This window comes from Gigantopelta aegis, chromosome 7, assembly GCF_016097555.1.
Source record: "Gigantopelta aegis isolate Gae_Host chromosome 7, Gae_host_genome, whole genome shotgun sequence".
NCBI classification, from domain to species: domain Eukaryota; kingdom Metazoa; phylum Mollusca; class Gastropoda; order Neomphalida; family Peltospiridae; genus Gigantopelta; species Gigantopelta aegis.
The window spans coordinates 25,919,547-26,161,218 of record NC_054705.1 but is presented as its reverse complement, the minus strand read 5'-3'; the positions used below and the strand labels follow the sequence as shown (position 1 = coordinate 26,161,218).

The following is a 241,672-nucleotide window of genomic DNA, read 5'->3' as shown; positions in this document are numbered from 1 at the left end:
TGATAAACCACTTATAGGTGAAATATATGAGGAGTATCAGTGAAGTATCAATTAACAATTTTTTTACTTATACTTATACACACAGATACTTCACTTATACCAATATATAGGTAACTTATAAGTGGCGTATAAGTAAAGTATATTCCACTTATAAGTTTGTATAGGTTATTTCCGTAAGGGATATGGGCTACTCTTCCGATTAGCAGCAAGGGATCTTTTATTTGCACTTCCCACAGGCAGGATAGCACAAACCATGGCCTTTGTTGAACCAGTTATGGTTCACTGGTCGGTGCAAGTGGTTTACACCTACCCATTGAGCCTTGCGGAGCACTCACTCAGGGTTTGGAGTCGGTATCTGGATTAAAAATCCCATGCCTCGACTGGGATCCGAACCCAGTACCTACCAGCCTGTAGACCGATGGCCTACCACGACGCCACCGAGGCCGGTATAGATGTCGGGTAGAGTTATTTGATTACAGGAACGAATCTCCTCGATTTTGCATTAAGTTTATATACGCACTCCTCAGCTGTTACGGCCATGGTTCATATAGCTGAACACAAATTCAATTAGATTGCCGCTTAAGCAACAGGCGAACTTGTTGGCCTATTTCAACATTTACAAAACGGGCAAAAGTGCAGTAATAAACTGAATTGTGTACTAGAATAAAAAATATATTTTATGGCTATAACATCACAATTTTTCTGTCTTGAAACGAAAGTTGAACATTAAAATTTTATATTGAAATTAGTTTCCGCCATACTTCGTAATTCAGCCGAATCATTTCGTAATCCCTCAGCATAATTCCGAAAGTTTTCAAAAAAAATTCACGTCACTGGAATGATTCTACAAGTAAGCTTTTGATTGGTCGAATGAAAGGTCAACTGGACATGAGCTCCAACGGGCTGCTGTTAGATCCACAGGTAATCGTTATTAACCAGTGGAGCTAATTTTAATTAGATTGCATTCACTTGCCTCAAATATATGGTACATGAATTCAGTTCCAGTATATCCCTTTTAATAAGTTTTCTAAATTAATTAAATCAATATAATTTGACATTATATAACATAATACATATATAATAATTAATCCCCCCATTTTAAAATGCCCGGAAAATCCACTGTTTAATGTTTAACAGATAAACACATGTACAATTTAAAAATAAAATTAGTGGGGTTATGTAAGATCTTGGTCAGCTGGATGTTTTTGCAGAAGTTTATTATGCAATGCCAGTTACTGTAATTTTGTCTTTGTTGGATGCTCTTTTTCTACATTGCATCTACACTATGAATACTATATCTGCCATTTTTAAACCTTGCAACCTTCCTACATAGAGAACATATATATACATAGAGAATAATACATGAGTGGCCATTAGATACCATTTATCTCACAACGAGGTGTTTATATAGAGAATAATACATGAGTGGCCGTTAAATACCATTTATCTCATGAGTTGTTTTAAATAGAGAATAATACATGAGTGGCCATTAGATACCATTTATCTCATGAGTTGTTTTAAATAGAGAATAATACATGAGTGGCCATTAGATACCATTTATCTCACAACGAGGTGTTTATATAGAGAATACTACATGAGTGGCCATTAGATACCAGCTGCATTTATCTCATGAGTTGTTTTAAATAGAGAATAATACATGAGAGGCCATTAGATACCATTTATCTCATGAGTTGTTTTAAATAGAGAATAATACATGAGTGGCCATTAGATACCATTTATCTCACAACGAGGTGTTTATATAGAGAATAATACACGAGTGGCCGTTAGATACCATTTATCTCACGAGTTGTTTATATAGAGAATAATACACGAGTGGCCATTAGATACCATTTATCTCACGAGTTGTTTTAAATAGAGAATAATACATGAGAGGCCGTTAGATACCATTTATCTCACGAGTTGTTTATATAGAGAATAATACATGAGTGGCCGTTAGATACCATTTATCTCATGAGTTGTTTATATAGAGAATAATACATGAGTGACCATTAGACACCATTTATCTCATGAGTTGTTTATATAGAGAATAATACATGAGTGGCCGTTAGATACCATTTATCTCATGAGTTGTTTATATAGAGAATAATACATGAGTGGCCGTTAGATACCATTTATCTCATGAGTTGTTTATATAGAATAATACATGAGAGGCCGTTAGATACCATTTATCTCATGAGTTGTTTTAAAATGTATCTAATGAGCCAAAGTGAGTTTGATACATTTTTAAACGAGTGTATTATTTTATTTCTTAAATATCCTCAAAAATCAGCTTTATAAGCAAATTTTAACATCTTTTTCCACTAAAAGTTATTGACAGTTGTTGCACTTGTAGTGAACTTAAGCATCACAGACACATAATTGTCAGGTTAACTATAGGTCACAGTGTAATCTATTTTCACCGCATGGCACTGGTCATCACCTAGGAGCAGCCAGTCGTATGTCTTGAAATTGTTAACACACATACGCGTGTTAACAACCCATGTGTTATAAAAAATAATGCATGGTGTTCTCACTAACAGGTGTGTAAGAAATATATTATTAGGTACCTTTGGTAAGTGATCAACATCACATGGCAAATGAAATCAAGCCCCATGCCTTGATTGACAAAAAATAAAAAATAATAATATTCTAATATAAATTTTAATGGAACAAAGTTTTTAACTATTCAAAACACATCGGTAACATACCTTCAACATAAACAAGCCATTTCTAGCAAGTATTGACCTTTGACTGGCTCCGTTTCCGTCATTTATTAGTCAATCTGTTTAAAATTACCTCTACTTGTAATAGTAATTAACCAGTGGAGCTACTTTTAATCAGATTGTCTATTAGTTAGCGAAAAAATGAGAGATCGTCCGTTGGACTGATAGTTACATTTTTAATTCATCTGTCAGAAATTTTACTCTCATTTGGTGACTGGGTGAGTACTTTCTGTACCCCTGATTTTACACAATATAGCTACAAAAAAACGGAGTTGTATATAAAATTGAAATGAGTCCAGTTTGCAACCTATAGTATGCTGGCATATGTGTCAATGAGTCATCCCATGGGTGGACTTGTTCACATTTAGCACCAACATTCCAGTGTTGATCATTTTCCCCACACTCTCCCATCAAAAACATGTATCTGTCCCTGCCACTTTATTATTCTATAAACACATCTATAATTGACCTGTATTAAATGGATTCAGCTTTACAGTAACAATAGACAAAACTTTTGGAAAACTTGGCAAGGATGTAAAATTTAGGGGATTACTATGAGTTTTGCATCAGTGAAGAAGAATGAGAACAGTCCTTGGATAGTGTTAAAATGTGAAAGTCTAATAAAATATGGAGGTTTTTCAGTTTTACAGAAATTTTATCCACTGGTAAATATAGTGGCATTTTACGGTGGCATTTTACATTTCAGAAATTTTCATCATTAAAATAGGTGAATTTTTATTTAATTTGTTTTTTGTCTGTAAGTTAAAACAAAAAGAGGGATATTCAAAGAAGAGATTTTTCCCTTTTAGAATTTGTCAAAACGACACAGACAGCCTTATTTGTGGTGGTGAATATCAGTGTAATGTACAGGCAAAATATGTTATTTCCGGCGGGGAATATTTGTTTATGATGTCAACTTCATGATGACCTGGTTTATGGACAAGATGTATGCACTCTTGAGGAGGTACATGTAGTTGATGCACTTGAACTTTACGAGTCGGTTGTCGGCAAACCTGCTAAGCAAAGATATGTGCGTGCTTTGAGCCCTCATCCTTCTCAAGAACAGAGTACATGTTGGTTCAAAGACAGAGGAAAGTTCTTTGAGCCCTCATCCTTCTCAAGAACAGAGAGTACATGTTGGTTCAAAGACAGAGGAAAGTTCTTTGAGCCCTCATCCTTCTCAAGAACAGAGAGTACATGTTGGTTCAAAGACAGAGGAAAGTTCTTTGAGCCCTCATCCTTCTCAAGAACAGAGAGTACATGTTGGTTCAAAGACAGAGGAAAGTTCTTTGAGCCCTCATCCTTCTCAAGAACAGAGAGTACATGTTGGTTCAAAGACAGAGGAAAGTTCTTTTGATCATAGACTCAGTACTTTGACCAATGAGCTGTCTGATCTTCAAAAGACTGTCGAGAAGCTGGCATCTATGCCGTTTCGGTCATCTCATTCACAGTCACCTAAGTAGAGGAAGACCCACTGAGAACAATCAGAACAGTACATTTTGGAAGAAAGAAATATCCTAGATCTGCAAGTCGAGAAGATGAGTTTGGAGGAGGATCAAGGGGTCCAGATTGACTTGTCTAAGCTAGTAGCTGGAGGAGGTCACCTTCAGGAGTGGCATGGTTTGCCCTGCTTGCCCCGAGGAGGAGATATTCCTCAAGTTTCATGCTTTTAAAAGACATTGGATAATGCAGCATACCCAGAAACTGACCACCTTCTTCTGCCGTAAAAGAGTGCAATTAAGTCCACATATAACTGTTTTGGGGACGTGCCCCATTATTATTCAATAGTGCATGCTGGCCGCCGGTATAACTATAAATCCTATTCAGTGATTAAGACAGGAGATGGATCAGCTGCAGTGGCACCCCTTCCTGGCTAACAGCAGCGGACATCCCTCTGTCCAGACCAGCCCTTGACGACTTCATCCATGTGGCTGGGAGGCACTTTCAGTCTTACATGTTGCTGAGGATTGGCGGTTTATGGAGCAACTTAAATGTAATTTGCAGCACCAGGCCGATGCTTACATCATGACGCTGCAACAAAAACAATGGGAAGATGAGCAAGGAGAACGTTTAAAACACTATTCGTTTGGGACATTCATTGTTGTCGTTGTTGTTGAGGAACTTTTATTGTGTACATTTGAGATTATTGGACATATTATGACTTGAATGTCAGTTGTGTTATTCTTTTGGAATATTAATATGTTAATTTCATAGATCTAATGTAAGTATATATATATATATATATATATATATATATATATATATATATATATATATATACATGCAAGTATTGACAAAATGTTTTAGGAGTATATATATCTATTTCAATTTTTTCACTTCCATGGTAAAATAATTTTGTTGTTGATCAATAACATTGTTCAAATGTATTGTTAATTGATAATGTTCCTTATACCAAATGCTATTGTTGTTTAACTCACGGACAAGTTTTAAATTTTAAAAGGGGGGAATATTGTAATGTACAAGCAAAATATGTTATTTACGGTGGGGAATATTTGTTATGAAGTCAGCTTCAGGACGTATGACATCAACCTGGGGATGACACCACTAACCTTTGAGCTGACGGTTAAAAAAAAGAAAAATAGAGAACAGCTGATCATGTAAATGTAAGCATTGAATTTATTAAAGAAAACAAAACATGGTCCAGGTGAGACCTGAGGAAATTAATAATTATCATTGACAAATAGTTGGCCAAAGTGGCCCACACAATTTAGGCCTACAGTAGTTCATTTTTATTTCTCCGTAGACTACATTTTTATACTAGTCTACGAGTTACTTTATCATTCTGCAGTAGAGATAATAATCATTATAACCAATAAATGTAACTTAATTATAAACGAGTGTGCTTTCCTATCCACTCGGATTTATTGGTAAACTCTGCTGGTGGGTGGTTTGACGGGGAGAGAAACCCATGATGCTACCTGTAGATATACTTATAACCTCCCTCATATTGCTAAACCGTCACAATCAGTATCTAGCAAGATAGGTTTTATTTTAAATTTATGTCTGTGATTAAATCACTTGAGGTTCAAACACATTGTCTACTTCTATCAATTAGTAGAAAGGTGCCAGAAAGCTTTGCTAGAAAAACCGTCTGGCACACATCACCTAAAAAGTAATACACCAATTTCATTGGTTAATTAGTTTCATCTTTAGGACGTACCCAGCCATTGCTACCAGTTGATTACATCATTTTGTAAGCAAAGTTAGTATGACGTAAAATATAACACTGCATGCATTCCTTCTCATGACGCAATATACAACACTGCATGCATTCCTTCTCATGACGCAATATACATGTGTATATCACAGTACAAAAATAAAATACAGTGAATTTTATAATTATACTAAAAATTATAAAACTGGTTGAACTAGAAAATATTTCCGGCACTTGTCCTTTTGTAGATGGTTTTTCCCACACTCGTCTCAAGAAAACCAATCCTCGTCTCAAGAAAACCAATCCTTGGAGCTTGCTAAGACTCACTCTAAAAAACCATCTACAAAAGGATCCTGCCAGAAATATTTCTCAGGCCAACTACTTGGCCAGTATTTTCAAGACAGTGGATTAATTACTTATTAGTGAGAAGGAAGGAATGCATTATTATATAACATTGGAAATTATTTGCAAGAATTAAAGTTTGTTTTGTTTAACACCAAAACTAGACTCACTGATTAATTAATCATCAGCCACTGGATGTCAAAACAGTTGGTAATCTGAGTGTACTTTCCCCAAAAACAGGACAGCACATACCACAGCTGTTAATATATACTATTTATGGGGCACTGGTTGAGACAGAAAAAACCCTCCAATCAGAAAGTAGATCCATCAAGGGGCTACATTAGTGGAAGAGTTATCAGTGTAATATGGCCTTATACCTCCCCGTAGTCATTGACCACCTAACTCAGTGTAATATGGCCTTATACCTCCCCGTAGTCACTGACCACCTAACTGAGTGTAATATGGCCTTATACCTCCCTGTAGTCACTGACCACCTAACTGAGTGTAATATGGCCTTATACCTCCCCGTAGTCATTGACCACCTGAGTGTAATATGGCCTTATACCTCCCCGTAGTCATTGACCACCTAACTGAGTGTTATATGGCCTTATACCTCCCCGTAGTCATTGACCACCTAACTGAGTGTAATATGGCCTTATACCTCCCCATAGTCATTGACCACCTAACTCAGTGTAATATGGCCTTATACCTCCCCATAGTCATTGACCACCTAACTCAGTGTAATATGGCCTTATACCTCCCCGTAGTCATTGACCACCTAACTCAGTGTAATATGGCCTTATACCTCCCCGTAGTCATTGACCACCTAACTCAGTGTTATATGACCTTATACCTCCCCTTAGTCATTGACCACCTAACTCAGTGTAATATGGTCTTATACCTCCCCGTAGTCATTGACCACCTAACTCAGTGTAATATGGTCTTATACCTCCCCATCAGGGGTGGGGAAAAGCCCTTTTCTCCCGGTCTGGGACCGATTCTCGATCTCCGAGACCGAAATTATTTTTTAAAAACGTGTGTTTGCCTGTCCCACTTTTGTCATTCTTGTCAGTCCGAACCACCTGTCCATTTCTATTATTGGAACAAATTCTTATCAGTCAAGTGGACCGGCCTGCCCAGACATCGGTATCTCATGCATGATTTAAAATAATAAATAAATAGTGGTCAGTATAGCTTGTGTTTCAGACGTCTGTGATTTTAAAGTCTGCCTAAGTATATATCGTCAGTCACTGAAGTCGGACCTACAGTAGTGTCAATCCACAGCCACTAGGCTAGACATTAATTTGGTCAAAGTTGCTGAGCCAGTCAAGAGATAAAACAGACGTTAACAATAACACCATTCTTGGTGAGAGAGCCATCAAGGTATTACACTCCAATTAAAACAAAGGACCCAGAGTTTGCAACTGGTTACAATCAACACCTGTCAACACCTATGTACGGAGCTTTGTCGGGTCGACCGGCCTCGGTGGCATAGTGGTTAGGCCATCGGTCTACAGGCTGGTAGGTACTGGGTTCGGATCCCAGTCGAGGCATGGGATTTTTAATCCAGATACCGACTCCACCCTGATTGAGTGCTCCGCAAGGCTCAATGGGTAGGTGTAAACCACTTGCACCGACCAGTGATCCATAACTGGTTCAACAAAGGCCATGGTTTGTGCTATCCTGCCTGTGGGAAGCGCAAATACAAGATCCCTTGCTGCTAATCGGAAGAGTAGCCCATGTAGTGGCGACAGCGGGTTTCCTCTCAAAAACTCTGTGTGGTCCTTAACCATATGTCTGACGCCATATAACCGTAAATAAAATGTGTTGAGAGCGTCGTTAAATAAAACATTTCTTTCTTTGTCGGGTTGAGTGTCCCTGTCGAGTGTCCCTGTCGGAAGCAAGAGACTTTTGTGCAATACAAACTGCTTGAAATAGCATAAAATATACTGAAATAATCAATAAATGTATTTATTGTTGACTGTTCAATGTAGTCTATCCAATAATTATAAAGGATTTTAAAATTAACAAAAGATTTCCACTTTCTTGTTAACAAGTGGGAGTAAGCAGAACAGCTACATGTACTGTTATCTCAAGAGCCAGTAGAGGTCAGATTTCATCCAATCAGTGATGACGTTATTAATCTCTTTGTCTAAACATGTGCTAGCTCAGGCTGTCAAACGCTTCAACGGTGCGATCTTTTATGAATTTTCAGGACACAGTACTGAATACTCGTACTTTTTATACATATATGGGATTTAAATTCATAACTTTTATTCCTTTTTTATATTATTTATTCCATTATGTAAAATATATACAATTTGTGGGGTGTTTTATTCCCACTGATGTGATAATTTTTTTTTTTTTTTATTCCTTTCTTTTCCCCCCCCTCACCACTCGCCCCCCCCCCCCCCCCCCCCCCCCCGTTAATGAAGACATCAAGCGGGACCGATTGACAATTTTATTTTTCCCCCACCCCCGCTCCCCATAGTCATTGACCACCTAACTCAGTGTAATGCTAGGCTCATCCTACCAACTGCCTGCAGAAAGTTGGTATGGTTCAGCTGTCATGACTTCTACAACCATCCAGTTGAGTTGTGAATGCATTAAGACTAACAACTGGCAGTCGCACTGAGTTGTAATGCACGCTCAGGCTAGCAACAAGTGTCAGGCCCGAATAATGTTTTGAATCGGATACAGCTAGCGGCCGTTGTAGAATTGTAAGAGCACTCAGACTAGCTTAGATTATTTTGGTGACTTGTTTTGTTCTTATAGTCGCCTTGATCTAACAAGATGGTGTAAGGTATTTGGATTGATAAATTACACCTGTTATAAGTGTAGATTGTACCCTATCCGAACAATATATAATAAAAGTGAAAAATACAATAAATACAAATAATACAGCTAAAAGTATTTTTCATGTCTTCGTTTGTTTGTCTTGTTGAGTTTGTCTGAGGAGGTGGTGTTCGGACACTGACTGACAAAGTCGTCATCGTTATCATCATCGCTGTCAGAGAACAACAACTTCTCTCCTTCCACGGTCGACTGTTGTCTGTGCTGTCTCACCACCGAGTCACCAGTCACATTACTCAACATCTGTAACACACAATAAACAGAGAATATTTATTTATTAATACTACATGCTGTTCATCTGTAACACAATAAACAGAGAATATTTATTTATCAATACTACATGTTGTTCATCTGTAACACAATAAACAGAGAATATTTATTTATCAATACTACATGCTGTTCATCTGTAACACAATAAACAGAGAATATTTATTTATCAATACTACATGTTGTTCATCTGTAACACAATAAACAGAGAATATTTATTTATCAATACTACATGCTGTTCATCTGTAACACAATAAACAGAGAATATTTATTTATCAATACTACATGCTGTTCATCTGTAACACAATAAACAGAGAATATTTATTTATCAATACTACATGCTGTTCATCTGTAACACAATAAACAGAGAATATTTATTTATCAATACTACATGCTGTTCATCTGTAACAGATAATAAACAGATATCTATTTATCAATACTACATGCTGTTCATCTGTAACAGATAATAAACAGATATCTATTTATCAGTACTACATGCTGTTCATCTGTAACAGATAATAAACAGATATATATTTATCAATAATATGTGCTGTTCATCATTAACAGATAATAAACAGATATATATTTATCAATACTACATGCCATTTATCAATACTACTTCACGAGCTGTAAACAGCACTTTGTCACATACTACTTCCCAGCCTCCCCTTCAAACACTGGCAGTTTGTCACATGCTGGACTACTTCCCAGCCTCCCCTTCAAACACTGACACTTTGTCACATGCTGGACTACTTCCCAGCCTCCCCTTCAAACACTGACAGCACTTTGTCACATGCTGCACTACTTCCCAGCCTCCCCTTCAAACACTGGCAGTTTGTCACATGCTGGACTACTTCCCAGCCTCCCCTTCAAACACTGACACTTTGTCACATGCTGGACTACTTCCCAGCCTCCCCTTCAAACACTCCACAGACTACTTCCCAGCCTCCCCTTCAAACACTGACACTTTGTCACATGCTGGACTACTTCCCAGCCTCCCCTTCAAACACTGACACTTTGTCACATGCTGGACTTCCCAGCCTCCCCTTCAAACCCAGCCTGCCCCTTCAAACACTGGCAGTTTGTCACATGCTGCACTACTTCCCAGCCTCCCCTTCAAACACTGGCAGTTTGTCACATGCTGGACTACTTCCCAGCCTCCCCTTCAAACACTGGCAGTTTGTCACATGCTGGACTACTTCCCAGCCTCCCCTTCAAACACTGACACTTTGTCACATGCTGGACTTCCCAGCCTCCCCTTCAAACACTCTTTGTCCAGACTACTCCCAGCCCCCTTCAAACACTGGCAGTTTGTCACACACTTTCCCAGCCTCCCCTTCAAACACTGACACTTTGTCACATGCTGGACTACTTCCCAGCCTCCCCTTCAAACACTGACAGTTTGTCACATGCTGCACTACTTCCCAGCCTCCCCTTCAAACACTGGCAGTTTGTCACATGCTGGACTACTTCCCAGCCTCCCCTTCAAACACTGGCAGTTTGTCACATGCTGGACTACTTCCCACCCTCCCCATAAAACACTGAAATCTTTAGAAGGCTCTCCAAAATTCTCTTATCAGGAAACAAATTTATAACACGTAAACCAGTCCCCACCGGTTATTAAGTTAATATTTGCAAAAACTATAACCATGCAAAGCTGATTGTATAGTCAGACAGGCAATAAGTAAAGTTAAAGTTTGTTTTGTTTAATGACAACACTGGAACACATTGATTTATTAATCAACAGCTAGTGGATGTTAAACATTTGGTAATTTTGACATATATTCTTAGATAGGAAACCTGCCACAGTTTAGTAGCAGTTAGTAACAATTAGGATCTTTTATATGCACCTTAACACAGACAGGATAGCACATACCATGGCCTTTGATATACCAGTGACAGTGCACTGGCTGGAACGAGAAATAGCCCAGTGGGCCCACCAACAAGGATCGATCCTAGACCGACCGTGCATCAGGTGAGCATTTTACCACTGGACTACGTCCCACCCAGCAATAAGTAAAATATACTGAGTCAAATTAAAAACTTCACAATGTTAAATTTGAATAAAGTCAACAAGATTTAGTTTTAAAAGCAAGTAGTTTACAGGAATAAATAGGATAATGGAAATATCAACACTGCATCTGAAGCCCATCACAGCCCACGTGACCCAATCCATAGCACGTGCACAGCACCACTGAGGCGAAAGTGGTGTTGCACGTGCCACTGGTCACGTGACTATGATAGTACATGTGTTTTTATCTTTATGCTTACTCATAGTAGTCTGACAAAACAAAAAAACACCTTGTAACGATATTTGTTGTTGCAACCATGAATGTCAATAGCCGATGTTGCAAGGGAGTTTGGTTGCAGTCGATGGGCAGTTTATGATCTGCGGGCACAAGTACAACAAACTGGCACCACAGCTGATCGTCCCCGACTGGGTAGACCATGTGTGACGTCACAGACAGATGACCGTTATATCCTGTTATGTCACCTCTGCAACCATTTCATGATGGCGAAAATGATCAGAAATCAGCTGCAAACTGCTCACCTCCACACACGGTGCCGATATGTTGGATCTATCTGTGGGCATAGTCGTGTTTAGCGATAACTCAAGATTCACACTGCAATTTGCTGATGGCAGGCAGAGGGTTTGGAGAAGACGTAGTGAATGTTATGCTCAGTGTTGTGTCAATAAAGTTGACAGATTTGGAGGTGGAAGCCTAATGGTTTGGGGTGCTTTCTGTGGGAATGGCCATTCTCGACCTCTTGACATCCATGGCAACCTCAGTGCTGCTACATATCGCTACCAGGTGCTAGCCCAGGAACTTGTGTCCTTCATGGCAGCTGATTTTTCAACACGACAATGCCAGACCCCAAACGGCCATCTTGACAAGGGATTACCTGAGAAACGCTAGCATCAATGTTATGGGGTGGCCTTCAAGGTCACCCTACTTGAATCCCATCGAGCTGGGAAGATGACTGCGCACTCTAAGCAACCCTCCACAGACTTTACAGGAACTTGGCGCCATATCCCTAATGCAGTCTACACGCATGATCAAGCAGTCAATAAGGCGGCGTTGATTTGCAATTGTGGGTACACATGGAGGCATACGCGCTACTGAACCTGTGCTTGTGTTTGTGCTGGTGAATTACCATTTTGACTGCTTCTGGTTTTGGCGAATCCTGTGGGTGCATCGAACAGATTTTGGACTCCACATTTATTGCTATTCTTCCTATGGATGACATACAATTAAAATATATCTTATTCAACACATTCTTCTGTCATATTTGCAAGTTGGCCAAGATGAAATGGTTGTGAAGTTTTTAATTTGAGTCAGTATAATAATCTGAGTGAGAAAGAATAAATGGTTTCCTATCTGGTGTTTAGTTTTAGTATTGATCACAATTAGAGGAAAGGACATTAGTGTTGTTTGTTTGCAAAAATAATTAATAACGCTGTTATAGGTCTTTAAAATATTATCACATTAATAGTCTTGCCAATACAGCACTATTACTTTTTCAAAGTGAAATTATATATAACGTAATGAAAACCTGGATTGTCTACTAGCACTCTGTATGAACGTGTGACCTCAATATCAACTAGTGACACGCATAAAGTAATGGAACCCGTTTTCTCAGATGACGTTGCTGCGTGACGTTTTGGTGAATATGACTTTAAAATATATTAAATAGTATAGGAAGAAAGATTACCATTCTAGGAATCAAACGATATGAGTTTAATGGTGTAAATGTTGCTTTTTGGTATATAGTGGGCATTTATGGTGAGTTGGAGTCAACTCATTTCATTCAGCAATACATTGTTAACACCCAGAAACTTACTTTTGTGTTTTGTTTTGCATAATTTGTAAATGATTTATAATAACCAGGGCCCCATATTTTCAAAACTATCTTAGCATTATGAAATCATAAAACCATCATAAGCAATGACGTGACTGTGGTGTGTGCTGTAGTGACGTCATAGGTACATGTGTAGCCTATGATGGCTTTACGATTTCACAGCACTAAGATAGCCTCAAACATCCCTAGCCATGCTGTAGTTATAACACAAATAACAGTGTGAGCTCGTCTTAGCTTTACACAAGCAGTCCATTTTGGTCCCAGATACATGTATAGTAGTCGTCAGGGAACAAAAAAAGGTTGGTCCCATCCTTTTAAAACCCCATAACAATTCTGACAATTGGCTAAACAACACTGTTCAACCATTGTCAACTTTGATTGTCCCAATCACTGTATGTCTTTAATCTTTCTTTCTTTTTTCTCCATACTCGAACGCATGCAAAAGACAAACCATGCAACTTTGTTTTACCCCGATGATGTCACAGGTCTGTTTATAATGGGCAGACAAGCCATGCTATGTTTTACCAATTGTTTTTCACAAAAATTTTATTTGAATAAACTTACATATGATAAATAAACATGTTTACTTAACAGATACAAGTAAACACATACCAGGCATTCCTGGTATCCTGTAATACAAAATATCTAAGATATAGAAGATGCAAGATTTGAAAACAATTAAACCATTACCTTTGAAGACTGCAGAGGTCCAGAGAAACTCACAGATTTTGTTTGTTGCTGTGTTTTTAACTCAGGATCTAAAAATTAAACAAATGGTTACCTCTACTAAATAAACAAATAAACAATTGTCTTAAAGTGAGTTACGGAGTTTGCTGTTATTGTTAAACTTTTTCCATGTAGACTTTTAACAACTAAAACAACATATTAAAGACATTTCTTGTTTTCAGTATTAGTATATTCAATCAGTTTCTGAACATCTCAGTGTTTGGTGCTGCTAAAACTTTGTTTTTTTGATAATATATATATTTTCTGTATACAATCAACTCTCGTTATAATGATATTCATAATAACGGAATATTCCCGTACTGGCAAACTTTTACTGGGAACCAACGTGTTTCAGTGTTTATTGTAATGGAATATTCATGTTCCGGCACCTCAAGTATTACAAATATGTCTATTTCATGCACCGTTTGATCTTTATAAAGGTATGGAGAATTACTGAATATGTACCGACTCTTTCAACAAACAGCTGTAACTTTATCACCTTTAAGAGACATTTTGAATTGCAGCCGATGACTGGCTAACATCAAATTACAGCTACATGTACATGTATGGTTGATTGCGACCAACTGCAGTACAGTTCAAACAACACGCACGCATATATCCTGAAATTGTTTTACATAGTAGTAGAATCTACTCTATTCTATATGATCACCCACACCACCCACCCCAACCAAGTTTAACGACACCACTAGAGCACATTGATTTATTAATCATCAGCTATTGTATGTCAAACATTTATTAATTTGGACATATAGTCTTAGAGAGGAAACCCGCTACATTTTTCCATTAGTAGCCAAGGATCTTTTGTATGCACTTTTCCACAGACAGGAAGAAGAAGTTTGTTTTGTTTAACGACACCACTAGAGCACATTGATTTATTAATCATCAGCTATTGTATGTCAAACATTTGGTAATTTGGACATATAGTCTTAGAGAGGAAACCTGCTACATTTTTCCATTAGTAGCCAGGGATCTTTTATATGCACTTTTCCACAGACAGGAAAGCACATACCACTGCCTTTGACTAGTTGTGGCACACTGGATGGAACGAGAGAAAAACACCAATCAGCTGAATGGATCCATCGAGGTGGTTCGATCCTGTGATGCCAGCACCTCAGCCGAGCACTCTGACTGAGCCAAATCCTGCCCTGTGTTCTATATAATATGAAACAGTTGACTTGAGTGTTCTGCAATAATCTAGTCTGTCCCAGCCTCCTACAAAAACGTTTTTAGTAAATAACAAGAAAATTAAGTGTTTTGCAAATAATAAAAATATATAATTTTTGTGTACAATTTTTGTGTACAATTAATTTAGAAAACAATCGGCTCAGAAATAAATCCATGTAGCTCATAGTAAATTGCATAATATGAAAAAAGGCATTCCCTGTGGGAAGGACTATACGAGGCTCCATGATTTAAAAACCTTCCAGAGTAGCATTCCCTCTCACCCCTTTAAGTACTGGATGACCTTCCACGAGAATGATTTATTCTCTCACCCCTTTCAAATGTTTCTTCCACTGCAAATATATCGCAATATTTATACTCTCAACCCTTTCAACATTTTCTCTGATGAGTATGACTGCATAATGAAGCGTCAGTGAATATGTTTTTAACAGCCTTAGATCAATACCTGACGCAATTGCTCAGATCTTTAATAACACATTATTATTGAGAAGTTGGTCATTAATTTCTGTTTGATAAAGTATCTGTCGCAGTAAACCAAATATAATAATCGTAAACGTGGCAAATGGCTCTTTTATTGGCTTGGGTAATATGTAATTGACAAATGCGACAAACCTTTCAAAATTCCCTTGGGCGTTGTAGAAAGATTTCTTTGTGTGTTATTACTCTTACCTGTAAAGAATATAAAACACTATTACTAACATGCATTAAGTTTGTAGATTCACCTGTAACTGAGAATCTGTCCGTGTCTCAATAAAGTACATATACATGCACACTGGTTCAGTTTTTCAAGCGAGTGCTGGTCCTTACCATACGGTGCAGAGATTGAAAAATTTGTGTTTTGTTTAACGACACCACTAGAGCACATTATTTAATGATTGTCTGCTATTTCTTTTACGTTCATAGGGGTATGAACAAACAAAAATCATCAGTAAACTGTGTGAATCGGTGAAGCCGTTCTCACATAAGTTTGCGGATAATTGTTTTGTTTATACCCAGATGAACATAAAAGAAATAACAGACAATATTTATAATTAAATTTGAATCATACCTGCTAATAATAACACTAAAAGTTCACATTTTATTCTCACATAAGTTTGCGGATACAAATTTTTTTGTTCATACCGAGATAAACGTAAAAGAAATAACAGACAATATTTATAATAAAATTTGAATCATACTTGCTAATAATAACACTAAAACTTCATACTTTATTTTGAATTATTTTTGGTCCATAAACAATAATGCTCATAGACAACTTGCCAGTATAAAATGACGTCATCAGATATGACATTCCCTGACTATGTAATATTTACATTCATCGAGAAATGAACACTCTTGTTGCTACATCTTGACCAATAGGACGACGTTAAACTGTAATGAATTTAACGGAAATTTAATTATTAGTTATACTAGGCTATTGAATGTCAAAATGTTTGTAGCCTTATAGAGGAAACTCCCTACATTTTTCCATTAGTAGCAATTATATGCACCATCCCACAGACAGTAAACTTTGTTTTATTTAACGATGCCACTAGAGCACATTGATTTTTTACACCTACCCATTGAGCCTTGCTGAGCACTAACTCAGGGTTTGGAGTTGGTATCTGGATTAAAAATCCCATGCCTTGACTGGGTTGCGAACCCAGTACCTACCAGCCTGTAGACCGATGGCCTAACCATGACACTACCGAGGCCGGTCATCCTACAGACAGATGCACCATCCCACAGACAGGATAGCACATACCACAGTCTTTGATATACCAGTCATGGTACACTGGCTGGTATGAGAAATAGCCCAAAGGGTCCATCGATGCAAGGGGATCAATGTTAAACCGACCATGCATCATGCGAGTGCTTTACCACTGGGCTATTAAGTCCTGCCCTAATGCAGAGACTGTAGCATTCTTGTGGTTTACCTTGTGAGTTGCAAATACAGCACACAGTATTCACAGGGTTCATAGCCTTAAAGACCATATTCAAAGACTTTCAAAGATTTTTACCTGTCATTTTCAAAGACTTTTACACAGTGGTCAAAGACAATAGAATGTGATACAAATACCAAATCAGTTCATTTTAGCTCCATTCAATCTGATCAATTTCAGTTTTGTTATTTCATTTTGTGTGTATCATTATTTTTATTTTTTTATTGAATGTAACTCTTTAAAGTTGTTTTCATTTTTTTAAATATTTTTTGTATTGATGTTGAACATCTAATTTTCATACAGTATCTTCATTTGCCACAAAACTCTTTGTGGATATTCATTAATTAAATACATTTTGGAATATTACCAGCAATACTCGTTCCAGCTGGAGTTATCGTTCTTGAGACAGCAGCTACTGATGACATCATCACACTTGGAAACTGTCTGCGTCTCGGAGAGCGTGACACCTGCACAACTCTAACCTTCTGTTGTGGGTGACTGGAATCAGCCAATAGAAATGATTCTCTCATAGTCTTAAGGCCTCCACTTGTCTTCTCTTTTGACACGTCTAACTTTGATGCCGAAATTCTACCGGTAGCAGTCGCAAGTTTCTTTACGTGGGAAATAAATCCTGAGGTTATACAAATAAAAAAGATAATTATAAAAATCTTCTTTTTTTTTCTTCTTTTTTTTCTAAACCTTTATTACCCCCAAATCACTGGCAATGTTAAGGTTGGGGTGCCTTGAATCATCGTCTTACAATATACAACAATAATAAAATTATAACATGATTATGTGTACCATAATTAAAAAAATCAACAAGTCCTTCGAATTACATCACAGCAGTTTCACCCAAGGTGCAAATAAAGTATTTTTTGCATTAATGTATTGTACAGTCATGCCATCTCAATGGTCATCAGTTACCATGGTACCTAACACATACAGGAGTAATGAACTCAACACATAACGATATATCAAACAGTAGTACAAAAAGAATTCCAAAGTAATAACCAACAATTCTACAGGCAAACGATCATGAAAAAATACCACTACAACTATTTGGCGTCCAACACATCTATATGGTGATTTTAACATTTAGTTTAGTGAGAGAGGAAACCACCTGCCAGCTGTCACATAGGCTACCCCCACTGAAAAGCAACAAGGTATATTTTATATGCACTTCTCTTAGACAGAACTGCATACAACATGACCTGGGATGAACCAGTCGAAGGGTACTGATAAATCAATTCTAATGGGTTATAAATTTGAGAATTAATTAACATGACAGATTTAGCATTATTATTAACAAAAGAATAATGCCAAGTGCCAGAGTGTTCATAAGCAGCAGTACAAGCATATTTCGACATCTACTGTTGCTGTCACCCCTGCCTATTTGTCATACTTACTACATTTAGTAGCTATACAGACACACATACATTTCTCAAACAACTTTCTACTTTCAAAGATAATGATAAAAAAAGAAGTTTGTTTTGTTTAATGATACCACTAGAGCATATTCATTTATTAATCATCGTCCATTGGATGTCAAATTGGCTGGAGCAAGAAATAGCCCAATGGGCCCACCGGCAGGGATCGATCCCAAACCGACCATGCATCAAGTGAACGCTTTACCACTGGGCTACATCTCACCCCAAAGATAATGAACACACTGCAATGCAAACCTATATTCTTAGTAGCTGGCACAGTGAAAGATGAAGATATGCAGACTTCAGTTGAAGATGAGGTCAAAGGTGGACAGGAGTTAATTACTTGACTTTCACTTGACTGTATCACGTCAGATTTCAGTTTCTTGGTCAGCTGATCTGAAGATTCGGATTTGCCTGAGATCAACAAGTGTTTACTGCCCACATCACTTGTACATGTATCACTCTGTAGCATGGGACAATCTTTACTAATGCTGGCTGTCTTCCGTGATGGTGATGGGTGTATGTCTACTTTACTAACATCCCCCTTGGCTCTCTTTGGTGATGGCGAAAAGCAGAATGGCAATAGGTGTGTGTCTTTTTCACTAAGAGGCCCTTTAGTTCTCTTTGGTGATGGTGAAAAGTGAAATGGTGATAGGTTTGTGTCTGCTTTACTAGCACTGTCCTTAGTTCTCCTTGGACATAGTGGGGTGCTAAATGGTGACGGATGTGTGATGGTCATATCTGTATCTTTTACACAATGTACATCTCTTGTGAAATTAGAAACTGTTCTGGTCTTCATTGTGGCATCACAGGGTGGTGCAGTACCATTATCAGACTGAGTATTATCACTCTGGATCAAAGATGTGTCAGTGATCAGGTTTCCAGTACTAGAAACAGAATGCTGATTTATAGCAACCAATGTAGCTGATATACAGTGCTGCTGCTGTCTTCCAGAGCACTTTAGTGTATTGTCATTTTGAACCAACAATGTGTCGGTCAGCAGACTTCCAGCATCTGAAGCTGAATGCAGGCTTACATCAGCAGACGTAGATACGGAAAACTGTTTCTGACTTTCATAATGTTTATCAGAGTAATGGTTGTTTGTACTGGTATCACAAGTCAGATGCTGATCACTGAGTGTAGGAACTTTACAGGGTGGACTGTTAGACTGAGCACCATCAACAGCTGACTGAGCACTGGTGGAATTCTTTCCAGTATCTTCATTCGTTAAAGGTTGCAGAATGCTTGATGTTTCTGACAGCGGCACCATGTTCCTCACTAGATGAGGTGGAGGAGTCATGGCCACATCATCATCAGATCTCTTACAGTCTTCTGGTCGTCTTTTCCCTCCTGTGTCAGCCACTAATCCACAAGTTCCATCCTTACTGGCAGGGTCGTATACAGTCAGGAAGGATCTGGTCATCTGGCAACCTATAGACTCGGTAAGACTAGATATTTTGCAACTGGGCTGATCTGTAGAAACCAACTGTCATCTACAGCATCTCCATCAACAGCAGCAGGTTGGACAGCATTGGCAACATCACTGACATCAACTACATCGTCAATATTAACAGCAGTATTGCTTACACAACTCAAATCCTTGTTGATATAGTCAATATTGACATCAGTACTGCCGACACAAGCCAAATCCTTGTTGATGACATTGTGATGATTGTTAACTACAGTATTGGTGACACATCTCAAATCCCTGTTGATGTGGTTGTTGTTTAAATTCAAATCTACCAAGCTGTTGTTCTCGGTCTGTGTAGAATGATGACTCGTAGAAACAGACTCGATCTGTGTAGAATGATGACTCGTAGAAACAGACTCGGTCTGTGTTGCGGTGCTGGCCAGGGCAGGGTCTATTGTTTGTGATGTAGCCCATGACACTGTTATTTGTTCTGTCTGTGTGCTGGAGACGCTGATATTCAACGCAGTCTGTGTAGGTTTGGTGCTGCAGCTCACAGCTGTCTGGGTGGAAACGACGTCCACACAGAACAAACTCATGTCTGTCTGTTGACTCAGTTCAGTCTTAGGAACATCAAGTTTTTCCTAGAAAGAAGACAAAGAAATAACGATAAAAAGAAAAAATTAGGGTAGGGGCGTACATGTATGTGGCTAAAATAGGTCCAGTTGGAATTTCGTGTTAATTTTTGGAAGCAATATTTGTAATCATTATTATATACAGATTCAGAAAAAATATGGTTCCATTTTTTTGTGATGAATATCAAGGTAGTTTTGAGGTCACCACTATAAATGTGTGCAAGGCGCTAAGTGAAATATGTTGAGATTGTATAATGTCTTTAAAATACTGGCATGTAGCATATCAAAACTACACTAAACCATGAATAAATGTTTGTTTTGTAGATCGATATAGGAATCTGAAAGGGTGGGGATGTTTAGTGTGCTAACTACTATAGTCCGTCCCATAGAGAGAGTGCCCTTTTCTTACTGTGGTATTTGTACTACAAGTTATTTATTTCTGAGCCGACTGTTGTCTAAATTGCACACAAAAATAGTGTTTATTTTGTTATTTCCAAAATATTTTACTTTTGTTCTTACGTCAAATCAAACTGAAATGATTTATATAAACAGTGTTCAAGGAGACTTAGATGGATTATAGATGGATTATAGATGGATTATAGATGGATTATAGATGTTATGTCACATTTGGTCAAATCCACACAAAAAAAGTGTAGTTTCTGTCAAAAAGGGGGGATTTAGCGTGTCAAAAAGGGTCTGATCAGTCTCTTAAAAATAGGTGCATACAGCTCTCTGCTAGTGTACAACGTAGACTTGACTAATGTGCAAGTTTGTGTAAAGAGGTATGCCATCTTGTCACTGTAAAATGGCTAGTACCGTATACACGTAGTAGGTCTTTCACACAACTAATTGGGTGCCAGCCATAAAGTTTTTATGCACATAATCAGGGACTGTTTTACCACCCCTCCCCCATGTACACTTTTTGTACATTTGTCATTGGCCCCCCTATCCCCCCCCCCCCCCCCCCCCCCCCCATATACAACATTCATGCATAATATTGACTTATCTATACAGTGGTCACACTCTGTCTATGTTCTGAAGACCAAAATACCTCTCACATTGATGCTATAAGTTGGTTTTGGGTTTCTGACCTCAAGTGATCAACATCAAAATGACCTTGACCTTGATTAGGAAAAATAGAACCATATTTTTTTGTAATCTACATACTATAATAATTATAATTGTAGATGGTTCCAAACATTAACATTCAAGTCCCACAGAATTATATACAGAAAATTGGTTTGTTAAATTTACCATTTTGTGAACTGTAATGTTCACATTTAATGGTAGTATTATGTATACCAGCATTCATATTTTGTCAAATGATTATACTTTTGAAATACAACACTTGCATTTAGGTGAATGCTGGTCAACTTGCCCCAGTGGTTGGTCAACTGACCCCAAACTGTTTAGTCAACTGACCCCAAACTGTTTAGTCAACTGACCCCAAAAGTTTTAGTCAACTGACACCAAACTGTTTAGTCAAATCACCCCAAATGTTTTAGTCAACTCACCCCAAACTGTTTAGTCAACTCACCCCAAACTGTTATGTTAACTCACCCCAAACTGTTTAGTCAACTCACCCCAAACTGTTTAGTCAACTCGCCCCAAACTGTTTAGTTAACTCGCCCCCAAACTGTTTAGTCAACTCACCCCAAACTGTTTTAGTCAACTCACTTCAAACTGTTTTAGTCAACTCACCCAAACTGTTTATTCAACTCACCCCAAACTGTTTAGTCAACTCACCCCAAATGTTTTAGTCAACTCACCCCAAACTGTTTAGTCAACTCACCCCAAATGTTTTAGTCAACTCACCCAAAACTATTTAGTCAACTCACCTCAAATTGTTTAGTCAACTTGCCCCCAAACTGTTTAGTCAACTCACTTCAAACTGTTTAGTCAACTCACTTCAAACTGTTTAGACAACTCACCTCAAACTGTTTAGTCAACTCACCCCAAACTGTTTAGTCAACTCGCCCTAAACTGTTTAGTCAACTCGCCCAAACTATTTAGTCAACTCGCCCCAAACTGTTTAGTCAACTCACTTCAAACTGTTTAGTCAACTCACCCTAAACTGTTTAGTCAACTCACCTCAAACTGTTTAGTCAATTCGCCCCAAATTGTTTAGTCAACTCGTCCCAAATTGTTTAGTAAACTCGCCCCAAATTGTTTTAGTCAACTCATCCCAAACTGTTTAGTCAATTCACCCCAAACTGTTTAAGCAAATCACCTCAAACTGTTTAGACAACTCACCTAAAACAGTTTAGTCAACTCACCCCAAACTGTTTAGTCAACTTGCCCCAAATTGTTTAGTCAACTCACCCCAAACTGTTTAGTCAACTCACCCCAAACTGGCAAAACACCTATCAGTAATGTAAACACTGCCGATGTCATCAAGGCAGTCTTGTTATTGCAGACCTGGCATGACAAGGATTTTACATGCTTCAAACACCTTGCATGGGTTGACAAGGATTTTACATGCTTCAAACACCTTACATGGGTTGACAAGGATTTTACATGCTTCAAACACCTTACATGGGTTGACTGACTGATATCTAGGAGCTCCAGCTGATCTGTGTCGGTCTGGTACAGCAAACAAAAACACTTTAAATGTTCATTGCTCATGTTACTAATGTGACAATTTACACCCTGAACTCCGAGCTAGTGTATATTCCGGCATGAAATATAGTGCAGTTCTGTCAAATCTAATATAAAATAAAGTGCATCTGGGGCAAGTTGACCAACCACCAGTCTGAAGTTACCATATATGCATCTTAATTCCAACGCTGAACATGGATGCCAAATCATGCCATTGTATTGCATTCCACACATTCCACTTTTATTTTTCTTCCATGTCTATAATGTAACTGGCGGCAAGCATATAGCAAAGTGACGTAAAAAATATAATTAAATGAGAGTGCTTTTCCTTGCACAGGTACTTGAGTCCTGTGAACAGACTTGAGTCATGCTGGACTCGGCCCGTACTCAAATACTCATGGAGACCCTAGATGCAATGTTATGTCATGTGACTAATCAATGTCAAACCAAAAATATAACAAAGCAGAAGTGGAAGTGAGTGTTAAAATCCATATAAAATTATACACGTGGATTGGGTTCGATATTATTGCTTCATAACTGAATGTGGTTTGTTCACACCTGGAAATAACCGACTGCAACATTCACTGATGAGCACTGAAGAGCTTTGACTGTCTGGTAGATCTAGGTTTCAATATGTCTCATTCAAACACATGCGGTACTCAATTACCTTGGCCTTGTCGAGTTGTTTTGTGACCTCCATGTTTCTCTGAGCCCATTCTGAATTCAGATCCTCTAACTCCATCTTAGATTTCTTAACTTCGTCTAGTGACTCTTTCAACTTCTCAATCTCATCTTGCAAGTCAGAGCTCTGCAAAATTAAAAACTCACAATACAATACCTAAAATACAAAGCTTTAAGTTATCCATAAGCTCAGAAATAGTGTTCACAAATACTGGACTTTAAACATTTTATAAGCCTGGACTTTAAAAATGTGTAAGTATACATGCAGTCTGGAGTTTAATAGTTTTACAAGTACAGAGCCAAGACTTTAACAGTTTAATAAGCACATGCAGGGCTGTGGACCATTTTCACAAAATATTGTAAGCCTAGTTTTGCATGTAAACGTAAATGTATGACTGAACAACAATTGTATAACTACAAACAGTATACAACTAATATAGTTTAAAATATACTGAAGCTAATTTTTTGTTTGTCCTTACACTGATCAAATTTCCTAATTTTCTGTCTAAAATATATGACATGCTTGTGTAAATGTTCGAGAGGTGTTACTGCTAGTCGTAAATGTAAAACTTATGTTTTGTGAAACTGGATACTGGACTTTGAAAGTTTTATAAGCACAGCTATAGGGCCCAGTGTGATGTTCTGTGTTAAGCACAGCTAGGGCCCAGTGTGATGTTCTGTATTAAGCACAGCTAGGGCCCAGTGTGATGTTCTGTATTAAGCACAGCTAGGGCCCAGTGTGATGTTCTGTATTAAGCACAGCTATAGGGCCAAGTGTGATGTTCTGTATTAAGCACAGCTATAGGGCCCAGTGTGATGTTCTGTATTAAGCACAGCTATAGGGTCCAGTGTGATGTTCTGTGTTAAGCACAGCTATAGGGTCCATTGTGATGTTCTGTATTAAGCACAGCTAGGGCCCAGTGTGATGTTCTGTATTAAGCACAGCTATAGGGCCCAGTGTGATGTTCTGTGTTCAGCTATAGGGTCCAGTGTGTGTTCTGTATTAAGCACAGCTATAGGGTCCAGTGTGATGTTCTGTATTAAGCACAGCTAGGGCCCAGTGTGATGTTCTGTATTAAGCACAGCTATAGGACCCAGTGTGATGTTCTGTATTAAGCACAGCTAGGGCCCAGTGTGATGTTCTGTGTTAAGCACAGCTATAGAGTCCATTGTGATGTTCTGTATTAAGCACAGCTAGGGCCCAGTGTGATGTTCTGTATTAAGCACAGCTATAGGGCCCAGTGTGATGTTCTGTGTTAAGCACAGCTATAGGGTCCAGTGTGATGTTCTGTATTAAGCACAGCTATAGGGTCCAGTGTGATCTTCTGTATTAAGCACAGCTATAGGGTCCAGTGTGATGTTCTGTGTTAAGCACAACTAGGGCCAAATGTGATGTTCTGTGTTAAGCACAGCTATAGGGCCAAGTGTGATGTTCTGTATTAAGCACAGCTATAGGGTCCAGTGTGATGTTCTGTATTAAGCACAGCTAGGGTCCATTGTGATGTTCTGTATTAAGCACAGCTAGGGCCCAGTGTGATGTTCTGTATCAAGCACAGCTAGGGCCCAGTGTACTAGGGCCCAGTGTGATGTTCTGTGTTAAGCACAGCTATAGGGCCCAGTCTGATGTTCTGTATTAAGCACAGTTAGGGCCCAGTGTGATGTTCTGTGTTAAGCACAGCTAGAGCACAGTGTTATGTTCTGTATTAAGCACAGCTATAGGGTCCAGTGTGATGTTCTGTATTAAGCACAGCTAGGGCCCAGTGTGATGTTCTGCATTAAGCACAGCTATAGGGCCCAGTGTGATGTTCTGTGTTAAGCACAGCTATAGGGCCCAGTGTGATGTTCTGTATTAAGCACAGTTAGGGCCCAGTGTGATGTTCTGTATTAAGCACAGCTAGGGCCCAGTGTGATGTTCTGTGTTAAGCACAGCTATAGGGCCCAGTGTGATGTTCTGTATTAAGCACAGCTATAGGGCCCAGTGTGATGTTCTGTATTAAGCACAGCTATAGGGTCCAGTGTGATGTTCTGTATTAAGCACAGCTATAGGGCCCAGTGTGATGTTCTGTGTTAAGCACAGCTATAGGGCCCAGTGTGATGTTCTGTGTTAAGCACAGCTATAGGGCCAAGTGTGATGTTCTGTGTTAAGCACAGCTAGAGCCCAGTATGATGTTCTGTGTTAAGCACAGCTAGGGCCCAGTGTGATGTTCTGTATTAAGCACAGCTATAGGGCCCAGTGTGATGTTCTGTGTTAAGCACAGCTAGGGCCCAGTGTGATGTTCTGTATTAAGCACAGCTATAGAGCCAAGTGTGATGTTCTGTATTAAGCACAGCTATAGGGTCCAGTGTGATGTTCTGTATTAACTAGACATTACTGCTTGTTTCCAGTCTGTGACAGCTGCCGTGTGTGTCTCCCGAGATACGTCCAGTTCTCTGTGAATGGCATCAAGGTGCTCCTCCAGTTCTCCAACTCTTCGCTGTAACTTATCTCGGTCCTCCGCCAGCAACTCGGCCTCTTTATCAAACTTCTCAGACGAATCCAGATGGCGCTCTACCAGTAGATGAGCCGACGCTAGTTCGTGAATTGCAGTCTTTAATACAATTATAAAATAAATATTTTTACTGTAAATTATATTTTGTACAGGATTTAACTTTATTTTTAGTAACTGGATGGAAGAAGAAGTTTGTTTTGTTTAACGACACCACTGGAGCACATACTGATTAATTAATCAGTGGCTATTGGATGTCAAACATTTGGTAATTCTGACTTGTAGTTAACAGAGGAAACCCACTACATTTTTCCTAATACAGCCAGGGATCTTTTATATGCAATTTCCCACAGACAGGAAAGCACATACCACAGCCTTTGACCAGTTGTGGTGCACTGGTTGGAATGAGAGAAGACCCAGTCAGCTGAATGGATCCAGTGAGGTGGTTCGATCCTGTGATGCAAGCACCACAGGCAAGCACTCAACTGACTAAGCTAAATCCCCCCCCCCCCCCCCCCTAAATGGATGGAAGGGAAAAGAAAGAAATGTTTTATTTAATGACGCACTCAACATATTTTATTTACGGTTATATGGCGTCAGACATATGGTTAAGGACCACACAGATATTGAGAGAAGAAACCCGCTGTCGCCACTTCATGGACTACTTTTTTCGATTAGCAGCAAGGACAGGATAACACATGCCATGGCCTTTTATATACCAGTCGTGGTGCACTGGCTGGAATGAGAAATAGTCCAATGGGTCCACCAACGGGGATTGATCCCAAACCGATTGTGCATCAAGTGAGCTCTTTACCACTGGGCTACTTCCCGCTCTGGATGGGAGAACAGGTCATACACGTAGGATAAATGGATGGTTAAACAACGAAATGAAAATCAAAGTACATCTGCCAATGTGAATGTCTCCCACTACACAGTTTAACAGGTGACAATGGCTAATCGTCATTAACACTACAATGAAATAAGGAAATGTTTTATTTAATGATGCACTCAACACATTTTATTTACGGTTATATGGCGTCGGACATATGGTTACGGACCACACAGATATTGAGAGAGGAAACCCACTGTCGACCACTTCATGGGCTACTCTTTTCAATTAGCAGCAAGGGATGTTTTATGTGCACCATCCCACAGACAGGGTAGTACATAGCATGACTTTTGATAAACCAGTCGTGGTGCACTGGCTGAACAAGAAATAGCCCAATGGGCCCACCGACGGGGATCGATCCCAACCCGACCGCGCATCGAGCGAGCGCTGTACCACTGGGCTATGTCCCGCCCCCACTACAATGAATACAAATTAGTCATGTGTTGGCAAAACTTCATTACAGACTGAGCACTCTGACACCATTTGTTTCAGAAGGGTTTTTTGTTTTTTTAATTTTAATAAAATAAATAAATGTAACAAACTTTAAAAAGTATTAATTTAATTTACACAAATAGCATCTACATGTATGTCTATATTTTACTACAAAAAGTAGGACAAATCATAATATACACCAACACGTCAGAACATTCTACACTACAGCTGTTTAGTGTCTCATTAAGATTATTTCAACACTTGATCAACATATCATGTATGTGATGTGATACTTGTTTTAAAATAAAAGCTGAAAATATCTTTTAAAAGTTGAAATATCTATACAATATCTAAATAAAGGTAATTTTTTTAGCATTTTCGATCAAATCCAGTCTATTTTGTGAAGATTATTTTATGTAAAAAAAGCTGAAATCAGATAAAAAGCTGAAAAATCACATCCCTGAACATATAATTATTTTGACACTTAAAATGATTTCAACACGATCAAAAAAGAAGAAACACAGGATACTCCCACCGAAAAACAGCAAATGACCTTTCATACATGCCTTCCCAAAGACAAGATGGTACATACCACATCATTTCATGTAGTAGTCATGGGGAAATGGTTGGTATGTGAAAAACCCTAAGCTGATCAAGGGCACCTGATGCTAAGACTCCTCACACCCCATGCATGGGCTGTATCCCTGAGCCACACCCTGCCCATCAAAGTATTAGTTTCACGAATAATAATGGGGTGGTGGAGGAAACGAAACAAAGCAGAGTATGTTCGACCTGAAAACATTTTGTGTTCCTGGAAACCTGACCCTACCTAAAACAAAATGGCTGACCCTATTTTAAAATGTTTTTTTTCTTCTGGTTTTTATTATTATTATTATTAATTGATTGATTAATTAATTAATATGCAATGAAACAGTAGAAACATGGACATGGACAGTTACATGAGTCCATACTCGTACCTCATACTTTGTCTTGCTTTCCTCTACTTCTGCGGTCAGTTCATCTTGGTAACTCGTTAGCTGTCAAGTAGAGAACATTTGCTTGAAATCATAAGAAATAATTGTAATAACAGACATCTACAGAGAAACCACTTAAAACCGAACCCTTTGTAAACCAGAATTCCCTCAAAACTAGACGTTTTTCATGGTCCCTTTATAAATAACAGTACATAACATAGTCTCACTAAACTGAGGATGAAAATCTATTTATTGCAAGATGTACTAAAGAGTCTTTATTTAAAAATGCTTCAGCTACTCTGGCCCAGTACTTCGGAATCAATTACCTAAAGCTATCCGATCATTGCCAAATACTGCTGTTTTTAAATATAGACTCAAGCAATATTTGTTAAAATAATATCATTTGTAGGCCTACATTGTTTTATGCCATGTATGTATTTTCTATTTGTTTATAAATGTATGTATTGTAATTCTGTATTGTTTGTACCTGAGGACCTCAGGGAAGATTACATGTAACTTTTGCTGAGTTATCATCACTAAATAAAGAATTTATTATTATTATTATTATTATTTCAATTACATCAAAACTTTTAAAGTAACAGATAAAGAGAAGAGTGTTTGTAAAGACTTTTAACATCCATATCTGTGCCTTTAAAAAAGAGGAATGCTTGTTTACTGACTGTAATGTTTGAACCAATAGCTCTGGTGTCTAACATGTGATAATTGTGACACCTGTCCTAAATAATAAGAGAAAATCTGCAGATAGCACGTACAGGCTACTCGTACTGAATAGCAGCATGAGATGTTTTATGTGCACTTTAACTCAGGTAGGAGAGCACACAGCACATCCTTTGATAGATCAGTCATTTAGAAGTTATTACATGTCTAACTTGTTTAACTCAGGTAGGAGAGCACACAGCACATCCTTTGATAGATCAGTCATTTAGAAGTTATTACATGTCTAACTTGTTGAACTTCGGTGTTCTCTAGTTCAAATTTATGTATACTATGTAAATACAGAAGTTATTACATGTTTAACTTGTTGTTTTAGTACTGTGTTCTCCAGTTCATATTTATGTATACTATGTAAATACAAAAGTTATTACATGTTTAACTTATTGTTTTAGTACTGTGTTCTCCAGTTCATATTTATGTATACTAAGTAAATACAGAAGTTATTACATGTTTAACTTGTTGTTTTAGTACTGTGTTCTCCAGTTCATATTTATGTATACTATGTAAATACAAAAGTTATTACATGTTTAACTTGTTGTTTAATACTGTGTTCTCCAGTTCATATTTATGTATACTATGTAAATACAAAAGTTATTACATGTTTAACTTGTTGTTTTAGTAGTGTTCTCCAGTTCATATTTATGTATACTAAGTAAATACAGAAGTTATTACATGTTTAACTTGTTGTTTTAGTACTGTGTTCTCCAGTTCATATTTATGTATACTATGTAAATACAAAAGTTATTACATGTTTAACTTGTTGTTTTACTACTGTGTTCTCCAGTTCATATTTATGTATACTAAGTAAATACAGAAGTTATTACATGTTTAACTTGTTGTTTTAGTACTGTGTTATCCAGTTCATATTTATGTATACTATGTAAATACAGAAGTTATTACATGTTTAACTTGTTTTAGTACTGTGTTCTCCAGTTCATATTTATGTATACTATGTAAATAAAGAAGTTATTACATGTTTAACTTGTTGTTTTAGTACTGTGTTCATATTTATGTATACTATGTAAATACAGAAGTTATTACATGTTTAACTTGTTGTTTTAGTACTGTGTTCTCCAGTTCATATTTATGTATGTCTTTCTCCAGCTTGGGCTTTGCCTCCAGCCTCACTTTGATCTCCACCAACTGGGTCTGCAGAGTGGCCAGGTCTGTCTTGTGGTGGTCCATGAGGCACTTCTGGTGCTCGTTGATATACATCAGGGTCTTGTTCAGCTTAACAGCTTCAATCACTGAAGAAGAAAATATATATATATATATTGAAACTGATGTGTTCAAATATACGGCTAATGAAACAAAGTGCTATCTATATATCAGCACCTAGATCTGCCAATATATACTGAACTTGATTCAACCCAGTCCTCAGTTATTATTATCTTATGTGTGAGGTTCCTATATAAAAAAAAAACCCATTTAAGTCGCAGACCCTGTTTCAACTCGTAAAATTGGACATTAAGTTTAGTTAACCTACAAACCTGTATCACACTTGCATAAAGTTACAACAGAGTGAAACAAGCTAGAGTCTGTGATGTTGACACAGTGAATTAAATACCCTTAGAAACAGACTTGAATGTGACTCCATAAGTGTTTCTTCTCAGATGTACATGCGTTTTTAAAATGAAAAAAAAAGAATTTTGTGATACATGTATTAAAAACACCAGAATGACCAGAAACACTCCGGAAACAGCCGTAATAGTGAAAAATATGTCTTAGTGTTTAGAAACCCTAACCCTTGTGTGCAATTGTGTGGCTATTTACTGCCTATCAGAATACATCCAGTCACACAAAATCAGTTTAATGTTTAATGTCCTTTTCACAATTATAAATCTGACTAGTGCATTTTCCATGGAGTTCAGAAAACATAGATGGAGTTATTATTTTATAAATTCCACAAAAGTGGATCACAGTACTTTAAAAAATGGGTCAGGAATTTATCGGTGTAAAAAGTACATGTATGTCAGAGTGACTTAATTATATCAGTTTTTATCAAATGGTATGGAAGTTATATTGGCTACATAGCATGGATTCTATCAAAATTTTGATTAGCAAATACTATTTAATGTTTTAAAATTGTGTAGCAGTCTATAAAAATTGCATATACATATCATAACATGATACTGAGCAAACTGCTCCCTAGTTATCATAGTGACCTAATTATGGATTTGGCTATGTTTGGATAGCTCAGGATGTTGGAGACGTAAAATTGTTTATAGTTAAATTTAGACAACGATTGTTTGATAATCTTCAGCAAAATTGGTGTAGTTCTGTTACAGATTTATCTGATACTTTTTATTATAAGCATTATAAGTCATTGTTAAATGTAGAACTTTATCTCACTTATGAAATCCCTGTTTATCTTAAAGTAATATATACAAGGTTTAGATGTAGCAACTTTAGACTTGCGGTTGACCAAGGAAGATATAAGAGCATTACCTACACTGAAAGACTCTGTCCATATTGCCTGGATCAGGGATTAAGATATATTCAGGATGAACTCCATATGTTGCTTGTATGTAAGCATTATAAGTTACTAAGAGATCACCATATTTCTAAATTTATAAAAAATCATTCATTGCAAACTTTTATAGATATTATGACATCAGAAAATTTGGATGTATTATTTAATGTACATGTATGTCTTTATCTTTATAATATGCAAAAAATTAGAAATACTTAAATATTTAAATATATACCTATAGTAAAATATGCAAACACTACACATGCGCAAACATGTATAACAGTTTCTGACTGTATTATGGGCCTATGGCCTTTATACTGAATAAAAATTGTCTTGTCTAATTATGGTACATGTATCTATGCAACAATTCAGGTCCCCATTACAAATTGTCTTGTCTAATTATGGTACATGTATCTATGCAACAATTCAGGTCCCCATTACAAATTGTCTTGTCTAATTATGGTACATGTATATATGCAACAATTCAGGTCCCCATTACAAATTGTCTTGTCTAATTATGGTACATGTATATATGCAACAATTCAGGTCCCCATTACAAATTGTCTTGTCTAATTATAGTACATGTACATGTATATATGCAACAATTCAGGTCCCCATTACAAATTTGATGATCTTGTATAAAACAGTATGAAAGATGGTGTTCAATTAACAAGATATTTCTTACATGTTCAGTGCCACAAAATAAAAAGTTTGGACATCCTGAATCAAATACATGTAGCATGGATTTTTCTATCATGTTCAGTATTGCTTGAAATCAGGTCAGAGTGACCTAATTACTGTACGTGACATCCACTCTAGCTCCTGAGTACATGCATAAAATTACTTTTATAGCTCTAATATAACAATCTTTTAAAGTAGGTTGTGTACAAAATTAATTTTGAAACCCTAGTAACTGAAAAAGAAAAGTGATTTCTTTCATTCTCCATGCGCAGAACTAGTTTCATCTTGACTATATGTAAAATACATTGAAATCTTGCTGGAGTTTGTGGTTAAAGATGTCAATGCTAACAATTATTCAAATATTGTTCACTAAATAAAATAACAAACTCTCAGGTGGACAGATGGACAGACAGACAGACCAATCAACAAACTGATAAACAAACTAAAAATCAATAACAAATGTGGACAAAACTAAAATCAAAGTCAAGAAAAAACATCTATACAAATGTAAAAGCATTCTAAATTCTATTTTATCACACTATCAACAATATTTGTATAACATCCTACGATAAAGATATTAAAAGATCTCTATTAATTTGTGTGTCATTGAGATATTGCCAAGGAAAGACCATGCCAGAAACTGACACTGTGCCAGACAGACCAAGATGAAGAGAACAAACAGGTGATTTATGGTCGGGCTTTCTCAAGCGGCTTCACTCCACTTGGTGAGGCGAACAAACAATGGAATTAGCCGGGCAGTGGCTTTGTGAAGAGGTCAATAATCGTTAATTATTCCATCAACGAGGGTCGGCACGCACAGATCACATTTCACAGAATACTTTTATGTCCTGATCCAGACAGAAAGAAACCAAGGCTGGAAAACAATTTTCAAATAACATGTTGATATTTTATACTGCATGTGGCTTTTATGACAATTTTATGTACAAAATATTCTCATTGCTACTATTCAGAAATTTATCATGTGGTATAAAATGTTTGTATAATGAAAGTAACTGCTACCATAACTATTTACGATTCTTAGGTTTTCTTGTCAACTGGAAAATATATGACTGAATATTGGCAAATAGCTGAATGTTTTTGTTACGGAAACATGATAAACTACTTTATACATGTATATTCATGTAGTGCATATTTTATTTCACCTGCATGATGTGTACAAATTAACAGATTCACTTGTTTCAAAAATACTGGTTCATATTTTGGTTTAATTAGCAGCATTACGGTACTAGGTTTGAATAAATAAATAAATAAATATATTTACCTGAATCAATTTTATGAATGAATGAATGAATGAATGAATGAATGAATGAATGTTTAAAGAAACAATAACTTAATGTTTTAATGATGTATCTGTATAGCAGGCAGAATAAAAGTGTAACATCAGATCATTAATATATACCTATAGCTGGCAATTTGTGCAAATATTAACAGCAAGTTCTTTTTACTTCCTCGGGGAGAACATAGCCCAGTGGTGAAGCATTCGCTTGATGTGCTGTTGGTGGATCCACTGGGCTATATTTCTTGTTTCAACCAGTGCACCACGACTGGTATATCCAAGGCCATAATATATGTGCTATTCTGTCTGTGGGAAAGTGCATACAAAAGATCTCTTGCTACTAATGGACAAATGCGTGTTTCTGCTCTAAGACTATATGTCAGAATGCGTGTTTCTTCTCTAAGACTATATGTCATAATGACCAAATGGTTGACATCCAATAGCTGATGATTAATAAGTCACTTTTCTCTAGTTGTGTCATTAAACAAAACAATATTTTACTTTTTTTTACTCTGACACCTAATAGCTGATGTATTTTTCATGCTGGGGTGTCATTAACATTCATTCCTTGATGAAATCACCAGCTAAATATCGACTTCAGTGGCACAGTGGTTAAGCCATTAACCATAAGGTTGCCAGGTACTGGGATTGCATCTTGGTACCTGCTTCCACCCAGCTTAGAGGGGAGGAATAGACCACTACACTGACCTATATCTAACTATAACCCCTGCTCTAACAGACAGCTCATACATTTAGTGTACCCAGGACAGTGTGTTTGAACCCTAACTGGATATAAGCAAGAACATCAAGTTCTGTTGAAACTAGTAAACATGAACCTCAGTATAAATAAACAGTACAATGTTTGTAATAGATATATTATGACTTAAACAGTAAACATGAACCTCAGTATAAATAAACAGTACAATGTTTGTACATGTAATAGATATATTATGATTAAAATCAGTTAACATGAACCTCAGTATAATAAACAGTGCAATATGTTTTGTAACAGATATATTATGACTTAAACCAATCACAAAGAACTACACTATCACTGATGCCATAGAACTGAATGCAACCAGTCAACAGAGGGTATGGGGAGCCTCCCCCAGCAAGAAAATTTGTTACCTTTAGGGTTAGGATTTAGAAAGTCATTCAATACTGGTAACAGTCATTAATTTTGTCAAATGGTCATCTTAAAAAAGAAAATCTGCCAACATTTTTGGTTATGGCGTCATACCCGTTTTACCCTCTGACAGCAACCCTGATTGGATGATATATTTTGAGCCATGTCATGTGATGAGGTAATGTTAAGTTGGAACTATAAGACACTTAGTGATGGATTACTGTATTGACCTACTCGTGTAATGGTGTTGTATCATTTACATGATATATTTTGAGCCATGTCATGTGATGAGGTAATGTTAAGTTGGAACTATAAGACACTTAGTGATGGATTACTGTATTGACCTACTCGTGTAATGGTGTTGTATCATTTACATGATATATTTTGAGCCATGTCATGTGATGAGGTAATGTTAAGTTGGAACTATAAGACACTTAGTGATGGATTACTGTATTGACCTACTCGTGTAATGGTGTTGTATCATTTACATGATATATTTTGAGCCATGTCATGTGATGAGGTAATGTTAAGTTGGAACTATAAGACACTTAGTGATGGATTACTGTATTGACCTACTCGTGTAATGGTGTTATATCATTTACATGATATATTTTGAGCCATGTCATGTGATGAGGTAATGTTAAGTTGGAACTATAAGACACTTAGTGATGGATTACTGTATTGACCTACTCGTGTAATGGTGTTGTATCATTTACATGATATATTTTGAGCCATGTCATGTGATGAGGTAATGTTAAGTTGGAACTATAAGACACTTAGTGATGGATTACTGTATTGACCTACTCGTGTAATGGTGTTATATCATTTACATGATATATTTTGAGCCATGTCATGTGATGAGGTAATGTTAAGTTGGAACTATAAGACACTTAGTGATGGATTACTGTATTGACCTACTCGTGTAATGGTGTTGTATCATTTACATGATATATTTTGAGCCATGTCATGTGATGAGGTAATGTTAAGTTGGAACTATAAGACACTTAGTGATGGATTACTGTATTGACCTACTCGTGTAATGGTGTTTGTATCATTTACATGATATATTTTGAGCCATGTCATGTGATGAGGTAATGTTAAGTTGGAACTATAAGACACTTAGTGATGGATTACTGTATTGACCTACTCGTGTAATGGTGTTGTATCATTTACATGATATATTTTGAGCCATGTCATGTGATGAGGTAATGTTAAGTTGGAACTATAAGACACTTAGTGATGGATTACTGTATTGACCTACTCGTGTAATGGTGTTGTATCATTTACATGATATATTTTGAGCCATGTCATGTGATGAGGTAATGTTAAGTTGGAACTATAAGACACTTAGTGATGGATTACTGTATTGACCTACTCGTGTAATGGTGTTGTATCATTTACATGATATATTTTGAGCCATGTCATGTGATGAGGTAATGTTAAGTTGGAACTATAAGACACTTAGTGATGGATTACTGTATTGACCTACTCGTGTAATGGTGTTGTATCATTTACATGATATATTTTGAGCCATGTCATGTGATGAGGTAATGTTAAGTTGGAACTATAAGACACTTAGTGATGGATTACTGTATTGACCTACTCGTGTAATGGTGTTGTATCATTTACATGATATATTTTGAGCCATGTCATGTGATGAGGTAATGTTAAGTTGGAACTATAAGACACTTAGTGATGGATTACTGTATTGACCTACTCGTGTAATGGTGTTGTATCATTTACATGATATATTTTGAGCCATGTCATGTGATGAGGTAATGTTAAGTTGGAACTATAAGACACTTAGTGATGGATTACTGTATTGACCTACTCGTGTAATGGTGTTGTATCATTTACATGATATATTTTGAGCCATGTCATGTGATGAGGTAATGTTAAGTTGGAACTATAAGACACTTAGTGATGGATTACTGTATTGACCTACTCGTGTAATGGTGTTGTATCATTTACATGATATATTTTGAGCCATGTCATGTGATGAGGTAATGTTAAGTTGGAACTATAAGACACTTAGTGATGGATTACTGTATTGACCTACTCGTGTAATGGTGTTGTATCATTTACATGATATATTTTGAGCCATGTCATGTGATGAGGTAATGTTAAGTTGGAACTATAAGACACTTAGTGATGGATTACTGTATTGACCTACTCGTGTAATGGTGTTATATCATTTACATGATATATTTTGAGCCATGTCATGTGATGAGGTAATGTTAAGTTGGAACTATAAGACACTTAGTGATGGATTACTGTATTGACCTACTCGTGTAATGGTGTTATATCATTTACATGATATATTTTGAGCCATGTCATGTGATGAGGTAATGTTAAGTTGGAACTATAAGACACTTAGTGATGGATTACTGTATTGACCTACTCGTGTAATGGTGTTATATCATTTACATGATATATTTTGAGCCATGTCATGTGATGAGGTAATGTTAAGTTGGAACTATAAGACACTTAGTGATGGATTACTGTATTGACCTACTCGTGTAATGGTGTTGTATCATTTACATGATATATTTTGAGCCATGTCATGTGATGAGGTAATGTTAAGTTGGAACTATAAGACACTTAGTGATGGATTACTGTATTGACCTACTCGTGTAATGGTGTTGTATCATTTACATGATATATTTTGAGCCATGTCATGTGATGAGGTAATGTTAAGTTGGAACTATAAGACACTTAGTGATGGATTACTGTATTGACCTACTCGTGTAATGGTGTTGTATCATTTACATGATATATTTTGAGCCATGTCATGTGATGAGGTAATGTTAAGTTGGAACTATAAGACACTTAGTGATGGATTACTGTATTGACCTACTCGTGTAATGGTGTTGTATCATTTACATGATATATTTTGAGCCATGTCATGTGATGAGGTAATGTTAAGTTGGAACTATAAGACACTTAGTGATGGATTACTGTATTGACCTACTCGTGTAATGGTGTTGTATCATTTACATGATATATTTTGAGCCATGTCATGTGATGAGGTAATGTTAAGTTGGAACTATAAGACACTTAGTGATGGATTACTGTATTGACCTACTCGTGTAATGGTGTTGTATCATTTACATGATATATTTTGAGCCATGTCATGTGATGAGGTAATGTTAAGTTGGAACTATAAGACACTTAGTGATGGATTACTGTATTGACCTACTCGTGTAATGGTGTTGTATCATTTACATGATATATTTTGAGCCATGTCATGTGATGAGGTAATGTTAAGTTGGAACTATAAGACACTTAGTGATGGATTACTGTATTGACCTACTCGTGTAATGGTGTTGTATCATTTACATGATATATTTTGAGCCATGTCATGTGATGAGGTAATGTTAAGTTGGAACTATAAGACACTTAGTGATGGATTACTGTATTGACCTACTCGTGTAATGGTGTTGTATCATTTACATGATATATTTTGAGCCATGTCATGTGATGAGGTAATGTTAAGTTGGAACTATAAGACACTTAGTGATGGATTACTGTATTGACCTACTCGTGTAATGGTGTTGTATCATTTACATGATATATTTTGAGCCATGTCATGTGATGAGGTAATGTTAAGTTGGAACTATAAGACACTTAGTGATGGATTACTGTATTGACCTACTCGTGTAATGGTGTTATATCATTTACATGATATATTTTCAGACTGACCACAATGGGTGATGTTTTGAGCCCTGCCATGTTTTCAGGTAATCATGTTATGTTTAACTATCAAGCATGCAAAATACTAAGTTGATTTATTTTCTTGTCTGGTTTACATGTCTGACCACAATGGATGATGTTTCAAGCCCTGCCATGTTTTCACATAAGCATGCAAAGTTGGACTACCAAATATGTCAGATGCTAGAGATGGATTAGTGTGTTAATCGGCTCACAATGTCTTTCACATGACACACTTTTCACAGACTGACCACAATGGGGAATATTAATTCTGTTTGACCACAATGGTTGACATTTCGAGCCCTGTTGTGTTTTCAGGTAAGCATGTTATGTTAAAACTATTAAATGTGTAAGACACTAGTGACAGATAATTACTGTACTGATCAACTCGCAAAGTTTGATTTACAGTATGTTCTTCAAGAAAGCTGACCAGAATGCGTGATATTTCAAGCCCTGTCATATTTTCAGGTGAGCATGTTAAGTTGTGACCGTCAGGTGCGTAAGACGCTAGTGACAGATTAGTGTATTGATCTGCTGGCGATGTCTGATTTACAGAACGTTCTTCTCACAGTGTGATCGAGCCCAGAGTCAAAAGGTGCACTTGTTAAAATAAACACAGGAATGAGGCGTGTGCACGGTCGGCCGACTCCACACAGTGGCATGTTAGTGTGTAACGTAACAATCCACACAGCGGATTGTGTCGGCCTGATTAACCAGCTCTGTATACTGGACAAGATTACTGGTGCTGTGTAACAAGGTGTTCAAAGCAAACACAACTGACATATCACACAACTGGAGCTATGTATCAAATGTTTATCTCACTCAAATTACATCACTATAAAAGGTGCAAATACATATATCATTGTTTTATCTATGTATGAAATTTGGAGACATAAATTTTTGATCTACATGCATGTATGAAAATTGGACAAATTTTGACACAATTTATAAAATTTTGATAGCATGAAATTTTGATCCATGTATGAAACGATATCACAAGTTATATAACTGCATATAAAAAAATAAATATCTATGTATGAAATTTGGAGCCATAAAATTTAGATCTATTTGGAATGACATAAAATGTTGATCAATGTATGAAATTTGGAACTACACAAACATTTGAAGATATATATAAGAAATGGGCATCTAATTATGAAACTTGGAGCTTAATGTGACATTGGATCTAACATACAGAAAAAGTTGACCCGTGCAGTCTGAAATTTGAAACTGCATGACAAGGTGGCTGTTCACCTTCAAAAACTTGTGAAGAGACTTGGAATGGATTTACTTTGTGAAAAGGTAAATGTTTAAATACTGTATAGAGAAGCATTATGTATTGCTTTATGAAAGCATTGCTCATAGATTTTGTATACATGTATGTAGATTATATTGCCATGTCACCTATAACTTACACAAAAACGTATTGCAATATTGCTATTACTCGAAGACAAAGAGTGTGTTCCATTATCGTCAATATTATATACTCTTCCAAAAAAGTAGGGGAACTCTAATAAGAATTTACAATTGCCAAAATTGTAAGGTATATTAACTGTGGGGAATGGTTATATGATAATAGTGAATTAATTGGGCAAACATTACAACTGGTAGTTCAGTATTACAGTAGGTTTTATGACACCAAAGATCTTGAGGACGATTGGGGTCAGAAGTAAAATTTGAAAGTTGACGTTTTTTATCAGTAAATTGCAAATTCAAACAATTCGAGCAGTGCAATTATAACCTGGTGTTATAGCCTGTGGTTAATGAAAGATGTGCATGTGAAACGTGCTATGCAAATAACCCTGGCATGAGAAATTGGCCCTTTGTTTTTTCATTGTACTATGAACTAGAAAAAGGCACCTTTTCTTATTTTTGTGGGAGGAGGAAAGATTCTACTTCCCACCCTCTATTTATGGCCCTGGACATAGACACTGGTCAATCCTTGCTGTTTACTGTTCAGTTTTCACTTTGGATCTGTTCGCTTGGCAAAGATGTGGATGGCATCTGTTTTCTCAGTGACCATATTTCAGATGTAATTCTTTTTAATTCCTTGAAATCAAGGGCCAAGTAGATTTCGCTCTTTCGGTTAAACATGACAAAGTTTATTGGCATAGAGCCAGTACTTCATAATTGCTTTCCTTAATAATTACCAATTAAACTTTTTTTAACTGTTAAAAACATCGTATACACCATATAAATAAATATATACACATTTTAAGGCAACTTTATTCTAAACTGATGGACATTTTTTGCATGTTTTTCTAAACAGACCATAAAGTATGCTTATTTTTTGTGTAAATTTTGACAAACTGATTAAACAGTCTCAGTATACAAAAATTACATTGAAAAATGTATTATTTTCATTTACCAGTTTTGTTTTGTTTTATCAACAGTTAAAATTGGGAAAGTGAATTTTTAACCATGGTCAGTGAATTTTTAAATCCACTGGCAAGTGAATTTTTGTTACAAATTCTAGAACCCCTGGAAACAGGTATGGCTTATGGATATTGAGACCAGCCATGTTCAGCAACAGCGAGGGACACTAAAATTAACGTTCGAGAACTACATGTATATGACTGCTATCCAATGTGGTCATTTGGTTTATCATGAAATGCATAATTTAAGCAGATATTTTTCGGTTCTTTCTGGCTGAACTAAGCCCAGGTTCTTGACCAATTTTAATTTTTAAAATTTATTACTATTATTTTCATTTACAATGGTAACATTTCGATACACAGTCTTTCATGTTGTGGTTAATAAAGCATTCAAAACACGTCAATCATGGAAATACCATGGATGACTGACAATTAGTGCAATTGCTCTCCTATAAAACGTTTGGAGAGCACTTTATTGCTCGACGTTGATTTTCAAATGACAAGCACTCAACTAATAAATTATGACACTATAAATTTGCTAATATTTTATGTTTGCCAATATTTCATGATTAACAGTAGAAAAAGGAGATGAGAGTTATGCTCCCAAACATTTCATTTGTTAATGAGCTTTTGTACCTGTAGTTTTGATGCTCTTGATTACATCTCGTATGATTTCTGATTCCTACATTTTCCACATTGTCATTACTAGAGCTATGAAAAAAAGTTAAAGTTTGTTTTGTTTAACAACACCACTAGAGCACCTTGATTATTAATCATTGGCTATTGGATGTCAAATATATATCGTATTTCTGTTTCGTAGTCATCACAGGAAACCAGCTACATTTTTCCATTAGCAGCAAGGGATCTTTTATATGCACTTTCCCACAGACAGCTAGGAAAGCACATAACAGCCTTTGACCAGTTGTGATGCATCGGTTGGAACAAGAAAAACTCAATCAGTTGAGTAGAATCACTGAGGTGGTTCAATCCTGCGACGCGAGCGTTCAACCAACTGAGCTAAATCCCTTCCTGACTGGAGCTACATGTGTATGAAGTCCTTGACAATAATTTGTTATTGTTATGCACTCTACATGCGTATTGGATGAAACTTGATAGGTCTTTTTATTGTCGTTTTGTGACAGACTAGCTTTAAATGTCCTGCGATCGATAATGCCACTTTACTGAGTGAATACACCCTTTGTAAAAGCAGACCAATACATAATTTACACATTATATAGTCAGGAATCAATATATATATATATAATGTATTATATATAATATTCTGTATAGAATTTGTTTCACAAGGCCATCCTTTTACTAGTACAGTGAAACCCCTCTATAAACTGGACACCCTCTAAACCAAGTAAAATGTCCAGTATTAAGAGGTATCCGGATTAGAAAAGTTAAGTTATTTAGAGATTATATAAAAGGGACTCTGTAAAACATCCAGTATTGAGAGAATTCCAGTTTACAGAGTGTCCAGTTTTGAGAGGTTTCAATGCACATGTATTTGTCTTTTATCTTCTTGGGGGGGGGGGGGGGGGGGTGCGGGAACAGGGGAAGTAATGGCTAGTATCCTATTGTAAAGAAGATTAAAAAGAACATAAAGTAACTGCTGAACATTTTTTAATTATTATTTATTTTTATATATTCTTACAAAAAACCCATTATTTAGTTACATGTAAACATTGTTGTAAAGATTATAATAAAACAACAAAACCTTTTGTTACAATTCGTTCTACATGTAGGTTCACCTCAATTTTGGCTTAGATTTACTGAACTAACAAGTGCATACAAAAATTACAACTAAATTTTAAAAAAATTGTATTTACTACTGGTAGTAGAATAAAACAATGTAATTGGTATATGTTTGGCATTCAATGTTTCCACAAATGTTTTGTGGTTATTTAAAGACAGTCCCAAGTGTGTTCTGCCATTGTAGAGGTTTAAGATTTATAAGGCGTTTATAATTAACTACTGTTCTTGTTTAGAACATCAGTGTCTCTCTATCCAGTGTGTTTCTCATCATCCTAATGTTTGTAGTAGCTTAAACTCTGGGCTTCTAGAATTTTATAAAAATCAACTAGCCAATGGGATCAGTGATTTTAAAAATGTACTAGCCATGATTAAAAATTTAGTAGCCCTACTTTAAATAAATACAATTTTACTAATAGTAATAATCACATATGTCACCTAAAGAGCTTAAAAATACTTAGATTGGGGGTGGAAAGAAGGGGCAGGATATTTATATTTACAAAATATGTAAATTCAGCATCTGACAAGGTTTTTTTCCACTAGCCGTCGGGCTAGTTATAGTAGTTATTTACTAGCCCAACACTGAATATCACTAGCCATGGGAGTGGGCATACCATAATCTAGAAGATCTGCTTAAACTTCTTTTAATTTTCTAATACAAGTATAAAAATTAATCATGTATATACGTACAAAATGATCAAGAGATCAAATCTAGTTTGGATTAAAGAAAGAAAGAAATGTTTTATTTCATGATGCACTCAACACATTTTATTTACGGTTATATGGTGTCAGACATATGGTTACGGACCACACAGATATTGAGAGAGAAAACCCGCTGTCGCCACTTCATGGGCAACTCTTTTCGATTAGCAGCAAGGGATCTTTTATATGCACCATCCCACAAACAGGGTAGAACATACCAAGGCCTTTGATATACCAGTCATGGTGCACTGGCTGGAACGAGAAATAGCCCAATGGGCCCACCGACGGGGTTCGATACATTGAGCAAACGCTGTACCACTGAGCTACGTCCCGCCTCTATAGTTTGGATTACTACAAACATTGTAATTAGACCAACCAAAACACATACATTTATTATACAGACGCCAATATTCTAAACAGGAAAATACATTGCATCCGTCATTTTAATACACGGACGCCAATATTCTTAACAGGAAAATACATTGCATATGTCATTTTAATATACCAATGCCAATATTCTAAACAGGAAAATACATTGCATATGTCATTTTAATACACGGACGCCAATATTCTTAACAGGAAAATACATTGCATATGTCATTTTAATATACCAATGCCAATATTCTAAACAGGAAAATACATTGCATATGTCATTTTAATACATGGACGCCAATATTCTAAACAGGAAAATACATTGCATATGTCATTTTAATACACGGACGCCAATATTCTAAATGGGAAAATACATTGCATATGCCATTTTAATACACGGACGCCAATATTCTAAACGGGAAAATACATTGCATATGCCATTTTAATACACGGACACCAATATTCTAAACAGGAAAATACATTGCATATGTCATTTTAATATAGCAATGCCAATATTCTAAACAGGAAAATACACTGCATACATGTATGTCATTTTAATACACCGACGCCAATATTCTAAACAGGAAAATACATTGCATACACGTATGTCATTTTAATTGTTACAAAGGCTCTACTAGTTTGGAATATGTTACAACAGCAAAGCCATGCAGAATTAACAGTGCATGTCTTCAATCTAAGAACAAGGAATGGAGTCCACAGTAACCAGGAGAGTGAAAACAACCACACTCCACCAGGAAATCTCACACGTTTTTCTGTCTTTCTCTAAAATGCTAGCTTGATGTATGGTCGGTTTAGAATCGATCCCCATTGGTGGGCCCATTGGACTATTTCTCATTCCAGACAGAGCATCACTAATGGTATATCAAAGGCAGTGGTATGTGCTATCCTGTCTATGGGATGGTGTACATATATATAAAAGATCCCTTGCTACTAATGGAAAAATGTAGCAGGTTTCCTATCTAAGACTACATGTACATGTGTATGTAAAAAAATTACCAAATGTTTGACATCCAATAGCCAATGATTAATAAATCAATGTGTTCTAGTGGTGTCGTTAAACAAAACAAACTTCAACTTTCTCTCTTAGCTAACCAAGGATTCTTTAAGAAGCCATTGTTTACATGTATATGCCCAGTGCCATTTAGCATATTACAGATTCTACATTCTCACTTAAATCAAGCCAAGATTATTCATAGGATGGATCAATTTAATATCACAAAAACAAATTTGAAAATAGCAAAATACATGAATATTGGATATATAATTAGAAGAAAATGAATTACAAAGCTGCTTGAGGCATAATAAAACAAACATTGCAAGTAATCACACACACACACACCTCCATTACAAACACTCCATTCCACCTTAAAATAGCCGTAAAAAGTATGGGCAATGGGACAAAGGATCAGCAAATATTTGTTTCTATTTTGCCTGACATTCTACACATGTACCTTGGACTGAAATGATGAGAAGAAAAGCCATGTAGTTTTTAATGTATGTACTCCCTGATCTGAGACAATATATCTGTTTGGCAAACCACAAGCACGTATCAACACACACATACAATTAATGAGGTAGCGTGTGATATTCTAAGAGATATCTGCATGCACGACTATTTCGTACATAGAAACATATTCTAAGAGATATCTGCATGCACGACTATTTGGTACATAGAAACATATTCTAAGAGATATCTACATGCACGACTATTTGGTACATAGACCAAGCTCGGTGGCGTCGTGGTAGGCCATCGGTCTACAGGCTGGTAGGTACTGGGTTCGGATCCCAGTCGAGGCTTGGGATTTTTAATCTAGATACCAACTCCAAACCCTGAGTGAGTGCTCCGCAAGGCTCAATGGGTAGGTGTAAACCACTTACACCGACACACACACACACACTAAATAGATATTCTGGATCCGTGACTGATCAATTGATGTTTTTAATGGTATGAAAAGAAAAAAAGAATGAATGAAATCTTTCATTTAATGATGCACTCAACATATTTTAATTATGGATTTGGACATATGGTTAAGGACCATATATAGAGATAATTAGGAAACCTGCCGCCACCTCTCCATATTATGAACTAGTCTTTTTGATTAGCAGCTAGGGATCTTTTACATGCACATGTCACAAACTATACAGCTCCTACCTAGAAGTAAAATGATTGCTATAAAAGTAAGCAGCTTGTCATGTCAGGAACTATAGTGCTCCTATACAGCAGTAAATGTATCATGTATATGGTGCTACTACCCATAACTACAATTATTTTGAGAAATGTAAGCAGCTTGGCATGTTGTGAAGTATAGAGAGATATGTTTGCATTCCTCAACCATTACTGTGAGAAGAGCGACAAAGCCTTCAGTTAAAATGAAGCTCAAAGTTAAAGTGATATGCAAACACACATACACTAAACTATGTGATCAAGCTTTCTTACAGCAATCTGGTTCAACAGACTTGTACAGCAGTGTTTTACAGTTCATGCTGCCAAATAGCAAATTGACCAGTTGCCTACTGGCATATTTATACAGACATACATGTGTAACTTTAGAAAAGGAAAAAAGTAAAGTTTGTTTTATTTAACGACACCACTAAAGCACATTGATTTTTTTTTATCTTATCATCGGCTATTGGACGTCAAACATATGGTCATTCTGACACTGTTTTTTTTTTTAGGAAACCCGCTGTCGCCACATAGGCTACTCTTTTACAACAGGCAGCAAGGGATCTTTTATTTGTGCTTCCCACAGGCAGGATAGCACAAACCATGGCCTTTGTTGAACCAGTTATGAATCACTGGTCGGTGCAAGTGGTTTACACCTACCCATTGAGCCTTGCTGAGCAATCACTCAGGGTTTGGAGTCGGTATCTGGATTAAAAATCCCATGCCTCAACTGGGATCCGAACCCAGTACCTACCAACCTGTAGACCGATGGCCTAACCATGACGCCTGTTTTAAAAAGGAAGAAAAGAACGTCGTTAGGCCAGTGGACTAAAGGTTGGTAGGTACTAGGTTCACATCCTGGCAGTGGCTCAGTGGAGAGGGGTTGAGTTGCTACATTGCCTTCTCTCTCATTAACCACTAATTAGTAGACCACTTGCTTTCATATAGTCCTTCCCATAGAGAATGCTTTGTTCATACGATGGAATTTACTACAAATTGTTTATTTCTGAGTGGATTGTTTTCTAAATTGCACATAAAAATCGGGTTTTTGTTTTGTTATTTCCAAAACACTTTTCTTCTTATGTCAAACAAAACTAAAATTATTTACAATTTTTTTTTTTTGTTGGATGGGATGGACTATATATGAATGAATGAATGAATGAATGAATGAATGAATGTTTAATGACACCCCAGCACAAAAATACACATCAGCTATCGGGTGTCACAAATGGACATATTGTATATAGGGTTGACAGTCTACTGGCCTGGTTTTTCATCCATTCCAGTACACGTACATTAGATATTATTCATCTACACATTTATTTCAACCGTTGACATTTAATTATTTATTTTATATCAATTGTTTATTTTTATATTTATCTTGGAGCTGTGTTGGGGTTGCATGGCTGAGCTGAGTCCTAGGATAACAGAATATTAGGTAGTTAAACCCTGCCCAGTTTCTCACCCTTTACATAAATCCTTGATATTATTGATTATATTGATCGTGTCATAGGAAAATTTAGTAAATGTTTTGAGGGTCTATGTTGGGGTGCACAGTTCCAGGTCTTGTTCATGTATTGATGAGGATTGTAGATGGACCTTGTCTTACATCTCGCTCTTTTCATAAATCTTGATAAAAAACATATTATCATTTAATTTATATAGGCAATTTACTATAAATATTATTATCAACTACAAACCTAATATACAGTTGAATTTAAGGCGATACAAGTTTCATCCCATGTAAATCCACCACGAGGCAATTACTAGGTTCAACATGTAAATTCAGACTCATTTCAGAAGTGGTTCAAGGTGAGTGATATTCAGATGCATGTGTTAAGGAAAATGACACAGGCGACACAGTCTGTTATGTTTTTGGGTGGGTGGGGGGAGGGGCAGTTTTTCATGGCATGAAAACATCTCTAATGGTCATCTAGGACAATCTTACAGCCGTAAGATATTGGGATCAGGTCATCAGGCCTCACGTCCTTCCACTTATCCATACACGTAACCTTACGTTGCAGCAGAATAATGCAAGGCTGCATGTAGCAAGAGTTTGTCTTAACTTCCTCAAAACATTCCTCCAAAACAATGTCCCAGTGCTTGATTGGCCACCCTACAGTCCAGATTTGAACCCGATCCAGCATTTGTGAAACGAGCTGGACAGGAGAGTCAGGAAGCGTGTCAACGTCCTAAACAACGTCGCTCGGCTCACGCAGGCCCTTCTTCATGAGTGGAATAACATCCCACATAGGACCATAAACAATGTCACTCGGCCCACGCAGGCCCTTCTTCATGAGTGGAATACCATCCCACATAGGACCATAAACAATGTCACTCGGCCCACGCAGGCCCTTCTTCATGAGTGGAATACCATCCCACATAGGACCATAAACAATGTCACTCGGCTCACGGTGGCCCTACTTCATGAGTGGAATAACATCCCACATAGGACCATAAACAATGTCACTCTGCTCACGCAGGCCCTTCTTCATGAGTGGAATAACATCCCACATAGGACCATAAACAATGTCACTCGGCCCACGCAGGCCCTTCTTCATCAGTGGAATAATATCCCACATAGGACCATAAACAATGTCGCTCGGCTCATGGTGGCCCTTCTTCATGAGTGGAATAACATCCCACATAGGACCATAAACAATGTCACTCTGCTCACGCAGGCCCTTCTTCATGAGTGGAATAACATCCCACATAGGACCATAAACAATGTCACTCGGCTCACGGTGGCCCTACTTCATCAGTGGAATAACATCCCACATAGGACCATAAACAATGTCACTCTGCTCACGCAGGCCCTTCTTCATGAGTGGAATAACATCCCACATAGGACCATAAACAATGTCACTCGGCTCACGGTGGCCCTACTTCATCAGTGGAATAACATCCCACATAGGACCATAAACAATGTCACTCGGCTCACGGTGGCCCTACTTCATCAGTGGAATAACATCCCACATAGGACCATAAACAATGTCACTCTGCTCACGCAGGCCCTTCTTCATGAGTGGAATAACATCCCACATAGGACCATAAACAATGTCACTCTGCTCACGGTGGCCCTACTTCATGAGTGGAATAACATCCCACATAGGACCATAAACAATGTCACTCGGCCCACGCAGGCCCTTCTTAATGAATGGAATAACATCCCACATAGGACCATAAACAATGTCACTCGGCTCACGGTGGCCCTACTTCATCAGTGGAATAACATCCCACATAGGACCATAAACAATGTCACTCTGCTCACGCAGGCCCTTCTTCATGAGTGGAATAACATCCCACATAGGACCATAAACAATGTCACTCGGCTCATGGTGGCCCTTCTTCATCAGTGGAATAACATCCCACATAGGACCATAAACAATGTCACTCTGCTCATGGTGGCCCTTCTTCATGAGTGGAATAACATCCCACATAGGACCATAAACAATGTCACTCGGCTCATGGTGGCCCTTCTTCATCAGTGGAATAACATCCCACATAGGACCATAAACAATGTCACTCGGCTCATGGTGGCCCTTCTTCATCAGTGGAATAACATCCCACATAGGACCATAAACAATGTCGCTCGGCTCATGGTGGCCCTTCTTCATGAGTGGAATACCATCCCACATAGGACCATAAACAATGTCACTCTGCTCACGCAGGCCCTTCTTCATGAGTGGAATAACATCCCACATAGGACCATAAACAATGTCACTCGGCTCACGGTGGCCCTACTTCATCAGTGGAATAACATCCCACATAGGACCATAAACAATGTCACTCTGCTCACGCAGGCCCTTCTTCATGAGTGGAATAACATCCCACATAGGACCATAAACAATGTCACTCGGCTCACGGTGGCCCTACTTCATCAGTGGAATAACATCCCACATAGGACCATAAACAATGTCACTCTGCTCACGCAGGCCCTTCTTCATGAGTGGAATAACATCCCACATAGGACCATAAACAATGTCACTCGGCTCATGGTGGCCCTTCTTCATCAGTGGAATAACATCCCACATAGGACCATAAACAATGTCACTCGGCTCATGGTGGCCCTTCTTCATCAGTGGAATAACATCCCACATAGGACCATAAACAATGTCGCTCGGCTCATGGTGGCCCTTCTTCATGAGTGGAATACCATCCCACATAGGACCATAAACAATGTCACTCTGCTCACGCAGGCCCTTCTTCATGAGTGGAATAACATCCCACATAGGACCATAAACAATGTCACTCGGATCACGCAGGCCCTACTTCATGAGTGGAATAACATCCCACATAGGACCATAAACAATGTCACTCTGCTCACGCAGGCCCTTCTTCATGAGTGGAATAACATCCCACATAGGACCATAAACAATGTCACTCGGATCACGCAGGCCCTACTTCATGAGTGGAATAACATCCCACATAGGACCATAAACAATGTCACTCTGCTCACGCAGGCCCTTCTTCATGAGTGGAATAACATCCCACATAGGACCATAAACAATGTCACTCGGCTCATGGTGGCCCTTCTTCATCAGTGGAATAACATCCCACATAGGACCATAAACAATGTCGCTCGGCTCATGGTGGCCCTTCTTCATGAGTGGAATACCATCCCACATAGGACCATAAACAATGTCACTCTGCTCACGCAGGCCCTTCTTCATGAGTGGAATAACATCCCACATAGGACCATAAACAATGTCACTCGGATCACGCAGGCCCTACTTCATGAGTGGAATAACATCCCACATAGGACCATAAACAATGTCACTCTGCTCACGCAGGCCCTTCTTCATGAGTGGAATAACATCCCACATAGGACCATAAACAATGTCACTCGGATCACGCAGGCCCTACTTCATGAGTGGAATAACATCCCACATAGGACCATAAACAATGTCACTCTGCTCACGCAGGCCCTTCTTCATGAGTGGAATAACATCCCACATAGGACCATAAACAATGTCACTCGGCTCATGGTGGCCCTTCTTCATGAGTGGAATAACATCCCACATAGGACCATAAACAATGTCACTCGGCTCATGGTGGCCCTTCTTCATGAGTGGAATAACATCCCACATAGGACCATAAACAATGTCACTCGGCCCACGCAGGCCCTTCTTCATGAGTGGAATAACATCCCACATAGGACCATAAACAATGTCACTCGGCTCATGGTGGCCCTTCTTCATGAGTGGAATAACATCCCACATAGGACCATAAACAATGTCACTCTGCTCACGCAGGCCCTTCTTCATGAGTGGAATAACATCCCACATAGGACCATAAACAATGTCACTCGGATCACGCAGGCCCTACTTCATGAGTGGAATAACATCCCACATAGGACCATAAACAATGTCACTCGGCTCACGCAGGCCCTTCTTCATGAGTGGAATAACATCCCACATAGGACCATAAACAATGTCACTCGGCTCATGGTGGCCCTTCTTCATGAGTGGAATAACATCCCACATAGGACCATAAACAATGTCACTCGGCCCACGCAGGCCCTTCTTCATGAGTGGAATAACATCCCACATAGGACCATAAACAATGTCACTCGGCTCATGGTGGCCCTTCTTCATGAGTGGAATAACATCCCACATAGGACCATAAACAATGTCACTCGGCTCACGCAGGCCCTACTTCATGAGTGGAATAACATCCCACATAGGACCATAAACAATGTCACTCGGCTCACGGTGGCCCTACTTCATGAGTGGAATAACATCCCACATAGGACCATAAACAATGTCACTCTGCTCACGCAGGCCCTTCTTCATGAGTGGAATAACATCCCACATAGGACCATAAACAATGTCGCTCGGCTCATGGTGGCCCTTCTTCATGAGTGGAATAACATCCCACATAGGACCATAAACAATGTCACTCGGCCCACGCAGGCCCTTCTTCATCAGTGGAATAATATCCCACATAGGACCATAAACAATGTCGCTCGGCTCATGCAGGCGTAGGGTACCCACATTTCAACGTCATCCATGCAAATACCGTCTGTGATAACACAACAAAACTTGTCAAAATTTATTCAGTAATGAAGACATAACTTAAAATCCAAGCAATGAAATAATCATCAATAAAACATTTGAAATATTTACCACTGAAAAAAACCTTGCGTTTGTTTTTTCCATCAGTATATAAGCACGTTAATTGTGACATTAGATCTGACGGTCACATGTGGACTTACATACATGTACATACATTAGACCACCATGCATACTGGACAGGTCAACAGTCAAGATAGTTGAGTGTGTATCTATAAAAAAATTTGTTTTGTTTAACAACATAACTAGAGCACATTGATTAATTAATCATCATCTATTGGATGTCAAACATTTGGTAATTCTGACTTGTAGTCATCAGAAGAAACACGCTACATTTTTCCATTGGCACCAAGGGATCTTTTATATGCACTTTCCCACAGACAGGAAAGCACATACCACGGCCTTTGACCAGCTGTGGTGAACTGGTTGGAACCCCCAATCAGTTGAATGGATCCACCGAGGTGGTTCATTCTTGTGACTCAAGCACCTCAGGACATTTGACTGAGCTAAATTCCACCACTGTGTGTCTATAGGACAGCATGCTTCACCCTAATCAAACATACACATGTAAAAACAAAAGGTTAAAATAGGACAGCCTGCTTCACTCTAATCAGACATACGCATGTAAGAACAAAAGGTTAAAATAGGACAGCCTGCTTCACTCTAATCAAACATACGCATGTAAGAACAAAAGGTTAAAATAGGACAGCATGCTTCACTCTAATCAGACATACACATGTAAGAACAAAAGGTTAAAATAGGACAGCCTGCTTCACTCTAATCAGACATACGCATGTAAGAACAAAAGGTTAAAATAGGACAGCCTGCTTCACCCTAATCAAACATACACATGTAAGAACAAAAGGTTAAAATAGGACAGCATGCTTCACCCTAATCAGACATACACATGTAAGAACAAAAGGTTAAAATAGGACAGCCTGCTTCACTCTAATCAGACATACACATGTAAGAACAAAAGGTTAAAATAGGACAGCCTGCTTCACTCTAATCAGACATACACATGTAAGAACAAAAGGTTAAAATAGGACAGCATGCTTCACTCTAATCAAACATACACATGTAAGAACAAAAGGTTAAAATAGGACAGCATGCTTCACTGTAATCAGACATACACATGTAAGAACAAAAGGTTAAAATAGGACAGCCTGCTTCACTCTAATCAAACATACACATGTAAGAACAAAAGGTTAAAATAGGACAGCCTGCTTCACTCTAATCAGACATACGCATGTAAGAACAAAAGGTTAAAATAGGACAGCATGCTTCACTCTAATCAGACATACGCATGTAAGAACAAAAGGTTAAAATAGGACAGCCTGCTTTACTCTAATCAGACATACGCATGTAAGAACAAAAGGTTAAAATGAATGACTTAATTTTAAAATTATTAAATAAAAATAAAAATTAATATAAAATTTCACACACTGTCAGATATATTAATAATTTTTTAATGAATTTAATTATAAAATTTAACAAATGCCAACAAATTTTACGTGCCCAAATTTCAAGATCCTTTGAGTCAAAAGATCAAATGTCCCACGTTCACCCCATATAGATTGGTCTTGATAAAAATTAACCGAATTAGAAAATCTTTTCTCTTGTCTACAATAATGCAAAACATACCTGCACGATATACTCCCTTAATAACCTCCCACATGGGAATTAAATGTCATAAATTTCTGGTTTTTGAGATTACCCGACAAGAATGGACTGAGCCCTTGAGGATAATCACATCTGAATGAGAGCACGAGCTCAGCAGAGCCTAATTTGACAAGGGGTGTGATACGTGGAGTAACGCATCATCAAGCACCACAAACAAATCCATTGAGAACCAATCATATCAAACTCTTATCGCAGATAATAACTCTACAAATTGCCTGCATGATTTTCAGATAGTGTACGAATGTAATTAGGATTAATGTGTGTATCGCGATGGCAGTGGTGTATTATTACATAAGTTTTATATTAACATGCAGCAATGTAGTCATTCTGCCACAAGGATAGCTTTGACAGATTGGAGTTAATGCAAATTTACACATATAAGGAAGATGGATTAGTACTCGAAATATCTTCCCATTATCAGCGACACTATATGGCTTCTGTGATACACTTTGAGTGTCTCCTTGTCTATGGGTATTTTGGATACATTATCATAATATAATGTGGAGGAATGGTTCCCCTGTGTAGATAAAGAGTTGCATGAGCTGGGTTCAAGTATGTCAGATTCTGTAAGTATACATACATGTATTGTAATAACCATTTAAGGGTCATCTGTTATTTCTTAGGTTCATCGGGGTGTGAACAAAAAATATCATCTGCAAACTGAATCAGTGAAGCATTGACACATACATGTAGTTTGCAGATGATTTTTTGTGGTTGTTGTTCAAACCCCAATGGATGTAAAAGAAATAATAGACAATCCGTATAATTAAATTTGAAACATACTAATATTACACTAAAAGTTCACATTTTATTTTGATTTAGTTTTTGGGGTTCTTAAAAAATAACACTAATTAAGACAAAGTACTAATGTAAAGTGATGTCATCATATATAACATTCCCTAACAACGAGAAATTAACAAACTCCTGTTGATATACATGTATGGTGGACGAATGGGACGGCTTTAAATTGTAATGAATATAAGAGAACTTTAATTATTGATATATGATTGATTCCTTTACTAATAAACTGTCATGTCTGAACAGTTCTCTCTGTGTACTGGTATGGATGTCTGTGTGTGCCTGTTTACATCCCATATCTCTGCCTGTCTGCAAAATATGACTTTCTCTTTATTCTCCATCTATTCATCTGCCTATCTGTTTATTTAACTATATATGCCTAATGGCTGTCCATGTCTATGAGTATCACTATGTCTGTCTGTCTGAAAATCAAATGACTCCAATCACATGTTAACCTGGACTCAATTTTAAAGTCTTTAGAAACATTCTTGGTTCTACTGGTGGAGAACTGCATTTCTTTAATTCACTCAATGTTTAAATAGTTACACATTTGTAATAGTTCTTTAATTAACTCAATGTTTAAATAGTCACACATTGGTAATAGTTCTTTAATTAACTCAATGTTTAAATAGTCACACATTGGTAATAGTTCTTTAATTAACACATTGGTAATAGTTCTTTAATTAACACATTGGTAATAGTTCTTTAATTAACACATTGGTAATAGTTCTTTAATTAACACATTGGTAATAGTTCTTTAATTAACACATTGGTAATAGTTCTTTAATTAACACATTGGTAATAGTTCTTTAATTTAAATATTGTACAGGGGAGAGACATAGCCCAGTGGGAAAGCACTCGATTGATACGTGGTTGGTCTGGGATCGATCCCCGTCAGTGGGCCCATTGGGCTATTTCACATTCCATGACTGATATATCAAAGGTCATGGTATGTGCTACCCTGTCTGTGGAATGGTGCATATAAAAGATCTCTTGCTACTAATGGAAAAATGTAGCCGGTTTCCTCTACGACTAAATGTCAGAAATACCAAATGTTTGATATCCAATAGCCGATGATTAATGAATAAATCTGTTCTAGTGGGGTCGTTAAACAAAACAAATTTTCAACTTTAAACACTGTAAAGGGCTGGATTTAGCTCAGTCAGTATCGAGTGCTCATATCAGGTGATTGGGTCATAGGATTGAATTTTCTTGGAAGGCCCACTGGCTTTTTTCCAATCCCATCCAGTGCGCCATAACTGGTATATCAAAGACCATGGTATGTGCTGTGCTGTATATGGGAAAGTGCATGTAAAAGATTTGTTGCTACTAAAAATGTAACAGGTTTACTTAGAGACTATATGTAAAAATTACCAAATATTTGACATCCAATAGCTGATGATTAATAAATCAATGTGCTCTAGTGGTGTTGTTAAACAAAATAACCTTTAATTTTTTAACTTTAAGGAAGTATAGGATCTAGCTTAGTTGGTAAAGCACTCACCTGAGCTAGGTAATCGGGTTGTAAGATCAAATCCCCCAACAGAGCCCCACAACTGTTATATCAAAGGTTGTGGTAAGTGCTGTGCTGTTTGTAGGAAAGTACATACAAAGGATCCCTGGCTACTAATGGAAACAAGTGGTGGTTTTTCTCTAAGTCTGTATCAGCTAGAATGTCAAATGTTTGACATCTAACAAACAATGATTAATAAATTTATGCCCTCTAGTGGTGTCATTAAATAAAGCCAATTTTAACTTGTAAATATTATGTATGACAGAACCATGAATTCATTGGATTTTTATCATGATGAACAGCTTGTCAGGATATGTTAGTGAGCATAAAAACAACTGAGCGAATTTAGCAAGGAATACAATATGTTAATATTTCATGACGCTAAATTTAAAGAGACGTACAACAGACTGTTCAGAAAATGTTTGTGGTATTGTTGTGTCAGTGATTAAAACAATGGTTACATGCTAATGATTAAACCAAAAAGGATAGCAAACAACAGTTAGTTAGCAGGCATATTAAAGCAGTTTTCTACTAAATTTAAATAGTCTCTAAGCTGCATAACATCAAAGTGATCAATAAATATTTAGCTGATCCTACAACGTAAGCTTATGTTTTGTAGTTTCCAATATGGTGACCTTGCTAATGTCACTCATTTGGATTTCGTTAAATTTTAAGATTGCTAATATTTTATAATTTACAGTATCTTTTATTAGTCCCCTACCGGTCCAACTCGAGGGGACTACAGGTTTCATCTCCATCTTTCCGTCTTTCTGTCTATTTGTCTGTATGTCCGTCCATCTGTCCCACATATAGTTTTCTGGATATTTTTTTTACAATGCCTTGAGATATTGAGCTGAAATGTTGTGTATATCTTTATCATATACTGTTACAGATAATGGTGATTTACACATTTTTGACAGAATTGTGGCCCTTGAATTTAGGAGATACAAAAATTTGTTTGGCGCAGTAGGGGACATATGTATTGCTTTAGCAGTACTCTCAGCATACATGTTTAAACTGAATTTTCCTATACAAAAGTAACTAAAACATGAAAAATTATATCAAATCCAGTTGGGTTTTTAATTTTTTTTATTGCAAATAAATCCAATTTATTTAATTTTATTTAGTGAGAGATGCACAATAGATACAGGTTTGTCTCCCCCCACCCAATGTAATAATATCCGACATAGGCTTTGATATGTTACACTGTAAGAGTTTCAAATCGTACAGACCCAATACGAACATGCATATAATGCAAAGTAAATTGCCATTGTACAAATAAATTATCACGCCACTTAATGTCAAAGTCTAATGGTGCTGGATTACTTATGGTGGGATTGTTGAATCGTAAGTAGCTATATATCCAACGTACCCAACGTCACATATCAGTGAATATCTCACAGGCAAGCAGTTTATTGCGTGATTACCACTTGGCAGACCTAATAGGCATGTAACAAGACCAATGTATAAATATGTCACAGAGATATGTTTATAGCAGTAAATATCCTTCAGTAAGGCTTTTAAAGTCACAGATTCCAGTAGTTTCTAAGATACTGGTATGTTCTTTTTTATTTCACATAAAATGCACTTACAAATACAACAAACACAGGGAAACAAGAAACACTTTGTCATCCACTTTATCACAGACAGGACAGCACATACCATCCTTCGATGAATTAGTGGAAGATGGGTTGAAACTAATGTGTATCTCGAACTGACATTCTACGTAAGATACAGCTTGCTCCTTTAAATAATCCACACTTACAAATGTCCTCAGTTAATTAAAGAGACTGTCCTAATTAAGTTTCTTGTTTGTAAAGATGTTACCCATTAGCAGAGCCTTTTGAATTACTAAACTTACACATTTAATACATTTTCTTCTTATAAATATCAACATTTGTATATTCAAGGTGTATTTCTGGTCATCTTAATGTTTACAGCTAGCAGCCCAAAATGGATTTTACCTCCCAATAATTTGTATGTATGGAATAATATAATTTAAGAAGTACATGTAATTACAAGTTTCAGCTACTAATTAAAAACAACAGAATCACTAGAAATGCATTGGATATATAGACACTGATATTCTAAACTGGAAAATTAATTTAAAATGCAATGTTAGTTGTCAAAATGGCTTTGTTATTTGGAAACATCTTATTTTGACAGAGAACTCAGAATAGTTCCTTTATAAGCACATATACATGTATATTATTATTACGGATTTCACAGTGACACAATGAATATCCTGCCAATATTAAACAAATATTTCCACAGTGTAACACATTAAACATTTCGCTAATATACAAGAATTGTTAGTTCCAGAGTGCCACACTGAAAAGTTGGTTACGGGATGACTTGTACCCATTTTATTTCATCCCTGGACGATTCGTACACACTACCGTTTTATACCCTAGACGATTTGTACCCAGTACATTTAGAACAGATTTTATGTTGAATTGCACATGATGTTTGGTCTGTCTAAGTTAGTTATTCGCTTGAGGGATTTTAACTGGGTTTTCTTTTCAAGGTTCAAACATGCTTACTGTGGCACGGAAAGACAGTAATTTCTTTTTTTAAAAACCTTTACGATATTTGACAATATTTGATCAATCTACATATCATGTAAATGACGAGTATATATATCATTGTGCGTCTCCTAGATGTACTGGGTACGAATCGTCTAGGGTATAAAACGGCAGTGTGTACAAATCGTCTTGAGACAAAATAAAATGGATACAAGTCGTCCTGTAACCGAATTAGTCCATGGGCTGAAGGGGCCCACCTTGCACCCCCCCCCCCCCCCCCCCCACGAATTGACTAAACTATGTTTTTCTAACAATTTCGGACCTATATTTTAGGATCATGAATGTTAACACTGGATAAACAGGGACACACTATGGTTTTGGAGGGGTTAAAGTGAACCATGACGCAAGATTTTTGGAATTAGAATTATGGGGTAGGGATAACAAAAATGGACATAACTTAGGTTTCAATTGACAGAGAATACGCTGTGACCACTCAAACTATTGGTATTGGTGGCCTCTGTCCGTTGGTATGTATATTATAATTATTGTGTCACTATGTAGGTCACCAAAGGTCAAAAGGTCACAGATTTCAGGTAATGCTTGAAATCTGACATATAAGCATTTATTTGATTAGTATTCTCTTAATATTCAATTATTTTTGTGTTATCAACTTGAAAACTGTAGGGGACACATATTGTAACAAATCCGAAGTGTTAGTGTTCATTTATTTTGCAAAGTAGTGTTTGCGCGACAAATGGAAAAAGGTTGTATTTTTAACGTTAACAAAAATATAGCTGTAGCTAAGGGGAAATAAAAATGGTCATATCTCTAAACCAGATCAGTGTTTACTAGCAAGCTGACAGTCCACATATTGATATCGGTGAGAGGTACACGCATGCCAGTGAAAGATTCAATTGGGGTTAATAGGTAGGTCATCAGAGGTCAAAAGGTCACGGATTTCAGACAATGCTTAAAATCTGACATATAAGCATTTATTTGATTAGTATTCTCTTAATATTTTTTTTTTTTTGTGTGTTAACAACTTGAAAACTGTAGGGACCATATCTTTAACAAATCCGAAGTGTTAGTGTTCATTTATTTTGCAAAGTAGTGTTTGCGTGACAAATGGAAAAAGGTAATATTTTTAACGTTAACAAAAATGTAGCTGTAGCTAAGGGGAAATAAAAATGGTGATATCTCTAAAACAGATCAGTGTATACTAGCAAGCTGACAGTCCACACATTGATATTGGTGAGAGGTACACGCACACCAGTGATATATTCAATTGGGGTCAATAAGTAGGTCATCAAAGGTCAAAAGGTTACGGATTTCAGACGACGCTCATAATCATACACCTAATCAAGTATTTGATTTGTACTTTATTGGTGATCAATTATTTGTATGCTAACAACTTAAAAACTGTAAGTTAGATACCTTACAGCACGTACAAGACATCAGTGTTCATTAATGTTTTTAAGCTAGGTTTGCATGACATTAGCAAAAAAATTAAATAAAAATACTGTCATGCTTTGAGAGAACTAGGAATGGTTGTAACAATAAACCATATCAGTATATACTAGAAAATGAACATTCCAATTGTTTATATTGGTGTTAACCATAGACAGAGGGGGGGGGGGGGGGGGCCATAAATAGAGCACAGCACAGACACACATGTAAAATATATTGCTTCACCAGAGGTTAATATTTAATCACTGTTGCTATACTTAACCACATATACAGACAGACAGACAGAGAGAGAGAGAGAGAGAGAGAGAGAGAGAGAAGAGAGAGAGAGAGAGAGAGAGAGAGAGAGAGAGAGAGGAGAGAGAGAGGAGAGGGGGGGGGGGGGGCAGTAGAGTACAGCACAGATACACATGTAAAATGTCTTGGTTAATTTTCACCAGAGATTAATAATTAATCACTGTCGCTATCACTACTTGATACTTCTTTACTGTAACTACAGCTGCCATCATCATTGTCATCATCACTGCCTTCCTCTTCGTTGTCTGTGTTGTATTGGACCTCATGTAGGATATCAGCCAATGTAGGTGGCAGGATTTCCCCATCACACCACTTTGGTTCCAGCCTTTCTCCATGTCCACCAGCGGCAATCCACCCATTATTGTCTGTGAGTTCAGGAATATCAGGTTTGGGTGTATGGGCTCTCTTCCAAATCCCTACTTTACTTCATAGTTTACTCTTTTAATGTGTTCACACAGGCAAACTGGTGGCGGTGGTAAAGTTGACAGGTTGACATTTTTTGGGGGGTCGAGTTTGCTTCCTGTCTGCCCACACTTTAACATTAACATAGAGACAAACGAACGTCATCCATTTTGGTAGTGGATGTCATCTGATAGATCCTGCAAGTAAATGCTTCTAAGCTAAGCAAAAAATTCTCAGTGACTTGTCAGGACTCATCCAACTCCTGAACGTCAAAAGTTCTTTTTCTCTGCAGTACAGAATCACCCTTGTGTCACAGGGAAGTAATGAGTTCAGCTCAAAACTGCACAATAAGGAGGCCATCACTATTTGTGAAATTAAAGCACATAGCTTGATATATACTGATGGGCAAACTGTCCTCATGTCAGAAGTACCCATGTTAGAGTCTGACCAAGAAGAAACTGACACAAGGGTGATTCTGTACTGCAAATATGCTGAGAAAAAGAACTTTGACTTTGTGCGTGTCAGAAGTCCAGACAGTGATACATTTTTTCATTCTCCTCTGCTAGGCAGCAAATTTAAAGACACATACCTTGTTCGATACTGGCTCTGGTAACAAATGAAAGCTACAGGACATTTCAAATTTAGCTGATGATTTTGCTCCAGTTTATTACACTGCTCTTTTAGGACTTTGTGCATTCACCATATGTGACACAACGAGAGCATTTAAAGGAATTGGTAAAGTAAAGCCAATAAAACTTATTCAGACAAAACCAAAATATCAAGAGGTATTTCAGGAGCTTAGCCAGACCTGGAAAGTCATTGAGGATCGTTTTCTTAGCTTAGAAGCACTTACTTGCAGGATCTATCAGATGACATCCACCACCAAAGTGGATGACCTTCGTTTGTCTATGTTAATGTCAAAGTGTGGGCGGACAGGAAGCAAACTCGAACCCAGGAAAAATGTTGACCTGTCAACATTACCATCGCCATACGTTTGCCTATGTGAACACAAAAGGGTAAACTATGAAGTAGGTAATTTGGAAGAGAGCTCATACACCCAAACCAGATATTCCTGAACCTATAAACAATAATGGTGGATTGCCGCTCGTGGACATGGAGAAAGGCTGGAACCAAAGTGGTGTGATGGGGAAATCCTGCCACCTACATTGGCTGATATCCTACAGGAGGTCCAGTACAACACAGACAACGAAGAGGAAGGCAGTGATGATGACAATTATGGTGACAGCTGTAGTGACAGTAAAGAAGTATCAAGTATAGCAACAGTGATTAAATATTAACCTCTGGTGAACCAAGATATTTTACATGTGTCTGTGCTGTGCTCTATTGCCCCCCCCCCCCCCCCCATATCTCTCTCGATCTGTGTGCATGTCTCTCTCTCTCTCTGTCTCTGTCTCTATGTCTCTATGTCTCTGTCTCTGTCTCTCTCTCTCTCTCTCTCTCTCACTCTCTCTGTCTGTGTGTGTGTGTGTGTGTGTCTATGGTTAACACCGATATAAACAATTGGAATGTTCATTTTCTAGTATATACTGATATGGTGTATTGTTACAACCATTCATAGTTCTCTCAAAGCATTACAGTATTTTTTTAATTTGCTAATGTCATGCAAACCAAGTTTAAAAACATTAATGAACACTGATGTCTTGTACGTGCTGTAAGGTATCTAACTTACAGTTTTTAAGTTGTTAGCATACAAATAATTGATCATCAATAAAGTACAAATCAAATACTTGATTTAGGTGTATGATTTTGAGCGTCGCCTGAAATCCATGACCTTTTGACCTCTGATGACTTACTTATTGACCCCAATTGGATATTTCACTGGTGTATGTGTACCTCTCACCAATATCAATATGTGGACTGTCAGCTTGCTAGTAAACACGGATCTGGTTTAGAGATATGACCATTTTTATTTCCCCTTAGCTACAGCTATATTTTTGTTAACGTTAAAAATACAACCTTTTTCCATTTGTCGCGCAAACACTACTTTGCAAATGAACACTAACACTTCGGATTTGTTACAATATGTGTCCCCTACAGTTTTCAAGTTGATAACACAAAAATAATTGAATATTAAGAGAATACTAATCAAATAAATGCTTATATGTCAGATTTTAAGCATTGCCTGAAATCTGTGACCTTTTGACCTTTGGTGACCTACATAGTGACACAATAATTATAATATACATACCAACGAACAGAGGCCACCAATACCAATATTTTGAGTGGTCACAGCGTATTCTCTGTCAATTTAAACCTAAGTTATGTCCATTTTTGTTATCCCACCCCATAATTCTAATTCCAAAAATCTTGTGTCATGGTTCACTTTAACCCCTCCAAAACCATAGTGCGTCCCTGTTTATCCAATGTTAACATTCATAATCCTAAAATATAGATCCGAAACTGTTAGAAAAACATAGTTTAGTCAATTCGTGGGGGGGAGGGAGGGGTGAGTGCAAGGTGGGCCCCTTCAGCCCACTGACTAAATAGTCTGCTAGTAGTGTCACACAGAACATCTTCCTAATATATAGGACTTGTTATTTTCAGAGTGCCAGCTAATATATAGGAATTATTTTCAGAGTGCCAGCAAATATATAGGACTTGTTATTTTCAGAGTGCCAGCTAATATATAGGACTTGTTATTTTCTGAGTGCCAGCTAATATATAGGACTTGTTATTTTCAGAGTGCCAGCTCAGAGATAAATGACCTGTTTAAAGGTGACCAGTCCCCTGACAATCTTCCCTATGACCAGACATCGGAAACGAAATCCCAGGTGGACACAGACTCTGAAGTGGTGGCAGTCATTGAACTTTGTAAACGACAACAGCTCATCGAGAATGACATTGAGACAACGGTCTCCGAGTTCCTTGACGAATTCAGCGCCTGTTTCTCGACTGATGTCACGGGGAACGCCTTCATCACAAGGAAGCTGCAGGACAGGCTGGTGAAGATCTCTCAGTGGATCGGAACCAAGCTGCAGTCGGAGAGAGATGGCTGGGCCAACAAACTGAAGATGGCAATGCAAGAAATCGAGAATCAGAGGAAGTCAGGACTGCAGTCACTAGCTGTGATCCAGGAGTGTTCAGAACAGCTGCGTCTTCTCCTGGAATGTTTCAACGTCAGTGACCAGCTTCTGCAGACACTACCTACTGATGACCAAAGATTGACTCTTCAAAAAGAGGTGGAAATATTGGTTGACGTCTGCAATATTGTGATGGAGGACAGATTCCAGTGCCTCCATATCTTAGGCATGACTCAGGACAACACAACAAGCTTAGCAGATGTGTTAGGGCATCAGATTCCAAAAATGCGTGAAGAGTTCAAAACTCTTGAAATGAACTCAGCTGAACTGCAAAAGACTCTAGAATCAGAAAAGCAGCAGTTATCTAAGGAGATAGTGAAACTAAAAAAGAGCATTTCAAACAAAGAACAGGATATTGAAATGTTTCAGGAGCAGCTGAAAGAGATAAATCAAATTGTTTATGGACAAGATTTGTGTGTCAGTGATACAAGTGTGAAAACTATGAATGACAGTGACAATGAGAAGCAAACTCATACACAAACTGCACAAAGGCAAACACAATCTCAGAGCCAAAGTAAAATAAACAATTTAGCAAAACAATCTACATTATCTAGTCAGAGTATTAAACAGCCAAAATACACTTCTTTCATTAAACATAAAAAAGCCTCCTCAAATGTCCAACATCTAGCACCCATTCCATGCACTAATCCAGCCGTTTCCAATCCGCCTCTTCAAACCAACTCAAATGGCCCAAGCCACCAGAACAAGGAGTCGAGATCTCAAGGCAGTATCACAGCTGGGACTCAGACTTCAGTGATCCAAGGAATCCTTCCTCCAATGATACAGATTTCTGAGGAAAAGCTTGACATTCTCAAACAGAGGGCCCGGAAACTTGAGGAATCTCTTCATGACGCCATCACGAGCATGGAGATGCTAAGAAAATCAACAAGGACTAATGAGAACATTTCTGTAACATCCAGTCTTGACCTCTCTCCATTAAAAACTACACATTCCAAAGGAAAAAGAATCCACTTGCTTGTAGACCCAGTGGACAAGGACTGGAAGAAGGCTACATTTGAGATCAAAGGTGCCCCGACGGCATCAGTTCTAGCCTATGATGTTCTGCCAAGACTGAACAAACCCAGAGATCCATCCAAAAGACGGTGTCAGTCTGAGAAAGCTCCTCCTCCTGCTACTAGCAACTCATTTAGAGAAGCAGATCATCCCGGTGTTCATAAGGAGGAACAGCCGAACACCTTAGCTAAACTGCGGGCTTATCACAGACCTAAAAATGGTTTTGGTAAAGTGTCCAAGTGCTTTCGCTGCCAGAAGCTCTTCCGTACTACAGACAACCACAAGCTGGCCTGCTGTTTTCATTCCAAGGGCAAGGAGAGAGCTGAGAAATACTCTGAGGATGGCAAGCTAGTGAAGGTGACCTACATCTGGAAGTGTTGTAATCAGGAACTGGATTCTGATGGTTGCTGTACAGGGCAACACATGTAGACATCTTCCATTCTCCTTAAAGTAAAATGGTGGATCCAGAGAAATTACATTTTCCATTGTACATTTTCAAGATAAATCCACCCCCACCCCCACTCCTGACACCTCCCAAATAACAACAACAAAATCTGCCAATAAAACTGGCCATCAGATATAAGGCTGGTTTTTATACGGACTCCAATCCAGTGTTAATTCAGTTCAGTGCGGACATGTCAAGCCAATATAATAACTTCTCTCTAATCATTGACAAATGTGAACACATGCTAGATACTAAAGATGTAGGCTAGATACTAAAGATGTGAGCCAGGACAGTGTGCTTGAACTTAAAGAGGATATAAACACGAGAATTATATTAATACTTATATTAATAACCATAAAACATACATGATACAGTTGAACCTGGTACATATGTAAAAACATTTACAATGTACAGTTATTTGATTAGATTTTGTTATGACAAACTGATTTCGCTATACATTTTGAAAAAAATATATAATCCAAATTGCAAACAAATATACATTATCTATTTTAAATCTTGCTATATGCAGGTGGCCTTGAAATACAAATTTGACTGGAAATAAATAGAAGTTAAATTCAACAGTTATATTTAAATCAAACTGACCTTGCAGACACATTGATGTCAGTGGACAGTGTTTCTGCCAGAAAGAAATTTTTGGGTATGGCGCTAGAAAATTGATTATTTATAATGTGTGTGCTGAATGCAACCGCAGTCAATAGGAGGTATGGGGGGTGACCTCCCCCAGAAATGGGTTAGGTTTAGGGTTAGGATTAATAAATGATAAGAGTGATTAATTTTGTCAAAAAGTCAAATTAAACAAATTAAATACATGTTTTTGGGGGGGAGGTGGGGGAATGGTGCCATACTCGTTTTACCCTCTGGCAGAAACCCTGGCCTTAACTGGGTCATAGCACAGAACACATTGACCATGTGGATCCATTTAGGTACAGCTGTTTTACCGGTCTCTTCCCTAAGGAAAGGGCAGCATATGTCAAAACATGGTTAATTTTATATATCTATTCTTTTTCCAGGATCAAATAGACAATAACACCCAGAAAGCTAATGACGTCATTAGCAATTGGAACAGGCCTTCGGTCAAAAATGACATTTGCGGGATCAAATAGACAATAACACCAGCAAATCTAAAAACTCCATATGGTTATCTCCTAAGCAAGAAAACCTTTCATTCTCTCAAATATGAAATGATGACTTATTACCCAAGCAAGAAAACCTTTCATTCTCTCAAATTATCAAATATGAAATGACGATTTAAACCCAAGCAAGAAAACCTTTCATTCTCCCTAATTAACTGTCAAATATGAAATGAGAATTAAAAGGACATCTAATTTATTACAATATGACCTGGCCATATTAGATACTGTACATGTAAGTATCTGTGCTGGTGGTGGTGGTGGTGGTGGTGGTGGTGGTGGTGGGGGGGGGGGGGGGGTTGTCAAAATGTAGCACAATGATAAAAGCCTCAGGGTCATAGGATTAATTGCTCTCTACAGACCAGGGTTTTCCCCCATCTCAGCCAGTACCCCATGACTGGTACATCAAAGGCTGTGGTATGTACTGTCCTGTCCATGAGAAAGTACATATAAAAGATACCTTGCTGCATTATCAGTAGAAGTAGCCTATGTTGCACAGTAGGTTTCCTTTTTTTTTCTCCATCAAATGCCTTAATAATAATATATTAGACACCAAATACCCATAGTTGAAACCTGTGCTGATGTGTCATTCTGGAAATATCCCTTTCCCTTCAGCCTGTATTGTCATAGTTGTAGTACAAATGATTATACTGAAGACTTAGTCTGATTGGACTTTTGCTCATATATAAAAGCATGCCTGTAAATCCAGGCTGGACCTGGCTAGTATATGTACAGAATCTGTATCTCAGTACCAGTAATTGTGTATGTGCTCATATTACAATAAAGACACTTGTATAAGCATATCAAAAGGCATGCGAAACACGAGAAACGATTTTCATAAAAACATTGGCTGTAGTATAATTATTGTCCTGTATAAACAAAATGCTACATTTTCACAGCGGATTTAAAACTAATTGTTTCCTCTGATCCCAGGGCTGGATCCAGAAAATATTTCTCGGAGAAGACTAAGAGAAAAAAGGCACATAGACCAACTCATGAAAAGGGCAAATCAGTTACCACCCTCGCCCCACAAAAAAATAAAATAATAATAAAACACTTGAATATATTTAGGACAGGTCCCCTGGTTTCGCCCATGGATCCACACTCATAACTCCCCCACATATTATACAAACCATATTATATTTAGTCTCTATAAAAAAACCCCACCCTATCCTATTGTACAAAAATCACCCCTTAAAACATTGTGGTTATGGGATTTATAAATATGATAAATTGATCATTTGCACCTCCCACCTTTCTCCTCTACCGGCGTCGGTGGCGTAGTGGTTAGGCCATCGGTCTACAGGCTGGAAGGTACTGGGTTCGGATCCCAGTCGAGGCATGGGATTTTTAATCCAGATACCGACTCCAAACCCTGAGTGAGTGCTCCGCAAGGCTCAATGGGTAGGTGTAAACCACTTGCACCGACCAGTGTTTCATAACTAGTTCAACAAAGGCCATGGTTTGTGCTATCCTGCCTGTGGGAAACCCTTGCTGCTAATCGGAAAGAGTAGTCCATGTAGTGGCGACAGCGGGTTTCCTCTCAAAATCTGTGTGGTCCTTAACCATATGTCTGACGCCATATAACCGTAAATAAAATGTGTTGAGTGTGTCGTTAAATAAAACATTTCTTTCTTTCTTTCTTTCCTTTTTCCTCTAGTATTTAACATTAGTGACAGACAAACAGCTGATAAATATGATCATCATTTCATACAAAAATATCAAATTGTATACACATGTAATATAAAATATAATGTTCATACTGGTTTAGGGAACAACACAGGTCTGACAATAATGCATTTAAATACAAACAAATTTTATTTAAAATATAGTTAAACGTTTCTATGGCTCAGTCCATGAACACTGCAGGCTAGGTTTGAGGTATCAGTAAACACAAAAGGTATATGGATGCACTTTGTTGGGAATATTAAAAACAAAATGTTAACCTGTCCAAACTGATTTTGTTTTTCAAGACTTCCAGATGTGGTTACTCTACTGTGGTATTAACATTGTATGGTACATAGACCTCTTCCCAAAGGTCTACAAATATGGTTTCATTATTGGATGAATTCATAAGAATCCTGGTCCTGTGACAGAATGTAGGAATGGAAAAAAAGGCAGGGGGTAGGGGTGGTCATTCTGAGTGTGATATCTACTGCTGCAGAGCATGAGGACACTGCCACTCTATTGTTTGACCATTATGATTCGTTAAAACACCAAACTGTTTATTGCATACAATTAAAATTCAAAGTTTGAATTGTTTCTCGAACTCTTTTTGTTACGATTTACCACATGAAAGTTACAGGTCGTACCCCACAACCAAGAGCTGATTAGTCCTGGCAACTTATAATAACCGTGCAGCATCTTCCTAGCATTGCTGTAACCAAGAGGTGTAAACCATACTACACCAAAACTGTATTTATTATTTTAAATGTCTCTTTTGAGAAGCTAATTTTTTAAAGTAAAATGTTTTGAAAAACTAAAAATGTAATTTTAATAAAAGATTCACATTGCCCCACTTGTCTGTTGTTTGTACCTGCATCATACCTATCAGTGCAAGTTACCCTATATGTAATTCCTTAACGATTTCAATGCATACTGCATGGTTCTAACTTCAAAACCTTTCAGAAAGGTCATGTTTTCATTTTATCAAGCTGCAGTCTCACCCCCTTCCCATGTTACAATATCATTACTGGTGCAAGATACAAACACAACTGTGTATGTTTTCTATCAATATAGTCATTGACTAGATATGAGAAACAAGACTTCTGCCATGTTTAAATGTCATATATTGTTACAAAACAAGGTGCACAAAGAATCACAGAGAGACAACATACATTGTACATGTACATGTGTAGTTTTATATTGGCAACATTAATAATGGCATCTAAAAGAGAGGATATCAAAGAAAGGCAAAAACTAAACAAAAATCATGTGGATTTATTCTAAATGGTGGGTCCAGTGGGTTGTTTTCCCATTTCATTCAGCACTTCAGAAGTGATAAAATAAAGACCATATACAACTGAAATCCAACCGGCATATTAAGATGAGTTATCCCCCTTGTCACTGTCAGTTTAAAAAAAAAATGGTTTTCTTTAAAACACCATTAGAGCACATTGATTTATTAATCATCTGCTATTGGATATCAAACATTTGCTAATTTTGACAAATAGTCTTAAGAGAGGAAGCCTGCTACATTTTTCCATTAGTAGCGAGGGATCTTTTATATGCATCAAGAAAGAAAGAAAGAAAGAAATGTTTTATTTAATGACGCACTCAACACATTTTATTTACGGTTATATGGCATCAGACATATGGTTAAGGACCACACAGATTTTGAGAGGTGTACTTCTTGTGTATAGTTAAACTACAATGAGAGATTTTAAGATATTTTTAAAACTTGGTACAGGCAATATTCAAAGTCCAATATCTTGCAGACAGTTTGTTGTCTAGCGGCATGACTCGGGCCAGGGGCACTGCCCCATCCTATTCCTTGTGTTAAACTACCATGAAACCTAGTGATGGGTGTTATCTAGCAGCATGACTCGGGCAAGGGGCACTGCCCCATCCTATTCCTTGTGTTAAACTACCATGAAACCTAGTGATGGTGTTGTCTAGCAGCATGACTCGGGCAAGGGGCACTGCCCCATCCTATTCCTTGTTAAACTACCATGGAACCTAGTGATGGTGTTGTCTAGCAGCATGACTCGGACAAGGGGCACTGCCCCATCCTATTCCTTGTGTTACCATGAAACCTAGTGATGGTGTTGTCTAGCAGCATGACTCGGCAAGGGGCACTGCCCCATCCTATTCCTTGTGTTAAACTACCATGAAACCTAGTGATGGTGTTGTCTAGCAGCATGACTCGGGCAAGGGGCACTGCCCCATCCTATTCCTTGTGTTAAACTACCATGAAACCTAGTGATGGTGTTGTCTAGCAGCATGACTCGGGCAAGGGGCACTGCCCCATCCTATTCCTTGTGTTAAACTACCATGGAACCTAGTGATGGTGTTGTCTAGCAGCATGACTCGGGCAAGGGACACTGCCCCATCCTATTCCTTGTGTTAAACTACCATGGAACCTAGTGATGGTGTTGTCTAGCAGCATGACTCGGGCAAGGGACACTGCCCCATCCTATTCCTTCTGTTAAACTACCATGAAACCTAGTGATGGTGTTGTCTAGCAGCATGACTCAGGCAAGGGGCACTGCCCCATCCTATTCCTTGTGTTAAACTACCATGGAACCTAGTGATGGTGTTGTCTAGCAGCATGACTCGGGCAAGGGGCACTGCCCCATCCTATTCCTTGTGTTAAACTACCATGAAACCTAGTGATGGTGTTGTCTAGCAGCATGACTCGGGCAAGGGGCACTGCCCCATCCTATTCCTTATGTTAAACTACCATGGAACCTAGTGATGGTGTTGTCTAGCAGCATGACTCGGGCAAGGGGCACTGCCCCATCCTATTCCTTGTGTTAAACTACCATGAAACCTAGTGATGGTGTTGTCTAGCAGCATGACTCGGGCAAGGGGCACTGCCCCATCCTATTCCTTGTGTTAAACTACCATGAGACCTAGTGATGGTGTTGTCTAGCAGCATGACTCGGGCAAGGGGCACTGCCCCATCCTATTCCTTGTGTTAAACTACCATGAGACCTAGTGATGGTGTTGTCTAGCAGCATGACTCGGGCAAGGGGCACTGCCCCATCCTATTCCTTGTGTTACCATGAAACCTAGTGATGGTGTTGTCTAGCAGCATGACTCGGCAAGGGGCACTGCCCCATCCTATTCCTTATGTTAAACTACCATGGAACCTAGTGATGATCCACTGATCGATTATGGGGCGGGACGTAGCCAGTAGTAAAGCACTCATTCGATGTGCGGTCGGTCTGGGATCGATCCCCGTCGGTGGGCCCATTTGGGCTATTTCTCGTTCCAGCCAGTGCACCACGACTGGTATATCAAAGGCCGTGGTATGTACTACCTTGTCTGTGGGATGGTGCATATAAAAGAACCTTTGCTGTTAATTGAAAAGAGTAGCCCATGAAGTGGCAACAGCAGGTTTCTCTCTCAACATCTGTGTGGTCCTTAACCACATGTCCGACACCATATAACCATAAATAAAATGTGTTGAGTGTGTTGTTAAATAAAACATTTCTTTCTTTCTTTCTGATCAATTATAACCAGACACTGATCAGTTTAACGCTACAGATGTGATCAATTATAAAAATCATTGTTCCAGTTTAGATGATGGAACTGATGAAAATATGTTGGGGTTGGTGTTTGTTTTCATGTGTACATAAAGAAAAATGATATTAAATAGGTACTTTAGGTGTGCAGTAGATTCTATCCTGGTCAACACGACAATATGTGCACAGTGCTTTTTACTAAAATCCTTCTTGTGTGTAATTAAACGTTAAAACTGATTATAGGGTAGTACCAAACCAAATAACATCTGGCTGGGTCAAAGTTCGAGGTGCACCTAACTTTGATAGAACATTTAATAACACAAGTCCTACCATTGGTGATAAAATGTGAGAATGTTTGTTGAGATAAAATGTTGGTTCATCTGGCCAGTAAATTCCTGTAGTTTAATTTGTACTGGTGTCAGTGTATCAACTACCGTTGTTTGAAACATGTGCGGGGTCCTACTAAAAATACCATGACAATTTGTACTGGTGTAAGTGTATCAACTACCGTTGTTTGAAACATGTGCGGGGTCCTACTAAAAATACCATGACAATTTGTACTGGTGTAAGTGTATCAACTACCGTTGTTTGAAACATGTGCGGGGTCCTACTAAAAATACCATGACAATTTGTACTGGTGTCAGTGTATCAACTACCGTTGTTTGAAACATGTGCGGGGTCCTACTAAAAATACCATGACAATTTGTACTGGTGTCAGTGTATCAACTACCGTTGTTTGAAACATGTGCGGGGTCCTACTAAAAATACCATGACAATTTGTACTGGTGTCAGTGTATCAACTACCGTTGTTTGAAACATGTGCGGGGTCCTACTAAAAATACCATGACAATTTGTACTGGTGTCAGTGTATCAACTACCGTTGTTTGAAACATGTGCGGGGTCCTACTAAAAATACCATGACAATTTGTACTGGTGTCAGTGTTATCAACTACCGTTGTTTGAAACATGTGCGGGGTCCTACTAAAAATACCATGACAATTTGTACTGGTGTCAGTGTATCAACTACCGTTGTTTGAAACATGTGCGGGGTCCTACTAAAAATACCATGACAATTTGTACTGGTGTCAGTGTATCAACTACCGTTGTTTGAAACATGTGCGGGGTCCTACTAAAAATACCATGACAATTTGTACTGGTGTCAGTGTATCAACTACCGTTGTTTGAAACATGTGCGGGGTCCTACTAAAAATACCATGACAATTTGTACTGGTGTCAGTGTATCAACTACCGTTGTTTGAAACATGTGCGGGGTCCTACTAAAAATACCATGACAATTTGTACTGGTGTCAGTGTATCAACTACCGTTGTTTGAAACATGTGCGGGGTCCTACTAAAAATACCATGACAATTTGTACTGGTGTCAGTGTATCAACTACCGTTGTTTGAAACATGTGCGGGGTCCTACTAAAAATACCATGACAATTTGTACTGGTGTCAGTGTATCAACTACCGTTGTTTGAAACATGTGCGGGGTCCTACTAAAAATACCATGACAATTTGTACTGGTGTCAGTGTATCAACTACCGTTGTTTGAAACATGTGCGGGGTCCTACTAAAAATACCATGACAATTTGTACTGGTGTCAGTGTATCAACTACCGTTGTTTGAAACATGTGCGGGGTCCTACTAAAAATACCATGACAATTTGTACTGGTGTCAGTGTATCAACTACCGTTGTTTGAAACATGTGCGGGGTCCTACTAAAAATACCATGACAATTTGTACTGGTGTCAGTGTATCAACTACCGTTGTTTGAAACATGTGCGGGGTCCTACTAAAAATACCATGACAATTTGTACTGGTGTCAGTGTATCAACTACCGTTGTTTGAAACATGTGCGGGGTCCTACTAAAAATACCATGACAATTTGTACTGGTGTCAGTGTATCAACTACCGTTGTTTGAAACATGTGCGGGGTCCTACTAAAAATACCATGACAATTTGTACTGGTGTCAGTGTATCAACTACCGTTGTTTGAAACATGTGCGGGGTCCTACTAAAAATACCATGACAATTTGTACTGGTGTCAGTGTATCAACTACCGTTGTTTGAAACATGTGCGGGGTCCTACTAAAAATACCATGACAATTTGTACTGGTGTCAGTGTATCAACTACCGTTGTTTGAAACATGTGCGGGGTCCTACTAAAAATACCATGACAATTTGTACTGGTGTCAGTGTATCAACTACCGTTGTTTGAAACATGTGCGGGGTCCTACTAAAAATACCATGACAATTTGTACTGGTGTCAGTGTATCAACTACCGTTGTTTGAAACATGTGCGGGGTCCTACTAAAAATACCATGACAATTTGTACTGGTGTCAGTGTATCAACTACCGTTGTTTGAAACATGTGCGGGGTCCTACTAAAAATACCATGACAATTTGTACTGGTGTCAGTGTATCAACTACCGTTGTTTGAAACATGTGCGGGGTCCTACTAAAAATACCATGACAATTTGTACTGGTGTCAGTGTATCAACTACCGTTGTTTGAAACATGTGCGGGGTCCTACTAAAAATACCATGACAATTTGTACTGGTGTCAGTGTATCAACTACCGTTGTTTGAAACATGTGCGGGGTCCTACTAAAAATACCATGACAATTTGTACTGGTGTCAGTGTATCAACTACCGTTGTTTGAAACATGTGCGGGGTCCTACTAAAAATACCATGACAATTTGTGTGCAGAACTAGGGTAGCGTTATCTCTGAAATGAACAGCTTAACCCCTATTTTTTTTCCGATTTACTTTAAGGGTGAGGGGTGGTAGTATTTGTATCTGTGGTGTAAATGTTGATTGATATGCTGCATGTAGGAGTTTTAGCCACATGTTGCTACTGTTGTCTATGGGAATTTGATTTGGTGGTACATGCATATTCAACTGATTCCCAATACAAGTGAAAGCTCAATAATCTAAACTTCAGTACCCCAGGAACCCTAGCCTGACAGACAGCTGGGTCAGAAAACTCATTTTTCACTCTGTAAATATATTCACTAATCTGGATATTCAGATTCCAGAACTAGACAGTCATTATCCAGTCTGCCTCATTTGATTGAAGACCATTTCTTACAACAGATCCTTTAATTAGAAAACAAGGATAAGTTGCTCTCAAATCGTTCAGCCATCACCAATCACCACAAGAGGACAAATAAAACAGGAAAAAATGGTGACAAAAAGATCTCAGACTTAAAATACACTTACAATTCAACTAACTTCATTCAATATAATCTGTCTTGAAAAGCTAACAATAACCATTTCATGCATATTTATGTTACTCACATTGCTAGCAATTACCACTTAACATGCTGGGATTTTTGTATTTGAATTACTTCAGTTAATTCAATCAGCTAACATGACCATTATTAATAGTCATCTGTACACCAACTTCTTTTATACGCACCATCCCACTGACATAATAGTACATATCATGGCCTTTAATAATTATGTCAGTCAAGCCAAGGTTTTATCTCTGAAATCTGACTTCAATCTAAAGGTAGATGGGGCAGGATGTAGCTCTGTGGTACGGCACTCGCCAGAGGTGTGCCGACTTCAATCTAAAGGCTGATGAGGCAGGATGCAAATAATTTTTTTCTTTGATACTGAAAGTTACAATTTAGTATCATTTCACATAATGATGAACATTCTATGCATGATTTATGCCATTAATTAAAGTTCTGTCTATAAATTTTTTTTAAAAAGAAGAAGAAGAAAAAAATCTTTCACCAAACATTAACACAGACTAGAGAATTAAAGCTTACATCCAGTCAAGGAAAAAGGGCTGTCACATACCGTAATGAAACCCCAGTATATTTTAAACTGGGGACATTAGGTATATTAACAACACTTGGTCAGAAGAAATTGGCTGTTGTCATATGGGTTACTCTTTCCAACTAGCAAGTTTGATGGTTTAAATGCTTGTCTGTATATGAAAGAAATCAGGATGTTTTAAACATATGTATCAATTGACTGCCACATGAAGTATAGCTACATTGACGAGTGGACAAAGTGTGTATAAAGAACACAGTAGACCAGTACACAGCATGGTTCACTGAGCATGACTTATGATTAATAACAGGTAACGGATTACAAAGGTCTCAATGCCAGCGCCCTCTGAGCCAAACATTAAAACACAACCAACACACATCACACAATACAGAACTGAGTAAATCCCTTTCACTCTACCTTTAGTCTGCCCATTCACTGTGTGCTTAGCCATGTTTTACATTGTATGTGTTAACTGGCCAGTATCTGCATGGGCTGACAAACACACACAGTCTAACACACGAGGAGGTACGCACAGAAAGCTCATGGTGAGTAATGTCACATTTTTTGGGACAGATTTTTCTCAAAGAATTTGAAGTAATTAATATGACATCATGATGACTGCCTATACACATGCTACAACGTTGCCAGCTAGCTTATGTCACATCCTTCCACCCGTCTTGGATATTATTCCATAAAAAAGCTAAAGAGTACACTACATGTTTTTTGTCCTAGGAGATTTCAGCAAAGTCGATATGTGTGACATGGTTACTATCTAGAATGTGGAATCTGTGTAATTTTGTCATGATTTCTGTCTGAACAAAATGTTGGGGAAATCTAACGGTAATTAAGGAGAGGATAGTAATTTATTGTAGTTGTTAAAGTGACAGACCGTAGTTTTTAAACACTATTAAAGCCGTTTTTGATAATTTAAATTAGAGGTACTTACATTTTATTATATAGAATATTAATTTTCGTACACCTGTGGTGGTTCTGGCATCCAGGTTTTGCAATACCCCAAAATACATGTTTCATAATTCTAAAAACACATGTTCGTCTCAGACGTTTTGGTTATCGAGACAAGCTCAAATTATTTTTAGACAGCATTTCCCTGATTAAGGATCACAGACTTTTTCTTCTCTCTGTTATAACCACATCCAAATGTGTGTTGCAGGTTTGTAGATTAAACAAAAACTCAGTGTCCATTTTCACGGCCTGAAACTAGGGTTTGTGCCTTTAACAATTTAGTTTGGACTTTAAAAGACACCAAAAAATTTAAAATTTAAAATTATCTTGGAACTTTGAGCCAGCTTGTACTACGTTAGAATTGTGTATGCTTTCCAGCTATTACTGGTATCATAGTAATACATCTGTTATGAAGTGTAACTTGTTCTACCGTTAGAATTGTGTATGCTTTCCAGCTATTACTGGTCTCATAGTAATACATCTGTTATGAAGTGTAACTTGTTCTACCGTTAGAATTGTGTATGCTTTCCAGCTATTACTGGTATCATGTAATACATGTTTTGAAGTGTAACTTGTTCTACCGTTAGAATTGTGTATGCTTTCCAGCTATTACTGGTATCATAGTAATACATCTGTTATGAAGTGTAACTTGTTCTACCGTTAGAATTGTGTATGCTTTCCAGCTATTACTGGTATCATAGTAATACATCTGTTATGAAGTGTAACTTGTTCTACCGTTAGAATTGTGTATGCTTTCCAGCTATTACTGGTATCATAGTAATACATCTGTTATGAAGTGTAACTTGTTCTACCGTTAGAATTGTGTATGCTTTCCAGCTATTACTGGTCTCATAGTAATACATCTGTTATGAAGTGCAACTTGTTCTACTGTTAGAATTGTGTATGCTTTCCAGCTATTACTGGTATCATGTAATACATGTTTTGAAGTGTAACTTGTTCTACCGTTAGAATTGTGTATGCTTTCCAGCTATTACTGGTATCATAGTAATACATCTGTTATGAAGTGTAACTTGTTCTACCGTTAGAATTGTGTATGCTTTCCAGCTATTACTGGTCTCATAGTAATACATCTGTTATGAAGTGTAACTTGTTCTACCGTTAGAATTGTGTATGCTTTCCAGCTATTACTGGTCTCATAGTAATACATCTGTTATGAAGTGTAACTTGTTCTACCGTTAGAATTGTGTATGCTTTCCAGCTATTACTGGTCTCATAGTAATACATCTGTTATGAAGTGTAACTTGTTCTACCGTTAGAATTGTGTATGCTTTCCAGCTATTACTGGTATCATGTAATACATCTGTTTTGAAGTGTAACTTGTTCTACCGTTAGAATTGTGTATGCTTTCCAGCTATTACTGGTATCATAGTAATACATCTGTTATGAAGTGTAACTTGTTCTACCGTTAGAATTGTGTATGCTTTCCAGCTATTACTGGTATCATAGTAATACATCTGTTATGAAGTGTAACTTGTACTACCGTTAGAATTGTGTATGCTTTCCAGCTATTACTGGTATCATGTAATACATGTTTTGAAGTGTAACTTGTTCTACCGTTAGAATTGTGTATGCTTTCCAGCTATTACTGGTATCATAGTAATACATCTGTTATGAAGTGTAACTTGTTCTACCGTTAGAATTGTGTATGCTTTCCAGCTATTACTGGTATCATGTAATAGATGTTTTGAAGTGTAACTTGTTCTACCGTTAGAATTGTGTATGCTTTCTAGCTATTACTGGTATCATGTAATACATGATACATGTTTTGAAGTGTAACTTGTTCTACCGTTAGAATTGTGTATGCTTTCTAGCTATTACTGGTATCATGTAATACATGATACATGTTTTGAAGTGTAACTTGTTCTACCGTTAGAATTGTGTATGCTTTCTAGCTATTACTGGTATCATGTAATACATGTTTTGAAGTGTAACTGGTTCTACCGTTAGAATTGTGTATGCTTTCCAGCTATTACTGGTATCATGTAATACATGTTTTGAAGTGTAACTTGTTCTACCGTTAGAAATGTGTATGCTTTCCAGCTATTACTGGTATCATGTAATACATCTGTTTTGAAGTGTAACTTGTTCTACCGTTAGAATTGTGTATGCTTTCTAGCTATTACTGGTATCATGTAATACATGTTTTGAAGTGTAACTTGTTCTACCGTTAGAAATGTGTATGCTTTCCAGCTATTACTGGTATCATGTAATACATCTGTTTTGAAGTGTAACTGGTTCTACCGTTAGAATTGTGTATGCTTTCCAGCTATTACTGGTATCATGTAATACATGTTTTGAAGTGCAACTTGTTCTACTGTTAGAATTGTGTATGCTTTCCAGCTATTACTGGTATCATAGTAATACATCTGTTATGAAGTGTAACTTGTTTAAATGCCATTTTGAATCAAATGTTTGAATATTTGACTGACTGATTATGATTAGCTCGCAATTTAGGTGCATAGATGGGTCAGTCTTTGGGTAGAGGGCAGGTGGGTGGTGGGTATTTTGGTGGATGGATGGATGGATGGATGGATGGATGAGTGTATGTACAATTGGATGGATGACAGAATATTCACATGTAATGGCATTTTTGACAAACTAATAGGAAAACAATATCACTTATTTATATTTTTGTTTATCATATTGAATTGAAATAATATTGTAATAACTCGATGTAACTATTTTTTTCAGACTTAACAAAACGAAGCAAATAATACGACAGAATCATGTTAAAGAAGATAACTGACTGACAATTTGAAGAGTACGTGGCATGATTCAATTCACTTGGATCACTTGGATTCTATCTGTAAATACAGAACAAGACTGATGAGATAACAATGCACTGTATAAGATCACCTAATAACATCTTACAGTGAGAGAAGAATGTGAGAAATACACCAACACAGACAAATGACCTCGATCCATACAGGAAACTCACTGAACCATCTAACTAAATTTAGCATTAAGGACACAGTAAACTGACACACATCCAACCCACTGAACCATCTAACTGAACCATCTAACTGAACCATCTAACTGAATTTAGCATTAAGCACACTCAAGTTACAATCCTCAAATTGCAAAGTGAGAATGTAAATGAGCTTTAATCATTGCTTAACTGATTAAAGGCATTTTAAACTGGAAATGTGTCAAGCCAGATCAGCTGACATAAGATGACATAATAGGAACTAAAACGTATCCACTGATTATTACATTACTTACTGTGTCTGCAATGTGAAGGAAAAAGGGACAAAACCGACAATGAGCAGGCATCACTACCATCACAATTCTCCCAGCTCTGACTGCTACATTGATGATGACATCCAACACAACATTCAGAAGCTCTTCAACGCCCGGACCCAGAGCTCATGCACGACCCCGGAGTCTGGGGAATGTGAACACAACCACGAGGACTTTGACCTCGAGGCCTCCCTCTGCTGCATGGTGCAGCAGGAGCGCAACCTGTGGAAGGACAAGCTGCAGGTGGCGCTACAGGAGATAGACAAGTACCACCGAGAGTCCCTCACCGTCAGGATGGCCCTTCAGAGCATGGTGGCAGATGTCGGGCTGGCTCCTACCAATGACTGTGATGATGACTACTCCAGCTGGGGAACAACCAGTGATCTCATCAAGTGTTTGAAACAGTACATCAATGTGTCCAAATCTTCCAAAGACAAACCATTGCCAACCATTAGGGACATGAAAGCAGAGAAAGAGATAGCCAAGATGAAGGCTACAATATCTTCTCTGCACCAGGAGAAGATAGCCAGTCAGGATGTGTTCCTCAAACAAAGCAAACAGATCAGCTGGCTGAACAAAGAAGGAAACCAGATGAAACTACAGCTCCATAAGCTGCGCAATATTGTGCGAAACTACAACGAATCACACTCTTCCAAGTTTCACCTCGATCAGGTGGAGTCTCAGAAAACCTCTCCTGCACAGAAAACGCCACGAATTGATTGTTTGCCTCGTGAAAGAACTTATACTGAGGGTGAACTTGTTGCCTATCCCAGCCCAAGACTGGAATCCGACGTGATGAAGGCGAGACTTCAACAGAAGATTGAGTGTAAGGGTATATCAGGCTCACAGAAGGTCAGTCCTCGAGTTATGATCTCTCAGTGTCTGCGATGCCAGAAACTCTTCAAGCAAGGCGAGAACAATGCCATGGCCTGCCGCTTCCACAAGAAGGGCAGGGAGATAAAGGAACAATATGATGAAACTGGTAAACTCATCAAGGTCATCTATAAGTGGGCCTGCTGCAAGAAAGTGTTAGACATGCCTGGGTGTACATATGGGCACCATGTTTGATACACGAAGGCTTATAAAACTTTTATTAACCAAATATGAAATAGAACTTATATTTTGGTAAATATATTTCTTACTTAATCTGACATCAAAGCTCATTGAACACTTATAATTTATATTTAATGTTTAATGAACCATTAGTTTGTTGTATGTTGCTTTGGTATACATTTTCAAACACAGTTTAGCAGATTGCTAAAACAATTCTTTATTCAGTTTAAACTTTGCACATACAATGTAGTGTGTTAGAATCTGGCTTTCAGACTAATAGGGGGCAGGATCAGTCAGTAGAGCATTTGCCTGAGGTACTTTCATCACAGAATCTAACCTTTTATGTGGACCCATTCTATGATTGTTGGGTTTTCTGTCCCAACCAGTGTACTATGACTGGCACATCAAAGGTAGTGGTATATGTTATCCAATCTGAGGGAAAGTGCATATAAAATATCCCTTGCTGCTAGCGGGAAAATGTAGAGAGTTTCCTCTAAAGAAATTACCAAATGCTTGACATCCAATAGCTGGTGATTAATAAATCAATGTGCTCTAGTGGTGTTGTAAAATTTTTTTTAAACAATTAACAAAAATTAACACTCTAATATGTTCTTTGAAACCTTATCAATTCCATGTACTAATAATGTACATTTTGTAATAAAACTGAATGAGATTTGTTTGTATTGGCAAGCGTACATTTTGTAATAAAACTGAATGAGATTTGTTTGTATTGGCAACCCTACATTTTGCAGAGAACCATATCAACTAACTCTTATTATCCTGTAACCACCGTTTCTAATGACAGAATAGGATGATGGATAAAGCAGTCTTATTCTGTTACTAGCAGGATATGACTTTTGACGTCACTCTTGTGATGTCATGCTCATTTGACTTCTAGGTCACCGTACAATGTGGCTGAAATAACAGAAATAATAGCTTTTCCCCTTAATTTTTATGGTCTGCAGGATAAAGATAATAACTAGTTAATGACGTCAGATATCTGCTTTATCCTGTTCAGCCTGAATGAAAAAATTCCACTTGGCAGAGCCTCGCGGAATTTCCCATTCTTACCTTCACAGGATAAAACAGATATCCTGTCATTAACATTATTCTCTATATAAACTGGTTTAAACTGCTAGTGTATACCACATAACAACAGATTTAAAGTTCCCAATAATAAATAAAAAAATCCCGCCAAAACATTCTTTTAAATCTCTTAAATGTCATATGACACCCACTTTAAGGTATAATAAATATAAGGTGACACACTTTCTATAAATGTTCACTACTTATATCAGTTTGATTAAACTTAGCAACATTGGGAAATGAGATGGTCCACAGAATGTTTAAAAGAAAGATTTTGAAAGCAAAAAGTCATGAAAGACTGAGCCTTTCTTACTGCTCTTTCTCCTGAAGGAAACACATGTACATGAACATCATCAACGAGCATTCTGAGATTACTGCCAAAGCAAAACATTTTCCCTACCAGACCCAACACATTTTTGTATGTCCTAAATTCAAGGACCATAACTCTTTGACAAAATGGGTAAATCATCATCAAAGATAAACTTTATATGTAATAGACCATGATAAAGCTATATACAAAATTGCATCTCAATATCTTCAAGCATTGTAAAAAGAAAAATCTGGAAAACAAATTTCCATATCTCCTAAGTTCAAGGGCCATATAATTCTATCAAAAATGGGTAAATTGTTACGAAAGTCAACTTGATCTGTAACAGTACATGATAAAGCTATACACAAATTTTCAGCTCAACATCTCAAGGCAGACAGACAGTGAGAGAGAGGGACGGAGATGAACCCTGTAGTCCCCTCCGGTTAGACCAGTAGGTGACTAATAACACATACTGTTTCTAGTACATGTATAATCTTTCATTATAAACTGTGTGTATGCAGTGTGTTTATTAGCAGACATATCATAGGTGGCTTTACAGTTATAAACTTCTCTACATTTAATAAATATATAGTCTATTTCATGGGTTTTTTTAAATACAATTTTTATGTCAACGAGTGATGAGTGAAAACCATATTTTCACAAATTGTGAAGCAATCAGTTAAAAAATGTTTTTCACACATCACAAGTTGATAAAAATCATATTCGAAAAAACACCACGAAATGGTCTATTTATAATATACATCTTACTTAATTTTTCACAATATCTTTTGTTTTTTATTAATATATTTTGCTTATCCTATCGAAAACATGTAATGCCATGATATATTTCTTCCGATATAACTTTTTAACTTTTCCAGAAAATTTACTTGACCATAGACTTTTTAAAAGAAATTTGAATAACAATTATCTTTATTTAATTATTAAATTAACATTTATTTAATAATACTACTGTTCAAACATACCTGACAAAGCGATCGTCACAAAACCCCACAAAAACAAAACAAATCAAATGCAAAGTTTAATTAATACGGTTACAGATGTTGGAGATGCAAAATTGTTTATAGTTAAGTTTAAACAACGATTGTTTGATAATCTTCAACAAAATTGGTGTAGTTATTACTAAAAAAAAAAGAAAAAAGTACTAACACAATTATCCCCAGGTGATTTTTCAGTCTTATATATTGGTTATGAAAATCCCTGGAATAAAAACCATAAAAATGTGTCAGTATTATCATGACCTGTTATGGTATTCAAACAACCGGTAGAAAAAATGACAATAAATGACCTGTTATACATGTAGATAGAAATATGAGATTTATTTACTATTTTACTGCAAAACATATGTAATATGAAACAGACTATAACACCCTAGTTTATATTGATTACACTTGACAGGTGAAATCTTAGCTGGCATAAATTTAGCAATATAAATTAACAATTACTCAAAACTACCCGCCTGTACATCCCTTGGATGGAAGAGCGACCGTAAGCACTCGACCAGGCACTCCAACCTGGGGATTAACGGCGGGACGGTAGCGAGTGATTAATAACCACTAGATATGCCAATGCCATCCAGACCTAACCACAATAACCATATTATTCTACTGTAAATATGTTCATGTTCTGAAGCTCGTGATTGACAACTGGCATACACCACCCACTAACGACACATTAGTTTTTTTGTTGTTGTTTTTTTGTTTGTTTTGTTTTTGTTTGGGTTTTTTCTTTCTTTCTCACTAAGACAGGATCGTAGTCGCAGTAACCCAATTGGCTAATTAACCAGCCAATCAACATCGTTAGATAATCAACCAAGATAGGACACCACTAATTATCGCCTTTTTTTTTTTTTTTGGCAGCACTCTCATTGGTCCAATCCAGCCAATCATGGATCAAGAACCCCACTACACCTAACTGTAAATAAACTGCACGAATTTGTCTTTGCACCCGCACCATGTTTTAATTTTTTTTTTTTATTACTGATGCATTCCATCCTAGCTAACTAAGGTAAGTCAATTAGGGTTCCAAAAGCAAAGACATGCAGGAAAACCAATACCCAACTATCCAGATAGCCTGAAGACAAACCAAGTAAGCCTACTAAAATCCTATATTTAGGGGGCGGGAATCAAAATTCTTCAAACTAAGTACCTAGATCGGTGCATATATGTATACAATTGCTACTTGCCACCGTTAGTTTCATTTTATTGCATTGGTAATAAAGTTAAGTATGCCAAGCACTAGGCTTTTAAACCAATACCTACACTATAAGGGTTTAACCCTTCAAATTAGATAGCTAGGCTAGTTTAACTCCCCCTCCGTCATTGTATTCAATGCTATACAAGGACGGAGGGGGATGGGTGGTCATGAATGACCGTTGAACTCACTAGAATAGGGACTTAAGACAATAGGTACAACCATAGCACAAAACTAGGATTCACACACAGACTACACGCTCACTGCATCAGTACACAGGGTGCATTGACTAATGATAACAATGCACCCGCCCCCATTTAATGGTCCAGCACGTACTCTAATAAGGAACCGGACAAAAGAATACCGTTCCGAGTACACAATTGCAATGCACCCGGGGGAAGCTGAACAAAAGAATATCGGCCTCCCCCACCCAAACCCCCAATACTTGCTGCTGGTAATAACTTGGTACTTGGTGATGCCTCGACCAGAAGCGGTCAGGCCCTTTATAAGGGCCCTATGGGCAACCTAGGGAGACACCACAGCATCGTAAAGGTCTAAAATTAACGAGCTACTCTTGATTCACTAATATCAAAACCTATATTAGCTCGGCCATTTACCTTTCGACCGACTGTTCAAAATTGCGCCAAATTCCCTCAATCAAAATTGCACATCCTTTTCTCTTGGCATTTAACTGCTCCATTCAAATTCCATAGCACCACCACCACCCCCATCCGCCTGCTACCGATTTGATCGGGCTGCTGGGGCTCCCTTGCACCTGCCAGTGCAGGCAGTCCCTCCTCTCCCCTCCCCTCTCCTTTCCTGTCATGGACGGAGGAGCCGGCCAAGGCCGGCTCTTGTGCCCATGACAGGCGTGCGCTACAACAGCTTGTTCTGAATGTGCACGTAAAACCCTATGACATGACACACAAGTGAAATCACAAGTACTAAGCTAAGCAGAGAGGTGGTCTCAGGTGTGTTCAATATCAAACTTGGTGTTATAGTTTCATATTACACATGTTTTGCAGTAAAATTGTAAATAGATCTCATATATCTATAACAGGTCATTTATTGTCATTTTTTCTACCCGTTGCTTGAATACCATAACAGGTCATGATAATACTGACACATTTTTACGGTTTTTATTCCAGGGATTTTCATAACCAATATATTAGACTGAAAAATCACCTGGGTATAATTTTGATTAGTACTTTAATCTATCTGATACCTTTTATTATAAGCATTACAAGTCATTGTTAAATGTAAAATGTTATCTCACTTATAAATTCCCTGTGTATCTTAGAGTAATATACTAGTATACAAGATTTAGATGTAGTAACTTTAGACTTGCTGTTGACCAAGGAAGATTATTACAACAAAGCCTACACTGAAAGACTCTGTCCATATTGCCTGGATCATGGATTAAGATATATTCAGGATGAACTCCATATTTTGCTTGTATGTAAGCGTTATAATGTACTAAAAGATCACCGTGTTTCTAAATTTATAAAAAAATCATTCATTGCAAACCTTTATAGATATTATGATATCAGAAAATTTGGATGTATTATTTAATGTATGTCTTTATCTTTATAATGTGCAAAAAATTAGAAATATATAAATATTGAAATATATACCTAGTTTACTGTGCAAATGTTAGCTACACATATGCGCAAAAAAATGTATAACAGTTTCTGACTGTATTATGGGCCTAGCTTTATACTGAATAAATAGTTTGTCTGTCTGTCAGTTACAAGGTTTCATCCCTATAACTAATTGCTTATAATTTACATTTTTATAATAATCTGTTTTATCGGAAGCAGGATGTACACATGTAGCTCAGTGTTAGGACATTTGTTTGAGATGCAATGGATCACAGAATTGTCTCCCCCCCCCCCCCCCCCCCCCCCATTCAGTACCTATCCCATGACTGGTACCTCAAAAGCTGTGTGATATGTTGTCCTTTTGTGTTTTTCTGTAAGATTAGCCTCAATATACTTGCTGAACTGTCAAAGGATCTGTTGTTTACATAATGTAACATTTGTTTATTTATTTATAAACAACTGACTATTATTATTAAATGATCATTGTTGTGTTTGTTTTATTTCTGAATTTGATGTGGCATTTAGTGATTGGGGGTTACAGTTGTATCACTTATCCTAGCTGACAACTTGAGTCATAAAGACCTGTGGAAGAATGCATATATGATGTAAATGTGGGCTATTCAAACTAATAAAATATGACTTGCCTGTGAAATAGGCTACAGATGAGGTAAAATTGCAAAATATGTTGGGATGTCAACATCATGATTTCAGTTCATTATAATTAGAGTTGTTTCTATTTCTAAACCACTTAGAGTGTATTAAAAACATTTATATTGATAACCAGGCCTTTAGATCTTACTAATTTGGGCACAATGTGGGGTTGTTGTTTGTTTTTGGGTTGTTTTTTGTTGTTGTTGTGGGGTTTTTTTTTTTGGGGGGGGGGGGGGGGGGGGTGGGTGGGCGGGGAGTAAAGTCTTTTTAGTGAAATAATGTTATTAACAGCTGCTGAAGAGATATGGATGTTTAGAAATTCGTTTCAAGTTACAGTTGACTCCCGTTGGCTCGAACCCCGTCGGTGCCCGAGAAAGTGTTCGACCCATCGGGTACGTAGTTCTAGCTGCTAACTGGTAATAGAATGGAAAGTGCTAATAAAAGAACACTAGCTGGTAACTGGTAATAGAATGGAAAGTGCTAATAAAAGATCACTAGTTGCTAACTGGTAATAGAATGGAAAGTGCTAATAAAAGAACACTAGCTGCTAACTGGTAATAGAATGGAAAGTGCTAATAAAATATCACTAGCTGGTAACTGGTAATAGAATGGAAAGTGATAATAAAAGAACACTAGCTGCTAACTGGTAATAGAATGGAAAGTGCTAATAAAATATCACTAGCTGGTAACTGGTAATAGAATGGAAAGTGCTAATAAAAGATCACTAGCTGCTAATTGGTAATAGAATGGAAAGTGCTAATAAAAGAACACTAGCTGGTAACTGGTAATAGAATGGAAAGTGCTAATAAAATATCACTAGTTGCTAACTGGTAATAGAATGGAAAGTGCTAATAAAAGAACACTAGCTGGTAACTGGTAATAGAATGGAAAGTGCTAATAAAAGAACACTAGCTGCTAACTGGTAATAGAATGGAAAGTGCTAATAAAATATCACTAGCTGCTAACTGGTAATAGAATGGAAAGTGCTAATAAAATATCACTAGTTGCTAACTGGTAATAGAATGGAAAGTGCTAATAAAAGAACACTAGCTGGTAACTGGTAATAGAATGGAAAGTGCTAATAAAATATCACTAGTTGCTAACTGGTAATAGAATGGAAAGTGCTAATAAAATATCACTAGTTGCTAACTGGTAATAGAATGGAAAGTGCTAATAAAAGAACACTAGCTGGTAACTGGTAATAGAATGGAAAGTGCTAATAAAAGAACACTAGCTGCTAACTGGTAATAGAATGGAAAGTGCTAATAAAAGATCACTAGCTGCTAATTGGTAATAGAATGGAAAGTGCTAATAAAAGATCACTAGCTGCTAATTGGTAATAGAATGGAAAGTGCTAATAAAAGAACACTAGCTGCTAACTGGTAATAGAATGGAAAGTGCTAATAAAATATCACTAGCTGGTAACTGGTAATAGAATGGAAAGTGCTAATAAAATATCACTAGCTGCTAAATGGTAATAGAATGGAAAGTGCTAATAAAAGATCACTAGCTGGTAACTGGTAAATTTTTGACCCTGCCTTACCCACCATATCTCTACAATGGCAATATCACAGTATGTGCTGCCCTGTCTATGGAAGAATGCATATAAAAGATCCATTGCTGCTTATTCAGTAGGAGTAGCCTATGTGGTGGCAGCAGGTATCTTCTCTATGACAAACACCAAATAGCTGAAGCTTAAAATGTGATGAGATGTCATTAAACATTTGTTTACTTCCTAATAATAAAATGTTTAAAAAAAAGAAAAGAAATAACAATGACTTGTTAAGTTCTTGATTACAATCTGGGAAGCATTTAAATTCAGAAAGAAGGAATTTTTGTTTATATTTCACGATGCACTCAACACATTTTAATTAGTTATATTGTGACACACACCTCAGCTATCTGGGCTTTCTGTCCAGGACAGTGAGTTAGTGGTTAGTTGTTAGTAGTTAGTGAGATAGAAGTTGGTGTATAGTGGCCTTACCCATTAAAAGTCATTAAAACTCTCTGGGTGGAAGCCGGTTTCAGGATGTGAACCCTCTACCAGCATTATATGTCTGATGGTTTAACCATTACTTTAACGAGGCTGGTCCCTTTGTAATTAGCAGCAAGGGATATTTTATATACATCCCACAGACAGTATATAGTACATACCACAGCCTTTGTTACATCATTTGTGGAGCACTGACTGGAACAAGAAATATCCCAATGGGCCCACTGATGAAGATTGATCCTACACTGATCACACATCAGGCAATCGCTTTACCACTAGGCTGCATACTGCCTCCGTCTACCATTTAAGAACTAGGCCTCGTTCCAGCCAATGCAAAATTACTGGTTTATCAAAAGCCATGGTATGTGCTATCATGTCTGTGGGATCGTGCATATAAAAGATCTCTTGTCACTAATGGAAAAATGCAACAGGCTTTTTCTCTAAGACTATATGTGAAAATTATCAAATGTTTGACATCCAATAGCTGATGATTAATAAAGCAATGTGCTCTAGTGGTGTTTGTGTAATAAAAACAAGCATTCCGAGAGTACTGCTACTGATGGGCCCAACAATGTTCACATCTTATTAATGCAAGGGCCATAACTTTGTGTAAAATGGATAAATCGCCATGAAAGTTAAACTTGATCTTTAACAGTACATGACAAAGCTATACCCTAAATGTCAACTCCATTATATCTCAAGGCATTGTGCAAAACACATTTGGAAAACTATATGTTGGACAGACAGACAGACAGAGAGATGAACAGACAGAAGGACGGAGATAATGATGTATACCAATGTACAATGATGGGCTTCGAACACACATACATGTTTATGAACAGACTCGTATTGAAAACCCCGGAGTTCTGGACCGATTTCTGTCGGTGGGCCCATTGGGCTATTTCTTGTTCCAGCCAGTGGTCCACAACTGATGTAACAAAGGCCATGGTATGTACTATCCTGTCTGTGGATAGTGCATATAAAAGATCCCTGCTGCTAATCAAAAAGAGTAGCCCATGAAGTGGCGACATCGGGTTTCCTTTCTCAATATCTGTGTGGTCCTTAACCATATGTCTGATGCCATATAACTGTAAATAAAATGTGTTGAGTGCACAGTTGAATAAAACATTTCCTTCCTATTCAAGATCTGGATAGTGACCAAGTATTTACGGTACATTAATAAATAAAACAAATTAGTTCTCTGTGCATGGGTCAAAACAATAATGGTAGCCGTCTATCAAAGAAGATAAAAATCTGTGCTTTGGTTTTGCAAAATGTCTATATTTACTGCTGATTGATATTTGTACGTCATTGTGGCAAGAAACGACCACAATCACCATACACTTGGCTTGGGATAATCTGTTCATTAATCTTCAAATCTGTTTTCAGTGGACCATAAAAAATACCCCTAATCTTTTGTCAGGACACCTCTGAGCATGGTGTGGGGAGATAACTGGTTCAATGCCTGCATGATCATATATGGAATTCTATATGTGACTCAGAGCTTAAGATCAGCCTCACTGGCCTTGTTCGTGTTCAGCTATCAGACTTCAGGCTGGTAGGTAGTGGGTTCACATCCCAGTACTGGCTTCCTCCAATAGTGAGTTTTAATGGCTCATTGTGGAAGTACGTGTACAAGGCCACTACACTTCAGCTGCTCTCTGACTAACAACGGTGAGATATTGCTCAGTGGTAGCTAGAGTCGGACTGACGTATGACAGATCGATCACCCTCAATGGACGCAGGTTTTCCCCATCCCAGCCAGTGCCCCACGACTGGAACACCAAAGTATGGAAGGGGGCGGGATGTAGCTCAGTGGTACAGCGCTCGCCTGATGCACGATTGATCTAGGTTCGATCCCTGTCGGTGGGCCCATTGGGCTATTTCTCATTCCAGCTAGTGCTCCACAAATGGTGTAACAAAGGCCGTGGTATGTGCTATCCTGTCTGTGAGATGGTGCATATAAAAGATTCCTTGCTGCTAATCAGAAAGAGTAGCCCATGAAGTGGTGACAACAGGTTTCCTCTCTCAATATCTGTGTAGTCCATAACCATATGTCCGACACCATATAACCGTACATCAAATGTGTTGAGTGCTTTATTAAATAAAACACTTCCTTCCTTCCAAAACAGGGAACATTTTGGGAGTTTAAAAACTTTTATATTAGCGACAGTTGGTGACCTGTTGAAAATAGAGCAGCAGCTACTATTTAACATTTTAGAATTGTGTAATTTCTGAAATTTGCCCAGAGATGATGTGTGTGCCCAGGACAGTGTGCTTGAACCTTAATTAGATATAAAGATGAAAAATGAAGACCACCACCAATGACCCGTGGTAAAAAGTAGATGAAAAAATGAGAGAAGTTTGTTTTGTTTAATGACATCACTACAGATCATTCATTCATTGGCTATTGGATGTGACACATTTGGTTATTTTCACATATACATGTAGTCTTAGAGAGGAAAACCACTACTGTTCCATTAGCAGCAAGAGATCTTTTATATGCTCCATCCTACACACAGGATAGCACATACCACTGTCTTTGATATATATTTTGTACCATGCAGTAAGTACATTAAAAGACAAAACACCAACTCTTCTGGGTGGGATACAGCTCAGTGGTAACACGTTAACTGATGTGCTATCAGTCTGGGGTTAATCCCCATCAGTGGGCCAATTGGGCTATATCTCGTTCCAGCCAGTGCACCCTGAAATATGCTCTAGTGGTTTCATTAAACAAAACAATCTCCACTCACTCTGTTTAAACTGAATGATTTTGCATGTGAAATTGTTTCTGACATTATCAATGATTCATTTTAAAGTGAGTTTATCTGAGCATAGTTCAAAATAAGGTTTAATTAAACCTCCATGTTTAAAACAAATGAGAGACAATAGTTATTGATCTTGAGAACTGTTGTTTCAACTGGTGTGCTGTTAGCAAACAGGTGAAAGGAATTCATGTTCAAACCGAACAAGACAGTGCGGGTACATTATGTGTAATGCTGTGTCTTAAACAAATAATTCAGCAACATTTCTAACAATACACACATTTTGTTTTCAATATTTATGCCTGCATTAGTTATATATAACCTCTCTATCTCCCATTCTTACTGTAGTTTTAGGAGGTTGCATGGGGAGGTGGTTGTTGTTTTAAATCTACTTTGCTATTACAACTACATGCAGGTGAATTAGGAAATATATTGAAATTCAACCTGTCTTGACTGGCAGAATAGTGGATACGCTATTACCCAAAGATAGGCTGGTGCTGAGTTTGCATGCCAGTACCATTTTAATGCTTCAATGGGCAAGGGAAGTGTAAGTCCATTACACCAAATTCTTTCTCACTAACCACTTAATAACTAAGCAATAAGCACTGACTGGACAGACAGCTCAGGTAGCCCAGAACCATAAATATATGAGATGGGTGTCAACGGGTCAAGTTTTCTCCTCCCAGTGTTGCAGCAAATCTCTGCATTCAGGCAACAGTTATTGAGACATTCGGGCACAATTAGCTGGCCTGAAACTGTTCAATGTATAGCGATTCATTTGGAACCATATAGGGCAATTCCACGGTAACTGACACAACATTCAGACATTTAAAAAAAAATAATTAAGTATTCAATAAAATTCTTAAGAATGTTTTTGATCGAAATAAATATGTTGTGACAAAGTCATGTCAAAGAAAATTTCATTGCATACAATCTCAGTGCAACTACAATCACAAATGAAGTGTGAGTAACTGACGTAACAAAAAAAAAAGAACTTGTATTTGACATGTCTTTGAACCTGACAAAATTCTCTGAATCTGAAGCATCAAGTTTTCAGATATACATTGAAATGATCACTAGAACAAGAGAACTAAGTTTTCTACAAGGAATTTTTTATTAACTTTTTTATTACTGGGTAACTGACGTAACACTAAAAGTAACTGACGCAACATTTGAGAATCATAAAAACTAATAAGAACCTATTTTTAAAATAAAACATTTGTCTTTGGCAACTGGTTCATCTAAATTGTAAGAAATACATAAATCTTAAAGGGAATTAAAAAAACTAACAATAGGGGCATGTTCAGGGTGGTGGTTTGGGGGGTCAACCCGTCATTTCCCAACCCTATCCCTGCTCAAAGCAAATTATTATGATTATTTTAATATGCATATACATGCATTTGTCATGATGAATTTAACTTGTAGAATGCAAGAAGTTGCATTTTAAGACATCAGGTTCTCACAATTTTTCAACCCAGTAACTTGGGCAGTTGCACCCTCGATGCCAGCCAGTCTAAACCCCCACTCCCTTCAAACGTTTTTGCAGTATATATTCACTTTCTTATGACATTACCATATGACTGAACCGAACCAAATATTTCGCAAGAAATCGATGGGAATAAGGCAGATATTGTAAATAACCCATATTCTTTCTTTAAAATCTGGGGTTTTTATTCTCAGCATGCTGTCCTGTCTCATTTTTTTTTCTTGTTTGATTTCAATTTAGCTTGCTCCTTTTTTCACTATTCTCTGTTCTTTACCCTCTCCAACCTCTTTCTGTCTTCGTTCAAACGTGCTTTAGTCTCATTCATTTTCTAGGTTGCTGTCTTGGGAGGTAAATGTATTCTACTAAAAACATCAGCAACTTGGGATATTTTTAGGAGTAGTAATCAATTTATCAAATGAAAGGACATTTGCTATTTAGAACTATTAAAGGGGCAATCTCATAGTTGCATAATATATTTCCAAAAATTATTATTATTTTATTTATCTTTTGAAATGTAAAGATTATTCTTGAATTAAGTTACATGCCCATAAAACATTACAACCAAGTAACTTCATTTACAGGTAAAAAAGAATCATATCATTACAAAATTCATTTCAGGTGACTAACAGTTAATTGCGTGAAATCACATTTTGATTTTGAGTTGCAATTGCACAATGACAAAAGATTGGCTGTTTTCTTGAATAACTGATGCAAACTGTTTATGTACTTTACAATTTTAGCTAAGAATTCATGGGAAACCACTGTGGCAGTAAGGTGTATTGTTGATTTATTTTTCTGAGTTAATTATGAAAGATTATGTATGAAATCATCTAATGTGTAGTTATTTATCATAAATAAATGTAAAAATAGCAGAATAAGTGACTTGCCACTACATGTATGAAACTGCAATTTTAAATTTGTGTTACCGGTAATTATTATTGAACATTATAGATACTGTTTACAATAAACGGTGCTGTACATATATTAATCTAAGCTAATGAAACAATATCTACCTCTGACATCACAAGCAATACAATATATCAAATGAAACAAATTCTATGTGCATCTGACATCAAAAGCAATACAATATATATCTTGAAGTATATGTATAAGGGTATATGTATGTACATGTACTGATGCTTGTGAAACTGCTATCATCTACCTACATACATTATCTATTTAAAAACAGCATTAACTGAGTCATGATTATTTTATTTTAGTGAAATAGACATATTTAGATTTCTAAGGAGTGACAGTATTTGCAGTTCTTGAAAACTATTTTTTAATAGTTTTACACAGATGTGATAATAAAGAAATGATAAAACTTACAAGTGCAAAGGTCAAGAACATTCTTAAACCTATTGTTAATTTTTTTATAGCACTCACTCTAGTTTGGGAATTAACACATTTCACAATCTTACATTATGCCTCCAAGAAATATAACAATGGAAAATAATGTACATGTATGTGTTAATGTGTTGCGTCAGTTACCAATAAATTTTAATTCTTGGTGTGCCCACTTAGATTATTATGTTGCCATCTTGTGTAACCATGGCACAACTAAGAGAATATAAAAAAATATAATATATGGTAGCATTGTAGGAGGTTAATATTAAAATTAAGCTTCAAAAGGTAACTGACGCAACAAGGTCATGCTATAAGTTCAAGTTTTTATTCATAAAAATCTATTCCAAATTTATTAATTTGTGTTGTTTGGGAATTACCATTAAGATCTTAGAAACAAAATGCAATACGTACCTTTATCATATTCATTCAATTTTAATGACATTTAAAAAAAAAGATTTCAGTGCAATTTGGGTTCTATTCTTAGGAGGAAATAGCACAAATTAAAGATGGCCACCAGGTCATATGACACAGTTTTGAATTAAAACCTGAGTATTTTATGGTTTATTGATTATCAACAAATAATTCTATGTGAAAAATAAAGGCATAACAGTGAAACAAAATTTCACTCCATGGCAGAGGTATCATTTTTTGTGGAATTGCCCTATATATAGCTGTATGGTAATAAAGCACAAATGAATAACCGTTGTTATCCAGATTCAGGCATTTTTATTCAATTCAGGCAAAAATCAACCCCCCACCCCACCCCACCCCCTCAAATATAGGAGCTAGCCCAAATGCAGCATGCTTGAAACCTGGATATGGTGACAACATACTTATATGTAAATGAATACAATGTAAAGTGGATATAAGGACAAAAATACCTGCAATTAACAAACAGGTAATAAATGATATACATGTAATTAACAGAAAACCAGTTTAATTTTGCCTATGTGTTTAAATCATTGATTAATCATTATTCCACAAAACATCTTACCGACAAAATCAGCTTTAGATTATAACCTAATTAATCCCTCCGAGTATTGACAATGTCAAATGTAGTGTATAGTAATCTTACGGTATGCGTGACGTGCGACCATGTGCAATACAAAACCGTGTGTAACATGACATCATACAACTAAGTTACAAAACAAAACAGTATCTCTGTTAACCACAATCAATTATACACCAACACAGTGCCAAGACAGCCTGACACAGTGGCATACCTTCAAATGTTTAGATGAAAATTCGCTATAACTTATAGGTTTATAAATGTACTAGCATAAAAAAACACAATGAAATTCAAATAAGGATATCTGTGTGAATTTGTTTTTCTTCAGACATGTGGATATAGAAACAGCTGTATAAGTGCCTACCGTAAAGAAGTATGTTTCTTGTGAGATATGTCTAAAACACTGGAATGATGTAGGCCTATTCGGAATACCATGATACATATATATTAGTGGAAGTCGTATTCTTTGTTATAGACAACTTTCTTTTAAAGTTATATGCACACGTTGACATAAGTGACAAGTTTGTTTGAAGTGATCTGGAACTGGTACGTCACATCATACCTGTAGCTATATGTATTGGACTGATAAGAAACCTTACACAAGATAGCACATCGCCTGGCTGTGACAATGAACGAAGCCCAGCGTGTAACACTACAGCGACACTACAAACAATTGTCCAGTGATATCATCCTCACTGAAGATCTTATAGGAAATCTGTGCGACTTGAAGGTTTTTGAGTTGAATATGATAGAAATAATAAAGGTAACATTTATTTTTAATGTAACTTAATTCAAAATATTTAAACTATAGGAAAGTTTAATTTTCACTGTCATCTACATTGTAGTTTGAAATAGTATGAAGAAGTAATCTTAAAAATTGCTAGTTTTATTGACAATAGCTGATGATTAATAAATCAAGGTACTCTAGTGGTGTCTGTCATTAAACAAAACAAACTTGTGTTAGTTAATTTGGATGCATTAGATAAAATTTGTGTCAGATGTTCCAATTAAAAAGAAAATTTAAAAAAAATTAGAGGTGACTAGTCAATACATTCGTAATAATGTTCTTTGTAATTTAAATTATGTTCAAAAAGCTAATTTAGATGAATTTATTTGTCCACTAAGGGGGTTTGATCCTGTGATCAGGTGCGTGTTCTACTGACTAAGCTAGCTCCTGTCCTACTGTCAACTTCAGAATACACGACATTACAAAGCACAGGCATGGACACAGTTTGTTTTGGAGGGTTTTAATGACACCACTGGAGCATATTGATTAATTAATCATCGGCACATTCATCAATATAATCATCGGCTATTGGATGTCAAACATTTGGTAATTCTGACACGTAATCAGAGGAAACCTACTACATTTTTTCTAAAGCAGCAAGGGATCTTTTATATGCATAGGAAAACACATACCACGGCCTTTGACCAGTAGTGGTACACTGGTTGTAATGAGAGAAAAAAAAACCCAATCAACTGAATGGATCCACTGAGGTGGTTTGATCCTGCAATGAAGCACCTCGAGCCAGCACTCAACCGACTGAGCTAAATCCTTCCCCTGCATGGAAACAGGTCAGAGCCAAGAGAGAGAGTATCTGCAAAAGGAGCATTCAGTGACTGAACTGGGGGAGGGCATGAACAGGTGGCACTCCCAACCCTCTCTCTTGATATAGTAGAAGCCGTTATATAAACCACTTTATACAAGCATAATGAAAGAAAAACTAGAAGCCCAAACCTTACACACACACACACACACACACACACACACACACACACACACACACGATAATGGCATTTTGATATCTCAGATTTGGACAAATTGCAGGAAAGATCCTGGCGGGTGCTAAAACGCAGTAAACTGATTAAATAAACGCAGTGAATTATCATATCTCAAACCAATTGTAATCTGTTTTATAACATACAAATTGTTACTGTTGTAGGCACAGAGGACTAGAGCAGAACAAGTACAGAAAATGCTTGAGTGGCTGCCAAAGCGAGGTCCCCATGCCTTTGACGGGTTTGTTGATGCCATAGAAAATGATTATCCATGGCTGGCCAGTATTCTGCAGGCTAGTTACGAGTCAGAAAGAACCCATCATACTTCACATCATAAAGCTCCTGTCAGACAAGACACTGTGAGATCACTAGTTATAGGTAAGGGTTGTGAGACAATGTGAGATCACTCCTTATAGGTAAGGGTTGTGAGACAATGTGAGATCACTAGTTATAGGTAAGGGTTGTGAGACAATGTGAGATCACTCCTTATAGGTAAGGGTTGTGAGACAATGTGAGATCACTCCTTATAGGTAAGGGTTGTGAGACAATGTGAGATCACTAGTTATAGGTAAGGGTTGTGAGACAATGTGAGATCACTCCTTATAGGTAAGGGTTGTGAGACAATGTGAGATCACTCCTTATAGGTAAGGGTTGTGAGACAATGTGAGATCACTAGTTATAGGTAAGGGTTGTGAGACAATGTGAGATCACTCCTTATAGGTAAAGGTTGTGAGACAATGTGAGAGCACTCCTTATAGGTAAGGGTTGTGAGACAATGTGAGATCACTAGTTATAGGTAAGGGTTGTGAGACAATGTGAGATCACTAGCTATAGGTAAGGGTTGTGAGACAATGCGAGATCACTAGTTATAGGTAAGGGTTGTGAGACAATGTGAGATCACTAGCTATAGGTAAGGGTTGTGAGACAATGCGAGATCACTAGTTATAGGTAAGGGTCGAGAGAATGTGAGATTACTAAACCTATGTAAAGGCTGTGAGACAAGACACTGTGAGATCACTAGTTATAGGTAAGGGTTGTGAGACAATGTGAGATCACTAGCTATAGGTAAGGGTTGTGAGACAATGCGAGATCACTAGTTATAGGTAAGGGTCGAGAGAATGTGAGATTACTAAACCTATGTAAAGGCTGTGAGACAAGACACTGTGAGATCACTAGTTATAGGTAAGGGTTGTGAGACAATGTGAGATTACTAAACCTATGTAAAGGCTGTGAGACAAGACACTGTGAGATCACTAGTTATAGGTAAGGGTTGTGAGACAATGTGAGATCACTAGTTATAGGTAAGGGTTGTGAGACAATGTGAGGTCACTAGTTATAGGTAAGGATTGTCACACACTGTGAGATCACTAGTTATAGGTAAGGATTGTCAGACAATGTGAGATCACTAGTTATAGGTAAGGATTGTCAGACACTGTGAGATCACTAGTTATAGGTAAGGGTTGTGAGACACTGTGAGATCACTAGTTATAGGTAAGGGTTGTGAGACAATGTGAGATCACTAGTTATAGGTTAAGGGTTGTGAGAATGCGAGATCACCAGTTATAGGTAAAGGTTGAGAGACAATGTGAGATTACTAAACCTATGTAAAGGCTGTGAGACAAGACACTGTGAGATCACTAGTTATAGGTAAGGGTTGTGAGATACTGTGAGATCACTAGTTATAGGCAAGGGTCGAGACACTGAGATCACTAAATCTACGTAAAGGTTGTGACATAAGACACTGTCAGATCACTATAGGTAAGGGTTGTGAGACAATGTGAGATTATTAAACCTATGTAAAGGCTGTGAGACAAGACACTGTGAGATCACTAGTTATAGATAAGGGTTGAGAGACAATGTGAGATCACTAAACCTATGTAAAATCTGTGATAAGATACTGTGAGATCACTAGTTATAGGTAAGGGTTGTGAGAAAATGTGAGATCACTAGTTATAGGTAAGGGTTGTGAGACAATGTGAGATCACTAAATATATGTAAAGGCTGTGAGACAAGACACTGTGAGATCACTAGTTATAGGTAATGGTTGTGAGACAATGTGAGATCACTAAACCTATGTAAAGGCTGTGAGACAAGACACTGTGAGATCACTAGTTATAGGTAATGGTTGTGAGACAATGTGAGATTACTAAACCTATGTAAAGGCTGTGAGACAAGACACTGTGAGATCACTAGTTATAGGTAATGGTTGTGAGACAATGTGAGATTACTAAACCTATGTAAAGGCTGTGAGACAAGACACTGTGAGATCACTAGTTATAGGTAAGGGTTGTGAGACAATGTGAGATTACTAAACCTATGTAAAGGCTGAGACAAGACATTGTGAGATCACTAGTTATAGGTAATGGTGTGAGACAATGTGAGATCACTAAACCTACATAAAGGCTGTGAGATGACACTGAGATCATTAGTTATACATGTAGGTAAGGGTTGTGAGACAATGTGAGATCACTAAACATATGTAAAGGCTGTGAGACAAGACATTGTGAGATCCTTAGTTATAGGTAAGGGTTGTGAGACAATGTGAGATCACTAGTTCTAAGTAAGAGCTGTCGGATACTAGATCACTAGTTTAGGTAAAGTTGTGAGATAGTGTGAGATCACTAGTTCTAAGTAAGAGCTGTCGGATACTATGAGATCACTAGTTTAAGGTAAGAGTTGTGAGATAGTGTGAGATCACTAGTTCTAAGTAAGAGCTGTCGGATACTATGAGATCACTAGTTTAAGGTAAGAGTTGTGAGATAGTGTGAGATCACTAGTTCTAAGTAAGAGCTGTCGGATACTATGAGATCACTAGTTTAAGGTAAGAGTTGTGAGATAGTGTGAGATCACTTTTCTAAGTAAGAGCTGTCGGATACTATGAGATCACTAAATAAGAGTTGTGAGATAGTGTGAGATCACTAGTTCTAATAAGAGCTGTCGGAATGAGATCACTAGTTTAAGGTAAGAGTTGTGAGATAGTGTGAGATCACTAGTTCTAAGTAAGAGCTGTCGGATACTATGAGATCACTAGTTTAAGGTAAGAGTTGTGAGATAGTGTGAGATCACTATTTTTGGAAAAGGACTGTGAGATTACTAGTTCTAGATAAGGATTGCAGATATGGAGTTAGCTGCCATAACACTAAGTTATATTGAGTTGTTAACTACTGGCAACAAAATAACTGGGGCCTAATTCACAAATATCTATTAGGCTCTGCTACACAACAAAGCATTCTCTTTGCAAGTCTTTTAACACTGCACTGTGAGATCGCAAAGTTGCGAGAATTTAGTGAATTAGGCCCCTGAATTACTTTTTCCTCAAAGGTCTTCCAAGTAAAGTACAAGAAGGATGCCATGGGAACCTGGTTGTAGTGGTGGTCCTACTGGGATCCCAAGCATTCTCTTTGTTTAATCTCACAAATCATTTACATGGTGTCATTGTGGTTTAAGTTAGGTGGTGTTCATATTATGTTACATGATGCAATTAATCTGTAATGTTATCTGTAAACATTAATGTAGCCAGTATGGAAGGTAATTTCAGTAGCTGATGAAAATTGCTCTTTGTTGACCCTGAATTCACATATTTTTATGTTATTTTCTCAACAGATACATCATGTATTGCAGAGCCTGACACAAAGAAAAAGGTGAGCTATTTTGTCCACCGCCAGTTCGGCACCAGCAAAAGAATTTCACAGAATGACAAGAAGGCTTTAGAAAAGTGGCTCAATGAACAACTGAATGAAGAACGAAAACGACTTTTATCCTTAACTGACCGTCCAGAGATTGAGTCAGTAGATAGCTCAGACTCCGAGTCAGAAGACTCAACCACCCAGAACATACAGCAGGAGCTGTATAATCTGCACATCAAGCTAGAGGATTATCTTTTGAAAGACAGAAAATACAAAAACATGCAGTATCTGCCAGAAGACATGACGTTTGAGACTGTCAGCAAAGAAGTGGATGTTGTTCTGAAAATCATCGACTCTCTAGAAAAGCAAATACAGAACAGTTTACAGAACTTCAGTACTACAGAACAACACAAGCCTCTGTCGGATCTCGTGGAATCTCTGGTAGCCAGATATGTGGAGCAAGAGGATATTCACAACAAAGACAGCAAACATATTAAAGAACTTCACAAAAAGCTGGACGAGTATTTAGATCATATTGACACAGTAGAAAATCAAAGAAAGACTTACCGTGAAAAGGCAGACATCCTTTCAAAAGAGGTCTCCCAACTCCGAAATGAGAATTACAATTTGCAGGAGAAATGTAGCATGCTGGAGAAAGCTCAGCTACAGCACTTGGAAAAGGAAAAGACTCTGCTAAATCTGAAGAAGATGGTTGGAGAACTGCAGGCGTCTCAGACATTCCGTGCAGCAGGTGACACGTACAATGTGGGCAGTAGTGCAGACTGGTATAACCAGCGCAGTAGAAAGACTGTGCGGGTCAGCACAGACCGCGTACAGAGGAGTCCGGCGAGAATGACCTACGGGATTCAGATGTCCAGTAGAAGGACGATTGGCAGTAAAGCAATTCCCAAGAGACGTAATTCTAATAATTACCAAAGACAGTGACACATGTCTACTGGGTTGAACAGAGAAACATGTTCTCAAGAGACGTAATTCTAATAATTACCAGACATTGATATACATCTACTAGGCTGAACAGAGAAACATGTTCTCAAGAGACAGAACTCAAACATGTACCAAAAAAACCTATGATTTTGTTTTAATGTCTTTGATTTGTTTGTACAAATAAATATATTAAATAGACAATGGTATGCAATGTTTGGCACCTCAGATATCAAAGTTAAGACCACAATTTAAATCATTTGTTAGTGGTAGCCAGACTAACTTGCGAAATAAATTGTAACTGTCACTGGCTGAAGCTTATGAATAGTGGACATTATTTTACTGTGGATCTATAATATGACATTTTATCCCACAACCATTGTTTCTGTTGACAGAATATGACGACGGATAAAGCAAAGTCATATCTGTATAGTAGCAGGATGTGACTTCTGACTTCACACATAGCTACATTACAGAATCGCTCATTTGACCTGTAGGTCATCGTACAATGTAGCTGAAATATACATACATTGTAACATTGTGTATTACTGTATACATGTATGTATACTGACAAGGTTTTGTATTATATGTTCTTTATAAAATTATTTTTAATGTCACAAGCTTTAAGTTACAATTTCTGGTATATTGACCAACTGTTAACTTTCTGATGGATCCATATGCTGGTAAATTAAAGTCATATGGCATCATAAATGTTTATATTATCACCAGATTTCAAAGAAATGCCATGATGTAGGTTGCTGATAAATATATAGTACTATATTTGTGGCCGTTTGATACCATTAATCTAATATATCTAACTTCCTTTTGCTCATTAGAAATGCTTTTAAACAACTTGAAAGATAAGATAAGAATCACTCATTTACTGTGTTTTCATTGTTTGTTATCTGTGGTGTCTGTGTCATCAACATAGAGTAGCCAATCAGATGTCTTTAAATCATTATCACATCTATGCTGGAGATCGCTGTGTGATAACAATAATAAATATCACATAATGTTCTCACCAACAGGTGTAAGAAAGCTGATTAAACATACACATGCATACATACAAATTGCAGTCTTGTGCAAGTCGTGGTGTACGTACACTAGAGCTGCAACAAATACACCAAATGTAATGGTTAATTATAATAAATCTACTAATAACTTAACAAGTGGAGAATATTAATGAAGACCATTATTTAATAAAGTCCATTTAATAATTTTAAAGCTGTGCTTGCCTCTCTGTCCTATACAATAACTGTTTAGTAATGCCAGACACAAACACAACTAGTTTTAACAAACATGTTTTCACTATCAGTTTATATCATTGCTGTTGTAATATAGAATATAAAAATTGAATCAATGTTAATTAGTATTACCTAGACTTGTTTGATATTTTACATCTTAAAAAACACAAGTAGTGATCGAATTCTATTTATTCTACACCACTTCTAAAATAATATTTTTTATTTAATATTAATTTGAGTAAATAACAGTTATAAGTCACCTTCATTGTAATATGACATCATCACGATTGGCACAAATGTAGTTTGACTTTAACGAAATCCTATCAATTAAAACATTATGCTAAAGTACACATGTCTTGCATGATGACTAATTGTAAAGAAATGACACATTAACAGCGTTAATATATACATGTATATATTAAGCATGCAGCACATGCAGGTTAATATATCACAATATCACATGGGTTTATGGCATGGATATTATGGGTAAGTTAATTACATGTATATATTAAGCATGCAGCACATGCAGGTTAATATATCAAAATATCACATGGGTTTATGGCATGGATATTATGGGTAAGTTAATTACATGTATATATTAAGCATGCAGCACATGCAGGTTAATATATCACAATATCACATGGGTTTATGGCATGGATATTATGGGTAAGTTAATTACATGTATATATTAAGCATGCAGCACATGCAGGTTAATATATCACAATATCACATGGGTTTATGGCATGGATATTATGGGTAAGTTAATCACATGTATATATTAAGCATGCAGCACATGCAGGTTAATATATCACAATATCACATGGGTTTATGGCATGGATATTATGGGTAAGTTAGTTACATGTATATATTAAGCATGCAGCACATGCAGGTTAATATATCACAATATCACATGGGTTTATGGCATGGATATTATGGGTAAGTTAATTACATGTATATATTAAGCATGCAGCACATGCAGGTTAATATATCACAATATCACATGGGTTTATGGCATGGATATTATGGGTAAGTTAATTACATGTATATATTAAGCATGCAGCACATGCAGGTTAATATATCACAATATCACATGGGTTTATGGCATGGATATTATGGGTAAGTTAATTACATGTATATATTAAGCATGCAGCACATGCAGGTTAATATATCACAATATCACATGGGTTTATGGCATGGATATTATGGGTAAGTTAATTACATGTATATATTAAGCATGCAGCATATGCAGGTTAATATATCACAATATCACATGGGTTTATGGCATGGATATTATGGGTAAGTTAATTACATGTATATATTAAGCATGCAGCACATGCAGGTTAATATATCACAATATCACATGGGTTTATGGCATGGATATTATGGGTAAGTTAATTACATGTATATATTAAGCATGCAGCACATGCAGGTTAATATATCACAATATCACATGGGTTTATGGCATGGATATTATGGGTAAGTTAATTATAGGCTAAACTCTTTTACAACCCTGTGTATTATACAGACAGTTCCAGGTCACTTCATTAAAACTTGTCAATTGTATTAATGTTTGTGTTTCAGAGGAGAAACAATATTATATAATAAAAATATAAACAAACAAATTGAATACTGAGTCCTAGAAAAATTACAATAATTTTGTGCACTCATCGCTGACATAAATCTAATTTTGCATATCATATTTTCTGTTTGCTTGTTAAATTTAGGACATCATTTACATGGACATAAAGGCTTACCTGAATATATTTTTGTGCAACCCATAAAAAATGTTCAATTCTCTGATACTAGTATATTTTGGAACTGTATGAGATTTGCTACAGAATACAGTTGTGCAAGTCGACCTAGCTACAGTAGTTGTCGTGCACGTTTTAACATATGTGAAGCTGATTGTGTGATCTAAAATGATTTTCTTTGTCACAGTGTGTATACCAAATCGTGGGGCAGGATTTAGCTCATACATTCCTTTCTTTCCTTTTCAAACATGAGAAATTAACACTTTGTTATTAGTAGACCCATTCTGATTGGGTTTTCCCCATCCCACCTGGTGCCCCATGTATATCAAAGGCTGTGGTATGTGCTGTCCTGTCTGAAAAAGTGCACATAAAAGATTGCCTACTGCTTTCCTCTGAAAACCTGTCACAATTACCACATTTAACATCCAACAGGCGATGATGAATTAATCAACGTGTTTTAGTGATGACATTAAACAAAATAAGACTGTTTTAGGCTATGGTAAAGATGTAGTGACAATTTAAGTAAATATGTCACTGTTCTAACAATACTGGACCGAGCAGTCTGGTATTTTCACAAGGCCTCAGTCTATATAGATTTTTGTCTTCATAAACATTTTGCAAGAGGGCATTAAATATTTTTCTAAAACAATAACACAATAGACCTTATGTCGGTAAAATATCTTCAATTTTTTTATAATTAATCATCTTAACAATTTTATTTTGCTTCATTTCGAAAACATTTAATTTAATTTTGTAGGTGAAGCAATTACTCACGAAAAAAGCATTGCAAAATGCAGTTTAGATACTTGAAAGTAATAATCCATTCATTAAAACCTTTTTACTATGCATGTACTATTAATTGAAAGTTGAAGCTTACCTGTCTTGGGTACACATGTATCATACAAGATCTAACAGACACTAAAACACTATTGAAGGGGGCAGTACCAAAGTTGCATAATGACTAAGCATATAAACAGGACCCTTTGTTAACCGGAATTCTCTCAAAACCGGACTCTCCGTTAACTGGAATTCTCTCAAAACCAGACCCTCTGTAAACTGGAATTCCCTCAAAACCAGAACCTCTGTAAACTGGAATTTCCTCAAAACCACTCTCTGTTAACCGGAATTCCCTCAAAACCAGATCCTCTGTTAACCAGAATTCCCTCAAAACCAGACCCTCACTAAACCAGAATTCCCTCAAAACCAGACCCTCTGTTAACCAAAATTCCTTCAAAACCAGATGTTTTTCATGGTCTCTCTTTAAAGAAAGAAAGAAAGATATGTTTTATTTAACGACGCACTCAACACATTTTATTTATGGTTATATGGCATCAGACATATGGTTAAGGAACACACAGATATTGAGAGAGGAAACCCGCTGTTGCCACTTCATGGGCTACTCTTTCCAATTAGCAGCAAGGGTTCTTTTATATGCACCATCCCACAGACAGGGTAGTACATACCACGGCATTTGATATACTAGTCGTGGAGCACTGGCTGGAACGAGAAATAGCCTAATGGGCCCACCGACAGGGATCGACCCCAGACCGACCGCACACTTTACCACTAGGCTACGTCCCGCACTTTCTCTCTTTAAGTATTGGTATAGAACAGCTAGAACCTCTCTAAACCGGATACTTCTTAACCTTCAGACTACTGGATTAATTCTTGACAAAAACCATGCTGAGTGGGTACAAGTTTATAATCTTTACTCACATATATTCACTTAAATGTTTTATAAATATATAAAATAAAATTCATATTTGTATCAGTATTATTTTCATGGATTTTTCTAATTTATATATTTTACATTAGTTAATGTCGATTAAAATTAGAAAAAAAAACCCTAAAAAATCTCATTTACTTGCGGGCATTTGTAGCCAGAAATTGAAAATACTTGCTAAAAACCACCTTTTAACTCAAAATTCCCAGGTATTTTCCATTGAAAAATGAAAAACGTAAGCTGTCATACTGTCAATGAATGAATGAATGTTTAATGACATCCCAGCACAAAAATACACATCGGCTATTGGGTGTCATAAATAGTAAGCATATGAAAATATTATTTATATATATTTATGTAAAACCAGTGTAAGGAGCTGTGGGTGAAAAGTATAATACAATACATAAAATCAAGATGAGTACATTTTAAAACTTTGTATAGAAGTCAAAGTGTTTTAAAAACTGTACAATTAATTCTGGATGGAATTTAAAAGATTCCAAAACATTCCTGATGCCAAATATATCATTTCTTGCCGACTTGAGATGATCACACTCCACCAAAATGTGGTGCACAGTCAGTGTACACTGACAATTTTCACACTAAGGGGGAGGGTCCTTCTTTAAAATAAATGAATGTGTCAGATGTGTATGGCCGATGCCGGCACAGCACAAGACTACTTCATCCTTCCTGCACCGCCTGTAAGATGACTGCCACTCTCCCAGGACTGGCTTGACAGAATGAAGCTTCAAGTAATCTGTTTCCTGTATATACATATTATTTCTGGTGAGTGTCCTGTGCAAAACAGCGGGAAATATGATTTGGGAAATACACTGTATACAGTGTACATGTCGACTTGCTTGACATCAGACCAGATAACTCGCCTGCAGTAATCAGGTTAAAACCGGACTTTTTACTAGGTCAAGTGGATGTCCAGTTTGACTAGATTCGTGCCTCAAGAAAAGTTAAAGTTTGTTTTGTTTAATGACACCACTAGAGTACATTTATTTATTAATCATCGGTTATTGGATGTCAAACATTTGCCAATTTTTACATATAGTGTTAGAGGAAACACGCTCATGTTTTCTAATGCAGCAAGGGATCTTTTATATGCACTATCCCACAGACAGGAAAAGTACATACCATGACCAGTCGTGGTGTACTGGTTGGAATGAGAGAAAAAAACCAATCAGTTGAATGGATCCACCGAGGCAGTTCGATCCGACACAAGCACCTCAAGCGAACACTCAACTGACTGAGCTAAATCCTGCCCCAGTTCTTGAAGAGTGTTGTAGGTTATAGCAGTGGGCTATAAATTAAAAATATATGATAATAAACAAAATCTTGGGCAGAGCCTTTTCAAGTGGATGGGAGGAGACGCTCGCCCACTATTTTTGTTTGTTATCTGGCCTTAAGTCTCTTACCGAGTCACGGTGACTGAATATGACTGTAATGGGAGCCATACATCTAAGCCATGCAAATCGTTATCTGTAGTTGTAATCAATAGCGGGGTTCACTACAAATTAGAGAACAAAGCTGTACAATCGCAGAGTTAATGCAGACAGACCCGACCTCAGTTCCCAGGGTAGAATGATATTTCTGCATTGTGGGTGAGATAAAGTCTGTCAACAGTTAGTCTTCAGTGACCTGGACCTTGGTTCACTGACCACAGTTCCAATGTATAATACAGTTAAACCCATACAGACAGACACCTCAATAAGACGACACCTGTCTTAAGCAGACACCTCTATTAATCAAACACGACCTACCACATTGGTTAAACTGGAGGAAACTATAGGTTTTGTGGACATCCTTCTGCCCATCTGTCTGTCTGTCTGTCAATCTGTCCCACACACAGTTGTCTGAACTTTTTTTTTTTTTTAACAATGCCTCAAAATATTGAGCTGAAATTTTGTGTATAACTTTATCATCTTTTGTTACAGATCAAATTTGACTTTCATGGCGATTTACACATTTTTGACAGAGTTATGGCCCTTGAATTAGGATATATGAAAATGTGTTGGGCTCATTAAGGACATGTACTGCTGTAGCTTGTTAAGCATATAGCTACGTGTATAACACACATCCAAGTATCCTCCTCTATTAAGCCTTTTGGACACCTCCATATAGCAAACAACTGTCCTAAGTACCTTTCTATATCAAGCAAACACCTGTCTATGTGGAAACCTCTATATAGCAAATACATATCTTAAGTATCCTCGAGCTAACACCTGTCTATGTGGACACCTCTATATAGCAAACACACATCTTATGTATCTTCCTCTATCGAGCTAACACCTGTCTATGTGGACACCTCTATATAGCAAACACACATCTTATGTATCTTCCTCTATCGAGCTAACACCTGTCTATGTGGACACCTCTATATAGCAAACACATCTTATGTATCTTCCTCTATCGAGCTAACACCTGTCTATGTGGACACCTCTATATAGCAAACACACATATTATGTATCTTCCTCTATTAAGCTAACACCTGTCTATGTGGACACCTCTACATAACAAACACCTGTCTAAGTGTTCTCCTCTATTAAGCTAAAAACCTTAACCAGACACCTCTGGTAAACATACACTTGTTTAAGTGGTCACCTATATTAAACAATTACCAATTTTAAGTATCAAGCCTTATTATCCAGTTACCTGTGTTAAATGGACACCTTTATTAGAAGCCTCCTAAGTCTCCACCTCAATTAAACTAAAACCAGTTATAAATAGTCAACTATATTAAACAGCCATTTACATTACCAAATATATTTAGATACTTGTCTTAAGATAGCTAATATAATTATAGAACACATCAAACTATAAAGCAGTCAATTGTTTGTAGAGACTACAATGCTATTTTCCATGTACGGTATTAACTGCATCAAGCATCTACACCACAATTTTCAACAATCACAACTTCAAACAAGTGCACTGTATTAAACAGCCAACTGTCTAAAGGACCATTAAAATATGTTCATAAATTATTCCCCATCTAAAGAGGCTGTTGTGGATGGCTGTTTAACACAGGTCTGGCTGTATTAGTGTTATAAAACTGAGCGGTGTAGACTTGTAGTTAATCTGCTATCTTACTAGCCAGGAGGCATGCACATCACATGTCAACATGTTAAAGTATCCAATTTGATCTACATTCCATGGAGTTTCTTTATCTTTTTTTTTCATTATGTTAAATACATGTATGTATGTATGTATGTTGTTTTTTCATTATGTTAAATACATGTATGTATGTATGTATGTTGTTTTTTCATTATGTTAAATACACGTATGTATGTATGTTGTTTTTTCATTATGTTAAATACATGTATGTATGTATGTATGTTGTTTTTTCATTATGTTAAATACATGTATGTATGTATGTTGTTTTTTCATTATGTTAAATACATGTATGTATGTATGTTGTTTTTTCATTATGTTAAATACATGTATGTATGTATGTATGTATGTATGTTGTTTTTTCATTATGTTAAATACATGTATGTATGTATGTATGTTTTTTTTTTATTATATTAAATACATGTATGTATGTATGTATGTATGTATGTATGTTGTTTTTTATTTATGTTAAATACATGTATGTATACTACTCAAAAGAATTTAAGGGTCAGACGATATTTTCGACATTATTTTCTGAATGTCAATTATATTAGCTAGACCATAATGTCACGCATGGTATTGTTCCATTTTGACGAAAGTGGGTCTAAGCAACCCATAAATGAATTAAAATCCACTGTCATTGACACTGTCGACTAGTTCTAATGGCGAAAACATGCTTACATTTGCACGTAAATTAGGGCGAAAGCGAAAGGTCTGCTAAGTGCCCATAACTTGCTTTTTCACAAAGTGCTTCATTTGCACGCTTTGCATGTGTATTCCATGTTCCCAATGCTGAATTTCCGTATAATTGGAGCTTGCGTTCGTGTACGGTGCACACTCCAAATTCGACAATGGTACGACGTCAACTGACTATCGAAGATCGAGGAAGGGCTATTGCTTGGCTTCAGGATGGCAATACGCAAAGAAATGTTGCTCTGAGACTTGGTGTCAGTCAGAGTGTCGTTGGCCGACTGTGGCAACGGTACCAAGCAACGAATTCTGTTAGAAATCGTCCACGTTCGGGAAGACCCCAAAGCACTACAAATAGAGAGGACCGCTACATCACCAATATGGCTCTACGTCAACGCACAACCACTGCACGCCGATTACGTGACAATCTGCGGACTGCGACTGGAACTCGAGTGTCTGATCAAACCATAGGCAATCGTCTGAGAGCCAATAATCTACGCTGCCGTCGCCAGGCTGTTCGACCACCACTCCTACCACGTCACAGAACGGCCAGACGTCACTGGTGCACACTTCATCTGCGGTGACAATGTGTTCAGTGGGGTCGAGTGATGTTCACTGATGAGTCCAGGTTTAGTCTCCAGTTCAACGACGGTCGGGTTCGTGTCTACAGACGTCCTGGGGAGCGCTTCGCTGACGTTAACGTTAGACAACGTCACCGGTTCGGTGGTGGCAGCATCATGGTGTGGGGCGGCATCTCTATCCACCACAGGACCACCCTCTAGGTGGTTGATGGCAATCTGAATGGAATCCACTATCTGAATGAGATTATCCGGGCCGTTGGTTCTCCCAGGCCTTCAGCAGATTGGTGGCGGGGCAGTTCTGCAGGATGACAATGCCAGACCCCACCGCGCCAGGGTGGTAATGGACTTTCTCAGACAACAAGGTATCGCCAGGATGGACTGGCCAGCATATTCACCTGACTTGGCCCCAATAGAGCACGCCTGGGACGAATTAGGCAGGAGAGTTCGGGATAACCATGCCCCTCCGGCCAACCTTCATGATCTGGGTCAACTTCTTATGGCAGAGTGGCAGGCCATTCCCCAAGAGTTCTTCAGACGTCTGATCAACAGCATGAGGCAACGATGTGTCGAGTGTATTCGCGCCAGGGGTGGATTCACACACTATTAAACGAATGTTCTAATGTGTAAAATCCATGTTTGACAACCTTCAACTTTGACAGCATGTCATGTGACTTTCTTGTATACAGTGACGTTTATTTGTGTTTTTTTGTAAATATGGAACAATAAATTAAATTTTTGGTGTAGTTTACATCATCAATCTAATACACTCTGAAACTTATTTGGTTATACATTTTTGACCCTTAAATTCTTTTGAGTAGTATATGTATGTATGTTGTTTTTTCATTATATTAAATACATGTATGTATGTATGTATGTATGTATGTTGTTTTTTCAACCAAAACTACAATAATATGTTGGGTTATGACAAACCAACTTTTTTTTATGAAGAGCCAAAGCTAAATTCCACACCTATGTGTGATGGGTTGCAAGATCAATCACCCTCAACGGACTAAGGTTTTTGTAAATCTTAACCAGTGCGCCAGGACTGGCAGGGTGTAGGGCGAAGTCACTTCTCCCTCTAACTTTGAGAGGGCGCTGCAGCAGTTATTAACAAGAGAGAGATGTGATTTTTCTATGTTTAAAAATAAATGAAACTGAAATTATTTACAAAACACATTTTTATAAAAGGATGGGACAGACTATAGTGTGAAGCAGACCTTGGGTGAGCAGTGGCTTGTACACATCTCACACTCCTCTGAAACAGGAGAAGTGTGTTTTATACTTGTCTTTCATCATTTCACTTATAGGGGAAGTGTTGTTTTATGCTTGTCTTTCATCATTTTCACTTATAGGGGAAGTGTTGTTTTTGCTTGGTCTTTCATCATTTCACTTATAGGGGAAGTGTTGTTTTATGCTTGTCTTTCATCATTTCACTTTAACTGGGAAGTGTTGTTTTATGCTTAGTCTTTCATCATTTCACATTAAAGGGAAAGTGTTGTTTTATACTTGGTCTTTCACCATTTCACTTTAAAGAGGAAGTGTTGTTTTATGCTTGGTCTTTCATCATTTCACTTTAAATTGGAAGTGTTGTTTTAAAGTATAAATTGTTGTTTTATGCTTGGTCTTTCTTTAAATGGGAAGTGTTGTTTTATGCTTCCTTTCATCATTTCACTTAATGGGGAAATGTTGTTTTATGCTTGGTCTTTCATCATTTCACTTCAAAGGGAAAGTGTTGCTCTATGCTTGGTCTTTTACCATTTCACTTTAAATTGGAAGTGTTGTTTTATGCTTCAAAGGGAAAGTGGTCTATGCTTTCACCATTTCACTTTAAATGGGAAGTGTTGTTTTATGCTTGGTCTTTCACCATTTCACTTTAAATGGGAAGTGTTGTTTTATGCTTAGTCTTTCATCATTTCACTTTAAAGGGGAAGTGTTGTTTTATACTTGGTCTTTCATCATTTCAATTTAAATGGGAAGTGTTGTTTTATGCTTATCTTTCATCATTTCACATTAAAGGGGAAGTGTTGTTTTATGCTTGGTCTTTTACCATTTCACTTTAAATGGGAAGTATTGTTTTATGCTTAGTCTTTCATCATTTCACTTTAAAGGGGAAGTGTTGTTTTATACTTGGTCTTTCATCATTTCAATTTAAATGGGAAGTGTTGTTTTATGCTTATCTTTCATCATTTCACATTAAAGGGGAAGTGTTGTTTTATACTTAGTCTTTCATCATTTCACATTAAAGGGGAAGTGTTGTTTTATGCTTATCTTTCATCATTTCACATTAAAGGGGAAGTGTTGTTTTATGCTTGGTCTTTCATCATTTCACATTAAAGGGGAAGTGTTGTTTTATGCTTGGTCTTTCACCATTTCACTTTAAATGGGAAGTATTGTTTTATGCTTAGTCTTTCATCATTTCACATTAAAGGGGAAGTGTTGTTTTATGCTTATCTTTCATCATTTCACATTAAAGGGGAAGTGTTGTGTTTTATGCTTATCTTTCATCATTTCACATTAAAGGGGAAGTGTTGTTTTTTGTTTTATGCTTGCTTTAAATGGGAAGTTTGATGCTTAGTCTTTTCATTTCACATTAAAGGGGAAGTGTTGTTTTATGCTTATCTTTCATCATTTCACATTAAAGGGGAAGTGTTGTGTTTTATGCTTATCTTTCATCATTTCACATTAAAGGGGAAGTGTTGTGTTTTATGCTTGCATTTGATCATTTTAGTTTAAAGGACTTTTTTTTATAGATTTGTGGAACTGCTCTCCTATATAGTTTTCTTGAAATGTTTCCATTTTGCTATTTCCAGTTGAGTGTATTCATTTACAGCACAAATAAATGATTTATTAAAAGTGTAGTTGTGGTTGTGTTTTGCATTAGTAAATGGTGTTATAACAAGTGCAGACAAAGACTCAAAGTTGCAGCTTTAAAGTTAATAGCCTATTCTAACCTAACAATATTGTATTACCATTTGTAGTTTCTAACTGTAGATGTTTGATCTGTGACAATGTGAAACTATACCCAGGCAGATTAAAGGTCTGTCAGTGAGATTAAATCAGAGAACTGAACACAATTACTAATATCACACATGCCAGTTTAAACCACAGGTCTCATACACCAACTGTTAAGTTACTAGTAAGCCGTAGGAAACATTTCAAACATCTAAAATTATATTACCCCCACCAACCACAAAATACAAGTTGCATGGAACAGAATACCACGCGACACAAAAATGTGAAAACCTAAAATTAAATAGAGAATACTACATGTACATGAGTGGATGTTAGATACCATTTATCTTACAAGTTACAAGTTGTTTTAAAACGTATCTAATGAGCGAAAGCGAGGTGTATATATAGAGGATTCGTCACGAGTATTTTTTTAATATAGAAAATATCAACCAAGTCTTTGTTAATCGGTATTCGTCGAGGCTCTGCCAAGACAAATACTGATTAACTAGACGACGTTGATATTTTCCATATTAAAAAAACATGAGTAGCGAACTCTATTTATCCTATAACACTTCTAAAATAACATTTTAATTAAATTTTTAGTAAATCACTGTAATAAAGTCATTGCCATCGGTAATATGACGTCATCACGATTAGCACAAATTGTTGGTCATGCTGGCTTGTAAGCAAATGACCCATCCATAGCAACACATTACCGTGAGACCTTGCAAATTTACATTTAATAACCGGGTTAATACACTAAATTATTACATGGGTTTATGACATGGATATGATGGGTAAGTTATAGGATAAATGTTTTTAACAACAAATTGTAAGATAAATGGATCTCATTTTTCACAAAACACTTTCTTCAAATGTCTGAAAAATGTGGTCCAATAGAGTACATTGATTTACTAATCATCGGTTATTGGATGTCAAACATTTGGTAATTTTGACATATAGTCTTAGAGAGGAAACCAACCAACCAAAACTATAGCTATTTACGTGCCTATGTCCAATGAAGGTTCAGGCAAATCCATCCTGATCACCACCTCTGACAAATGTCGGTTGTATCGATCAGGACAGATTGGTATATTAAAGGCTGTGGTATGTACTGTACTGTCTATGGGAAAGTGTAAATAAAAAATCACTTGCTAGCTTTCAGTATGCCAATCTAAGCTCTATGTTAACCTTTGTACCTAGCCTAAACTAAGAAAAATGGGAGCAAAATAATTATTTTAGAAGCAAAATGTTGGTATTATTAAAACCAACCAGTATTTTTATAAGCAAGATTGCAAGTAGTTTGATGGAGAGTACAATTAAGACATTGTGTAAATTAAAACACCTGTGTTACATGATACAAGTGCTTTTGGATGTGCAAAAGGTAGTGATAATTGAATAAATCATAATAGAATAATTGTCAAAGTTCAGGTCGTACGATGTGACTAAAGCAATTTATTTAGGCGCAGACATCAAATTATGGTCACATTTGCAACTAAACAGTTGCTAATTTGAGCCCTGCTATGCAGTATACCGTGGACTTTAGTAAACCTACTAAGGCTCAACATTAACACTGGTTGGAATGAGAAGTGAATTAAGCAGTGATTCCAGTATGGTTGCCTGTATCCTTAAGTCAAGTAAGAAGTCAGTGGCGTGCTGACATGAGCTTTCCAGTTGGCTTAACTCCGCCATGGACTGAAATCTATCCAGCTTCAGTAGATTCTAGTACGTCATCGGAATCAGGACTGCCCACTCAACCGTTAAACACAGCACGACTAATAACATTATCACATGACATGTTATGCAAAATGCACACTTGTAACTTTGGTGTAATTATATTTTAACATTTAAAAAAACCCTGAAATTTTATTTAGTGTTAATGTGCTAATATTTCACTGTAATTGTCTTTGTTTTTTTGTAAAGAGGATTGGATATAAACGTGATTTTTCTTATTTAAAGATAAAGTATTTACTGTTTACACTAAAGAAGAAATGCCAAAAAATGGATTATTCTAACAAATTTTCAGTGTGGTTTTGGAATTTCACAAATGGATTATTTACAAGGGTACTGAAAAAAAGAAACAAAAATTGTTGTTTGCATGACTTCAAAACATTCATAAGTATGGATATTTAGTAATCGTCAATATATACATGTATATATATTTTTAAAACATTGTAACGTGGCAGAATTTGAACCTACTGTACCAATTTGCTGAAAACTTAATAGTCTGTGGTCTTCACCTCATGGTGACAGTCATCAAGAACATTCTATGCGAGAAGACAAAATTACGTAAGTTAATAATAATGTTTACTGCGCTGAGATGAAAATGAATTCAAGCAACAAATCAAAAAACATTTCAGGGTTTTGAAAAGTGAAGGATTTCCGTAAGCTTTCATCAAAGAAAAAGGACAGGGACAGTTTTGGATTGTGCTAACAAACTGGAATTCTAAAGAAAAAAAACTGAACATGTTTGATCTCTAATTGTGGAGTCTATCCTACATAGACCAAAAGAAATGATATAACCCCCACTAAAAAAAAAAAAACTTATCTTTTTTAATTTCATTTAATACAAGCACACAAAGAAAAGCAAAGGAAATCAAATCTCAGGGTTTTCTCTTCAGTAATGACTGCTATTGTAAATGACATCTTAAAGAAAACAAAAATGTTTATGACAAAATATATTTCACTTGGATCTTATTTAATGTGGTGACTTAAAACATTTCTTGGTAACTAAAAAACAATGGATGACTGTGAGAAGAGAGTCTTGCACCAGTTTCGGCATCGCCTTGCCAACGAACTGGTTGTCACGGAGAACTTCCTCAGCGCGTTTTGTGAGAAGAATGTACTGGATGAAGAAATGGCTGGAATCATTAAGGTATATTTTTTTCTTTTAAATTTGTTTCTATTCACTAAAATATTCCTGTTTAACTTGTTAACAATTAATGTACCAATATAAAAAATGCTACAGAAGGATCAGGATGTAGACAAGTGATAATCTTGAGTCTGACGTGTGCTGGCTTGTAGAATCAATGATCCCCGATCAATGTTATTTTCCTCATTCTAACCAGTGTTCCACTCTCGATCAGTGTTATTTTGCTCATTCTAACCAGTGTTCCACCCTCGATCAGTGTTATTTTGCTCATTCTAACCAGTGGTCCACCCTCGATCAGTGTTATTTTGCTCATTCTAACCAGTGTTCCACCCCCGATCAGTGTTATTTTGCTCATTCTAACCAGTGTTCCACCCTCGATCAGTGTTATTTTGCTCATTCTAACCAGTGTTCCACCCTCGATCAGTGTTATTTTGCTCATTCTAACCAGTGTTCCACCCTCGATCAGTGTTATTTTGCTCATTCTAACCAGTGTTCCACCCTCGATCGGTGTTATTTTGCTCATTCTAACCAGTGTTCCACCCTCGATCAGTGTTATTTTGCTCATTCTAACCACCCTCGATCAATGTTATTTTTCTCATTCTAACCAGTGTTCCATAACTATAATTATGATACATCAAAGACCATAGCATGTACTGTCTGGTCTTTTGGGAAAATGCGTATAAAAGATCCCTATAGCTCTCCTTCTGATAGGGATAGCCTATGTGGCAGTAGTAGGTTTCTTCTCTTTCTTTTGACCAAGTGTTGAAATAATCAAATATCAGACACTATATCTAGCCATAGTGAAAAATGCACCATGGTATGCACTTGGTTATTTTACTTTGCTATTCTAACCAGTTTGTGCCAGACCCTCGATCAGTGTGCTATTTTGCTCATTCTAACCACCCTCATCAAGGGTGTATGAGGAGCCTCATTCTAAAGAAATGTTTCCATGGTGCTATGGAATCGAATGCAACCACAGTCAAAGGGTGTATGAGGAGCCTCCCCCAGAAAGTAATGTTTGGGTATTTTGCTATAGAATGCGTATAAAAGATCAACCTGTATGAGGAGCCTCCCCCAGATAGGGATTGGGTATGGTGCTATGGAATCGAATGCAACCACAGTCTCTGTATGAGGAGCCTCCCCCAGAAAGAAATGTTTGGGTATGGTGCTATGGAATCGAATGCAACCACAGTCAACAGGGTGTATGAGGAGCCTCCCCCAGAAAAATGTTTGGGTATGGTGCTATGGAATCGAATGCAATTTTACTTGCAGGGTGTATGAGGAGCCTCCCCCAGAAAGAAATGTTTGGGTATGGTGCTATGGAATCGAATGCAACCACAGTCAACAGGGTGTATGAGGAGCCTCCCCCAGAAAGAAATGTTTGGGTATGGTGCTATAGAATCGAATGCAACCACAGTCAACAGGGTGTATGAGGAGCCTCCCCCAGAAAGAAATGTTTGGGTATGGTGCTATGGAATCGAATGCAACCACAGTCAACAGGGTGTATGAGGAGCCTCCCCCAGAAAGAAATGTTTGGGTATGGTGCTATGGAATCGAATGCAACCACAGTCAACAGGGTGTATGAGGAGCCTCCCCCAGAAAGAAACTTTTGGGTATGGTGCTATGGAATCGAATGCAACCACAGTCAACAGGGTGTATGAGGAGCCTCCCCCAGAAAGAAAATTGGTTAAGTTTAGGGTTAAAAAAAGCATACAGTAATGATAAGAGTAATTAATTTTGTCAAAAGGTTAACTTAAAGAAACAAAATCTGTCAAAACTTTGGGTATGATGCCATACCCACCTAACCTTCTAGCAGAAACCCTGTATTCAGATAAGTCATGTCAACACTTTGACTTTGCCAGTGCAAATTTGTAGTGGCCTGAAGTTTATAGGGAAGTATTGTACTTGGCATAGCAGAACAGTAGGCATAAGCATTCAGTTTTAAATTGACTGCAACATAGCAAATTTCCCACATCAGTGTCAAGGACTGTAGCATCGTCTGTAAATATTAGTGAAGTCACCATTTCGATAGATCAAATATTTAGTGATATACATGTAGCTTACAACCAGAACCAATGTTATGTTATAACAGATAACATTTTTGGAACATGAATATAACAATGTTGATGTTTTGTAAGTTGTCTTGTAAATGAATGGTTATAATAGTATCATTATTTGGTTAATAAATACAAGATGCAAACTCCAAAAAAATATTTTTATGTTAAAACATATAAGAATTATATATTTTTGGCAAGATAGTTTGCCAACAGACATTATTACAATCATGATAACAGTACAGCTGAAAACATAAACACAAAACAAATTAAAATGAAGATTACTTCAAATTTACAGGATTTCAAAATCAAAGAAAAAAAGTGTATTAACAAATATGGCATGTTTGTGAATCAATGGCATAGCCAGGATTTTATATTCAGTGGGTGGGTGGTGGGTGGACACCCATACTGTCGATGAGTCGTGTTTGGGGGCGACAGCCAAATATAAAGTCATATCTATCGAATCAGGCTTCCCACCAAACTGGACGATTAAATCTTGTGTTATAGTAAAACACAAACACACACACACACACACACACACACACACACACACACACACACACACACACACACACACACACACACACACACACACACACACCACCTCCCTTATTTTAAATATCAGATTACTGTTGTACAAATAATAACACCACCACATGTTGTTCAAATGATGTATATTTTCACATACAATGGGTACCTAGCTAACCGGAATTCCAAACGAGCAATGCATTCGCTCAAACAACACTTCCCGACCTGGACGCTACATTGGCAGAAACAATAATAGCAGGTATTAGTGTGCAGTCGTGTGCAATTTATGCCGTGCTCTAAAAACAACAGTGGATGTATTTTCAACAACCACATTGGACTTTTATTTCAATTTTGATCGATTTGTGGAATTTTAAGAATAGTTTCCACTGAATTCCGATTGTCCAACTGAGGACTCTGGATGTAACCACAATGAAGTACCCACCTCAGCCAGGCTCTAGCTTTATTACATATACAGGATAGTTTAGTCGCAAGGTGGGCAATACAAGAGAAGCTTTTTACTTGCCTCATATGGTTTTCACATGCCTGGGGCGACCGTAAAGTGCATATCCTGTACGGATTGCATACAATTATCATATGAAGGTTATATATAATTTTATATATATACTGTAAGGGCTGTCCCACAATTGGTCACATGGGGGAACTTAGGGCAGAGAAAGCACCAAAATTATTATGCATAGTGAGTCTGCCCTAACCCATATGCATACTGGGATCTAATCTATTATGTAGTAAATTAATCCTTGATTTTAGTGAGTGGTTGTGGTCAGAACCAAACTATAAATTATTGACACATACGGTATTTGATTTCAGAAAGAAAGAAATGTTTTATTTAACGATGCACTCAACACATTTTATTTATGGTTATATGGTGTCAGACATATGGTTAAGGACCACACAGATACTGAGAGAGGAAACCCGCTGTCACAACTTCATGGGCTACTCTTTTCGATTAGCAGCAAGGGATCTTTTATATGCACCATCTCATAGACAGGATAGTACATACCACGCCATTTGATGTACCAGTCATGGTGCACTGGCTAAAGCAAGAAATAGGGCAATGAGCCCACTGACGGGGATCGATCCCAAACTGAAAGTGCATCAAACGAGCACTGTACCACTGGGCTACGCCTTGCTCCGTACGAATAAGTAAGCTACTTTAGCTACGAATAAAAAATTTTTTTTGCATATTATATGACCAGAAAATATTACACTGCAATCAGATAGTGGTATGTCTTTGGTTTTCTTGTCTGCTTTGATAAACTGATAACAACTAGTACTTGTTTTAAGTACCAAAACAAAAATATATTTCTAATGGATAAAGAAAATTAAAAAAACAGAAGTTTTTTTCTATTTGTAATTGATTTTTATAGTTTAGAATTTGTTTTGTTTAATGACACCACTAGAGCACATTGATTTGGTAATCATCAGCTATTGGATATACAGTGAAACCTCTCAAGACCGGACCCTCTGTAAACTGGAATTCCCTCAAAACCGGACGTTTCACAGAGTCCCTTTTTAAAAACCAGGACAGAACGTAACCTCTCTAAACCCTGACATTTGTCTTGTTCCCAAGGGTGTCCGGTTTAGAGGGGTTACACTGTATGCAATGTTGTCCAGTTTAATTATATTACTGTGACTCAGTCTGTTTCAACTTTTAGTAAACATGACACTCAGTCTGTTTTGGCCATTTACATTATGTTAGTTTGGTCTTTGTATGTATAATATCATCCATAACATGTGCTATAATAATCAGTATTATGTCATGAAAAAAACTGATTTTCTTATAAAACTTAAAAATAGTGTTGTAAGTTAATTGTTATTTTAGAATGAATTCACACCTGATCAGAAACTATAATGACTTGCTGACAAAATAAAGTTTTATATAGTGCCAAACCTGTATATAACAGTCACTTGGAGACTTGGCAAAAGTGGTGATTATGTACAGGCAAGTAAAACCATATATGGGTGTTAAACTATATATAGTAAATGCAAGAAGAATGAGTCACCTTGCAAATGACCAACACCACCACACCAGACCTGTCAACCTTTAGTCAAGAGAAAGCAGGAGGTGTGTGTTGAAAAAGCAGGAGATTTGGTCAAAAAGCAGGAGATTTTTTAAATTCACACAATTTAACCCAAAATCGCAAGATTTTAAAAAAACATTATTACAATAAGTTATATGAATACTTTATAATGTCATATATACTTCTTAACTTTAGATCTTGGCATTAAAAAAAAAAAAAAAAAAAAAAAATATTATTATTATTATTTTTTTTTTTAAGTTTAAATATTATTATGATTTAATACATATTTAAAAAAAAAAAATGTTAAGAACATGAACAAGAAATAAAAAATTTAATTACTACATTTACAGCCTTACAGGTTGCGTTACATTATCATTTGTGTTTAGTGTACTAAGTACCAAAGACAAATTTATATAAATCTTATAAATTAATATTCAGTTTTTACTATAATGAGGAACGGTGGCGTGGTACTGATTTAAAATCATTATAATGATGCAATAAACATTGTATTTTCATTAATCATAAGTAAAACCTCATTACGGACATCGTGTGAAATATACCGGAATTATACCCATTTCCGTGAGTAACTTTATGTCAATGTCAAACACAACATTTTTTAATTGTACAAAAATAATTTCTTGAAGTGTACCCTTATAACCAACATTTTACCGCACAAACATACAAAATTAACTGACACAAGTATGTTTATACAGCTAATTGGTCTTTTCGTTGTCTTGCTGTGACATGTGATTTTAACATGCATCGTGTGTATCGCTGTCAACTCGGGAGTCTGGCAGTTCAGATTTGTCATAGTTGCATTATGTAATCCAGTGGGAAGACATTTTACAATTCAGAGGTGTTATTAAAAGTAAAGTTTGTTTTATTAAACGACGCCACTAGAGCACATTGATTTTTAATCTTATCATCGGCTATTGGAACTAAATTGGATATTTTTTTTTTTTTATATGGCAACACTGAATGTCAATACACAGCCTGTTTAATTAGTGGCAACACGCTTCGTAGCCATTACGATGACAACAAACATTATAATAACACATCATTTTATAAACTCCATGTGCTTTTTTAACAATATAAATAGGCTATCCCACAATTCTCACTTCGGCAAAGGTTAAACAGTCGGGACAATTCGGCCTGTTACATTCTCGGAAACCGAAAGTAGTCGACATTTTCCGAATGAGAAAAAAAGGCAGAGTTACTTCCCTTCTGTTATTTTGACAAAAGAGGATCGATTTTTTTTTATGCTTACAAAAATGTCATTTAACAGGAGAAACTGTCTCCCGCACAGGTTAAAGGAGATTTTATCAAATACCGGGAGACTCCCGCGGAATCCGGGAGGGTTGACAGGTCTGCACCACACATATATAATATACAAATACAGTTAATGATGTACTGGAGCATGTGCCTGTTTTGTTTCATTTAAGTAAAACAAAGACTTTATAATGTGACTGAGACAGGCCAATACATCTTGTGATTGTTATGGCAAGTTCAACCATTTTGGTCTACAAATGGTGGCCACTGGCTGCATTGAACAGGTGACTGTGGGATTTATGGTGGCTGTTAACAACAGGTGGCCACCGGACTCGACTGTAGTTTAAATTTTCAGAACTGCTGAGCTACATATCGCACGCTTGCTGTATATGTCCTGCTATGACATGGAACTAAGATGGTTACAATACTTCTAATAAAAAAAAAGTTTGTTTTGTTTAACGACACCACTAGTGCACATTGATTTACTAATCATCATTGGATGTTAAATATTTGGTAATTCTGACATATACATTGTAGTTTAAGAGAGGAAACCCACTACATTTTTTCATTAGTAGCAAGGGATCTTTTATATGCACCATCCCACAGACAGGATAGTACATATCACGGCCTTTGATATACCAGTCGAGAAATAGCCCAATGGGCCCACCGACGGAGATCGATCCCAAAACCGTCTGTGCATGAAGTGAGCACTTTACCCTTGGGTTAGTACATCCCACACACATCACTGACTAGTTATTCTTTGTGTTATAACGGACACATTTCAGAATGAACTGAGTTATGTGGCGCGTGCTCACCGTTTGCTGGATGTGCTGCTACGACGTGGAACAAAGATGTTCACAATACTGCTGGACCTACTCCGGATCACCAACCCGTGGCTTGCAGAGAAGATGAAAAACTGTTACATCGAGGAGAAGAACCGAGAGACAAAACTACGAATTCAGTCTCACGTCACTTCAGCAGGTTTGCCTTTAAAATATCATATATTTTCAGAAAATTCACAAACAAAAATACTTTATGTATTTTATACATTTATAAACATTTTAAGTGAGAATATGTACCCTCTCAATGTGGTATTTGTCAAAAATTAATCCAGTAGTCAGAAGGTTAATTACTGTAGATTGGGTGGGTTTAAACTGATGTGAATTAAAATTAATCCAGTAGTCAGAAGGTTAATTACTGTAGATTGGGTGGGTTTAAACTGATGTGAATTAAAATTAATCCAGTAGTCAGAAGGTTAATTACTGTAGATTGGGTGGGTTTAAACTGATGTGAATTAAAATTAATCCAGTAGTCAGAAGGTTAATTACTGTAGATTGGGTGGGTTTAAACTGATGTGAATTAAAATTAAATCTGATGAAATCAGAATATATTTCATCAAATCAAATCAACAAAAAGCTAATTTGGAAATCACATAAATAAAATTCTTTAGAACCTTTAATTTGTTGTATTTTTTAAGTTATACAATGAAACCTTCAAAACTAGACCCTCTGTAAACCGGAATTCCCTCAAACCTCATGTTTTACACGGCTCCTTTTTTAAATACCAGTACAGAACAGAACCTCTCTAAACTGGATACCTCTTAAAACCAGACTTTTTACTTGGTTACCACTGTTATGCTTGGCAAACCAAAACTTCAATTTGGCTAAAGATTTACGTACTAGTCTGTCCCATCCTCCTACAAAAATGTTGGTTTTTGTGTGTAAATAATTTCAATTTGGTTTGATATAAGAAGAAAATTAAAGCTGTTTTGGAAATATATACCCCCCCCCCCCCCCAAAAAAAAAACCCCACAACAACAAAAAAAACCCCACAACAACAACAACAAAAAACAACAACCCAACTATTTTTGTCTGCAAGCTACAAAACAATCAGCTCAGAAATAAATAACTTGTAGTAAATTCTATAGTATGAAAAAATCGTTCCTTGTGGGACGGACTATATAGATAATCATTTTGTGGAGTGGCTTAAATTAAATTGTGCTTTGTAACATTATGTGATTAGGAAATACTTTATTTACTGCTTTAAGTGTTTAAAATAAAAATAAAAACAATACCAAATTAGCGCAGCAGCTTATGACAAATGGCTGCTTGAGGCTGTTTGAAAATACATGTCCTAACAAAGACTACAGTTCCAACCACATTGTTAACAACTACGATACATTACTCTCTAACCTTTTAGTATCATTAGATGTACACAACATTTTACACAGGCAGAAATCTTGAAAAACCCCATTATATTGACACAGATTCCACATATTAGATAACCATGTCACCTATATGTATATCGACTTAGCTGAGATTGCCTAGGGCAAAAAGCATTAATTTTGTGCTGGCTACCATTTTGCCTTTTTATAGAATACTCTCCATGAGGGGTGAAAGGATGTGACGTAATCTAATATGATAACATGTGTTGTGGTATAAAAGCACTCGTTATAACGTCATATTAATTACATCACATATTTCAAAGGCTTCCACCCTTCTTGAAGAGTAATCCATAAAAAAGTAAAATGGCAGACAGCGAAAAACTGCATGCTTTCTGTCCTAGGAGATGGGTGACATGTTTATCTAGTATGTGGAATTTGTGTCATTGTAATTGTGTGTTTTTTTCATGATTTCTATCTGGACAAAATGTGGGTAAAATCTATCGGTAATTAAAGGTAGGAGAATAATTGATCGTACATGTAGTTACTAACAATGTGGTTCAGGCTTTAATTTCACCCACATCACAGCTTCCATTGAAGGCTTCGGCACAGTACGACACATTGACGATGACATCAGAGGCCGTGTAATGTCGTACATCGACATCAACCTGGCACACCTGCCAGTCAGTGACCAGAGGAGCCTGGAGAAGTGGATGACAGACGAGATCCAGAAGGAAAGGAGAAGACACAACAGTCGGAACCGAGGCCTGGTGATGAAGGATGACGGAGTGGGCATCCCAGTCCAGATCATCATGAACAGCAAGGAGGTGCAGACCGACACCACCATGAATGACTTACAGGTAAATACAGTTCAACTTTGTTTAACAACACCACTAGAGCACACCGATTTATTAATCATGATGGATGGTGGAGTAGGCATCCCAGTTCAGATCATCATGAACGGTAAGGAGGTACAGACTGACACCAGGTAAATAAATACAGGTAAACTTTGTTTTGTTTAATGACACCACTAGAGCACATTGATTTATTAACCATCAGCTATTTGATATCAAACATTTGGTAATTTTGACATATAGTTTTAGAAAGAAAACCATGCTACATTTTTACGTATAATTAGTAGCAAAGGATCTTTTGTATGCACCATTCCACAGACAGGATAGCACATGTCACATCCTTTGATATACCAGTCCTGGTGCACTGGTTGGAACGAGAAATAGCTCAATGGGCCAACTGATGAGGATAAATCCCAGCTACATCCAGCTCCCTGGTAAATAAATATACATTTTCCACTGTTTGAGAGTGCCATATGAAAGTTATGAAATCAACAGAATTTAGAAATTTCATGTGACACTAACACAAGTGTGATAATTAATATTAAGTATGACTGTATTCACCACACAGTCGATGCTAACAACATTCAACCAGTTCAGATGTAAAGACACTATTATAGTAACAAATTTCACTCGTAAATTTAATTATCTTTCATTATAACAATAAAATAACATAAATCTATCTACCACTTATTTATTTATTCACTCATTCCTTCATTCAATTTAAATTTTGTTACTCAAATTGTAACTGAGTAGCTTGCAGCCCATTCAGACATGACAAGTCTGCCATGACAATAATATCCTATTCACAAGAAGTTAAGGGCCATATGAAAACTGCAACTGGTGTGAGACAGCTCAATCACTCTGCATCTGGTGTGGGATAGCTCATTCACTCTGCATCTGGTTTGGGACAGCTCATTCACTCTGCATCTGGTTTGGGACAGCTCATTCACTCTGCATCTGGTGTGGGACAGCTCATTCACTCTGCATCTGGTGTGGGACAGCTCATTCACTCTGCCAGTGGACAGAAATGCGCTTGTAGCTGTTGGATGACGGAATTGCTCACTTGCCGGTGTCTCATGTCTTAAAGTGTCTTATGATTACACCAATGCTCAGTTTATATGTTGGTGGCATGGTTATCCAAAACCAGATTGCAAAGACATTTATACCCTCCCAACCCCAATCTGACATGAAAAGTGTTAACACAACAAGAAGTTGTACATGCATAAAAAAAAGGAGAAAAAGTAAGTTTTTTTAAAAGCCATTGTGCTTCGCCAAACAATTTTGGATTTGTTTATGCATTCGCCACATGCTTTCTAATGGTAACCAAACAAGCTGTGAGTAAAAGGTTTGTGTACCTGCAATCTGTAATGCTTTAACAATGCCTGTAACATACATTTTTAAAAGTAAGATCAAATTTGATACTGGCCCTTAACATATTGTGACTAGTCCAGCTGTAAATATGCAGGAGGATTCTCTGAATAAGCAAACGATTAAAGTTCCACTTGTAAGCTGGATTTTTGTTTTATTACTGTAAGTTGTAATCCTTTGATACACCTTTTCTTCCAGGAAATGTATGAAGATCTTGCGATAAGTCTGCAGGGCACGGAGTATGACCAGGATACAGACGTGAGCTTCATTCTGCTGAAGGAGCAGGTGGCCGAAATCCTCGATAGGAATAACAAGATGGACCAGATGTTCATGCAATGTCTTGACCGCTTTGACGAATACAACGACCGGTTCCGCATGCCACTGCCAGACCTGATAGACCAGCTGGTTGTGCGGGAGAGAGAGGCACAGCTGTCACTCACCGAGGAGAACAGGGTCAAACAGAAGCTCATCATGGAGAGAGACTTCCTCGAGAAGCAGCTCAACAATCTGGAGGATGAGTTTGACAGTTTGTTGGAGAAACACCGACACATCATGGTCAAGTCTCAGAAGATCCCTCTCCGACGAAGACAGGACATGAAGTACCTACAGGTCAATGACAGGAACCAGACACTTCCTGAGAACCCGGACAGCAGTTCTCGAGCTGAGGACTCGTCCTCGTCGTCGCCCTATAGAGGACGATCGACATCCAGGTTCAGAACGGCTTCCTCCCGAAATGTGACGAAGGCGAGGAACTGGACTCATAGCTCTCAGAGCAGTTTCAAAGCACACAAATCAACTTTTGATACACTCAAATCTGATCCAGTTTCAACAAAGCCACGCAAACCAACAAGACTATACACACTCAAAAATACACCTTAAAAACTCCAGGAAGCATCATCATGGTTGAGAGTATCATTAATCCATAGTTTGAAACAAACAGTCAAAATAACAGTCCATGCCACACATTTGTCACATATCATTTATTTATCATTACAGAGATCTGCTAGTCTGAACAATATCAGACCTGAATTTAGAAAATTTCATAGGCCTTTCATTTCTGCTAACAAACTAGGATGTGAATAAGGATGATGGTAACATCCATGTAAAATCATAGAATAGTTGCAGTGGACAACAAGCACAGATTTGGATGTAATAAACACTTAGGTTAACACTAGGCAAGATGGACATGGACTGAAAATGGATGGTACGTAAATGTGAATGAAAAAACTATTAAGTTAACATATAAAATTTGTATCTCTGTACTGAAGCAACATTGCCATGGTATACTCCTGTTCAGTAGAATGGATGAATATAGCATATGGAAACGAATGGACATACTACATGATGATAATTGACTTAATGGGACATATTACATGATGATAGTTAATGGAATGGACATATTACAATTTACATGATGATAGTTAATGCAATGGACATATTACATGATAGTTGAGGTAATGGACATATTACATGACGATAGTTAATGCAATGGACATATTACATGATAGTTGATGTAATGGACATATTACATGATGATAGTTGCTGTATTGAGACATATTACATGATGATAGTTGATGTAATAGACATATTACATGATAGTTGATGTAATGGACATATTACATGATGATAGTTGATGTAATGGACATATTACATGATGATAGTTGATGTAATGAGACATATTACATGATGATAGTTGATGTAATGAGACATGATGATAGTTGATGTAATAAGACATATTACATGATGATAGTTGATATAATGGACATATTACATGATAGTTGATGTAATGAGACATATTACATGATGATAGTTGATGTAATGGACATATTACATGATGATAGTTGATGTAATGAGACATATTACATGATGATAGTTGATGTAATGAGACATGATGATAGTTAATGTAATAAGACATATTACATGATGATAGTTGATATAATGGACATATTACATGATAGTTGATGTAATGAGACATATTACATGATAGTTGATGTAATGAGACATATTACATGATGATAGTTGATGTAACAGACATTACATGATTGTTGATGGAATGGACATATTACATGATGATAGTTGATGTAACAGACATTACATGGTGAAAATTGATGTTAAGTTAAGTTAAAGTTTGTTTAGTTTAATGACACCACTAGAATACATTGATTTATTAATCATCAGCTATTTGAAGTAAACTATTTGGTAATTTTGATATATAGTCTTAGAGAGGAAACCTGCTACATTTTCCCATTAGTAGCAAGGGGTCTTTTATATGCAACATCCCACAAACAGGACAGCACATACCATGGCCTTTGATGTACCAGTCATGGAACTGTCTGAAGCAAGAAATAGTCCAATGGGCCTACTGATTATGCATCAGGTGAGAACTTTATCACTGGACTACATCTTGCCCTCCAGCCAGTGCACCACAACTGGTATATCAAAGGCCGTGGTATGTGCTAAACTGTCTGAGATGGTGCATATAAAAGATCCCTTGTTACTAATGGAAAAATTAAGTGGGTTTCCTCTGTAAGACTATATGTCAAAATTACCATTATGCTTGACATTGAATAACTGATAATTAATAAATCAATGTGCTCTATAGTGCTGTCATTAAAGAAAAACAAACAAACTTTAATGTCCTGACCCTATTTAAAACAAACTTTAATGTCCTGACCCTATTTAAAACAAACTTTAATGTCCTGACCCTATTTAAAACAAACAAACTTTAATGTCCTGACCCTATTTAAAACAAACAAACTTTAATGTCCTGACCCTATTTAAAACAAACTTTAATGTCCTGACCCTATTTAAAACAAACAAACTTTAATGTCCTGACCCTATTTAAAACAAAAAACCCTATTTAAAACAAACTTTAATGTCCTGACCCTATTTAAAACAAACAAACTTTAATGTCCTGACCCTATTTAAAACAAACAAACTTTAATGTCCTGACCCTATTTAAAACAAACTTTAATGTCCTGACCCTATTTAAAACAAACAAACTTTAATGTCCTGACCCTATTTAAAACAAACAAACTTTAATGTCCTGACCCTATTTAAAACAAACTTTAATGTCCTGACCCTATTTAAAACAAGATTTATAAATGGGATCGTTTCATGGACTCCATATAATCCAATGAGTGAATGATTAGGCAGCTCCATGCCATAAGGACATTATTTCTCACCTATCAAGAATTATTTTAGAAATAATTGCAGATAGAAAACTGCAACAGAAATTTTTAAAAACCAAATGGCAGCTACTATTTTAAACTTGTGTCCACAAACAGTTACACGCATTTGCTAAGGTGTGTCGACAACCCGGACTCATCCAGATCAACCGAAGTTAAATCAAACATTTCACCAGCCCACAGTGTGCTGTTTGAATACACAGGCATGTTTGACTATCTGTCAAGTGTTTTGTATATACCCAGTTGTTAAGCAAGTCTCTGGCAAAAAGACGTACCCATGCACAGTGCTTTCCTCATAAATAAACCATGACACTTGTTAAACAACCGTGTGGCTATTTAACTAAAGACCAGTTAATTTTACTGTGTGGCTTTGTGTGTATATACAAAAACGTCTCTTTGCTGTTACTCATGAGTGAATGTGTAAAAGGCAATCGACTGTCCCAATGTACACCTTCTTTCTATTCAGTGTAAGACTCGTTTCTGTACCTCACATCACCACGGCGACCACGTACAAAAGTAAGACTGACAGTTGTGGTAATAGCAGTGTGAAGACTTACTATCAGTGGACATTATAATTACTGAACCAAATAATTTGTTACCGCTTACCAGAATATTTCTTCAACTCATCAGTTATTTTATATGTTAACAGACATGGCCAACCATTGTAGAATGTGAATAATGGCATAGATATAGAAACAAACTTCCATGGAAACGTGTGCTTCCTAATTAGCTAGACTGGAATATCTACATTCTTAATTAACTATATTGGAATATCAACTTCTTTAATATAGTGTGGAGTGGATTTTCGGTGGATTGCTGTATGTCTTGTTTCTAAGAATGTTTATGCACAGTGCTTTGTGACTTTGCTTTCAGTCATATTTCTAAATGTGTAACTCACAATTTTGCTATTAAGACAGACTGAATATATATTTCACTTATACAATTAGTGAAAGCAAGTTTCATTTGGATCAACCAGTGACAAAGAAAGTTGATATTAAAACACAGCTTTGTCTTGTAATTTCTTCTCAAGTGGAGTGTTCACTTCACTGAAGAGTTTGAGATTTATAGGAGAGTAATGATGCCCATTTAAACACTTTAACAGTCTTCTACCATGGTCACATTGTGTATATATAAACATACAAATAATAAATTACTCAACGAGTACATTAAATCCACAAATATATCAAGCAAGTTAACTCTGAAGGCCTAGACTTCAAGACATGCAAACAACAACGGAATTGTGAAAAATAAAGAAAAAGAGTTGAACTTCTTTAAAAGTGAATTGCTAAAGAAGATGACTTTCAATGATAAAGGTGTGACAGATCAAACTACTGGACTGACGGAGGTGTAAAACCAATAAGACAAGAAAGACAGGTGAGAACAATTGCATACAATTATCATATGAAGGTTATATATAATTTTATATATATACTGTAAGGGCTGTCCCACAATTGGTCACATGGGGGAACTTAGGGCAGAGAAAGCACCACAATTATTATGCGTGGTGAGTCTGCCCTAACCCATATGCATACTGGGATCTAATCTATTATGTAGTAAATTAATCCTTGATTTTAGTGAGTGGTTGTGGTCAGAACCAAACTATCAATTATTGACACACATTTGATTTCAGAAAGAAAGAAAGAAAGAAATGTTTTATTTAATGATGCACTCAACACATTTTATTTATGGTTATATGGCGTCAGACATATGGTTAAGGACCACACAGATTTTGAGAGGAAACCCGCTATCGCCACTTCATGAGCTACTCTTTCCAATTAGCAGCAAGGGATCTTTTATTTGCGCTTCCCACAGACAGGATAGCACAAACCAGGACCTTTGTTGAACCAGTTATGGATCACTGGTCAGTGCAAGTGTTTTATACCTACCCATTGAGCCTTGCAGAGCACTCACTCAGGGTTTGGAGTCGGTATGTGGATTAAAAATCCCATGATTCAACTGGGATCCGAACCCAGTACCTACCAGCCTGTTGACCGATGGCCTAACCACGACACCACCGAGGCCAGTCATTTGATTTCAGTGTTATTGGTTAGGATATTTTCCAGGGTTGTTCCAAACCCAGACTTTTATTTTGCCCAAGAATCTGTTTTTGACTGAACAAGACAAAGATTTACGTTTATAGGCTGTACACTGTATAAATAACTTAAGGACAACATGCTGTTAAATGCATGTAGTTATCGTAAGACCAGTTCTAATGCACTGTGTCATTTAACTATTAATTGCCTCAATTTGAGGTGATTGTTTTTTATTTTTGTTTACTTTTACGTCCATATTTTCAAGTAGTTTCTGGCCAGAAATCCCAGCATAGTCTAGTTTTAAATACAACACAGGTTCTTTATCATTTTGTCTTTTGTGCTGACATACCTGCATCAAAGTATTCTGACATTGTTGTAAACTTTACATCACATGTCTATACACTGATAATTTATAGGTTGTTAAGAGGAGTTGATGTTTGTCTAGGAACACAGAAGCAACCTGTTGTCAAAGGTAAACAAATAAGACCTCTTGTTAATGTTGTCAGTCATCCTGTACTGGCCCACGTTTATGACACCATGTGTAACATGGGTAAGTGGATGTCCTGCACACACATTTCAAGTGTTTTCACTATTTTTATTTCATTTCAACTTATTTTCGTGCTTATATCCAATTATGGTTCAAGCACGCTGTCGTGGGCACACAACTCAGCTATCTGGGCTGTCTGTCCAGGACAGTGGGTTAGTTGTTAGTTGTTAGTGGTTAGTAAGAAAGAAGAGGGTGTAGTGGCCTTACACCTACCCACTGAGCCCTTAAGAACTCGCTCTGGGTGGGAGCCGGTACCAGGCTGCGAACCCTGTACCTACCAGCCTGTAGTCCGATGGCTTAACCACGACGCCACCGAGCCCGGTACCTCACTACACAAGAGAAAGGAAAGGAAAGATCATTTGAGGCTGGTGGCAATTTTTTGCCACCTGTTTAAAAAACGTCCACTGTGTATTGAATAGTAACAAGGCATATTTTGTATGCATGCACTTCACATAGAAAGAACACCACATACCAGTCTGTTATTTATTGTTCATGGAGCACTGGTTTTAAATGGAAACTAACCCAGTAGGTCTACTAATTAAGTCAAGAGTTTTTGAATGGCATTCCAATATATAATATAATAACTAACGTAAAGGTAAATTTGCTTGAGATGTATATTAACCATAAATACAATGCACTGAGTTCTCAACAATCAATTGCAACAGTGTTTGAGATTAAAAATTTGGGGCAATATCCCAGTTGGCTATTAACATTTCAAAATCTGGTATCCCACCTCAGAATTTAGTACCCCACTTATATGAAATTCATAAATAACATTCCCAGTCTATTGCAACGCCGCTATTGCTCCAGTGCAGCATTAGACTGGGTATATGTTGGGGGAGATCTTGTTATGGCATAGCATTAGACTGGGAATGAGCTCGAAAATACTGTTACTTAACTTCACCAGTAAATGACGACTTTCATGGTTTAACGAAAAATAAAAACGCAGGATTAAAAAAACCACAACATTATATGGTATCCCGGTGGGATACGGGGTTCTTGAAGTCTGGTATCCAAAATTAAATTCTGGTATCCCCAGGATGTCGGGATACTGTTAATCTCGAACACTGTTGCAACGATCATTCAACAAATAATTAAGCCACATTGTAAATTCTTCTTGTAAAAAACAGATCTACTCAATAAACAATTCAGGTTTAAGCCTGGTACATCAGGCTGTAAGTTTAGTAGGATTCCGTGCTTCTGTGCATCTCAGATTTAAGGTCAACAACAGTCACTTGTCGCACCCTGTTTTGGTTTCGTACACAATAAATATAACATATCTTGTCACTTAAAATCCATATTTCATAAATGGTAAAAAAAAAAATTAAAAGATTTTCTTCAAACATCCAGATGCATTAATTAGTAATGTTAAAACAATACAGTTTCAATAGCAATTTTGTATTGGAATTTTTCTAGCAGTTCTGAAAACAGAAATGTCATGTACCCAGTTTAATATTATTGTAAGGAGATTCAAAGTGACATCAACGGAATACTGACATCATTTAAATTCAAAATTAGCTGTATTATTACAATGTTTCACCACATTAAAATAAAAACTACTCTACTAACTTTGACCCCTGTCGAAATTCTATAATGAGCAGACAATCCTGTTTACAGGTTGGTATGTTTTTATTTTTCATAATTCTGGAGAAAGGATTAAGTTTGTTTTAAAAGATAAAAGAACTAAAAAGTAGGCCTACCTTTTGTCCAATATATGTCAAAAAATTACCGTTGGATATGTTATATTTATTTTGTACGAAACCAAAACAAAGATTATGAGATGGAATCCTAAAATATCCAGATTGCATTATTTGTCAGGGCTTGAAATAGTGGCTTGTGAAAAGCAGTACATTTTTCACCTGCTAAAAGCACCCAAAAAATATCAGGTACTTTTTCAAGAGAAGTAATTATATACGATTATCTCTTCAGCTATTTAGCTCAAGGTTGTGCTATATTTTAATTCCATAATGCTTAACAATATATCTCACAGGTCCTAATGTTTCATGCACAATCCCAAAATCTCTCCTCACCATTCTGTCTTATTCCATTCCTTACCACGTATCCTAGTGGTAAAGCACTCGCTTGATGCACGGTCACTTTTGGATCGATCCCCTTCAGTGGGCCCATTGGGCTATTTCTCGCTCCAGCCAGTGCACCACGACTGGTACATCAAAATGGCGTGGTATGTGCTATCCTGTCTATGGGATAGTGCATATAAAAGATCCCTTGCTGCTAATCAAAAAGAGTAGGCCATGAAGTGGTGACAGCAGGTTTCCTACCTCAATATCTGTGTGGTCCTTAACCATATGTCCGTCGCCATATAACCGTAAATAAAATGTGTTGAGTGCGTCATTAAATAAACTAATAATATTTCCTTCCTTCCTTCCATACTTTACCAAGCTCTGTTTTTACCATTCAGCAGAAGCCTAAAAAACCAGCCCAGCTTCAATGCCTGTAAGTTCTGGGTTCATATCTCAGTACCGACATGAACCCAAACTGAGTGCAAGCTCAATGTAGAGTTGTATGTCTACTACAGCGTCTTATCTCCCAGTAACCACTAACCCCTAGCTGTCCTCAACACAGCCCAGACATGTATAATAACAATGACTGAATTTTCATATCTTCTAAGTTCAAATGGGTAAACTTATCTATAACAGAACATGATAAAGCCATACACAAAATTTCCGCTCAATGTGTCCAGGCATTGTTAAAAAAACATCAGGAAGGATGGCGATGACACCTATATAGTCTGATCTGGTTGGACCACTAGGGGACTAGTAACAAAATTAGGGCACCAAGGCATGTTGGAGGAGCACCAAGGCAATACTTTCTTTCAAAGGAGGGGCATAAGGCAACTTTTTTCAGACAAACATTATTTAAGCCAATGGAAAAGTCATAAAAGTAAACCAGTTAGGGCACCTTGGAAGGCAATACAGTCCTTATGATTTGTCCAAGCAATTGCTCTCACTCATGTATCCACATGGGCGAAAACCTCTAACAATATTTTGCAGATTTGGTTTCCACTGACACACTGAGAGCAATTGCTCTCACTCATGTATCCACATGGGCGAAAACCTCTAACAATATTTTGCAGATTTGGTTTCCACTGACACACTGAGAGCAATTGCTCTCACTCATGTATCCACATGGGCGAAAACCTCTAACAATATTTTGCAGATTTGGTTTCCACTGACACACTGAGAGCAATTGCTCACCTCCTTAATTTCTGAAGAGCAGTTTATTGTTCGCCATCGATTTTCAAACCAGAAGCACTGGCAATCACGGCACTTGCCGCTGGTGCCGTAATAAAATTTTAAGCCTGTAATAATAAACATTATAATTGCAGAAGCAGACAATAATAACAGAGACAAGATATTTGGTTAATAACACAGGGAGAAAAACACAGAGACCTTCGCCATGGATCCGAGAAAACAGGCGACCCTGCTCAACTACCACAAGGCCATTCAAGACAGCGTGGATATCAACAAGGTCTGGCCAGACATGGAGTCCTTGTTCACAGAACCAGAGATACACTCCATACAGGCACGTCTCCACTAGCGATGGGACGATTCAGGGGGTTTATTTTCAATTAAATTTTCGATATTTGGTCAACAGTTCAATTTATTCACAATACTTTCCACAAGTAGTACAAGTACGCCAGCTATCATACATACATTTTAGTAAACTATTTTAAGAGCAAGACATTTTATTTTCAATGGTCAATTGTAAAATAATTGTAAATATAAAACTATATCTAGATTAGAAAACAAAAATAGCATTTTTATCATGCAGTAACTTTGCGGGTTCGGTGCAGGTTCAGAGTGGGATCTAGGGCTGCCACTGTCGTCCATGCAAATATGTCAGGTGTAAGGGAATCGAGCACTGTGATTGGCCGAAATACTGGTCATTGGGATTACCAGCAATGTGCTGAAACGTTTATGTATATATACCATAAAAGAAAATGTAAATAAACCACAGTAAGCAAATTAATAAAATAGTGCATGGGCCTAAAACAGTTACCGCAATTTTCGTGAACTGCAATTAATCGTCCCATTCCTAGTCTCCACAATGTTCTCATAGATAGTTTTAAAATTACATGTAAGTTCACAGAACCAGAGAAACACTCCAAACAGGCACGTCTCCATACTGTTCTCCAAACAGTCAGCTTTAAAATTATATACAAGCCAAAATTGACAGAATGCTCTCAACAATCCAAACAACTAACTAAGCATTCCCCATGACTATCAAAAATACTTGTTTCACTTTCCATTGTAAATATAAACAGAGAATACTATATGAGTGACCCCGCCTGCTACCGATGCTGGTCAGGCTGGAGGTGCTCCCTTGCACTTGCCAGCGCGGGTGGTCCCCTGCGCCATGGACGTGTGTGCTACGACCGCCTGTTCTGAATGTGCATGTGAAACCCTATGACATGACACATGACATATGAGTAGCTGTTAGATACCATTTATATAAGTACAAATTGTTTGAAAACATATCTTACCAGCAAAAGCTAGCTTGTAGCCAACATACATGTAGGTATGACGACCACAGAGCAATCAGTTTCAGGTTAAGTTACATGAATGAATGAATGAATGTTTAACGATACACCAGCACAAAAATACACATCGGCTATTGGGTGTCACAAATGGTAAGTATATGCAGAGCTATTCATTTTGATCGTGCTTGCTGACCTGTCTGTGGGATGGTGCATATAAATGGAAAAATGTAGCTGGTTTCCTCTCTACCAGTTGTTTGACATCTAATAGCCGATGATTAATAAATCAATGTGCTTTAGTAGTGTCTTTAAACAAAACAAATTTTAACTTTTTCCTTGGATGGTATGGCTGTAGTGACCTAGGAGCTGCCAATCACAGATCTTTAAATCAATAACACACGTTTGTTACTGGTGTGTGTTATAAAGAATGAAAGATGTTCTCACCAACAGGTGTGTAACAAATAATATTAATAAGTACATAGACCAGCACCACCCCTCCAAATAAACAAGGGAAAACAAGGCAAATGAAAAAAACCAAAATTGACCATTTATGATATAAAGTAAACAAAATAAGTATAAATCAATAGGTTAATCAATATATTTTTAAATAGCTAATAAATGTTTATAATCCATACTATTAAGGTACATCATGAATTATTTTAATTTATTATAATCACATGAATATGTATATTATCTTACATTAGTTTGTTCTAATTATATTAAAGGGTCTAATATCTTTGTTAACTCTAATCATATTAAAGAAATGCTGAAGATCGCGTACCTATGTTTGTGTTATAGTCTCAGTATGGAAAGGAACAGATGAGGATGTTTGTGGAAGTCTTGGTAACTAAGGATGACAAAGCGTTTGACACGTTTCTGCGTGTTCTGCGTCGACCTTATCGCTGGCTCTCCGCCCGTCTCAGACAGGGACTCAAGGATGAGGAGAAAAGAGTACTTAAAGCAGAAAAAGGTTAGTCACTTTAGACAACATCCCAGGATATTGGTTTAAACAAACACATCCACTAAACCTGGCTGGAGTACACCCATTTTACACAAAAAACTAACTACTTTTGCATGGGCCGGAATTACCACAAACAAGTCTTCAATGTCAACAAGTTACACATGTTTGCAAACTACATGGTTTCCCCTGTCAACTTCAGTCTAATAATTGCCATTTCAAAGCAGTCTGCCATGAAATAATCACAGTCAAACAGCAGACTATTTGCCGGACATATTTCTGGATTTTGGTCAACCACATGGCAACATAACTGTGGTCTGAGGCATATATGTTATAAGATGATGGGTAACAGATGTTTGGTAGTCATGGTAATAGTGGCTATATTGTATGTTACAAGATGATGGGCAACAGATGTTTGGTAGTCATGGTAATGGTGGGTACATTGTATGTTACAAGGTGATGGGCAACAGATGTTTGGTAGTCATGGTAATGGTGGGTTATATGTTACAAGGTGATGGGTAACAGATGTTTGGTAGTCATGGTAATGGTGGGTTGTATATGTTACAAGATGATGGGTAACAGATGTTTGGTAGTCATGGTAATGGTGGGTACATTGTATGTTACAAGGTGATGGGCAACAGATGTTTGGTAGTCACTGTAATGGTGGATTATATGTTACAAGGTGATGGGTAACAGATGTTTGGTAGTCATGGTAATGGTGGGTTGTATATGTTATAAGGTGATGGGTAACATATGTTTGGTAGTCATGGCAATGGTGGGTTGTATATGTTACAAGATGATGGGTAACAGATGTTTGGTAGTCATGGTAATGGTGGGTACATTGTATGTTACAAGGTATTGGGTAACAGATGTTTGGTAGTTATGGTAATGGTGGGTACATTGCATGTTACAAGGTGATGGGTAACAGATGTTTGGTGGTCATGGTAATGGTGGATTATATGTTACAAGGTGATGGGTAACAGATGTTTGGTAGTCATGGTAATGGTGGGTACATTGTATGTTACAAGGCGATGGGTAACAGATGTTTGGTAGTCATGGTAATGGTGGGTACATTGCATGTTACAAGGTGATGGGTAACAGATGTTTGGTAGTCATGGTAATGGTGAGTTATATGTTACAAGGTGATGGGTAACAGATGTTTGGTAGTCATGGTAATGGTGGGTTATATGTTACAAGATGATGGGTAACAGATGTTTGGGTGTCATGGTAATGGTGGGTTATACGTTACAAAGCGATGGGTAACAGATGTTTGGTAGTCATGGTAATGGTGGGTACATTGTATGTTACATGGTGATGGGTAACAGATGTTTGGTAGTCATGGTAATGGTGGGTTATATGTTACAAGGTGATGGGCAACAAATGTTTGGTAGTCATGGTCAGGGGTGCACAAACGTGAAATTGTGATGGTTGCCCACCAGTAGCTGAAGTTTGGTTGCCCAACATCATCTCTTGGTTGCCCACATATTTCATAAAAGTTTTATAAATATAATTTTGAACTGTCAACAATTACCTGACAGATACAAATCGGACTTTTATATCCCCTCCCTATCACAACATTGTGTAATGCACACACACACACACACACACACACACACACACACACACACGCACACATAAACTTCACCACCTCCAAAAAAGGACATGAACACTCTAAAATTATGTAATGCTCATTTCAATGGCTGCATCATCCATTCCCAAAGATTGTGACGTACTTTAGCCAACATTATTCAGCACAAATTTTTAACGACTGCTTAATTATAACCTCTGTGTAGGAGATCGAAGAAATTAAACACGAGTAATATTACAAGATATTGTTTTTAAAAGGATACATAATTCTGAGCAAACAACCCCCACCATTCAATAACGCATACAATTCCAATGATGCAAAATGCCACAGGAATTGCTTAATTGTTGAACGGCTCCTTAGAGTAAGAAAGCGTGGGAATACTCTGTAAAACAGTGTACACATGACGATCATGATTAGCAGGCCTGATCCGCATTTTCAGTGATACCAAACATTTTGTCTCATGTCAAATCGACCCTACTTAGTACTATTAGTTTATCCCTATCCGGATTATTTCGCCACCAAATACCTATTTTATACTCACGATATTACTAAACTATTTAACAAAAATACAATTTAATTCATGAAAATACATGTACGAAGAACTTAAAACATGAAAAACATGTTTTACAAAATGTAGAACTCGTTTTGAAGTAAAGTTAATAATGACAACATTTAAGAAATATTTCATTATTAATTAGACTAAAGCTTGCCAGATATGGTGTCTAAAAAAAAGTCACACTCAGTAAGCACAAATCATCAGTATTGGGATATGTCAACAAGGTTTTTAGGGTGAATAGGAAATATTTTGTAGCGAGAATTGGTAGGAACCAGCTAGTTTCGGAGACAAAATATCTGGCATATAGCTTTTCCAAACACCTCCTGCCAAAATCATGCACGGTGGACACTGAGTAGATGGCAGTGTTAGGGTGGATATTTATATCGCCTGTCAGTCAAGTTGTCAGTGCCAATACTTTTGAATTGCCCGTGACTGTCCGAGTGTCGTCAAGTTTTGTTTTTCATTTTATTTGTTTTATGATTTTTTTGGTTGCCCATTGGGCAACTGTTTGACAAAGAATGGTTGATTTTAATATATACTCTTCAAAAAAAGAAACGCAAAAGGGTACAAATGGGTTATAACTCCGATTTTATGTTTCCTACCGGTTCATGCTTTGTGAATATAAGGTCATTGCATGTCCCAAACACATTCCCACGGTTACATTTGATAAAACGCAGCTACTGTACAATAAAGTTCCAAAATGTGAATATTCGCAAAAACGCAGCCACGTGCAAACCATGTCACCACTGCACGTGCGTTGTCTGCACGTGCAACATGAACACCGACAGTATAAAAGTGCAGGGTGTTCGCTTGCCTGGCCTCTGTATCTGGCCGACAGTTGACAATCCAGGACATGCCACGTCTCAGTGAACCGCAGAGAAACAATGCCATCGGCCGACTAGATGCAGGCGAATCCAGAACAGCTGTTGCCAGGGCATTCCATGTGTCCCCAAGCACCATCTCCAGACTGTGGGACCGTTACCAGCAACATGGATCAACACGTGACCTCCCTAGATCCGGTCGACCACGGGTCACTACCCCCGGGCAGGACCGCTACATCCGGGTACGCCACCTTCGGGAACGATTGACTACTGCCACCTCCACAGCCGCAGCAATACCAGGTTTGCGCTGGATATCCGACCAGACAGTACGGAACCGCCTACGTGAGGTAGGAATTCGTGCCAGACGTCCAGTTCGAGGTGTCATCTTAACACCACAACACCGTCGACTCCGACTGCAGTGGTGCCAGATTCATCGACAATGGCCTCAACTGCGATGGAGACAGGTGTGGTTCAGTGACGAGTCCCGATTTCTGCTCCGACGTCATGATGGAAGATGTCGCGTGTATAGGCGTCGTGGTGAACGTTATGCGGCAAACTGCGTGCAGGAAGTGGACAGATTCGGCGGGGGTAGTGTCATGGTGTGGGCAGCCATCTCACACACTGGCAGAACTGACCTGGTCCACGTGCAGGGCAACCTGAATGCACAGGGCTACATTGACCAGATCCTCCGGCCACACATCGTTCCAGTTATGGCCAACGCCAACGCAGTGTTCCAACATGACAACGCCAGGCCTCACACAGCACGTCTCACAACGGCTTTCCTACAGAACAACAACATTAATGTCCTTCCTTGGCCATCGATATCACCGGATTTGAACCCAAATGAGCATCTATGGGACGAGTTGGACCGACGCCTCCGACAGCGACAACCACAGCCCCAGACCCTGCCCGAGCTGGCAGCAGCCTTGCAGGCCGAGTGGGCCACCATCCCCCGGGATGTCATCCGTACTCTGGTTGCTTCAATGGGCAGGCGGTGCCAGGCAGTTGTCAACACACGCGGAGGCCACACCCGGTATCGACTCCAGATGACCTTGACCTTGGTGGTGTGTCCTATCACTTACTCACAATGGACTAGAGTGAATTGTGAACAATCCTGCAACATTTGGTAATTATCGGACTCACCATTCAATAATTAAATCAATTCTCCAAATGTTACGACAATGTGGTTTTGCGTTTCTTCTTTTGAAGAGTATATTTTGGTTATCCTGGGCATGCAGACAACCGATTTGTGCATCCCTGATGCTAATGATGGATTAGGTGTATCATAAAATGTTGTTTGTTTCCGGTTACCCGACCGACCCTAAAACTTTTTTTGTATATCCAAATTTTTTTTTTAATATTACAACGATTTCTACGAAAACATTCCAAAACTATCACAAGCACTAATTTGGTGTCATTCCGATTTCTGGACATATATCGGTGGTTTTACTGTCGCAAATTTAATTTTATTGGCGACCCGTTAGCAACGAAATGTTTTCTTCTAACAATTGATTGATGGAGTTACTTCCCTTCAAATGAAGTTCGGTAATTTTTGTGAGATATCGGGCGAAGAGTCGGAAAATTGTTTTCACGAATATATGCGATCTTTTCCGATTTACTCTACATCTAGCGTAGCGAGGTGTTCCGATTAATAATAATAATAATAATAACTATATTTAATGATTTACTCCAGCGACAAACTGGCCTTGTAGAAATTTAGTGACCTTCTGATAAACTAGGGGAGGGAATGTTTACGATACTGATGGAGTTTACTGCCAAATCAAATGATTAAATATGTCAGCAAGATCTCGATACGTTTCGTTATTTTTTGTAAGTGGTCACTGGGAACTTCGTGGGTTTCCGCTAAAAACAGTGTCAGAATGACCATGTATTTGACGTCCAATAGCCGATGTTATTAAAGATAAAAATCAATGTGCTCTAGTGGCGTCGTTAAATAAAACAAACTTTACTTTTCAACATTCGTTTGAGCATCCTGCATTTCTATTCATTGGACCAATTGATTGCTTCAAACCAAGTGTGTACTTTAATACTGGATGCATACAGAATAAAACTAACATTGCAAATTATAAAACTGGTAAGTCTACCATTTCTTTGATACACTAGGAAAGACAATATTCATAAAAAAAATTTTTAATGTTATTGTTGGACAGATAAATATAGAACCATTCTTTTCAGTTTTCATTAAAAGAAATTGTTGTAACTTATTTACTGGTTTCTATCCAATTAAGGTTCAACCAAGTCTGTCCTGGACCAGTACAGAAGTTAAGTGTTAGTATGAGAGTAAACCTTCTGCCTATTATTAAACAGCAAGGGGTCTTTTGTATGTACTCTCCCACAGATAGGTTAGCACCATGTTGCCCTCAAAATCAAAATGCCTTGCCTTTTATAAATTTATAAGTTGCCCATGTAAAAAGAAGCCTTTAAACACACCTATGTGGATAGTACTACATATTTCCTTTTTTTAATTAAGTTATGAAATAGATATAGAAAGTAAAATGGCCATACGGTTTTTGGCCTTTTGAAAATTGCATAATGGAAAAAAAAAGCACTTATATTTAAAACTGGACATAAAATATGCCCCCAAAACGTCACTTTACCATGCCGTACTTCATTTCTAGGGAAAACACTGTGATGAATGGTATTGTTGGTTTGCATAATGCATTTCTATACATGCAGAGGTTATTTTGGATACCGGTAGTCAACACCTTTATTTAATATCCATAAATAAAATTATTTTCCAAAATAAAATGTTTTTCCTACCTACCTACCCTATATTTTTCCAGCATGTAATAGGAAACAAGTAAAAAAAAAAATTTCGGCCTTATATGTTACAAGATGATGGACAACAGATGTTTGGTTCCGTGATTGTGCCCACTCTACTGACACAATACCAGAATTGATTGTTGCCATGAAATCTGGAGGCCTGAGAATTGTGTTGTGATCTCTGAAACGTACACAGCAAATCGCAATATATTAACAAAATATTCCCTGGACTTGTGAACATATATCAGAATCAAACTATGACCCCCAAAAATACTTTTAATATATATGGCAGTGGTATCCGGGCAGGGTGTAGCTCAGTGGTAGAGCACTTGCTATGGGTCTGGTATGTCGTAGGATCCCCTCCCAACCAGTGCCCCATGACTATGGTACATCAAAGGATGTGGTATGTGATCCCTTGCTGCTTTCAGTAGCTTACAACAGGCGGTTTCCTCCACCTCCCATCTAAGTCTCTGCCTCTCTTCCTCTGTTTGTCTTAATCCATGCTTGTGGCAAGTAAAATACATTAAGTATTTTATATTGTTAAGGAAACCACCCAAATAAACCCCTACCCTAGTAAATTCTGATAGACAACCCTCTACATTGCAACCAATTAGGTCACAAATGCGACCATATTTTTCATTAGTTGTCTAAAACATTTATATGGTCATGCATCCCTCTGGTGACCTAACCAGTTGATATGAACAGAGCAGCAGGAGTCATGCTAGAGGACGATTTGCGTGAGATAGTCACTGTATATCACCAAACTTCACCCTGTTAATTTTAGGCATAGGCGAAATCCACTTCGTTTTCAATTTCGTGGAGATATAAATCATTACATCATCGATAATATGATCACCACGAAAATAGACCACAACTAGGTGTTTGCCACAAAATCAAAATAAAATTTTAACAAGTAAATATTATCAGAGTAGAAGATATTTAAATAGTTATAAAATATTTTGTTGTACACCTTATGAAATGCTTTATTTAAATGGAAAGTAAATGTTTTTTAACAAATCATTACAATCGAGTTAACAACTTGAAGAAAAAATTAATGCAGACCTGGATGTCAGTCAACTTTTTTTATTGCAGCAATTTTACACCCACTGACACACACACACCCTTTTCCATGGAAAGTACTTTTTGTCAAAAACTTATTTGGAACAAATAAAATGTATCATTAATGCATAATTAAAAACCAGTGAGGAAAATAATTGATATAATATTAATAATCTGTATATGCATCAAATTAATTAAGCTATTTAATTACATGAAACCTTACTCTTGTAACTTTTTTAATGTGCAACTGAAAAATGAACAAAACCAAAAAAAAACACACACAAAAATACAACCCCCCAAAAAACACCTTTTCAAATGAAATTTATAATGGCATACATTGTACATCAATGAAATACTTTTATGTGTTTTGTATAGATGTGTATAGGAGGACTGCCAGTCAAGCATAGCATTTTAGTAAAGTTGTTTCTTCAGGATTTTATTACAATCAAGGCCCAACAAACAATTATAGATACTTAGTCAACCAGTATATACATGTATATAAATTGCATAATTATGTTTCTCTGATACATATCATGCTTTTCAAGGTATTTTAATATTTGCACCAATGGTTTACACGTGCACACACACACACATGTACATACAAACATACACACATACCGGTATATAAACATGGCTCCTAAATTTGCTAGTTGGTGCCTAAAAAAATAGAATTAGCTAGGTACCATCTGGCTCCAGGACAGAAAAGTTAATGTTGAGGGCTGATAGGACAGGCCAATACATAATACGGTGAAGGAAAAAAAAGATGATAAAATTCAAATCATCTTCTGACGTCAATTTAGTACAGATATAATAATTCTAATTCAACACATTTGTAAGAAGGAATCTGATTGGATCTCTACTAAATATTTCAGGTGGTAAAATCACCATTATACCGGTCGCGAATTTTCTGGCAGCAATACGTCATAGCTTAAGCAAAGAACAGGGTTGTTTTGTAATGACGTCATGAAGACAATTTTTGTAGCGTTCATATTACATAGGCCTACAGAAGTCGTTAAATACTGAGACATTTTTATGTCAGAAATGAATATATTATTCTTTATTAGTCGTTATCTAATCACTAGATGTCAAATATGTCAAATTACACATCTACAATGTATGTTAGAGCCCCTAAGTGTTCGACCACCCATCGTCTGTTAATGCTGCCTAATGATGTCACCAGCTGGTGACGTTTATATGCTTATTCTTATTAAAAATGTGGCAATTTCCTATTTAAAATCAACCAACAAACAGTTTAATTAGAATAGGGATAACCCTACTGTGTTTTCCGATTTGTGCAAATCACAAAACAGTCGCAAATTTACCGTTTTATTGGCTCCGCTAACGCATCACCAATAAAACTAAATTTGCGACAGTAAAACCACCGATATACGTCCGCAAATCGGAAAACATAGTAGGGTCATCCCCTAATTATAAAAATGTTGCAAATCAGTTGTGGAACAACTTTTTTTGCGGCAGCACTGTGATTTCAAGGACTACATAACCTCACCTCTAGCTACACTAATTATTATTTGTATACATCCCACAGGTATTCGTCAAAAGATTACACTGGCACTGCTGACCGCACGGATCTCCGAGCGCCAAAAGGAGGAGATAACTGCACGCGTTTCGCATGTGATGAAGGATGAGCTGGCTGACAAGGCTCTGCGTGTGAGCGTCCCGGACCACCGCGCTGCCGCCGAACTGGACGAAGTGAACACACGACTCAGACAGATCATCAACGAGGAGCTTGACCCCATGCTGTATGGCCGAGGTCAGTCAACAATGTAGTCATGACTCAATCTTAACTTACACTTAAAGTCTGTTTAACATGCTGTACGGCCGAGGTTAGTCCACACTGTAGTCATGACTCAATCTTAACTTACACTTAAAGTTTGTTTAACATGCTTTACGGCCGAGGTCAGTCAACACTGTAGTCACGACTCACATTTAACTTACAATTAAAGTTTAACATGCTGTACGGCCAAGGTCAGTCAACACTGAAGTCACGAATCACACTTAACTTACACTTAGTTTGTTTTGTGTAATGACACCACTAGAGCACTTTGAATAATTATTCATTAGAAAAACAGAAAATGTTACAGACATTATCTTTAATAAAATCAGCATATTGTTTTGTTTCATGGACCTGGTACAATGAATGAATGAATGAATGAATGAATGAATGAAGGTATGATTGAATAAATGAATGAAGAATGGGCGTAACAATACTGTATGATTTTATTTTTCATCCTTCAAAGGTTATTAAAATAATTAATACATAATGGTAAACACTATTTAAAACAAAGTTAAAGACAAAGTTTGTTTTGTTTAACGACACAAGAGAACATTATTAATCATTGGCAATTGGATGTCAAACATTTGGTGATTCTGACAGTCTGAGAAAGGAAACCTGCAACATTTTTCCATTAGTAGCAAGGGATCTTTTATATGCACCATCCCACAGACAGGATAGCACATACCGCAGCCTTTGATATACCAGTTGTGGTGCACTGACTTGCTTAACTTAAAAGATCATTGTGCATAGCAGGGTCAGGTGAAATACATGCAAGTTGTTCCTGTCCTGTTTTCACGAGGGGCCATCCATAAGGTACATACATCCAGAGAGGAAAAGAGTTTCAGGCAGTATATACTGGATATGAAGAGTATTTAGTGGAGATGGGGATATGCTAACAGAGTACACATGCCAAAATAATATTTGTATACTTTTGAGAAGATGAGAGGAAGAAGGTAATGATCAAAAGTACAAATATGTATACGGGGGAGATGGTTAAAATATTCAAAATTTTGTGTACTTTATGTAACATACTTTATCGATAATCCCTGATCTAGGGGTGTAACAATTAAATACACATGGTGGTGAATACAATACATATCACAAATGTGAGGTGATGAATACGAATATGTATTCATGTCCATGAATACAAAATTGAACAGGTTTTGCAGAAAGGAAGAATAGTATTTATTTTACTTTTTTTTAAATAAAAACCGATTAATAATGGGTGTGTCTATTGTCTAGTCCAGAATCACGTTCTTTTTAAGGAACACTAACATGTCCACATTTTAACAGGAAAGTGCAGCAATTTAAGGCTGTTTTGTTTTTTTGATATGTATTAATCAATTTAGACCATATTTGTATTGCCAGAGTTCCCATTAAGAATTATACAAATTTATTGTGCTTTAATCAGCTAATTAAACACTTGCATATTGCAGTTACATTGCAAACACTAACAAAATATGCTCATTACCAAAACCATCGAATCGGTATTGCGTTTTGGTTAATGTGAATTAGAAACCTAAATTGTACAGTCAGCATTACATACATGTATTCATGTATTCGGTTCAGCGAGTGACAAATACGAATGTAACTATGATACAGATGAACTGAATATTCAAGTATATCGTTACACCCCTACCCTGGGCCAATATATGTATATTGGTACATACTATACTTTTTTCATTACTCAAAGCTATTACACTGAATGGAGATAACTTGTTATAGTGCACCAATCTTTTTACTGTATCAGATTTTGCTTGTTGAAAAGATACATATTTTGTTAATTAATGGTTGCCTGACTGGCTACCTCTGTAAAAGATTTAGTTGCCAATAGCTAATAAAGTTTGTTTCAGGATAATTGCATGGGCAACTGCTCATTCTGAACCCTGTATAATAATATTTAATTAAACACTTTCTGCTGTCATACCAATACTTAATATTTAATTCTCACTGGACCCTGCGCGTGCTGTAACCTCACTGTGGTGCAGGGGTGTAACGTTCTTGTTGAGAATGGCCAATACAGCACAAATTGAAATTTTGAGTAAAAGTCAGTATCTATCTGTGATATTTGTATTTGTATTTTTGCACAGTTCATTAAACTGTTTTTATTTAAATCTTGAATTTTTCTATTGATGTCGATCATCACCTTGTTTGTTTGCATTACCATAGTTTGACACCCAATAGCCGATGTATTTTTCGTGCTGGGGTGTCGTTAAACATTCATTCATAATTCTCACTGGATGATGTCAATGAAAAACTGAATGAAGATAATCTTCGGTAAAATGCAGAAAGTGACATCATTATGAAAAATTAGACATCATAACGATGTCTAATTTTTCATAATGATGTCACTTTCTGCATGGAAACAGTCATGGAAAGGACAACTGAAACTGAATTTTGTGCATTCTGAACTTAATGTGTTGTGTTGACATAATATTATATTATATAATTATAAGAATTCTTTGTTATTTTTTGTGAATTTAATGATGGATAATAACCACAAATTTAGAATAAAATTATTGTGCGATTTTATAGTGTGTCTGTTACACACTGACATTTTACAGTGTGTCTGTTACACACTGATATTTTATAGTGTGTCTGTTACACACTGATATTTTATAGTGTGTCTGTTATACACTGATATTTTACAGTGTGTCTGTTACACACTGATATTTTATAGTGTGTCTGTTACACTCTGATATTTTACAGTGTGTCTGTTACACACTGATATTTTTTACCAATGGGCAGGACATAGACGCACGGTCAGTCTAGGGTCGATCCTTGTTGCTGGGACCATTAGGTTAGTTTGTGTTCCAGCCAGTGCACAATTACTGGTATATCAAATGCTGTGGTATGTGTTGTCCTGTCTGTGGGATGGTAAATATATGAATATAGATTTCTAGCTACTAATACAAAAATATAGCGGGTTTCCAACAGCCGATGATTAATAAATCAATCTGTTAATGGTATCATAAAACAAAACACACTTTAACTTTAACTCTTCTAACAAAACAAAATAAAGATAAACAATTCATAAATATAACTATCAGGGTGGCATAGCAGTTTAAGTACTAAAGGAATGAATTATCTAACTTTTACATTCATCTCCAGCCAACCCGTGATACCATAAAACCATTTTGCAAACATTTTAAACAGTGTTAACTAAAAAGAAAATATGTTAACTATTAGATATGTATGGCATAATCTGTTTTAAAATTTCTAGAACTCATGAAAATGATCCATCTGTAAAATGGAACTTTATAACATTTATCCTGCCCATTGTTTGTATATAGTAATAGAGCAAAAATTGATTAACTACTATTTAAGAGCTGTATAGTAATCTCGGGGTATTTCTCTGCTTTCATTGGAGAGATTTTAATTAATCATACATAATAAAGACAAAACTGATGGGTATAATCGTAATGGAGACTTCAATTAATCATACCTAATAAAGAGAAAACAGTAATCGTAATGGAGATTTTAATTATTCATACCTAATAAAGAAAAAACAGATGGGTATAATTGTAATGGAGACTTCAATTAATCATACCTAATAAAGAGTAAACAGTTGGGTATAATAGTAATGGAGATTTTAATTATTCATACCTAATAAAGAGAAAACAGATGGGTATAATCATAATGGAGACTTCAATTAATCATACATAATAAAGAGAAAACAGTTGGGTATAATCGTAATGGAGACTTCCATTAATCTTACATAATAAAGAGAAAACAGTTGGGTATAATCATAATGGAGACTTCCATTAATCATACATAATAAAGACAAAACAGTTGGGTATAACCGTAATGGAGATTTTAATTAATCATACATAATAAAGACAAAACAGTTGGGTATAATCATAATGGAGATTTTAATAGGAGCTATTGTTTTTTGTTCACAGTGCAAGAGACAGACATGTCAAAGAGTGACATCGATGATGCTGTCAAGAAGCTGCAGAGTCTGCTCATCGAGTTGAACGTCATCCAGGACTGCTATGACAAGATGGGCGTGCACATGATGGGGGGAAGCGGGAAGCTGCCCAACGTGCTCCGACAGAAGATTGAAGAGACCCAGACGACCATCAAGCTTCTGGAGAAAGAGAAACGAGAACTGACCAAAGAGAAAGCTCAGTTGTCACGAGAGAAGAATGAACAACGACAAGAACTGATTGCTCTGGAATCGGAGAACAGGAGTTTGGAACTACAAAATCGCACCTTAAATTCGGATCGGGAAAAGCTTGAAGAAGCCGTCAGAAAAACGGCATTGCTCCGTGATAGTCTTGAAGTTGAACGACGAAAACTGGAAGACCACAACATCTGGATGGAATCAATGTTGGATAATTTAGAGGGTGAAAAGAACAATTACGATGTCAAAAATAAGAGGCTTCTTGATATCAATCACAAACTGACGAGGGATATTCAGAAGATTGCATCAGAAAATGAGCATCTCAAAAAAGAGATACAAGGATATTATGGAGCTTATGGAAAAAGCAAACTACAGTATGAAAATAAAACATTAAACGAGGCCAACGTCAAACTCAGGGCAGAACTAGGAAGACTTGACAGCGAGAAACGACAGCTGCTTATCAAGAATCAGAAAATGGATTACGAAAACGAAAACTTGAAGGAGCAGAAAAGACGGCTACTGATCGAGAAACGTAAATATTGGACAGAAAATCAAATGTTACGAACCGAGGCAAAGAGGCTGGCTCTTGGAAAATACCAGCCATCGGATAAACTTCCTCCCATCAAAAATCTCAACCGAAGCAGAGCAAGTGTTAGGTTCTCCGACGACAATGACGAGGACAAGAAATCCATGAAATCTTACAAATCATCAAGAAGCAACAAAAGTATAACACCTGGTGGACGGAGAAAGAGCAAAGGTCGTTCACCCAGTCAAGGTCGTTCACCCAGCCAAGGTCGTTCATACAGCAAAGGTCGTTCATCTAGCAAAGGTCGTTCACCCAGCCAAGGTCGAGCACCTAGCAAAGGTCGTTCATACAGCCACGGTCGTTCCAGCAGCAATGATCGTTCACCAAGTCCAGTTAACAGAAACCCAAAGGCATCACCAATATCTGTGACATATGGAAATGAGCAGAGACGGACAAGACCGGCACAGACTAACGTCACAACTTCATTTTCACATGCCGCAAGTGAACGCAAAGCAAGAGAAAGAACAAGAAAAAACATAGAAGACAGGACCGAAACAAAACCACGAGCCTCTGTATACGACTACAGAAAAAACTCACTGAGAAAAGGAAACCAGGCGTAAAAACAATGACTACCGGTACTTAAACTAGAACTGACTTATATAACTATATAGGTGTACAATTACCTCTTGAAAATACAACAGGAACCAGCTTTAACAAATAAAACAACGACATTGATTGAGCTTTCCTACATAAAGTTTCAGAAAGCATAAAAAAAAAAAACATTCCAAAAATATTCCATCAGGAAGAGGAACCATGCAAGACCAAAACAGTGACATTGACCTTGTAATTCTGGTAACTAAGACCTATTTCAAAAATACTTAATTAGTCTAGAGGGGAAGACACCAAAACAGTGACACTGACCTTGTTTTACCATATACATGTACACGTAACTATGGTAACTAAGACCTATTTCAAAATACTTAATTAGTCTTGAGGGGAAGACAACAAAACAATGATTCCAATCAGAGGAACATCTGGTCAAGGTACATGGAATATATATTATACATTAAAGAGATTCTGTTCTAACAGTTGTAGACACTTCATGTTTGACTGTTCCTATTAACACTAACAGATACATACCACACATTCAAACACACACGTACATAAACACCCCGGTACCCCTCATATGTCAGCCCTCCACACACACACACACCATCATGTTTGACTGTTCCTATTAACACTAATAGATACATACCACACATTCAAACACACACGTACATAAACACCCCGGTACCCCTCTTATGTCAGCCCTCCACACACACACACCATCATGTTTGACTGTTCCTATTAACACTAACAGATACATACCACACATTCAAACACACACGTACATAAACACCCCGGTACCCCTTATATGTCATCCCTCCACACACACACACACCATCCCTCTACACACACACTATCCTTCTACGCACACACACAAACATGCCACCCCCATTATACATACACACTAAATACTAACCAACATGACTGCAGCATATGTAATCAATTAACTAAAATATGTTAGCCAGACATTATTTTATTATTCAATTTAGTAATTATGCATTGTATTTATTTTTAAATAGATAAATGTATCAATATTTAAGTCAGTCAACTCACTCTAACTTTTTAACACCTAAACATATATTTAATTAAATAACAATTCATATATACAGTTTAAACAGATTTTAAAAGAAATAAGTTCTAATATGTAAACATTACTTTTTGCAAACTTAAGTTCAAGCACTATATATATATATATATATATATATATATATATATATATATATATATATATATATTACGCACAAAAATCATTCATGCTTAATGCTATTTATGACACATAGTTAACACTGCATCATAATCTTACTAGTTTAACTTAATTTCACATATTAACATAAGCCATTTTCACGACATAACTCATTTAATACAGGCACTATCTTACTCCAGTCTCATTTGAAAATGACTGCATGTGGCCACTTTCAGCTTTCAAGGCTCTTCGTCATGAAAAAGAAAAAAAGAAAATGAGAACTCAAAATCGATGAATGGGTTCAGTAAATGTCATTATTCTGACACACTGATAATGACCACCATCTTGAATTTCCATGTGAGACCCAAGATGAGTTTTAGTGGATTTTCAAACTTTACCATGAGCCATCTTGTGTCAAATTTCTAGTTAGTATCTGGAAAATGAGTAACCGATGGCCTGACAATGTAATATAGGAATCCCACTATGATGAACCACCAAAGATTAACCTCTTACAGCTCAGACAAGCAAGGGGCAGCATGCTTAAACCTTCACTGGAAATAGGCCTACAAATTAAACAAATCTGATCAGCTATACCAGCTAAAATCACTTGTCAAGAGTTTGACATCAGCATCACACTTTCAATATGTTCATATAATTCCCTGCCGTTTAAATAATGAATTAAAAAACAAAGGAGTTGTTTATGTAGTAATTAGTGTGACATGTACTTCACTTTTCCAAATACTGGTTTGGAGTTGTTTATGTAGTAATTAGTGTGACATGTACTTCACTTTTCCAAATACTGGTTTGTCTTTGGTCATTTGTTACTTGGAAATTTGGCAGCTTAGTAATAAAAAATTAAAATAATTAAATAAATAAATATATACACCTACCCCACATCTCTTGTATGCCTAAATTAATTAAATTTCAGCAAACGTAGTGACATGAAATGCATATAGGTCTCTCTCTCAACTGACCTTCAGGTTCCATACCACCATTAATTATTGCATGCAGTTCAATACAATTTCTGTCAGAATATATTGTGTGAAAAATACAACACTATCAAGAGGGTCATGTGACTACTAATCTTAGGGAGTGCTCTCAACTGACAAGTACTGTGTAAAAATTCAACATAGATCGACCACAAAATGTTTCAGTGACCACCTTCATGTGAGAGTACCACCCCATGTTGCTGTTACACAAGTGTCACCATACCACTTGCACAGTTATCATCAGTTAGCACTGAATAACACAAGTTACTTCAAACCAGTGGGTTATTTAAATACTACTGAGGTCAAACAAAACTACATGTACTTTTAATCATCAAAGAAAGATTTCAAAACCATATCAGAATTTTGTAAAAAATAATAATCCTAAAGCGGACTATATTAAGCTGCTACAAGTAACGACACAACTAATGGCGGTGTGTTGCCTTCAGTTGTCCTCATATTTGGTTATCTTGAAAATTATTGAGTGATAATTGTTCTATCTAATTTATACAGTGTACATATTTTGAAAATAGGTTTTTATTTATCAAATAGTTATTTATTTAACTGGCCTTCATACTAACTGTGATCGATATCCCTGTGCCAAAAATTGTATATTTATTAATGAATAATTTTTACAAAGTTTTAATGAATAAAGAAGATAGAAAATTATTTAAAGTTGTTTTCTTATTATTTTTTGTGCATGGTGTGAATGAATGTGGCATTTATGACAGGGGAATAATGACAGGGGAATAATGACAGGGCTTAAACTTAAGAATTTGTCTCCCACAGCAGTTTGTAAAAGAATTGCAATGGGTGAAACAGTCCACCGATGGCTATCTTGTTATATGCAGACATCTTTTAAATGTGCAAATGTTAAATATTGGCAGATAATGTACACCGGGTGTATACATTTCGCCACTGTTCAGGAGGTTTATCGATGGCACAAAAGTGTTATCGGTGATGCTCTCTACCTACGGCAATTTATATCTCAATGACGGCAATTACCGTTGGTGCCACCGTTAAATTCGAGCCCTGTAAGGACAACGTAGAACCTCTACTGAATACATTTCCATCAAACACTGACATGAGTGAAAACAAAATGTGCATTTAAAAACATATAATGGTCTCCCTCCCACCAGTGTGTAACATATATGGTCTAGAGGGGAGGGACGTAGCCCAGTCGTAAAGCGTTTGCCTGATGTGTCGTCAGTCTGGTATCGATCCCTGTCCATTGGGATATTTCTTTCCAGCATGTGCACTATGACTGATATATCAAAGGTTGTGGCAAGTGCTATCCTGTCTGTGGGATGATGCTTATAAAATGTCCCTTGCTACTAATGGAGATGTAGCGGGTTTCCTCTCTAAGACCATATGTTAATATTATCAAATGTTTGACATCCAATAGCCGATTGTTAATAAATCAATGTGCTCCTGACAAAACAAACTGGTCTAAATGATGGAAGACGATACCCACTGCAGCCACATATAGGATATATTCCTACCAAACAGCCACATATAGGATATATTCCTACCAAACAGCCACATATAGGATATATTCCTACCAAACAGCCACATATACAAATGTAGGATATATTCCTACCAAACAGTCCTACCAAACAGCCACATATACATTGTAGGATATATTCCTACCAAACAGCACATATATAGGATAAAATATTTCTACTAAACAGCATATATATAGGATATATTCCTACAAAACAGCCACATATACTTTGTAGGATATATTCCTACCAAACAGCAGATATAGGATATATTCCTACCAAACAGCCACATATAGGATATATTCATACCAAATAGCCACATACAGGATATATTCATACCAAATAGCCACATATAGGATATATTCATACCAAATAGCCACATATAGGATATATTCATACCATGCAAACAGCACATATAACATATATTCATACCAAACAGCCGCATATAGGATATATTTCTACAAAACAGCTGCATATATAGGATATATTCCTTCCAAACAGCACATATACCTGATATATTCCTTCCAAACAGCACATATACCGGATATATTCCTACCAAACAACACATATAGGATATTATGCTACTATACAGCAGCAAATGATATTTTATGTGGGCTTTCCAATAAACAAGATAGCACATATGGTCTTTGATACAATAATATACCAGTCATGGGGCACTGAATGGTTTAGACAGGCAAAGACCCATGCACGGAGTCTATAAACAAGATAGCACATATGGTCTTTGATACAATAATATACCAGTCATGGGGCACTGAATGGTTTAGACAGGCAAAGACCCATGCACGGAGTCTATAAACAAGATAGCACATATGGTCTTTGATACAATAATATACCAGTCATGGGGCACTGAATGGTTTAGACAGGCAAAGACCCATGCACGGAGTCTATAAACAAGATAGCACATATGGTCTTTGATACAATAATATACCAGTCATGGGGCACTGAATGGTTTAGACAGGCAAAGACCCATGCACGGAGTCTATAAACAAGATAGCACATATGGTCTTTGATACAATAATATACCAGTCATGGGGCACTGAATGGTTTAGACAGGCAAAGACCCATGCACGGAGTCTATAAACAAGATAGCACATATGGTCTTTGATACAATAATATACCAGTCATGGGGCACTGAATGGTTTAGACAGGCAAAGACCCATGCACGGAGTCTATAAACAAGATAGCACATATGGTCTTTGATACAATAATATACCAGTCATGGGGCACTGAATGGTTTAGACAGGCAAAGACCCATGCACGGAGTCTATAAACAAGATAGCACATATGGTCTTTGATACAATAATATACCAGTCATGGGGCACTGAATGGTTTAGACAGGCAAAGACCCATGCACGGAGTCTATAAACAAGATAGCACATATGGTCTTTGATACAATAATATACCAGTCATGGGGCACTGAATGGTTTAGACAGGCAAAGACCCATGCACGGAGTCTATAAACAAGATAGCACATATGGTCTTTGATACAATAATATACCAGTCATGGGGCACTGAATGGTTTAGACAGGCAAAGACCCATGCACGGAGTCTATAAACAAGATAGCACATATGGTCTTTGATACAATAATATACCAGTCATGGGGCACTGAATGGTTTAGACAGGCAAAGACCCATGCACGGAGTCTATAAACAAGATAGCACATATGGTCTTTGATACAATAATATACCAGTCATGGGGCACTGAATGGTTTAGACAGGCAAAGACCCATGCACGGAGTCTATAAACAAGATAGCACATATGGTCTTTGATACAATAATATACCAGTCATGGGGCACTGAATGGTTTAGACAGGCAAAGACCCATGCACGGAGTCTATAAACAAGATAGCACATATGGTCTTTGATACAATAATATACCAGTCATGGGGCACTGAATGGTTTAGACAGGCAAAGACCCATGCACGGAGTCTATAAACAAGATAGCACATATGGTCTTTGATACAATAATATACCAGTCATGGGGCACTGAATGGTTTAGACAGGCAAAGACCCATGCACGGAGTCTATAAACAAGATAGCACATATGGTCTTTGATACAATAATATACCAGTCATGGGGCACTGAATGGTTTAGACAGGCAAAGACCCATGCACGGAGTCTATAAACAAGATAGCACATATGGTCTTTGATACAATAATATACCAGTCATGGGGCACTGAATGGTTTAGACAGGCAAAGACCCATGCACGGAGTCTATAAACCGGGATGCACTGCAGGCAGGAGCTTTCCTTTAATGAGCTACCTAACAATAATAAACAAATAAACTATTTCACTGGTACCTGATGTGGTTATTTGGGTTATCAAGAAGGGCATCAGCCAGTCTAGCAAACATTTTCTGCTCTGTCTGGCTGGTATATGTTTTTAGGCCAATTGGCGATATTCCGACCCATCCATCCTAATTTTGTTTAAACACTGAACTTTGTGTTTTCACTGCTGGTCACTTAAACTTGAAAGCACTCGGGCAACCTAGGGAGAAACCCAGCATCATAGAGGTCTAATTAATTAGCTACTCTCGATTCGCTAATATCAAAACCTATATTAGCTTGGCCATTTACCTTTCGACCGACCGTTCAAAAACTGCGCCAAATTTCCTTAATCAAAAATTGCGCACTCTTTCTCTTTGGCATTAACGGCTCCATTCAAAATTCCATAGCACCACCACCCACCCGCCTGCTACCAGGCGGTCCCTCCTCTCCCCCCCCCCCCCCCCCCCCCCCCACCTTTCCTGTCATGGACGGAGGAGCCGGCCTTGGCCGGCTCTTGTGCCCACGACAGGTGTGTGCTACAACAGCTTGTTCTGAATGTGCACGTAAAACCCTATGGCATGACATGAGTAAAATAAAAGTACAGAGGTTAGTGTTTAAAGTGCTTCCAATAAATACATGTATATCTATAATTATATGTTATGATGGTTGCAAACTCAGGATAGTCCCTTTAATACACATAAACAAACTAACAGGATTCTAACCTAATCATTTTAAATAAATTAGGTTTTTTAAATTGTTTTTATTGTTGTTATTTTTTAAAACGCCACAAACATTTAACACAGAGACAAAGACATTTTTAGTTTTTGGACATTACAAACATGGTTGATGATGAGAAGAATGGACAAGCCACAGTATTTCCATTTCGGTATGGGACTACTTGACAGGGTCGTGCTTCATGTTTGCTGTCATTTGAGCTATCTCAGTATCACCCGAGCCCAGGTACACGGAACCTGCAGCGTACGCCGGGTAATCATTCCTCATGTGGGGCCATACACTAGGGAGACACCCCCATAAATGTGCCCATGAAGTGGGTGAAACTCTGTGTATGTGGCTTTACTCCTACCCATTAAGCCCAGTATTTCACTCACTCTGGGTTGGAGCTACTACGTTGGCTATAAAATCCCCCATTGCCTCAGGTGGGATATGAACCCAGTACCTACCAGCCTCAAGTGTTTTGTTGTTCATTATACCAACAGTGATCAATCTGTGGGATCCAGTACACTGTTGCCACAACAGTTTCACAGAACCCATGCAGTGAGAATGGCATGTTTTTTCGTTCATTTATTCACACTAGATAGGCAATAGATAGGTGAATAAATATATCAGAGTAAATATGTAATTTAACAAGCACACATCTAGAAACTGTGTAAATAAGATCTTTATATTCATCTGTCACGTTCCAATCACGATTTTTTTTTTTAAATGATTGGAAATGAGGCCCTGTTAAGGCAATTAGTACATCTATATTAAAACGTACAATTACTTACTAATATATAAACTTTAGTTATTTAGATTAAAAAACAAAAACAAGTGATATATTTACATCCTTTAATGCTAAAAAATGTGTCACATACAATAATAACAGAAATTTTTTGTCCACCTCTTTTGATTTAATACTAAAATGATTAATATTTAATAACTTACAGTGGCCTCAGTCAACAGAAAATATGCCAATTAATGATTTAAATGTTTTGTTCCAATACACATTTGACAACGATATACACTTAGTAGCCCGTGGTAAACAGCCGATACACAGATACATGTATGTTATGTTTCTAGGCGAGGGCGTCCGACTTGACTGCAGGCGGATGGTGCAGATTGTTCATAAAACTGACACATTATATTGTACTGCTGATTGTCTGCATGTATTCTTCACAGGGGTAAGTAATCTTTGTAAATATATGTAATATACACAGGTTATTATACCAGTGTTTCAGTATCATTAACATAAGAAATAAAAATTATATTATGCGAGCCTCTGGTAAAACATGAGGGTAATAATCTCTTTTAGTTTATCATATTATAATCTCAAGCTTACTATGTTTTTTTTGTAACTTTTACTAAACTATAATTCCAGTTAATCTTTACTCAATATTCAACTGTCATATTATGTTATGACATATTATGTCATGTTATGTCATGTCATGTCATGTCATGTTGTCATGTCATGTCATGTTATGTCATGTTATGTTATCAGTGTTCACAGCCTTAAATATCAAATAAATTCAAAGACTTTCAAAGGCTTTTACAAAGACCTGCCATTTTCAAAAACTTTCAAAGACTTTTACACAGTGGTCAAAGACAATAAAATGTGATAAAAATAACAAATCAGATCATTTACGTTGCTGTCCATGGAAAAAAAAGAGCTGTTTTTACATGCATCATGACAGATTAAACCAATATCAAGTGCATGCAGCTGTACAAGATATCATCATTGCTTTGGCTATGATTTGTGAGGATTTAAAGACTTTTATTACAATTCAAAGACTTCCAAAGACCTAAAAATAATGTTTCCCAATTGAAAGACTTTCAATGAATTTAAAAGTCTGCTATGAACCCTGGTTATGCTATGTCATGTTATAAATACTGGTATATAATTCATGATCTCTTTTGGAATGATGCCAGTTTGCATATCTGTACACAATTACAAACTAGTGCATAACTTATTTGTTTCCAAAAGATTGGACAACAACGTACTTTCAATGTAGAACTTTTTCTGAAATGTTTTTGCTTGAGGACTATTATTTCATGGCTTAATTCTAGAGCATCACTGTGTTATATCGGCCTACATGGCAATTAATAAACATCTAATATTGGTTATTTTAATGGATACACTACCCATTATATGATAAATACCTTTGTGAAGAATAATCATGTTTTGATTTAATATCTGTTTTACGAGGCAGGGTGTAGTTCAGTGGTCAGGTTCTCAATGAGATGTATCATCAATTAACCATGTACTGGTGGTTTGGTCGTGTGGATATCCTGTCATGACCAATGTGTGTTTTTATCTATTGCAGTGCACCTAAAAGATCTATTGTTGACAGAAGTAACCTATGTGGTGGCAGTAGGATTCTTCTTACACTATCTAAACCAAGTGTCAAAATACATTTCAGTAGAAGTAATTGTAGATGGGGAGAGACGTATACCATCTACATTTACTCATTTTAAAATGAAACTGCTGCTTAACCCGATCATACTTATGCAGATATTTATTTTGAAATTAACTGTATGTGCCATTTTTACAGCTACACAATTTTCTAGCAATTTAATTTGTACTATGTCTAATTAAGATTCACTGATATATTAGGAGCTTTGTCCAGTGTTGTGTTCTTGAAGTCAAGTGCTTTTGAAGTTTGGTCACGAAATAAGCAAAGTTGTTTTCAGTCTTTTCTTTTTCTTTCTTCAATTTCTTAACTTTTGACCAGTAAAAAACCACCCAAAAGCCCCATTATTGACCTGAAGTATGTAATAAAATATCTTATATTTCTCAAGAGCGTCAATCTACATACATGTATATCACATCAGTATAGGCCTACATTTGTCTTGAATATTTACTGATTTCATTTCAAAGAGACTGTATGATTAGATTTTGCATGTTTTAAAGCCTTGTCATTAACTGTCACGTTATTTGAAACACTGCTATTTGTGTGTATGCCCAACACCACCTTGTTACAACTAATACAAAATATTGGATTGAGGTGTTTAAAAATACTAGGACATTCACTGAAATGATTTTACCACACACGTAAATTTAATGATTCTGTGTATTTGATGCACTAATAATTTTCCATCATTAATTAATGACATTAACTAGCTAATATATGATTATAGTAACAAGACAAAAGGTTTTCAACCCAAAATGATATCTCTTATAATAAATTCAGAACTTCTGCAACACACTGATTTTAAAAACAAAGTTGATAATAATTTAAAATGGACAAATCAGGTTAACCATGTCCGTTCCGTAATCTCTAAACAGGTGTAGCTTTTATCGAAAATCACTAGGTATTTACCTTTAGATGCAAGAAAACATTTTTACAAAGGGTATATTTTACCAAACTCCATCTGCCCCACTATTTAAACAGTTAAAATGGATGACAATGGAAACATGAATCCACCATCACAAATGTTTACAAATTTATAAAAGTATATTCAAGGAAGCCCCAAACTATCTTTCAAACTTATTAATATATATGTTGGAGAAAACAATATATAAATAGATTTCCATCCTATACATTTCTAAGTTATAGGCTTAGAAATGTAGAGGATGGAAATCTATTTATTCCAACACATAAAATGTCTTTATTTAAAAATGCTTTCAGTTATTATAGACCAGTACTTTGGAATCAATTACCTAAAGCATTCCGATCTTCGCCAAATACTGTTGTTTTTAAATATAGACTCAAGAAATATCTGTTAAAATTATATCATTTGTACATTATGTCTATTGTGATGTATGTATTTTCAATTTGTTCATAAATGTATGTGTTGTAATTCTGTATTGTTTGTACCCGAGGGCCTCAGGGAAGATTAGCTTTTGCTAAATGTGTTACCCTCACTAAATAAAGAATTTATTATTATTATTATTATTATTAATATACACCAAATGTCTATGTCCAAGCGAACATTAATTTAGTCCACACATTAAGCCATGTGCTATGACATATGCTGAAGGCCTTAACTGGTCTAACGCGTAAAACATTATGATGGTCCTAACAATGTCACACTCATATACATATATACATTATTTGTGGTATATGTAGGTCTACATAACGTAGATAATTGAAAGCTAGAGATATATATTTATTTAGTCTCTTCACATTGCTATAAATAGCATGGCGTTTTTAATTTTCAATGTTGATATAACATCATTTTTCAAATCATTGTTTAACAACACCACTAGAGCATATTGATTTATTAATCATTGGCTATTGGATGTAAAATATTTAGTTATTTTTGACACAATGCCTTAGGGAAACTTGCAACATTTTTCCATTAGCAGCAAGGGATCTTTTATATGCACTTTCCCACAGACAGGACAGCACATACAATGGCCTTTGATATAGCAGTCGTGGGGTTCTGGATGAGATGGTGAAAAAAAACCCTAATCTGAGGTGGTTCAATTCTACAACACAAGCAGCAAGCTAGGACAGGACACTTTTGGTGTCACTTTAAAATCCTATCTTAATTCTAGACAAGCTTGGAAGTTTCCCATCTCTGAGAAAGTGATATTATTTTTCTCTTTTTCAGTTCATACAGTATGGGCAGTGGCCAATCACACAGGCAAGATAAAAATGAAATGAGCAGCTCAAGCCCACGAAAAGACAAATATACGTCTTCAACAGACGAAAAGAACAAACAAACGTCCAGTCAGAAGACAGGCTACACGCCAAGAAATCATTCAACCAATCAAAGTTCTCCAAACAAGACTGTTTATACCAATCAGAATCAACGATATGGGAAGCAAACACCTACTGGACAGAATGGAACCATTGGGCCTGCAGTATCCAATCATAAATCCACACCAAGACCCCAACCAACCAATCAAAGCCCTCAGCAATCCAGATTAGCAAATCAGAAGTCACACCAGAATGTACATTTTGAAGAGGATTCAGCAACTAACAGAAGAAACAATAAATATGACCAGATTTCAATTTATGAAGTGGAAGATGATGATTCTAGTAAGAAGACTTCAAAAGGTCAAACTCCAAGAGGAAATAAAGAGCTAGATGAACTAAGCCAGGACGACATTAACTCCTATAACCAGAGATACATGAACACACCAAGACGTAAGTTAAAAACAAACAGAACCTTGGGCTAGCTTTGGGTGAGCAGACAATTTTGCCAAGTTTTCTGTCAAACTTCAAAAATGGCACAAACCCAGATATTTTCCAACAACATTAGATTTTAAATATCATATTATTTCACCAAATTAAAATAAAATTTGCCAAGTGTTTTTAATTAAAATCCTCAATTGACAAATTTGGTGAGTAGTAGGCCATGCAGAGCTAGCCCTTGAACCCATTTTAACAAGATCAATACTTTGCCGTAACAGACTCTTAACCTCTGACTATACTTCATGACACCATCCTCCTACAAAAATGTTTTGTACTTTTGTGTGCATTTTAGAAAACAATCAGCTCAGAAATAAATAACTTGTAGCAAGTTCCATATAGTACAAAAAAATGCATTCCCAGTGGGAAGGACTATAGTAATTCAGTCTATTTCATGTTTATCAGTTTCAAAATAAACATATTTAGTTGAAATAGCAGAACTGAAGTAGCTGTGTAGGCTACGGGTTTTTTTACTCTCACAAACCCTGAGGAAGGTACAACTGTAACCATACATGGTACATTAATATTAAATAGTTTGTATGAAACTCTCCACCAAAAACCACCTGATTTATTTAGCTTAGTTTGTACACCTTTTATTAATTAAACCATGACTGGTATATCAAAGCCAGTGGTATGTGCTATCCTGTCTGTGGGATGGTGCATATAAAACATCCCTTGCTACTAATGGGAAAATGTTGTGGGTTTTCTCTCAAAGACCATACATCACAATTACCAAATGTTTGACATCCAACAGCCGATGATTAATAAATCAATGTGTTCTAGTGATGTCGTTAAATAAAACAAACAAAATTTCTTTACAGATATTTTTTCATTAAAAATCACAGTACAACAGTGTGTCAGTCTATAATACTATGCAATCTATAATACTTTATCAAACTGAATTCTCTTTCAGTGAAAAAGGAGAAAATTGAGACTGCTCTGAGATCAAGCCGTGTTCCTGAAACGAAAGTACGACACCTGGCGACACACATCTCTTACATACCTGGAGACGAGGGCAACACGGAACAAGAACAGGAACTCAACAACACAGAGAAACTACTGCGTAAAACAATCAGCCATGGGCTCGATCCCATCCTTTATGGAACTCCAGGCAAAACCAATCTGAATCATTACGACCAAAACCCACAAGGTCTGGCAAAAAAGGTTTCTGAAATGGTCCAGCAAGTTGACCTTGATCTTCAAAGCTGCATAGACAACCTTGACACTAAAGCTGATGAAATTTCTGAAGATGAAGATGACTATCAACCTGACAAAGGAAAGCATCCAAAATCACAGAAACAGATGAATGAACACAAGACAAAAGAAAATGAAAGAGTGGTCAATAATAAAAAGTCTCTGACCCTGACTATTCAGAATGGTATTCGTAACATGAAAACCAATTACGACATTCTGCTGGAAAGATATGAGAATCTGCTGAGAGAAAATGAAATGATTGGGTCAAATAATGAGAAAAATGAAGGAAAGGCCATCAGGTTTCAGGATGAAAATCTCAAGCTGGAAAAAATCATTAATGCCTTAAAGCAGAAATTGAATCACACCCTGATAGAACTAGAACAAGCAAACGTGGTGCACAGCAAGCTGAGAATGAAAATCAAAGAAACAGAAGTAGAAAAGGATAACTTAATCCAGCAAAATGACCGTCTGCTTGGCCTGACGAAAGGTCTAACAAGGGAACTGAACAAACTGCAGGATGAGGTCGCCAAAACAGCAGTGGAGAACCTCCGACTGACTAAAGAGTTCCGCCGACTTCAAGATCCAGACAAGAAAGTGAAGCAGCAGATACAGAGAATGGAAGGAGAAATTCAGGAGCTGAGGACACAGAATAGGAGACTGGAGAATGAGAAAGGAACCATCAGAGCAACTCTGCAGAAGTTGGAGGCAACCCATGAGGTGACACAGGTTGATCGGAAATACCAAGCCAGAGAAAAAGAAGCCCTGATTAAAGAGATGAATAATCTAAAAGCTGAGAAACGAAGATTAATTCTTTCTGGTTAACAAAAAACATAATGTCCATCAAAATTCCTTAACCGAACTTAACCTGGTTAAAAGAACTAATGGCTGAAACAACAAATAATTACCTGTGATTAACAATTAACAACAACAAAAAACCCACACTCAATATGTTGATTGAAATTCCTTAAGGGGAGGAAATGAACTTGGTTAAAGAAATCAATAAAATGAAGCAAAAAAACATGTTAATTCTCTCTTGTTGATAAATAAAATAAAATAATAATAATAATAATAATAACAATAATAATAATATAATAGACCTACTGAATAAGTCTACCAAAATGTCATGGACAAAGACTTGCATGTTAACAATAATAACAGATGATGCAGATCAATTACTGCTTGATGACTGATGATGATGACACTACCAGCAATTCCAAATATTGTAAATAATGGCTTAATTAGAACTTCTCACACTCTCTCCAATATGGCATTGAGATTTCTAGTAAATTGTTCAAAATCTTACGAACCAACAAACAATTTAGTTAACATTCATTGGAAACACTTACCATTTTTTTCCAGCCGGTTATGACTCTGATTTACTTGACGGAAGTGGCCATTCATCTCGGATATTTTCTTTTCAAGGTTAGACAACTCTTCAAGCTGCTGCTCTGCAGAACTTCTTTGAGACTGAAGAAGTCTTTCTTGCTCTCGGATTTTCTTCTCCAATGAATACTTTGACAGCTTAGAGTTGAAAAAATAAAATGCATATCTTTAGATTAATTTATTTATTTTTAAACATAATAACAGAAACATGTTCAAGGCCATAAAATACATTATGAGGATCTCTCCCTTTGCCAATTCAGTTATATAAATTGCATCTATATTTAAATATGTCTTTCACATATTATACAGTAAAATCTACTTAATTACATACTCCTAAAGCATGTAAGGTTTATGCTAACAATTAACTGGTGTAAACAATTATCCGGTACCTATATATATATATAGAGTCCTATTTCCAGATACCTTTACAAGTGCCTAGTGGACAGTCTATCTTACTCTTAATGCAGAACAAACTCTGCCAACTGCCATGGTCATAACAAAGAATGCTAATATCTCATTTTATTTGTTTATACATGTATTTTAATATAATAATAATACAATGTAATAATAAATAAAATAACATTAAGTATAAATGTTGTATGATGAAATACATTAATTTTGCATTGTTACAAATTTGCATTTCTGTTTATTGTTGCTATATTTTACCTACTAATATTTGACATTTGTTTATTTTCCTCACGCGATGATATCAGAAAGCTACTATTGCGCCGAAACAGGTCCCTCACCGAAACAGAGCAACGTACAATAAATCTCTTTAATAGAAATACAATATTACTTTAGTTACTTATTTCATGAATTTTGGGTAAAGAAACACCCAAATAAAATTGATCAATTCCATGGTACAAATTAATATTGATTTGCTTATATCTGTGTAAACCTGTAAATTCCTGACTTCATCCTTTAGTGATTTGATTTCTTTTTCTCCACATTCTCGATACACAGACAACTGCTTCTGCAAAACACAAAGTCAAATATTTCTTTTTCTCCACATTCTCGATACACAGACAACTGCTTCTGCAAAACACAAAGTCAAATATTCCTTTTTCTCCACATTCTCGATACACAGACAACTGCTTCTGCAAAACACAAAGTCAAATATTTCTTTTTCTCCACATTCTCGATACACAGACAACTGCTTCTGCAAAACACAAAGTCAAATATTTCTTTCTTTAAAACTGCAGGGGTGGGATTTAGCTCAGTCGGTTGAACACTCGCCTGAGGTGGTGGTGTCGCAGGATAGAACCACCTCAGTGGATCTATTCAACTGTTTGGGGGTTTTCTCATTCCAACCAGTGCACCACAACTAGTCAAAAGCCATATGTGTTTTGCTGTCTGTGAAGAAGTACATATAAAAGATAAAATTACTGTTAATTGGTCGAAGCACTTTACACGATACTAATAATAAATAAATATTTACTTGGATTCAATTATAAGTAGAACAAACTCATCGTTTTGATTAATAAAGTATAATTTAAATTACCATGTGGATTATTTGTAAGTGTGATGACTAGTTTGACTGCACATGAAGTACTATTTGTGTAATCTTTTGCATCACTATTTCTTTTCTTCTTAATTCTTCATTTTTTCTTTCATATTCTTTTGTATATAATATATTTCCTGTGAGCTATGTAATATAAGTCGTCATGTATATTGTATAAATATAGAAGAAGGCCTCGTAAGTTGTCAAACTTGTGCCCGATTCTTTTGTTCTTTATACAATAAAATATGTTTTAATCAATCAAACTCTTTTCTTTATTTTTTTTAACCCACTGTCCCCTTTTCTTTCTCTGCTTTGAATCTCATCTCATTTCTTCGCAATCTGGCAACTCCTCCTATCTTTAAACTTATTTTGCTGTCCACCTCCACTCCCCAGTCCTTGTCTCTCCAACCGCAACAGGTGCTTGTCTCTTGTGGCTATCCATGCCACACCTTCCATTTCCTATCAGCTTTAGCTGAAGAGTCCACTCTTAACAAGGAAGCTATTATAGAAATTCCCACTAGATACTACAGAGTTGGAATTTCACCATGGCACCGACGGCAATTGCCTTAGTTGCCTTCCTCACTTGCCTTTATGCCCCGTAATATATTACGGTGTCAACAGCAAGACAAATGGTGCGGTACCTTACCAGGTTTGCCACTCTGCCCGTATCATACATTCCATGATAGGCTAATATAATACTTACAAAATGTAACATGAAAAATCACATCTAGCGAAGTCTGCTTGCTTGTTGACACATGAAATGTCATTTCGGTTATACTTAGTTCTAAAACAAAATGTGCTAAAATGTCCATTAGAAACAACGTTATTTATAGTAGTTTAAGTTAACAACATTATAAATATATTATTATTTGTAACTTACACATTACTGTTCAATGTGTATTTACGTTTGGATACCGCTCTAATCCTAAAAACAACTGACCAATAATAACACTTCCCAACACGTTAGAATCATGTGAAGTGTTTGTGATCGGAACACCTGATCCAAGTTCAGCTAGACCAAGCAGAAAAATGTCCGCAAGACTGGTTTATGTGCTTCACAGTAAATCAAATGGATATACTGGAAACCAGTCAAATAGTTTGCAGATGTTAGCGAAACGTTCATTGGTGTTATTCCATTGATCTGCCAATATATTCCAATTTGATTTCTAGAGAAAGGATGCGTTCCTTTCTGTATCAAGCGAGCAGCAACGGAAACGCCTGAATGTGATTGCCATTTCACACAACTGTTTTGTTGAAAATAACCAAATGTTGTTTCGTGGTTTATAATCATATACCGTATATCTTCGCCTATAAGTCGAATTTTTTTCACCCAAAAATTATTTTATAACTTGGGGGGTCGACTTATAAGAGGGTAAAAAAATTTCACCAAAAAATATTACTGTTTTGGGGATTATTTTACAAGTTTTATTGTTGAAGTATGCCATGTATTTATACTCAAATATGTTAATTTGACACATTTATTTTTTATAACCTATTTTTTTTGGCATTAGAACGGTTTTGGTTATGCGAAAAGGCATACGATCTCACTCACATGCCAAGACAACAGTCCACTTAGTTAAATTAACAGTCATAACTAATAGTAAAAATGTAAACAATACTAACTACCTGTTGCCTGAGTTTATTTTGAAATCTGGTCACTGGCATTAATGGTTGTTCAAACAATGTTTTGGCGGTGATTAACTTCATGAATATTACTAAGCTTTCCCTTAAAATAGACTTATCTCTGCACTTATCTAGAGCAATAGACATCATTTGGTACAAAAACCAGTGTACTTTCCAGAGTTATCCTCCTTACATGTATTAATATGGCGGCAAAACGTGATACTTTCAGTTTTATCGTAGTGATCTGTTGTCAGTGTTTATAAATAAAGTTGTTGTCTGTGCAGAAAACCATCTGTACAGTACTATACAGTAACAGTCAAACAGCATTCACTCTCTTCTAAGGGAATATTTCGTTTTGATGCTATGTAATAATGATAGTTTGATTGGAATAGTCTGATCATATTGCGATGTACAAAACGTGAAAACCGAAGTTTGTGAAATAATTTTCTTTTGTTCAAATATTATTGTTCTCATGTGCTGAAAATAAGAAATATTTCAATATTTATAAGTAGTTTTTCATGGGTCGACTTATAAACGGGTCAATAAAAAAATACGTTTTCAGGGCTTGAAATTAGGGACTCGACTTATAGCCGAGATCGACTTACAGGCGAAGATATACGGTAATGTAAATGATTTTCTCTCATCCTCAGGTATATATATGGAACAGAGCTATCCCATGAACGAAAGCCATGTAAGAAATTGCTATCTTACATGGGATATCATGCGCTTGCGTTTAACATGACGTCGTTGGTAATATATGACGTCATATTAATGTGAGGTGGTGACGTGAGGTCATTAGACACAGTTTTAAATTAATATTTTGTTATTAAAACCTTCATTTTGAAAGCTATCTTGTTAGTTTGTGGGGTTCAATTTTATTTAAAGGGACACACCCTAGTTTCAGCCCGTCAAAATTAACACTAAGTTTAGTTAATCTACAAATCTGTAACACATTTGGATAAAGTTACAATTGAGTGAAACATAAGTCTGTCACTTTGAAATGGTGAAATACCCTCTAAAAATAGACTAAAACTTGACTCCATAACTGTTACATCTCAGACACGCGTGCGTTTTTAAAAATATGAGAAATGCATTTTGTGATATTTAAAAACCCAGGATGACCAAAAACAGTTCGAATATACGGAAATTAATAATCTAAACCATAAAATCTAAGTAAAGTATTATTTCAGTTATGAAAAACGACTATAATAGTAAAACAATATGCCTTAGTGTTTAAAAACTAGGGTATGTCCCTTTAACCATGGTGACAAACACGGTAAATACGATAGTGTAGTTTATTTATGATAAAATGGTCAAATAAAAAAAGTTACTTTCTCAACCATCTTTGTCTGTTCATGTCAAATGATGGTTTCTTTACCGAAAGAATGAGAGAAAAAGACTCCATCATATGCGGTCATGTGGGATAGAAAAAGTACACCCTCAGTGGTAAAAATTTCGACCATGGGACTCAGCAAGCCTCATCCCAGGTCAAATTTTCACCACCTCAGGTGTACTTTTTCTATCCCACATGACCGCATGTGATGGAGTCTTATAATAAACCACATTTAGAGCCATATATAAACATAAATAAACTATGAATAATAGTAAGTAACAAATAATTAAATTTATAAATGTTACATGCTTAAATAACGTTATTATCATGGATATTTTAGCATGTTTTGCACCTGTCACTTTATGTGTCAACTAGCACAGGGACTTGCAAGTCTTTACGGCAGTTCACAAGGCCCTAGGAACTGGGGGGGGGGGGGGGGGAGGAGGAGGAATGTATGTGGGTTCTTTTTGTCCTACTATATATAAATAAAGACCAAATCTGGCTTTGTGCGACCACTCCCACTCCCACCCCCCCCCCCCCCCCCCCCCCCCAATTAGACGCTGTGGCATCTGCACTAGAGATTGTGTCCACACATTCCAGATATCGTTCCTACCGCCCTGATTCAGCAAGTCTATAGTATCTACTTGTATACAATATATATAACACCTCATCAAAAAGTTGTTTTACACACAAATCATAGACATCACTGTTAATTAGCTAGGCTAAACTTTTAAAAAGTGTCAACAAGTGTTTAGACATAGAAGATTCGTCATGAGTATTTTTTAATATGGAAAATATCAACTGTGTCTATGTTAATCAGTATTTGTTGAGGCTCGAACCTGCCGAGACAAATAGCGATTAACTAGACGAGGTTGATATTTTACATATTAAAAAACATGAGTAGCGAATTTTATTTCTCCTATAACACTTCTAAAACAAAATTTTAATTCAATTTTTAGTAAATCACAGTACTAAAGTCGCCGCCATCGGTAATATGGACGTCATCATGATTAGGACAAATTACTTTGACGTCACGCATTTTATATAAATCTTTGAAAACATTACGCTCAGGTATACAGGTCTTGTTGGCTTGTGAACAAATGACCCATCCACAGCAAGACATTAGCTAGAGACTTTGCCAATTTGCATACCATTATTAACCAGGTTAATACACTAAATTATCACATGGGGTTTATGACATGGATATCATGGGTAAGTTATAGGATAAATGAGGTTATATACCTGCCTTTACTGTGTATTTACTATTACCATATTATATATATAAAAAAAATTAGGTACTTATTTATTACTTCATGGCTCCTTTCTATTTAAAAATATAGTGAAGTTGTAGCCTACATTTGTTTTTCTTTTAAATTAATTATAATACATAATCCTTCATTGTGAATACTATGTGTTATCATAGAAGTTACAAGTACATGTGTAATACTCTGTAGTTAAGTGCCTCTGGGTGTTGTTATTATATACTGTACTGTATAGGTTGGTATAAAGTTTAATCGCAACTGTCTATCACAATTCTATTTTTATTAAAAGGCATCCGTATCAAAAAATGTGCAATGCCAAAGCCATAAGGTGAAATAAATTTTGTCTGAGAAACTTGATAGAAATTAAGTTGCCTTTGTGCCCCTCTTTTGAAGGAAAAGTTTGCCTTGCATGGTTTCCCTCCAACTCACCTTGGTGTCCTAATTTTTGTTATTAAACTGAAGGCAACACTTGTCGTGCCCCCCCCCCCCCCCCCCCCCCCCCAAAATAAAATTGAAATTTGACCTCTGTACTGATTTCATCGATTTTAAATTGCTTATATATCCAATTGAGATCTAGGCACACTAGCTATCCGAATTAAATACCTTAGCTATCTGGGCTGTCTGTCCAGGTTACTGGTTACTGTATAGTCGGGCATCTGTGCAGAGGTGTGATTTGGTAGTAGAATTTCCCCCACCTCAGCTCAAAGCATTTTTTCTTTTTTTTTAAACATAATTTTTGGGAAAGCATGACCCAAACCTCCCTAAAACCTTCGCTTTCCAGTCTAGATTGAACCTGGATAATTTCCTGCACACACACAGGCTGGCAGTTGGCTTACACCTTCTTAGTGAGCCTTCTCAATGACTTACTTTGGGTTGGAGCAGGCACCAAGAGATGAACTTACCACCCATATATTACAACTACACCAACAAGCCTGTTGCTAGCTACTGCTAGTAAGAGTACTACATACAAGTACTACTGATGCATATACAGAGGTGGGTTTTGGTGGTTGAATCACACACACACACACACACACACATGCTCGAAGCAAATTTTCTTTTTTTAATGTGCTTTCTGGGGGAACATGATCCACCCCCATACCACCAACCAAAAAAACAACAAAAAACCCACTGTTCACCGGGGTAGACACCCTACCTCCCTGCACAATTTCCTGCTCTATTTAATATGGACTATTGGTATGAAAATAAGATGGCTTGAATGCCTTGAATTTTTATTTTCCCACTGACAACTTACAGTTTCTCCTTCCATAAAATGCATCTTCTCCTCAAGGCCTCTCTTGGTTTCCACCAGCTGACGCTGATGCTGATCAACTATTGACTGAATGTTTTCTCTTTCACTATCCTACAACAAATAAATCAGAGGCATCACTTTCACACAGATCAACGCACAGTTTATAGTTTAGACTGGAACTAATGTAAAATTAAAAATAGAAAATGAATTATCCTAAACTATTAAATTCCGTCCCATATTACTCCCACATTCTTTATAATTACACTGTGCAAGTATGAATTTTTATACCACTGCATATGTATCAACTAAACAAACCTCTACCGATCAAAATTGTGAAAATGAGGCGGAAAAGGTAAGAATTAGTTTTTTTCTTGTACAGTAGCAGTGATTAAATTATTGCATACAGGAACCATATCCAATGGTTTATAATATATTAGAAACTTTATAAATGAAGAAACTAGATTTGACAGATTAAGTAACAGTGAATGTCATCTGCATGAATTTTCTCTATATTTAGTATCAACTTGCTAGTCACATGATTTACACACTTAAAATGGGGGGGGGGGGGGGGGGAATGTATGGAAAGCTGTTTGAGTCAGACCCACATTTGTTATTAATATTGAGACAATATTACAGGATTTTTTTTACTGTATTTCAGCCACCTATAAAAAAAAAATTTTTTTTAAAATGTTTTATTTAACGATGCACTCAACACATTTTATTTACGGTTATATGGCGTCAGACATATGGTTAAGGACCACACAGATTTTGAGAGGAAACCCACTGTCACCACTACATGGGCTACTCTTCCGATTAGCAGCAAGGGATCTTTTATTTGCGCTTCCCACAGGCAGAATAGCACAAACCATGGCCTTTGTTGAACCAGTTATGGATCACTGGTCGGTGCAAGTGGTTTACACCTACCCATTGAGCCTTGCGGAGCACTCACTCAGGGTTTGGAGTCGCTATCTGGATTAAAAATCCCATGCCTCGACTGGGATCCGAACCCAGTACCTACCAGCCTGTAGACTGATGGCCTAACCACAATGCCACCAAGGCTGGTCCCACCTATAACAGTTGTTAGCACAAGAAAACCATTTTCCTATACTTATGAAAATTTATTAACTGCTTGGAAATCTGTTAAGGGTGGCATGACTGTTTACAAAGCATAAAAAAAAAACTCGTAAGGACAGAAAGCAATGGAAACTTTCTAATCCCAAACACAGTGCTAGTTGACAACCAATATTCACCAAAAACTTTACATTGTGTATACTTGTATGTTCATAATTCATTTACATTTGCTTTGTTGACAATCTGTTGTGTTGTTGTTCCCTCAATTTTAGGATGGATGTGTTTTTCCATACATTTCACGTTTGTGATGTATTTTGATGATATTAAAAACATAACAAATATTCATTTCCTGGTGGGAAGTTTACATTTATTGACTACAAAGTAATTACACATTTTTTTAGTTATTGTACTCTGTACTGGACAAGGTAAATAATAATGTTGTTAAATGTATCCGATTGTTGGACTGAGCATGGGATAGAATTCGATAGGTCCAGGATACATGATAAAAAGTTAGAATTTAAAAATATTTGTAATAAAAAAGTACAATGTAAATGATATAATAAGTAAACTTCAAAAAATACAGAATACTTATTCAACTTAGAAAAACTAAATTATATCAATAAATTATATCTGAAAGTATTACTACACAGCGAGAAATTTTATCAACATTTTATGAAAAATTATTCTCTAGCAATTACACTGAATTTTTTTTTTTTTTAAATCAAGGCGCGCACTGACCAGAGACCAGAAATTTATTTTGTTTGGCCTTATAATAACAATTTTATATTAGAGTAACTTTATAGTTGTCTGCTCAATTATTTTCTTGGTTATATAATTACAAAAAAAAACTTTAAACCCCCCCCCCCCAAAAAAAACTCTCCCTGTTATAGCTGACTACATTGTATGTGCATCCTGCATGAATTTTTAGTTTCTACATTGTAATTGCATAAAGGTTTGTAGAAAAATCCGCTAGCCTGACGGCCGGGGCTAGTTCTTTTTAACAAAGGGCTAGTGACAAATGCAAAACCAGTAGCCCGATGGGCTAGTGGCTTTAAAAAAACCACACAAAAAAACACTGCTAGCTCACGACGTTTTCCTCCACTGACGTATGTTTGATAAATGTTATTCTGACATTGGTCATCGCATAATGTCAACAAATCAATAAGTATATATTAATATTCAACTTGAACTAGATTTTTACAAAATGCAGTAACAAGAAGTTTCTACGTCATCAGTTACAATAAACACATCCATACAGACTTTGTTTTCTTTTCATTTCATGGACAGAAAACAACCTTAATAAAATGTGTGCTTTGATTGGTTGTACAAGTTACGAGGTAGTTTAAATCTTTCACGTGTCAACAAGGTAACAAATGTGTGAATGGCCAGTCCTAATTAATTAACAGGCTACCGGTAGTATAACTCAAGTACAACCCCAGTCATGTTTAGAATTACTGTGTTTGTCTTATTTATCTATTGTCTTCTAATTTAATGCCTCGCTTACTTAGGGATGTTGGCAATCAGGAAACATAGCCGGCTTGACCTGTTTAATGTGCGTAGCAGTTTGGATAACATTTCACATCTGTACAAGATAATACGGGGTGGGGGGTGGGGGGGGGGTGTGGGGGTGGTGGTGGGGTCTATCAATTAAAGAGTTATCTTGCCAATATATTTGTTGATGTCTATCTCACAATGGATATATTGCCCTGTAGGCTATTTGAGCAACTGACATCACTGTTCCTAATGACAATTCACTACCGAATACACTGAATAAGACCATGCATTATCGTGTTACCTTGTATTGTGCATTAAATTCTTTTGTTTTGGGTAGTTAGAGGTGTTTGTTAAATTGCTTACCCACTCCAGATGTGGGTGGGGCAAAAGTGAAAACAATGGTTTAGGATCAAACTTGACTAAATAGGGTAGGTCATGCAGTTTTAAAAAAACTAAATTATTAATTTACTTTTGAAACTTCATTCACCTGTACAGGTCGAGATAAATTTTGACTAAATAATACTAATACTTTTAAAAAAAACTATGTACATAAAAAAGGAGAAGAAAACAGGTCAGCTGGGTTTTTCTTTTTGAGGTACTATAGGGGTTTGGTTCCTTGAAACATCGTTTTTCAACACTATATAAAATGTGTTGTAATTGATCAGAATTTTGGGCTATAGTGTTTTATTTTAGTGGGCTAGTGGAATTTACAAACCCACTAGCCCTGTGGTTAAAAAAACCTGTCATACCCTGGAAAAATATTCTGTATTTCCAATGGTACCCATTATACTCAAGCCACATGAGTGAAATTACATTTCTGTTACATTCATTACAACGTAACGTCCAGACGTAGCAACAGGGGTTTGTTCATTTTTCAATGAACGTAAAAATTACGTCGTCAGGGAACGTCATATGTGATGACGTCATTTTATATGGGCAAGTTGTCTTAATGAGCGTTATTGTTTATGGATAAAAAATAATTCAAAATAAAGTATGACGTTTTAGTGTTATTATTAGTGTGTATCATTCAAATTTAATTATAAGTATTGTCTGTTATTTCTTTTATGTTCATCTGGGTATGAACAAAAAAAATCATCCACAAACTTATGTGAGAACGGCTTCGCCGATTCAGTTTGCGGATGATTTTTTTTGTTCATATCCCGACGAACGTAAAAGAAACAACAGACAATACTTAAATGAAGCATATGTAAATCTGGCAATTATTTTTCATGAAATGAACTCTCTTATAACATTGTATTATATTTCTGGTTGAAATTTATGGTTTCTTGTTTAGAATTCCAATTTCTATTGTGGTTGTCTTGTAAAATCTATAAAACCTTCACAGAATAAAGCTGATATCTTACTGTAACCAGCTATTCTCTATATATCTGACTGTAACCAGCTATTCTCTATATATCTGACTGTAACCAGCTATTTTCTATATATCTGACTGTAACCAGCTATTCTCTATATATCTGACTGTAACCAGCTATTCTCTATATATCTGACTGTAACCAGCTATTCTCTATATATCTGACTGTAACCAGCTATTCTCTATATTTCTGACTGTAGTGACTGTCCAGATATGTGCTTTTACATATATACATTTTTGGATGCTCTATATAAACAATTAAAAATTGATTGATTTTTTTTCAAATTAACCCATTAATTTCTATGCTAGAGTGGCATTGCTGATGATTTTGACTTACACATTTCCGTTCAAGTTCATATTTCTCCTGGACTAGCTGCTTGATTCGTTCTTCATTTTCAGAATCATTGCTCTATAAAATTAAACAAAAATAGTCGTAGACAACAAAACATTTCTTTATCATGTCAAATATGCCTGCCAATTATAAAATGTGTTTCATGATTATAAATCCTTGAAATTCAAACAATTTTAAAACACCTTTTAGAACAAGCCCCCGATAGAATACGGCTGGACATTTTGGTGTGTCAGCCTACGTGTATGTTGGCTAACTAGTGTACCCATTAACCAATGTTGGTGCACCATTCACTTCAGACTGTCACCATTACAACAAAAATTAATCAACTTTAATAATTAAGAAAATGACGACAACAAAAACAAGTTTATCTAATTTGTCCGTAATTACAATCATTAATTAACTAATTAATTAAGAAAAGTAATATGGAGAACTGAACATTCCACAGCACAATAAATATGTTGTGGATACTTGAAAACACTGCAGCAAAATACATGGCACTGCCACCTGTCATGGTAACTTGAAAACACTGCAGCAATATACATGGCACTGCCGTGGTAACCTGAAAACACTGCAGAAATATACATGTATATGGCACTGCCAACTGTCGAGGTAACTTGAAAACTCTGCAGCAATATACATGGCACTGCCAAATGCCGTGGTAATCTGAAAACTCTGCAGCAATATACATGGCACTGCCAACTGCCATGGTAACTTGAAAACTCTGCAGCAATATACATGGCACTGCCAACTGCCATGGTAACTTGAAAACTCTGCAGCAAAATACATGGCACTGCCAACTGCCGTGGTAACTTGAAAACTCTATGCAGCAATATACATGGCACTGCCAACTGACGTGGTAACTTGAAAACAACATGTACATGGCACTGCCAACTGTCATGATAACTTGAAAACTCTGCAGCAATATACATGGCACTGCCGTGGTAACCTGAAAACACTGCGGAAATATACATGTATATGGCACTGCCAACTGTCGTGGTAACTTGAAAAATCTGCAGCAATATACATGGCACTGCCAACTGTCGTGGTAACTTGAAAACATTCAACAATATACATGGCACTGCCAACTGCCGTGGTAACTTGAAAACACTGCAGCACTATACATGGCACTGCCAACTGTCGTGATAACTTGAAAACTCTGCAGCAATATACATGGCACTGCCAACTGTCGTGGTAACTTAAAAACTTTCAACAATATACATGGCACTGCCAACTGCCGTGGTAATCTGAAAACAACATGTACATGGCACTGCCAACTATTGTGGTAACTTGAAAACTCTGCAGCAATATACATGGCACTGCCAACTGTCGTGGTAACTTGAAAACTTTCAACAATATACATGGCACTGCCAACTGTCGTGATAACTTGAAAACTCTGCAGCAATATACATGGCACTGCCAACTGTCGTGGTAACTTGAAAACTTTCAACAATAGGCCTATACATGGCACTGCCAACTGCCGTGGTAACTTGAAAACACTGCAGCACTATACATAGCACTGCCAACTGCCATGGTAATCTGAAAACAACGTACATGGCACTGCCAACTGTCGTGATAACTTGAAAACTCTGCAGCAATATACATGGCACTGCCAACTGCCGTGGTAACTTGAAAACAATGCAGCACTATACATGGCACTGCCAACTGCCATGGTAATCTGAAAACAACATGTACATGGCACTGCCAACTGTCGTGGTAACTTGAAAACTTTTAACAATATACATGGCACTGCCAACTGCCGTGGTAACTTGAAAACACTGCAGCACTATACATGGCACTGCCAACTGCCGTGGTAATCTGAAAACAACATGTACATGGCACTGCAGCACTATACATGGCACTGCCAACTGCCGTGGTAATCTGAAAACAACATGTACATGGCACTGCCAACTGTCGTTGTAACTTGAAAACACTGCAGCAATATACATGGCACTGCCAACTGCTGTGAAACTCTGCGACGATATACATGGCACTGCCAACTGTCGTGATAACTTGAAAACACTGTGACAATATATATGGCACTGCCAACTGCCGTGGTAACTTGAAAATACTGCGACAATATACATGGCACTGCCAACTGCCGTGGTAACTTGAAAATACTGCAGCAATATACATGGCACTGCCAAATGTCGTGATAACTTGAAAATACTGTGACAATATACATGGCACTGCCAAGTGCCGTGGTAAATTGAAAACACTGCAGCAATATACATGGCACTGCCAACTGTCGTGATAACTTGAAAATACTGTGACAATATACATGGCACTGCCAAGTGCCGTGGTAAATTGGAAACACTGCAGCAATATACATAGCACTGCCAACTGTCGTAATAACTTGAAAACACTGTGACAATGTACATGGCATTGCCAAGTGTCGTGTTAAATTTAAAACACTGCAGCAATATACATAGCGTGATTAATTGCCAGGGTTGATTAATGTCAGGCCAACATACTGATGTTATCTGGGGATTGTCAACTGTTGATATAAATTTCAAGGGCTATCCACTCCCAAAAAAAAAAAAAAAAAAAAAAAAAAAAGTAATTATTCTGTCCAATAATTCAGCAATACAATAACAAAACAGTACATGCATGCTGCAAAAACATTTATGAAGCTCAAATGGTAGGTATCTTGAACATCAGTATAGTAGTTTTAATTTGGTACTCTAACAAAATAGGTTATATCAATTACATTTATTTTATATTTTTGTTTATTACTTACATGTATATTAGAATGAATGAATGGATGTTTAACGACAGCCCAGCACAAAGATAACAATCGGCTATTGGGTGTCAAACAAGGTTAAGTATATCAGTATGATTATTTCCATTTAAAAACCCCCAGAAAGAAATGTTTTATTTAACGACACACTCAACACATTTTTTATTTACAGTTATATGGCGTCAGACATAATTCAAGATACATAAATAAATTTGGTATCAAAATAAAGCTGATGATCACAGGAATGAGAAAATAGGTATAACTAAAAACTTGATATTCCTACTTATGACCCGATTCGATGTGATGGGTCACATATGGTTAAGGACCACACAGATTTTGAGAGGAAACCCGCTGTTGCCACTACATCAGCTACTCTTTCCGATTAGCAGCAAGGGATCTTTTATGTGCACTTCCCACAGGCAGGATAGCACAAACCATGGCCTTTGTTGAACCAGTTATGGATCACTATTCGGTGCAAGTGGTATACACCTACCCATTGAGCTTTGCGGAGCACTCACTCAGGGTTTGGTGTCGGTATCTGGATTAAAAATTCCATGCCTCGACTGGGATCCGAACCCAGTACCTACCAGCCTGTAGACCGATGGCCTAACCACGACGCCAACGAGGCCAGTAAAAAAAACACCCAGAAATGCAGCTGCAAGATGTCCCTAAATTGGGGTTGAAATACACATGTAAATGAATACAAATATTCAATATTCAAATGTGTTTGGGCTTCAATATATCTGTCAATTTGTTGCCAGTTTGCAAGAAACAAAGCCAATTTTTTTGTTTTTTAAACTTTTTTAATTTAAAAGTTCCAACTGAAGAACAGTACACATTCTATAAAATGTTACAGCAATTCACTTTATTTTGTCTCAGCTAGTGATGTAAGCCTACATTACATGGGAAAACTTACTCTTCGTATTTTAAGTTCTTCCAAAAATTCCACCAGAAAACTTCTGACTCGAAAGATATCAGCATGACTGAAGCTGTCAGGACAAGTGACTGTGTTTTTCATCACTGAATTGTCTTCCACAACAGGTATGTCAGTTGTAGTGGAGTCAGTTTCTGGAAATAGGCGAACAATTTAATTACTACCAGGCACTGAATTCGAGAAGGAGGGGGTATGATTCCGCCAGAATCATAAACATGAATTAATATAGATATGTTGGGATTTCATCTCATAATCTTACACTTCCAACCCAAAATCTGGGGTTTGCGTAAGTACGGAAACATGCTAAATTTACAGCCTGACTTCTTTTATTAAAGAAACACTTACAAGTAGGCATAAATAAAACTGTGATGACATGTCATTAAATAAACTTATTCCTTTCCTTTCCCAGTAAAATTTACAATGGTAGCTTATTTACTTTATATCAAGATAACTTTCATTAATATAAAAGCAACACAGGATGATCAAAGCATTTTCTTACAGCCCATCTTAAAAAATAAAAGTTTAAATACATAATCCACCAGGACTTACTTCTTTTTATCAAAAATTCTTTATGTATCTTGATTGTCAATGTGATATGAAACAAATTAATAAGCATAATAAAATACAGACTTGAACACTGCAAAAATGGTGTCAAGATGAAGCATGTACATTCGAGAAAGTTTCCCTAGTTCATAGGGGCAGATCCACGATTTTGTAAAGGGGGGGGGGGGGGTCCTCAAAATGATAAAAAGGGCAATTTGAGTTTGTCGAAGGCAAATGATCTGAGGTCCTATAAGGACTGCGATCTGTAAGAAGGTTTGGGGACACACCAGGCTCCTTTAAATTGTAAAAAATAAAGATGCTCAGAGAAGCGTTTTCAGGGTTGTATAGGTTTTTCTTCTTTTTTTAAAAAGAGAATTAGTCATTAAAAAGGGGTCTAACGGGTGGGGTGGTGGACATAGGACCCCTCTCTGGATCTGCCAATGGGTCCTCTTGAATCAGCCAATGTTTACCAATACTTACGCAGCTTACTGGTATCTAATACTTCATCGATGGTATGACCCACTGAGAAATCTGTATCTGACATCGTGCTTACTGTGATCAGACTCTGAAATAAATGGAAAAATGCAAATTAATTTTAACACTGCTATCAAACTAATGCTGTTCAATAAATGTCAATTAGGTTAATAACACTTTAAAACAAAAGTAACAACATTTAGTAAGGGAATGGCTAAAGTTGGTTGTTCATATTCTACTGGATTAAATTTTGTTTTCTAAAGAACTGTTTTGATGTAGTGTTATTCTTTAACAATGTAACACAGTCTTAATAAAATTGTAAACCAAATTGTTGGTCAAATCTAACAATATGATAACCAGAGGTGACTTTTTTTAATACTGCAATACTTGCCCACTGTAGTTTTGAGTCTGCCAACAGAAATAGTTCTAATAGTGACTTTTGCAGCAAATAATTAAACATGATTGAAAAGTTATTCAATGAATGTCAATAAAGTTCACTAAACAAGAATTTAAAATGGAATATCTGAAACTAGAAATAACCCATTTTGATGATCATGAGAAACTTGTATTAATGATGTATCGATCATCCACAGGCTCCTGCCTAACACGAGTGTAATGCTTTACAGAACCAACAACTATCACTAATCAGTTGTGGCAAACAACACAAACATTATAAGACTGCACCATATGTGGTCATGTGGGATAGAAATAGTACACCCGAGGTGGTGGAAATTTCAACCTGGGATGAGTCCCATGGTTGAAATGTTCACCACATTCATTCAGTAAATAAACCATTATTTTACACAAACAGACACGGATGGTTGAACAAGTAACTGTTTTATTTGACCATTTTGTCATAAATAAACTACACTATCATATTTGCCATGTTTTTTTTAAATTAATAAGATAGCTTTAATAATGAAGGTTTTAATAACAAATATTAATTTAAAACTGCGTCTAATGACCTCATGTCACCATCTCACATCGGTGGACCCATTTGGCTATTTCTCGTTCCAGCCAGTGCTCCACAACTAGTGCAACAAAGGCCGTGGTATGTACTATCCCATCTGTGGGATGGTGCATATAAAAGATCCCTTGCTACTAATCGAAAAGGGTAGCCCATATGGTGGCGACAGTGGGTTTTCTCTCTCAATATCTGTGGTCCATAACCATGTGTCCGATGCCATATAAAGTTTGTTTTGTTTAACGACACTGCTAGAGCACATTGATTTATTAATCATCGGCTATTGGATGTCAAACATATGGTCATTTTGACAGTCATAGAGATGAAACCTGCTACATTTTTTCATTAGTAGCAAGGGATCTTTTATATGCACCACCCCAGTCTTTGATATACCAGTCGTGGTGCACTGGCTAGAGTGAGAAATAGCCCAATAGGCCCACCGACGGAGATCAATTCTAGACCAACCGCACATCAAGCAAGCATTTTACCACTGGGCTATGTCCCGCCCTTCTGATGCCATATATAACCCTAAATAAAATGTGTTGAGTGTGTCGTTAAATAAAACATTTCCTTACTTCCTTCCATCTCACATTAATATGACGTCACATATATAACCCTAAATAAAATGTGTTGAGTGTGTCGTTAAATAAAACATTTCCTTCCTTCCTTCCATCTCACATTAATATGACGTCACATATATAACCCTAAATAAAATGTGTTGAGTGTGTCGTTAAATAAAACATTTCCTTTCTTCCTTCCATCTCACATTAATATGACGTCACATATATAACCCTAAATAAAATGTGTTGAGTGTGTCATTAAATAAAACATTTCCTTCCTTCCTTCCATCTCACATTAATATGACGTCACATATATAACCCTAAATAAAATGTGTTGAGTGTGTCGTTAAATAAAACATTTCCTTCCTTCTCACATTAATATGACGTCACATATTACCAACGATGACATTAAACAGAAGAGCGTGATATCCAATATGGGATAGAAATTTCTTACATATAGCTTTCTTTCATGGGATTGCCCTGTCTCATATACCTGAGGATGAGTGAAAATTAATTTATTTGAAAACCCCTGGAAAGGAAGGAAATGGTTTATTTAACAACGCACTCAACACATTTTATTTACGGTTATATGGCGTCAGACATATGGTTAAGGATCATACAGATACTGAGGGAGGAAACCCACTGTCGCCACTTCATGGGCTACTCTTTCCGATAAGCAGCAAGGGATCTTTTATATGCACAATCCTATGGACAGGATAGCACATAGCACAACCTTTGATGTACCAGTCGTGGTGCACTGGCTGGAGCGAGAAATAGTCCAACGGGTCCACCGACGGGGATCGATCACAAACCGACGGCGCATCGGTTTCTTTTTTAAGCAAACTGGCTATATACGGCGAGCACATGGTTATTATTAAACAAAGAATATTCTAATTATGATTTTGGCTGTGCAATAAATTTCAATGAGATAAGTGGAGGACTAGTTGAATTTGAGATGGGCCAGTAAGATTTTTCTTCAACTGGCCCTGCTGCCGACCATGGTTTTCATGTTAATTTTCAACCCTGAATAAAGTTAAAATTCATATAAAAACATGTTCTTAAGTTTTAAACCCATACCAACTCAAATAACATGTTCTGAAAAAGAATTCCAGTATGTATAAAAAAATGTTTCTTTACAAATTGTCATTAAATTATTGAGATTAAATCTAGTTTTTAATACGGTATGAAGACAAAATGCTACAACAGCCAAGATGTGCAGCTTGACTCGCATTGTCTCTAAGTTAAAAAAACCCAACAAATATAATGCAGCACAAAGATAATAAAGGTAGAACTATGTGTGCTGTAGTTTATAAAACTAGTCTGGATGGCAATCCACTTTGTGGCAACGCAAGAGGGGATATTGTAAATGCTACAGAAGGCTACTAATAAAATAAATATCGAAAGAAAAATAAATGTGAAAAAAGATTTTACCAAAATATACAATGTACTTAGTTATATTACAAAATATATATATACATGTACATATGGAAATTAATTAAGCAACACCCGTATTTGCTTAGACTAGACTGAGCAACTTTAATGAACTGGTGCATGAAATGTGTCAAAGATTTCCATACCACATGAAATTTTCAGTGAACAGAAAGGGATGAGGAGAAACATAGACAATAATACCATGACATAATGTGGTTTATTTGAAGATGGTACAGATTTGGAAAATGACTTCATTTCATTCAAAAACATTACGAAGTTCACTGTTGTTGCACAGACTTAACTGTCAGTACCATGCACACATCTGGTTCACAGAATTGAAGAATAATGTCTGGCAAGTCCAAATATTGACTTTCCATCAGTATCTCGTGTAACCTCCCTGCACACGAACAACTGCTTCAAAGTTCAAGACACCTCCTCCTTCCTTGGATCAATCTCTGGATTTGATTTAGAGGAATCCTGTTCCAATCCTCATGCAAAGCAGCAGTCAATTCATTGAGTCTCTCTGTCGAACACAACAGCCTAAAATGTCCCACAGATGCTCAATGGGATTGAGATCTGGACTCATGGCTGGCCATGGAATGGTCTCAACAGCATCCTGTTGCAAGAACTGGGTGACAGCACATGCTCTTTGAGGCCTGGCATTATCATGCATGAAGATGGGTCTTGTGGCTAGAGGATGATTATCAAAATGGGGGACAACAGCTCTCTCAAGGATCTCCTGTTGATACTGAGGTCCATTAAGATTACCACGAATGGTGATGAGGTCCATCTTGCAACCCAAGGAAATGCATCCCCATACCATGACTGACCCTCCCCCAAAGGGAACGGTCTCCTGGATATTGCGATTTAACCGAAGCAGTGTTCAATGAGGGTACCATCGGGTTTCATCCTATATATATATTATATACATAGCAACAGAAACCATATCTACAGAAGTAATATCCGGTAAGAAGTCATATTTTCACTGTATTTTAGCTACAGTGAAAATATAGAAATCGTATTTACTTTTTTGTAAAAGTGCATGATTAAATTATCTCCCTTTGTCTCATTTCTTCTTATTTAAATGTGATGATTACCAATGCATCTGATTTTATTTGAAACATTAAAAAATGTAATTTAAACAACTGTACCTATAAAAAAAGGGATATCAAGTGCAATTACGATAAAATATCTATAACGAATCGAATACGAAGCCAACTAACAGTGTAGTGCCATTGAGTGTAAGTGTAAGAATTTAACGGCGTTCAATTTGTTGTGTTTTTGTGGGAGTTTTTGGAGGATCGCTTTGTCAGGTATGTTTGTATAGCAGTATAATTAAATACCGGCAAAGGTTAATAAAAATAATTTATATTCAAATTTCTTTTTAAAAGTCTATGGTCAAGTAAATTTTCTGGAAATGTTCCATAGAAGAAATATATCATGGCATTAAGTGTTTTCAATAGGATAAGCGAAAGATATTACCAAAAACTGAAAGATATTGTCAAAAATTAGGAAAGATGTATATAATAAATAGACCATTTCATGATGTTTTTTTCCGAAACACGACTTTTATGTCAACTTTATTCTGCATTGGTCTAACGAATAATACTATTGGACAATTTGACGCTTACAAACCAATGACCTTGTCGGTACTAAATATGACTTCATCACGATTTGGCAAACACACAAATGATGTCATGTAGTTTAAAAGAGTTTGCGTTTAAGGCTCTGTTTTTGGTGTTACATTTATAACAAAATGCCATTTTAAAGTAATTCGTTATAGATTTTGTACCACAAAAAAGAGAAAATTATCTATGAACGTGATTAAATTACAAAGTTATAGCAATACCCAGAACAGTGCTTAAAGTGATTTACATCTTTTCTATACATGTATGTCAATGTGTTGAAAATAAAGACTTTTAAAGAAAAAAAATAGCTGAGGTAATAAATAGAATAACAAACTCAGTATCAGTTATTATAAAATTTATGTTAAATTGTCTATTAAACTTCAAAAATTGCAGAAATTGTTAGTTATTTTCTAAGAAATGTCAATTATTACATGAATTATTTCGACAAACTAAAATAAATTTGCCAACTGCTTTCAAAATTCACAATTGGCGAATATGGTAAGTGCCAGAACTAGCCCTGTGGGGTTCTCATCAAATAAACAGCAAATAAACCACTCACTAAATACTTGAGAGTGGGCTCTAATGCCAGAACTAGCCCTGTGGGGGTCTCATCAAATAAACAGCAAATAAACCACTCACTGAATACTTGAGAGTGGGCTCTAATGCCAGAACTAGCCCTGTGGGGCTCTCATCAAATAAACCACTCACTAAATACTTGAGAGTGGGCTCTAATGCCAGAACTAGCCCTGTGGAGGTCTCATCAAATAAACAGCAAATAAACCACTCACTGAATACTTGAGAGTGGGCTCTAATGCCAGAACTAGCCCTGTGGGGGTCTCATCAAATAAACCACTCACTGAATACTTGAGAGTGGGCTCTAATGCCAGAACTAGCCCTGTGGGGGTCTCATCAAATAAACAGCAAATAAACCACTCACTGAATACTTGAGAGTGGGCTCTAATGCCAGAACTAGCCCTGTGGGGGTCTCATCAAATAAACAGCAAATAAACCACTCACTGAATACTTGAGAGTGGGCTCTAATGCCAGAACTAGCCCTGTGGGGCCTCTCATCAAATAAACAGCAAATAAACCACTCACTGAATACTTGAGAGTGGGCTCTAATGCCAGAACTAGCCCTGTGGGGGTCTCATCAAATAAACCACTCACTGAATACTTGAGAGTGGGCTCTAATGCCAGAACTAGCCCTGTGTGGGGGTCTCATCAAATAAACAGCAAATAAACCACTCACTGAATACTTGAGAGTGGGCTCTAATGCCAGAACTAGCCCTGTGGGGGGTCTCATCAAATAATACAGCAAACTCAACCACTCACTGAATACTTGAGAGTGGGCTCTAATGCCAGAACTAGCCCTGTGGGGGTCTCATCAAATAAACAGCAAATAAACCACTCACTCACTGAATACTTGAGAGTGGGCTCTAATGCCAGAACTAGCCCTGTGGAGGTCTCATCAAATAAACAGCAAATAAACCACTCACTGAATACTTGAGAGTGGGCTCTAATGCCAGAACTAGCCCTGTGGGGCTCTCATCAAATAAACCACTCACTGAATACTTGAGAGTGGGCTCTAATGCCAGAACTAGCCCTGTGGAGGTCTCATCAAATAAACCACTCACTGAATACTTGAGAGTGGGCTCTAATGCCAGAACTAGCCCTGTGGAGGTCTCATCAAATAAACCACTCACTGAATACTTGAGAGTGGGCTCTAATGCCAGAACTAGCCCTGTGGGGCTCTCATCAAATAAACCACTCACTGAATACTTGAGAGTGGGCTCTAATGCCAGAACTAGCCCTGTGGGGCTCTCATCAAATAAACCACTCACTGAATACTTGAGAGTGGGCTCTAATGCCAGAACTAGCCCTGTGGAGGTCTCATCAAATAAACAGCAAATAAACCACTCACTGAATACTTGAGAGTGGGCTCTAATGCCAGAACTAGCCCTGTGGGGCTCTCATCAAATAAACCACTCACTGAATACTTGAGAGTGGGCTCTAATGCCAGAACTAGCCCTGTGGGGGTCTCATCAAATAAACCACTCACTGAATACTTGAGAGTGGGCTCTAATGCCAGAACTAGCCCTGTGGAGGTCTCATCAAATAAACAGCAAATAAACCACTCACTGAATACTTGAGAGTGGGCTCTAATGCCAGAACTAGCCCTGTGGGGGTCTCATCAAATAAACCACTCACTGAATACTTGAGAGTGGGCTCTAATGCCAGAACTAGCCCTGTGGGGGTCTCATCAAATAAACCACTCACTGAATACTTGAGAGTGGGCTCTAATGCCAGAACTAGCCCTGTGGAGGTCTCATCAAATAAACAGCAAATAAAACACTCACTGAATACTTGAGAGTGGGCTCTAATGCCAGAACTAGCCCTGTGGGGCTCTCATCAAATAAACCACTCACTGAATACTTGAGAGTGGGCTCTAATGCCAGAACTAGCCCTGTGGGGGTCTCATCAAATAAACAGCAAATAAACCACTCACTGAATACTTGAGAGTGGGCTCTAATGCCAGAACTAGCCCTGTGGAGGTCTCATCAAATAAACAGCAAATAAACCAATCACTGAATACTTGAGAGTGGGCTCTAATGCCAGAACTAGCCCTGTGGGGCTCTCATCAAATAAACCAATCACTGAATACTTGAGAGTGGGCTCTAATGCCAGAACTAGCCCTGTGGGGGTCTCATCAAATAAACCACTCACTGAATACTTGAGAGTGGGCTCTAATGCCAGAAATTCTGCTTTTAATGTACTGCACCAAAGAAAGAGTGATCAGGAGAGGTGATCAATTCTTTGCCCTCACTGTAGGTCCAATAATTAAAACAATGAACAGTATATTGATTTTCAGTTATTCCACAGTTAATTGTCACCATTTGAAATTTTATGTTTCATTATTCATTGTTTTATTAATGTTACTGTTCTTTTCATCAGTTGGTTAAAAAAAAAGGAGGTTTTTTTTTTTAATACATGTACAAAAGAAAAGTAATAAAATGTACATGACATTTCTGTTTTAAGAACGCTGGGGAAATTATACGAAGCCAAAACAAGTGTGTGAAAAGTGACTATCGTCAATCTCATGCTGTGCATTCATTAGAAGTCGTGAATATCGTATTTCCCAGTTCACACATTGTGAAAAGCGTTCATTTGGCAAATTATCTCGTGAACTGGGGTAGGATTTTCTGAATCGGTCTTCATAACTTGTGAAAAAAATGGCAGATCAAATAGAAGTCATTCAAGGTATATCATGAACAGAAATGCAATTTTTAGTTGATATTCATTTGTATTTTACATTAAGTTTTATCCAACAATCACTGTAGGGTGAATCACGACTGCCAAAAGCGAATGTTATTTCAATCCTGAATTAATCTATTATCAACCACATAACTAATTTCTACAGGTTCCAACAATAAATAAAAATCTGTTTGTTCTCAGATGAACTAATGATGATACATAGGCTTTGCTTGTTGTGCAATCCTATTTTATATTGCTCACAAGAACGCTCTGCACTTAGTGAAGTCGTGTTCACAAGTTGGAACTTGTGAATTCACGATACTCACGTGCACAGGTACCCCCAAACAGAAACTCGTAAATACAAATGCTATCGTTACATATATATTATATAACGTTACTATAATATATCTGACGTTGTGTGGGTAGCGACCGCAGCCGCCGCTAGGGGCGCAGCTGCGCCCATATTCCGAAATGTCACGAGTTTGGTTCACAATTGGTAGTGTTGTTCAAGGCCAGAATACGCTTATTTTGATGACGATTTTGCACGTTTTTTTTGTTGTTATGACAAGTACACACCTTCCGATTGATGTATATCCTGTTTCCGAAGTTGAACGACTACAAAAAGATTTTTTTTGAGGCAAGTGAAACTTTGAATACGTCTTATTTTGCCCCAAAAAGGGCGATTTCACTGAGATATTGATAGATATATATAGTAATATAATAAAACAGCATAAAAATAATTTTTTGGTAATTTAAAAAAAAAAGCAATTTAGTTTAATTCGACATCGAAAATATTTCAAGGGAGGTAACTCTGACCCACTGACCCGCAAAAGCGAAAATATAGAACTTCACAGCAGGGACACATTTTGATAAAATTAAACGTATTTGATGCTTTGTCATTATTTATCCACCCATTATTAACTTTTTGGGTAGAATATATATCATACTGAAGCGTTATTTTTAGAAGACAATGCATATTTAATTCAAAATAACTTAAAATAATGTTTTGCTTATCATGATGACTCAGCAGTTTCTGATAGCTAAAGTTGATTTTAAAAAACATTTTGATAATGCATAACTATTCAAATATAGACGTAAATCTATTTTTATGTAAATCATTTGAATGAGTTTAGCATATGACTGGATCAGTTTTATACAAAAGAATAGTATTAATGCAATGGAAATAAATTAAACAGAATTTGTACTTTTTAAGTCTGTTATATTTGTAAATACCTTGTTGAAAGAAAATGTTTCAGGTACCATAACTTCTCACATTGTGACACAAACTTAAATTTTTTGGTAACCAAGTAACATTAAATTCTAAGTATAATTATACTTTTTCATCACTTCATCAATGAATATTACTGTTAAAAATGGTAAAGAATTAATTATTTGTAAAAGATACTAAAAGTAAAGTGAAAATAACTACATACAGAAAAAAACATTTGAAGGTGTGTTTCATCTGATGTAATGAATATTTCTGTTTACAAATATTATGTCAAACTAATTACAATATTTGAAACAAAAAGATAAATAACCATGGTCATAATGGGTATTTTTCTTTATTCAGGAAATGTGTAGTCTCTGTGCGTCTATGGAGAAACCTGAAATGGAAACGGAGTGGGAGAGTACACATGGTTATGAGACAACTTTCAGTAGATTCAATTATACTTCAAGCTTGATGCTGTTATGTTTTCTGTTTCCAACTGTGACAGAACCTAGAACAGAAATGAAGTGTGTGACAATAATTCATAGACAAATTTAGACTAATACTCTTTCATGGATGCTAAATTTGGTAGATTAGCCATAAATGTTTTATTATAATTCAAAGTTGTATATAGTTATATTTATAATAATTCATTGTTTGAATTTGTTTTATAAAGCACTTTATTGAACTAAAATAATCATAGCTGCATTTAGTAAATTATTTAGCACACGTGTGACTGCTGTCTCATGCCTTAAGTGTTTCAGCTGCTAAAATATGTTTTGGGGATATTTTTTCTGGATAGAAATTTACCTTTCTGATATTGTACGAGTGTTTGGACATTCCTTTCAAAGGTGAAATATGGCTACTTATATTGCTTTGTTTCTAATAATGATATTGAAGGTGTAAAGTATGTAAATATTTTTGTAAGAAATTGATTAAACATATTGGTCAATCATTGGCATTCGTCGTGTGATAAGTTTTTACTGGTTTGAGTTAAAAGACTGGTACATATGATAAGTTTTATTGCATCTTTTATTGAAATCTTCAAGTATTCAATATTATTATGAGTCTAGGTAAAAAAAAATTAAATATTTTGAAACAAGAAGCTTATTTTTTATGTAACGTGTATCCACTTTCCATCTGCGATCTAAACCTTTATGTTTTCCTTTTTATTATTGGTCTGGATGTACATTATTGTATAAGCGTAAATAAATGTGAAATGAAAATGTTATTCTGATGTAACATTTGCATCAATTATTATGTCATTAAATTACGTATTCCAAGATTTCTGTTTTTTTTTGTCATTTTGGAGCGGTTTCGAACCTACCCCAAGAATACATATGTTATCAGAAATAATAGTAACCCTTTATATTTTCACTTGAAATTTTCAGAGATGCAACATTGATAACTGCTTGTAACATGTATAAGCTTACAACAGAAATTTCTCTGTTATTTTTTGGTTTACAAAAGTGGACGTAAATGACAATTAAAATCGTCATGTCGGCCATGTTTGGTCACAGAAGTACAAGGCTACTACGACTTTATTTTGCTTCATTTGGATAATATAGTGATGTTTTTTCAATAAGAGCAACATATTTAATGAAACTATGACCATAAAGAAAGAAAAAAAAAAAAAAAAAATATTTGGTCTGCGGTACCTAGTGTGGGGATACCTGTGCTCACGAGCACCAAATGAACGCAGCATTAACACCGGTTCTCCACATCACCGCTTGTCGGTGTTTGCATTGGTATGTTTTAAATATTATATTTCATTTAATAATATTGATAGTTAGTCATATAGAATTCACAAACCAAAATTCTTATGACAATTCACATTTCGTTAGATTTCAACACTTAAGAAATCAAAATACAAGCGGCCTAACATCTTTTTCTCTCTTCTTTCTTTTTCGGAGATTTGACCTTTGCGATAGCGCACCTGCCACTTAATTCTATATTATAGTATGGCAGCTAAATACAAGATAGCATACATCTCGTTAAATTCAGTTATGACGCACGATCCTATGGGGCTGCTTTTGAAGGCAAGAAGACAACCAGTTCATGGAAGAAAGTGTATTTTCGATTATTATATTAAGGTCTCACTATTTTGTTCGCTTCCGGGTGAGAGTTATAGTTCCTAATTGTGACACATGTTATGGTTCACATATTCACTTCTATGTAACGGTGAAGAATTCAATTAATATGTATGTTTAATGGTAAGCCTTCTGGCTGTATTTTGCCCATGTTATTTTGTGATATTGTGCATTGACCTTTTGGGACGTGGATGTATAGCGCAAGAGACAGCTGGAGTGAATCGGTTAAAGGTAGAGTCAACTCAAACAAGAGCGTTATCATTGCTTATGCATACCCGGACCACCAACACATACTGACACTTTAACAAATGACGTGCGTTTGCTAATTTCAAATTGTAGGGTTCGTCTCAAAAAATGAAATGAGAAATCTTGCGCTGTACGAAGAACGTTCGGTTGAGGATACGGTACTAGAGTCTTTCGTTAAAACCGGTTTGATCTTGACAATGTATTATCGACAATCGTACCTTCCTATTTCAGAATTAATATTTTATAAAGTGTTAGTAGAACTTTTAAAGCTTAGTTTGTATACTAGTAACACATTGATCATGTATATATTTTTAAAATAAAATATACTAAAGTAAACAATGAACGTTTTCACTTCTTAATTTTACATGTGTTAAAATCGACAAATTCAAATAAATATTCCTTCGTTTGGAAGGGTAAAGTTAGTTGTTTTTGTTTGTTTTGGGGTTTTTTTTTTTTTGCTTTTTGTTTTTGTTTAACGACATCAATTGGATGTCAAATATTTGGTAATTTTGACCTATAATCTTAGAGAGGAATCGGGTGCATGTGCAGGGAAGGGTATTGGAGGTCGAAACCCTTACCTGCCCAAGCTTAAAAAAATTGAAATATATATTCTGGGTGAGCATGGCCCCAAATAAACTTCGCTCAACACAGTCTATAACCCCAATCCGCTAAAATCCCTGCACACGCACTTTGGAAACCCGCTACATTTGTGTTTTGTTTTGTTTTTGTTGTGTGGGTTGTTTTTTTGTTTGTTTTTTGTTGTTGTTTTTTTTGTTTTTTGGGGGGGGGGGGGGGGAGTTAAGCAAGGGATCGTTTATATGTACCATCCCACAGACAGGATATCATATACCGTTGCTTTTTATATACCCGCCGATGGGGATCGATCCTAGACTGATTGCGCATTTCCAAAAAAAAAACTTTTTACGTCTAAGTAATGAATAAAAATAACATAGTCTTAAAATATGTTACGTAAATCGAACACAACATCCTCTTCCTCTACCCCTAGAGCGTTACATAATTATTAACACCCCCTTATATGTACCGCGTATGCCAACCGCTAGCCACTGTCAAAATGTCAAGGCAAATCCCCCACCGACTCCTGCATGGTAAGGTGTTGTACCATACCTCTATGGATATAAATATGTTTTGGAGATATGAGACGACCCCTCGATCAAGGCAGTTAAATTTGTTCAAAATCACGTGAGAAGCTCAGCGCCTGCGCAAATCACGTAAAGTCCCAGTTCTACTGGCGTCCCGCTAAATGAAGAAAAACAAAGCTGGCCGTTGCGTTTGTAGTTGACCTAGATAATGTAGATAAGCGAGCATTGCGAAACTATAGCGATGTGGTGGACCTTTTATGTACCAGAACTGAATCATCTATTCTATATGCTTAAAACTACATTCCCTGGAATATTTTTTTATTATTTAAGCATACAGAACAGAAAATCCAATTACGTTTGGTGCATATATGACGCCGCACTCCGCATTGTTTTCACTACGCTGGCTTATCCAGGTCAAAAACAAAGCCATGATTTTGAAAGTGGAACACTTTTGTCGGGCTCGTACCGATCTCGGTTTTCATTGGCTTTTCACAAGTATAGAATTTTTTTTATTTTTTTTAAATTGTTTTTTTTTAATTTAATTTTTTTTTATTGTTCCCAGGTAATTTTGACGATGCCAGGGTTGGGGTGCCCTGATTCATCGCCTCACAGAATATGAATTAGATTATACACGCTAAATACTGGAAGTACATACACTTTTTTGGTAGTATGCTGATGTCACGGGGATTCTATAATACCCGTAACTGAATAAAACACGATTATCAAAATATCTCTCCTAACTGTATATCTATTAGATCTCTCTGTAACAGGCGGTTAAACCCTAGTATGGCTCGTCTCTAGGAATGATCAGAGATACGATCTTATATAAAGTATATATTATTATAGCACGTTTAGCTCACTAGAAACACAACAAAACACAATACACTTTGGAATCTGTATTATCCTACGCTGACAAATGTACAGCCGTAGTAGTTAATTAATAACAGCAATAATAACAACCCAGAACTGATCACTTAATTAGTTAACCTCTAGGTGTCTAGTTACACAATATGCGAATCACTTCACCGTTACACCACACCCACACGTGTGATAATTGAGAAACGTTTCCAGGAGAAGTTAATTAATAAAGGAATTACAACACCATTCCTAACTGGTTAATTTTTAATTAACCCTTACTACTCGTTCAGTAACGTGATAATTTAGGAACGCTTCCAGGGGAACTTAATTAATAAAGGAATTACAGCTCTATTCCTAACGGGTTAATTTTTAATTAACCCTAACTACTCATTCAGTAACCTTGTAACACAGAATTAATACTGGTACCTATCACAATAAAGACAATAACCTACAGTTTACCTAGGTCCTCTAAAATGACTGGCTAAGCTTTATATTACCAAATACTCATATAATGTTAGAACAAAAAGTCTACGATTTACTTCGTCAGATGACCGAAGACACTGTCTAAAGAATATTGGTATAATACAGTATCAAAATATTTAAAGTCACATCAATCACATCAAGGTTATACACAGAGCAGAAATGATATTTACCAAAGTCCAAAAGGACTAACGTTCCCGGGAAGCTTCCTTTTCGTTCTCCTCGATATCTCTAAAAACTAGCTATTTATTATAAAATCAGAATTCGCCTGGGGGTACAAGGCGGTACCTCCCCCTATCATCTGATATTTCCAACGCGACCAAGCGGTATTATTTCTCTCTGATCGTCAGACTTACTGACGCCATCGTCGCCAAATCACGGTTGTAAAACCCGCACTCGCAGAGGTATTACGTAACTACTCGCCACATGGCCTCCACAACTGGACTAAGTGCATATTGGAATGCCCGATCGCGCGAAGTATTATGTAACAAGTTGCCCACCTGGGCTACGTGCAATGAACTGCACACGGCCCTCTAACACAATTAAAATCGCCACAGGCGAAACAAATTTAAGAGCATGTTCCGTCACAGCTGATTATAGTAATCGTAATACTTATACAAATAATGTACATGGTGATATATTTAATATTAATGCATATGTACATGTAGATAGTAGTATTATAAATGACTAGTTAATAGAAATATATTTAAATAGGCTGGTTGATGTAATGGGGACATAAAATAAATATATAAGTTTAGAGAGAAAGAATGTTAAAAAGAAGTTATAGTAGGTAATTATAGTGATAAGTGATAAGTGATAATGTCAAAATTCACGTCAAGCGCTCGCTTGATAATTGTTTCTATTATCTTCCATCAAATTACTTTCTTGACTGAAGAGTCGTTTCCATGGTGCCCAGATTGTATTATACTCTTCATATTTACAGTTTTTAAAAAGAATATATTTTTCTATTTCGTATTTATTTTTTAAAAAGTTTTGAGCAGCTATTATATTTATTTAATTTTTTTCCATTTTTGTCTTGTATATATAATATTTAATGTTTATTAACAGCCAGTTTATAAATATGTCTTTTATATCGCCTATTTGTCCAAATAAAATAATTGTTTTATTTAATTTTATTCGAATTCCTTTTTTGTTTAAAATCCAATTTACAACAGCATGTCACAGATCAGTCACTTTATTACAATAGTAAAATAAATGTGGTAATGTTTCTGGTGAACTGCCACAGAACGTACATTCATTAGTATCTATGTATTTAATTTTATGTAAAAAAGTATTAGTTGTTAGTATCTGGTGTATAATTCTGTATTGAAACCATATCAAAGTTGTATCTTTGAGACTTATAAAAGGCACTCTATAATAGTTTCCCCATTCTTTTGAGTCAAACGCAAAACCTTGGTTTCTACATCTTATTTGTGATGTTGGTGTAATAATTTCGTGATTTAATAGTTTATACATGTCTTTAATACCTTTTTGACTTTTAAGAATAATATTACATTTTACCGGAAATACAGGATTAGTTAGCAATGTAAAGTGGCCATTTCTAACGTTGTCTGGTTTATTTATAAATGCCTTAATGCTGTTTATAAGCGATGAATATTCTAAAAAGTGTGAATTTACGTTATATATTTTTTTTAATTTCTCAAATGTAAAGAAATTTCCATCTTCATCAAGTAGATCGTTTATAAATATTATTCCCTTTTCTAAATAATTTTTATAACAGAATGGTTTTGTATTTATTGTTATATTGCTGTTGTACCAAATATTTTAGCTTAAAATGTCTTCTGTTTTTTCCAAAATTTGTTTTTGTTCAATTAACTCCCAACTGTATAAGACATCTTTCCAAAACATGTTTTTTTAATTTCTTTCTTTTTATATTCAAATAATAATCTCCATTTATTACAAGGTCTCTATTGGATAAGTTAGTAGTAGATTCAAACAGTTTAATCCATTTTGAGTTACCTAAAAATAGTCTCCTGAGCCATGAAGCTTTTAAAGCCATCATGAAATTATATATATTTAACATTTGTAATCCACCATCTTTGAATTCTTGAGCTAATAAGACTCGTTTTATTTTATCGGGTTTATTTTGCCAAATGAATTTATGAAATAATCTATTCAAATTGTCAACTTCTTTTTTGGATGGGTTTGGTAGTGAAATTAGTAAATATGTAATTTTAGGTATTATTAGTGTTTTTAATACGGTTATTCTTCCTAAGACAGTTAACTTACTTATTGACCATAGTTTTATCAATAATTTAATTTCATTAATTTTTGTGGGGTAATTCGCTTTAACAATTAATTGTAAATTTACTGTAAACGTTATTCCGAGCATCTTAAATTCTGTTGTATTCCATTCCAATTTCCATCTTGAATGGTGATAAACATCTTTTGAGGTTTTTTTACTGCCTATCCAAATAGCTTTTGATTTTGTATAATTTATTTTTAATCCAGATACTGTGGCATAATATTCTAATATTGTTAAAGTATTAAACAGAGACCCAGGAGTTCCATCTAATATAAAAGTTGTATCGTCTGCGTATTGGGATATTAAATATTGTTCACCATCGATTGTTATTCCATTTATGTTTTCGTTATTTTTTATTAATATAGCTAGAATTTCAGCGCAAATAATAAAAATATAAGGAGAAAGTGGATCACCTTGTCTACATCCTCTTTCTAATTTAAATGTCTTTGACAGAAAGCCATTTTGAATCACCCTCGACATTGAATTATTATACAGAGTTTTAATCCAGTTTTTAATTGAGGCTTTGAAATTAAAAATGTCTAATGATTTTTCAATAAATGCCCATGATACAGAGTCAAAAGCTTTTTCAAAATCTACCAAAAGCAGGAGACCTGGTATATCGAGGACGTCCGTGTATTGCATGATATCATAACTTATCGAATATTTTCACCAATATATCTACCTTTAATGAAACCAGTTTGATCATTGCTAATTATTTTATCTAGCACTGTTTTTATTCTATTGGCAATGCAGCCTGAAGCTAGTTTATAAGTACAGTTAAGCAATGTTAAAGGCCTCCAATTTTTTAAAAACTGTTTTGGTTTATTTGGTTTGGGAATACAGGTAATAATACCCAGCTTTTGGACTTCAGACATTTCTTTGACAATATAACTATAATTTATTGATCTAATGATAAAATAATCTAAATCAATCCAAAAGAACTTGAAGAATTCAGAAGTGAATCCATCAGACCCAGGGCTTTTTTCATTTTTCATATTTTTTAAAAATGATAGCACTTCTGAATATTTTATTTCTCCTTCCAGTGCATTTGCTTCCTCGTTAGTTAGCTTATTATAATTAAGTCCATTTAATTTATCTATAATCTCATCACTTACTTCACTTGAGGGCGCAGAGTACAGTTTTTTATAAAATGTTTGGGTTTCTAAAAGAATTTGTTTCTGATCTGTTATTTCTACACCATTTTCTAATTCTAGTCTTGATACTAACTTGCTGTAATAATTTCTTGATTCCATATTGCAGAAGTATTTCGTTGGCTTTTCTCCCTCTTCAACCCATTTCGCTCTTGATCTTATATAATGTCCCTTTAATTTTTCTTCTCTTAATTTCTCTAGTTGTAGTTTTTTTTCTTCTATTATATTTATATTAGTCATTTCTTCGTTGCATTCTAATATTCTAATTTCATCACATATTTGTTTTTCTAATTCGTTTTGTTTCTTTTTTCTGTAAGCAGAATATGAAATCGTTTTGCCTCTTATTTCCATTAATAAAGTTTCATAAAAAAGTTGGTCATTTATTGCGAATTGTATCGCTTCATTGGGTATTGTACTTATACTTTCTCTTAAATAGACAGGAACTGCGTATTGCGTTTTAACATTTTCAATTGTATTTTTAATAACTTTTACATATTCTTTGTCTCTTAACAATGCGTTGTTAAATTTCCAAAGTCCACTTCCTTTTTCAACCTCATTTATTTTCAAGTGGGCAACTACACCAGAATGGTCAGATCGGTAACTATTTTCGTTTACAACTTTTTGTACGTATGGTATTAAATTATTTGAAAGTAAAAAGAAGTTTAGTCTGGCTTGTTTTGCTGGATTTTTCTTCCTCCATGTATATATACTACTCAAAAGAATTTAAGGGTCAGACGATATTTTCGACATTATTTTCTGAATGTCAATTATATTAGCTAGACCATAATGTCACACATGGTATTGTTCCATTTTGACGAAAGTGGGTCTAAGCAACCCATAAATGAATTAAAATCCACTGTCATTGACACTGTCGACTAGTTCTAATGGCGAAAACATGCTTACATTTGCACGTAAATTAGGGCGAAAGCGAAAGGTCTGCTAAGTGCCCATAACTTGCTTTTTCACAAAGCGCTTCATTTGCACGCTTTGCATGTGTATTCCATGTTCCCAATGCTGAATTTCCGTATAATTGGAGCTTGCGTTCGTGTACGGTGCACACTCCAAATTCGACAATGGTACGACGTCAACTGACTATCGAAGATTGAGGAAGGGCTATTGCTTGGCTTCAGGATGGCAATACGCAAAGAAATGTTGCTCTGAGACTTGGTGTCAGTCAGAGTGTCGTTGGCCGACTGTGGCAACGGTACCAAGCAACGAATTCTGTTCGAAATCGTCCACGTTCGGGAAGACCCCGAAGCACTACAAATAGAGAGGACCGCTACATCACCAATATGGCTCTACGTCAACGCACAACCACTGCATGCCGATTACGTGACAATCTGCGGACTGCGACTGGAACTCGAGTGTCTGATCAAACCATACGCAATCGTCTGAGAGCCAATAATCTACGCTGCCGTCGCCAGGCTGTTCGACCACCACTCCTACCACGTCAGAACGGCCAGACGTCACTAGTGCACACTTCATCTGCGGTGGCAACGTGTTCAGTGGGGTCGAGTGATGTTCACTGATGAGTCCAGGTTTAGTCTCCAGTTCAACGACGGTCGGGTTCGGGGTTCGTGTCTACAGACGTCCTGGGGAGCGCTTCGCTGACGTTAACGTTAGACAACGTCACCGGTTCGGTGGTGGCAGCGTCATGGTGTGGGGCGGCATCTCTATCCACCACAGGACCCCCCTCTATGTGGTGGATGGCAATCTGAATGGAATCCGCTATCTGAATGAGATTATCCGGCCGTTGGTTCTCCCAGGCCTTCAGCAGATTGGCGGCGGGGCAGTTCTGCAGGATGACAATGCCAGACCCCACCGCGCCAGGGTGGTAACGGACTTTCTCAGACAACAAGGTATCGCCAGGATGAATTGGCCAGCATATTCGCCTGACTTGGCCCCAATAGAGAACGGCTGGGACGAATTAGGCAGGAGAGTTCGGGATAACCATGCCCCTCCGGTCAACCTTCATGATCTGGGTCAACTTCTTATGGCAGAGTGGCAGGCCATTCCCCAAGTGTTCTTCAGACGTCTGATCAACAGCATGAGGCAACGATGTGTCGAGTGTATTCGCGCCAGGGGTGGATTCACACACTATTAAACGAATGTTCTAATGTGTAAAATCCATGTTTGACAACCTTCAACTTTGACAGCATGTCATGTGACTTTCTTGTATACAGTGACGTTTATTTGTGTTTTTTTGTAAATATGGAACAATAAATAAAAAATTTGGTGTAGTTTACATCATCAATCTAATACACTCTGAAACTTATTTGGTTATACATTTTTGACCCTTAAATTCTTTTGAGTAGTATATACATACATAAACACATATAAACGTATACCTGTCCACATTATAGGATTAAACGATTTTACTGCACTGATATTTGCGCCATGCTCTCGTACATATCGGACCGGCCTCGGTGGCGTCGTGGCAGGCGTCGTGGCAGGCCATCGGTCTACAGGCTGGTAGGTACTGGGTTCGGATCCCAGTCGAGGCATGGAATTTTTAATCCAGATACCGACTCCAAACCCTGAGTGAGTGCTCCGCAAGGCTCAATGGGTAGGTGTAAACCACTTGCACCGACCAGTGATCCATAACTGGTTCAACAAAGGCCATGGTTTGTGCTATCCTGCCTGTGGGAAGCGCAAATAAAAGATCCCTTGCTGCCTGTCGTAAAAGAGTAGCCTATGTGGCGACAGCGGGTTTCCTCTAAAAAAAAAAAAATCTGTGTGGTCCTTAACCACATGTCTGACGCCATATAACCGTAAATAAAATGTGTTGAGTGCGTCGTTAAATAAAACACTTCTTTCTTTCTTTCGTACATATCGACTCACAAGCGTATCTGGACGCCAACTCACTCAATCAACTGATTGCCTAACACATAGTTGCACGCGCTTGGGTTTGTGCGCGAGTACTCTAACGCCATAATGTTTTTTTCATGGACTTTAGCCTATGTAAGCACTATTCATGCAAAACCCCACCGCTACACATATATGAACACACTTTCACAAATATACACGAATAACACACATGCATCTATCCTCACATATAAACACGCATACAGACAATGTACATATACACATAAACACACGTACATAATTACACACAAACATACATACACACACACATATATATGGGAAATGGATGAATGAACGAACGAACGAATGAGTGAAAGAATAATAAATAAATAACTGGATATTAATTTAGAACAGTAATATGTTTTGAAGAATATAACAACATACAGTACACGGGATAACGTAAGGCACATTCGGTTACTGTTGACAGTCAGCCATTGAGGTAATACGTTTGATTCTGCCGTCCGACCATATTTTGGCAAACACGACGCCGTCTCTCGTCCATGCCGACTCAATGTTCTCGTGTGTTTTTACCTTTTGCAGGAAAATGTAATTGTCAGTCGTTAAATCCTCGCTGATTCCTTTCCCGGTACCTTTAAGTTTACGACGGTTTTTTAATGCTTGTATTTTATGTCTCCTCGCTATGAATTTTAGAATGATAGGCCGTGGTTTGTCTTGGTGAAAAGTACCCAGTCTGTGGGCGATGCTTACATGAAGGACGGAAACATCCATCCCAATGGACATGAGAACCCCCAGCGACTTGTCTATAGTGACATCCGATGTTTCTTCTTTGTTCTCATCAGCGACCCCGAATAACCTGATACTGTCTTTTCTCGTGTACTGTTCCAAATTATTTGTGCGTGTTAGTGCCAGCTTTGCAGGAAATTCAAACTCATTTACTCTTCGCTCAGTGGTTTCAATTCGTTTTTTGAGCTGAACGTTTTCAGTTTTTAACTTATCGTTTTTTTGTTCAAGGCTAAACATTCTGTTTTCCAGTTTATAAATTTTTTCATCTAGTTTAGCACAACTATCAATTTTCATAATTTCTAGGTGTTTTTTCAGATCTTCTTTTGATATGGATTCGGAGAGTTTTAAATTCAATGCTTGCTGTTGCTCTGTAAGCCGCCTCAGTTACAGCATTATGTTTTGTAACGTTGTCTGTACCTGTTCATTACTGGCAGTCGCACTTACAGTTGTGAATGACACAATACTTGACTGGTCTTTAATTTGCTCTGTTGATTTCACTCTCTTACTTTCCGGCTTTTTTACTTCCTTACTTGACGGGGTGTTTCTTGCGGTGAATTATTATGGCTCGAATCACTGCTGTCAAGTTTTTTTCTTTTGTCCCTTTTGTCGTTACTTTTGTTCATGTTTAGTCAAGATGAGAACTGGTATAAACCGGTATAAACGCAGAAAGGTTAATGCATATGGATTGTGAGCTATATTCACCAGTTGTAACAACTTGAGATAGTCGACTAACAAACTAGGGTTGGGGCTTGGGTACGCTCAGTTCAGTTACATGTTCTTAATATATGAAGTTTTGTTTTAAATATAAATATGTAGTTTTTAACAGCAGACAGAGATCAAGTTTGCACGTACTACATTATAGAAGTAACTTACACAGTCAGTCTGTTTGAAACTTGTGAAAATCTTCAGACAAGTACCCACAGCAAGTCTCTAGCTGCGGAGCTCTCCAAAACACGTCCGCTCTATTCGAAAGCCAAGCCCATCATCCACAAGTATAGAATTCCCCAACAAGAAATCACGTGAGATTTCGCAATTTTTGAAAAAATTTAACTGTCTTGATTGAGGGGTCGTCTCATATCTCCAAAACATAATTATATCCATAGAGGTATGGTACAACGCCTTTCCAGGGGTCGGTGAGTGGGGGATTTGCCTTGAAATTTTGACAGTGGCCAGCTGTTGGCATACGCGTTACATGTAAGGGGGTGTTACTAATTATATAACGCTCTAGGGGTAGAGGAAGAGGGTACTGTGTTCGATTTACGTAACATTTTTCAAGACTATATGTTATTTTTATTCATTACTTAGACCTAAAAAGGTGTTTTTTGGAAATGTGCGGTCAATCTAGGATCGATCCCCATCGGCGGGTATACAAAAAGACCATGGTATGTGATATCCTGTCTGTGGGATGGTACATATAAACAATCCCTTGCTAAAAAAAAATGTAGCGGGTTTCCAAGGCGCGTTTGCAGGGGCAGCCATTTTGTTTCGTTTTTGTGACGTCCGGTGGTATAGCTTGGGGCGAAGTGACGTCAGCTCCAGGTTGCATAGTACCAAAGAAGAGAGTACCGTGTCACGGTTCGACGTGCACCGTCAAATATTTACGGAGTAAAAGCAGCTGTGGGTGTGATTGGTAGTAATATGTGACATTGATTATTTGTGCAAATACTATTATCCATTGACAATAAATAAATACACTTTTATTTGTTATAGTTGTTATGCAGTATATACCAGAGGTTGAAACTAATGGGTACCCCCAAAAATGGAACTGCTATTTTCAGCAAAAATGACGGTTGCTATTAAAAACATAAATTAAATCTCTTAAATGATACGTGACACCCCACCCCCCCCCCCCCCCCCCCCCCCCCCCCCCCATTTTCTTGCAGCTAGATTAGATGTGAGGTGCCACACTTTCTATTGCTGCAATAGGAATTGATTTGGTCTAATGGAACCTCCATCCATCTCCTCTGTGCACAGTGTAAACAAACGCTCTAATTTACGACAAGGCGCTTTGCTTTCATCAACCTGACTTGTAAAACAACATTAATGACTTGATAGAATAATAAACTATTTAACTAAATATATTTCAATTTGCATTAATAGAACGAAATGGAGTTATAGTATTTTTTTTTTTTTTTAAATCCAAAGAAAAAATGCATATTATTAGGCCTATTAGTGTAGGCCGTTGCGTTTGTAGTTGACCTAGGCTACAGATTTTTGAAGCTATCTTAGCACTACAATATTATAAAACGCTATGGCAGTCGTCGTTGTGACGTCATAGCTTACAACAGTTTTAAGATATTGTAATGTTGCGATCGTTCGAGCAAAAACTACCACTCACGATACCCAAGTGATACTTTTCTTTTCTTTGTGACGACGTTTGAGAATGGCCAATACAGCACAAATCCCCTTGTTTTCTTCGAGATACAATTAAAATCTTGAATTTTTATATTGATGTTGATCATCACTTTATTTGTTTGCATTACTATAGTTTGACACCCAATAGCCGATGTGTTTTTCGTACTGGGGTGTCGTTAAACATTCATTCATTTATTTGGTCGTTTTGTGATTTTAGATGGGAAAGTCTACTTAATCAAGGGTTTTACAGAATTACTGACAGTAATAAAGCAGAACGGCTGGTAATGCTATTACGATTTGAGGGGTATCCGTGTGCGGTTATCACACAATACCCTGTGATCTTAATAAAAGAGGCACGACTTTTTAGTTTGTCTAGACACAGTGTCTGGGGACCGTCTAAATATACACCTGCTAATCAGGAACCTCGGGTACAGGCCACAGAAAGAAAAGACCAATTAACAAAGAAAACACTCCGATTATTATTTCAGTACATGGGTTAATTTATGTATAAAACATAATACAGTTATTTCAACACTTTGACAATGGTGGTTTATTTTGTATTGAAAAATAATATATAATTGTTGCTGGCTTACCGGGATGGCTATTATTACAGAACATTGTGATTCATTCGCAAAGATCAGGTATGAGGGCGTAGTCACTGGGATGGTACAAAATGGCTGCGCCCATTATATATAATAGCCGCCACATTTAACCGTTTTGTTAATTAACTATACGATTATACTTGTTGATATTAAACAATAATGTGCATTATATATTGTTGAATATGCATACCAGGCCAAATGCCTTAATTGTCCCCTCCTTTAATGAACCACCGGTACTACAGCCAGATGCGGTCATATTGCAAACAACTGAGACGGAAATGTTCTCAATTTTGGAGTAAAAATAAATGTTGAAGATGGGGCGAGACGTAGCCCAGTGGTAAATCGCTCGCTTGATGCGCGGTCGGTTTGGGATCGATCCCCGTCGGTGGGCCCATTGGTACACCAAAGGCCGTAGTATGTGTTATCCTGTCTATGGGATGGTCACATGGTGCATATAAAAAAATCCCTTGCTGCTGATCGAAAAAGAGTAGCCCATGAAGTGGCGACAGCGGGTTTCCTCTATATAACCGTAAATAAAATGTGTTGAGTGCGTCGTTAAATAAAGCATTTCCTTCCTTCCGTCTTTCCTTCATTTGAAATTGGGCAGTTCAACATGAGTTTCAATGACAGATGACATCTGTGTAGTGAGATCAAATTAAAATATATCCTGGACCTATCGAATTCCGTCCTATTAACAGGAAATCGCTACTGTGCATGTTCAGTCGAACAACCGGATACATTTAACGATATCATTGTTTTTTGTTATCCAATACAAAGTAAAATAATAATAAAATATTTGTAATTACTTACCTTTGTTGTCAATGAATGTAAAATTCGTACCAGGAAGTGAATATTTGTAAAAAGAAAAAGAAAACAATTAACACTATCGAAATCCGTCCCATGTGAACGTCACAAACGTAGAATGTATGGAAGACCACATTCGTCATAAAATTGAGGCAACAAGAACACAACATCTTGTCAACGAAATTAATTATGAATATATCTTCACGTTTTTGATGAACATTGGTTGTCGACCAGCACCACTGTGTTCGAGATTAGAAAGTTCCTTTGTTTTTTTAGATATTTTGTAAACAGTCATGCTAGTATTAACGGCTTTATGAATATAAAAAAAATGGTTTTCTTTTGCTAACAAATTTCATAGGTGGCTGGAAAAAAAGAAGAAAAATCGACTAATGTTGTTTCTCAATAACAGTTGTGAATCGTACACATACAGCCTTCCATACCCCCCCCCCCCCCCCCACCCATAATAGTGTCAGTCATGTGACTTTTAACTAAATATAGACAAAACTATTGTAGACGACAGTCATTACCGATCTGTCAAGTTTAGTCTCTTCGTTTATACATGTTTTAATCAATTATAACGTTTGGATATGGTTTCTGTATGCAATACTAGAATTACCGCTACTGTACAAAGTTAAAGTTTGTTTTATTTAACGACGAGAGCACTAGAGCACATTGATTTTTTTATCTTATCATCGGTCATCTTATCAAACATATGGTCATTCTGACACTGGTTTTTTTTAGAAACGGTCACATAGGCTACTCTTTTACGACAAGCAGCAAGGGATTTTTTATTTGCGCTTCCCACAAGCAGGATAGCACAAACCATGACCTTTGTTGAACCAGTTATGGATCACTGGTCGGTGCAAGTGGTTTATACCTACCCATTGAGCCTTGCGAAGCACTCACTCAGGGTTTTGAGTCGGTATCTGGATTAAAAATCCCATGCCTCGACTGGGATCCGCACCCAGTACCTACCAGCCTGTAGACCGATGGCCTAACCACGACGCCACCGAGGCCGGTGCTACTGTACAAGGGACAAACATACTTTAAAAACTCTTTTCAGCCTGATTTTCTATTTTGATCGATCGAGGCTTGGTTAGTTGATACATATGGACAATCTCTGTAATTTCCCGCGGCAATCGGCAATGCCGTGGAGATTGCCGCGGAGTTTTTCATTCTCTGCGGCATTTGATTTTTTTTTTTAAATGTATTTTTTCCTTATTGTAAAAAATAAAATATACTGAAAACAGATTAAAAGTAAATATTAAAACAGTAACTACACCGTTATTACTAAAGTATCTGAATCTCAGCTCTATTGGGCATGGTCGGAAATATACTGGCACACAATGAAAACGCAAAAACAACTTTTCATTGCAAATAACGACAAACTATTAATGAATTGATGGATAATGTAATATGACATTAATGACTGGTATTCATGAGATACATTCACATGGAAACATGGCCAGTTATCATCAGTAATCGAGTTGCATTCGTAATCGAAAAGTTCCCCCCCCCCCCCCCCCCCCCCCCCCCCCCCCCCCCCCCATCAAGATCAGTATCTGGTGTGTCCACCATTGGCCCGTGAGCATGCGTGAAGATGACGGGGAAAGGATTGGCACAAACATCTCAAATAAGCCACAAGAATGTTCCTCCACTCCTCCTGCAACGCCTGTGCAAGCTCAGCGACGTTACGCGGTGGTGGCTGACGGTGACGTACACGACGTCCTAACTGATCCCACGTGTTCAATTGGGTTCAAATCCGGTGAAACGGCGAGCCAGTTCATAACGGTGATACCGGCTTGTTGCAGGAATGCCTGGGTAATTATTGTAATATGTGGACGGGCATTGCCTTGTTGAAACAGAAGGGGACCATCTGGTCTTCGGTGACGGCGCAAAAGTGGCTGGAGAACTGGTCTTAGAATAACGTCAACATAACGCTGGGCTGTAAGGGCATCGTGGACAATGTTGAGATCACTCCTGAAATCACAGTTGATTACCCCCCTCCCCCATACCATCAGACAACCGCCGCCAAATCGATCACGTTCCATCACACATCCGTCAGTGTACCGGTCATAGAGTCTCCTGTACACACGTGCTCTTCCATCGGCAAAGGAGACAGAGAAACGGGACTCATCTGAGAAAACAATGCTCCGGTAATAGGCTGGTGGATGATAACTATTCTGGAGAGCAAACTGTAGTCTCGCAGCACAATGTCGCGGTGTCATGATGTTACCGTTGTACGGGCGTCTGCATCCGAGTCCAGTCGACGGATGACCGTCATCGGATGGATATGCCTTCCATGACGTCCTATCGTGTTGCTTGCTGTCATCGTCGCAGTTCTGAACCGGTCTCGGAGGTGGTGTCGTCGAATCTGCCGATTTTGCCGTGGGGTCGTAACGGGACGTTGACCAGGTCGAGGTCGATCACGGACACTCCCTATCTGTAGATGACGTTCAACAAGTCGTCCAATAGTTGATGGATGGACTCTGAAGGTCCTAGCAACTTGGCTTTGCGAAGTCCCCCCTTGAACCATGCTCAACGCCCGTTCCCTTTGTTCTTCTCTGAGTCGTGACATTCTTAATGTGACGAGGAATATGACACCGTTATGCGACTTTTATGTGTCCACATACTGGCATTTCACGTGCATTGCATGCAGCATGACTGAGCATGTAGTGAACGCATTTCACACCATTTTCTGTTTCTGCTATTGTATGTGTAACGAGAACAAAACCAGGATTAAAACCCAGACAAAAGTACCAATCAATGGCTTCCTCTCATAAATTGTTATTTTAAGTCCAATAAATATATTTTTCATTAATCACAACAAAATATTGAAAAATATCTGTTTTGTGTTTTCATTGTGTGTCAGTATATATGTAAATTCCCAATCCAAAATTCAACAGGCAAGCGTTTCGTTAACGTTTGCGAACTATTTGATTGGTTCCCGACGTGGCCATTTGGTTTAACGTGAAGCGCTTAAACCAATCTAGCGGACGTTTTTCTGCTCGGTCAGGCTGAACTTGATATTCCAACTTCGTCATTGCACTCTGTTGACTGTTCATAGCACGTGCATTGCAGGGGTCACTGGATTGCAAGGGGGTGACAGCTTATACATTGTCATATAAACACACCAGCACACGAGCGTAGGTATGTACACACACACACACACACACACACACACACACACACACACACTCCACCCTAAAAACGACTAATCGCATAATGAGAACGCCCCTTTAGCAAGGTAGCACAATAAATAAAAATGAATATATCTAAATCTGTTTTATCAACAAAAACTTTTACAAGTTTACATTTTAGACCGTTCCATATTGCAGGGTATTTGAAGGGGTTTTTTTTAATGTTCTTCCATCTAAAAAGTGGTTCATTGGTATTACTTTCAGTTTAAAGCACTATGTTGTTGTTGTTATTTTTGCGTCTATATAAATAAAAATTGGTTCAAATACACAATAGTATTTTTCATATAACTAGTTTTGAAAATTTACTTCCAATTCCGTTACCCCGATGATGGACTCTTCCTATCGATTGACGTCATTCAGTTACAGATACGTTTGACAATTTAAATGTGGAAGAGTAAAAGCCGGCGCACACGAGCGATAAAAAACGCAGCGAGGTGCGTTAAAAATCGCAGTCCGGCAAAAATCGGATGAACGCAGTAAAAACGCACCGTGTGTGACTATGCTCATTTGCGGCTGCGTTGCGTTTTTTAACGCTGCGATGCATTTTCAGAAATCAAAGATGTTTGACATTGAACGGATGAACGCAGACGGATCCGATTGAAAACGCACCGTGTGCGCCAATCTGCGTCTGCGTTGCGTTGAGATTTGTTCGATGAACCAATCGTCTGTCGAAGCGTTTCAAAATGGCGTCATCCACCGACACCATGTGGACTCAAAAAACGAACACATGTTGATATAGCTCTACCAGGAGAGAACGTCCTGTACCAGGTTAATTCACCTGAGTATAGTGACAGAGTTTTGAAGGCTGTGGCAATGGGGGGAATTGTCGAAAAAATACAAATGACTGGTATATTTAATTTTCGTACAGTAAGCTGACATTTGACGTAAACAGAATTTTTTTTTGAAATGTTTTATTTAACGACGCACTCAACACATTTTATTTACGGTTATATGGCGTCAGACATATGGTTAAAGACTACACAGATTTTGAGAGGAAACCCGCTGTCGCCACTACATGGGCTACTCTTTCCGATTAGCAGCAAGGGACCTTTTATTTGCGCTTCCCACAGGCAGGATAGCACAAACCATGGCCTTTGTTGAACCAGTTATGGATCACTGGTCGGTGCAAGTGGTTTACACCTACCCATTGAGCCTTGCGGGGCACTCACTCAGGGTTTGGAGTTGGTATCTGGATTAAAAATCCCATGCCTCGACTGGGATCCGAACCCAGTACCTACCAGCCTGTAGACCGATGGCCTAACCACGACGACACCGAGGCCGGTTGACGTAAACAGAGTCAACCACATATGTGGCACCATTTTGTACATGTTACAAGTTGATCTACAAAACTGTAACACATTTCTATAAAGTTACAACAGAGTGAAACATGAGTCTGTGACGTTGAAAAGGGAAATTCTCTTTACAGGGACATACCCTAGTTTCAGCCCATGAAAATTAACACTATGTTTAGTTAATCTACAAACCTGTAACACATTTGGATAAAGTTACACTTGAGTGAAACATGAGTCTGTCACTTTGAAATGGTGAAATACCCTCTAAAAATGGACTAAAACTCGACTCCATAACTGTTATTACCTCTCGGAGGCATGTGCATTTTTAAAAATATGAGAAATGCATTTTGGGATATTAAAAACATCAGGATGACCAAAAACAGTTCGAATGTATGGAAATTGATAATCTAAACAATAAAATCTAAGTAAAGTATGATTTCTGTTTTTGTTTTTTAATTATTCAGAGCAAGAAAGGATTTAGTCAGTCCAAATCAAGCACACTGCCAGCATTGTATCTTTGGCTTCTTAAGTTCAAGGGACTTCTCGTGTCAAAGGTATGTACTACCCTGCATATAAAAGATCCCTTGCTGCTAATCAAAACGAGTATCCCATGAAGTGGCGACAGCAGTTTTCCTCCTTCAATATATGTGTGGTCCTTAACCATATGTCCATCGCCTTATAACTGTAAATAAAATGAGTTGAGTGCATTGTTAAATAAAAGATTCTTTCCTTAAAGGTGCATTCTCATAGTTACAAGTGTTTCTCTCTCTCTCTCTCTCTCTCTCTCTCTCTCTCTCTCTCTCTCTCTCTCTCTCTCTCTCTCTCTCTCTCTTATTAATTAATTAATTGATCCCATGTATACTGCATTGCAACTTTATTTTCGTTCTTATATCCAATTAAGGTTCAAGCACCCAGTCCTGGAGACACACACACTCACACCCCGGCTATCTGGGCTGTCTGTCCAGGAAAGTGGGTTAGTTGTTGGCGGTTAGTGAGAAAGAAGAAGGTGCATTGATCTTACACCTACCCATTGAGTCTATAAAATTTTCTTTGGATGGTAACCGGTACTGGGCTGTGAACCCTGTACCTACAGGCCTTTTTGTCTAAAGGCCTAACCTGAACATCACCGAGGCCAGTGATCCCACGTATAATCTTTGCAGAATTAAAGCATATTGTCACAGACCACTGACCTATTTAATAGTCTAACAAAGTATTACCTGAACAAAAATAATTTGATTTGTCCCTAAATGCACTTTATTCAGTTATCTTCATAACCACCATACTCCATTTATTAATGATATTTTGTAAAAATAATTGAATTATGGGAATGGTCCATAATTCAAAAACTAAAATTGCTGAGAGGGTTGACATGGATTTCACTCCATCATGGTTCAGTTAAGGTGATGTAATAGCTAGATTTGGTTTCCAACAATTAATGTAATTTTTAGTTATTATCAATTTTTTAGAGAAATAAGGTCCTTAAATCCATGAGAGTATGCCTTTAAGTCAAGATCATCAAAATTGTAATGTGTCACCACTCAATTTAAACAGTGGTTTCTTTGAGAATCCTAAACATATAATATAAAGTTCAGAGAAAATATTCATTGCAAAGCTATTAGAACAGCAGCCATATCTTTGTCAATATGGAGATTTAATTCAATATAAACTGTCTGTCATCCTTGTTAGATTTTTGAAAGAATATATAGAGGATTTGTTACAAGTGTTTCTAAATATGGAAAATATCAACCGAGTCTATGTTAATAGAATCTATTACCGTTGTGAGATAAAAATAAGGCAATTTCAACATGATGGACAAAATGTTTTTTGTGAGGGCCAAGGTTTACCGAGGCCCTGACAAAAACACTTTGTCCCGAGGGTTGCAATACCCTTATCTATACCTCACAATGATCACTGATTCTTTTTCTTGCCCATTAATTACAGTAACAAAACATTAATTTTGTAAGCTACATACGTTTTGTTTATTGTTGAACGATTCGTAAAAAGTTCACCTACTAACTCCTTTAATCATACGCGAAAAAATATAGTCACATTATACGACATAAAATACAACAGCTTACCAATAAATATAAAGTTGAAAATATTAATTTGTTTAAATATTTTTAAAACAATTATACAACGTTAAATGGCAAACAGAATTCTAAAAAAAACAACCATGAGTTATGACGTCAATCGTCGTAAAACATGAGTTATGACGTCACGTGTATGCAGAAATCGTTTAGCCCTCGGGTCAGAATGATTTGTCTTAGACCGTGCAAGAGCTGATAACCCTGTCCAGTGGGCAAGAATAATCGGTATTTGTTCGAAGCTCTGCCGAGACAAACACTGATTAACTATATGAGGTTGTAGCCCTAGCACTCCCCAAATTCGCCAACTGCAAATTAAAAAAAAAAAGAGGTGAATTTGATTTCAATTTGGAAAAATAATTTGATGTAATAGTTGATATTTTGCTAGAAAATAACTGGATTTCTGCTATTTTTTAAAGGAGGGGACAATTAAGGCATTTGGCCTGGTATGCATAGTCAACTTATACATATTATAATTCACACTATTGCTTAATATCAACAAGTAGGCCTATAATCGTTTAGTTAATTAATAAAACACTTAAATGTGACGGCTATTATATATAATGGGCGCAGCCATTTTGTATCATCTCAGTGAATACGCCCTCTGGCGAGCTGGTGGTTACGTAATACCTAACGTGTCACGTCAGGAATTAGTCTTCGAACTGAAGAAACAAAACATACCTGATTTTTGCGGATGCATCGCAATGTTCTGTAATAATAGCCATCCCAGTAAGCCAGCAACAATTATATATTATTTTTCAATACAAAATAAACCACCATTGTCAAAGTGTTGAAATAACTGTATTATGTTTTGTACATAAATTAACCCATGTACTGAAATAATAATCGGAGTATTTTCCTGGTTAATTGGTCTTTTCTTTCTGTGACCTGTACCTGTGGTTCCTGATTGGCAGGTGTATGTTTAGGCTGTCCCCAGACACTGTGTCTAGACAGTCGATCTCGGCTATAAGTCGAGTCCCTAATTTCAAGCCCTGAAAACGTATTTTTTTATTGACCCGTTTATATGTCGACCCATGAAAAACAACTTATAAACATTGAAGTATTTCTTATTTTCTGCACATGAGAACACAAATGTACGATATTTGAAAAAAGAGGAAATTATTTTACAAACTTCGATTTTCACGTTTTGTACATGGCAATATTTCAATCAAACTACATAGCATCAAAACAAAATATTCACTTAGTAGATAGTGAAAGCTGTTTGACTGTTACCGTATGGCACTGTACAGCATGGTTTTGTTCACTGACAACAACTTTATTTATCAACACTGACAACAGATTACTACAATAAAATTGAAAGTATTGAAACCGTCTTGTTTTTCGGGTTACTTTTGTTAGTAATAACTACTCTGGGGGATGTAGTAGGGAGCAACTGGAGTCAGCCTAGTTATAAAATGAAGAGAGAATGAATCGAGCGTATGTCGTCTTTATTGGGAAATCAATGTGTGTCTCTACATTGCAATACATACGTTTTGACTAACAATAGAAATATTACATTTGCCATGAAATGTAATAATAAATGTTTATTCATTGTAATAATAAGTAGTATGAATAGATAATAAGTAACATCTGTGTATATAAGACATGTTACCATTTATACGTGCGTGTAATAACGCATAAGGCGTGTAACCATTAACAAGTAACATCTGTGTATATAAGGCATGTTACCATTCATACGTGCGTGTAACTAACGCATAATGCGTGTAACCATTAACACATGCCAGGTGTTTTTTAACGTCATCGGTGAGATCTTGGTGCCACACCTTTGCTGAGCCTTCTAAATAGAACGGCAATAGCAGGCACGCTCGTTCATTAGTATATACATTTAGCGCTGTTAAGCTTGTAAAGTCATTCCACCAAGTTGTGGGATCTTGGCTACCTGAACATTTTTCGAGTTTAACATGCGCCATCGTGTCAGAACCTCCTTGTGTTGTTGGTATCGTAGGAAGCGATGACAAATTGTGCGTTGTAGTTGTGGATGACGACGGAAGTGTCTGAGTGTTGGTCGTAACCGTTGTTGATGATGATGGCTGTGTAATTATTTCCGGATATAGCGTTGTTGTTGTTGCTGGTGGTGATGTTCTTGTTGATATGTCTGTATGATTCCGTCGAAGCTTCTCGCTGTAGTTTATTGGGCTGGCTCCGTTCATTGGTCGGGATCGGAAGCATCTCCACCACTTGTAACCGTCTTGTTTTTCGAGTTACCTTTCTTTGTAATAACTACTCTGGGGGATGTAGTAGGGAGCAACTGGTGTCAGCCTAGTTATAAAATGAAGAGAGAATGAATCGAGCGTATATCGTCTTTATTGTGGAATCAGATGTGTGTCTCTACATTGCAATACATACGTTTTGACTAACAAATAGAAATATTACATTTGCCATGAAATGTAATAATAAATGCTTATTCATTGTAATAATAAGTAGTATGAATAGATAAGTAACATCTGTGTATATAAGGCATGTTACCATTTATACGTGCGTGTAACTAACGCATAAGGCGTGTAACCATTAACACATGTTATGTTCTAAGGTATGTGTTACAGCATAGACATATATAAACATGAATGTGAGATCGACATAGATAATAATTGCATAAAAATAAACATTGTACGAAATATATAGTTAAAATGACATACCTAGTTATAAAATGAAGAGAGAATGAATCGAGCGTATATCGTCTTTATTGCGGAATGAGATGTGTCTGTCTGAAGCACATTTGCGTCTTGCTTAAATATGGTTACGTAAAGGTCTTATTGCTTGATTAAAGGTTATACTGCTAATGGCGACATACTGTCTAGGTAATGTTTTGTGTGTGTGTGTGTCGCCTATCAGTATAAACCCTTCATTTTGTTTAATTAATGTATAGTTGATTGGCGTACCTAGCTGCCGTGTTTAAGTTTATCCCTGTTAATTTGTTTACTATATTCATTGCTGATTGACATTTCTGGCGTAATTAGCCGCCGGTTGTTAATTGATAAGTCTTACTCTGTTTATTGCTACATTGTATTGTCAGCGTTACGTGTGTTGTGCAGGTCTGCCTTGAGGTGGTAAATGACACTGTGATAGTATCATCAGTTAATCACGTTTTGCCGCCATATTAATATATGTAAGGAGGATAACTCTGGAAAGTCCACTGGTTTTTGTACCAAATGATGTGTGTCCCTATTGCTCTAGTGAACTGCATAGACCAGTCTACTGTCCGAATCAAAATGTTAAAACTACGAAATATTGCTCTCCTACCTTTATTTTTCGCTAGATTTTACCCACATTTTGTCCAGACAGAAATCTTGAAAAAAACCTTTACAGTGACACAGATTCCACATACTAGATGATAACCATGTCACCTATATCGACTTCGCTGAGATCGCATAAGGCAAAAAGCATGTATTGACTTTTTATGGAATATTCTCTAAGAGGGGTGAAAGGATATGACTTAATCTAACAACGTCATATCATGTTATGATATAAAAGCAAACGTGGTGACGTCATATTAATTTTATTATTATTATTTTTATTTTTTTAATGATACCACTAGAGATCATTGATTTTATATTAATTATGTCACATACTTTGGAGGCTTTCACCCCTCTTGAAGAGTATTCCATAAAAACAACAAAATGGCAGACGGTCGAAAATTGCATGTATTTTGCCCTATGTTATCTCAGCGAAGTCGATACTGGCGACATCGTTACAGTCTCATATGTGGAATCTGTGTCACTGTAATGGGTTTTTTACAACTTGTGTCTGGACAATATTGGGGGGAAATGTAACGGTAATTAAAGGTAGAGTAATTTATTGTAGTTGTTAACAATTTGGTTCGGACTTTAAGCTATTTTAAGGGAAAGCTCAGTAATATTCATGAAGCTAATCATCGACAAAAGATTGTTTGAATAAAGATTAATGCCAGTGACCAGATTTCAAAATAAATTCAGGCTACAGGTAGTTAGTATTGTTTACATTTTTGCTATTAGTGATGGCTGTTATTTTAACTATTGTCCGAACCAAATTCTTAACAACTACAAAAAATTACTCTCCTACCTTTAATTGCCGTTAGATTTCCTCCAAAGTTTGTCCAGACACAAATCGCAAAAAAACCACTACAAATATACAGATTCCACACACGAGACTGCAACGATGTCGCCGATATCGTCTTTGCTGAGATTGCACAGGGAAAAATACATGCAGTTTTCTGCCGTCTGCCATGTTGCTTGTTTATGGAATACTCTTCAAGAGGGGTCAAAGCCTCCAAAGTATGTGACACAATTAATATGAAATCAATTATCTCTAGTGGTATCATTAAAAAAAACACCCAAATAATAATAATAATAATAATAATACATAATACGACGTCATCACGTTTGCTTTTATATCATAACATGTTATGACGTTGATTAAGTCCTATGCTTTCACCCCTCTTACAGAATATTAAAAAAAAGAAGTCGAAATGGCAGCTGACACAAAATTACATGCTTTTTGCCCAATGCGCTCTCAGCGAAGTCGATATAGGTGACATAGTTACCATCTGGTATGTGGAATCTGTGTCATTGTAATGTTTTTTTCAAGATTTCTGTCTGGACAAACTTTGGAGGAAATCTAACGGCAATTAAAGGTAGGAGAGTAATTTTTCGTAGTTGTTAACAATTTGGTTCGGACAATAAGTGGACAGCTGTCTAGGCATGTGAGTGAGATCGCACACCTTTTCGCAAAGCAAAAAACCGGTCTAATGCTAAAAAAAAAGGTTATAAAAAATAAACTTGTCAAATTAACATATTTTAGTATAAATACAGGGCATAATTCAACAATAAAACTTGTAAAATAATCCCCAAAATGGTAATATTTTTGGGTGAAATTCTTTTACCCTCTTATAAGTCGACCCCCAAGTTATAAAATAAATTTTGGGTGAAAACAATTTGACTTATAGGCAAAGATATACGGTAGATAGTTAAACAGCTGAATATCAATGTGCTTTATTCCTACACACTGTTGGACCAGAAGCATTGACTCTGTATAATGGAATGCACCTACCAGATCCACACACACTGCAAGATATTATTGATGGTTTTTATGCTCAATTTGTGGGAAAGATTAATGAGACATATGAACGCTATGTGTTTAACAGTCGAAACCAAAGTGCTGCAGAACCTCTTGCAGATTATGTTGCTGCACTGCGCACATTGTCAAAGACTTGCAAGTTTTGTGAATGTATGAGAGACAGTCTAATGAGAGACCGCATCGTTCTTGGTATTATGTCCTATGACACGAGAACGTAAGAATATCCATCTGCTGGAGAATATTCATATTAATTCTGATTCTGATTCTGATTCTGAACAACTTCTCTCAGTAACAGACAACAGAAGCTAATTAAGGCAGAGATGCTGATCAACGAGAAACCTGTCACATTCCAGATTGACTGTGGTGCATCTGTGAACGTCATTCCTGAAAAGCATATCAAAAATACTTCTACTCTTATCTCGTGCAAGACGTCACTTCATATGTGGAACAAGACAGTTCTACAGCCAAAAGGGAAGACAAGAATAACTCTCCGCAATCCAAAGACTAGGAAGAAGTACTCTATTGAATTCTTTGTTGTTGCTGAAAACCTGATCCCATTGTTAGGAAAGCAAACATCCGAGGCCATGGGTCTTACAACTGTCAATTACAACAAATTCGAGAGTGTGGCGAAACTTGGTGTCCCTTCTGAAACTGTGGATATTTTCACAACTTTTGCAGATGTTTTTGATGATAAACAAGGCAACATACCTACAATTGCGTACTTCGAGATAGACTCTACTGTTACTCCTGTGACTTCTGCTGCTGTTCGAGTACGTATCGTTATGAAAACTCGTGTCAAAACAGAGCTTGACAGATTGACTGAAAGAGATGTCATTAGTCCTGTTGATCAACCTTTGGATTGGACCAACCGTATGGTAGTTGCTACAAAGAAATCAGGTGATCTTCGGATCTGTCTTGATCCTCGTCCACTGAATAAGGCTTTAAAGCGTGAACGCTATCCTCTACCTGTAATGGATGACATCTTGTCTAAGCTAGCAAATGCAAACGTTTTCTCAAAACTTGATCTTAGCTCTGCTTACTGGCATGTACTTCTAGATGAAGAATCTAGTCTTCTTACTACATTCCAGACACCATTTGGCCGGTATCGATGGAAAAGGCTGCCCTTTGGAACCTCTGTGAGTTCAGAACTCTTCCAGAAACATCTGAATGCTGTACTGCAAGGTCTTGATTGGGTGTTCGGTGTGTCTGATGATGTCATTATCTATGGATTTGGTGAAGACCTAGAATCTGCTACAGAAGACCATGACAAGAATCCCACTGCCTTGCTCAACAGATGTGTGGGAATGAAGCTGAATAAAGATAAAGCTCAAATCCGAAAAAGTGAAATAACCTTTCTGGGTCACAAGGTAACCAGTGAAGGCCTTAAGATTGATCCCGAGAAAGTTGATGCTATCCTAAATATGAAGAAACCTGAAAACGTTGAAGATGTCCATCGTCTCTGTGGTTTTGTAAACTACCTGGCAAAGTTTTTGCCTAAGCTATCTGATGTTCTTTAACCTATCAGAAAACTGACACGTGCTGATGTGGTATGGAACTGGACACCTACTCATGATGATCAAAGCCTTCAAAGCTGTCTAGAAACTTGTAACTGAAGCTCCTGTTCTGGTGTACTATAACCCTGAGCATGAATTTACTATTCAGTGTGACAGGGTTGAAAATTAGCATTGGCTAAGGGCGACTAAGTATTTTACAAAGATAGTCCGTTGGGCGATCATCCATTTTAGGGTCTGGCGAGTTGAAAAGAAAGATACTGAAACTGAATCGAATATGACAAAACGCACAGTGTCTGGCAGCAGAAGACAAAGAACATGCTCTATATTTTGACAGCACCAGACTTAGCTTCTGTGGCTTTGGGCCAGGTGTCAAAACGTATCGAAGACACTGCATTTTTTTATTTTTAATCTGGAAGTCGTCGGCTTATTGGAATGGACTGGATACGCCATAAGTATCTAGTAGAGCTACTATATGACAATAGTTATAAGTACCAGTATGTTTTTTAAGCTTTGTAATATGAGAACTAAATACATAGAGCATTTTGTTAAAATATAGTTTTTTACAGATTTATTTTTCTTTCGATATTTATTTTATTAGTAGTCTACTTCTGTAGCATTTACAATATCCAAATTAAACGCACCCGTGTGCATGGTTCGTCTGGAGGAGGACAGCTACTCCAGAGGAAATCGGTTACTGGAGATTTTACCCTCTCTTGCACAATACAAAGAGGACTGCCACCCATATTTTGATTTTGGCTGTGCCGTTGAATTTCAATGTGATAATTGGAGGGCTAGGTGAATTTGAGAAGGGCCAGTAAGACTTTTCTTCAACTGGCCCTGCTGGCGACCATGATTTTCATGTTAATTTTCAACCCTGGTGTGATGCTAGCCAGAAAGGACTGGGTTACTGTCTTGATGCAAGATGGCCAGCTAATTGCTTATGCCAGTCGTGTCTTGACAAAGACAGAAACTCGATACACATGCGCAAACAGAAAAAGAAATGTTGGCTATTGTGTTTTCATTGGAGAAATTCCACCAGTATACATTTGGTCGACACACAAATGTTGAAAGTGACCACAAGCCTTTGGAAGCAATTCTACAGAAACCTCTTTCTGCAACCCCAAGACGTCTGCAAGGTATGATGCTACGTATTCAAGGCTATGACATTACTGTCAGATATAAGAGGGGTACGGAGATGTACCTCGCTGACACCCTCTCCAGAGCCTACCTGACCACCTCATAAAATATGCAAGAAGACTTAGAGCATGTGAATATGGTGAGTTTCTTACCAATCAGAGATGAAAGACTTCTAAAACTCAAGAGAGACTGACAAAGATGATTGTCTTCAGAAGCTGAAGTCTGTAATCGTACATGGATGGCCTGATGACAAACAAAAGTTAGCTGCTGAACTTACACCATACTACAGTTTCCGTGATGAGATGTCTGTTCAAGATGGTCTGATTTTCAAACGTGAAAGACTTGTTGTGCCTTTTACCATGCGACCAGAAATGAAAACCGCAATCCACTCGTCCCATGCTGGAATTGAAGGACGGACGTCTGAAAAGAGCCAGAGAATGCTTATTTTGGCCCGGCATGTCTGCTGACATTAAGCATTACATCTCGACTTGTGAAACCTTATTGTACATATAAGACCTCACAACCAAAAGAGACACTTATGAGCCATGAACTTCCTTCTCATCAGTGAGAGAAAATCGGTATAGATCTATTCGAGCATGATGGAAAAGACTTTCTGGTAACTGTAGACTACTTGAGCAGTTACTGGGAAATTGACAGACTCGAGAACAAAATCATCAACGGTCATCAGAAAACTTAAATTGCACTTTGCTATGGTTGTCCCTGTATCGTTAAAAGTGACAGTGGACCTCAGTTCACATCATTTGCAAACTTCTCCAAAGAATGGGATTTTGAACATTGAACCACTAGTCCCTACAACAGCAGAGCTAATGGAAAAGCAGAGTCTGCTGTCAAGACTGCAAAATCTCTTCTGAGAAAGAACAAAGAACAAGACCAGTTTCTTGCATTGCTGAACTACCGCAACACTCCTACCCAGCAACACTCCTACCCAGGCGACAGGAACAAGTCCTGTACAATGATTCTTTAATAGAAGAACCAGAACTCTACTTCCTACCTCACAGAATCTTCTCAAACCATTAATCAACATAGAAAATGAAAGAATGAAGCTACATGATCATCAGAAAAAACAAGCAAGACTGTACAACAAAAATGCCAAAGATTTACCTCCCTTAGAAGGTGACATTGTACGTCTGAAACCTCCCTCCATCCCGAGTCAGGCCACCGATCTTATCGGAGGTCGGACTTGGGATGGGCGTGTTCGAAACCCTAGTGGTATATGGGCACGTTAAACTAGTTATCATCATCATCATCTGAAAACTTTTCAGATCGGTGAGAAGAAGTGGGCAGAAGGTATATATATATATATATATATATATATATATATATATATATATATTCACACACACACACACACACACACACACACAACATGCATACATATTACTACAAAGAAAGAAAGAAAGAAGTGTTTTATTTAACGACGCACTCAACACATTTTATTTACGGTTATATGGCGTCAGACATATGGTTAAGAACCACAGATTTTGAGAGGGCTACTCTTCCGATTAGCAGCAAGGGATCTTTTGTTTGCGCTTCCCACAGGCAGGATAGCACAAACCATGGCCTTTGTTGAACCAGTTATGGATCACTGGTCGGTGCAAGTGGTTTACACCTACCCATTGAGCCTTGCGGAGCACTCACTCAGGGTTTGGAGTCGGTATCTGGATCAAAAATCCTATGCCTCGACTGGGATCCGAACCCAGTACCTACCAGCCTGTAGACCGATGACCTGCCACGACGCCACCGATGCCGGTATATTACTACAAAGATAATCACTGTCGAAGTATAATACAAGATCGCCTTGCAACTGTGGAGGGGTCGGCCCCTCCAGCTACTACTTCCTGGCCCCCTACTTCCGACGGCTATGTAAATCACGAGTGTAGGAAGGTGTCAAAAGGTGTGTGTGTGTATGTGGGGGGGGGGGGGGGGATCTAATTAAAATTAGCTCCACTATTACATGTGGATCTAACAGCAGCCAGTTGGAGCTCATGTCCACCAATCAAAACCTTACTTGCAGAATCATGCCAGTGATTTAAAAATAATTTGAAAACATTCCGAATTATCCTGAGGTATACATGTACCGTATGAATTACGAATGCCTTAAAACATGGCATGGAACGTATTGGTATGATTCGCTGTACTGTGGCCACTAAAATAGATTCGCCCGATATTTTTAGAATTTGTATGCTCCCAAATAACGTTATAAAAGGCGAAGTGTGATTGGTCAATATTTAAATTATTATTTACAGACGAAATGTTACTTGGACAATGGAGACTACGCAGTGTTGTTAGCAATCTGATTAAAATTAGTTCTACTGGTCTAAATAAGGCATTCGTAATTCACATGAAACATGTCGTATACCCTCAGGATAATTCGGAATGTTTTCAAATTATTTTTAAATCACTGACATGATTCTGCAAGTAAGGTTTTGATTGGTGGACATGAGCTCCAACTGGCTGCTGTTAGAGTGGAGCTAATTTTAATTAGCTTGGGGAGGGGGGTGGGGGGGGGGGCACACTTTTATATTTAGGCCTACACATTTTTACACTGTTATAAAGCAAATATAAAGCATAAAATATCCGAAGGGAAGGGGGGGGGGGGGCACATGCTTCCTACGCCAGTGTAAATAATTGTTTTAGTATTAGTATATTCTGATGTACATAAGACGAATAAAGATAAACATTTTATAACATGCTGGTGCCCAGAACAGTCCTTTTTTAGTCAGTTACAGCATTTTGTGTTCTATATACCAAAACATCTCATATATAATTGTAAAATATTCACCAGAAACCTGTCTCGCATGTGTATTTCAATTTGTGGTCCAGCTAAAATTATGTTTTACGTACTAGTATGTCACATTTAACGGATGGTATTTAAAATATTTAACATTGATCTATTAAAAATAATATTTATTCAGTTATATTTAATTCTAATGTTATTAACAAAACAAAATGCTCTCCTATATCGCTATTACTTATAGATAATATACATGAGTGTCCGCAGTGTTGCAATGATCAACATCTGTAGTAGGCTACTTATAGAATGTAGGAAAATGCATTTTATAACGTTTTCAAACTTTTCTAATGGAGTTTTGCGACATGGATTTTAATTAATCAAACTTAATTTTCCATACCTGCATATAGGCCTATCTGACAATACCTATACTTTATTATGTGCCAACATGACTTAGTCTCACCCACCCTCTCACCTGGAACAATTTCTGCAGACGCCCATAAAAAATAAAAAAAAGTGTGTGTGCGTGTGTTGTTTCAGGTGCCATTTTGTTCTTGATCCACCTAAAAACATTTCCTTGATCAGTCCATGCTTGATTACGACAGACATGCATTAAACGACACGATTAACGGCAGGGTTGGACCTGTTGTTAACTTAATATAGCGATATCGGAGGCTAACGACATTCATAAAGACATCTTCGAGAATATGCTAACTATGTGGCTACTAGTAACGATGGCTTCGGGAACATAGTCAAAGTAGCATTTCGTTAAATGTCGGAATATTTCGGTGAAATGTCGGAAATGTATGAGGTTAAATTTGATGACCAATAGACAATTTATGACATCAGTTCCGGTTTGCCTTCTGTGACAGTAACGACGAAAGGTAAAAATTAAGTTTCGTTTATTCTTCTTATTGATTGCAAACATATTTTATTGTACAAAGAACAAAAGAATTGGGCACAAGTTTGACAACTTTCGAGGTCTTCTTCTATATTCATGCGATATACTTGGCGACCTATATTAGATAGCTGTAAATATAAACTACATGTACATTCAAACTAGGATAACCAGTGTTCTTATTCGAAGTATGACGTACTTATTTTGTTATGTAAGGGAAATAATATGGAGATCAGTCTTTCCACCTAAGTATTTGACAAGCGATACGTAAGTATTTTAAAAGAATATAGCCATTTTTATGGCGTATCCTGTAAACATGAAATTATAACTATTTTTATATTTTTGTTTTTTAAATTTTGGGTTTCCATTTCCGTTTCATTAGGGACCGCGGACACTTTTTAAAAATGACAAGAATGATATTGATTGTTTGTTACACTGAAGAAATACCTTTAAAAGAATTTAAAAAAAAAAAAAAAAAAAAAAAAAAAAATCAAGACAAAAATCAAGACAAAAAAAAAAATTCTAATCAGGGTAGGTAACTCCGTTTTGAAAAAAAGAAGAAGTTTGGCACACTCAAAAATTTTGGAATGTATTCATTATTTTCAAATAAAATACATGTACCTTCAATACCATTAATATAATCAGTATATCAACTAATTGGTCATTATAATACCCATCCACCCCCAAAAAGGGTTCAACATAAGAAAATGGCCATTTTTGTCATGTGCTACATGTAGTAATCAGCAACTGCTCAATTGTACAGAGTAAAGAGCATCAGTCGGCCATGGAAAAAGTGATATACAGGTCAATTGTCAGTATGTAAGAGGACAAAATGTGTACCATTAATGTTGTATCTCTGTCAAAATGTCAACTTTTGTGTGTGTGTTATGTGAGAGATAGAGAGAAGTGAGACAGTGAGAGGGGTGGAGGGAGGAAAATGACAGTGCAAGAGAGATAACAGATGTATGTGATAGGTTTTGGGAAATGGAGTTTCTTCATAATTACAAAATTTGGAATAATTAAAGAGAATGCTTCATTGTTGTTTGTATGGCTTATTAGACAGCCTGTCTTTGATTTTTAAAAAATAAGTTAGTGGCATTAAAAAACAAAATTACATCACCCATGCTGTGTTATTTATACACATTTAGTGCTGTCAAAGGTGTGGAAAGAGTGGTTTAATTGGTGAAATGAAAAAAGTCGTAGAATAGTTAGGAATTTTTGGATTTTTTTTACACATTAAATATAATGTCAAAGTTGACATTTTTACCTGGGTACCACTTAAAAGAGTAGCCCATGAAGTGGCAAAAGCGGGTTTCCTCTCTCAATATCTGTGTGGTTCTTAAAGGAAGGAACAATCAAGGCATTTGACCTGGTATGCATATTCAACGATATATAATGCACATTACTGCTTAATATCAACAAGTATAATTGTATAGTTAATTAATAAAACAGTTATATGTGACAGCTATTATATATAACAGGCGCAGCCATTTTGTATCATCCCAGTGAATACGCCCTCTGGTGAGCTGGTGGTTACGTAATACCTAACGTGTCATGTCAGGAATTAGTCTTCGAACTGAAGAAACAAAACATACCTGATTTTTGGGAATGCATCGCAATATTCTGTAATAATAGTCATCCCAGTAAGCCAGCAACACATATATTTATGTTTAATACAAAATAAACCACCATTGTCAAAGTGTTGAAATAACTGTATTATGGTTTGTACATAAATTAACTCACGTACTGAAATAATAATTGGAGTGTTTTCTTAGTTAATTGGTCTTTTCTTTCCGTGGCCTGTACCTTTGGTTCCTGACTGGCAGGTGTATATTTAGATGGTCCCCAGACACTGTGTCTATAGACATACTAAAAAAACGTGCCTCTTTTATTAAGATCACAGGGTATTGTTTGTTAACCGTACACCCCTCTAATCGTAATTGATCAGCCGTCCTGCTTTATTACTGTAATTAATTCTGTAAATCCCTTGATTAAGTAGACCTTCCCATCTAAAATCACAAAAATGACCAATTACGTAGTCCCAAAGAAAAGAAAATTATCACTTGGGTATCGTGAGTGGTAGTTTTTGCTCGAATGTAGCATACCTATAGGCCTAATAATATGCTTTTTTTTCTTTGGATTTAAAAAAAATAAAAAAATACTATAACTCCATTTCATTATATTGATGCAAATTGAAATATATTTAGTTAAATAGTTTATTATACTATCAAGTCATTTATGTTGTTTTACAAGTCAGGTTGATGAAAACGAAGTGCCTTGTCATAAATTAGAGTGTTTGTTTACACTGTGCATAGAGCAGATGGACGGAGCTGACATCACTTTGCCCCAAGCTATACCACCGGACGTCACAAAAACAAAACAAAATGGCTGCCCCTAGTTAGCAGGAATAATCATGTTTTTTAATTAACTCTAAAATTACGTGTTTTTCATTTGTTAAAGTGTATGTGTTGGTGGTCCGGGTATGCATCTTTCCAACACATAAATTTCTTGTTTGAGTTTACTCTACCTTTAACCATATGTCTGACGCCATATAACCGTAAATAAAATGTGTTGAGTGCATCGTTAAATAAAACATTTCCTTCCACTTTAATAGTTGACATTTTTTCCAGTGAGATTTTGTCCTACATCCGTTAATAATAAAGATGTGGTTAAAAGGGTTATTTTTATGTGATTCCTTAACAACAGATGTGTCAGGGCCACAATAAATGTATTCTGGATAACAAATCATTGAAAATGTAAACAAATATCCGCCATCTTGGATTGTAGTAAACACACAAACAGGAATGATGTTGTTAACGGGCGATCACAGTTATACAATAAATCAAAACATCTAAATTTTGTCATGTACCCTGCAAGAGTAATAAATTAAATATAATTACCTCACAAAAATAAATACTTACAATAACAACAACAATACTATTTTTCAATAATTAAATGCGGTATGGTTACTTTTTCACTTTGCCACTGAATAAAATGTAAAATGGCAAGTAACATGAGTTCTATTTTTCTTATCAAGTTTTATCAATGTATTTCATACATGTTACAAGTACTGGTGTTCTTCCAATATTAACGTATAACCATAAAAGTTTTATAGACGTTATATAACTAACGTGCTTTTCAAACCTTGCATTCGGCAATGGTGTAACGGATGTGTGTGGCGCTACCAGTCTTCCGGTGCAGTCTCTAGTTTCATATTCATGGATCAACTGAAGCATTCTTTGCGGCGCTATACCGTACCCTCTTCAATGGTTAAGGTAGTTTTAATTAGGGATCGGGTTAGGGCGGTTGTTAGTCATTTCGTACCTGTTATGATACATTCGGTCTACCATAGTTGGTAATACACGTCTATGACGTACTTCCAGTCTTGTTGATTTTTCCACTAGTGTGCAGTAAAGGTTGATAACTTTTGATCGTCTTCTTTATTCTTTAAAGTTCAAAGGAACTTAAACATGGTGGCAGTGGTGAAAGTTACTCTCAAATGTTCTTCTTCTAATGCATTATTGTGTATGCATCTCCTCTGTCTGAATACTCTCTGCACATACATTTCACAAACTTTCGTGGTTGCCGTGTTGGAACTTTCGAATCGCAGTACGCCATTTTTGCTACATGTCACTGTGTGTGTGGTGATTGTCTTCTTGAATCTGTAAGTGAACAAAACAAAGTGTTTGACAGTGTTGCTACTAATAACATTACATATATTATTATTCCTGCATTCTTAAGTAGTACTGCCCTACTACGAACTGTAATTTCACTGAAAATTTCTGAGAAATGTTAATGCACTGAACGTAAAAGAAAAAAAAGTATGGTAGACCGAGTGGGTCCACATTTACCTGCGAGAGTTAATCCACCACCGCCATTGAACGTTAAACGGGGTGGTGATGAGTGGAACATTTTTAAACAGATGTGGCAGAACTATACTATCGTGGCAAAGCTAGATAGTCAAAACAGCTGAATATCAACATGCTTTATTCCTACACACTATTGGACCAGAAGCATTGACTCTGTATAATGGAGTGCGCCTTCCAGATCCACACACACTACAAGATATTATTGATGGTTTTGATGCTCATTTTATGGGAAAGATTAATGAGACATATGAACGCTATGTGTTTAACAGTCGAAACCAAAGTACTGCAGAACCTCTTGAAGACTATGTTGCTGCACTGCGCACACTGTCAAAGACTTGCAATTTTTGTGAATGTATGAGAGACAGTCTAATGAGAGACCACATCATTCTTAGTATTACTGACAATGCTATAAGAAAATGTCTGCTTCAAGAATTGGGTCTAAACCTCACTACATGTATTGATATTTGTCGATGTGCTGAAGCTACATCATCTCAACTACGATCCATTGGATGTGAAGATATGTCTGCCCATGCAATCACAAGTCACTCATTAGGAGGAAAGTTAAAGCCCAAATGCTAGTTCTGTGGGAAAACTCATCCTTTTAACAAATCACTTTGCCCTGCTTGGGGAAAAACATGCAAAATGTGTAAAAAGAAGAATCATTTCGCAGAGAAATGCCCTATGAAGCGAGAACTTAAGAATATCCATCTGCTGGAAAATATTCTGATTAATTCTGATTCTGATTCTGAACAACTTCTCTCAGTATCAGACAAACAACAGAAGATAATTAAGGCAGAGATGCTGATCAACGAGAAACCTAGTCTTCTTACTACATTCCAGACACCATTTGGTCGGTATCGATGGAAAAGGCTTCCCTTTGGAACCTCTGTGAGCTCAGAACTCTTCCAGAAACGTCTGAATGCTGGGGGTGATTGGTGTGTCTGATGATGTCATTGTCTATGGATCTGGCGAAGACCTAGAATCTGCTACAGAAGACCATGACAAGAATCTCACTGCTTTGCTCAACAGATGTCGATCTGTGGGAATGAAGCTGAATAAAGATAAAGCTCAAATCCGAAAAAGTGAAATAACCTTTCTGGGTCACAAGGTAACCAGTGAAGGCCTGATCAACGAGAAACCTGTCACATTACAGATTGACTGTGGTGCATCTGTGAATGTCATTCCTGAAAAGTATATCAAAGATACTTCTACTTTTATCTTGTACAAGACGTCACAAGTTTCATATGTGGAACAAGACAGTTCTATAGCCGATAGGGAAGACAAGAATAAGTCTCCGCAATCCAAAGAAGATTGATCCCGAAAAAGTTGATGCTATCCTAAAGATGAAGAAACCCGAAAATGTTGATGTCCAGCGTCTCTGTGGTTTTGTAAACTACCTGGCAAAGTTCTTGCCTAAGCTATCTGATGTTCTTTAACCTATCAGAAAACTGACACGTGCTGATGTGGAATATACTTTACTTATACGCCACTCATAAGTTACCTATATATTGGTATAAGTGAAGTATCTGTGTGTATAAGTATAAGTGAAACAAATTGTTAATTGATACTTCACTGATACTCCACATATATTTCACCTATAAGTGGTTTATCAGTGGTATAAGTGAACTGGAATTAGATATTTTTTTTGTTGTTTCTACAAGTGAAATATAAGTGAAATATTAGTTTGGAGATAGTCCTTTTGCAAAGGAAATGATGTGTTCCAAATGAACGGGGGAAAAAACTAAGTCCAAAACATTGTCATGGTTATTTAAAAAAAATTCATAACTTCTCACAGGATTTATCGAATTCATTGGGAAAAGTGGCTAAACAACCAAACATACATGTAGCAGATTTAGATAGTATTTACGATAATAAAAAAAAAAAAAAAAAAAAAAAAAATATATATATATATATATTATGATACATATGGTTATATATGATTAAAACAGTATCAGCTTGTAATTATCCCATACTACCTCCTCACTTTCAATAGACTCCCCCACCCCGACACACCTGTCATAATAAAGATCTGTAAAAAGTAGCTGATGGGGGGTGGGGGGGGGGGGGTGATCCCCATCACAATGTTTATCATCACAGTATGGTTTTATTTTAGGGGGTGGGGGGCTAAAAATGAAATATTACAGGGTAGGCTACCACTCACATTTCATATATATATATATATATATATATATATATATATATATATATATATATTGCTGCTAAATAATAATATAATTATAATTTCAATTAAATAATAAAATAAATAATTTAAAAAAATAAAGTCAATAAAACTTGTTTAAAAAAAATATCATAATTATTGTTAATTTGTTGTTATTATAATAATATACATACATATGGCAGTTGCTGTCAGTGCTGTTGTTCCAGCTAGCCATGCTGTATTCATGCTGTACGTCTCACACCCACCCACCACCACCTTTTTTTTTTTACCAGATTGTGTGTAAATAGGCACAAAAACCAAATTAAAATGAATTGATATTACTATAACAGATTGTGCGCCCCCCCCCCCCCCCTTTTCCGGTATCATTACTTTTGGTCTACTATTATTTATTAAGATTGATTTTGTTTTGTTATTTTTAATCTGAATTTTCACACACACAATAATAAAAATGTTATTTTTTTTGTTAAATCACAAGGAAGAAAAATAAAGTAAGCTGGTATATCACTCCCATCCCTGGTCCTCACAAATCCATTTATAGAAACTACAATCCATAGGCAAGATTTTTAAAAAAAAAAAAATTAATTTTTTTTTTTTTTTTTGAGGGGGGGGGGGGCGAATTCTTCGTGATGGGATCATCACCAATTTTTTTTTTTTTTAAATACCCACACCTTTAGGTAACATTATCTGTATTCGCTAGAAAAATATGAGCTTTGGTATTTAATTTTTTTTTTTTTTAAATGGTGATGCCATACGCACTCATCGCGCGCCCCCCCACCACCACCACCACCACCCTGCGTACGGACCTGTGCTACGTCGAATACATAATCCGACTATATCGGTCAGCGTAAGTCTGTTTTAACATTTATTTGCAAACGTAATTACTTTCATTTATAATAATTTTATAATAAAGACTATAAAATTATGCATAACACTGGCTCTTGAAAATGTTTAGTAAAATCTTTACTCAGGAATCTGTACGTTTAAAGTTTATTTATTTATAATTCAATTAATTGGAATCTGGATAATTACGTTGTGTTTTGTTATTACATTGTTTATTTCATTATATGCAGAGTAATCATTTATAATGCTTAATAGACAGAAGGCCACAAAGGCGCTAGATTAGTACATAATTATGATAATAATAATAATTATTATTATTATTATTATTATAAGTCTGTGTCGTCTTAAAAGACGAACGAAGGTTAAAAGCGATAATATGACTGGTCGGTTCCTGAACAGTCATACCTGGGATTTGATTGGCTTAGAGATAACAACAGGAAAAAACGCGCCATTTGCAGTTTGCTAAAATAAATTTAATAATAAATAATGACAAAACATTGTGTATTTTGCACTATGAATTGGATTTGAGATCATTTTGATTGAGCAGAAACAATCACAGTTTATTACCGAATACTTGGCTATGGCGGAAAATGAAGAACTTCGGTCAAGTTTCGGATGTCCTACTATTTTCGTCACGTTTGGAAGGGAAAAAAGGTAAAAATTATTTTACTATTTTCTTACTTATTCTAGACACCTTTAATATATAAGTTGACATCTTTAACTGTATTTGTTCTAATATTATGTGATGCTTGATGACAATCGAACGAATGTAACGTGTTCTACATGGTGCAACTGTAACAGACCAGTGGAAAGTCTATTATTGTCTGTAATGAAATAGACTAGTGGAAAGTCTGGGTTATTTTTACTGGCTGCAATGCATTTCATTATGTGCATTATATGGTCGCACGTGCATTGTGAGGGCAGTGATCTCCAGCCAATGGGAGACGGCTGCACTGCAGTGAGAGACAACTAAAAGTGGTTAGCTACGAGTGTTCGGGGTCTTCCGCTGGGAACGTGATTGGGTCGGTAGGTAAAACAGTATGAGTAAACGTTAGGTTAATTGGGGCTGCGTGTGGTCGTATTTTACTGTAGTTGTTATTTAATATGTTCAACAGTGAACACTGCGATTATATGTTATGTTTTGTGTTTTGATAATTATGTACTAAATATTATTATTTCAATTGGTGTTTGTGTTTTATTACGTGTAGTAATTACGGCATCGGATTAATTTCGAATCTGCGTGGATGGGCGCGCGTTAGGGAGCCTCCATCTCCTGTCAACATTCACTTGTTGAGGGTTGAGGGGAGATTGACGCTCACTCGTGGCCGTCCCGTCTTCGTTGATGTCTTATTATTGTTCTAGATTTAGGACGGTTACACAACACTGGGTCACGACACAGAAAATTTCCAAAATGGCCGATCAAGGCATATCTTTCGGGGTCAATTTAAATACACATAGATCACGTTGACATCATAAATAATACATTTAAATGCAAAATAAATATTTTAAGATGCCAAATTGATGCATTTATTACAGATTTTTTTTTGTTATTTCACCGATGGGTACAGATTTTTACAACGATAGTAATGCTTTTTTGGAGCGATTTAGGTCACATGACCAGTTTCACGTACTCTAATAGGTCAGCAGTCTTTGTTTACAAATAATTTAGTTTTAATTTGTTTAATTTATTTAAAGTATCACAAGTAGCAGTCATTTTTCATTTTACTTAGTAATATATATATTGTTTTTGGGTACCATATGTTTCGTCCCCAAACCAGTTCGCCCCCAGTCAGTTCACCCCCATCTATTAGAGGGTTCGCTCCCTCCCCTAATATTATGTTAGGTAATAAAAATGATTTTGGCTTAAGTAATTGGTTGTTTAGCAAGTCTTCCTTATTTCCTCCTCCCCCCCCCCCCCAAAACAAATTTTAAAAATATTTGTTAGAATTAATATAAGGTTAGAGGTAGTTATTGATCTTTTAAGCTTATAAAACATTTTGTTTTATAATTTTAAGCAACATAACGTGTATATTTCATAATCCTTTCTGGTGATCAGGCTTGGTCTCACGTCATGCATTCATATTTTTTTCGTACATACAAAATTAATTATTTGAAAGTAAAATTTGGTTTGGGCTACAATAACTCAATTGTTTAGGGTACCAGACGTTTCTCCCCCAAGCCAGTTCGCCCCCAAATCGGATGTCGGTTCAATTAATGTAAGGTTAGAGAGAGTTATTGATCTTTTTTTTAAGACCAAAAAACTAAAAATTCTTCGTTTCCGGTCACCCAACCGACCTTAAATTTTGCCACCGACCCTGAACTTTTTTTTTCCTGCTGGGGTGGGGTGGGGTGGGGGGAAGCGAACAGAGAAGTTGTGGTCGCGGATTGACAAAGCAGACGACAGAAGTACTCGAGTAGGATAACTCTTACACGTCAGTGTGTGTGTTAAATGGAGGTTGAGGGGTGTGTGTGCGTGGGGGGCAGCAGCGATGGTTTTTATACACCCCCACCCCACTTTTCGGCACCTTCTTACGCTGTGCCCTGAACCCAATCACTGGCATTGTTAGAGACTGGACTCAGACTAGACATGCCTGGATGTTGAATGGATATGAGGATAACTAATTTATTTGAAATTGGAATCATTAACCAGTGTTGTACGTTGCGACCAAAATGGTCGCCAATGCAAACAAAATGTTGACGTGGTGACTGACTGAATTTATTGTCGTTGCCATCTGGCGACCGACTCCAAAAACGTCTTAGCCGATTCAATATCTAAAATTTAATACTTAATAATTTCACATACAACTTTTCCAGTCTTGGGGTCTTTCTTGTTCCGTGACGTCACAGGACGACTAGATGACACATTTACGGATTGCTTTAGATGCCTGCGACAGGTGGCCAGCCAGACTGGCAACTGGCATGGTGGTCTCACCTTTGTTTATCATCCGGTTTTGAAAGTACTGAACAGCCTCGGTCTCCACTGACACATCGGAGGCGCTTGTCCTCGATTATCACTGCCTTTAATGTACTGAGCTTCTACAGTTACATTATACTTTAAACATAAATAGTTAATCATAAATAGTTAAACATAAACATAAATAGCTAAACTTAAATAGCTAAGCCAAATCTAAAAGTTTTAAAGCTATATTGTTTCTGGTTGATCCTGCATTTATAATAGCGCACGCTGCAGTGTTGTCTGTTTTGAATCACGAAGTGGTGTCCCTTGAGTAAAGGGGCCCCATCTATCTACCGCCATTATAGTCATAGCCAGTTCTTTAACATTAATATGTTCATTAGCGATGTTGGGCGTGTCCAACAACCACGAAGTGTAAGTCCAGTCCCCCAAGCAGAAAGCTCCACCCCCATTTATGCACGCATCGGTAATTGCCGGCACAACAGGGCGACTGTCCCAGATTAACTTCGTGCTATTGCTATGTTGCAAATGAAACAACCACCACCGAATATCATCTTGAATACTTGGCAAGCGGCACTTATGGTGTGACTCTTTGAGTAATGAAATTAGATCAAACGTTCGTCTAATATGCAGTCTCCCCCATGGAATGACGAAAGACACCCAGTTCAACGTACCCGCTAGACTTTCTAGCTGTCTTCGTGTTGCGCGATTTTTAAAAGCAAATGTTCTCAACAAATCGCAGTGTTTCCCCACCCGTTCATTTTCAAGGGAAACTGTATCCGCTACTGTATCTATAGCAATACCTAAAAATGTTAATTTTGTACATGGGTCAGTCACTTTTTTTCCAGTTAATCTTGAAACCTAAATTTCGAAGTAACCCGATTAGTGTATTGTAAGCAATTTTACACTCTTCAAATGATTCCGCAGCTACTAGAAAGTCATCGTAAAATACAACAGTTGCAGTGAAGCCCCTGCGTATCATCATACGTTTTACAGATTGGGTTATTCGGTGAAACATGTTTGGACTTTTTCTAGCACCAAAGGGAAGTTTCTTATCAATAAAATCAGTTTCATGTTTTGAAGAATTAAACAACCAGCTTAATCCAGTATATTTGTAACAGGCAGGATGTATATTTACTGATCGGTAAGAAGATTTTAAATCCACTTTCGCCATATACCAGCCTGGCTTTATAGCATTTTAATACATCGTTAACAGAATCACACGAAAACGGCTCTTTAACAGCATAATCATTTACACTTTGCCCTATTGGCCTGCTACAGTCATGAATAAGTCTTAATGTCCCCGTCTGGTTTGGGGACGGCACTAATTGAACTAATCACGAGAGGTGGCGAGTTAAACCCTTATATAGTTTCCGACTCCATGCTTTAAAGCCGAGCCTGAATTTGCAACTTTAACTGGGGTTGGCACTATATGTCAGCATCGTCTACTATAGAAAATCCATTAATAATTCCGTCTAAGATGAAGTCTTTATCTGGATCATTTTCTAGTTCAGTAGTCCATTTCCCCAGTTTACAACCTAAATCAGAGAACTCTGATCTAGAGTGTGAAGTATCTAGTTTTTTTGTTGCGGTATTGTCTGAAACCAGCCTTTGGTGGTTGAATTCGCCGTGATCGGTCGAGTAGCACATGAAGCACACGTGAGCAAACTTGCACTCTGACAGCGAACACCCCCTTCGCCCATTCCATCTTTCACATACAACTTTTCCCGTCTTGGGGTCTTTCTTGTTCCGTGACGTCACAGGACGACTGGATGACACATTTGCGGATTGCTTTAGATCCCTGCGACAGGTGGCCAGCCAGACTGGCAACTGGCATGGTGGTCTCGCCTTTCTTTATCATCCGGTTCCGAAAGTACTGTACAGCCTCGGTCTCGGTGCTTGTCCTCGATGAAGCTTATTTCCATGTGTATATAAAAATATATGTACAAGTTCAGGTGTAAAAATACACATTTTGCTAACCACCCTGTTTTCCAGATCTGTCTACATGGAAAACAAGACAGTTTGTTTCTTTAACGACACCACTACTAGTCTAGAGTACATTGATTAAAATATTAATCATTGGCTATTTGATGTCAAACATTCATCAAGGTAATTATAACATAAATTACTAAATACTGTAGGGCTATAGAGGAAAATATATCGTATTATCTTAACTCCAGTCATCTCATACATTGTAGGTTTATTTTCCCAAAAACAACAACGTGCGATCTCAACAAAACAATCAAGGATTTCTCGATACCACATGCACAGACTACTACAAGTCATCGCGTTTTTTTCCCGCATGCAAAGGTGAAGGTCATTTTAAGAAGACGTGGTACGATTTTCGTTGTTGGCTACTGCTTAGGCCAAGTACCCAGAATTGTTAATATACACGGGTGTAGCCTGTAGGAAGATACCAAAAAGTGGGTAGGGTGGGCACACACACGTATAAAATTAATATATCGATGCTGCTACAAAGTACCCCCTTCCCCGCTTCCTACGCCAGTGATGTAGATAGGCCTATCAACTGCTGAGCCAACGCTTGACAGTGAAATTGTTTTTATTTTTCTCTGGCTGCAAAGAGTAAACTAAGATTTTTCAGACAGCTTGCCTTCATGTCTTTCATCTTGAGACCGAGTTTTTCTCTGGCAAACACATTTAAGGTAGGGTAACCTTTCTTTGAACTAAAAAAAAAAAAAAAAAAAAAAATTCCTACCTACTTACCCTACTTTTTTTGGCCATGTTACCTGAAACAAACTTCTTCTTTTTTTTTGGCCTAAGCTTATAAAAGATTTTGTTTTATAATTTTAAGCAACATAACGTGTATATTTCATAATCCTTTCTGGTGATCAAGCTTGGTCTCACGTCATGCATTCATATTTTTTTCGTACATACAAAATTAATTATTTGAAAGTAAAATTTGGTTTGGGCTACAATAAACCTCAATTGTTTCGCCCCCAAGCCAGTTTGCCCCCAAGCCAGTTCGCCCCGAAATCGGATGTCAGTTCGCCCTCACGTGCTTAACCAGTTCACCCCCACAAAGATACCAGTTCACCCCCATAAAGATTTACATGTATTAATTAATTAATTAAACTGGTGATTATGTCAAATGTGCCCGGACTGACTCAGGATCCAACCAAAACGTGGAAAGACGACAATCCTCCCTTCTAAGAAAAGAAACGCACACACACACAGTTTAACATGCCTCTAAAGAAACAATACAGTAATTGTTTAAAAGTAACAAATAATTGGGATTTGGGGGCGAACAAGCAAACAGTTGGGGGCGAACTGGTACATGGGGCGAACAGGTCAAACTGGGGGCAAAGCGTCATGGATTCATTGTCTATACAAAATGTAAGTTTGTTTTGTTTAAAGACACCACTAGAGCACATTGATGTATTAATCATTGGCTATTGGATGTCAAACAGGTAATTTTGACATATAATTTTTGAGAGGGAACCTGCTAAAAATTAATTGGTAGCAATGTATTTTTATCTATGCACCATCCCACAACAGGATAGCACTTACCAAGATGAAATACCATACGAAATCGTGCAATAATTGCCGATCGATGCATACTTATTGTTTGCTGAGAATATATATAAAATTTAAATATTTATACCATTATATTTTGTGTTGTTTACTCTCAGTTCACTTCACCCCCAACTGTCGGTATGGATGCCCCCAAATATTTACAACACATCTTTGGTTGCATTTTGTATTTATATTATAAAAATTGTTTCATATTACTTTGACTGGGGTGTGGTATCAAGCCTTTTCGCCCCATGCCAGTTAATTTCTTTTCAAAATGCTTGTCTTCTCTTTTGAAAAAAACTATAAAATTCTTAAACTGACACAGGAAAATTCTTGGATAGGATATTGACATACCTGGATTGGTTTGCATGAGGATGAAATGGACATTTACTTTGATTACAAGAAACAAGTTAATATATATATATATATATATATATTTATATATATTTTTTTTCTTCAGAAAAATCGTCAGCACATTCTGGTCATCATATTATGGAAATATTTGTGACTGGTATGTATTTAGCAAACAATAATCTTGTTTTAAGATGCATGACTTGATGCATAAGAGGTGGTCGTTCAATGTCACAAGCCATTATACATAATTATTCAAAAATGTTTGATTATACCAGATCACTTGGAAATTAACTTTAACGTGTTATCAGGTTAGTAGGAAATTCAATCTCTGCATGACAGTTGGTTGGTAATTTTTAAAACATCTGTTTCAGGATAATAACTTTTACACTAAAATTTCCTTAACATTAGAATTTTTTTTTTTTTTTTTCAATTCTTCCTTGTCCGCCCATATTCTTGAGTGAGCATCTTGAATTAAACATTTTAATAATAAAAAAAGTAACTTCCAGTTTACATTTGAACAGCTTCTGACATCACCATGTGTGGTCACTAAGAAGCATGCAGGGCTTTTTCTCGTTCTAACCAGTGCACCACAACTGGACAAAGACTGTGGTATTTGCTTTCCTGTCTGTGGTAAAGTGCATATAAACGACCCCTTGCTGCATTAGAAAAGCTGTAGCAGGTTTCCTCTGATGACTACGAGTCAGAATTACCAAATGTTTGACATCCAATAGCCGATAATTAATTAATCATTAATTAAGTGAGAAGAAACCTGCTACAATTTTCCATTAGTAGCAAGGGATCTTTTATATGCACTATCCCACAGACAGGATAGCACATACCACAGCCTTCGATATACCAGTCGTGGTGCACTGGCTGGAACAAGAAAAGCCGTAAGGGCCCATCGACAGGGATCAATCATGGGTCAACCGTGCATCAGTCGAGCGCTTTACCCCTATAGCTGGAAAGGAGTTGCATGCAGTTCTATGATGTACAAACTAATACATGTAGACAAATCCATGTATTTTTTTTTTTTTTTTTCATTATTTCCCTCCCAGTCCACCCTTTATCTTTTCGTAATAGTTTATACCTTGTAGGCCTGAAAATTCGTACAGATTCTTTAGATTCAAATATATATCATGTATTTTTTTTTTTTTTTTCTTCATAATTAAAATTAAAGGTCAACATTGAATATTTCAAAGTCTGTTTTATCCTTGAGATTTGATTAATACCAGGTAAAAAAGTAAACATGAAAATTAACTGAAAATTTGTTTTCTCTTGAAGTTTTGATTCCCCACACCTGAAACTTGGTAGGCTATGATTCTCTAGGGTAGTCTTTTTAACACTAACAGAAAGAACTAAATGTTTACATTAATAATAAACAATAGCTAATTACATAGCAGATCTATCCAGACTACATTTGTTTTTCAGAATCCCATCTGAATGTTGGATGACATATATCAAGATGACACTGAACAGGACATAACTGAGGAAAATGGATGTGAGAGAATCCAATCTAACAGTTGGAAATAAATATATGTACTATTTATAAAATATTTGTTTGCATATACTGTTCAGATATATTAGTGAGTCAGAATGAAACATCACTTTGTTTGTTAAGACTATTGTGCTTCAATTTTTATGTTTTGTGGACAGCTAGTTTACAGATAGGGTGTGTAAGCAGTGGCATTAATACAGCAATTGCCCGAGAATATTGAAATTTGGCCTCCAAGGACAGATTGCTACCTATTTAGTTCATCACAGACTACTGGATGTAAAAAATTAAATTGATAATAATTCTGACCCATAGTCTTAAGAGGAAGCTCTCTACATGTTTCAAAAGCAGCAAGTCATCTTTCATAATTATGATCTTTCCTTGGACAGGACCTAACATACCACTGCCTTTGATAGATATTCACTTATATACAGCAGTCACTTATATACAGCAGTATCTCTCAAATATCAGTGAATCACTTGTATTTCACTAATTATACTTCACTTATACAATGTTTTTGTAAAATATTGGTGAATCACTTATATTTCACTTATACAGTAATGTTATGTAAATATCGGTGAATCACTTATACTTCACTTATATTTCACTTATACAGCAGTTTCTGTTAAATATTAGTGAATTGCTTATACTTCACTTATATTTCACCTATACTTCACTTACACAGCAGTTTGTTACTTATACTTCACTTATAAGTCACTTATATATATCTAACACTTCTGTTAAATATAAGCGAATGACTTACACTTCACTTATATATATATAGTTAACACTTCACCTATATGTCACATATACTTTGTATAAGTGATACGTCATTTGCATACAAAATCCTAATCGTTTACTTATAAGTCACTTATACTTGAAAAGTATTAACGACTTATACTTCACTTATAAGTGATAAATATAAGTCATTTCGGCAAGGGTACTCGTGATGATCAAAGCCTTCAATTTAAAGCTGTCCACAAACTTGTAACTGAAGCTCCTGTAACCCCGAGAGTGAACTTACTATTCAGTGATGCTAGCCAGAAAAAGTAAAGTTTGTTTTATTTAATGACACCACTAGAGCACATTGATTTTTTTATCTTATCATCAGCTATTGGACGTCAAACATAGTCATTCTGACACTGTTTTTTTTTAGAGGAAACCCACTATCACCACATTGGCTATTCTTTTACGACAGGCAGCAAGGGATCTTTTATTTTTGTTTCCCACAGGCAGGATAGCACAAACCATGGCCTTTGTTGAACCAGTTATGGATCACTGGTCGGTGCAAGTGGTTTACACCTACCCATTGAGCCTTGCGGAGCACTCGCTGAGGATTTGGAGTCGGTATCTGGATTAACAATCCCATGCCTCGACTGGGATCCGAACCCAGTACCTACCAACCTGTAGACCGATGGCCTAACCATGACGCCACCGAGGCCTGTTGCTAGCCAGAAAGGACTGGGTTACTGTCTTGATGCAAGATGGCCAGCTAATTGCTTATGCCAGTCGTGCCTTGACGAAGTAAAGTTTGTTTTATTTAACGCCGCCGCTAGAGCACATTGATTTTTTATCTTATCATCGGCTATTGGACGTCAAACATATGTGACCCACCCTGGCGAATTCAGTCACATGTCGCAAAAAATAAATTTGACTTTTATGCATATTCTTAACCTGTAGAGTCTCAGCTTCAATGTGGTGCAAAAATTATTAAAATATATTGATTTTTGACAGAGTTTGAGCAAATTTTTTTCGGTGATATGTG

At 36.9% G+C, this 241,672-nt stretch overlaps 4 protein-coding genes and 2 long non-coding RNA genes across 9 annotated transcripts; 4 read left to right on the top strand and 2 right to left on the bottom strand.

Annotated features, from left to right (window-relative positions):
- Positions 1–8,673: 8,673 nt before the first annotated feature.
- Positions 8,674–19,922, bottom strand: LOC121376762. The gene is made up of 5 exons (XM_041504535.1): positions 18,755–19,922; positions 17,440–17,703; positions 15,763–15,819; positions 13,912–13,979; positions 8,674–9,336 (listed from the first exon to the last, which is right to left on the bottom strand). The coding sequence occupies exons 1-5, from the start codon at positions 19,920–19,922 to the stop codon at positions 9,145–9,147; spliced, it is 1,749 nt and encodes a 582-aa protein (XP_041360469.1). The 3' UTR covers positions 8,674–9,144.
- Positions 19,923–19,930: 8 nt separating this feature from the next.
- On the bottom strand, positions 19,931–193,124 carry LOC121376761 (coiled-coil domain-containing protein 73-like). Of its 4 annotated transcripts, none has more exons than XM_041504531.1 (12): positions 193,027–193,124; positions 182,179–182,263; positions 181,138–181,289; positions 177,470–177,541; positions 173,199–173,306; positions 167,126–167,200; positions 166,191–166,365; positions 30,379–30,584; positions 28,606–28,665; positions 26,194–26,409; positions 23,808–23,948; positions 19,931–20,551 (listed from the first exon to the last, which is right to left on the bottom strand). In XM_041504531.1, the coding sequence occupies exons 2-12, from the start codon at positions 182,240–182,242 to the stop codon at positions 19,931–19,933; spliced, it is 1,890 nt and encodes a 629-aa protein (XP_041360465.1). In that variant the 5' UTR covers positions 182,243–182,263; positions 193,027–193,124. The 4 variants fall into 4 exon arrangements, with proteins under 4 accessions (XP_041360465.1, XP_041360464.1, XP_041360466.1 ...); XM_041504530.1 differs by having other exon boundaries at positions 192,873–193,092; XM_041504532.1 differs by lacking the exon at positions 181,138–181,289 and having other exon boundaries at positions 192,873–193,092.
- LOC121376764 lies at positions 95,476–102,639 on the top strand. The gene is made up of 3 exons (XM_041504537.1): positions 95,476–95,961; positions 97,142–97,355; positions 100,581–102,639. The coding sequence occupies exons 1-3, from the start codon at positions 95,827–95,829 to the stop codon at positions 101,546–101,548; spliced, it is 1,317 nt and encodes a 438-aa protein (XP_041360471.1). The 5' UTR covers positions 95,476–95,826; the 3' UTR covers positions 101,549–102,639.
- Positions 137,197–154,671, top strand: LOC121376763 (coiled-coil domain-containing protein 158-like). Its single transcript, XM_041504536.1, has 3 exons — positions 137,197–137,984; positions 146,327–146,551; positions 150,478–154,671. The coding sequence occupies exons 1-3, from the start codon at positions 137,834–137,836 to the stop codon at positions 151,845–151,847; spliced, it is 1,746 nt and encodes a 581-aa protein (XP_041360470.1). The 5' UTR covers positions 137,197–137,833; the 3' UTR covers positions 151,848–154,671.
- LOC121376765 lies at positions 191,453–222,420 on the top strand. The gene is made up of 2 exons (XR_005958522.1): positions 191,453–192,287; positions 222,384–222,420. It is a non-coding gene; the product is annotated as an uncharacterized LOC121376765 (long non-coding RNA).
- A 9,132-nt stretch (positions 222,421–231,552) lies between these two features.
- On the top strand, positions 231,553–240,303 carry LOC121376775. Its single transcript, XR_005958523.1, has 3 exons — positions 231,553–232,267; positions 238,522–238,572; positions 239,844–240,303. It is a non-coding gene; the product is annotated as an uncharacterized LOC121376775 (long non-coding RNA).
- Positions 240,304–241,672: the final 1,369 nt, after the last annotated feature.

Excerpts from the sequence above, each read along its gene's own strand:
- LOC121376764 (XM_041504537.1), top strand. The coding sequence starts at position 95,827 with ATGAACGAAGCCCAGCGTGTAACACTACAGCGACACTACAAACAATTG. Across the intron at positions 95,962-97,141 it reads ATATGATAGAAATAATAAAG|GCACAGAGGACTAGAGCAGA; the intron begins GTAACATTTATT and ends TTACTGTTGTAG. Across the intron at positions 97,356-100,580 it reads TGTGAGATCACTAGTTATAG|ATACATCATGTATTGCAGAG; the intron begins GTAAGGGTTGTG and ends TTTTCTCAACAG.
- LOC121376761 (XM_041504531.1), bottom strand. The coding sequence starts at position 182,242 with ATGTCAGATACAGATTTCTCAGTGGGTCATACCATCGATGAAGTATTA. Across the intron at positions 181,290-182,178 it reads ATTAGATACCAGTAAGCTGC|AAACTGACTCCACTACAACT; the intron begins GTAAGTATTGGT and ends GCCTATTTCCAG. Across the intron at positions 167,201-173,198 it reads ATTTTATGGAAGGAGAAACT|AAGCAGTTGTCTGTGTATCG; the intron begins GTAAGTTGTCAG and ends TGTGTTTTGCAG.
- LOC121376762 (XM_041504535.1), bottom strand. The coding sequence starts at position 19,922 with ATGACCAGATCCTTCCTGACTGTATACGACCCTGCCAGTAAGGATGGA. Across the intron at positions 13,980-15,762 it reads GCCCAAGGGAATTTTGAAAG|ATCCTGAGTTAAAAACACAG; the intron begins GTTTGTCGCATT and ends TTTAATTTTTAG. Across the intron at positions 9,337-13,911 it reads GACCTCTGCAGTCTTCAAAG|ATGTTGAGTAATGTGACTGG; the intron begins GTAATGGTTTAA and ends TGTGTGTTACAG.
- LOC121376763 (XM_041504536.1), top strand. The coding sequence starts at position 137,834 with ATGAGGATGTTTGTGGAAGTCTTGGTAACTAAGGATGACAAAGCGTTT. Across the intron at positions 137,985-146,326 it reads AGTACTTAAAGCAGAAAAAG|GTATTCGTCAAAAGATTACA; the intron begins GTTAGTCACTTT and ends TACATCCCACAG. Across the intron at positions 146,552-150,477 it reads CCCCATGCTGTATGGCCGAG|TGCAAGAGACAGACATGTCA; the intron begins GTCAGTCAACAA and ends TTTTGTTCACAG.